This window comes from Cryptomeria japonica, chromosome 5 (assembly GCF_030272615.1).
Source record: "Cryptomeria japonica chromosome 5, Sugi_1.0, whole genome shotgun sequence".
NCBI lineage: Eukaryota > Viridiplantae > Streptophyta > Pinopsida > Cupressales > Cupressaceae > Cryptomeria > Cryptomeria japonica.
This window is the reverse complement of record NC_081409.1, coordinates 845123814-845412171: the sequence shown is the minus strand read 5'-3', so window position 1 is coordinate 845412171 and position 288358 is coordinate 845123814. Positions and strand designations below refer to the sequence as shown.

The window sequence follows — 288358 nt, the reverse complement described above, 5'->3', positions numbered from 1 at the left end:
ATTATTTGTTGCTTGGGTTGGCCCATTGTTATTTTATTTATGTGAGATTTTGCCAACATCAAGAGCTCAATGAAAATTACAATAGAGAGAGACAAAATAGATGATAGGAATAAACTGTATTCTATCAAGAGAAAATATTGATCAACTAGATCATCAATCATTACATACAATGTAGATGAGCCTGCTTATAAAGGAAAGGCTAATGAGACAAGAGAGCACACAATGCTGACATGTGGCTCAATAAGATGCAAGGGTAGGTAGGAGTAGGTAGGAGAAATAGTAGAATAATCCACATGAAGTGGATCACACACCGAAGGTGGAATTATCACTCCACAATAAGTGGATATGATAAAGTAATAACAAGATCACACCATAAAAGGTGGAAATTCTCCTACATATACACTCCCAATGTAGCACCTCTTCCTAAGTGTCTAATATGAAAACTACTATAATATGCATGTCTCTAAGTAAACTTAAGTAAAGTGTAATTATATCCATAATGAATAAATAATTATACCAACACCCCCCTTAAGTGCAACTTAGGGGAATGCACTCAAGTCTACAATGTAACTAAGAAATGAAAGATTGGTCTCAGATAGACGGTCATGTTAGGTACCCATGTACAAAATGTGAATGCACACAAACCAATGCAATCTCTCATAAAGCGGGGAAAGAGAGAAAAACCCAATGGGAAAAAACCCTCCCCCAAAAGAGAGAAGAAAACTATATACAAAGAACTCTCATAGAAGTATGTGAAGGACAAAACCCCATGTGAGGAAAAATCCCCCCCATATGAGAGAAGAAGAGAAGCTAGGTGCCCCCCCCAATGTAGAATCTGCACCAATGGTACAAGCTTGAAGCTGAATGAAGAAAATGCTCCACGAACATCGAACAACGTTCCTTCCCTTAGGAAGAAACAAAACCAAAGGTGTATCCATGAAGTCTCCCAAATCATGAAGGGAAGATGTATGAAAATTACTCATGATGAATGGAATATTTGAAAACTGCTCAAGTGTCCCCATGTCGATGTTGAAGGTTACCTGCTCCAAAGGTGGTGAACTACTCCACACTGCTGAAAAAGGTACTCCAAGATCTAGTGGAGATGAATGTAGAACAATATCCAAATATTCACATGTCTCCTCTAAAGATAAAGAGACCTACTCCAATTGTTGTACAAAAGTATCCACAATCATGTCAACCTCAAAAGAATGATCATGTAGAGAATATACAAGAGGGTCAGAGTGTTCCCTCACAACAATCGAAGAAGGATCATCTTCATCAAAGATAAGATAAATGTCATCAATGATGTCTCCCAAATGTGCAATGTAGGAATCCACAAACAAACCTACAATGTCTATCAAGTAGTCATCCCAATGAACTGAAGATGGAAGACAAGAAATATCCTGTTGCATTGAATCACAAGAAGGCAAAATTGTCACACTAGCTGCATCATCAGGTGCAATAGGTGATGTGATATCAATAGGAGGAAATGGAATTCAAGGCTCAAGAATGGGGTCACATGTGAGAATCCCCAAGTTCAAGTACCCAAAGTCCTCCTCAAAATATAAATCATCATGTGAAGAGTCAACCTCATCAATAGGACCAAAGTGTGAAAAGGAGTACAACCGAGATGCATGATCAACCACCCTAGTTGCAATGATAGCTCTAGTCTCCAAGTCTCTAATGATAACTGAATCCGGTGTGAACTCCATAGTTTTCTTAGTTTCCCCTGTGTGATTTGATAGATGGAAAGAATATTGTTTGTTAAATGGGGTACACACAACACATCATTGAAGGAGTTATCTCCAATGGAAATATATCCTTTCCCAATTACATCCATGTATGTACTATTGCCCATCAAAATTTGTAGCATGTGGCAAGGCTAAAATGAAGAGAACATGGACTGTGAAGATGCCATATGATGAGAATCCCTTGAATCTAGAATCCATCTCCCTGAATCATGACTTGTAGTAGCACAAAGAGCTTGTCCTTTTCCTTTATCTGTCCCAAAAGAGTGATCCTTTCTTTTATCCTTTTCCTTGGAAGAAGAAGTTGAAGTAGACATTCTAGAAGGCAAACTGATTTTGTTCTTCTGAAGAAGATGTTTCAATTCATCAATATCCTTATTGTAACAACGATGTTCATCATGTCTCAACTTCTTACAATATGCACAAAAAGGATTATCCTTAGATTTCCTCTTAGGTGAGGATGTAGAATCACCTTGTTGTGGAGAGGAGGATTGTGCTGCATCTTGTTGTGGTTTAGACTTAGGTTGCTTTTGGTTCTTGCCTTTTCTGTGATTTCTTTGATTCCCTTATTAGCCACCAATGCTTATGACTTTGAAGATTTGAGAATCCCCATCTTGGTCAACTTAGATTGCTCAAGTATCAACATCTTCGTGAATGCATCGAATGAGGGAGAAGTGTATGAGGAACCTTGAGCTAACCTATGGGTGTGAAAGATAGATACAAAGGTTGCATACTCTAATGGAAGCTTGTCCAACAGGTTATAAACCAATTGAGCATCATTTTTGTCAATTCCATAATCCTTAAGATTTGCTCTTAGCTCATTTGATTTTGTGAAATAATCTTGGATTGTATCAAAATCCTTGGGATCCAATGTTGTGAGTTCGCTATCAAGCTGGTAGCCCTTAATCTCATCAACTTGGCCATACAATTTCTCATAAATATCCCAAACCTCTTTAATTGTTGTACACTTATTAATGTGAAAATGAGGTCATCTGATACATACTTTCTAAGAGTTCCAAGTGCCATAGAGTTTTTAGTGAGCCATTAAACTTGAGCATTAGGATCAGCCATAGGATCAGATGGTGTTGTTATTGCTCCATTTACATAATGAATGAGTCATTTTTCCATTAGTTTACTCCAAGCCTTAATCTTCCATGATGCATAATTATGAGGAGTTAAAAGTGGAAATTTAGGAGAATCCATAGCACCAAAATGAAAAAAACAAGATAGAGAGAGGCACAATCACACAAGACACCCCTCCAAATTACTCAATCAAAGAACCCCTGGTGCAGGGCACCTAACACTCCAAGCATTAAATTTTTTTTCTTTAAATTTTTGTGTGATGTCTTTTATGATGTAATAATGGACCATCCATTTGGGACTCAGTAGATCCATGGTTGATTTATCCAAGTTTTGGATTATGTCATTTGTGCTTAGGACGTTGTCAGCCTCAGAAGTTGAAATGCTAAGGTAGATCACAAGAGTAGTACTCCAGATGATTGTTAACATGTAATAGGGGTATATTGTATTGATTTTAGGTCTTGTATGATGTTTGAGGACCTTCAGGAGTCTTCAAATGCATTAGAATGAAAATTTGCATCTCAAGAGTCAAAAAATGTAAAAAGTTGTTGAGCAATATTTTGTAATTTTTGCAAAAGTTGCGTTTTTGGATGATGGCGTTGCAAAGTTGGTTGAACCAACTAAACCATCAGAATATAAGCCAAAATATACTTCATTGTATGGGTTGGGAGAATTGGGAATGCAAGAACAAGTTTTGAGTTGCAACTAAATCTTGTTTTCTTCACCGTTTAACAGTTTTATTGAGTTTTCATTTCTTTGTACGGTCCAGTATGGACTTGGTTGTAGATTCTAATTGTAGGGCATGAGTGTAAATTGAATTTACTTCAATAATTTTTATTTGCAGGACTGGTTGTCTTTAGTTGCAAAGATATCATCCATTCTTTGCAACTAGGTTTAAAACCCTTGCAAGTAGGGTTTAAGAGTAAAAATGGCTCTAACCTAAGCATTCATTAATGGAACCTATTCAAATAAAGTGGAATGATAGGTTAGGGTTTGTACACAGGTTTATAATAGGTTTTTTTGTTTTCCAGGTTTTTGTGGAGGAGATACAATGAAGCCCTAGGGTCACCGCTAGGAGTTGGTGAGTTAGGACCGCAGGAGATGTGCAAATTTTGAGCACATATGGATTGGTGCAAGACAAAATGTCACATGGTTGGAAATCCCTCTGAGTTCCCTTGAAGAATCCATAATTTATTTGAGCGGGTATTTTTATTGGTGAAGGGTTTTAGATCCATCTTTCCAAGTCACCCGAGTAGGCCTAAACGCTTGAAATTAGTGCAGTATTGGAAACCCTATGTGTATAGATAACACAGATGCAATTTTCTAATATTGTCTATAACTCTGAAAAGGGTACTCGAATCCATAATTTATTTGTGTCCTTGTTTGGGAATTTTTCAAACTAAGTCCCTAAAACTGCCAAGGGAGGGCTAATCCAATTAGGCCTATTTGAGCCCGATAGAGACAAAGAAAGGCTAGGAAACCATGGCAATGGGTTTGGAGATGTTCAAAGCCTCAAAAGACTTCAAAGGAACTATGTAAATGTATTTTGAGTCCATTGAATGAGGTTGGAGTGTTGTGATCCTTGTAGGAGTTGTTGGAGCCCAGGAGTGGTGTGTGGAGATTGAGGTGGCAACCTCAATAGGAGGAGTTGATTGACTAAGACCAGTGGCTAAACCTTGAAGGAAAGCCAAAGTGGTTTAGACCTTGGAGGTTTCAATAGAAAAACCCCTACTAAGTGTCATTGGATGGGCTTGAGTAGTTGAAGGGTTGAGTAAGACAAGACAACCTAGAAGGTGAATTGGATCAAGCTCCAAGACTCTCTGCATCAGAGTGGTATCAGAGCCATTCTTTGAAATGTTTGGTGTATGTCAAATTGTGAAGAATCAGAAGCAAGTTCAATGCCTCAAATAATAATGACTCTAGAATCCATCTGGCAAATGGTGGCAGAGATGATAGAAGGATTTAAGGATGCAGAAGGAAGTAGAGGAACCAGAGATGTTTAGAAGGAGAAGGGGAAGGTTAAGACAGAATAGGGAGATGAGATTGATGAAGAAGTAGAAGATGGAGAGGAACAAGCAGTAGTAGCAATGCCTAAAGACCAAAATCTATTCTTGGATGCAGTCAAATTCATTTCCAAAGATAACTTGGATGGATTACCCACCTATGGAGGAAATGTCAATGGAGAAGAATTGCTAGACTAGATAGAGGCCCTAAATAATCATTTTGATTATAAGGAGGTAGTAGAGGAGAAAAGAGTAAATGTGGCCAAATCAATATTGAGAGGATCAGCATTAGTTTGGTGGAATATGATGCAAGAAGAAAGGATACAAGAAGGTAAGAAGAAGATAACTTCATGGGAGCGTATGAAGATAAGGCTTAAGGCTCAATTCCTACTAGTGGATTATGAGGTTCAAATCTACAAGAGATTGCAAAATCTAAAACAAAGGGAGTTAGATGTTAATGCATACACTGAGGAATTCCACAAACTCAGTTTGAGGGATTGGAAGCATGAGAATGAAGTGGAGAAATTGGCCAGGTACATGAATGGCCTTAGACAAAACATACAAGATGAGATAAGTATCCTCACACTAGACACTATCCATAAGTGTTTTCAGTTGGCATTAAGGGAAGAGGAGAAGATCAATAGGAGAAGTGAACAAAATCAGAAACATAGAGGTGGTAAGAATTTCAGAGGTAGAGGAACCTTTGGTAGAGGGCAACATACATCAATAAATGAAGAGCAGCAAAGCCAAGAAGGTAGTAGGGACTCACAAAGAGGGATATTTAGAGGATCCTTTAGAGGAAGGAGCAATTTTAGGGGTAGGTTTGGAAGCTTGAGAAGAGGAAATATAGTCTTCACCAGTAGGTTCTATCACTGCAATCAAGTTGGACATACCATGAGTAGGTGCCTGAGAAAAGCCTCAAGTTCAACAAGCTCATACATGGGTGAAAGAAGGACTCAATTGGTGCAAGAGGAGGACTCTCAGAGTGAGACCTCTCTAATTAGCAAGGTAGGGCCAGTGACAGATGGAGAAAACTTAATGATGAGGAGAACAATGCTCAAGATACCCCAAGATCAAGAGCCACCACAGAGGAAAATTTTGTTTAGAACCACTTGTAGGTCACATGGGAAAATTTGTAAGGTGATTGTAGATTTAGGTTCCACTGAGAATATTGTCTCAGTTGAAATGGTGGATAAACTCAAACTAAAAAGACTACCACATCTCACTCATTACAAGGTATCATGGCTCAATCGGGGACAACATGTCTTAGTTGATGAACAAGCATGGGTGGACTTGGAAATTGGTGAGTATAAAGACAAATTACTATGTGACATATTGCCTATGGATGCTTGTCATTTGTCATTGGGCTGTCCATGGCAATATGATGTGAGGGCTAGTCATGATTGAGAAAAGAACAACTATCTCATCACCAAGAATGGGAAGAAATACCAAATGGATCCACTACCTGATCCAAAAGAGGAAAAGAAAATAGGATCAAGTGTGATGCTGATGAGAGGTAAAGATTTTCTCAAAGTATTAAAGCAAGAAGGTCATCAAGGCCATGCTATAGTGTTGAAGCCTAGAGATGAAGCTAAGGCAGAACCAATGAGTGAAGTGCCTCAAGAGGTGCAAGGTCTACTAAAACAATATGCAGAAGTTATAGGTGATGACATGCCTGATTCTTTGCCTCCAATGAGATATGTAAACCATCAGATAGACTTAATCCAGGGGCAAAACTGCCTAACAAAGCCGCCTATAAAATGACACCTAGTCAAAATGAAGAGATCGCCAAACAAGTGCAAGAACTCTTAGATAAAAGTTTATCAAGAAGAGTTTGAGTCCATGTGTTTTTTCTACTCTGTTAGTGCCTAAAAAGGGAGGAAAATGGAGGATGTGCACTGACTCAAGATCAATCAATAAGATCACTATAAGGTAACGATTTCCCATGCCAAGGATTGAGGACCTATTGGACAATCTAGGAGGTGCAAGCTACTTCACAAACATGGACTTGAAGTCTGGTTATCATCATATCAGAATCAGGCCTGGAGATGAATGGAAGACAGCCTTTAGAATCAATGCAGGCCTATATGAGTGGTTGGTGATGTCATTTGGCCTCACCAATGCACCTAGTACCTTCCAAAGGCTCATGAATAAAATCTTAGTTGAGTTTATTGGTAGATTTGTTATCGTGTATCTTGATGACATTTTGATCTTCAGTGGGTCCAAGGTGGATCACCTTAAGCATGTGGAGATGGTCTTGAAGAAGTTGCAGGAGGCTCAACTCAAAATCAACCTCAAAAAATGTATGTTTTTGAAAACAGAGCTAGTATACCTTGGTTTTGTTATTTCTCAAGGATGTTTAAAGATGGATCCAAGTAAGGTAGAAGAAATACTTAATTGGCATATACCTAGGGGCATAAGTGATGATAGAATTTTTCATGGAATGGCATCTTTTTATAGGAAGTTTGTGAGAAACTTTAGCCATGTTTGTGCTCCTATATTCAACACCATTAAAGGAGGGATTAAGTGTCACTTTAAGTGGACAAAGGAAGCCAATAAGGGGTTTGAAATGTTGAAAGCTAAGATAGCAGAGCTGCAAACCCTTAGATTGTCTGATTTCAATCAGTTGTTTACAGTAGAATGTGATGATAGCGAAAGGGCAATAGGGGCAGTTTTAAGCCAAGAGGGTCATCCTATAGCCTTCTTCTCAGATAAGTTGAATGAAGCTAAGCAAAAGTACTCTACATATGACTTGGAGTTGTATGCAATGGTACAAGCATTGAAGAAGTGGTCTCATTACCTACTACCCAAATAATTTGTAGTTTTCACTAACAACCATGCCCTTAGTTTTCTCAATGGGCAAGAGAAGTTGAACCAGAGACACCTAAAGTGGGTTGAATACCTACAATCCTATACCTTCACTATCAAACACAAGAAGGGCATAGAAAACAAGGTAGTTGATGCACTAAGTAGGAGAGCCATGACTATGTAGGAGTTATAATTGCAAAGTGTGGGTTTGAGTGAGTTAAAAGACCTCTACAAGGATGATAAGGATTTTGCAGAGATATATAGTGTTTGTTCTAATTTTTCTAACACCTCACATGTCTCTTATTCAGAATATATGATACAGGAGAGTTTTTTGTTCAAAGGTCATCTTGTTTTCATACCTCAATGTTCTATGAGACAAAATATTATCCAAGAGAAGCATCAAGGAGGTCTAGGAGGTCATTTTGGCATAGATAAGACTTTGGAGCAGGTTGGTAGGTTTTATTATTGGCCCAAGTTGCAATTAGAAGTGAGAAGGTTTGTAGAGCAATGTACAATCTATCAAAGAGAAAAAGGATCATCAAGTAATGTAGGTCTATACTAGCCCTTGGTCATACCTCACAAGCCTTGGGAATGTTTGAGCATGTTTTTTGTGTTAGGATTGCCAAGAAATCCAAGGGGATTTGATAGTGTGTATGTGGTGGTAGATAGGTTCAGCAAAATGGCACATTTCATCCCTTGCAAGAGCACCAATGATGCCACCTACATTGCAGGCATCTTCTTCAAGGAGATAGTCAGAATTCATGGTCTTCCAATCAGCATTGTTAGTGATAGAGATGTGAAGTTTTTAAGCCACTTTTGGAGGACACTTTGGAGAAAGTTGAGCACCAAGTTATCCTTTTCATCTGCCCATCATCCTCAATCAGATGGTCAGACAAAGGTAGTCAACAAATCCTTGGGTAACTTGCTAAGATGTCTTACAAAACAACATGGGCAGACTTAGGATTTAGTACTCGGTCATGTAGAATATGCATACAATGACTCAGTGAACCAAAGCATAGGTAAAAGTCCCTTTGAGATAGTGTATGGATTTCATCCTAGGAGAATATTAGAGCTCAGAGATATCAGTTTTATGGCACCTAAGAGTGCACAAGGTGAGAACTTTGCAGAAGGTATTAAAGAAGTGCATGATAAGGTAAGGCAGTCCTTACAACAAAAATTCAAGTATTATAAGGTTCAAGCTGATAAAACAAGGAGGAATGTGCAATTTAAAGTTGGAGACATGGTGTTATCATACCTTAGGAAGGAGAGAGTTCCAAAAGGGTGGCCTACCAAGCTAATGATGAAGAAGATTGGACCTCTCAAGGAGGTGCACAAATATGGGCAGAATGCATATGAAGTTGAACTTCCTCCCACCTTGGGTATTTCTCCTATCTTTAATGTATGTGATATCTATCCATACAAGGGAGAGTCACCAACAAATCAGTTGGACATGTCATCATAGGTTAATGAAGATTGGTTGAGAGATTTTTCACCAAGCCAACCAGTCAAGTTGGAAAGTATCTTGGATACCAAGGTAGTAAAGAAGACAAGGAAGGGAGTCTACAAGAATTATCTTGTCAAGTGGGAAGGGTTACCTAATTTAGATGCTATGTGGATGTCAAGATCAGATATACTTTAGCATGGAGTGGAGATTGCGGACCTCTTAACTCAAGGGACTTGAGTTCTTTGTCCCAGAGGAGTATGGTGCAGGGCACCTAACACTCCAAGCATTAAATTTTGTTTCCTTAAATTTTTGTGTGTTGTCTTTTATGATTTAATAATGGACCAACCATTTGGGACTCAGTAGAGCCATGGTTGAGTTGTCCAAGTTTTGGATTGTGTCATTTGTGCTCAGGATGTTGTCAACCTTAGAAGTTGAAATGCTAAGGTAGATCATAGGAGTAGTACTCCAGATGATTGTTAACATGTAATAGGGGTCTATTGTATTATGTTTAGGTATTCTAGGGTGTTTGAGGACCTTCAAGAGCCTTGAAATGCATTAGAATGAAAATTTGCATCTCAGGAGTCAAGAGATGTAAAAAGTTGTTGAGCAACATTTTGCAATTTTTGCAAAAGTTACATTTTTGGATGATGGCGTTGCAAAGTTCGTTGAACCAACTAAACCATCAGAATATAAGCCAAAATATACTTCATTGTATGGGTTGGGAGAATTGGGAATGCAAGAACAAGTTTTGAGTTGCAAGTAAATCTTGTTTTCTTCACCATTTAACAGTTTTATTGAGTTTTCATTACTTTGTACGGTCCAGTACAGAATTGGTTGTAGAATATCATTGCAAGGCATGAGTGTACATTGAATTTACTTCCAATAAGTTTGATTTGCAGGACTGATTGTCTTTAGTTGCAGAGATATCATTCATTCTTTGCAACTAGGTGTAAAACCCTTGCAAGTAGGGTTTAAGAGAAAAATGGCTCTAACCTAAGCATTCATTGATGGCACCTATTGAAATCAAGTGAAATTCTAGGTTAGGTTTTGTACATAGGTTAAGAATAGGTTTTTTTGTTTTCCAGGTCTTTGTGGAGGAGATACAATGAAGCCCTAGGCTCACTGTTGGGAGTTGGTGAGTTAGGACCGTAGGAGATGTGCAAATTTTGAGCACATATGGATTGGTGCAAGACAAAATGTCACATGGTTGGAAAGACCTATGAGTTCCCTTGAATAATCCCTAATTTGTTTGAGTAGGTGTTTCAATTGGTGAAGGGTCTTAGATCCATCTTTCCAAGTCACCCGGGTAGGCCTAAACCCTTGAAATTAGTGTAGTATTGGAAACCCTATGTGTATGGATAACCCAAATGCAATTTTCTAATATTTACTATAACTCTGAAAAGGGTACATGAATCCATAATTTATTTGTGGCCTTGTTTGGGAATTTTTCAAACTAAGTCCCTAAAACTGCCAAGGGAGGGTTAATCCAATTAGGCCTATTTGAGCCGACAAAGAAAGGCTAGGAAACCATGGCGATGGGTTTGGAGATGCTCAAAGCCTCAAAAGACTTCAAAGGCACTATGTAAATGTATTTTGAGTCTATTGAATGAGGTTGGAGTGTTGTGATCCTTGCAGGAGTTGTTGGAGCCCAGGAATGGTGTGTGGAGATTGAGGTGGCAACCTCAATAGGAGGAGTTGATTGAATAAGACTAGTGGCTACACCTTGGAGGCAAGCCAAAGTGGTTCAGACCTTGCAGGTCTCAATAGAAAAACCCCTACTAAGTGCCATTGGATGGTCTTGAGTAGTTGAAGGGTTGAGTAAGACAAGACAACCGAGAAGGTGAATTGGATCAAGCTCCAAGACTCTCTGCATCAACCCTCCCAAAAAAAATGATGAGTTGGCACTTTATACTGAGTGCGTGTACAGTGAGCCACTTGTAAAACAAGTTAAGGTGGACGTCTAATTTAAACTTTACAACTACCTCAAATAGGCTATAAGAGACTTCAATAAATACAGTGATCTAAACTGAGATCCAAGCAAAATACAAGAACCAAGTAGGCCAAAAATGACCAAATACTAAAAGTACAATTTCTACTCAAAATCACTACAAACTAATAGCAAATTATGAAAGTAGAAGAAAAATTATGCACTTTCAAAAAAAACAGTACCTGGAAAGTAGGTCGATGACCCTAAACAAAGTCTCTGAAGTTGCAAAATTAGGGATTAGACAAGTACAATCATCAAAAAATCCAAATTGTGAAAACATGGTCCATCAAAATTAGAAAATTCCTCTACCACTACGAAGAGCACAAAAAATTAGCCCAAATCAAAAAAAATTGAACAAAAAAAGGAGCAAAGATGAGCAAGATAGGCCTCCTGTATTCGGACTACGAAATCAAAAAGCCAAATGGTGAGGGGTCCAAAAATTTCAAAATATTGCTGATGTAGGTTGATGTCAACATTCGATGACATTAAAATTGATGGTCGTATGACCATCAAACTAGCCATCACACCCTCTTCATAGAATGTACATGCGATGACATCATCATTCTATGTGGCACATTGTGAAGGTTTTCGTACAGTACAGATGGATAACATGGTGCCTGCGCCGACTATATGGAAGATGATGTGGCATGATACATGGCACACTATAGTATATGACGTGTAACTATACGGACTGATGATTACACACTAACATGGTGAATGACTAAGTGGGTCGTACGGCTGACATGGTAGTATGGATTAGCTGATGTGTTAGTACACGTGGCTCAATGATTGGGCCAATGAATGCAGTGTTCGTACAAATAACGTGGCTTTCCAACTGGGTAGGTCGTACCACTGGCTGTGAATATTGTTCTCTACATGGATGAATCAGAAGGTGTCACATGGTGCTAAGTTTCTCCTGGCTGGTGAGTTTTCTTGATAAATAATCTCCACGTGGGTGAATGAACCATCTCCACGTGGCACAATCTAGGCAGAGGAGTGGCGGGGCCGGAGGCAGGGCCTATCAGGAAGATAGCAGCGGCAACCGAAGGTCGCTAGAGGATGCACAAGGCTAGAAAGGATGCACGAGGCCGAAGGTCACACAGGGCTGAGAGAGAGTTGTCGGCGATGTGGAAGGAACAGTTGGGCAACACAGCGGAGTCAGCAGCGGGAGCATGATGCAGTCAACAACGGGAGGTTCGAGGTTGGAGCGGCGGTCTGGAAGCGGAGGTCAATAGCAGGTACAAACCATGAGCATCAGAAGGTATGAATGCGGTGTTGACAGGATGGCAGTAGCACGACCTGGATGGCAAGTACAGTGGCAAGGGCACTGCAAAATAATAAAGTATGCGGGTACGATGTGGAGGTGGGCTCCGATCCCCCCCAAAAAATATAGTATTTGATTTTTTTTATAAATAAAACCTTTTAACATATAAAAAAATTCTGCGAATTTTTTTTAAAATAAATGAAGTTAAATAGTTCACAGAATTAAATTTTGTTTTAAAAAAAAAAACTATACTGTACTTAGCCAAATAGGCTAATTTTTTTCATCTAAAACTAATTTTCTCCAAAATAGGCCAAGTTTATACTCAATTTTCATGGAAATGGCCTCCCAGACTCAACCGTGATATCCAAAACATTGTATAATGCCCCCAAAAAATGTAGATCCCTAAATCCAAAATTAAGCCTCCAAAATGACTAATCAAAGAAGCCATATAGGCTCTGATACCATGTGAGATTTTTCCAAGATCAAGAGCTCAATGAAAAGTACAATAGAGAGACAAAATAGATGATAGGAATAAACTGTATTCTATCGAGAAAAAATACTGATCAACTGGATCATCAATCGTTACATACAATGTAGATGAGCCTGCTTATAAAGACAAGGCTAATGAGACAAGAGAGTACACAATGCTGACATGTGGCTCAATGAGATGCAAGGGTAGGTAGGGGTAGGTTGGAGAAATAGTAGAATATTCCATATGATGTGGATCACCCACCGAAGGTGGAATTATCACTCCACAATCAGTGGATATGATAAAGTAATAACAAGATCACGCCATAAAAAGGTGGAAATTCTCCTACATACACACTCCCAATGTAGCACCTCTCCCTAAGTGTCTCATATGAAAACAACTATGATATGCATGTACCTAAGTAAACTTAAGTAAAGTGTAATTATATCCATAATGAATAAATAATTACACCAACAATTTAGTTAAGTTTCTTGCTTTCTAGGCTCTGCCCATGTGACTCTACTTTCTGGGCATTGTCTTTGTTATGAATACAATTTATTTTTTTGAAGATTGTGTGTGAAGTGAGCGCTTGATTTTTTGAAGAACATTTTTCAAAAAAGGGGCTTTGTATTGTGGAATCCAATTTAAGAAATATGGTGTTCTGGTTCTATCTTGCAAAATCAGTCTTTTTCTATTGAGGGCAAAAGTTGTTTACGTGATTTTGTTAAACATTTTATATTGGTGTAAGCACTGGTAAACTTTTGCAAGCATGAAGTATAAACACTGGTAAATTCTTGTAAGCATGAAGTGTATACATCATTATATAATGAACTATAGTGTTGTACACATTTGATGATTGCTTGAGTTTCTGGGTCTCAAGGATAATGAAATTTTCACAAAATGTTATGTAAAGAAAAGAGGTCATACTTTGTATTTATTGTTTTCATAACTATGATGAGGCTTTGTAATAGCCAGTGAGGCATAGTTTTATTTGTCAATGAGACATTTCTTAATCAGCTAGTGAGGCATGATATATTGTCAGCGAGACATTCTCTATGAAAGCCAGTGAGGCTCTATAAGCATTTGATTCTCTAATTAAGCCAGTGATGTATTTATGAGTGGTTTTTCATCCCTGTGATGGTTTTCCATGCATGAAATTATAGTGTTATGTTTCTCTTATTAGCCTTGTGACATTTCATGTTGTCATACATTTCATGTGTTTTATCCATGTTTAAAATTTGCTACACCTGAATCAAACTGAATTTAGAGTTATCTAATTAAACTTGTTTTTTAAAGTATTTTGTCTTGAACGCTGATTCAAATAGATGGATTTGCCCCACCGAAAGGCCACCCAAAGGAAAAACCTCCATGCAGGGGAAAGGTAGAGCATCATCGAGTCAAGTTAATCTTTTCATCAGAGTGATAGCGAGGTGCCTAAAATATGAGAGACTAGGAACGTTGAGCTGAAGAGATCCAACCAAGCATGTGGTCGAATTGTGGAGATTGACCATATCAAGTTGAGTTATCTGAGGGGACCTTGGCCATAGTGCAAGGTGAATTTACCCCAGTGATCCAACAACTCATGGAGGTGAGGCATCTACACTGTCTACCCCAACTATAATGACAATAATAATACCTCTAATTGAAATCTCAATCCGAAGTTTGGACATTCATATGGTAGAGTTTACTATTTTCATGTGTGGTGTTCATTTAGTTGTCAATCTAGGAACGTAAAACTTGAAATGGGTCTGCAATATATATGCACTAAGCTCCTTAAATGATTATTCTGGATTACTGCAGTGACTAACATTATGCAGAAAGGAAAGGTAGGAATGGAAATCATAAAAGGCTAAATGAAATCTTCACAAAACACTGCTAAAATGATCTATTGAAAATAACAGAAATCACATCATTCTGTCTTGGCTACAGGAATAGTCAATGGATCTATTTCCAGTGGCTGTAGGAACAATCCAATCATGAACTTCTACTACAACTAAGTAAAAACTAACTTCAATGATCTTAAACACAGGATCACTCACCAAGTGGGCCCCCTTAGATGAGTGATATCAAACTCTCAGCAAAGAACTATTAATAGATCAGAACAACATATTCTTATTCATTTCTTCCTGAAAAATGATTACATATTCTAAAAGAGAAAAATTCAGAATGTTTGACAAAACTCTGCTCAATTCCTTTCCATTCTGTCCAACTCTCAGAAAGAAGGAAGATCTTATTATAAAGAAAAGATCAACTACAATATACAACCCAAGTTACGCCCAGAAGAAGAGGCGGACAATTGTCAGATGAAGGAGATAACTGAGAGCTTGGCTGTAGGAACCGTGGATCTGAAACCGAACCACAGTCTTTGCACGCCAAAGCGATATTTTGTGAATTCAATATGCACCAGAGTTAAACTCCCATGGTGAAGTACAACTGCTCTGATTGTGCCATACATTGTGCTTGCTTTAATCTCCTTCAGTTTGACCTCTAGCTATCTAAGCGTGATTCTCCAGTCCTTAGGTGCGAAAGAAAATCATCCACCGCAGCATCAATTATTATCTGCACTAAAACAAAAACAACATACAAGGACATGCATATGTATCTTACTTAACTAATACATTCATTAACTCACATATGACATTATCCTAAATAATCTGCATATCACAAGGACAAATCATTTGGCTGCAGGAATAAATTGCCATGGCTGCAGGAATTAACTGACAAAGTTCAAACATGATTTCTTAAGTTCAGTTTTAAAACATGGATTACATATAGTCAATTCACAATACTTTACTATCACAATGCAACCCAAAAGATACCAAAAACCTAAGATTCCTGATAAAAAAACATGTTAAAGCATCGACTTATCATGCCCCCCAACTTTAAGGGTTTGTTGCTCCTGTAGCAAAAGGAAAAATTTTTATTTTTGCTGAAACTCTGAAATCACCAACAGTGTCTTGTCTGATTCCCTTGGAAGACAAATTCCAATAAAATCCTTTCATTTTCTCCAACCTGTACCATCTAGTTGTTTCTTCCACAACTGCATCATAATTATGTTCTGTTGGTTGGCATGCCAAAAGTGGCCACATAAGGATCAGAGGCTGAAAGATTAATGGCAACCAGTTATTGGATTTCTCCTTTCCTAGTTATATGTATCTGAAGGCTCTCTGTATAGCTGCATGAAAATTCTGTAATGAGTAAGGTTCTCCCAGTTTTAAATGATCTGGTAGATGATTCCAGCATTGAGTTAGCCCTTCTAGTGCAATTGTCCTATGGGTCTGAACCAATTGCTCATACGCTTGATAGACTTCCTCTCTCATTGGAAGTACTATCTTACTAACATCATCTCTTATTAGCAACTTTTGCCAATCATAATACAGAACCTTGGGTGCTTCTGATTCCCTCCTCAATGGCAATGGACAGTCAAGTTCTAATTTTTCAAACTCCCTGGCTTGTGGTCCTATGATCATCTCATTATGGATCCATGACATTAGAGCTCTGAGATGGATATCCCCAATATATAATAAAGGATTCCATTCTCTATCTTGGGGTACAACATAGTTATGTAAATATAATTCACATAACAAATTCCTTACAGCATGTGGGGAGGTTTGATAAGCATGATAGAATTCCTTGGGTGTTTCCAAGGATGGATTAAGGTCCCTAATAATGCAGTTTAGTCTAAAATTCAGATACCGCTCTTTCAAATGTACTGCATAAATTCTTGGGGGTGCCCTACATTGCATTATCTCAAGAACCATATCATAAATCTCTTCTTATTTAGCTTCCAATTCTTTAATTCTTTTATCTTTCTTTTCAATCTCTTTTTGCTGCTTATTAATTATCCCTTGCAACCTATCCTTCTCTATTTCCCATTGCCTAAAAAATGTTAAAGCAATTGATAAACTAGTTAGGGATGAAGCAGGTCTAATAGGTCCTACCTTAGACAGTGGGATTTCTTCAACAAACTCCTCATTCTGAGTTGACATATCTCCCACATTTTCTTCAGGTTGTTGTAGAACATCATCAACAAACTCTTCACATTGCAATGCCACTGAAGCAAGATTTTCTAGCTTATCCATTACAACTTCTTCCTGAATTTCTTCTTGGATTTCTTCCTCTGCAGGGTTTTCTTGCATTTCCTCTTCCATAGGGTTTTCTTGCATTTCCTCTTCCACATGGTTTTCTTGCATTTCTTTCTCTGCAACATCTTCTTCTTCCAAAGTTTCTACTGCAATAACCTCTGCTGGATTACTCACAGATTGAGTCTTTTGTGTCCTTCTTCTTGTTCTCCTTACATAAACTTTTGAAACAGATGCAAGAGTTTTTGTTTTTGTTTTTGTTCGATGCCTCTTGGCTGCAGGAGGAATATGCGCTTCGTGTGGCTGGATAACAAATTCTTCATCTGATTCATCATTTTCCAATTCTTTTCCTTCCCTTTGCAAAATAGGTGAATCTCTTTGAAGAGAGGTAGAGGGTTGTCCTTCGATTGACTCTGCTTCAATATTTCCTTCCATAATAATTGCGACTCCTTCAACAACCAGCAAACCCTCATCTTCACCAGAAAGATCTTCTGCAACAATCTCTTCTTGAGCCGACGGATTATTTCAATAGGGGCTTCATCAACCCTAAATTGTAGAATATCCTCAAACACACCCCATTCCATTTGTGAAACATCTCTCAGGGACCATTGTACAAGCAACTTCACCAGTCCACGATGGCTAACAGAGCGATTTCCATATTTTTTAGTCTCCTTAGCACTTATAGAAATGAGATGATACAAGAAATTTGGGACATTAACTCGTCGGTCATGACGTAGATGACTAAGAAACTTGAAATGAGGTGAATGTAGATTTGAATACCGTCCTTCACATGTAATATATTTCATAATATAAAGAGCTACCTAAGGCCAATGTGCTGGCAAAGAAACCCTTCTAGTCCCTTGTCTATCCACCATTAAGGGTCTGTCAGTAGAAATTGTGAACTCTACCCTGGCACTCCTTGCATCCTTTGATTCTGGAAAGAGTTCTCCTTCCTGCAGCAACCCTGTGACCTTTGCAATTCGCTACTCCATAGCAATTACCCTCAACCCTTTAACTATAGCTTCTCCTTCATCAAAGGAATGCATAAATTTCGCAGCTATTTCATCATTGAAATCCCTGATTTTCAAGAAATAATCCAACCAGTCGTGGTTTTGGAAATAATGCACACAGACAACATCCTACAACAACCCTTCATGGACCGTTGGTTCATGGCGAATTAGATCACCACCCATCTTTTACTCTGATACTTCCACAGCTTCACCAAAATGTTTGACAGTTTCACAAAAACTAAAATCTACATATCTTAATTTTGGCGGCAGAACTTATTATTCACTCGCGTGAAATAATAATCATCATAAGTAATGTTAGTTAGGAAATCAATTCGGGATATCAAAAAAATTGATAATAAATCTTATTGGGAAAAAGGACCATCAAGTACCCCCCCAACTTAACCTAGCACGTGTCCACACAGGCTGACAAGATTTCGGGTTTGGAGCGGATTTAAATAGGATAAAAATCATAATGAACTAATAAATGCATAATTAAAATAAAGTACAATATACACATACCTATAATTGGGCGAAAATGATGGCGAAATGAAATGAAGTGACAGGTAAGAAAGTGGGATGGAATGTAGTGGATGGAACTTTATGTATGGAGAACAATATTCCCATGGAAATATTTTATTATGATACGGTGAATAAGTTCACCGCAGAGGCTGCAGGAACATCACCTTTATCAACATGCTCAAGTGCAACAGGAAGCTCATGAATTGATACCGAATCATTGGCAGTTGCTGTAGGAACCTTGTCATTTGTTGCATGAACTTGTATTTCATTTTGGGGAGCAAACTGCTGCAGGAACTCTTCTCTAGTAGTTGGCTTGTGATAAAGTCATAGTCGGTGTCCATTCACTAAGATTTTAAATCGAATGGGATCTATTATGGACAACCGGACTGCTCCATTCTGAAAAAATTCTACCTCATAAGGACCTAACCACCTTGTTTGGAGTTTTCCCATAGCATCCTTATATCTGGAATCATACAGGATTGCCCAGTCACCAACTTTGAATTTCTTTTCTCTGATATATTTATCATGCCATCTGGCTCTTTGGTTTTGAATCAATTCTATCTGTTGAACAACTATCTTTCTCCATTCATCAAGAGCATTTAACTATTGAATGCGTTCCTTCTGTGCTTCAAACAATGTCATATTCAGTTGTAGAGTTGTTCTCAAGGTTTTATGCTCAAATTCAATAGGCATCATTGTTGTTTTGCCATAAACCATCTCAAAAGGTGTGAATCCAATTGGTGTTTTCCATGTTGTTCTATATGCCCAAATTGCCTCTGAAAGCCGATGAGACCAATCTTTCTTGTGGATAGACACTATTTTGGTAAGAATAGCCTCAAGCTCTCTATTGGTAACTTCTACTTGGCCATTAGACTGTGGATGATATGGAGTAGATTTCCTATGTCTTATATTGTATTCATTGACCAAAGCTTTTATCAATGTTGATGTAAATTAAGGTCCCTTATCTGAGACAATTTCCCTTGGTACTCCATACCTTGTAAATATTTCTTCATAGAGAAACTCAGCCACCTTATTATCTCTTGCATGTTGCATAGCTCTAGCTTCTACCCATTTTGTCACATAGTCTGTACATACTAAGATATAAGATTTGTCGTTAGAAGGTGGATCAATGGGGCAAACAAAATCTAATCCCCACTTGTCAAATGGTGTAATAGATATTTGAGGATATAGTGGCATCTCATTAGATTTTGTAGGTCTACCCATTCGCTGACATTTGTCACACTTCCTTGTGTACTAAGCTGCATCTTTGTGTAATGTAGGCCAATAGTAACCAGTATTGAGTATTTTCAGTGTTGTCCTTTTGGCAGTAAAATGACCTCCACATGGCTCATCATGACATGCATGCAAGATGTCATATGTTTCATCCTCTCTGACACATCTTCGCATGACTTGATCAGGTCCAGTATAAAATAGACAATTAGCAATCCATGAAAAGTTAAAACTTTTTTCGACTAGCAACCTTCTTTCCTTTGGAGAAAAAGAAATTGGCATCTTAGCTGCAGCTAAATAGTTGGCAATATCAACATACCAAGGAGTATGAGCCTGTATGAGAAACAAATGCTCATCTGAAAAAGTGCCATCTATCATTGTAGAATCTTCCTGCAATTGAAGACGTGAAAGATAATCTGCAACAACATTAGACTTCTCTTGCTTATCAACAACTGTGATATCAAATTCCTGCATCAACAATAACCAACGAGCCAGTCTACTGACGATTGATGGCTTATTCATGAGATATCTAATTACAGTATGATCTGTATGCACAAATATGGGATACCTTGTAATATAGTGTCTAAACTTGTTAAGGGCATATATGACAGCTAGCATTTCTTTTTCTATAACTGTATAATTCAATACAGGTCCTTGCAAATTCTTGTTGATATAATATATTCCATTTTCCAACTTGTCAACTTTTTGTCCCAACACTGCTCCTATGGCATAATCAGATGCATCAATATAGATTTGGAATGGTAGAGACCAACTAGGTCCTTTTAGAACTGGTGCTTGAGTCAAAGCATGCTTAAGCTTTAAAAAAGCTTCATTGCATGCTGAGGTCCATTTAAATTCTGCATCTTTAGTAAGTAGTGTATATAAGGGACTTGCAATTTTGTTGAAATCTTTGATAAACCTTCTGTAGTATCTAGCATGGCCAAGAAAACTTCTCACATCTTTCTTCTTCACAGGGTCATTAATATGTTGAATAACCTCAATCTTTGTTGGATCCACTTGTATGCCTTCTACAGATATATGATGACCAAGGACTATTCCTTCTTCCATCATAATGAAACACTTCTCACTGTTTAGAAACAAGTTGTAGTCTTCACACCGCTGCAAAACTTTCTTCAAATTACCTAATGCTTGATCAAATTTAGAACCATAAGTTGTAAAGTCATCCATGTAAATTTCCATAATATCTTGAGAAATATCAGAAAAAATATTGATCACTGCCCTTTGAAAAGTGGCTGGAGCATTACACAACCCAAAAGGAAGAACAGAATATGCATAAGTTCCCCATGGGCAAGTAAATGTTGTTTTCTCTTGATCTTTAGGAGCTATTTGTATCTGATTATAGCCACTAAATCCATCCAAGAATGAAAAATATCTCTTACCAGCAAGAGAATCCAATACCTAATCCACAAATGACAGTGGAAAATGATCCTTCCTTGTGGCTAAGTTCAAGGCTCTTTAATCAACACATACTCTCCATTTGCCTCCCTTTTTAGGAACTATCACCAAAGGTGATACCCATTGACTGTCAGAGATGGGATAGATAAACCTAGCTTTCAACAATTTCTGCAATTCTTCTTTAACTATCTCCTTCAAGGCAAGATTGACTCTTCTTTGAGGTTGTCTGAGGGGGCAACACTCATCCTTTATGTAAATACGATGAGTACAAACTGCTGGATCAATTCCATTTATATCCTTGTAATCCCATGCAAATGCATTTCTATGAAGTTTCAGCAAGTCCACTAGGCTATCCTTTTGAGCATCTGATATATTCTTATTGATGTTCAAATATTTATTCAATTCAACCTCTATCTTGATAGTAAGATCAATCTGATTTATATCAGAAATATGAGAATAAGACAATTCCTATGGCAACAAGGTATGCAAGATATCAATGGCTGCAGGAAAGTCCAACCATGCAATATTCGGAACCAATTCCTATAATTCTTGGTCTTCTATTAATTCATTTATCAAGACCTTATAAAGGATTGATTCTTCATCATATAACTACATGAGTGGCACTCGATTAATCATCATAAGGTGATTAATAGAGTCAATTTCTTCAGATTCCTCTCCCAAAATAGGCCAAACAACCTACTGCTGCTCAAGCTGAGGTTGTGCAGGGGAATACAAGGCTAATGTTTTTGTGGAACTGCCATCTGAAATAGTCATGTCTCCTAATCTACACCCAATATATGCATCAGTTGTTGCAAGCCATGGTCTTCCCAAAATGACTGGATATCCCCCAATGTTGCTTTTGGAGATAAAATCATAAAGTCTACAGGATATTCCCAGGAATCTAGAATAACTATTATATCCTCTATGATACCATCAGATCTTACTGCAAAGCCATCAGCAAGTTGGAGAACTGTGAGTGTAGCCCTTAAACTATCTATCTCTAGATGTGTCATTACTTCCCTTGTCATTACATTAATGGCTGCCCCTAGATCAACTAGAACATTTTTTATTTGACTGTCATTAATAACTATACTCACAATAGGACTACTTGGATCAGAATACTTTGGAATAGCAATTTTTCCTAACATAATATCAACCAATTGACCCATAACATGAACTGTTTGTGGATCCTTTTTCTTTCTGTCAGGTTTCTTTAGGCATGCTTTTCTCAATGCCTTACCATATATTGGGACATCCTTTATTGCATGCAATAATAGAATTTTAACACAAATATGCTTCAGTTGATCAAGAATATCAAAGCTTTGTTGTTGTTCAGTGGAAACTTCTTTATCTTTCAGTCTATGGGGAAATGGTGGTAATATTTCATTCTGAGGTATTACATCTTTAGGATCAGAGATTGGTTGCTCTTCTTGTACCTCAGTAATAACTGGTTGAGAGGTATTAGGTAGAGTTATGCCAGATCGAAGGTGAATATCATCTAGTGATAAAGAATAGGTTGGGTATTGATTAGCATCAGTTGAATAAGCTTGTTGTTGTTGCTGAGATTTGATATTTGGATTAGGCAACAGTTGAGTAGGCAGTTGTGTTGGCTTAGGAGGTGGTGTTGTAGCTGCAGGAGGTGGCATTAAAGCAAGAGGTTGTGGATGCTGAGCAGGGGGCTAATATCCAGAAGATTGGGATGGCCATGATGGGTTTCCCCTCCACTGAGAGGTAGGTTGCCAATTCCCTTGAAACTGGTTCCCTGAACCCTGAGGTGGATACCAGTTTCCTTGTGGCTACTGCCACTGGGGGATTTGATTAGAAAATTGTTGTCCTTGGCCTTGTGATCCATACCAATGTGGATAATTACCAAAATTTTGAGAATACTATGGTTGCCATTGGTTATTTGGTGCATAAGAATTACCACTATAACTAGAAAAGGAAAGTGGATCAGGTGGCATACCTTGTCTTTGAAAATTTGGTCTTCTTTGAGCAACATAGAAGACTTGTTCATCCTCACCTTGAATTGGTTTGAAATTGAGTACTTCAACATTTGCAACCATCTTACATCTGCAATCTTTCTTCCGTTGCTTACAATAAGGACAAAATTCTGCAAGAAATGCATCGGCTTCCTCATGCTTCTTCTTAGCTGCCAATGTATCCAATTAAGTAGCCATATTGTTTATAATGTCCTCCTTGAAATCTTTTAACAAATGGCTAAGTTCCAATCTAGAAACTCCAGTTCCAGATGATGATGATGATGATGGTGCCCCTGGCTTAAATCTCCTATTCTTCTTAGAAGTAGATCTGGAATACTTCTTGCAAATTTGTCCTATTTCAGCCCAAGTAGATTGTGTAATGTCACCTCCCCCCATGAGATCTAAAGAATTGGTGCATTCATCACTGATACCCCTCAAGAATATCAATTTGAGGGAATCTTCATTCAGAGTACTATGCTTGGACTTCTTGACACTAAACAAAAACCTTTTCAGATAATCCTCAAGGCTCTCATCTTCAGTTTGTGTCATTCTAAAGATATCATCCCCATGACGATCAGTGCCTCTACAATAATCTTTGTATTTTGCAAGAAACAACCATTTCATCTCATCCCATGTATTGATTGTGCTACTACCCAAGCTCATAAACCATCTCAAGGATGACTCCTTCAAAGTGGATGGAAAAATTTTGAGTCTATGGGCATCTGTAGTATAGTCAAAACTCCTACAGAGAACATCAAACTAAAACAGAAATGTATCTGGATCCTCTGTCACCAACCCATAGAATTTAGGAAGTGAAGATGCTGGAATGTTCTTGAGGTTAGCATTATCATGCTGGTCAGAGATGGGAAACTAAAATGTTGGACCAGGTGGTGGTGGTGGATTATTTCCAACAGGAGGTGGGTTCCCTTGCATTGGACTTGTGGGGGGTATTACAATAGGCAATTCTTCTTCTTGTGGACCAAAAAGGAACTGAAGACTACCTTTTGTAAATTCAGACTCAGGGTGATTCAAATTTTGTGGGACTTGATACAGTTTAGAAAAAGGGTTTATATCTAAAAAATTATCTTCTGCATGAGTAGTATGAGTGGGCAGAAATCTACCTCTGGCATCTCTTCTTCTATTATGCATGTAGATTCATGAAATTTCAAATAATTAACTAGAAACTAAAATAATCATAAAAGGTTCTTAGCTTGACACCATCCCCGACAACGGCGCCAAAAATGTCTACCCCAACTATAATGACAATAATAATACCTCTAATTGAAATCTCAATCCGAAGTTTGGACATTCATATAGTAGAGTTTACTATTTTCATGGCTGGTGTTCATTTAGTTGTCAATCTAGGAACATAAAACTTGAAATTGGTCTGCAATATATATGCACTAAGCTCCTTAAATGATTATTCTGGATTATTGCAGTGACTAACATTATGCAGAAAGGAAAGGTAGGAATGGAAATCATAAAAGGCTAAATGAAAGCTTCAAAAAACACTGCTGAAATGATCTAATGAAAATAATAGAAATCACATTGTTTTGTCTTGGCTGCAAGAACAGTCAATGGATCTATTTCCAGTGGCTGTAGGAACAATCCAGTCATGAACTTCTACTACAACTAAGTAAAAACTAACTTCAATGATCTTAAACATGGGATCACTCACCAAGTGGGCCCCCTTGGGTGAGTGATATCAAACTCTCAGCAAAGAACTATTAATAGATCGGAACAACATATTCTTATTCATTTCTTCCTGAAAAATGATTACATATTCTAAAAGAGAAAAATTCAGAATGCTTGACAAAACTCTGCTCAATTCCTTTCCATTCTATCCAACTCTCAGAAAGAAGGAAGAGCTTATTATAAAGAAAAGATCAACTACAATGGACAACCCAAGTTACACCCAGAAGAAGAGGCAGATAATTGTCAGATGAAGGAGATAACTGAGAGCTTGGTTGCAGGAACCGTGGATTTGAAACCGAACAACAATCTTTGCACGCCAAAGCGATATTTTGTGAATTCAATATGCACTAGAGTTAAACTCCCATGGTGAAGTACAACTACTTCGATTATGCCATGCATTGCACTTGCTTGAATCTCCTTCTGTTTGACCTCCAGCTATCTGAACGTGATTCTCCAGTCCTTAGGTGCAAAAGAAAATCATCCACCGCAGCATCAATTATTATCTGCACTAAAAAAAAACAACATACAAGGACATGCATATGTATCTTAATTAATACATTCATTAACTCACATATGACATTATCCTAAATAATCCACATATCACAGGGACAAATCATTTGGCTGCAGGAATAAATTGGCATGACTGCAAGAATTAACTGACAAAGTTCAAACATGATTTCTTAAGTTCAGTTTTAAAACATGGATTACATATAGTCAATTCACAATACTTTACTATCACAATGCAACCCAAAAAATACCAAAAACCTAAGAGTCCTGATAAAAAAAAATGTTAAAGCATTGACTTATCATACACCACCACTTTGTTTGCTTGAACTTGAATTTGGAGCATAATATTATTACGAATAAAGGCTTAAGTGGAAAGTGAAACAGTATCAATAGAGCATGAAAAAAAATACATTTCTTTCCATAAGAAAAACAAATTTTCCACCCTAAAAGCATACTATATTTGGGTATATTTGTAGGCGATGCGAGGCCAATTCTCTAAAAGATTCATATGCCAAGAAAATGGTTCTAGCCAAAAGAGGCAAAAAAAGTCACAAATCCAACTTCACATTGTTGAGAAAAACAAAAAATCTAGAAGAGATGTTTGAAAGACTCATTTTGACCAAAAAATAGACGACAAGGATCCATAATACCCACATTCTGAAGGCAAGTACCCATAAGAAAGCTTTGGAAAAGAATACACCAAGAAAAGTGGGTGAGCTTAGGCTCAATAATATCCAACCAGATGTTGTGAAATCGGCATTGCCAAATTGACAAAAGTGACTACAAATGCCACTAGAAGTTTAGAGCAAGCACCATAGTAAGATGTAGAGAGAGCAAATGGTACCCTAGATGCAACTTATAATTGAAAAAAGTGGTGTTGGGAAACGAATGTTAGTCCTTCCACCATGGTTTGACTAAGTGAATGTCAAGTTTGTGAATCATATCCAAAGGAAGAGCTAACATAACAATATTGAATATCTCTCAATCTAGCTAAGAAAGTCGATACTGGATTTTCAAATCTTCCAATGAGAAAAGATTAATAGTAGCTCTAGAAAACAAATCATGGCCAGTATGAATGCCCTTTTTGTGAAACCACAAAGCGTGAACCCAAGGTAAATGAGATAGAGGAAGCCCTTATATCTAAATAAGAAGAGACCACCAGAGGCTGTGCTAGTTAAAAGATAGCCCATATTGAAAACCACATCTTTTGGAAAGAAAGGTGCTCTTGATTTGAACCACATCTTTCATGACCAGAAGGGTTTGAAAGTCAATCTCCTTCTAAGCGATCTGATTAGTTAAGAAACTAGAGGAGATGTAATGCTTCAAAAGAATTTTACAGGCCTCATTCCCAAAATAGCACACATAATCCATTAACCCAAAGAGAAAGCACTTACTACTGTGAGGAAAGAATCCAAAGGATACCTAAGTCTTGTAGGAGACAATAAAATTCCCAAGAAACATGATGAAAACCCTTGTAGTCTTTCGAAGAGGCCCACAAAAATCACAAAGAACCTTTTCCAAGTTCACGTAAGAGGCTCTAGAAAGGGTCCTAGCTAGATGAATAATACACATAAGTGGTCACTAGAATTTTAGAGTACACTTGAAATTTACCAACCATCTAAAGCAACATGGTAATATAATAAAAGTGTTTCTTCTTAATTTTGATCAGGACCAAATTCCAAAGGTTTACCAAAAAGCTTGAAATGCAAAGGGAATGCCCAAAAAATAAAATATTTTTCCATAACCAATCCACCTCAATATATAGCTAAAAACCCATGAAGGCACTTGAAAAATAGAGGTACGATGACACCAATATTTATATGGAAAACTGAATGAGAAAAAAACCACGGTGAGAATTATCTCACTACATGAAAAATTGATTACAAAATTTTAGGCTCTAGGCCAAGGAAACTCACTGCTCCTGATTTGGACTTGCATCCTAAGGCACACCCTTAGGGAAAGATACAATGGAATTTCAAAACACTGAAGATACTTCTTGAGGGAAAGATACAATGGATCTGATTACAAAGAATAATTATTGCTAAACTGAGTAGAAGTGTGTCCTCTGAAATGTTGATTATAATTCACTGCTCTAAATATCTGAAACTAACTTCATCATTGGTCATTTATAATTGCACACTTATACCACACACCATTCACAAATTCTCATACAACTCATACAAATCCTCTAAAAGATATATTCCTTTATATATCATTTGTACAACAAAAATACATCAATTAGGTTGACCTAGTTATATCTAATATATAGGATATAAACAATTGGCCCCAAATACTTTCTCCAAAGAAATACAAAAGGGAAATAAGATGTTTGAACCATCACACCATGTCGAAAAACCTTCATATTACTCCCAAATCATTTCCTTCAACTTTGCACACTACTGCATCGACCAAAAATACTCAAGTTGACTCCAATGGATAAAACTGATAAAGAAACCCAATCAAACATACTCAAAATATCATGCAGGACTCCACAACACTTTTATATTAAAAAAATAGCATAACCTAACACTAAAAATATTATATTAGAGATCTGCAAAACTAGAAACATTAGAAGGTGTACGAATGCAAAGCATTCCTACGAACATGTACACTATCACTACAAAACTGATAATCAAACCAACACCAAATTAGCTATGAATAAAATAAGAACATGAAACCATGGATTCTTTTTCATCCACAAACATCATAACATAATTGCAATTAAAGATGAATAAATGTGGCACAATGTAGATTGTAATACTAAACCATGTTTGACAAACTATTCACTTGAACAATCACACTTAACCAAAATCCATCGCAAACACTTGAATATATCTCCTATGCTCCAAAACAACCATGAGTAAATTGGATATACATCTATAATCATCACCATAAACCATCATATATCAATATATATGATTAGATACCTGATACAACACCATTGATCACATACTTTTGGACCAAATTTGAGACCTTAATTGGCACCAAGGACAACAAGTTTAACATCAATGACAACACAAAATCATATTTACAACATACTCCTATTCAATAAGCATTAGAAAAGTCATCCAAAATATGCACATTAACCAAATGGTTAGATGACTTAAGTAGGGCAATTCCTCTAACCCTCTTAAAGGAGAAAGAGTTTTCCAACAAATAACCAAACCCTTCAATAACAAGAACATATAGAGACTCAAAGAAAGGGGACACTCCTATCAGATGAAATGGTGGAGCCCAAAAGACCAAGACTAGTGATAATTAATGGTAATGCATGTAAAGGCATCACTGAAATACATTTTCACACACTGAATAAACTCAGGGCTAAACCCTAGATCTCCTAACATAGAAAAAATGAAGGCCCATTCAATGTGATCGTAAGCCTTCGCGGAATCTATTTTTAGAAAGAGGGCTTATTACTTAGAGCATTGGGCTCATTCCATATTTTCCCAAATGACAATGATGTTGTCCAGAATGAACTTGGATTTAATAAAACCATTTTTCTCATGATGAATAATCTGGAGACACAAATAACAAATCTTCAGAGCCAGAGCCTTGGGAATAATCTCATAGGAGACATTTAGTAGCGTGATCGGTCACCGGTTACAAATATCCTCAAAGTCTCCTAGTTTAGGTATGAAGATTATGTTTTCCTTATTGATCAATTCACCTCAAGATTGGTTAAGAAAAAAATCAAGATAAACCTTATGAAGATCAAAACCTACGCAAGACCATAAGGCTTTGTATAATTTGCAAGGGAAACCATCACATCTTGGAGCTTTGTTGCCATCCATGGAACTAATATCCACTTTTAAATCCTCTATGGAGAGTAATTTCTCATAGAAGGTGTGATGAGCCTCAAATTGCCTACATGGGACAACCTAGAGGCAATCTTGGAGACCTCTATCTTTCTCTATTAAAGCATCCCTAGCAGTAAAAATATTTCCATGATGGTGAACAAAATCCAAAAGAATGTCCAGTAGCTTAGAGAGAACCATATTCCTTAAATGTGTTATTCTTGGTGAAGAATGACAGGCATGAGGAGCCAAAAAAGACTCATTAGAGGATCGGTCACCCAACTTTAACTAATATGTTTTGAGCCCCTCTAGCCACATGATTGTCAACAATCTGCTTCTATTGGTGGATCTAAGCCACACAAACTTGCACACTAGGAGAGAACAAGTTGGAAGCAAGTGATTTCATGTCACAACAAAAATCCAAGATAGTAGCCTCATATGACCATCAACAAAAAACGACAAGCTTTCAACCATAGATATGGAAGAAGCAGGAAATGCACTGAATAACATAGTTCCACCAAACTGTCCACCTTAATAGCTAAATAGGATGACAATTCAAGTTCCAAACCCTATGAATGTGGACAAGCATGGGCTTGTGTCTTATTAGAGAAATATTTTTAAAAATTAGGTTTTGTAAGGTCGTTCTGAACCACTTCTCAATTAATGCTAAACTTAATAGGAAAATGGTTTGACAAGGTGACCTTGACAAGAGGCATCATCAGAAGATATTGATAGAAGGAAAAAGAGAAAAAATATTGTGTTGTTATCATGGCACAATCAAGTTGTTTAAGGACTTTTGTATTTTTCTGCTCAGAAATTACTCCACATATGCCAAACAACTTGAGGGTGGTGACAGAATGTATTGGAGTCATAACAACCCAATTGCACATGTAGAAGCATGTCTCTCGTTCACCATATGTTCAATGAAAAGACAAGGACCCCTCTTTATCAGAAGCCACCTCAACCATATAAAATTTTTTGCATAAAACCCAAGTGGTAGGAGGAATTAAATCCACAATCCACTAATAGAGAGTAAATATCTCAACAACATCATTGGGAGCATAAACTTTAATGATCTCAAAAGAATAATTAGTGATTGACATGAGGATACATACAAGATGTTTAGTAGGATCCAACATATGATCATTCACACAAGAATGTCACCATGGTGTAAGAAGGTAACAACCCATCCATGACCAGTCTCGTGATTGAAGGAAAAAACCAAGCCAGCTGGCCAATATGTAATGCCCCTCTAACCCTCACATGATAAGGTAGGTATTATGATGTTGAACCTACACTTTAATGCAGATAATATAGTAATGTGGTAATAGTCTGTGTAGATAGAGATGTTGTTAGACCTAGTAAATGTTATGGTGATAATGATACTAATAATGAATTGGTTATGTTTCCAATGAATTTATCATTTAGGTTGCTTACATGCATTTGGAGATGCCTAGTTATAATATAAAAAATGTTTGGATGGTGCTAATTAGGAGGTGGTTATTTAATATTGATGGAATGTGCTATTAACAATTGGATTTTTCTAACCATGTTTATTATATGATCTCCTTTGAGGAAATGAATTATGATCTAGGGTAACGCCTTCTATGTCTATTTTTTTAATTATGTCCTTATGGATTTATGTTGTCTTGTGTGGCACATTGCCTGCCAGAGGTATGCATACTTAGTTGATTTGTTGTAGGTTTCTTATTTTCAGTGGATCTATGTTTTAAGGTATGACCATGTTATGATGATCTATATTTTAAGGACTTTCGATGGTATTAGGGTTTATGATTACATCCATGATGTTTGTGTGGTGTTAACTTGAGGAGGGTATAACAATGAAATATTAGGGTTTAATGCTTAGGGTTAATTTAGGATTATGTTAGGGTTTTATGTTTATGATCCCTCGATGCCTATATGTTAGATGATGAGGTATTGTATTTATGATGTACTAACATATGTTCTAATAATTCTATTTAATGATTGATTACGGTTACTAATCATATTTACCAGATGTATGTATATAGATGTGTATGTGTGTAGGTGTTTTGTGTTTTGTTTTTGTTGCAACTATCAGGCATCGACTCCACCTGGCTTCACAGGTCTAAGCGTTCCTAGCAATCCTCGATGGTGGTAATGGAGAGAGCATAGAGGCCCAAGTTGACTTAGCCCTAACCATTGTCCTATATTAGGACAATCATCCTTGGTCATGAGTTTTCCTATTTAAATTTGCCCTAATTAAAGGCAATGTTTGTAACTCTAAGTTAGTTGCTTGAGTATGTAGTGAATGTTTTTTCCATCTTGGTTATGATGTAAATATTCATGTGTAATATTTTAATGAGTAAATAATATTATTTTAAATATAATCATTTATGATTGTTGGTATTATTATTAATATTATTATTTAATTAAGAGATATGATTTACTTGTATTAATATTAAAGTTTTTATTCCCACTATCTAATTATGAGATTACTTATTTATGAGACTATAATTAATTGAGTTCTTTTGGTGGGGATTAATAAATGATATTAAGCCTTAATTGTGTAAATATGTTTTGAGTGGTATTATATATATATTTCTTTGGGTATGTTGTTTTAATTGTTTTTATTAGTGAGGAGTTAGTTTTCATTTATGAGTTAAATCTTGGTTTATGCGTTAATTTATAAGATTATTGGTGGGAGCTGGTTGAGTTTTTCCTATACACATTTCTATGACTAAATTTTTTCCTTTATTTCTTATGTTTTTATTGGAGAGAGGAGGTTGCTTATTAAAGATGGTTTTTGCTAGAGTTTGAGTGGTTTTTTTTTATTTTGGTGTGTGAGGAGACAATTTTGTGGGAATACGCTTCCCAATTTTTGTGCAATTGATGAGAGATTCTTGTTGGAGATTTCTTAAGATTGTCGGGGAAGGATTGTTGGCTGATTTTTTGCTACTTTTTCCTTGTTGATGATTGGGAGGAGTGTTGGTTATGCATTGCCTATACTCATGATTTGGTCTTCCTCTTCCTTCTTCATTTCTTGGTTTATCCACAAGACCCGAGATAGGGTTTGAAAGCCCAATTGTTGATTCTTGTTTTTCTCATGCTTGGAAATGGAAAGGAATTTATTCTATGTTTTTCTTTTTGTATGTAATGTAATTATATTTCTAGACCTTCATTATTAGTTTTCAATTAAAAGGCTTTTATCTCTCTCTTTTATTTTCTTTTGTAAAATGAATTAGGGTTTTGTGGCTTTCTTGTTAAATAAAGATGTACTTTACATTTGGAATTGTAGAATGATGTAATTAATCTTCTTTGATGGTTTTCATATTGGATTTTTCATTCTGGTTTTGTATTTTAGGGCTTGAGTTCTTATGCCCTCTCCAAATGGAGTTTTTAAGGGGCTATTTTTTGGTTTCGTGTCTTGTAACCCATTTTTTGAGTCTTAGGGACCAATTGGTTGTCTCTATTGAATTTAAATAGACCCTTCTCAAATGAGTCTTTTCCTATTTTTAATTTCAAGGTTGTAGGTTGGTCAATTTTGCTCCCCAACTAGCCCTTTCCCAACTATGCATGGGCAGGCTCAATTGTGTAACAAGAGGCCTTAATTGTGTACAAAAATGCCTCATTTTTCAACAAGAGGCCCCAAATGTACATATATTTAATCCCCAACTGTGTATTTTCTAGGCCAATTGTGCAGGGGTTAGGTTTGGGGCTTTTTTGGTCTTAGTTTCTCAATACAGGTGTTTGGGTGGGTTTTAAAGGAATGATATGAGGTTCTTCTCTGATGCATCTATGTTTGGGGGTTTGTATGGCCTAATTGGAGTTTATTTATGTTTTCATATGTCACTCTATTATTTGTTGTTAACAATTCCAGTCGTTACTACTTTTCAAAGTGGATTCATTGATGTATCTTAATGGATAAGGACTAGAGAAGCCTTGTGTAGCGTCCTAAAATTGCGACACTTGCAATTTCGACTGCATTTGGGTCTTCACGATGGTGACGCAACACTGAACCTGAATGGAGACCCCGAAACTTTCTCATGACACTGAAAACTGCATTTTCTTGCACCCTGGCCTGAACCTCCTTTGCACCCTGCTGTCCCGGGAGGTGGGACCAGAGCGCCCAGCGCCCTGGTCCTTCAGGACCAGGGCGCCTCCCTGGGTCCTATTTTGGGCCCGGTCTCTTTTGGACTTCGGGTCTTTATGTTTGCAAATTGGAAAATTATCTTTCCTGGTCGGCCTAAGGTCGGGAAAATCAGTCTTGTAACCCTAATTGGCAAGTATATAAACTACTTTTCCTCTCTCATTTGAGGAGGATGGAAAAAAGTGGGAAACAATATTCAAGCATTCAAGCATTCAAGCATTCCTTCAAGCAATTGATCATTCTAAGTCTCCATCCAAGGCTAAGTGTTGCATTCAAGACAAGGATTCAACCATTGAAGAGGAGATCACTTACAACACATTACATGCTACAACATACAACATACAACAAACAACAACATCTATACCTTCGCACATAAGGATACAAACATCCTTACAACAAGGTATTAGTACTTGTTTTACATTACATACATTTACAGCATTTCTCATTTCTTGGTTAATTCCAAAACCGGGGTTTGACCTAAAGGCAAACCCCTAATCCCTAACCCCCCAATCGTCTTCGCTTTTCTATGTGTAGGTTGCAGGTACGCGGCTAAAATTGAAGATCTGGAATCCTTGTGCAGAGACGAACAGATCCCCCTTCGTTTCGCGGATTTTTCGGAGGACCGTGGCGTCGGGCGCCATCGTCCCGACAACTTTTGCTCAAATTTGCAGGACAGCGCCGTATCGACATTTCACTACTAATTCCAGGTCCGCAGCTTCATCCTATATCCCTATCTCAGTTTATAAGCGAATCTTTGTCACTTTCTATGCATTCCTAGCTTAATTCTTCTATCAACATTCTTTACAAAAGAGGGTAGCCTTGCTTTCTTAACCCTTGAAACACATTTAGCATCCAATCTTGCATTGTGTGGGATTGGATCTTGTGGGTTTCAACCCCTCTTTTGAATGTAAAGTCCCTCCTAAGTGAAAACCATCATCCCTAGTGACTCTCCCTTCTCTCTCCTTGGAGTTGGAAGAGGGGAGAGCGACTAGGGTTCGATCGCGATTTTCCGCTTTACACCTTGTATATGTATATGATTCAAGATTCCTGATTATGGACTTATGTATGATTCATATGAGTTATTTATGAAATTTATTTTTATCTTATCTTGGAAATGAATCCTTGGTTAGAGGTGTCCAGGTGCAAGTAAGGAGGAGTGGCTCTTATTTGTGTGTCGAGGCCCTAAAGTGACTACTAGGGAATCTCATTAAGAGTGTATTTAACGAGTCATAATCTAATAAATGAACCTGAGGAAAACACACACACTAAACGAGATAATTATGGTGCCCCACACATGGCCTTGAGTGCTAGTTTAGACTAAGTATGGGATTGGGAAGGTCTGACCGTTGTAGGGACGTAGGGCTAGCATGATCGAACTTCCTTGTCATCATGAAAGGATTGTTTGGTTCCACATGTGCTATCAAATAAGCATCGGGGCCTAGAGAGGCTGACAGGTAAACTCATGTTGATGCCATGTGATGACACTCTTTCCTAGTTATGTCCTAGTACCCTATCCTATGTGGTGATGTTAATAGCCTCTGGTGAAACCTTATGCTAAGTCTTGATTGTTCATTATGTATCTTTTTGTCTCTTTGGATGTTCGTTGTTGGCCTTTTTTGTTTGTGTTGTGTGGGAGTTCATGTCTGTCTCCAGAGAACGGTGGGTTGGACCTAAGGGTTTCACATGGTCAAGAGGTTGTTGCATACCTCCATTGGGGATCTATGTTCATGTATGATGGATGGCTCTTGTATTTCCTCTCCAATATCTCTCATTTCTTAATGTAGGTGATTCAATTGATATTTTAGTAGATTCTATGTGCTTTGGAATTCACTATAATTTTATCATTGATATTATAATCGTACACTCCTTAGGGAGATTGATGTAATTTGATGTAGTATAATGTAATGTGTAGTAATAAAAAAATGTAATTCTAGATTGTTATTTAGTGGTGCGATGTTGGTATTGACCACCCTTATGTGAGGGAATGAATCATTATGTCTTATGTAAAGGTTATCATAGGAACACTTAAGTTTGTGTTTAAAATGAATCTTGAGATAGTTATTTATGTTCTTGCATTTTGTAATGTTATGATATTTCATTATGCTTCTAGATGCTTAGAAGTGATTTAGATAATTTCTTAGTGTAATGTCCTAAATTGTACTCCCTTACAACTTTGATCGCATTTGGGTCCAAAAAATAGATTTTGTGCCCCTAGGCCTGATGAGGACCCGATTCTACTCATATCATGCAAATTTGACTTTATATTGACCGCATGCATCATTTAAACCCTTGTCTTAGCCCCAAAATTGGGTAGGACCAGGGCATGGCACCTTGGTCCTCCCAATTAGGGTCGGACTTTGGGCCTCTTGGCCATTTCATATTGAGTGGGAAATCCAACCCCATGTCGGCTCATGTTGGAAAATTAATATATTCTTCAAATAGAAAGTATAAAACGAGGCTTTCCCCTCTCATTTTGAAGATAAACACACATGAAAATTCAATTCGACATCAAGCAATCACATGAAAATTCAATTTGACATCAAGCAATCAAGCATTCAAGTCAAGTGAGCAAGTAATCAATCTTCATTCAAACATTGGAGTAGCAATGAGGTCAAGATTCAAGCATTGGAGTTGACATTCATGTTCCATGTTGTTGAAGACTTCATAAAACCCCAATTTCATGTGGAGACAAACAAAACTTTACAAGGAGGTATATCATTTGTGTTTTTAGTCATTATTTAGCATCTCCCTCAAAAGGAGAACCTTTCCATTACTGCAATTCAATTACCTCTAATTTCTATTTCATGGTTAATTCCAAAATCAGGGTTTGACTTAAGCAAACCCCTATTCCCAACCTATTTCCCTTTCTTTTTGTGTGCAAGAAACAAATACGAAGTCGTGACCTTAAAAATAAGCATTATTTATAGTGACGAATCGATCCCCCATTGGAGTGTGAAAACTTTGAAGGGCCAAGGTGATCACCACCACGGTCTCGACATTTCAAGAGCTCTCTTAGGGAATAGGTTTGAATCTGTTTACATTGCTAAGATCTAGGTTCATTTCTCAATCCTGCAACTGTAGCTTACTATTTACACATTTCTACTTCAATTTTCAGCACATTTACCCTAATTTCACCAGTTCAACTCACAAAAGAGGGTTTATTAATTCACATCATCAAAATCCCCCACCCCCCCCCCAAACCAATCAAAATTCTTAGTCCTAATCCTTGTTGGTTTGTGACTAGATCTATTGGATTCATGCCCTGTTTTGAATGTAAGGGTTTTTGTATACAATAAAATTTGGAAGATTATAAGCTAAAGATTCAACCACATAAAACCCTAGTTCTACAATCAAGTATCCACCATACTCCAATGAAGAACCTAAAACATGCAAATCACAATAAAATAGAAAAAATTATACCATTCACATGCTTAGTAGGGTTTGATCTCCATTATTTCCTATCTTCATTGATCCTGTTTCAATATGGTTACTCTCAGATTTTGTATTGTGCACAAGAGCTCAACAAAGAACGGATTGTGTTTGTGAAGTCGCTTGATCGCTTGAAGGATTGATTACATAAAAGTGTTAGATTGTTGGATTAGGTTTATGAAAGGATGAAGGAATCCTCTTATATAGGAGACACCTTAGGAAATGGAAGGATAGGATTAAGAGATGAAAGGATAAATGGTCGACTAGGATTAAAGGGTAGGTAGGGAAAATAATAAAATATGAAGGGGTACTTAGAGGAAAATTAAGAGATAGATGACAAGTGTAGTGGAGCAAAAAGGTAATGAACTAATTAAATAAATAAAAATCCATTTAGTTAATAGAGGAAGTGGGACCAATTAAATAAATAAAACATTTATTTAATTTAAGAAAGGATAATTTAAATAAATAAAAATATTTATTTAAATAGGGAAAGGCTAGAAGAGGATAAATGAATTAATTAAATAAATAAAAATCTATTTAATTAATAGAAGGCTTAGGATACAATAATTAAATAAATAAAATACTTATTTAATTAGGACATGACAATTTTAGGTGCCTATATTTTGCCCCTCTTTGAGACAATGTATCTTGTCACATTGGCTCAAAGAAGATAAGATAAATTGATACAAAGTTTTCCCTAGATATGAGAGTGATATGCCCCCTTAAGATATTGGATGAAAAACTCTTGAAAAAGTGCAGACAATCTCGCAAATAGAAAGAAAGGCTAGAAGGAATAAGGGATAGGATGAAAAGGTTACTGCAGATCTGGCATTTTCGACAATATTTTTGACATTTCCGCGTCTGCGAACTTTCGGATCGCGTTTTTTATTTTCTGGCGCGTTTGCGACATCTTGGATCGCGTCCGTGTTTTCGACAAAATTTTATTTTGCAGGTTTCCGAAAGGCGCGTCTGTGTTACTGAAACGCGTCTGTGTCGCTTTAATCCGCGTCTGCGTCTGGGAAGTGTGTCTATGTTTTTTATCAGCGTCTGTGATTCACAGAACCGCGTCTGTGTCACAGAGGCACGTCTGTGTAGAGGGTAATCGCATTTGTGTTCACCAGTTTTCAAATTTCGCATTTTTCATTGATTCAATTTTTGGATTTTGCATTTAGGGTTTCAGATCTGGTCTATTTTTGGACTAACATTTTCAAATCTAGCTAACAAAATTGGTGCAGATTGTCTTGGAAGCAAAATCGTTTGGTTGAAGGCCCCTATTTTCACAAAGTCTTTTGGGTTTTAAAATTTACCTAACTTGTGTGCATGCAGGAAGGGGTGATTATTTCAAACAAATCCAAACTACTAACAACTCTTTGTTGCAGATCCTTGGCAAGGGTTTTTGGATTTTTATTGTGTGTCTTGTTTTCATAGACTAGCAAACACTTCCATTGGTGCACTAAAATTGAATCATTGTCTTTTGTGTCTTGAGCAATAGGCTCTTTTTGTTTAATCTTTAGAGGGTCTGTCTTCCCGTGTGGTCATTAGGACTACTAGTGAGAAGAGAACGACCCAAGTGGTAGCGAGGAAAACCCACCTCATCCGAACCACTATAATCAAATGTATTCATGGTGAAAACTATGAATAACGTGTGCTGATTAGTTCATACCGACACTATGTCTCCCCATAAACCCGTTTGATCAAATTTATTTGATCAGTTGTAGGGCGTAACCCCTACCGGCTGGGAGCCTTCTGTATTTACAGAGTTGAAAGTGTCGCATGTATGGCCACACGAGCGGATGCCCTTACTAGCACCATTTTGTTTTAGAGGCCCAAATCCTTCTAGTTGTTGGGGCAGGAGGTCGGACCTCTGGTAGCGGCCCACACACATACGGTTCTTAGTAGAGATACAAAGTTCGCCATGGGGAGTTTTCATGGGGACTGATGCTTGGCTGACCTCAGAAGTGAGTGCCGAGGGTGGAGCCAGTGAGGTCAAGCATCTAAGTATCTGCTCTGAATAGCGTAGCCTCGGGGGTAAAACCCCATGTGGGATCAACAACTATTGTCTTGGCCAGTCATAAGAATTGTGCTTGACTTATGTTAAACATTCAAAACATTCAAGACCAAACAACAAAACATTGTGTCTTTTGTGTCTTCAAGTGTATGGAAAACATTTTTACATCAAACAACACACTTTTCTTGGAGTCATTTTGAGTCTAAACACTTGCAAACATTGGGTCTTCATCAACACTGTGTCCTCTTGTCATGAAAAATAGTCAAACAGTCAGATTGGGTCACAACAAAACAACTTCACAGATTGGAAAAATTGCACAAAATTTGCAGAAACGCGTCTGTGTCGGGCATAATAGCATCTGTGTTGTCTAGCCACGTCTGTGAAGGACAGAATCACGTCTGTGTTCCAACAGTCAACATTGCATTTGGCAAACAAAAGAATCTCAAAAGCGCATATGTGTTAAACAGAGCAGCGCCTGTGTCGGGAAACCGCGTCTGTGAAGTATACAGGCACGTCTGTGTCCAGAATTGAAAAACTGTTAGTCCAACAAACATAAACAAAAAAAATCTCAGAAGCGCGTCTGTGTTAAAAAGAGCAGCACCTGTGTCGGGAAACCGCGTCTGTGAAGTATACAGGCACGTCTGTGTCCAGAATTGAAAAACTGTTACAGTCCAGCAAACAAACACAGTCAGTTTCGGAATTCTTGAGCTTCCTAGGTCATTTCTCCAGGGTTTCATTTAGCATTCAACCTATCTTTGGGTCTCACAAAGTCCATCATTGCTTCACACCTCACTTTACATTCACAATTGTCTAAACTTGAGTCAAAAGGTCACTTGCTTGTCCTCATCATACTTTGTCAAAACACTACATACAACAACACTTTGCTAAGTGGTCCCTCATCAAGGTTTCTTACCTTTGGGTCTCATTTGGTCTTACTTAGAGTCAAGGTCAACTTATCTCATCAAGAGAAACTATCCTCTCTTTGGAAGTCACACCTACTCTACTACATACATACTTGGTCTTACACTTTGGATATTGCAAGTACACTTCAGATTCATTTACATTCCATACAACTCTTGGTCTTCCATACTCTTTCCATTTTTCATCTAGTCTCACACATCTTGGTCAATACTTAGTTCATGGTTGAAACCCGTCTTCAAAAATCTAGGAGAGAAACTAAAGAGGCTCAAGATTCCGCAAACATGAGTTCTTATGAGTATGACAATGAGATCTTTTTCAATTCTGATCATACTACATTACCTAACATGGATGTCTATAGAAATAATCCAAATGTTGAGAACATGGACACTATAAACAACAATGCTACACACAATGACAATGTGGACAACTTTTCAGTACATTCAGCAGATGTGGAAGAATCCATCATGAATCCCCATTTCAATCGATTGGTTGAGGAAATAATGAGGAGGGATAGAGAATACTTCTTACAAATGATGGCACAAAGTGGAGCCAAGATACCTCATGATTTTGACATGTCTCAAATAATGGAACATAGACCTTTGCAACAACCTCACTCCAATATGGATCAAAGGAGACCTAATAGTGGAGGAAGTAGAGGACCACATATGGTACCTGAATCACCATCAGCTTTGCTTCAAAAACCAGAGGTCCCACATACACATGGTCAAACATATGATACTCACCTTCGTAGACCATTATGGAAGTCTTATGGAGAAAAATATGCTCAATCACATACCAATGCTAAGGATCAACCACCAAAGCAATGGGATATTCCAAGGCATGCTCAAAATTTGGACACAAGGAAACCTCATGTCAAATTTGGGGGCAACACAATGGAACATGACATGCCTGTAGAATATGGTATACATGCACAAAATAGATATGGTGTTCCTCAACATGAGTCTATACCAAGTGGTCCATATACGCAGCATCATTATAGACCTCATCCATATGAACATGTGTATGATCAATATCATCCATACATGCAACATGCACCTCCTCCAATGGGTACCTCAAACATAGGATATGGTCCAAGAAGTCGATCTCCAGCTAAAAGCAATTTGGAGCAACAAATCAAGGACTTACAAAAGAAAATGGAGGACATAAATACACCGAAGCCAACATACACAATGAGAGACATATGTCCTTATCCATTTGACAGGAGCATTCCAATGCCTCCTTTTCCTACACACTTTGTGATGCCTAAATTTGATAAGTATAGAGGAAAAGGGGATCCTAAGGCACACATAAGACAATTTTTCACAGCTTGCATTGAGGTAGCAGCAGAAGAGACATATTTGATGAGATTATTCCCACAAAGCTTAGGTGATCAAGCTATGGAATGGTTCTCCCAACTTCCACCTGGAATTAAGTCATGGGGTGACTTAGCAGAGGCATTTATTCAACATTTCTCCTACAACATAGAGACAGACATATCGGTCACTACTTTGTGCAATACTAAGCAAAAAGAGGGAGATTCTTTTGCATCATTCTTACAAAGATGGAGAAATCTAGCCAGCAGATGCTCTTGTGAAATTCCACAAAAATAAATGGTAGAAATGTTCACCCAGAATGTTAATAAAGACATTGGCTATGATCTAAGGAAAGCTTGTTTGTCCACCTTCAAGGACGTCATTGAAAAAGGCTTAGCGACAGAAAAGGTCCTAATTGAACAAGGAGTCATTAAAATATTCAAGGAAAACAAAGATGACTTTAAAGGAAAAGATAAGCCAAGATTCTGGAATAAAAACAAGAACACAGTCAATGATGGTGTTGTTGATGCCAACACAGTGCGACCCAAATTCATTTTTTCTGGATCAAGTTCTACCAACAATCAAGTGAATACTCAAACAACTTCCAGATCACGAAGGAAATACACTCCATTGGGAGAACCACTTGAGTCAGTTTTCAAGAAGTTAGTGGCAAACAAGGTAATCACTATTCCAGATTTTCCTCCATATGAGCCAAAGGTTAAACCAAATTGGTGGAATGATGATGAGTATTGTGAATTTCATAAGAGCAAGGGTCATAAGATAGGAAATTGTCATCGATTGAAGAACATCATACAAAATCTCATTGATAGAGGTGATATTGAGATTGAGGGACATTCATCCAATCAAGAACATGAGATGTTTAAGGAACCATTCCCAAAAAATGACAAGGGAAAAGCTAAAGCCACAGATGATCAAACCAACTATACTAGAGCATCTTATAACTATGATTCAACTATCAATCACATCTCGATGGACAATTATGTCTCTACTATTATCATCAAGGACAAAGCATCCGAGAATTCTACCCGAAGACCCAAGATTGTCCTAAAAGGTATTGGATCTTCTTCCGAACCTACCTCTGAATGTCATGTTACAACTCGCCGAAGTAAATTCACTTTGCAAGGTGCTCCAACTAAAAACACCGCTTCTTCATCAACCAAACCTGAGTATGACCTTGTAGAACAGTTAGGGAAGACACCCGCACTCATTTCAATCCTTGAGCTAATACGCATATCTCCCGCACATAAAGCTATTCTTGACAAAATCTTGAGAGATACTGTTGTTCCTACTGATCTGAACGTGGACCAGTTTCAAGCCATGGTGGGATACCTTTCCGTTCCACACTCCCTTACTTTCACAGAAGCCGATGATGCATCTGTAAGTCAGCCACATAATGCACCATTACACATTGAAGCCTTCATACACAAACATCGAATAAAAAGAGTCCTGATAGATGGAGGAGCAGGTCTAAACATTTGTACATTGAGCACAATTAAACAATTGGGATATTCTGATAAAGCTGTGAATTCTACAAACAAAATCACCATCAAGGCATATGATGATGAAGAGCGTTCATCCAAGGGCACAGTCACCTTACCTCTCAGAGTTGGGCCAGTTACAAAGGATGTGGTTTGTCAAGTACTTGATCTGGATCTCACATACAACATATTGCTAGGACGTCCTTGGATTCATGAAATGAGGGTAGTCCCATCTACATATCATCGATGTATCAAGTTTCCACACAATGGAGTTGAAGTGACTGTCAAAGCTGACCCAAATCCATTCATATATTGCAACAATCTGTGACCTAGATCAGAAATAACAATCCCAGTCAATCGAGAAGCTATTCCTTCATCAGCATATGTGGATCCGGAATCATTAAAAGCTTCAACATCAAAGCAAACAAAGCTAAAAGAAAATTTCAAGCTTAAAGACATGGGATGTGGTGAGTATATCTTTCATGTTGATCAACTCCCACTATCTCCTAACACATTTTGTCAACAGGAACAACCTACAAACAATTTGCAATGCCAAGGAATTGGGTGTGAACCACCTAGTGTTGTGGCTACTAAGTCTGAATGCAAATCTCCTCCAGTGGTGCAAGCAACTCTTGATATCAATAGTCCTAAGAGTGGTTCAAGCGAAGAATCTATTGAGCATATCGCTAGCCCTCTTGATAACTCACATAGCCTTACCATATCATCCACTCATTCCATTTCCACTCCACTTCCAGACTTGGATCAACAAGAATTACAAAAGCCCTTACTCATTGGGGATCAAAAATCAAGCTTTGAAAAGAAAAATCTAAAAGTCAAAAATAAAGAAAATTCCTTTAGTCCAAATCAAAATCAAAAGCTATTGGACTCTGAAAAAAACAAGGTCAAGGATAAAAATCCTACGAAGCAAAAAGAGCAAGAGTTGATCTCCCCTAATATCAAAATAACTGGGGGCAAAAGTTCTAAAATTTCAAGTCAAAAAGCATACTTGTTGATCCTAAGTCTCCAACGTGCTATCCTACTTTCACTTCTTTTCACAGTCATAAGCCTTCATAACTCATCCACTTGTTCCACACATCCTTTACCTTCTGGTGATACATCATGGACCTTTAATGGAGCTTCCTCGAAGGACTTTGTTATCAGGGATGCCCAAGCTTCTTTAGGTGACACGCATACGGGCTTGTGTAGTCCACACACTAGTAATTCTATCTCAGTTCCTTCATCAAGGAAGACAGACACTCAAGCTACACATCATTCAATCAAGGAACAATGCAGTTACAATCACAAGGTTAAGCCTCATACATTTGAGGTGGGTGACTTAGTTCTTAGAGAAAATCCTAAAAATCAGCAAGACAGAGAGAAGAAGGGCAAGTTCGAACCAAATTGGCTTGGTCCTTACATCATTACAACAGCATATGGATCTGGTGCATATCAGCTCTCAACTACAGAAGGTCAACCTTTGGAGGATCCTGTCAACAGCATGCACCTTCGCAGGTTTTACACATAGCTCTTCAGAGTATCCTAATTCGAAAACGCAAAAAATGCAAAAAAAATAAAAAAATTTCAAAAATACAAAAAAATTATAAAACAAAAAAATCGTTACTTGGTGAAAACCTGGCAAACAGGTGCCTTGTGACACAAAAAACATTGAAAAATCGAAAAAAGTAAAGAGAAATAATTTCGTCCAACGGTGAAAACCACTTCGGTGGTGCCCTGGGCAAGTACCATGGTGAAAACTGGGTCACCAGCGCCATGCGTAGAGACATTACTCCTCCCTCCTTCAGGATTCACTTTCATCACTTCACTTTGCACACACTCACAACCTGTCCATCCATAATAAACTTACCCATTCCCATCATGGCTTGTTATTGATCTACCCAAGATTGGTTAGCCATTCATAATAAACATCCCTTTTCACCTCCCTTTCCATCCATAATAAATCAGATCCTATCTGTGGCTAAGGCAAATCCTATGTCTAGTGATGGGTGTGGAACTGAGAACATCACATGTTTCGAGGAGTATAGTTTCTTCCAGCTTCCTTCAGTCTATCCGCGCACAATCCGCAATAAAGCAACATTTACATCACAGATCTACAACAAAGTTTCATCTTCTCTGCAATAAAGTATCAGTTTCATGGATTCAGTCAGTTTTAGATGAGACACAGCAGCAACAATGGGCTTCAACAAATCAAATCTTTCAACAGACTCAGACAACATATGGTTCAGTGCTATCTATCCTTTCTGTGAAAGTAAACGTTGTGACCACAATCAAATAAGACTTATACAAGTGACAAGAGACACTAAACTTGAGGACTACAGTGGATGTTGGTGTCGAGTCTTGGTTTTCTTTTGATTTCATTTTTTTTGGTGACATGTCTTTTAGCTTTTCCGGGATGTCTTTGACTAGAGATTCTATCTCCAGGATATCTTTGACTAGAAAGGCGAGGATGGGGTATCGTCACCTATTTTTATTTGTTGTCTGTGGATTGTCTCTTAGTAATGCTATGACTTGTCCAAGGATATGAGGACACTGTGAGTCTAGTGTGAACTGGGGCATTCCTTGTTTGTGACTGTCTTATCTCCATGTAAACAGGTACAATGACTTTCTGGGTCGAACATATGCCTCGATTGTCATAACCTACTTGCCATAATAAAGCTCAATGATGATAACGCACAAGAAGCTCTTTCACTTTCATATCTTCTGTCTTTCATCCCCCCTTTCTTGATTGACTTCCATCATCCTTCTCGAGTCCGCGTAGCCTGCTATCACATGACTGAGTATAATGACACACCAAAAACATTTGCGTCTCATGTAGTTTCACCTGCATTACCACATATAAGCATTTCATACATACATATAGATATCACAACTGCATCACATCCTGCACACAACACCTGTTAGCACAAATTACATTTTTGCATTTGCATTATCATATTCATTTGCATTACATACATTTACATTTGCATCATGCATACACATGTAAACACATTAAAAAAAAAAAAAAATTGCATTGCATCATATACATATTTGCATCCATATCATAAGCATCACATAAGAACATCTCATCACATAGGTACACATGCATATAGCTACCGCAAAGATGAATCATCTTATATATATATAAAGTGTCATGATACAATGATGTCAAAATCATATGGCTACAATCACCCGCAGGTGTCTACATCATTATACAAAACGGTACAAAACTGATACAAAGGAACTCACTGATCACTCCTGCCAACACTATTGGTAGTGCTAATCCTATCCATGTCATGGTATCCCATGCCACATGTCCCACCCTCATCTCCAGTCTTAGATCCTAGAACACTCATCTAAGGGCATCCCTGTCTCCGTCTCGATCGTATGGAATCAACTCCCCATCAATCGGTATCCGCATAATCCTGTAGACATCCTCCAGGGTGACTGTCATCTCACCCATCGGCAAATGAAACGTGCACGTCTCAGAGTGCCATCTCTTAGCTAGCGCAGTCAGGAAACCCATGTTTGCCCGAAACTCAGGCACATACAGCACATGTCTCAAACCCATCTCCTCGATGGCAACTTTGTCCTCGAGCGACAACTCAGGTCGCAACCTCTGTGTCGACGGGAATCTTTCCCGTGACTCTAGCATCGGCAAATACTCCTGCAGTCAAGCAAATCACTCATGTCAGTTATAGTGGCATTCACTGTTTATCACAAAATGCTACTCGCTATCTAAATGCATATGGCTATCTACCCTAGTGACACTCACTATTCATCACAAAGTGTTACTCACATTTGCACTCCCTGTTCATCACAAAGTGCTGCTCATATTTCAGTACTCCCTGTTCATCACAAAGTACTCTATCTTGGTACTCACTATTCATCACAAAGTGCCTTGATCTATCCTAGTCTTCCTAGAGGACCTGCTTGAGTGTATCCTCTCGGCAGCTTATCCAATCGACAGCGTATGTTCATCACAGAACTGCCGATTTGACCTAGAAGATGCAAATTCATACTTTTCAAACGCAAACGTGCTTACATGACATAAACGCGCTCAAAGACTGCATAGACGTGCCTGAAAAACACAGACGCGCCTTCTTGACACAGGCGTGCCTATGCTCTGCACAGACGCGCCTGGACGTTTTTTGACACTTTTTGGACCCTAGTCTAAGTGCATTTATTACCCTATTCGACATGCATTAATGACAAAATTAAATGCGTCAAAGTACGAGGAGGTTTGGTGGTACTTACCGGCTCTCCTGCCTCTGCTGGCCTCTGGAATCGGCGAACGTGGTCGAATCTGTGAGTGAAAGCCATCGTTGCTGACTGCTCCTGCTCTATTTTTGCTCTGGAATATGCTCTTGTGGATGCGTGGATGACAATGAGGATGTATTTTCCCCCGTGGTCTATCTTATAGCCTACCCTAGCCCTAGCCCTCGTTTCCTGAGTCAGTCTCCGTTATCCCGTGACTTTGTCACTTTATCCGGTCAGTCCATTCTAGCCTCTCTTTCTTATCGAGAGATTGTCTGCAATCTTTTCAGACATTTTCATCCAATCTCTCGAGGGGGCATATCATTCCCATCTTGGGGCAACTCTGTATTAGTTCATATTATCTTCTTTGAAACAACGCGACAAGCCGCATTGTCTCAAAGAGGGGCAAAATGTAGACACCTAAAATTGTCATGTCTAATTAAATAAATATTTTATTTATTTAATTATCTAAGCTTAATTCTTCTATTAATTAAATAAATCTTTATTTATTTAATTAATTCATTTATCCTCTTCTAGCCTTATTTCTCATTTAAATAAATACATTTATTTATTTAAATTATCCTTTTCCTAAATTAAATAAATATTTTATTTATTTAATTGATCCCTATTCCTCTATTAATTAAATAAATCTTTATTTATTTAATTAATTCATTAGCCTTTTCTACCCATGACACATGTCATTCATCTCTTAAATCATACACTACCTACCCCTCTCATTATTTTATTATTTCTTTTACCTACCCTCTAATCATAGCCGACCTCCTTTTACACCTCTCAATCTTATCCCTCCATTTCATATAGTGTCTTCTATATAAGAAGATGCTTCCTTCATTATCAAACCCTAATGACTTGATCAATTGACTACTTGGCATAGACAATCCTACTTGCAACCACATTCCATTCTTTGTTGAGCTCTTGTGCATATAAAATTTCAGAGCAAATATATCAAGCAAGATCAATGGAGATAGGAAGAATGGAGATCAAAACCCTATTGGACATGTGATGGTATAATCTTTGTGATTTCATTTGATTTGCATTGTCTTAGGTAATCTTCATATGTTATGGTGGATCTTTGTTGTTGTTAGGCTAGGGTTTTGTGGTTGAATTCATTTATCCTTTCAACATTGTTGTTATCCATTTTCACCGTATACACTAATCATTTTGTTGTAGGGGTAATTTAGTGTGTGTCTTTACATTTCCAATTCCTAGTTTAATTATGCTCACATGTTTTCATTTCTCTTTTTCTTTGTTTGTTGAGGGGGAATGACCCAAGTGGTATTTTATTTTGGTTCGTTGTATAAAAGATTGTGGTTTTAGAAGACAATCTCTTATCACTTGGTGCGTTGTGTTATACAGACGGCTGTCTCCTCAAGTACCCATAGTGGTGCGTAAAACCTGAAAGGGATGGGAGGCCTCATTAATTTTATCAAAACACGTCATGTATAGCTACCAAATATCCTAAAACACAACTAGACACCTTTAGAGTAGTGGCCCACCCTTTTTTGTCTGAACATCATGATAATTTCAGTGCAAGGGGATAACTAGATTTCTCCCCAAGATACTCACCATAAGGCTTCTGTGAGATGAGACAAGAATCCTCAGCTTAGCATAAGCTACTTGTATCTTTCCAAGGAGAGTGTGATAGGGTCATCCTCCAGTCCTGGAGGCCCCTAGTTGTCCACTCACGAAAAAGGCAAAATAGTGAATACACCCTTTAAGGTGTCCCTACACTTGAGTTGATGGAGATTCCAAGTTGTGGGTTGAGGTTACCACCATAAGAACATTGACCTTAGGATAATAAGGTGTTTGATGTGTCTTTGATTGTGCTAGACCCATGGAAATTAGGTCGATTCGACCTATTGGACATACACATAACGTTCACATTTTGATAAAATACCTTTGGACATTGTGTCTTCATTGTTTGCTATGTTTTCTTGCCACAAGACATTCAACATCAAGATTTGGTCATTATCAGCAATTCAAAAAACTTGGACAAATTTATAAATTTGCTAGAAACATGTCTGTATCTGATGTTAGCACGTATTTGATCTTTCTATGCACATTTGTGTTTGTTCCTAGTGCATATTTGAGACTTAAAATCATGTCTACATAGGACAAAACTGTGTATTTGCATTTGCATATCAGATTGGAATTTTTTTTATCAAACTGAGGAAATCATGTCTGTGTTGGATTAAACCATGTCTGTGTTTTTAAACAACATTTGTGCATAGAATAATCACATTTTTGTACCATAATTGAGACTTACATTATCTAGTGCCATCCTTGCATCATCTACATCCGGTAACATGTCCCATGGCATAGGGACCATCTCCTCAAACTGTCGGAATGCTACATCATGTGACAAAATTGGTCCCTAATGCACTTACTCCCTCACAATCCATGCAAACTCTCGTGAGCCTCATGGTATCTATTGTACTCTCATGAACTACCTCAATACCATATCCGATATATGTTTGTCCAAGATGTAAGGTGTGCGACCAATGAGATACCTACTGCAAAACAAAATAGTAACTATGTCTCATCCTTTGGCCATGGCTGACAATCTAGATAGGGTCTCCATATAATTGCATCGATGTAATCTATATCCCTTCACCAATAATCTAATTTCCCAATTTGTGGCTGGGAAGTAATCATACCATACATATGTATAAAGGATTGATCATGTCATTTGAATCTGAAATGCATAGGCTGTGTCACAACTATATGCTCGTAGGCCCATACCTATAATAATGTCACCCGACATCCTAGCTCGTAGCCACTGAGGTACACGAATTGATGCAACTCATGATATAAGTGAGACAATACACATGACCCCCATGCAAATATTGTCCTTTGTGTAACTAGTATCTCCAAAGCCCTCCCCCAACCTGTAGCTAGTCCATGTGTAGCTTTTCCAGGACACGGGAACCCGCAAATAACCTCATCGACTACTACAGCTAGCACATGACCATTGTTGTACATGGTCTCCTAGCTAACATGCTCTACCATGATATCTAAATTTGGGTCTCCAAAAACTTGATGTAGTGCATCAACATCCCCTAATCTATCATAGACCTCTAACTCTCCAGTGATGGGTATCCACAATATCTGATAGACATCCTCTAATGTGTTTGACATCTCACCAGTCGATAAATGGAAATAGTATGTCTCTAAGTACCATCTCTCAGTCAATAGTCTTCTATTCATCTGAATCTCAAGAATGAACATAATGTGTCTCAATCCCATAGCCTCGATTGCTACGTGATCCTTAGTGGTCAAGTTTGATTGTAGCCGTTGTGTCATCAGGAATCTCTCTCATGACTCCAACTATCCTAGATAGTCTTGCAATCAACCAAGCCAATCATGTCAATTCTTTTAGTAAACATGTCTATCACATGACATTTCTTATCCTATCCTAGCCTAGTGGTGCTTATTTTTATCACATGGTATTGCTCATTAGGCTCTATCCTAGTGCTTATGTTTATCACATGGCATTGCATCCTAGTGTATATGTTTATTACATTACACTTGATCCTATCTTGCTAGAGAACTCACCAACTTTTATCAATTCGACTACTTATCTAGTATTTAGAGAAAACCTATCTACTTAAGGGCACCTATTGAGTGAATCCTCTCAACAAATTATCTAATTGGAAATACATGTCTATCACATGGTTGCCAATACTCGCCTTGTTTTCAGTTTGTCTTACCTAGGGCACCTATTTGAGTGAATCCTCTGAGTAGCTTATCTAAATGATAACATATGTTCATAAAAAAACTATGAATTTTATCCTTTTAGGACATACATGCATTTCTGTTTAACACAGATGTGTTGTTATTATGCATACACAATTTTATGCTACATTAACACATTTTCTGACCCAGATGTGACACTGCTATACATATATGCACCTTTGTAACCCAAACACTACCCTATGACACAAACACACTTTCATGCTACATAGACACAATTAGAATCATAGATGTGTTTTACCCTAACATAGACGTGCTCAAACTAGACACAGATGCAATTTTTAGCCCTAATGACTGATTCTGGGTTTTTGCCTAAACTACTTTCCTAGCCTAATAAATGCACCATAAATGCCAAATTACTAAGCAAGATCAAAGTACATATTGGCACCCATGTACTCTAGCTGATCGAATTATCGAGCGTGATCAAATTCGTGTAATTTGACTGCCATGGTCCCTCTGTTGACTACTCTCCCAGGCTCTAAGATATCTACTCTACTCTGATTTCTCTAAAGATTGTGGATGCAAATGAGGATGTTTTCCCTCATGGTTTGTATATATAGGTTGTGTAACCCTATTCTGCTGTGTCAATCTCTTGCTACCCACTGACCCCCCCTTTTGAGTCAGTTTTTCACCTTTGTAACTGTATATGGTGAAAATGGATAACAATAATAACAATATTGAAAGGCTAAATGAATTCAACCACAAAACCCTAGCCTATGGTACAATTATGGTACAAAAATGTGATTATTCTATGCACAAATGTTGTTTAAAAACACAGACATGGTTTAATCCAACACAGACATGATTTCCTCAGTTTGATAAAAAAAATTCCAATCTGATATGCAAATGCAAATACACAGTTTTGTCCTATGTAGACATGATTTTAAGTCTCAAATATGCACTAGGAACAAACACAAATGTGCATAGAAAGATCAAATACGTGCTAACATCAGATACAGACATGTTTCTAGCAAATTTGTAAATTTGTCCAAGTTTTTTGAATTGCTGATAATGACCAAATCTTGATGTTGAATGTCTTGTGGCAAGAAAACATAGCAAACAATGAAGACACAATGTCCAAAGGTATTTTATCAAAATGTGAACATTATGTGTATGTCCAATAGGTCGAATCGACCTAATTTCCATGGGTCTAGCACAATCAAAGACACATCAAACACCTTATTATCCTAAGGTCAATGTTCTTATGGTGGTAACCTCAACCCACAACTTGGAATCTCCATCAACTCAAGTGTAGGGACACCTTAAAGGGTGTATTCACTATTTTGCCTTTTTCGTGAGTGGACAACTAGGGGCCTCCAGGACTGGAGGATGACCCTATCACACTCTCCTTGGAAAGATACAAGTAGCTTATGCTAAGCTGAGGATTCTTGTCTCATCTCACAGAAGCCTTATGGTGAGTATCTTGGGGAGAAATCTAGTTATCCCCTTGCACTGAAATTATCATGATGTTCAGACAAAAAAGGGTGGGCCACTACTCTAAAGGTGTCTAGTTGTGTTTTAGGATATTTGGTAGCTATACATGACGTGTTTTGATAAAATTAATGAGGCCTCCCATCCCTTTCAGGTTTTACGCACCACTATGGGTACTTGAGGAGACAGCCGTCTGTATAACACATCGCACCAAGTGATAAGAGATTGTCTTCTAAAACCACAATCTTTTATACAACGAACCAAAATAAAATACCACTTGGGTCATTCCCCCTCAACAAACAAAGAAAAAGAGAAATGAAAACATGTGAGCATAATTAAACTAGGAATTGGAAATGCAAAGACACACACTAAATTACCCCTACAACAAAATGATTAGTGTATACGGTGAAAATGGATAACAACAATGTTGAAAGGATAAATGAATTCAACCACAAAACCCTAGCCTAACAACAACAAAGATCCACCATAACATATGAAGATTACCTAAGACAATGCAAATCAAATGAAATCACAAAGATTATACCATCACATGTCCAATAGGGTTTGGATCTCCATTCTTCCTATCTCCATTGATCTTGCTTGATATATTTGCTCTCATATTTTATATGTGCACAAGAGCTCAACAAAGAACGGAAATGTGGTTGCAAGTAGGATCGCATATGAAAGTTTGAATGCTCAGATGCTTGATTAGAATGTCTATGTCCAGGGCTAGATAATGAAGGAAGCATCTTCTTATCTAGAAGACACTATATGAAATGGAGGGATAAGATTGAGAGGTGTAAAAGATAAATGGTCGGCTATGATTAGAGGGTAGTTAGAGAAAATAAGAAAATAATGAGAGGGTAGGTAGTGTAGGAATTAAGAGATGAATGACATGTGTCATGGGTAGAAAAAGCTAATGAATTAATTAAATAAATAAAGATTTATTTAATTAATAGAAGAAGTGGGATCAATTAAATAAATAAAAGTATTTATTTAATTTAGGAAAAGGGGAATTTAAATAAATAAAAGTATTTATTTAAATGAGAAATAAGGCTAGAAGAGGGTAAATGAATTAATTAAATAAATAAAGATTTATTCAATTAATAGAAGAATTAGGATAAAATAATTAAATAAATAAAATATTTATTTAATTAGACATGACAATTTTAGGTGTCTACAATTAGTAGTTTTGAATAATCACCCCCACCTGCAAGCACACTTGTTAGGTTAATTTTAGAAAATACAAATCAAAATGTGAAAAAGGGCCTTCGACAATACATTTTTAATAGCTTCACCACTTTGTTAGTCTAAGCAAGGGGTTAGGGAAAAAACCAAATTTGAAAAAAACAAAGAAAAAAAAAACCTAAATGAAAAAGACAAAGAACTGTAAATGCAGAATGTTGAAACATAGACACAGGTATACCTGACCCACAAATGGCAACAACTGACATAGACGCAAAAATACTTGCAACTTGCACAAAATCAACACATAACACAAATGCGACAAAATATAACCCAAACATGGGAATAACTGATGCAAATGTGGAAGTACTTGTAATTTGCACAAAATCAACACAGAACACAAACATGTCAAAACAAAACCCAGACATGGGAATAATGAACCCAAACACCATAATAATAAAACCAGAATGTTGTCAAATCTGATACATAAACATGACAAAAGGAAATACAGATGCACAAAAATATGCAAATGTGATAATATGATTCACAAATATAGAAATAAGAGACATAGATGTGATTTTTGGGTAAATGTACGGATCTGTGTTGCACTTTAGGCTAACAGTACCTGTGCTGGCCAGAACGCTTCCGGTCGGACCGACTTAGCGACCACATAGCACTCGTGTGGCAACGGATTTCTGGTCGGAAATGTTCTGGCTGGAACCCTTTTGGTCGAAACATTTTCATCCTTTCAGTATGTTGCACTATATAAACCTGGAAATATTTTGAATAGTTTCATTCGGAACCCTTCCAGCTGGAACTGTCTATGTGGAATGCCACGCAGTAGCCACATCAACAAAAATGATGATTTTTTGAAACTTGTCACTTTTGCAATAAAACTCAATAGGTAAATTAAACTTATTAAAAAAACTAAAAATACCCTTTTGTAGACTTCGAAGTCACGATTCTACTCATATAATTTTTATAATGTTTTGATTACATTTAATATATAAAAATAAATAAAAATATACAAGTAGGTATTTCTTTTGTTCGATAACAAGCTGGTTTGAAAAACAAACAAAAATATCGAATCACTTCAAAAAAAAAAAAAAAAAAAAAAAAATATGGTCCACTAGAAGAGAGAGTCTTCTCCAAAAGGGTATTTTTAGTTTTTTTATTATCATAAATTGAATAGACAAATTGTGGTGGGAGACAAAAACTGTCAAATTCTGGTATATTCGACTTCCAAATGCTATAACAAAGAAAATATACATCAATTTTTTATTTTTTTTCATGCACTGTATATATATGTCATCTATAATGGATATCAAAATCGGAAAAAAAATAAGTTGATTTACATTTTCTTTTGTGGTGGGAATTAAACCCCCTAATTTTCAACGTTTTTCAACAATTAAAAAATGGACTTTAAAGCTTTAAAAAAACATATAAATTATTGACAAAAAAATTTTGAAAAATAGTAGACTTAAACTTCAACAAATTTTACACATTTCGTCAATTTACATCATCTTCAAATTCAAAATTCAAATGGCACTTTTATGGCGACGAAATTGAATAGTTATTGTTGTGTTAACATTTTCCTTTGTAAAAGTGTGACAGGGGTTTATACTTTTACCCTTTTTATAAAACCTGTAAATTAATAAGTGGACAAAAACACATATGCAATAAAATGATTCGTAAATGCACTTTCACCTATAATCGTTGCTAATTTGACCTCCAACTTTAAAAAAATACTAAAAATACAAAGAAAATGTTAAAAACAAGGGACAAGTGTCCCATCGGGTGTGCCAAAATGCATACGATGAAATTTAGAAGATTAGAAGCTATTGTAAAAACATTAAAGATCCAACCACATAAAACCCTAGTTCTACAAACAAGAATCCACCATACACCAATGAAGAACCTAAAACATGCAAATAAGAACAAAATAGAAAAATTATACCATTCACATGCTTAGTAGGGTTTGATCTCCATTGATCTTGTTTCAATATGGTTACTCTTAGATTTTGCATTGTGTACAAGAGCTCAATAAAGAATGGATTGTGGTTGTGAATTCACTTGATCACTTGAAGGCTTGATTGCATAAAAGTGTTAGATTGTTGGATTAGGGTTATGAAATGATGAAGGAATCCTCCTATATAGGAGACACCTTAGGAAATGGAAGGATAGGATTAAGAGGTGGAAGGATAAATGGTTGGCTAGGATTGAAGGGTAGGGAGCGAAAATAATAAAATATGAAGGAGGTAGTTACAGGAAAATTAAGAGATAAATGACAAGTGTCATGGAAGGATAGGTTTGTTCATGGGCTGTCTGGAGTTAATTATGGTGATGGAGGGGTTTCGGATTGTGTTTGGGTCAAGTTGAAGCAAGGTTGGGTTAAAGTTAATTTTGATGGGACCTCAAGAGGCAACCCAGGTATTTCAGGTGTTGGTTGTGTGGCTTGTGATGAGGAAGGCAAAGTTTTAATGAAAGTAGCTCAAAGATTGCAAGATGGTACTAATAATGAGGCGAAGGCGCAAGCAATGCTGCTTGCGGTGGAGTTGGGTCGCAATTTAAAAATTTTGAAGTTACATTTAGAAGGTGATTCTAAAATTATAGTTGATGCAACCTCGAAAGGCTCCTCCCCAAAGTCAACATAGAACACAAACATGTCACAACAAAACCCAGACATGGGAATAATGAGCCCAAACACCATAATAATAAACCCAGAATGTTGTCAAATCTGATACATAAACATGACAAAAGGAAATACAGATGCACAAAAATATGCAAATGTGATAATATGATTCACAAATATAGAAATAAGAGAGATAGATGTGATTTTTGGGTAATTGTACGGATCTGTGTTGCACTTTAGGCTAACAGTACCTGTTCTGGCCAGAACGCTTCCGGTCAGACCGAGTTAGCGACCACATAGCGCTCATGTGGCAACGGATTTCTGGTCGGAAATGTTCTGGCTAGAACCCTTCTAGTTGAAACATTTTCGTCCTTTCAATATGTTGCACTATATAAACCTGGAAATATTTTGAATAGTTTCGTTCGAAAACCTTCCGGCTGGAACTGTCTATGTGGAATGCCAAGCGGTAGCCACATCAACAAAAATGATGATTTTTTGAAACTTGTCACTTTTGCAATAAAATTCAATAGGTAAATTAAACTTAATAAAAAAACTAAAAATACCCTTTTGTAGACTTCGAAGTCACGATTCTACTCATATAATTTTTATAATGTTTTGATTACACTTAATATATAAAGATAAATAAAAATATACAAGTAGGTATTTCTTTTGTTCGATAACAGGCTGGTTTGAAAAACAAACAAAAATATCGAATCACTTCAAAAAAAAAATTTTAAAATATGGTCCACTAGAAGAGAGAGTCTTCTCCAAAAGGGTATTTTTAGTTTTTTTATTATCATAAATTGAATAGACAAATTGTGGTGGGAGACAAAAACTGTCAAATTCTGGTATATTCAACTTCCAAATGCTATAACAAAGAAAATATACATCAATTTTTTATTTTTTTTCATGCACTGTATATATATGTCATCTATAATGGATATCAAAATCGGAAAAAAAATAAGTTGATTTACATTTTCTTTTGTGATGGGAATTAAACCCCCTGATTTTCAACGTTTTTCAACAATTAAAAAATGGACTTTAAAGCTTAAAAAAAACATATAAATTATTGACAAAAAAATTTCAAAAAATAGTAGACTTAAACTTCAACAAATTTTACACATTTCGTCAATTTACATCATCTTCAAATTCAAAATTCAAATGGCACTTTTATGGTGACGAAATTGAACAGTTATTGTTGTGTTAACCTTTTCCTTTGTAAAAGTGTGACACGGGTTTATACGTTTACCCTTTTTATAAAACCTGTAAATTGATAAGTGGACAAAAACACATATGCAATAAAATGATTCGTAAATGCACTTTCCCCTATAATCGTTGCTAATCTGACCTCCAACTTAAAAAAAATACTAAAAATACAAAGAAAATGTTAAAAACAAGGGACAAGTGTCCCATCGAGTGTGCCAAAATGCATACGATGAAATTTAGAAGATTAGAAGCTATTGTAAAAACATTAAAGATCCAACCACATAAAACCCTAGTTCTACAAACAAGAATCCACCATACACCAATGAAGAACCTAAAACATGCAAATAAGAACAAAATAGAAAAATTATACCATTCACATGCTTAGTAGGGTTTGATCTCCATTGATCTTGTTTCAATATGGTTACTCTTAGATTTTGTATTGTGTACAAGAGCTCAATAAAGAATGGATTGTGGTTGTGAAGTCACTTGATCACTTGAAGGCTTGATTGCATAAAAGTGTTAGATTGATGGATTAGGGTTATGAAAGGATGAAGGAATCCTCCTATATAGGAGACACCTTAGGAAATGGAAGGATAGGATTAAGAGGTGGAAGGATAAATGGCTGGCTAGGATTGAAGGGTAGGGAGCGAAAATAATAAAATATGAAGGAGGTAGTTACAGGAAAATTAAGAGATAAATGACAAGTGTCATGGAAGGATAGGTCTATTCATGGGCTGTCTGGAGTTAATTATGGTGATGGAGGGGTTTCGGATTGTGTTTGGGTCAAGTTGAAGCAAGGTTGGGTTAAAGTTAATTTTGATGGGACCTCAAGAGGCAACCCAGGTATTTCAGGTGTTGGTTGTGTGGCTTGTGATGAGGAAGGCAAAGTTTTAATGAAAGTAGGTCAAAGATTGCAAGATGGTACTAATAATGAGGCAGAGGCGCAAGCAATGCTGCTTGTGGTGGAGTTGGGTCGCAATTTAAAAATTCTGAAGTTACATTTAGAAGGTGATTCTAAAATTATAGTTGATGCAACCTCGAAAGGCTCCTCCCCAAAATCAACACAGAACACAAACATGTCACAACAAAACCCAAACATGGGAATAATGAACCCAAACACCATAATAATAAACCCAAAATGTTGTCAAATCTGATACATAAACATGACAAAAGGAAATACAGATGCACAAAAATATGCAAATGTGATAATATGATTCACAAATATAGAAATAAGAGACATAGATGTGATTTTTGGGTAATTGTACGGATCTGTGTTGCACTTTAGGCTAACAGTACTTGTTCTGGCCAGAATGCTTCCGGTCGGACCGACTTAGCGACCACATAGCGCTCGTGTGGCAACGGATTTCCGGTCGGAAACGTTCTGGCTGGAACCCTTCTAGTCGAAACATTTTCATCCTTTCAGTATGTTGCACTATATAAACCTAGAAATATTTTGAATAGTTTCGTTCGAAACCCTTTCGGCTGAACTGTCTATGTGGAATGCCAAGCGGTAGCCACATCAACAAAAATGATGATTTTTTGAAACTTGTCACTTCTGCAATAAAATTCAATAGGTAAATTAAACTTATTAAAAAAACTAAAAATACCCTTTTGTAGAGTTTGAAGTCACGATTCTACTCATATAATTTTTATAATGTTTTGATTGCACTTAATATATAAAAATAAATAAAAATATACAAGTAGGTATTTCTTTTGTTCGATAACAGGCTGGTTTGAAAAACAAACAAAAATATCGAATCACTTCAAAAAAAAATTAAAAAAATATGGTCCACTAGAAGAGAGTCTTCTCCAAAAGGGTATTTTTAGTTTTTTTATTATCATAAATTGAATAGACAAATTGTGGTGGGAGACAAAAACTGTCAAATTCTAGTATATTCGACTTCCAAATGCTATAACAAAGAAAATATACATCAATTTTTTATTTTTTTTCATGTACTGTATATATATACCATCTATAATGGATATCAAAATTGGAAAAAAAATAAGTTGATTTACATTTTCTTTTGTGGTGGGAATTAAACCCCCTGATTTTTAGCGTTTTTCAACAATTAAAAAATGGACTTTAAAGCTTAAAAAAAACATATAAATTATTGACAAAAAAATTTCGAAAAATAGTAGACTTAAACTTCAACAAATTTTACACATTTCATCAATTTACATGATCTTCAAATTCAAAATTCAAATGGCACTTTTATGGCGACGAAATTGAACAGTTATTGTTGTGTTAACCTTTTCCTTTGTAAAAGTGTGACACGGGTTTATACTTTTACCCTTTTTATAAAACCTATAAATTGATAAGTGGACAAAAATACATATGCAATAAAATGATTCGTAAATGCACTTTCCCCTATAATCGTTGCTAATCTGACCTCCAACTTAAAAAAAATACTAAAAATACAAAGAAAATTTAAAAAACAAGGGACAAGTGTCCCATCGGGTGTGCCAAAATGCATACGATGAAATTTAGAAGATTAGAAGTTATTGTAAAAACATTAAAGATCCAACCACATAAAACCCTAGTTCTACAAACAAGAATCCACCATACACCAATGAAGAACCTAAAACATGCAAATAAGAACAAAATAGAAAAATTATACCATTCACATGCTTAGTAGGGTTTGATCTCCATTGATCTTGTTTCAATATGGTTACTCTTAGATTTTGCATTGTGTACAAGAGCTCAATAAAGAATGGATTGTGGTTGTGAATTCACTTGATCACTTGAAGGCTTGATTGCATAAAGGTGTTAGATTGTTGGATTAGGGTTATGAAATGATGAAGGAATCCTCCTATATAGGAGACACCTTAGGAAATGGAAGGATAGGATTAAGAGGTGGAAGGATAAATGGTTGGCTAGGATTGAAGGGTAGGGAGCGAAAATAATAAAATATGAAGGAGGTAGTTACAAGAAAATTAAGAGATAAATGACAAGTGTCATGGAAGGATAGGTCTGTTCATGGGCTGTCTGGAGTTAATTATGGTGATGGAGGGGTTTCGGATTGTGTTTGGGTCAAGTTGAAGCAAGGTTGGCTTAAAGTTAATTTTGATGGGACCTCAAGAGGCAACCCAGGTATTTCAGGTGTTGGTCATGTGGCTTGTGATGAAGAAGGCAAAGTTTTAATGAAAGTAGGTCAAAGATTGCAAGATGGTACTAATAATGAGGCGGAGGCGCAAGCAATGCTAAGAATAAAATAATTAAATAAATAAAATATTTATTAAATTATGATAAGACAATTTTAGGTGTCTACATTTTTAAGTCATAAAATTAGCGGTTTCTTCCTTTTATGGTGGAAACCCTAATCTTTCACACAATTACATTTTGGTGAACCCAACTCTTTACACTTGCAACTTTGATTCTTGATTTCAAATCTGAGTGTTTATGCAATTTCAAATTCAAATTTATATTTGCAAGTTTAAATTTTCATTGAATTTCAAAAATTTAGAAATTAAATTCACAAAAACCCTAATTTTTAATTCTAAAATTGAGCTTGTGGGTTGTCTAATTTGGATTTATCATTTCAAATCTAATTATACATTTGATTTAAAATTCAAATTTCCCCTCCTAGATCTCATTTTCAAATTGAATTACATAAATTTAGTGTTTGAATTTACAAAAACCCTAATTTATAACTCTAAAATTTACCATGATGGTTGCATAAATCTTCAATTTAATTTTTAAATTTGATTTTTATGAATGCATTTCTCTTTCGAATTCACAAATCAAATTTCTTAATTAATTGGTTAGTCAATTATTTTCACAAAAAATTGTATTGCTTAATCACAATTTTCAAGTTCAAATTCAAATTTTTCTCCTTTGTGCAAGAGTTTTACTGCTATTAGTCCTACCTACAATATTCCTTTGAGAAGAAGTTGTAGAATTAAGGCTTCCCAAGGTTTAATTACTAAGGACATGGAGCCTAATTTGGATAACTTATTTCATGAGAATGTGAGTGATTCTTCTATTCCTACAAATGATGTCATTTATGCCCATTCTTTACATAATTCTTATGATGAGGGTGAATCACTAACTAGGGTTTTCGTTGACCAATTAGAGAATATTGACAAATAGCCTAATCTGAAGGATCACCAGCCATAGGACCGGCCGCCTCAACAGTAAGGCGAGCCCACTTGGGCATCTGAGGTGGAGCAGGGGGAGGTGGGGATGGTGGTATCGCACTAAATATGTTGTTGATGGTTCCATTGATAAGTATTGTGAAAAGATAATACAAGGAAAAGCAAAATTAACCTTTAATAGGTCAATAAACCCTAAAAAGGGAAAACCCTAGGCTTGCACATAATAATTAATTAAAATAATTAATTATATGCACCTAATGTTAGCTTAAGTGTAAAAAGATAATTGGGAACTTAAAGAATTAAACAAATAATGTTTAATTAATCAAGTAAAGACCCAATTACTCTAACACCCCAATGGATGAATCAACAATACCCAAAAAGTGAGGTCATCCTATTGATTGAAGGATTAAAAAGAATGGTTCAAAGTGATAATGTTGGTGTTGATTTATTGTGTGGCCTTGCTCATATTGTTGACACTAATATCATGCCTTTGAAAAGTTGTGTTGAAGCCCTTGGTTGCACTCAACCTCCTACTGAAGTTAATCATTCTATTGTCATGCCTAATTTTATGCTTAGTGTTCCTAATTTATCATCCAACATTATGGCTACTTCCATACAAAATGTTATTCCTACACATGTTAGTCAAGGGGGAAATGTTAATAATCAAAACTCTTTCATTCCTCCTTCTACAGGTCTTCCATTTATTACCCAATTATCTCCCATACCTACCTATCATAGTGTCCTACCTCCTTATTCTCAACCTCCTCCTTCATTTAAAAATGTTACTCCTCCATCCCAATCAAACATTTCTAATTTCAACTCATCCATCGAAGAAACCATTAATAGCATAGCTCAAATAGTGACGTCCTTGCAACAACAAATAGCTTCCATAAACCACTCAAAGTATAATGTTCCTACAATTGATGTAGTGAGCCCATTATCTAATGATATTGTTCATATTATCGCCCATAAACATTTAGAAGCCCCTCAATTGGAGCTTTATAATGAAAAAGATGATCATATGACTCATGTGAAAACATTTCAAACTTTTAGTAGTGATTTTGCTTATTATCAAAGGCTTTTGGCTAAATTGTTTACTAGAACATTTAGAGATAAAGCTTTGCAATGGTATTTTTCTTTACCTCCTTATTATATTACATTATTTCAGCAATTGGCTAATGCTTTCATTCAATAATTTCACAATAAAATTGACCCTAAGATTACTTGGATTGATTCAATGCATTGTAAGCAAGGTGTTAAAGAAAAAGTGATTGATTTTAATGGTAGATATAATCATTTGAATTCTCAAATTTATTATCCTATACCTGATCAAGATGTTCAAAGAATTTTAATTTCTAATTTGCAAAAATACATTAGGGATAAGCTTCTCTTTTCTAAGTTTACTTCCTTTATGCAGTTGTGCACAGTACTTTATAATTATTATCTTCAAGTGAGTCAATTTGAATCATCTCCTTCAATGGCTCTGATTGATAAGAATGAGAGTGCTCAATAACCTTTTACAAATTTTAAACTGAACAAAGAATACTCCTTTGTGCAGCCATGACAACAGGTGTGCCTCCTTTATCCAAATATTTTAGAAAAGAATTTACTCCTCTTAAGGAATCTTTGCATAGCATTATGATACAATTGTTGAGCAAGAATGTGTTGAAACTTCCTCCCATCAAACGAAATGACACAATAAACTTTTGCCACCTCATTATGATGCCAAATCCTTTTGCAAATATCATTGTCAACCCATGCATGACACTAGAAAGTGTTATTCCCTAAAAAGTAACATCCAAGACCTTATTCATAACAATACCATATATGTAGTTGGTGTGAATGACAAAGGAAACAAATCCATAGCTCCTCTGAATCAAAATCTGCAAATCTTTACCAATCCTTTGCCTTCTCATTCTACTAATGTGATTGAATCTAATGATCTTGTTTGTTCTCTTAACAATCTTGGCCTTGAGTCTAATAATGTGGTGAATCTTATTGATAAACCTACACCTCCTAAGGACCTATGTATTACCTTTAGTCCTAGTGAGACTATTGAAGCATCTGATGACCCATTACACATCACTGCGAGGATAAAAAATATGCTCTCACAAGGCGTTCTCATTGATCTTGCATGCATGGTAAATGTGATAACTGAAGAATATCTTTATACCCTACAATTGCATCAAGTGGCATCTGATAAATCTAATGTGACAATTAAAATCTTTGATTGTTTCTCTTGTCCTTCTATTGGCTCTATTACTCTTCTTGTTGAGGTTGGCAGTAAATCTTTAAATATTAATTTTGCTATTATTTCTAAATCAAAACAATTTTGTGTGAAATTGGGACATCCTTGGCTCTCTTTCATGAAAAAGATCCCTTCTAGTGTTCATAAGTGCTTGAAATTCCCTCTTGATGATAAAATTGTAACAATTAATCATAGCATGTACCAACCCACAATTAGGCAAGGAGATGTTAATCTTGATTACTTTTGGTCTAAACAATTTGAACCTCTTAAGCCTCAAAGTAATGCTCTATTTCAATCTTATCAAAAATGGAAGAATGAGTTTATCTTATGCTTGATAAATCCTAGAGATCATAATCCCATCCCTATTCTTCATAATATACCTATTTCTCCTCCTCATGATGGACCCGGTCTTCTTCCTACAACTTCTACTCCTCCTTTATATGTTGTGGTTCTGCCTCCTACATCTTACAAAGGAAAGTGCTTGACATCTCCCATCTTCAACCTTAAAAACTGTCTCCTTTGCATCCTTCTTTAAAAGAAGAGAAGAAGTCTATGCTCGTTGATCCCAAACCTTCACAACCTTCAGCTAAAAATAAAATAAATAATTATGTGAGAGAATGTCGATGGAGATGTTGTGCTAGAGCTCATGAACTTGCTTCTCAACCTATTTCCTCCCCGAAGACTCCAAATGTTGACATGATCCCATTTGTCTAGCCTTCACCTATTCATAGGGATGAAGTTCAACCTAAATCTCCAAGACATAAAATGCTTAAGAAAAATTATGGTTCATATTCTATTCCAATTAAAGATCCTATTTTTATTAATCTTGATGAAGAGATGGATGAAAATGATGTTCATGCTAACAATGTTGATTCAAGTGATGAATATGAATATGTTGATGTTGACAATGATTTATCTAAACAATTTTCGCAAGCATTAATCCTAGCTCCTAATAACAGACAAAGTGATCCATCATTAGAGCATGGTCCTTGTTTGGAATTTGTGATAGCTTCATCTATTGTGCTCGACGTTTCTCCTCTTACTTACTTGATTGAGTTGAAAATGATTTAGGAATGATATGACTTGAATGCAAGAACTCGGGTTGATGATGGAAAATTGGCAATGATCAACATGCATAGATAGTTTCAGAACATGTAGTAGACATAAAGTATAGATCTGGAAATGGAGAGTAGAGAAGAATCTATGGTTGAAATCTAGGCTTAGAAATCTAGGACTAAGATGCTAGGTGACCTTGACCTAAAAGTGTTAGATAAAGACAACAAAATCAGTTCAGATTTAGGATGTCACTCTGAGTAGCTCCCAAAAATTTTGTCAAAAAAATGTCGTTCATTGATACTAGGTAGCCTTGACCCAATCTTTTTTCCTCTTCCAAATCTGGTGTTGTGTGCCTAAGTCTTCTCTTTTTAGATATATATTTGTTGTCTCCAAAAAAATTCACCTGCACACACAAGAGAGAAAAATGTTGTTGGGTTGAGAGAGGTTTTCCTAGGTCAAACTTGAGGTTTGGAATTAAACCTGTCATGAATTGAAATGAAAATGAAAGTGTGCTTTGATAGGGTCGAGGCTAGATCTAAAGTTGAAATGCTAATTGAAATGTTATACCTTTATGTACATCTTCTTTGTCTTGAAGCCTTCATAAAAAGGTTGATGTTGTCCTGTAGGAATTCATGGATGTCTTCATAAGAACTTGATCGTAGATGCCATTTTGAATGCTTGAAATTTAAATACTTGACCTCCCCTTCACTACTCTAATGATGCTTGATTACTTGCTCACTTGATTTTTTTATATGAATTGAATTCAAAATTGAAAGATTTTTCAAATCAGGGGATAAGACTTTCTTTTATACCTATCCTCATGAAACGTATTAAAAATTATGAATAAGGCCGACACGAGAAATAGGTTCCCGGTCAAAATTTCTCAATTATCTGAGGGTTAAATAATGGGCCCTTTTGGTCTGGAAAAGGGTGTTAGGCCTCTCTGACCTAGAGGTCAAGGGTGGTAGGTTCTCTTGACCAGTCCATCTAGGTTGAATCAAAGGTCAGAATTCAGAGCAAAGAACGAGGATCACAAATTTGAAACCGGTGTGAATGGAATCAGGCATAATCAAGGCATGAAAGTCAGAAATGGCAAAGTAAGGCCCAAGTGAATATGAAACTGTATATAGATATAATTTATGATGTTACAAATACAATAAAAAATTTGATCTTATGAGTTACCTTCCTACACTTGTTAGTGAATAGTTTGAATTTGATCTGAAAACTTTACTACCTAATGCTAAAAAGCAAAACATATAGTCCAATGAAAGCAAAAACAAACAATCAAATCTAAACTTAGGGATCCTAAACTTTAGCACCATCGCAAACAACAACACTAAAAATGACTAACACCTTCTAAGTGCAATAGGTTGATATAGATAAATAAATGCATATGTTTAATACACCAACAAATCCTATATTAACCTATTATCCTAGAGAGGTTCATTTAATTATCGAACATGGACATATATACTTGGATGATGTTGACACTTTATGTACAACCAAGAACTCCTAAGCTTCCTATCAATTGTGTAAATGAAATGGATTGTATTCAACAATTAACTGAAATATAACAATGCTGGAATGTAAACTTATTTGCACAATAATTGTTGCGAGAAACTAGCAAGGGGCTCAATAATGGTTGCGGGTAGTGCATTGTGATGACTTTTCTACAACTGTAAATCTCAATCTAAATTACTGATATTATATCTATCTAAAGGAAAAAGAACAATTATAACAACTGTAATCACATAAATCTATCCATCTTAATTAAATAAATGTTTCCTATTTATTTGATTAAATATCCACTAGCCATCAGTTAATTAAATTAATATTTAATTAATTCATCTTCAAATCATTTTCCTATTAATTAAATAAATTACTCAATTTATTTTAATTAATTCATTAAATCAAATTTACAATCAATTAAATGAATAAATTATATTTATTCAATTTAATCCTCTTTCCTCTTTTAAATAAATTAAATAAAACATTTATTCCCCCCCCCAACTTGCATTTTCCTAATCTCCCACTTGCCCTTCCTAAATTCTTCTAGAACCTATCTAATCCTAATCAATTAGCCTAATCCATCCCCTAATTATTGTCACATTCCTAAGCAACTTGGAGTCACTTCTCAAAGACTTCAAAGTCTTTGAAAAGCATTTAATGCTTTATGTGTTCAACAATTTAACCTCTAAAGTCTTCTAGACCACTTATGGCTCTTACAAGACCATTTATGGTTAAACCCTAACTCAACCCTCATGTGACTCACATGTCTCCTCAAACATTTATTGCTTTGACCATGGTTATCCCTTGTACCTTTGCACAAGAGTTTATCCATTGGATAAAATCATTATTCTTTGGATAATGAATTTATTTACTCAACGCAACCTTGACCTTAACTCCCAAGTTAACCTTCAGGTCATGTCAAGCATTTAATGATTATTCCCCCTCCTCTCAACCTATCTCATATTGACACTTGTCATCCTGGGATTGGGTTGAAAGTCCTCACATGGATTGAATATCATTCAATCCTGACCCTTGTGAGATTACTCAATCTCAACCATCCATTGCTCCATTTTTCCTATAAATAGAGCCCATTTCTTCTTAATCCAGATCCTGAAAACTTGTATGAATTTAATCTATAGTGAATTCTAGAAAGCACTTAGCATTTACATTTACTCTTTTGGATTAAAATCAACACTAGACTAGATAATAATCTCATTTTCTAGCTTGTTCATAATTGCATAGCATTTAGAGTAATCATCTACAATCTTGAACCTCCATAAGCATCCATAGTGCAAAAAGTTGTTGAGAGCTACACTAATTTGGAACTTGGAGAGGAGAGGAACAAGGAAGGAGAAGCTACCAACATGGTAGAGAGCATACAGATAAGTTTAGTTACTTTTTGTAGATTCCTCAAGCTTTCTTTTTGTTTAGTAGTATCTTTCTTGATATGCTTGCTTAGGATAGTTTTTAATTGGTGATTTCTAACACTAACATCTAACAATTGATTTCTTTTGTTTCTTGTTTTGTGTTTGTTTATCCTAACTAGCATTGTCCATTTTGCAGAGCATCATTTGGTGAACCCGACATGAATCCAACACAAGATTTTTCTACAAACTACTAACTTTTTTGTCTAAATTGCCACACAGGTCGCACTTCGGTGCTTTTGTTCACGCTTTAGCACTCTTGTCATTTACCAGTATAGCGCTTTTGTTTCTACAATAGTGCTATTGTCCAAAGTCCAGTGCTTTTGTTTATAGTCTAGCACTTTTATCTTTTTATTAGCGCTTTTGTTTAGGTTTTAGTGCTTTTGACCTTCTGCATTAATATCCTTCTTTAGCGCTTTTGTCTATACTTTCATGCGTTTGTGTTAAGTAGCGCTTCTATTTTCACACAGAGTAGCACTATTGTAACAGAACATTGTAAAAGACAAACCTTGTAACCGATAAAATTTTCTTTAGGCTTGTCGGAGCCCACCATGTTTTCGGATTTTTCTAACTGTTCGTTTCATGTGCAGGTTTTCAACTAACCTCTTTTTGTACTAAAACACTTCTTTTGGTGCTTTAAAAATCACAAAAACAATCTCTATTTCTTGCAAGTTAGGCTTCAAACTTCTTTTGGTGCTTTAAAAATCACAAAAACAATCTTTATTTCTTGCAAGTTAGGATTCAAATTTTCATTTGGTGCTCTAAAAAATCACAAAACAAATTTGCTTTCATTGCAAGTTAGGGATACACTCCATTTTGGTGCTTAAAACAAGACAACACAAATTTTCTTTCTTGCATCAAAAACTTAAAAATCACAATCCACACTTCAATTTTTGTGCAAGTAAAAAGAACAATCAACTTGTTTCAATTTTGCAAAACAATTTTACTTCACACAAACGTGTTTTTCACTCAGTTGACCAGGATTTCATTTTCCTGGTTTACTCAAACATATTGTCTTTGAAGTTAAAAAGAACATCATAGTTGTTGGAGCAACAACTCCAAATAGTTAGATCACCATTGCAATGACAAGTTAAAAAGAATAAGTGTATTTTATGTTTGGAACACTTGTGCAAAAGAGTTTGTCAAGTGGTCCTACTTCTAACACACACTATCCTCTCCCTTGGCTCTCGTCGTCCTAGGTTCAAGAGAAAATTGTTAGTAACACTCAAGTTTCTATTTTTAAGAGAGGCCTGCCAAGAGACACATCACTCTTGGGAACGACCTCGTGTGGTAAATCCTTTGAGCTGCTATAGAAATCAGGTGTGAGCGAAAGTTGTAGCCTTGGTATAGATGTTCCTACAGTGTAACTTGCCGAAAGGACAAATAGGCCCCACCACAAGTTACAAGGCTCTTAAGTGAGTCGCTGCAGAATGAACTTATGTCCAAAAACATCAAACATTACTAAACACCTTTAAGTAGTAGCCCACCCGTTTTATTGATTGAGGATATTTGTGATAAATTCAGTGCAAGAGCATAGAAGGTTTTGCTCCCAAGATACTCAACATACATATTTCCTTGAGTAAAAACATAGCTTTTTGAAAAGTCACTTGTGGCTTGATGAAAGTGGTGACTCCCCGATCATAGGGATCATCTATTTGTTATGCTCACACAAGACTTAGTATATCACATCCTTACCTGCCACGGTGGGATTCATAAGGTATGTAGTACCAAAGTCGAAGAAATATCAAGATGTGGGATGAAAATATCGCAACTGGCCATTTGACCTTAGGGATAAAAAGTGTTTGAAGTGTTTTCATTTTTGAGTCAAGACTAGTACAAATTGAGCCGACTTCAGGCTTTGGAAAAACACCTAAAATACATTTGAAGGAAAGGGTCATAAAATTCCAAGGATTTGGTTGATCTAGACCCACACCTATTTGTGCCTTTTGAGGCAACATTCTTGTGTTTGTGTGCTTGCTTTGTTTTCTTGTCAAAGAAACATCATTAAAAAAAAAACCAAAATCCAACACAAGTATTCATCCAACATAAACATTTTCAAAAATATCAAAAACAAAGAGCAACAACAAAAGTATCAAACTATATGACCATTCTTCACATCTTGAGAAAGAAGAATCTTCATCAACACATCAACTTGAAGAGAAGACCATTGAGCTCAAAGGCTTTAATCAAAAGGAGGAAATTCTTCTATCTTAATAGACAAATCTTTTTCTCTCATAGAGCCCTCTTATGTCACATGCATCTTTATCTTCAAGGGAAATCAAATGAATTTGATCAAGAGTCATTGAACCGCAGAGCTTTTACACAATATTGAGCTTTGAGTTATCACAAAAACAAAGGAGGCAAGAACACTCTTGACTTCTTTCCAGACATTTGCATCACATATAACGTAGCTTGGGAAGAACCACCAACTCTCGAAAGAGAAGAGGAAGAATTTGTCCCATATATGACACAAAGCTTTTATTGAAGTTAAACATTTCATCCATTATCATATTCATATCTCATCAAATCCATTCCAACTCTCAAAAACATCAAAAGGTTTTTGTCCTAAGTTCTATTTCGATATTGCTTGAATCAAACACAAAACAAATCAATTTTAGATTGTCTCTACATCTAGGATAAACTCATCCTAGGAGGCATTTCTACGCAAGTTAAAACTAGTCTATGATTGCATCCTCTCATTACTAGGTAGTTAAGTCTATAACACATCTCAAATTTCTCTAAACCTTATCACATCACACTTTTTCAAACACAGCAATCAATTCAAGAAAGAACTTTGGTAACATCTACCTTTAGTGCTAGGGATCCGTATGCAAAACATTCCACCAAACATCAATCTTTCATTTCATCAACAACTCATCATCATTTTCATCAAACTTCAACAAAAACTTATAAACAAAATGGCTCATACCAGATCAAGATCTAGACAACAAGAAATTGAAGAGGAAGAGGAAGAAAATATCAACGAGTTCCAAGAAGCCCTTGGAGGAAATGTAAATGATGAAAATCTAGGCACTCCTACTCCTGCAGGAATAGAAAGGGCGCAACACAACCCTCTCTTTAATAGACTTTTTGATGAAATACTCAGGAGCAATGTTGATGCTCACTTTTTAAAACTTGCTCAAGTAGGGGCTAAACTACCTTTGATATTGTGCAACTAAGACAAGCATCAGAACGCCAAAGTCATAATGAGGATGAAAGAGGTCGAGAACACATTAGATACAACTTTCATCAAGGTAATCCCCCACCTCCTTCTCCTCTGAATGACATAGAAATGTTGCGGCAACAAGTCAAAAATCTCGCCCAACAACTTCATAGTGGTGTAAGAACTAATCAATTTTCACTCAATGACATTTGTCCCTATCCCTTTGATAGGAATCTTCATATGCCACCTTTTCCACGAGGGTTTGAAACACCCAAGTTTGAAAAGTATAGAGGAAAAGGAGACCCTCGTGATCATGTTAGAGAATTCCATTCAGCTTGCCTCAAAGTGGCATACGAGGATACATACCTAATGTGACTTTTTCCCCAAAGCTTGGGAGGAACAACCACATCATGGTTTTCCCGATTACCAGGTGGCATTAGGACATTCGAAGAAATCATCCAAAAATTCCTGGCACATTATTCACACAACATTGAACATGATATCACCATGGCTGATCTATGTAACACTAAACAAAAACCAGGTGAGCTATTTTCAGTCTTTCTGCAATGATGGCGTCAAATGTCTAGCAAACGGTCTCTTTAGTTACCTGAACAAGAACTAGTGGAAATATTTATTTCCAACTTAAATGATGAAATGGAATTTCACCTAGATGTAAAAGACATAGACTCTTTCAATGACATGATCACTAAAGGCTTAAAATGTGAGCGGGCCCTCATCAAGAAAGGACTTATCAAAATCTACAATGAACCAAAGGAGGGCCCTCACCTGTGCTTCAATGGTGACAAGCCTAGCTTCTGGAACAAAAACAAAAACATCATCAACGATGGGGTTGTGGATGGAAGAACAGCTGCTCCTCCAAATCAAGGCCGCACCACATCTCAAGATGAACCCAGACAGTGTCAGCAAAATTTTAAACCAAAGCGAACATACACTCCCTTAGGGGAACCCATCGAAACAGTGTTACATCAGTTGGTTTCTCAAAATCTGGTGACCTTACCCAAAACATCAAATTATGAATCTCAAGTCAAACCTTCATGGTGAAGGGATACTGAACATTGCGATTTCCATCAAGGGAAAGGACATAAAACAAGCAATTGTCACAGATTGAAAGATCTTATTTAGGATCTTATTGACCGAGGTGAAATAGAAATCGAAGGTCATGACCCAAAGACAACAAACAATGATCATCTCATGTTTAAAAATTCACTTCCATCGCATGATCAAAGGGGTCCTTCCACTTCAGGGAGAAACACAGATACTATCGATTATACGCAAGCCATGTATAATTACACTGTGAATCACCTATACGATGCTAGTGAACAGATTGCAACTATAACCATCAAAAATCCCAGCTCCACTTGCAATGTTGTTACACGTCGCAACAAGATTACCATAAAAGCAACTCTACAAGGCACCCCATCTATCCCAAAGCAGTATAACCTTGTAGACTAGTTAGACAAAATGCCCATGCCAATATCTATCTTAGAGCTATTACGCCTATCTGCATCCCATAAAACAATCTTGGATCAAGCTCTCCAAGAGGCATCAGTCTCTGCAAACCTAAATACAAATCAGTTCCAAGCCATGGTCGGAAATCTAAGATCATCACCTTGTCTCACTTTCTCTGAAAGTGACAACTCCTCCTTCCAGCAACCTCACAACGCCTCACTCCACATTGAAGGGTTTATCAACCAACATAGGATCAAGTGAGTCTTGATCGATAATGGAGCAGGCTTGAATATATGTACTCTACAATTAGTCACAGCTTTGGGATATGCAATTGAATCAGTGGATCCCTGCAAGAAGATCACAATCAAAGCCTATGATGATGCAAAGCATTCATCCAAAGGAGTTGTAGTGCTACCAATCCGAGTGGGCCCTGTGGTGAAACACATCATCTATCAAGTTCTGGACCTTCCTCTGCCATACAATTTGTTGTTAGGAAGACCTTGGATACACGCCATGCAAGTCGTCCCATCCACCTACCATCAGTGTATCAAGTTCCCGCATAATGGTGTAGAAATCACAATCCTAGGCAATGCAAACCCCTTTGCATATTGTCATAATATCAGTCATCAACCAGAGATTACCATTCCCAACAACAGAGAAGCCATCTCCTCCACATCATACGTAAGTCCAGCCTCTCTTTCCAGTTCAAACACTATTAAACCCAAGCAAGAGAAGCTCAAGATGAAGATAGCAGAGGAAGGTCCTGGGGAGTACAATCTGAGCCAACTATTTTGTGTTGGACAAATGCCCACTTCTCCTAGAACACATGGAAAACCTCAACGATTACTTCAAACACCACTAACCAAGCCAGCATGTACTTTGACACCGTTCATCCTTGGAAAGAGTCAAGAAGAAGAAACCAAAGATGAAGACTTAGCAGAATGGATCTATAAAGATCCTATCACCACCGACATTCTACAAGCTAAGCTTCCCACAGATCAATATGGAAAAGGCCTTCTCATTATGCAAAGAATGGGATATGATGGTCAAAGTGCTTTAGGGCATTGTAAGCAAGGAAGACATGAACCGCTACAGCTGGAATTAAAGCCCAAGGATAATACAAGACAAGGCTTTCAAAAGGAGATCCTTCCTAAGCTCAGATTCAAAGGAAAACCCAGCCAACCACTATATCAGCCTATTACAAAGAGGCCACCTTTGATTATAAAAGCAGCATCAAACACCATGGCAACTACCCCATCGAGGCTAAAAATCCCAGCAAAACCATCTGCAACACCAATCATCCTACCAATCAAACTAGCAACCCCATTAGCAGCAGTAACTGTATCAGAACCCATAGCAATATCTACGACATCAACAGTTCTAGCAGAAGCAACAGAGTAAACACTACCAATACTCCTCTATCGGATTCGTTGATCACCATAATCCTTCCTGCAGCACCAATCATTTTATCTACAAAGGTACATCAAATGATCACACCTGCAGTATTTAACTCAAAGGATATCCTAGTATGGTAGAGTAACCGATTACTGGAAAGTGACTCAGAAACTGACTCACATGAGTGGGAATTCGATTCCATACAGCTTAATACTTCAAATGAGGAAGACACATCACCACCTCCACCTCGCAAAGACATTCCTGTTTATGAAGAAGCACAGATAAAGACCTCTTGGGTTCCTAAGCTGGAAACTTCTTCCACAGACCCTACGTCACATCCTATGCCTGATTTTGATAGGGAGAGTACCATCAACGACCTTCACCACAATGTCTTAACCCTCACTAACACATCTAACAAACTTAACCTAATCGATGAAGTAATGCCCATTATCTATCCTAAACTCATCGAATGGAACCAACCTAATCCCCCATGTCTTGACCTTTTCCAAAATGATGAGGCGATCATTGACTTTTTGGAACTACGGGATAACATACCAAGAGGGGATCACAAAGTTGGATTCGCCATTGAACTTAATAGTGCAACATACTTTGGGGCAGATGCCAAACCTTTTAGCTACAAAAATATAACAATAAAACATGGATCTTCCAATGAAAACCACACTGTGGCACTGTTTGATCCCACAAAAGTAAAAGGAAAGAGCGTATCCAATGGTGAAAACCTCTCAGAGGTGCCTGAGGATGAAAGGTTTGACATTCTCCCTTCTAGTACACAAGCAGAACGATCATCAATTCTAATAGAGGAAACCAAAGAATACAACGTGGGGACTCTTGAAACTCCTCACCACATACATCTGGCATCTCTTTTAACTCCAGAGGAACAGCCTAAATTTATAAAATTCTTCCAGAAGCGTTAGATCAACTTTGCATGGTCATATGTAGACATGCCTGGGCTTGATCCTGAGAGCCAAACCTGTCAATCAAAAGCTTCACAAGATGCATCCTCAGATTTCAGTACTAGTCAAAGCAGAACTTAAGAAACTCCTAGATGTTGGTTTCATTAGACCAATTGATTATGCAGATTGGATATCCAACATTGTGCCTGCTGGAAAACCAAATGGAGGCATCTACATCTGTACTGACTTCAAAGATCTAAATAAAGCATGTCCTAAGAATGACTTCCCCCTACCAAACATCGACATCATAGTGGACCTAACAGTGGGACATGCCATGCTTTCTCTCATGGATGGCTTTTCCGGATACAACCAGATAAAAATCACACCAGAGGATCAACATAAGACAACCTTCACATGTCCATGGGGAACATACTGCTAGAATGTAATGCCTTTTGGTCTCAAGAATGCAGGAGCGACCTATCAAAGGGCGATGACCACTATCTTCAATGATATGATGCATACCATAATGGAAGATTATGTTGATGACTTACTGGCAAAATCACTAACAAGAGAAGGTCATTCAGGAATATTAGAGAAAATCTTTGACCAACTGGAACAATATCATGTGCGACTCAACCCAAAGAAATGTGTCTTTGGAGTAACCTCAGGGAAACTTCTAGGATACATTGTCTCAATCAAAGGCATTGAGGTCGACCCAGCAAAGGTCAAAGCAGTCATGGACATGCCACCTCCCAAGAATATCAGTCAGCTAAGAACATTACAAGGGCAGTTTCAATCCATTCGAAGATTCATTGCACAACTAGGAGATAAGTGTCACCCATTTACACACCTGTTACACAAGAACATCCGCTTTCAATGGGATGCTAGATGCCAACAAGCATTCCAGATGCTTAAAGACTATCTCATGAAGACACCATTACTAATCCCACTAGATCCAAGTAGACCTTTACTCCTCTATATATTAGCAACAAGTACAGCATTGGGTGTACTATTGACACAACATAATACAGAAGGGAAAGAGTGTGTTGTTTACTACATCTCTCGCATGCTAGTTGGCTATGAACTTGATTACACACCCATTAAGCGAGCTTGCCTAGCAGTAATCTTGGTAGCCACTAAGCTGAGACACTATCTATTGACACATAAAGTACAGCTCATTGCAAAGATTGATCCACTCAAGTATTTACTCAACAAAGCAGCATTGACAGGTCGCTTGGCCAAATGGGTGATGATTCTAAGTGAATTTGACATCGAGTATGTGGACCATAAAGCTATTAAGGGTCAAGTCATTGCAGATCAGCTGGCCGATGCACCACTCATAGGCAATCATCCTCTCATTTCCAATTTTCCAGATGAAGAGATATTCATGATCACAACAGCACAACCATGGAAACTATACTTTGATGGTTCATACACTAGGCATGGCTCGGGGGCAGGCATTCTGTTTATCACACCTCAAGGTGACAGCATCCTAAAGTCTTACAGGCTCACATTTCCATGCACAAACAACATAGCAGAGTATGAGGCCTTGATCATAGGACTCAGGCTAGCCATACAATGGAAGTTACAAGAACTACAAGTATATGGCGACTCCCAACTGGTCATTCGACAAGCAACAGATGAATATCAGACCAAGGATGACAAACTCATGTCGTACAAACAAATGGTGGACAAATTAAAGGCATCATTTACTACTATCACCTTTGAGCAGATACCAAGAGATCAGAATCGAGCTGCTGATGCTATGGCTACCATCACATCTCTCCTAGATCTTCCACATAATTCAACACGCTACGAGTTCTTGGTAGAATAGCTTTGGATTCCTGCTTATGATATCCCTGAATCTGAGATGATATGTCACCTCATTGGTTCTGAATCCCCGTGGTACAGTGAGTTCTACACCTACCTCCGTGATCACACACTTCCTCCTAACCAATCAAATAACCAGCATAAAACCTTCATTCGCCAAACCGCTCGATATACCATTATTGTTGAAACCCTATACCGACACAGTCTTGATGGTACTATCCTTCGATGTTCAAAACAGGATGAGATAACAAAGGCCTTGGAAGAGGTACATGAAGGAATTTGTGGAACTCATGCAAGCGATCCGACACTAGCCAAGAAACTCCTGCACACTGGATACTATTGGCCATCTATGGAAAAAGACTCCTACTACTTTGTTAGAAAGTGTAAGAAATACCAAGTTCATGGAGACCCGATACATGCACCCGCACAAGAATTGCAACCAATCACAACACCATGGCCTTTTTGTCAATGGGGCCTTCACCTTGTGGGTAAAATCCATCCATCTTCATCGAACGACCACAAATTCATTATTACCACGACCGAATACTTCATAAAGTGGATCGAAGTTGTTCCACTTACCCAAGTCACCAGCAAGCAGATCGCCTCATTTATCCTTAATTACATCATCTGTCGGTATGGTGTACCCATGTCCATCATCATAGATAACAGACTTCCTTTCAAGAATCAGGATGTCCGTGAGCTCTGTGAGAAGTTTCATATCCAACACCACTTTTCCACTCCCTATTACCCACAAGGCAATGGTCAGGCCGAAGCATCAAACAAAAACATATTAAGAATCCTAAAGAAGACAGTCAATGATGTTAGTCATGATTGGCACGTTCAATTGAATCCAGCACTATGAGCATATCGAACTAGCATTCGAACCCCTACAGGTGCAACTCCCTACTCACTGGTCTATGGAGCAGAGGCTATTTTACCTATTGAAGTCAAGATACCATCTCTACAGGTTTCCTTGCACAATCTCATAGATGATGAAGCATACAGAGTATCTCGTCTCCAAGATTTAGAGCTAATTGATGAGAAATGACAAGCTGCATACAATCACCTCGAAGCCTATCAGCAATGCATGAGCAGAAGCTATAATCATCGAGTTTGACCTCATACATTTGAGGTAGGTGATCTTGTTCTTTGAGAGAATCCTCATAACCAACCAAACTGAGAACGTCAGGGAAAGTTTGAATCAAATTGGTTGGGTCCATATGTTATTACTGTTGTATTTGGGTCCGGGGCATATCAGTTGGCTACTTCAGAGGGAGAACCGCTGGCAGATCCAATCAACAACATGCACCTTAAAAAGTTTTATAAATGAGCTACATAGAGCATCATCAGGCTCCTATACATATCGGCAAAACACCAAAAACATTCAGAAAAAATGACCTGATGAAAATACAAAAAAAAAATAGTAAAGAAAAATCATGCATCCAAACGGTGAACAAACACTCTGGTGGCACCTTGGGTAAGTACGATGGTGAAAAATTGGCAAACATGTGCCACTCGTAAAGGATATGGCTCCATTGTCTTTTAGGCTTGTTGTGATCACATTCATTTTATCCACACATCCATCAAGCCAAAACCATGGCTTGTTATTGATCTGCAATCAAGGATAGTCCTTCATGCATCTTATATCCCGCTTTTTCATAGTCATCTCTAAACTGGGGGCAATGCCCTTAACCTATTTGATGGAATTGGATTGTGCATTACTTATGATTGATTGAGTTCTTCATTCAAAACTGTCTCACAAAATCCAAAAACATTCAAAACAATCACAAAAACTCCAAAAACATTCAAAACAATCACAAAATCCAAAAAACATCAAAAAAATCAAACAAAAACATGGCAACACCTTGTACATACTCCAACGAAGACCACTTATCCGATCAACCAAACAATCAACATCAAACACACAAACTATCTTAAACAAGGATGCATCCTTCCTTACCAAAAACAACGACAAAATGACATTTTTCTTTGACAAGAAAATTTTGTTTAAGCTATCAAATACTTGGTTGATTTGTGGGTTATTTATTCATATCAGGTTCCTACAACATTATTTATCTTCTGCGAATTATTTCGATGAAGTACTGGGCCATGTACTAATGGTGTTTATGTGGGAAGTTCACTAAGCTACGTGATCTTATGCGAAATACAGTCATAGATCACTACGGCTTCTGGACTACAGTGTATACCTCGATCATATGAGCATGAACCATTATCGAGGATCCATATTATTTTATTCTTTATATATGTTGTTTGCCTACAGATACGATGCTCCATCTTTTGTTCCTACTACCTCATCCAAACTCGATGATGGTTTATCTTTGATTACGGTATGAACTTGTCTCAGGATATGATCGACAAAAGATCAAGGAGGACATTCCAAGTCATGCATGAAAGGAGATAATCCTTTTTTGTTCCGCAAGCAATACTCCGGTCAACTTGATCCATTATATCAAGTTTCTTGTATTAACTTGCTATATCAAAATTCATGTAAGAACTACTCAGGTCATCTTGAATCATTATGTCAAGTTGATTATATTTTCTTACAACATTTTTAAAGCTCAATGATGAAAATAAAGCACTATGGATCGTCATTCCATCTCATCTGTTTATATTGCATTCCATTCCATATCGCCCATCCATTTACTCATTCATTATTCATATGCATGGTTTTATCAGCAAGTGTCAACAAAGTTAATGTGAGCAATTATGTGAAAATTGAGCTGGTCTTGGATACAATCGTGACAGAGTACTCTAATACATCATCAGTGCATCATGCAAATTCTAAACAACCTTGCATTCATCTATCATGATCATATAATCATTATTGCATTTAGTTGCATTTACGTCAAAGTGCATTTCATATCATTTAGATGCATAAAGTTATATATAGTTCATTATCATTTATTGACATTAGTCTTATTATATCATTTTCATAATTGCATAATCATGACATTTAGATTCATTCATATGATACAAATGTCCTTGATTGTATTATCTATTACTATACATTCATTTAATCTCATTTACAACTCATCATTTATCATCGTTTATCGTTGCATGCATCTATTTATCTATCTGTTAGTTAAGTGAATTCATTTATCCATTTAGTATATATTTATACTCATTCAATTAATTTCATTTAGGATTCATTACCAACATGCATTCATTCTACTTTTTAAATTGCATTAAGGTGTAGTTATTCATGAGTTGCATTATCATTTCACTTCATCATATTTTCTGACATTTAGAATCATAATAAAATCATTTGTCTCAAACATTGGTTCATACATTATCCATATGCATTCATTTAGAAATCATTATTTAAAAACATTTGTACTTTACATTTGTTTATCCATATTGCACTCATCTAACAAAACATCTAGATGCATTTACATATATAAATCATTCATTTACCGCATTAAATCCTTAAAACATTGCATATCATTATCTCATTGTCTCATCAAAATCCAAACAACCATCATAATCATCATTTTATTATGCATACATAATCATCATGGCATTACATACATAAGGCATTCCATCATCAACGCATCATGCACACATATATAAACCTGCATATAGATGTTAGCATCACATCATACAATATGCATATAGACATCGTGTAGGCATAAATCATCATAAAAACATGCATATAGGAATCATCTCATAAAAACACATACATATAGCACATACAACTATCCATCTAAAGCATAAATCATAAAATCATCATCCTGCATAAGCATCCATACATGTCATCAAAATGCACATCAGCACAAAAATATGGGATCTCCTCATATATCATATCATATTGCCAAAAATATACATGTATCAGAGTACAATGAAGTCCACAACATCGGCTACCAAGAGCCATCCAAGACACAATCCAAAATGACAATATAAATACGTGCATACAAAATGCTCTCTCAAATGCCACTCTAACTAGATGCTGCACAACCATCTCTACCTGCTCCCCCACTAGTCCTTGCACCACCTGATCTATCTCTTCGGGGAGGACCCATCACACCACCACTACTCTGCATCCTCTGAGACCACTCTGATCTCACCTGCCACATCTGGGAATAGCTCAGTGCTTGCTGACTAGCTAGCACCACCTGCTCGTATAACCTCCACCAATACTCTATCTCTGCATGTGCCCGTCGAATATCCCTCATCACCTCCCCAGTAGGACCCTGTGCTCCTACTCCAACCCAAACTCTCTCCTGCAGCTCTACTAATTTCTCCACTACATCATCCCTCTCTCGCAGCACCACAGTAAGCTCTGACTCTCGTGCAAAAAGCTACACATCTCTAGTTGCTACCTCTACCTCCAAATCCTCTACACGAGTCTGTAGATATCCTATCATATGATCCCACAGATCTCCTCCCGTAGCTCCCTCCCCCATATCCATAGGTGCCTCCCCAGTGGCTCCCTCTCTCGTAGCTCCCTCCTCTGTATCCATAGGTGCCTGTCCCTCATGTGCATCACTGCCACCTAATCTCATACCTCCCTGCATCAACAATCCCTGAGATAGCCGCAATGGCTGCCCACCTCTCCCTCTCTGTTGTAATCGACCACCACCCCCACCTCCACCTCTGAATCTGCCACCTCCTCCAAACCCGCCACCCTCTCCTCCTCCTCCTCCATCCCCACCACCACCATCTCCATCACCCCCATCCCCTCTCCCCCGTCCTCCTACTACTCCGCGACCTCCTCTCCTCCTCCGCCTCTGTCCCCTCTCCTCCTCAAAATCTGGAATCGAATCTGTCAGATCTGATATTTGAGGAATCAGATGAGCCGCAATATATTGCGTATACTCCTCTAACACACCTGCATCTACCATCCCTGACCTCATATGCCATGGTCTCACTTGTAGTGTGCGGAACTCTGCCAATGCCTGATCATAGAGTAGCACTGGCCCCCATAAGTACCTCTCTCAGACCACCCTAGCATACTCTCCTGAACCACTAGGAAATCCCTGCCTCCGCCCAAACTGTCTCAACACCCAGCTCGGAAGCTGTCTCTCCACATTGTAGGTTGTCCTACCAATGAGGAATTGAGTCATAAAAACATATGGCAACGCCTCTGCATCATCCTCCCATGGCTCACACTCAATGTACGGCCTCCAGATCATTGTGTCCAAGTCATCCAGTGCCTGTCACCACCACTCTAACTTCCCCAGGTGGGGTTGACTTATCATACCACCATACATATATACATATGGCTGGTCCACTGCCCGAAATCTCAGACTAACTGGTCGAGTCACCGGTAAGTGCTCCCACGCCCAAATATGCAGCAGCGTGATCCCTACTGCCAAGGAGCCCCTCCCTCGGTATACTACATCATGAAGCTCCTGATATAAGTGTGATAGCACGCATGGTCCCCATGCGAATTGGGTCCCCTCTGTAATCATCTGCTCGATCACCTGACCCCAACCAACGACCAGTCCATGTGATCGTCGATCTGGGCACAGTAGTCCCCCAACAATACTTGATAACACTGCTGGAAGCAACTCACACAACGCGGCTATGTCCTCTGAGGCTATTGATCCATCATCAATGTAGACATCCTCCTCAAAAAATCTTTGCACAGCTAGGGTCCCCCACGCTCGGTCATAGCTCACCAGCTCTCCTCAGATGGGAATGTGCAGGATGCGCCATACATCCTTCGGTGTAACCGTCATCTCTCCCTGCGCTAAGTGAAACGTGCATGTCTCACTATGCCACCGCTCTGCCAATGCTGTAATCAAACCGTGATTCATTCGAATCACGGGCATATGCATCACATCGTACAACCCTGCCACTGCAATGCAATCCACCTCGGCCTCTGTCAACCGATCACGCAACACCTGTGTGGCGGGATGTCTCTCATGCAACTGTAAGAAGCGAAGATCCTCCTACACAAGTGCATCAACCATCATCATCAGTTGTTTTGTTTCAAACTTTTTTAAGTTTAAACCTAGGCTATCAACAGATACTTTGATCAAGTATCTTCGGGTCTCAACAAGTAAGAAATCATGACACACCTAGGCTTCAACAGACATTTATCCTAATAACCTAAGTCTCATCAGGATTGCTATGGTTCAAAACAACTCTCACCTCATCTCTCCATCCATCCATCATTGGCATCGGGAGATTCTTTTTCAAAACACTCTAGGGCATATTTTTTTTCCTATACAAAAAGCGCTCACTCAACTAGGCAATAGCGCTCAAACAACAATAGCGCTATACTGACTCTACCATAGCACTACTTAATTTCAAAAGCGCTAATTAAACTACTCAATAGCGCTAATAACACCAAAGTGCTATTCTAACTACACACAAGCGCTACTTAGAAGCAAAAGCATTCAATTGACCGAGCAATAGCGCTAAAAACCCAAAAGCGCTCAAACAACTATACAATAGCGCCACTATTGACAAAAGCATTAAAATAACTACTCAATAGCGCCATTGCGGCACAACAGCGCTACTTTATTTAACAAAAGCGCCAAAATAAAGTTCTAGCGCTATTGTCTCGACTCAACTTGAACCTAGTTAAATTATATAAAAAATGCACAAAAATCAAAAATTCAAATTCACATATCGCTGGTTCGTAGTCGTCTAGCCGCTGGAATCGATGGATGCGCTCTAATCAGTGCTCTACTATGGGAACTGACATCCTGACTGCTACTTGCTCTTTCAAAAAGTCAAAACCAGAGCTCAGATTTCACTATGGTCGCGAATACAAATGAGCCTGTTTTCACCATTTTCTCCCCATATAAACCCTTCGTCGTAACCCTAATTTTCCCCTGCTCACCGCTGTGGTCCCCATAAACTTCCTGAGCCTCCCATTTCTTCATTTTTTCTCCAATTTCTTCAATTTTTCACCAGTGTTGCTAAAATCTTCTCTTCTACCACCCTACCAATTTTCATTCTTTTTCGAGAGATCACTCGATTTTTTGAAATTTTTCGGCCCATCTCTCGAGGGGGCATACAACCCATTAAATTAATATTTTATGGGGCATTTCTTCACACCTATGTTTCTTTTTTTGAAATGACGCGATAAACCGCACCGCCTCAAAGAGGGGCAAATGTAGTCACATAAATCTGTCCATCTTAATTAAATAAATATTTAGTATTTATTTGATTAAATATCCACTAGCCATCAGTTAACTAAATTAATATTTAATTAATTCATCTTCAAATCATTCTCCTATTAATTAAATAAATTATTCAATTTATTTTAATTAATTCATTAAACCAAATTCACAATCAATTAAATGAATAAATTCTATTTATTTAATTTAATCCTCTTTCCTCTTTTAAATAAATTAAATAAAACATTTATTCCCCCCCCAACTTGCATTTTCCTACATCTCCCACTTGCCCTTCCTAAATTCTTCTAGAACCTATCTAATCCTAATCAATTAGCCTAATCCATCCCCTAATTATTGTCACATTCTTAAGCAACTTGGAGTCACTTCTCAAAGACTTCAAAGTCTTTGAAAAGCATTTAATACTTTGTGTGTTCAACAATTTAACCTCTAAAGTCTTCTAGACCACTTATGGCTCTTACAAGACCATTTATGGTTAAACCCTAACTCAACCCTCATGTGACTCACATGTCTCCTCAAACATTTATTGCTTTGACCATGGTTATCCCTTGTACCTTTGCACAAGAGTTTATCCATTGGATAAAATCATTATTCTTTGGATAATGAATTTATTTACTCAACGCAACCTTGACCTTAACTCCCAAGTTAACCTTCAGGTCATGTCAAGCATTTAATGATTATTCCCCCTCCTCTCAACCTATCTCATATTGACACTTGTCATCCTGGGATTGGGTTGAAAGTCCTCACATGGATTGAATATCATTCAATCCTGACCCTTGTGAGATTACTCAATCTCAACCATCCATTGCTCCATTTTTCCTATAAATAGAGCCCATTTCTTCTTAATCCAGATCCTGAAAACTTGTATGCATTTAATCTATAGTGAATTCTAGAAAGCACTTAGCATTTACATTTACTCTTTTGGATTAAAATCAACACTAGACTAGATAATAATCTCATTTTCTAGCTTGTTCATACTTGCATAGCATTTAGAGTAATCATCTACAATCTTGAACCTCCATAAGCATCCATAGTGCAAAAAGTTGTTGAGAGCTACACTAATTTGGAACTTGGAGAGGAGAGGAACAAGGAAGGAGAAGCTACCAACATGGTAGAGAGCATACAGATAAGTTTAGTTACTTTTTGTAGATTCCTCAAGCTTTCTTTTTGTTTAGTAGTATCTTTCTTGATATGCTTGCTTAGGATAGTTTTTAATTGGTGATTTCTAACACTAACATCTAACAATTGATTTCTTTTGTTTCTTGTTTTGTGTTTGTTTATCCTAACTAACATTGTCCATTTTGCAAAGCATCGACAACTAATGTATTCAATCAATGAACAACTTAACTAATGTTAAATTAACAATCTAACTATAAAGAGGATTACACTAACTCAAGTGGCCTTTGCTTGAGGGTTGCAATGTCTAATCACAAAGTAATCTTAATTCAAAATGTCGTCAATCATTCACTTTATTCATTCTTCAATAGTACATTTTTTATAATTATTTAGAAATATGAATTAAATTTGATAAATTAGAAAAAAAAATTATATAATGAGAAACGTTTTCCAACAATGCACAGAACTTATGTTATAGAGAAATGAAAATTGCAACCACAAAGACAACATGAAAAAAAATGAGATATTTAAAGATTGTGTATAAGAAAAATATCTATACATATGCATATGTATATGTGTAAATTATTTGCAAAACATTATTAACTAAAAATTATAAAATATTAATCAATAATATATATATATATATATATAATCAAAACTAATTTAAAAAATATTTTAATCATTAAATAATATTAAAAATACATAATAAGTATATTTAAATAAGTTAATACTTTTGAAAGTGAAAAATTGTTTTGTGATTAAACATTAAAGAACTAAATAGATAAGTCCCATGTACTCTTGTAATTCGATGCATTAGTTGATAGGTAAATAAAATGCTAAAATTCATAAATGCAACGTGTTTTATTTTCTTAATTGAATGGCTTGGTAACGGTTGTCACGTGAGGACGGAAAGGCCGTCAAGAAATGAGAGTAGATAGTTTAATTTTTTAATTCTTTTGATTTCTGATTGGATATAGTTATATTTCTTCAAATTTTAAAATAGAAAAATAATAAAATTGTTAGGAAAAATGTGAACTACCAATCAAAAAATAACAAAAACTGTAAATAAATTTATTAAAAATGAAAAAACTTTATGTATCTTCACAGATAATACTTTTTTTTCTGATTGGTTGACACCGTTTTTAATAAATATAATAATTAAATTGAGGGAAGTGAAAACTTTAGTAGGTTTACGCCGAAGGCGTTCCCTATGTGAGCTTTAAAAGCTCAATTGGACGATGAGGCTTGCAAGACGATTGAAACGTTTACAACCATTAGATGTTAAAGCAACATAAATCCCACAAAAATTTATTTAACTTAGATTTTTGTTTAAAAACAATTTCATTTGATAAAATACAATGCTTTTTTATAATTAGATACATAAATTCTTTTCTATTTTAAATTGATTTTTTGGTTAAAAGTGATTTTTTAAATAAAATAGAATGTTTTTTAGTGAATACATATCTATTTAGTATTTGATATATTTTATTTTGTTTTATTTACGAATCATTTAAAATTTCTAATATGAAATGATTTGCATACAAAAAAGAATATATTGGAATTGATTGTTAGTTTTAAATCTACACTTTTGTCTTTAACTTATTCTAAAATTATAATTAGTCATTGTTGATTATTTTTTAAAAAGAAATGTAATTTATTTGTATTAGATAATAAATGTTTATAAATTTTATTATAATTTTAAAGTTAAATGTAAGCTTAAAAAATATTGTGGTGATTTGATTAATACTTTTAGATCCAATAATACTTAATCTCACATAGAAATGAAATTGTACTTAAAAGTACTTTAAATATTTTTTTTATTTTTTTTTAAGTTCGTTCTGCCAAGGGGGTAGTACGCTTTATATTGCCTTCAAAAAGAACCTTACAAGGGCTACAAAGATGAACTTCTTTGTCTACATCCCACATGATCAATTATACAAATACTTGATCCCATTTCCCATTGCTACTAACCTATCCCCTACTCCATCCAGAAATAAATCAGCATTTTCCTGCAGGAAAGCTTCAAACTTTTCCATGTTATTTTCCTTGACAATGCCTGCCTTGAAAATGGACCAAGCCTTCTGCATCTTTTTCTTCTTCCCTACTACCTGCAAACCAAAATACCCCAACATACAACCATCTGTTGGGCTAGAAACTATTCCATCCAATGCTCTCATCACTTCAAGGTAAATGTCTTCATCCAATGTCCTACGCAAGATGCCATTGGCTGAAATGGGGTGACCCAGCACCTGGATAATAAGCTGAAACAGATCGTGCATCAGACGACCGTCGTGGACATGTCCCTCTGTCCAATAATCAGGACCCAGAATGTCCACCACTGATGCTTTTTCTTGCTCATTGGCCTTTTTGAACAGCCGCTCCACCTGTTCTTCAAGCGTTTCCTCCATACCAACGATCTTGCAATGTTTGCAAATGATACCTAAGTAATCCACCATGTTTCCGAGAACTGCATATGAGATCCTAGATAATTTGCTATATACTGATCTCGGTCAATGCTCCTCTTCCAATGAAGCTTGATGCAATCCGATTGTTGGCGTTTTGTCTGTGAGGGGATTTCCATATACTCAGTCATCACCGACAAAACCATCCTATCTATCCCTCTCATTGTCCTACTACCACCTCCATTTCTTACTTCTTCATAGATTTACCCTTACAGCCAAAGGATAATAGTCAAGTTAACAAGTCCCCTTACGAAGAAATCTTCAACAATCTGTAGATTCTCGAGAAAAATTACCGATCACTGACAAATCTGGAGCATGGCAGACCTCGAAGACTATGTGCAATCATGCCTAAAAAAACTTTATCACCTATCTTCTATGCACACAGCCTTTCTCAGACAAGATCTCTGCTATCCGATTTTGGTTCTAGGAATCCCGGCTTTGTCTGCCACAAGGACTGAAATTAGACCGTCCGGTAATTCCTTAACCTGAGACAACTGAGTAGGTACTTCACACTCAATTCCACGGTTTGCCAACCAATCCACCATCGAGTTACCCTCTCGATATATGTGTTTAAGAGAATATCTATCTAGGCTATCGCATAATCCCTGAATATTGGGACGGCTCGCCTCCAATTTCCAGTTCTCAAACTTCTAATTTATTATCCCATTCAAAACAATAAGGGAATCACCTTCTATTTCTAGGGAACGAAATCCTTGGCCCACGCTGCATTCCAATCCAGCTAATAGCCATGTAATGTCTGCCATATTGTTTGAAGTGACTCCTAAGGAACCAAAGTTTGCTCCAACAAAATTGCCAAATTCATCCCTAATAATGGCGTCATAACCTAATTTACCAGGATTGTCGTGGTTGGCCCCATCAAAATTTACCTTCAAGCTTCCCACTTTGGGAGGAATCCAAACTGTACATGCTATGTTCTACTTCTTATCAACAAACTTATAACTACTTATCTTCGTCAAATTCCATAGCCTTTCCATCTCTTTGTCCCAAGAAGAATAGGCACAATACTTCCTTCCCACTACTTTGACGTTAATGACTTCTTCGATGACAACTTTGATTTTAGGAATTAGTAGTTCTAAGGACTGGGCTTCCTCATTGAAGAATCTTCGATTTCTCTCCTTCCAAATATGCCATATAATCATAGCCGGACTAACCACCCACAAGATGCTCCTTTTTGATTTCTTATAACAGACAGGCCAAGCCAATAAGAAGCCTTTTAGTGATTGGCTTCTTACCGATCCATACTGCAAATTATTCAATAACCAATCCCAGACTCTTTTAGTGTATGAGCACTAGAATAAGAGATGTTCCACAGTCTCCTCATTCTCCTTGCATAGTAAACATATACTTGGCCCTACAATTCCAATAAGTTTCAGCCTTTCACCTGTTAGAATTCGACCATGCAATGTTGTCCAGAGGAATGCCCCTGCCTTGGGCAATACCATTTTGTGCCAACATAAGGCCAAAGGCCATTCCACATTCTATGCTCTGCTTCTAAGAATTTCATAACCCAAATTAACCTTATATTTCCCAAATTTGGATGCACTCCATAATAAACAATCTTCTTCTATTTGGTAAATAATTTTTTTCTTTCTGCTCAATATATCCTTCAACTTTATGCAATTTTCCATCTTCCAATTACCCACTATTTTCCATTCAATCCACTCATTCTCCAATTTCCCTTCCAAAATGTAATCGGCCACAAAGGGTCCAACCAGTGCTTCCACTTCATTAGTCCACACCGGGTCATCGATTTCCTCAGCTAAGGAAATATCTCCATTCCAAGAATCTCTCCAAAATTTTCCCTTTCTACCATTGCCAATTTTCCAAGTTAAATGGTTTGTTATGATATTTCTACTTTCCCAAATGAATTTCCAAATTGGTGATCCACTGATAGAGTTTGCCATAGTGAAAATTCTTTCTGAATCATTTGAGTCTAAGTACTTTGCAGTCATAATCTTGCACCAGGTTTTTTTTGGTTGCTCATACATCCTCCATACTAACTTGGCACCTAGCGCCATATTATGCAAATTCATTTTCCTTAAGCCCGCTCCCCCTTCCATTTTAATGAGACAGGTTGTATCCCAATTTATGAGTGGAATTTTCTTTTTCTCCTATGCACCTTCCCATAGGAACTTTTTAAGCAAACTATCTAGCTCCTTTGCAGCTTTAAAAGATAGCCTGAAGCATGACATATGGTAAATAGGGATCACTGATAAAACAGATTTAATCATTTGGATTCTCCCCACCTGTGTTAACCATTTGTTCTTTCATGAGGATACCTTTGCTTGGCATTTGTTAAACAATTCCTCCCACATTTTATTTTGATATCTGCCAGGATCTAGTTGCACCCCTAAATACTTCACAGGAAAAATGCCACTCGAAAAACCCAAAATCTCACCAATCTTGCTTTGCATCCTTATATTAGTATTAAAAAAAAATATCAAAGACTTATCGGTATTCATGCTTTGTCCTGATCCTTTTTCATAATCACTCAATAGCAACTTCATTACCATTGCTTCCTTCTCTGAGGCCTCCCCAAAAAGAACTATATCATCGGCGAATTGAGAATGGGAAATTGGATCAATGTTGTCGTGAATTAGAACAACTTTCCACAGTCCCGTTTCTACAAGTTTTTTAATGTTTCTTCCTAGAATTTCAGCCATTAATACAAACAAAAAAGGAGACAAGGGGTCACCTTGTCTGAGACCATTCGTGGCTTGAAAAAAACCATATATAGATCCATTTACAATAAAAGAATATGAAACTGAAGTAACACAATGCTTTATACAATTTATCCACCTATGATCAAAACCAAATCTTTCAAGAACAGAGAAGAGGAAGTACCAATTCACCCGATCATACGCCTTGCTGACATCTAATTTGACCATCATCCCCTGCATTTTGCTCCTTTTCATCGAATGCATAGTTTCAGCAACTGTGATTATACTATCTACAATTTCTCTGTCGGGGGTGAAAAAGTACTTTAAATATTTATTATTAAGGCCAAATTTATAATATTCCTAACCATAACCCTTATAATACTTAATCATGGTTTAATTTTAGCCCAAGGTGCACACATAACCAATTTAAAAAGAAAAAATTGTAATTATAGTTAAGTTATTAGACACAATACAATAGATTTGATCTAAATAATGTAAGAACATACCCTAACTAACTACATTATGCATCATTTAAGATATAATAAATCAGAAGATTAGGATTTTCATTGTGATTCAATTAATTTTACCGATGTTTGTAATCTATTAATTATATTTTTTAGGTACATTTTTTTTAATAAGTAAATAGCTGCAGAGGGGCAGCACCCAATTGTATTAATATTAAAGATTTTAACATAGAAATATTTTCTGGAGTTTGAAATAGAAAGACTAAAACTGACCTTCATATTCTATTACTAGACTGCCCTAAGGACTTCAAATGGGACCAACAACTCTTATATTAAGTCTGACAAAGACACCAAAATCTGTCAATTTAGACAAACCCTAAACCCTAAACCCAACCTATACAGCCTACTGAAGCAGAGAAAAGCATAGACATAAATGATCACATTTCAAAATTTAGGGTTGTTGCCCTGCAGAGATACAAAATACAAACTGGGACCTAAAATTTACACAGTGCGAACGTATGCATCCTCTAGATCAATGGCATCTGGTTCACTCTCCTCATCCTCCACTAAATCCTGCTCAATTGCCTTACATTTCTGGGCCATGACCGCTCTCAGGATCACCGGGCACTCCATACCACAGTCTGCATGAGCTTCAGAGTCTACCATATCTTCCGGGAGTCGATCATCATCTGGGTTCTACTCCTCTCCACGACCAAATCCCCACTCATTATCAGGGTCCTCCTCACCATTTTCCAAAATTCCAATGTCCTATCTACCACATAAACCCTCCACCACCACATACTGTCTCCTCCAAGACTTGCTAAAGCCGATAAAAATGCCTGCAGTCCTTAGCAAGAAGGAGATATTTCGATCCTTCGCATCCCATTCCTCGACCAGGCTCTCCTGGTCAACGACTTGCACGACCACAAATTTTTTAACCTCAACACTTGCACCAAGAGACATGTAATAATTATTAGGTACATGTTTTATTAATATTTTAGATCTAATAATTTTTATTTTTTTGATCGGTAATAGGTATTTCAATTTCAGCTGCTCAGCAGCGTTCCACTAACTCAAGACAACATGGGGTCTCGCCCCTATAATATAGACGCTTTTGACTGGAGCTATGAACCAGTGGGGTCACAAAGGGGGACCCCATCCCTGAGGTGAACCTATTGAGGCATTAAGAATCCTTATAACTCCCTTAATCCTTATCTCTCCGCAATGCTCCTTATATCTCCCTTCTCCTTATCTCTCCATAGGCCTTATATCTCCCGCTCCTTATCTCTCCATACGCCTTGTATCTCCCGCTCCTTATCTCTCCATACGCCTTATATCTCCCGTACCTTATCACTCCATATCAACAACTTATCCCTCCACATTCATGGTGCCTGGCAGAATCCAACACGACAGCAGCAAGGACACCTAGCGAGGCAGGGAACAGCATGGGCGAGAAAGACCAACACAGACCGACGGGGGGGAAACATCGACCAACATCAACAGCAACCGTAGTGGATAGGCATGAACACCCATCCACCAGTCGGTCAACGAGAACACCAATAGCACCAGCCTCTGCTCGACCAGCTGCCATGAGAAGACCTGCACAACACGCCAAATTGGGGTGGGATTCGAACACAAAGCCTCCCTATCAACAGGGCTCATGACCACCGTCACGCTGTGGGGTGAACCCCAGATCTAATAAATTTTTAAAAAGTAGTTTTATTTTTATTTAGTTATTTTTAATTTAAAATATTTATTATTTATTATAAAAATATATATATAAATTATTATTTTTACTAATATTTTGATTTTTGTATATTTTGATTTTGTATTTAGTTTATTATATTTTTATTTTTATTTTAGATTTAAGTTTGAATTTTTTTTGGTTGGTAAACATTTATTTTATTAATAATAATTAAAAAGTCCAAAATACAAAAGATGACATTACTGATAGTATCAAAAACTGGTTCAAACCCTACCACACTTGCCTACCAACATATAGGCATTACAAAAAATATCACTTGTCTGGGCTACCATGAACCCACAACAAAACTAATTAGAAAGGAACAAAGTTTTTACAAAACAAACAATAGAAAAAACTTCATTCTCGTTCACCATCCCCATCAATACACAATACCTTTGCATTACTTTGTTTGCAAGACTTCCTTGTTTGATGCCCGACCCTAGCACCTTGACTACACACACCTCGACCCTTGCCTCTTCCCTGTGGATGACCACCCCTCCAATAATCCGCTAGCTTATACTTGAGCTAAGACTGGTCCATAATCTCCCTCGGTAGTCCAAATGCCAACACTTTCTCCCAATCAATCACATAATCTCTGATAGTTCGCCACCCCTCCACGACAATGTGCCTGCAAGTATTTCTATCCTCCATAGCTTTCCATAGAAATAAAGGATACACATTGGGAGGGTAACCGGAAACCACAACCCAATCACTGAGAGTCGTGACAAACCCTTATCTTGACTCTGCCAATGCAGGTAGAGCATCTGATCCAACCCTCCATTCCGGTTTCACACAAAGCTCCATTATTCTCTTCACCTCTTGGATAGTACTGCACTCCAAGCCTCACACATAAAACATGGATGAAATGTCTGTATTTACCATATACTTCATGTTTGCAAACAAAAATTCATACCCCAAAACTTGCCTGAGCTCCCACACTCCGCCACCTCAAAAAATCTCATCCTTCCTTATGTTCAGGTTGCCAAAAATAAATGAAACAGGACTCGTACTGACCCCACACATCACCAAGACCAATGTCAAATCAATGGCATCAAGATCACCTTGCCAACTCAACCGCCAACTTGGACATCAAGTCGGTCAAAACATTTCCCTCTCTGTAAACATGCGAAAGAGTGAAAGATTTGAAACCTTCTAATTTCCTTCGAGTAATTTTGACCCACTTTTCAATTTTCCAATCATGGGCACCCCCATTTGCAATTGCGTTTATTACTATTTGAGAATCCCCTTTGAGATGCAATTGACAAAATTTGATCCTTTTTGCCAAATCAATTGCCAATGATATCGCTTGCACCTCTACTACATTGTTTATCCCATTCTCCAATTTCTATGAATCTGTGGCAATGATGTTTCCATCAAAGTCCCTAGAAACACACCCCATCCCGAAAGGTCCATGATTCCCTTTCGAAGCACCATCAAAATTAACCTTCACCCAACCTTGTTCCGGTTTGATCCACTCCACATCATCCCTATGCCTCCTAGGATTAACCCTATATTTCCCATTAGTAGGTTAATTTAAGTTTAAAATTTATTTTTACTTTTTTTTCTTTTTACTAAATTACAAATAATTATTAAAATTTATTAGAGTTAATTTAATTTATAATTTTTTTTTATCAATCACAATCCAAGCGGTATTTGCTTTTGATTGGAGCTATGAACCAGTAAGACCACATTTCTCAGGGGCCTCATCCTCATGTTTGTTCAGCAAGAACACTCATATATCTCCTTCTGTCATCTTGTCTTCCATGACCAAGCATCACCTTATCTCTCCATTACTTGTGTGTGGGACACATGAGCCTCGAGTAGACTCAAACCCAAGACTTCCCATGTAGGAAGCTCACAACTAACTACTGCGTTGTGAGATCATCCCCCTTAATTTAATTTATAATTATTTATCTTATTAAAATTTTAAATTATTTTAGAACTGTTATATTTTGAATTTTTCTTTTAATTTATATAATACATTTAATTTATCTCTTGATCTCTCTCAATCTCTCTATTTACCTTCTCCTTCTCTCTCTCTCTCTCCCCTACCTCTATCTCCTTACCTCTTCATGCATCTCTCTCTCTCTCTCTCTCTCTCTCTCTCTCTCTCTCTCTCTCTCTCTCTCTCTCTCTATATATATATATATATATATATATAGTTACTTCCTCTTTCTATATCTCTTTATTTCTCTATCCTCTATCTATTTATCTCTCTAAATCCTCTTCACACACTCCTTATTACTCCTTTGCATCTCTATCTCAATATCTGTCACACACTAGTACATTTGGGGCTAATTTCCAATGACCTATCATCGGAATTCCGACTACTTTTCATCAGACTGCTGACAAATGAAGCCGTCGAAAACTCATCGTTGGACTTCCCGATGATGCTATTGAACGTTCGAATTCTAACGATATTGTGAACTCTTCTGATGATGGCCATGATCGCTCCTCCAGCCAAAAATATCGTCGGATGGACGTCGGAATTCCGATGCTCCCCCACTACTATGCATCAACGACCGTCTGACAAGGAAGTGTCATCAGACATACAACATCCTTGTCGAAGGTTTCTTTAGTTGGCATTGGAATTCCGACAGCTACCAGAAACTTTGCACCGACGAGAATTTTGTTGGTCCAACGGTTTTGCCATCGATGCAAAGTTTAGTTGCCATTAGAATTCCGATGACTATTTATTTTTATTTATTTTTTAAATGATTATTTCATACTATGACTAGTTCTCCTTATCTAGACGTAAAGCACACCTCATTGATATGTACAACTAATGGTATTCTATCCCCATTAGCTACCAATAGGGGGCATAGGTTTCAAGCTAATATGAGGTGCATTGGTTTCAAGCTAATATGAGGTGCACCATGGTTGAGATGGTCCAACTCCTAAGAAGACTGTATGAACCACTGAGTACTGGTAAACCTATTAAAAATGGGATCAAAGGGAGTAGCTATGGTGCTAATAGGGAATTAGCTAACCCAAATACAAGAGCCTTTAAAGCCAATTTTCTGGAAAATGAAGGGACAACACCAATGGAAGAAGAGCAACCCAATCAGAGAGATGAAATGACTTTATCTACTTTATCTAAGTTAGTTGTTATTGTTCTTCTATGTTCTTTGTTCTTTTCATAAGTTAGTTGTATGAGTCACATTTGGTTTGCAATGACTTTATCTACTTGAAACCTACTTTGGATGTTTTTCTTAAGCTTGTAGCCTTTGACTCCCTTGCATGTTTTCAATATTTCCCCCCATCAAGTTTCCATTTTAGGTTATCAACCTAATGGGAATGGTACAACTCTATCTTAGTAGAAAAAACCATTTGCCTTCAACATATTCTCCCCAAGTTTGGTATGTAGCTCGAATGACCATTTATCATATTCTATAAAAACTCTAGTACCATAAAAATTTCATAGCACCAGTCACATAGAGGTTCACATTCACTAGAATCAAGAGCCTATTCACAGACCAATTGTTCATATTTAACACCTCCTAAATTCCAAATAGATGTCAACACCTTCACAAAACACTTTACAATAAGTTTTTTCATATATGATATTTTCTAGAGATGTAAGAGGTTACTTCTTTAAGGTATACTTAGCCCTTCATTTCTCTCTACTTGGGTGGTTTTTTTTTCCATCATTTATGGGTTGGGTTTTATCTCTCTTTTTGAAGGGGTTTCTTCTCTTGAGGGGAATCTATTTGTACATATATATCTCATAAAGATTCAATTGCTAGGACCCATCATTTCACCCACCTAGTCTACACATAAGGATGGTGTTAAATTCTAGGTTTCTAATTCATTTTTAGTTGGATGTATTTTATTTTTCTACACATTCAGTTTAGTTGGATTATTTATAAGTGAGTGGGTCAAACTGACCATAGACAAATATTATGGTAGGTGGCATATTTTATGAGTGTGAATCCCACTATTTTTTGGTAGTTAGAGCTATTTTCTTATTGATTGGTTTTGTCTCCCTTCCTTCCAATATATGTATCCACTCCTCTAGCTTATTTTGTATTCATGTTATTATAAACTCTTGTGATTTTTTGCTTCTTAATTATTTACTTATCTCTCTTGATAACTAACTCTAATCTTCTATTTTACTTTCTGTATCATTTGTTACTGTTGGGAATTAACCTTTACTTGGTAAAGTTAATTTCCTTTTACTTGTTACTTGTAGGAATATTCCTAAGGAATCCCTACAAGTCCTTTGTCTTATTTGAGTTGCCTCATCTCATTTTATTTATTCCAAATATGTGGAATATTATATTTTCTTTGTATGAGGATTGTGGCACTTTGCACATGTAATACCCTAAAAATGGTCATCTAAACCTTGAGCCCCTAATCTTGACAACGTCACCAAGGTCCTAACCAAAGGCAATTAAATAAATCTTGAGCACACAATTAATTCTTTAATCATCAAATGTCACATGGCAAAATTAATCAACCAATATTAATTAAATATTTATTTAATTAATTGATCATTCCAAGTAAATCATTTTAAACAATTATCTTATTTATTTTATTAAATATCCTAGCATATTTAATTAAATAAATCAATTTGCCATTAAATCATCAAAAAGAGGAATTAATTTAAAAAATAAATTAAAATTGTCATAAATCTTCAAAAAAGGGAACAAATCAAGAAAGAGGAATTGGAAATTATGAGCACAAATCTTCAAAAAAGGAAACAAATCAAAAAAGGAATTAATTGACAAAAAAAGAATTAAAATTTGAGAAAATAAATCAATTGGAGATAATCTTGAAAAAACAAATTAAAAATTGATAGATAATCTCAAAGAAAGCAATTAAAATAATTAAATATTAAAATTGAATGAAATAGAGAATAAATCAGTTTTTTCTTGATTTTATCTTAATTTTAGTTCAATTTCCTTTAAAACTGAGAAAAGCATCCAATCACATCAATTCACCTGGATTATGCTTCCTCTTGGAAAATCTTGACTGCTCATCATCATTTGATCTCAGTCGTTGGTTTCTTTCTGAATTTTCTATAAATTCAAGCTCTCATCTCTCATTCAAAGATCCTGGAGAATATATTGTTATGATGTTGTTTTTGCTCTAGGTTCATTGAGAATTTGCATATTAGTTATTTCATATTGTTTAAATCATTTAGCTTAAATATTCATATATTGCTTAAATCATGTTCAATTAATTTTGCATATCTAGCTTAAATCTTGCATCCATTTAGCTCATATTCATGCTCATATAGATTTAAAAATCCTTCGTTTAGGTGTTGTCTAGTCACTGGATAGTTTAGCAATCTGAGAGCAATCTAAACTCGCATCTACTAGAAGGCAATGGGTCGCTTTGTAATGGTTTATTATTCATTGATTATTGATTTACTAACCATGCATCTAATGACTTAATTGAAGTGTTGTGTATTCCAGATACAGATACAGGTCCACTTTTCACACACACGACACACACATAGGATATTAGATGGCATGCTTAGACTTGGGAGTTACATTTGTAACTCCACTCTCACCTTTATATATTTGGGGTGCCTCTCTCATTTCTTAATGGAAGAATTTCTATGCTAAGCTCACTCTCTCTTTCTCACATTGTATTTGTGGTGAAGGATTGAGGGTCTGATATCTTCATGTATCGGACATTTAAGGACAACAAGATTGAATATACACCATGTTCAATGAATAGAGATTAATTCACCTTGTGCTTGGTGATAGAGAGATGTGTGGGGGCCCTGTGCATCCGATCAACAAGGTTGGAGATCATGTTCTAAAGGAAAAACACAAGCACTATTGACCGTCCTAGAAGGACAGACTGTGACAAATTGAAATTACTAGTGTCATTGTTGCAAAACAAAGTCTTGTTGGAGAGTTTGGGAGGTTGGAAGTCCAAGAGACTGGTCCTAGTTCTTGTGTAAGTTCTGCAATTCAGTTTCAAGGGGGGTTTTCTAAAGGCATAGATGTGTTGATTTGGCCTTTGGCCATCAACATTGATAGTCCTAATTGCAAAGGACTAGTAAATATCAATGATAGTATGTGTGGCATTGTTGAGATCCACTAATTTGCACTTGTTATGATGTCACAAGTCCAAGACTAGTTTACCATGATGTTTATATTGTCTTGTAATGCTGGATCAAGCCTTGAAAGGGTGATCAAAGTCTAGTAGCCAATAGGTGTGTCCAATGGTACTCATAAAGGATGGGATATGAAACCATTGTCATTGTGACTTGAAACACTTGTGAATTTTTAATTTGTGAATTCTTATGTTATGGATTTGTTGATTATTGTTATCCAGTGAATGACCTTTTGGCCATTTCCTTATATTAATTTCATTTCTATATCTTCTTAAGCATATTTGTTTATTTTGCTTCTCCCTGGAAAAGTGAATGCAAAGAACCTATTGAAGATCTTATACTTAGTTCTCATAATCACAAGATGATTGTGTTGATCAAGTATTAGAGTGCGACATATCTACACACCAACAATACTACAAGTAGACTAAAATTAAATAACAATTAACAAAATAGTGGAAGAACGTTAAATTTATAAAGAACTACTATCATACTTACAAACTTACAATAATGTCTTGAAAGTTATTTTCTTCGTCTATCATGTCTCTCAACTATCTTCAATTTCTATTTGTTAGCTTTATTAGTTTATCTCAATTTATATATACCAGTGAGCATGCTAACATGAGTACAAGGATAATGTGACAAACATGATCGCTTGCCAATTCTAGGATTTCTACATATAATCAATCTATGCATAATGAATTGGTCCCTAAGGAACCCTTGAAAGGGATTTCTATCAATGGGTAGACAAAAGTGACGAAGTTTGCCCGACTATTGAACCATGGCCTACACTCCATTGTCTAGATCTTTGCCCCATGATCATTATAATTAGTGGGAAGATATTGACAAGGGTATATGGATGCTTTCATTAAAGGAGTTGTTGCATATCCTTCCTCAATTGTGTAAAATACTTTATGTAAAACTCCATTGGATTTATATCTTAAGACTGAAATCTAAACTTAATTATTATTATAATGACATCAAGCAAACAATAAGGTAAAGAAAAATCGAAGCCAAGCAAAACCTTAGACAAAAGACATTTGGTGATTAGAAGTGAAAGAAATAATTGAAATATTACAAACAACCATTTAACCTATGATATGGGATGATTATCGATGGAAACCACTACACATTGCTTAATAGAATTTATAAAGGACATCACAAAAACAAATCTTTTGAAAAATTAATCATGAATTAAAGCCATTTAAAAAAGGGTTGGCTAAACATGGTAACAAAAAAACATTGAATGTAGGCATTGAATGTGATGTCCCTTAGAAATTTTATTAAGCAATGTGTAGTGGATTCCATCGATAATCATCCCATATCATAGGTTACATGGTTGTTTGTAATATTTCAATTATTTCTTTCACTTCTATGTTAGAGTAATTGGGTCTTTACTTGATTAATTAAACATTATTTGTTTAATTCTTTAAGTTCCCAATTATCTTTTTACACTTAAGCTAACATTAGGTGCATATTAATTAATTATTTTATTAATTATTATATGCAAGCCTAGGGTTTTCCCTTTTTAGGGTTTCTTGACCTATTAGAGGTTATTTTTTCTTTTCATTGTATTATCTTTTCACAATACTTTTTTAGTGAATTGGAGCTCTCATCTTTTGAGAATAGTTTTCCTGTGTTTTGTGTGTTCTTCAGATTATTGCTTCATTGCTTCTCCTTGTAACAGGTTATTCGGCTTGCAGAAGATCTTCAGGCTACTGTGGGGTTGTATTTCTCAACTCCTATATGGTATCAGAGCTCAGATCTGCAACTACCTATTCCTATTTTTTAAGAATTTTGCATTTGAAGCAGATCTGGGGTTTCAGGCATTTTTTGTGTGCTTAGGGTTAAGGTTTTTTTCTAAGCACTTTGGGCCTAAACGGACCTCACCATCGTGCTCAGAAGGCCCAAAAACCCCTATAGTCATATAAAATTTGTCCATTTTTTACTCCTGAGCATCTGGGTGATTTTTTTTCTCCCCACCAGGGCGTACGACCCTGACACACAAATCGAGAAAAAATTTAGAAGAAATTTTTTTTGCCTTTTTACGACATGCAAGCCGGATTTTTTTTAATTAAAAAAAAAAATCACAAAAAAAAATCAAAAAAATCAATAGCAATTGAAAAAGGCGAAAAAAACAATATTTGTTTGAGTTTTTGGGCACCAGACCTGATTGTTTGGCGTCGTACGACACCTACAGACCAGTCAGGCGGGCCCCACAGGCCCCGCCGACTGCAGTCTTCGGCCACCCTGACCCCCGCCGGCTGCAAACTCTGGCAGCCACCGCCCTGACCCCCGCCGGCTGCAAACTCTGGCAGCCACCGTCTCTCTAGCAACCCCGCCGAGCTCCGCTCAGCTCAGGCCGCGCCACCTCCACCCGGCCCCTGCTGCCACCTCTGCCCTGCCAACGCTTCACTCAGCCTAGGCCACACCACCTCCTCCCAGACCACCACCAGCTCCTCCTCTCTAGTCTTTTTGAGAGGGGATTGGTTTTTTGGGCCTAGATTGCGCATTCAGAGTCGGATTTTGGCGAACAAATAGGCGTCGAAAAAGTGATTTTCAGCCAGACCTCATGGTGGTGGATTTTTTTCCTGAATATATTTTTTGAGTGTATTTTTTACCAGTCAAAGTTGGGCTTCCTTTTTGCACTTTTGAGGTCGTAGAATGGGCAAACAGACTCCGTTTTTCGAAAATGAATAGGCGTTGAAAAGCTCTCAGCATGCTCTATTCAGATTTGTGATATTTTTTCTCAGAATTTTCACCAGGTACATGGGATATTAGTTTGAATTTTTTTTGCTTATGCACTACTTCCTTCTCATTACTATGTACTAGGGTTTGGGTTTCTCTATTGTGGGGGGGTATTTTTTCTCGCTTTTTGTCATTTATATCAGAAATCAAGAACACCCAAACTCTCAAACCAAACAAACCCTTATGCATCTTCTGTCTATTCTGAAAGATCACATAATAAAAACAACCAACAAGCAGGTGCAGGTGCAGAGTTTTGTTCTCATGGCAGATCCTTCAGTTGAGTTGTTGACTTCACACAACTATCACACCTGGAAGTTCTGCATCATGAGGCTTCTCAGGGCATGAGGGTTGTGGGCTTCTTTGGATGAGGTTCAACCAATACTGCAACATCCTTATGAGATTCTTATGCACCGAAACAAGTTGGATGAGGCCATGGGTTTGATCTCTTTGCATGTCTTCGACAGTCTTCTGTTTCACCTTGATGAATTGCTTACTCCTCAGGATATGTGGTTGAAGTTTGATTCTCTCTTCGGGAGGGTCAATGAGATTCGGGCATTACAGATTGAGGCAGAGTTGATTTCTTTGTCACTTGATTCCTTTCCCACTATTGAGGATTTTTTGAACAAATTCAAGACTACTAGATCTTCTCTTCAGGGATGTGGAAAGAACCAGACTGATATAGAGTGCATTCATTTGATCCTTTCGAAGCTATGGGGTCACTTTTAGTTTTTTGCCTCTGCTTTCTACTCCACCATGGATGGCTTGGGTACTCATTTCAACATGCCTACCTTTGATGTCTTTTGTGAGTGATTGTCTCGTGAGCAGTCTCATCTTTCTCAGCTGGATAAGCTCTCAAGCTCCAAGAACAAAGCATTGGTTGCTCAGTCCTCTAAGGAGAAGGAGAAACAAAAGCAGAAACCAAAGCCCAAGAAAGATTCTGCAGGCAGTGACTCTTCCTCCAAGCCACCTCCTAAGTCTAATTCTAAACCTCCGTCTACTCCCAAGTAAGGGAAATCTTCATAGTCTAGTGAGTCTTCCTCCAAGACTAAGAAGAAATCAGGCGACACTTGCAGTTTTTGTGGCAAGGAAGGACATCCAATTTCTAGGTGTTGGAAACGATTAGAGGCTTTAGAGGAAGTCATGCAGTAGCATCATATTTCCTCACCTCAGGCGTCTTCTCCTTCCATAGGGAAAGGTCATGCTCTCACTACTAGAGCTTCGACTTATGGATCCACATGGATTCTAGATTCTAGTGCTTCTCACCATATGACACACACTCGGCAGTTGGTTACTTCTCTTGCCTCTTGTGGTATTTCACAGATTGCAGTGGGTGACTCAATTCAACTTTCCGTCTTGGGTTCAGGTTCTGTCTCTTTGGATGGGGGTACTCTATAGGATGTTCTGGTTGTCCTAGACATCTTGACGAACCTCCTGTCCATTTATCAGATTTGCCACTCCGGCTCTAGTAAGACAGTTGAGTTCTCACCACATGATGTGGTTATTCGGGACCTCCATGACCCTGATTTGGTTGTGGCTACTGGTAGTGTGGATTCTGCATCGCGTCTCTATAGATTTGATGAATTTGAGCCCTCTTCGGGTACAAGTTCATCTCTCATAGCACATGCAGATTCAGTGAGTAAGCTTTGGCATGAGCGATTGGGCCATATCAATTATAGATATCTTCAGCAGATGAGTACACAGGCACTTGTTCTTGGGCTCCCATAGATTTCCTGCACTGATGGTGTTTGTCATGGTTGTGTGCTTGGCAAGCATCACAGAGATCCCTTTCCGAAGGGAAGAGCCTCTCGTGCTTTGGCACCCTTGGAGTTGATTCACAGTGACCTCATGTCATTTCCCACTCCTCCTTTTTCAGGGGCCAAGTATGTACTCACGTTTATTGATGACTTCTCCAAACGCACATGGGTGTACTTTCTTAAGTACAAGTCTGATGTCTTTGATTCATTTCGAATCTTCAAGACATATGTAGAGAAGCAGTCTAGCTGTTCTATTTGGCGGATACGTACAGATAATGGGGGGGAGTATGTGAATCAGGCTTTCAAAGATTTTTGCACTGAGCATGGTTTGCAACATCAGTTTACTGTTCCCTACACCCCTCAGCAGAATGGTGTCATTGAACGCAAGAACAAAACTTTATAGGAGATGGCAAATTGTATGATTCAGTCCAGGTCCATGGATTCATCTTTTTGGGCTGAGGCAGTAAATTGTGCCAACTATATTCAGAATCGAATGCCTCACAAGGCTATTCGACATATGACTCCTGAGGAGGCTTGGTCTCATGACAAGCCTGATGTTTCCTTTTTTCAAGTGTTTGGTAATGAGGCATGGGCCTTTATTCCTGATGCTCAAAGGAAAGCCATGGAGCAGAAGCCCCGACCATTCATTTTTGTTGGCTACTATGAGGATGTTAAGGCGTACAGGTTGTTTGATCCTAATTCCAGAGAGGTCCTGTTTTGACGGGATGTTCAGTTTGATGAGCGTCTTCCCACAATGGATACCCTGACTCCAGTGTCTACTCCTCTGCCTACTCCGGCCACTACACCCCTTCAGGATCTTTTTTAGGATGATTCTGATGATGGTGTTGATGATCTACCATCCCCACCTCCACCTGCTCCACCTCAGATGCCCAAGTGGGCTCGCCTTACTATTGAGGCGGCAAATCCTAAGGCCGATGATCCTTCAGATACTCGTCGCACTTGTTCTTATACTGTGGGTTCTAGTCTTTTGAGTCATGCTATTTCAGATGATCCTCAAAAGTTTTCAGAGGCGACAGATCACCCTAAGTGGGATTGTGCTATGGAGGAGGAGTATTCTTCTTTGATGAGGAATCATACTTGGGATCTCTATCCTCTTCCTAAGGGAAGAAAGATGGTTAGGTGCCACTGGTTGTTTCGCACTAAGTATGTTGCTGATGGTTCCATTGATAAGTACAAAGCATGTCTTGTTGTGAAGGGGTTTTCACAGGTTGAGGGCATTGATTACTCTGAGACATTTTCCCCTGTTGCCAAGATGAATTCCATTCGCTTTGTACTATCTCTTGCAGCTTCTTGACGTTGGCCTGTTTTTCAGATGGATGTGAAGAGTGCCTTCTTGCATGGGGATCTACAGGAGGAAATCTACATGGAACAACCTCAGGGATTTGTGCAGGATAGTTCTTTGGTTTGCTGACTTCAGTGTTCATTGTATGGTCTCAAACAGGCCCCTTGGGCTTGGTATGAGAAGATGGACTCTTTCTTGCTCTCCATTGGGTTCTCCCGCAGTCATTCTGATCACATAGTGTACATTCAACTTCTTGAGGATGACATCCTGATTCTTGTGCTATATGTTGATGATCTTCTCATCATGGGTAGCTCATCCTCTATGATTCAGCATATTCAGCATGACTTGATGGACCAGTTTGAGATGATAGATCTTGGTCTTTTGCACTATTTCCTTGGTCTTTGGGTGATTCAGTCTTCTGATGGGATCTACCTCTACAAGAAGAAGTATGCTCTTGACATGCTTCAGTGCTTTGGCATGCTTGATTTCAAGCCTGCTCCCACTCCATTTCAGTCAAGGGTTGTTTTGACTACTGCTTGTTCCACTCCTTCAGTCGATTCAACACTTTGCAGGTAGTTGGTTGGCAGTTTGTTGTACCTGACTCACACCTGTCCTGATATTTCCTTTGCGGTTGGTCTTGTCTCTCGATTCTCCCATGATCCTCATGAGAGTCATTGGCAAGCTGCCAAACATATTTTGAGGTACATTCAGGGCACTAGTTCTCATGGCATTCACTACACATCAAGGGAACCTCACATTGTTGGTTTCACTGACTCAGATTGGGCTGGTGATGTCACTGATCAGAAGTATACTTTTGGCTTTGTTTTTTGTCTTGGCTTTGGTCCTATCACATGGTCTTGCAAGAAGCAGATTGTTCATGCATTATCATCTACAGAGGCTGAGTACCGAGCTATTGTGCTCACTAGTCAAGAGATCTTATGGCTTCGACAGTTGATGACTAAGTTTGGTTTTCCTCCTGATAGTCCCACTATTCTTTGGTGTGACAATCAGAGTGCTATTCATATTTCCCGCAACCCTATTGTTTATCAGCAGATGAAGCATATTGAGCTTCACATGCATTTCATCCATCAGTTAATTCAGGATGGTGTTCTCATTCTAGAGTACATTCCCACTTTCGAGCAGGTTGCAGACATCTTCACGAAACCTTTTGCATCACCACGCTATCTTTAGTTACTCTCTATGCTTGGGGTGAAGGAAGTTGTCCTTGGGGGGTCTTTATGAGGCCTTCCTTCTTTCTTCTTCTTTCAGCATGTTCTTTTATCTCTTTTTGGAGAGGAGTTTTTTCCCACTGGGTTTTCTCCTGTGTCTCCGTTTCATAGAGATTTCATTGTATTTGGGTACCTGATCAAGCCTTATTGTCGGGACCCATCTTTCATGCTTTCAGTAGTTGTTCTAGGTTTTAGCTTTTTCCTAAGTCTAGCTTAAGGGGGGGTGTTAGAGTAATTGGGTCTTTACTTGATTAATTAAACATTATTTGTTTAATTCTTTAAGTTTCCAATTATCTTTTTACACTTAAGCTAACATTAGGTGCATATTAATTAATTATTTTATTAATTATTATGTGCAAGCCTAGGGTTTTCCCTTTTTAGGGTTTCTTGACCTATTAGAGGTTATTTTTTCTTTTCATTGTATTATCTTTTCACAATACTTTTTTGGTGAATTGGCGCTCTCATCTTTTGAGAATAGTTTTCCTATGTTTTGTGTGTTCTTCAGATTATTGCTTCATTGCTTCTCCTTGTAACAAGTTATTTGGCTTGCAGAAGATCTTCAGGCTATTGTGGGGTTGTATTTCTCAACTCCTATATTCTAATCACCAAAGGTCTTTTGTCTAAGGTTTTGCTTGGCTTTGATTTTTCTTTACTGTATTTTTTCTTTACCTTATTGTTTGATCGATGGTGTAGGAGCACCCTAGGGACCTAGGTTTGGCCAAAACGGTCAAAATTTAAGATTTTTTTAATTTATTTTTTGTGTTATTTCATGTAAATAAGGCCATTTGAGGCCATTATGATGTATTTGGACCTAATTGAGAAAATTTGAGGTCCATTGGGCAAAAATTGTAAAAATTGTAAAAAGTTGTCATTATTGTCATGACAACTTTTTAAAATTTGGTTGGGAGGTTAGTTTTTGGCGGTTTGAGATTGTAACCCACTTGGATGGGCATAAATAGGCCTTTGTCACACCACCCAATTTTTTCTTGTTGAATTTTGAAAATTTTACTAAATGAAGTTGGAGATTTTTGTTCATACAAAAACGTTTCAGTCAGATTCTCATTATTTTTAATTATGAAATTCATCATATTTTCATTAGAAGTCAATTGGATATGGTAGATAAGTGAATTACCTTAATTTCATATTTTGTAGCATTGATATTTATTGAAATTTGAAGAATATATCACTATTTTTCCAAAAACTATCAAAACACTCACTAGGGTTTCCAATGAGTGGGAAAAAATGTATTTTTGGCCTTTTCACTGTTAAAAACTTGCACCATTGGTTGGAAAGGCTCTTTTAAATGTGCATTTTCATTTCTCTTTCTTGCCAGTCTCCAAAACCTATGAGACACATGCTAGATTTGATTGATTGGTCTGATATTTACCATGTATCGGACCTCTAGGATAGCAGCATAGAGAAAGTGGAATATAACATAGGTGAGAGTGAAGTGCCTTGGATGGAATGTTGGAAGAGATGTGTGGGACCCCTGCACACCCCATAGAAGCATTTAGAAGCCATAAAAAAGTGCCATAGATCAAATATTAATGACTGTCCTAAGGGTACCAATTGTGAAAATCACAATTTTACTAGTGATACTGCCTACTCAAACAAGTTGTGTTTGGAAACCCCAGGTGTGGATATGTAATGGTAATAAAATGTCCTAAGAGTAGCCCTTACACTAGTATGCACAAACCTTGGTGTCACAATGGTCTTGGTGTGGCCTTAAGTGCAATTTAGGGGAATGCACTTAAGTCTACAATGCAACTAAGCAATACAAGATGGGTCCCGACTACAAGGCCATGTTAGGTACCCATGAACAAATGCAAATGCAATCTCCCATAAATGGAGAAAGAGAGAAAAAACTCAATGGGAAAAAACTCTCCCCCAAAAGAGAGATGATGAAAGCACACAATGCTCTCAATGATGAATGAGAAGAACAAAATTGTGTCCCCCCCATAAGAGAGAAGAAGAGACCATGAAGCCCTCCCTCGACGTTGAATCTCCTGTAAAGATGGTCCAATGATGATGACCAAAATACCTCCCCATAAGGAAGAAAGAGAGTCAATGCTGCACCATTAATGTCAAAGTGTGACAAAACCAAGTACCAAGTCGATGACGATGAATCACTCGCTGCAACAAAAAAGAAGATCAGGCATGGAGACAACCTGCTATGAGCATCATATGAATACTCAAAAATAGCATAAAGACTAGTACAATCCAAGTCTCATGGGAGCCATGCACAAATGTGTACAATCTAAGTCTCAACTGGAGCCATGCACCAAGTCTCACAAGATATTCCTAATCTACGTGTACAAGAGGATTACATCAAATAGTCAACAATAACAAGATACAAAGAGGTGTGGCACTTTATGATAATGTGAGTGCAAAATTGCTCAAGCAAGAGCATGCATCATGATAAAATATTCAAATGTGGAAACATGAAAATAATGCCACCAACAAAGAAGCCTTGTAGAATATTGCAGATGAAGATGCCTCCAAATGAAATTTCACTAAGAGATATAAATGAACAACTGACCCCCCATAAAAAGATCGTGTTGGCACTTGTAAATAATGGCAAAGTGTACTTCTAATTTCAATTATTACAACTTCTCAAAATGAGATATAAGAGACTTCAACAAATACTGCTAGTGATCTAAACTGAGATCCAAGCAAAATGCAAGTACCAAATATGCCAAGAATGGCCAAATACTGAAAGTACAATTTCTACTCAAAATCACTACAAATAGATGGCAGATTATGAAAGTAGATGAAAAAATATGCACTTTGAAAAAAAACAACACGTGAAAAGGAGTCCATATGAGCCCAAATGAAGCCTCCAAAGTTGTAAAAATTGGGATTTTGTGATTTCCAAAAAACCTGTGTCCTAAAATCTGAAAAATCCTACACCACTATACAGATCATGAAATTCTACCCCAAAACAAAAAAATTGCTCAAAAAAACGAGTCCGGATGAGTGAGATATCACTATTTGAAAATTGTCTCCAAAATTATAATTTTTGGAAATTTTCCATCTCAACTTCAAACTTCAAATGCCTCTAGATTTGGCCTCTGAAGTCCGATTTGGATGAAACAAAAGGCAAAAATGACTTTCTTGGACCTCCTCAATCTAATGGTGACCTCAAATTTGACCCATCAAGCTTCAATAATAACCTTCAATAGAAAGATCCAAAATGCAAACCCGAAATAACATCAAATTTCTTTCAATTGGCAAACCAATGACACTCTAATGGCTCTGATACCATGTGATAATTTTCCAAGATCTAGAGGTAATGGAAAGTACAAATAAGAGAGACAAAATATATGATAAGAATAAACTGTATTCTATCAAGATGCAAAATATGATCAACTGGATCATTACAAGATATAGATTGATTACCCGTACAAACAATGTAGATGAGCCTTCTTATATAGGCAAGGCTAGGGATATGTGAGCACACAAACATGACATGTGGCTCAATAAGAAATAAGGATAGGTAGGAAATAGGTGTGGGTAGGTAGGAGAAATAATATAATATTCCACATGAGGTGGAATGTATCAACAAGATAAAATCAACACCATAAAAGGTGGAAATTCTCCTACACACACTATCCCAATGTGACACAAACACGCAAGTGTCTCATACCCAAACTACTATTAAATGCATGTACCTAAGTAAACTTAAGCAAGATGTAATAATATCCAAGATGAATAATTATTTACACCAACAACCGTGTACCCCCTAACACTTGAAGATTGTTTCCACCCTCTTGATTACTTGAAGTCCATGCTCAAATCACACTAAATCACAATAGTTAGTAGAAAATAGTGACCATAGTCAAGGAAGCCCAAATTTACTCATACTTAACATAATAAGAAATAACTAAATCATCTGGACCATTATTTATAACATAACCTCTTTTCACACCATGGAAGGCCAAAATTACAAGGAAGGCCAAAATTACAAGGATCGCGCTTCTTCAAAGGAGCCATTGTTCAGAGCCACCAAACTATCAACAAGAGTAGAAGCTATTAGGCTCATACAATTTTAGGACATATAAAAAGTCACCTTAAAAAACCCACACTAATTGCAAAAGATCAAAAGCTTTCCTAGAACAAAAGTACAATATAACATAAGGATGGCGATAGACTATCAAACATAAGAATGATCTCCTTATCCTTAACTACTCCCAAAATATTAATTATCATATAGAAAATATATATTAAAAAATATTTAACATCTAAAATATAATGTTGTTTTTCTTTTCCTTTGTCAATTTTGTTCCATCAAATCTTTTATCTAATATTCTTTTAAAAATAGTGAACCTTACCAACATTAGAAATGAGGCAGATGTTGATTTTAAATTTTAAAATAAAAAGTGGTGAGTATGATCAATGATGCTAAGGTTGTATTCATATTGTGTAACAAGGCACAATAGGCTAGGGATAGGAAAGATTGACTTGCTACTCTTCAATTTCATATGGTAGTTTAATATATAATGTGAACTTTTTTAGACCGTGCGTCTTAATATATATTGTATTAAATGTCTCTTTATGGGACTACATGCCCACCATCCATCCTCTCTTTTATACATGACAATACATTTCTTTTCATTAACCAAAGGTGGACAAAAATATTTCACCAAAAGGATATCTTAACCGATTCTCGTTGAATTAGAAGCGAGAAAGAAAAAAATGAAAATTTGTTGAAATATAATCTTCATAATTCTGTCATCACAAGTGCGAACAATCTAGTGAGGAGGAAAAAGCTGAATAATGTGATGAGGATCAGAGCCATCCAATCTAGGAGGCATAATATGAGACTCTTTCTAAACCAATGCTAAGGGATATTATGATTTGAAGCTTCTCTTAAATCCTCACATTTTTTTGTCACGTAAGAGAAATGTGAAGCAGAAATGGGCAGAGCAGATTCAAAGTCTTAGAATGAGGTCGATATATATATGGATGGTAATATTTGAAAGGATATATGAAGACCATGGTAGAAGAGAATATTTACTTCACACTAAGTGAAGTTGTGGAGGTAGTTGCCATGGATGTAAAGTGGGGAGTGTAAAGGAGTCTTTGGATTCATTAAGAACATTAAGGAGAAAAGGTTAGTTATATCAAGGAAAAATAAAGAAAAAAGGGAAGTGATAAAGAAGGGAGGAAGAAAATAGGGAAGGAAGTGAGGAAATAAAGAGGGAGATCTAATTTATTTTGGTATGTAGCCTCTACTACACTTTTTCTTGTTAAATGATTTTTCAATATTTTGAAAAGACTGCAAGGCATGAAGTAATGCTCATAAGGCATGAAGGAGCTATGTAAAGCACAAACCATACATATGAATACATGCAAGGCATGAATCATACATGTAAACCATAAAGTAATACATAAATACACATAAGGTACAAGCATATATGAGAAAGGTTCTCATGGAGTGGACATGCTAAAGAAACATCGATCATGAAGCATACAAGAGAGAGGTATTCATGGAATAGACATCTGAAAACATCTCATTAATGAAGTAACAAAATGCTAAAGAAAATGTCAAGTAATAAAAAAACTTACAAGGATGAGGCATATTCATAAATTTTGTAGTCCCGCCATGGATATCAACACTAGAAGCAACTCATACTGTTAGTGTACATACAAGACAATATGGGAGCTCATTATACCCAACAACTTGTGGTGTTGTTGTTCATGTTGGCTCTGTTGGACCCTGCAATTAAGATTCAATATACATTATTCAATAAGATTAACTGTGCAACATAATGAAATATTGAAAAGTGTGTTATCTTATTGAGCTTCGCTTGGTTTTGAGAATAGTTTAATATTCTCTACTTAACAGGGCCAACCACGTGAAGGTGGAAGCTCATTTGGCCCCTCCCCCCCCCTAACATCACTCAAAATTCTCCATTAACATCTAACATTCATTCTTTCTACCATTAATAGAATATAACATTAATTAATTAATATCACATAACGTTCGTTAACACATAAAATTGATTAACATTAATTAACACGCAACATTCATCAATATTAATTAACACATATCATTCATAACCATTCATTAGCACATAATTGCATTCATTAACACATAAAAAGCAGTCATTATCAAATAAGGTAGATTAAAATCATTTATTTTTTTCTTTTTTCTTTGAAACTATGAAAAGACTAAGTGGAACATCGTTTTCTTCATCATTTCCCCCCTCTTCAGTTGTTATACTCTCTACTCATGATCTTGATGTATGCCTAGTTCTATACTGAGGACGAGGACACTGAAGCGAAGGGGGGTCCTCTGCAATAACAAAGAAATGGGTTAAATTCAAAACATTTTTTATTATTGTTACAAGTATTTCATTAATTTAGAGAACATAATTGTTGTGCTCTTTACCTGATGGGGCCACATCATTTTGCCTAGCCTCAACCTCAACATGTTGAACACCCTCTAGATCATCTGGAGTTGAAATACTAAAGGTTACATTAATGTTGAAGACCAATTGCAATTATATTTGTTAAAAGGAATAACAGTGGTCCTCTTTACCTGATTGGGGAACATCATGTTCCTGATGTTGTGTACCTGGATCATGCTCCACTTGGTCACCACCGACTACATGCTCTAAAATATTAACAAAGAAGGTTACATTAATTACTACTCTAATTACAAATTAAGATGTTTAATTGTATTAATAATTACATAAATAAATTTGAATAGCAAATGAATACCTCCACTACTGGGATGCACATCCGGACCTTCATGTGCAGGTCATGTTTCACGATTAGCCAGGTGCATTCCAATGTCATGCACATTGTTATCATTGCTTTCTTATTTAAAACAAATATAGTCACTTTATGTTGGAACTCAACATCAATTAGATTATTGGTAAATTATTCAATTTGAAACAATTTTCATTTAGCTTATTTACCTGTGTGACGGATGCACTAGAATATTGTGTTTGCCCACTCAATTCTTGTAGCCGATCAGCCACGACTATATAGCCTTGCTAGTAGGCAATTCTCTTGTCATCTTTTGTGGGCGCTCTATTGAATTCAAAGCCCTGCATTTTTGCTTGGTATTGTGAATTTTTCTTGCATTGTTTGATAAAAAAAAAATCGTTTACAATTTATAAATATTTTGATGCAATATTTCATTTACAGATACTTACAATTCATGCGCCAAGTTTCATATAACCACCAGAGCCGAGTTTGTGTTGCCCGTGCTTTTCTTGTCTTGCCTTGGTTGCCTTTGACGTGTCACTCGGTCTATGAAAAGTTTGAAATATCTTAGATTATATAAATATAAAGAGTAATTAATTAGTACATAATTACATTCTTAATAATATCTCGTACCTTCTTTTGGCGTCTGGTGGTGTATTTCCTTTTTTCCTTTCAATTCTCTCCTTGGCATCCAAAATAAGGTCCTTCCACTCCCTCTCTGGAATCATGGGGGATGCTCGTACTTTAGGTTCTTCTCTAAATGGGTCTTGTATTGGTCCCTCACATACTTTAGATATGTGCCAACTTTTTCAAGGAGTTTGGTTTTGTCAAAGGTGTCATTTCCAAACCACTCAACCATATGGTTTGTCAATTCATCTTTTAACTTTTTTTCTTGGTCAGTCCACCTTTTAAAGCAAAAACAAACCTGTTAGATTCAGAAATGAACTGAAGCTACATTCATTATAATTCAAGAAATGGATCAAAGGAAAACTATTCTAGCAATGATATGAAATCAAAATAGTGGATTAGGGTTAGTTCACATATGTTGTACCACCTTTTACATATGGTGGGCCCAAATATCTACAATGCAATGTCACTAAGATTTTTATTAAAAATCATTTTCTGCAAAAAATTCATGGGATCATTAATCCAAAACAAGTGATCAGAAAGTAAATTACAATTAAAATATATATAATAATAATTTTAAAGTACCTGGAACCTTCTGTATCTTTAAGGGAATCATTTCTTTGTCGCTCACCATCAATGTGGCTTGCAATGTTCTTGTACTAGCAATACGAGAAGATCTAGGAAATGATGGTATGTTATCGGCAATAGTCGCCTTTGGCGCATCCTCATGTGCATCTCCTGCTGCAGAAAATGAATTCACTATGAAATGCCCCCAAGAAAGAATGCTTGAAGGGAAATAAACACATAACATAAGATAGAGCAAAAGAGGGATCTACCAATAGTGGGCGGGCCAATATGATGTGCAGTAGAGGATGTCTCCATGCTACGTGTTTCTGACATTGTAGTCAGCAATACAGGTGGGGCTAACCTCTGATGAGGCACCAATGACATTTGCATAGGAACATTGACAACACCTGGAGAACAATACATTAAATATATGAAAAGTGCAAGAATTGTAAACAAGGATGAACCTTTATTATGAACATTGACAATATCAAGTATGATGTATTTTGGGTACTCAAAGTGATAAGCCAAGCAAGTGATAAGCCAAGAAAATTGTCATCACCTAAACTACCTGTAGCACCCTGATCATGGCCACTAGTTTCATGAGGATGCATAAATTGCTGTAAAAACAACACGTACATATTTTAGTCAATGACATAAAAGAGAATAAAATATAATCCATTATTGAACTTTTGTTATAATTAAAGCTTTCATTATTGCTTACTTGCAAGTTTTGTGTTGTCTGCATCAATACTTGCACCCTCTCTCGTATCTCATCAGTCTGAGGCTCCACGGATGCCAAAGAAACAATCTCTCTACTAATTTTTCTAAGAGAATTTTTTATCAATTCCATAGGGTTTGTGGAATTTCTAAGGTCATCATCGCTTAATCTTGTTGAGTCGACATCCCTAGAGAGGTGCTTGAGCACTGCATCTCCCTTTCCCTTTCCCTGAACATCCGTCTATGACAAGAATATCATTAACAATTACAAAATTAGTCTAAAACACTAAAAGAACATAATAATGTAACAATTTGCTTCTATCTAATTTATACAATTACAATGAGGTTTACCTGCTCGATAGAAGTGTCGCGACCTACATCCCTGTCTGTGCTATGTGATGGATCCATGTCACCCTGTGACAAATAAAAAATTAAAAACGTTAGCGAAATTAAACCAATAGACTTAGCAAAAAAACTTCATAATAAAATGGTATATTGGAGTCATTAATTGGAGGTTGGTTAATTTAAATGGTATATAGTACGTACCACCCCCATGATAGTAACTTTGTTTGTATCTATACGATTCAAATTATAATCGATTAGAAGCTCTTCCCCTGCACTTATTGATTTTATCGCACATACGAATACATGATTTCCCTCGTGCGCCTCAAATATGCACTTGGGTTGTTTATTAGTTGACCCAGGTCACGTACTATTTATAAAACCTGCAATATTCTCTGTTGCTTTTGGCCTTCCATCAATGTATACAACCACTCGTTTACTGTGATCATTATCTTTCTGTTGTATATAATTTGCTGATAGTGCATACCTATGCATACTTTTTTTATATTGAACAATCTGCATCCAATTATTGTAATTGTAACAAAGTCTGACAAACTCCATCAATTCAGCAACTTTGTCGTAACGGACCTTTATGTCATTCATGGAAAATAGGCCCAAACCATGTAACGACGAAGGTACTATGCGATATATCCTATCATTAACACAAAAATCGGTGTTTATTGGAGGAAGTTTCTTGGGTTCCCATTGTTTTTGTAGATGTTTGTACCTCAAGGGCACCTCAATGTCACCTTTGGTCTCATCATCATAAGAACATGACCCCCCTTGAGCAAGGAAATATTTTATGTGTTTATTGAATTTTCTTCTAATCTTTTGACCTCTAGTTGATCTCCCTATTGTAGACCTACTACATGTCTCACTTTCATTTTCTATTCCTGCATTTCCCTCACTCGAGGAAGACACATCTGACAAATACCTATTTGGTGGTACTTGCACTCCATCAAATGAGAGAGTTAGTTGGTAATGAGATATCTTTTGCAAATGAGGGTAATTTTGATGAAGAAGTAGGCCCTAAAGTTGATGTTGAGATTAAAATTTGAATAAGTCCAACTGGGGCCCCAAGTGTTGATAACTATATTAGATTTTCTACTAATATCGAGGTTTGAAAAACTAAGGAAGTTTGTTTTCCAAGTAATTTTTTAAAAATAAATTGGTTCTATAGGGTGTATTGACTAGTTATACCTATTGATCCATGAGACTGTGCAGGATCCTCGTCAAAGGGGTTCAGGTTCCTGCACATGCAATTCAGTTATCTTATGCTAGCTAAAAATTACATAGTACACAACATGAACAACATGAAACTTGTAGACAAAAATAGTATTAAATAAAAAAAAGATGGTGTCATCATAATCATTGTAAAAAATTTAATTCCTTACCTTTACTTTATGTAGACTATGCAGGATCCTCAACTAAATGGTTGATGATGTCTGTAGTCAATGACCTGTTCCCACCAAGGGTGACAACATCACACAGGGACTATGCATGAAATCAACACCATCAATTGAGCATCATAAGCATTATATTTGTAAGTTGATAAACAATAAATACATACGTATCATAAGCATCATAAGCATCACATGATGTATCATCATATATGTAATTGAGCATCATAATTAGCATCACATATGTGTCATCATAAACATGCAATCCATCACATATGTATCATAAATCACCATCCATCACATAAGTAATAAACATCCACATTCTATAAATAAACACAAAGTTCAAAAAATGTCACATGTATCATCATAAACATGTAATCCATCACATATGTATTTTAAATCAACATCCATCACATAGCTAATAAATAATCCAAATTTCATAAATAAACACAAAGTTTAAAAAATGTCACATAAATAGTCACTCTCCCTATCTTCATCTCCTCAGGGTGGCATAGTTCTACTATAAGGACCCGCTAGAGGTCATGGAACATGAATTAAAAACATTAAAAGGTGCATCATGAATTAATTATGTAATGGCATTATAATTCAAAACATAATGAATTAGTTATGTAACCATATAAGTCAAAAAAAAATCTATCAAGAAATCAATATTAAATAGATATTATACTAATCGCATACCTCATACATTTCATTCATCATCATGACCATCATCATCATCATCATCATCATCATCATCATCATCATCATCATCATCATCATCACCACCACCATCATTGTCTTCATCTTCATCACCATCACCATCACCATCACCATCACCATCACCATCACCATCACCATCACCATCACCATCACCATCATCATCACCATCACCATCACCATCACCATCACCATCACCATCACCATCACCGTCACCATCACCATCACCGTCACCATCACCGTCACCGTCACCGTCACCATCACCGTCACCGTCACCGTCACCACCACCACCACCATCATCATCATCATCATCATCATCATCATCATCATCATCATCATCATCGTCATCATCATCATCATCATCATCATCATCATCATCATCATCATCAGTAGCAGCAGCAACAACAACAACTTCTTCTTCTTCATCATCATCGAGTAATTATCGATTGTGATCATCATCTACTTTTATCATCTACTTCATCTTCTTCTTCGGTCTCTTCTTCTTCCATCACATTATACTTTACCAACCTTCCTCTTGGATCATATCTAACAACAAATGACCAACCCAGTTTATGTGGAACCTCTGAGTAAAATACCTGCTCACATTGGCTTGGAAGAACATAGGGATCATCCCCAACTGGTTCAAATGACCTTGTATTAACCATTGTAAAACCATTATCATATTCAATAACAGTTCTATCAGGACCATTTTTATTCAATCGTAGCCAGTACCATTTGACGACGAACAAAACTAATTTGAAGGAATTAAAGTCGCACTCAAGTATATCATCCAAAATGCCATAGTATCGATTTTGAGACTCTTGAGGATGTATGCCATTTCTCGATGAAATATTTGTCACCTCAAAGACTGTAGTTATCCCAGAATCACAAGTTTTCTTCATGTCATCCAACTTTTTGATGCAAAATTTATGACCATTGCAGCACATAGCGTTGTGGTGTTTGACCTGCGATATGTCAAACATGTAAAAATTATTGCATCGTGAGTTGATAAACATATGGGTGATTAATAAATTTATACATACCTGTTTATCTCTTAAGCCATATGCTAAATCAATTTCCCTTTGCGTAACATTGGAATCTCCATTACGATGAGCTTCTTTAACCAATGAAGCCACACCTTCCCATGTTAATGTGTGAGCAGAATGTTGACAACGTTCAATCCATACCATCATCTAGTCAACCCTAGTGAATCTCCCTTCTCTCTCCTTGGAGTTGGAAGAGGGGAGGGCAACTAGGGTTCGATCGCGATTTTCCGCTTTACAATATGATCATTGGGACAAGCATCTATTGCTTGATACTCCATTCCAATGTCTTTCATAATGGCAGATAATTCTTGGTATGAGCGAGGTAGAATATTTGATGGTGGTAAGAAAAAATCACCTATCAATCTACAACAAAAAAATATAATTTGTTAATATAAAGAATATTAATGGTACAGCATGATTCACCATTTGTTAACTATAATGACATATATGACATACCTTAACATACGTGAGATTGTTATGTTGGATAAACCATTCATAACCTTCAAGTTCACCAACAACAATATAGCAGAGAGAAGAGTTGTCTGGGAGCCTTCGTAAAGGGCCTCAGATGCCTTCTCAAGTAGAGGGACATCACGAACAACATCAAGGTCATCTTCATCATCATGATCACCTGCGCCAGTACTAAATGTGTCATGGATCAATGTATTTGTACCATCATCTTCAATTGTGTTTTGTGGCTCATGATCGTCATCTTCCATGGGATCATTATCTTCAACTTTGATATTCACACCTCCATGTTCCTCCACTTTGAATACCATATTCTTTGGGTTGTGTTGATCCATATCATGTGCTCCGGGGTGCTCGACCTATATAAAATTGATAAACATAAATAAACCATGATCATGATCTCATCATCAAGTGATTTATTATATATATAAATTGTTAAAACAATATAATGAAAAACTTACCAATAAATGATAATCATGTCCACCTTCAATATGACCATGCAACCTACAATGTTTCTTAGTTGTTTTGATTAGAAGTCTTCTAGTCTTTAACCCTTTACAAATTTTGCAGGGACATAACATTTTCCATCACCTTTTCTTTTCAAGTTAGATCACAATCTAGCAATTGTCTCCTTATTTTGTTGTTTGCTGATATTGTCTGACACGGCCTCTCTTCACAAGCAAAAAAATCGGGCTATAGAACTAGTTATATAGAAGTTGAAATGTTAGTTATGAAATCACGTTTCAGTATAATATACCGAATTAAATTACTTGAACATAGAAATTATGCAAATTGAACCAAAACCATTTAACTCTTCCCTTTCATCTCAAACATATCTAATGGCTTTGTGGTGATTTAGAGCAAGTGACATGCCCATTGAGAGTCATAGACCCAAGTTAGTCATAGACCCAAGTTATAAAGATTCATAGACCCAAGTTAGTCTAAAAGGAAAGTAACTATCATTCCCATGCTCATGCATACTTACATGACTAATGCTGCCCTTGTGTATCCTAAACATTGGAGAGACCTTATTTGACTTGCCTAATCAATGTGGTTGTTGTCATAATATGAAATACTGAGTTCCACCCTTGCCTCTGCATCAAACTTCTCACATCATGTTTCTTCACCAAAACACACTATTCCCGATCTTCACCAAAACACACTTTTTTGCTTTCTAGGTTAGTTGTCTTAGCTTAGTTGGTTGTTGTCGAGTCTTTTCTGTTAACCTTTTGTTCATAGTTTCTCAGGAGTTGGCCAAGTCTTTCTCTTTGAAATGAAGTGAGATTTAACATTCCCTTTTCCCATCCAAGGCATAATCCCTTCCACTTCTCTCAATCCTGTCAGTGGGTGCCCAAACCCAATCACTCCCATTTCCATTTCCGCCCATTTCCACCTCCCCTAACACTCTTCAATTCCATTTACCATACCTTATAACTCACCTACCTTCCTATACCTTTAACCACCTTTCATACCCACCTTTCATACCCCATGCCTTAACCTCCTTCACATCTTAACTTAAACCTACCCTTCCATCTTACACCCTCACCTCCCTCCACTAACTTCCTTTCCACCTTACCCCTACCCCTATTCTATCCTAGCATTTCCCTTCCCCTCATACCTTATATCTCACACACCCCTCCACAACACCTACCCCTTTATCCCTTTATTCCCCTAAAATCACCTATTCTAACCCACATCCCATAAGTCTTACTTCCTTTATTTCCCTAAGCTTACGTCCACCACACACCTATTAACCTACCCTTTCGATCTTATCACCTACCCCCATCCTAGCCTACCCATACCCTATCCCTATCCTAACCTACCACCCTACCCCCTTACCCTTTTTCCTTGCCCCTTATAACTCCCATTATAACCTACATATAAAATAATGGGATAAAAGAATGTGCCTATTTTGTAACACTGGAGCAGTAGAGATGGAGTGACATTTTGTCATGAAATGCTTGACATATAGTGACATTTGTGCCATTTACGAAGACATTTTGAAAATAAATAATTTAAACACGCTTTTTGAGGAAACAAAACTCAACAAAATGATAAGTTTGCTAATTAAAATTCACTGAAGAAGAGAAAATCTTGAGAAGAGGTTACATGTTGTTTTAAATCATTTTGCCCCAATTTTATAGGGTGTGTGTTGTCTATGGGTCCCATGGTCTGCTTTTGCCTTGTGGACGTTATTAAAATCCATCATCATCATCATCATTTCACATGACATTTAGGGTATCTTTGTGTTCATGTCAACTTTTCTTCTTGTTTGGGCTCCTTCATTGTGAAAATGAGTTTAACTACTAAAAAAAAAGTTGTGTGTAAACCCTTATACGCCTACTGCACCACCAAAGAAGCCACAAAAATAGCAATAACATGAACCACGTGAAGAATCATGCGTCCCAAAGATTCAACGAGCATTCAAAGAGCGAGTTAAGAAGAGTTTTCAACCAAGATCAGAGATTGAGGTAGGATTTCGACCCAAAGCCAACACCTTACATTGCAAAGGAAAAAGTATTTGCATTCAATTTAGATTGTTTATTGATAAATATATAATCATTATCAATTACCTAGGAAAGACCGTAATTTGTGAATATTACATAAGGAGGGCCAAAATAAGATGTTTGCAAATATATGGTGACAACCCCCAAGGGTTAATAGTCATAGAAACCACATAGATGTCAGCCATTAGGTAGAAGACAGTGAGTAGAACAATGGGAAGATGATAAAAAATAGATGAAGCAACAAATGTTACAATCCAAATAGAAGTTTTATAGCAGCCAAACATAAAGATTAAAAGCTCATGCCTAATGGATAGGTCTAAAGTGCTACAGACAACAAGGGTGGAAAGAAAAGTTCTAGAGATGAAGAAAACACATGCTTAGAGGGATTTCATTGACACCAAGGAGTAGAGATTTTTTCATGGCCTTGAATTCCTATGAATGCATGCAAACCATTGCCAATGATAAAAGATATATGTTTATATAAAGAACCAATAATGGAGAATATGATATTCTTAGGAACATAAGAATATAAGCATGAATCTCCAAGTAGTCACAACATCGAAAGACAGTCCAATGATAAATTTTGAGATCTCTTTTTGGCAAAGAAATTATCAAAGGGTGACAGTTGAGATTTAGGAGAAAATGGAGCCAATGAAAAGAAGTTTAATATAAATGAAAAACAAAGATCAATAATACAAATTATAGCAAGTATGTCCAATGATAACAAAGAAATTCACCACAAGCATATGGGAACAATGCCAAGTTGGTAGTTATGTAGTCCAAGACACTTCAAGGACAAAGGCATTGGAACTTGTAGAAGTTTTTTTATCATCCAAATGGTACGAGGCAACAAGGTTTTATGACAAAAATATAACTATGTGAACAAAGAATCATGTCAAGACATAAAGAGGTAAGGTGGTATCCTTACGATCAAAGTATGACAATTACCAATATTATGAAGAGAACTCACATGAATAGATCTAGTCACCTATGCAAACATTTTAGTCATCTTGTGACAGTCAAAGAGGGCAATAGTAATAAGTCTTCATGATGGAAGTCCATTAAAGGTGGTAGTCAACATAGTGAAAAAAGCCTAATCATGTTTAGAGCAATAGGCAAACCTAAGAACAAGAAAAAATAGTCATATGATAATGCATATGACAACCTTAATGCCCAAGTTTAGAGAGCATACAAGATGAATAATGATAGTCTATTTGATAAAATGTCATTGTTGCATGAAGATGACGATCTATGGCTATTGTGAACAATGTAGGATGTAGTCAAATTCAGAGCATAGTCAATGATATAAAATAGTGAGCATCATCTTCAAGATCTTTATGAAAAAGCATAAAATTGATAAGGTCTACTACAAGTCTAGATTAGTCGAGATTGGGAAAGAGTTTGGTTGATCCTCTGTTCATGCCTTCTAGTTCATTAGCGAGATTGGGAAAGAGTTTGGTATTAAGTTTGGTGTTGGTGGAAGGTTTAAGGAGGTACACTATCATCGTAATTAATGTTAGAGAGTGTTTTGAAGAAGAATGGGCATGAAAGGAGTGACTGTCCTAAGTGCTTGAGAATATTACAAAAAGTGAGTGTTGCAGCAATGAATCTTCCTTTGACCTTTGGGTGGTTGGGAGGGTAAAGACCCACATATCAACTATCTACTTTGACATCCTAGGATGGTGTCCACCTACTCTAAAACATTGTGGGCACTCTTTGTCTAATACTAACATATACATAACATGTTCCTCTCATATAATCCCATGTTGGCTAGGCCCCACCAAAAATTAGAAGATCCCAACTACTAAAAACACTAGATTCTCCCCTAAAAGGTTGTTGAGTCACAGAAGGCCTAGCTTGATAGCCCTATAGTCTCTCATACCTAAAATATCCTTATATCGATGATGGTCACATGTGACTACCCTATGGCCCCTACTATGCTCTAGACCTTTGTCCCTAATATTGATACTATTGGGTTTTTCTTTAAAATCCTATAGTAAGTCTCTCCTTTGAAGGATGGGGAGGCCTATGGACACTTTAGTCCCTTGATCAAGGTTACAAACTTCTCTCATGCCTCTTGTGTCCTCCCATGTACCTCCTTTTCCATAAGATACTTTGCCATAGCAACCCTAAAGTCATTTGGATTGGCCATGTGTAGGAAAAATGAAATTTTGGGCTTTCCACCCCTAATGAAATAATTGACAAGTAACTTGTCTTGAATGTAATCTACAAACTACAAGAACTCCAAAAACTAACTCTCATGTTGAGCCACTACAAAACCTCATTATGTAAATTGTGAAACTCATCTATGCATCTCTCTCAAAAATATTTTGAAATAGAACACACTTTGAAGCACTCCAAAATGGTATCCCATGAGAGGGTTTCCAATGTGAGTTGGTGAATTTTATGCTCCCAGTACCACAAGGTGGAAGCAAGTCCTCTAAAAAATTGCATTGCAAATTATGCCTTTAGGTTGCTCACATATAGATGCAACCCAAAGCATAAGTCCAAGCTAAGTAACCAAGACTTAGCCTCAACCTCATTCGTGGATCTTAAAAATGTAGAGGATTGGAGATGAAGCAACTCTCAAATATGATCCTTTGGCTCATGATATGTGCTTGCTATAGTCTATACCTCTTGTATTTATGCATGAGGCTAGGTAATGTGTATTGATCAATCTTCTATCTCCTCTATGTGTATTTCCCAAATTCAAGGCGAACTCCTAATAAGCTCCCAAGATGAAAGTATATGCTCCTCTACTACAAGTGGTTCCTCATGAGGTGTCTCTGTTGTGGGTGAAAACCTATCCTGTATCACACCTATCAAATTATATAAGGCTTGTAAGATTTGAGGTCCATACTCTGGCTATTCATCTTGATGAAAACTCTCAAAGTGATACGACTCTTCTTGCCCCTCATGTGAATGTGCTCCTCTTGAAGAAGTACGACATGGATGACCCTTCCTTCCATTTCCTACACCCTATTTTCTAACCCACACCTCATAACCTTTACCTCACTTCCTATCATTATTACCTTCCATCTACCTTTCATATCCCCTCTCTTAACCTCCTTCACTTTCCTACATCCTATCCTAAACCTAACCTCATACACATTTACTTTTACTTCACCTACCTAACCCCATTCCATCCTTCACATCCTTTTATCTCCCCCCCCTTCACTTTCCTACCTTCCAAACCCCTAACATATCCTAACTTACTCTTTCACCATTACATCCTTCATCACTTACCTCCCTATCTTATCCTAACCCACACCTCATAACCTTATACCTCTTAGCTTCCATTTTATACCACCTTCCTATCACGGTACACTTATTCTCCCTTCCAAAACACTGCCAAACATATGGCTAATGTCAGTGCCACCTAGGATCAAGGAGAGATCACCCACAAAAGAAGTGTTGAATAAAAAAGATCAAAATTGTCCCCACTTTGACCTTCAAAGACCATGCTGACCATTGAAAGAACTCAGAGCCAACTAAAAGGAAATGAATGCTGACATGGATCTAAAAGGAGAATCGTATTCAAGCACAACTGTTGAAAATTCTATTTTTAAAAAAAATAATAAACATATCAAAAGCTAAGTCGGCTATCATAAGGGTACACCGCTCAAGGAGAAAGGAAGACAAGAAAGAGGTTATGCCTATAAAGAGGATAATTGATCATTTCATTTGATTAACCATCCAATTCAATCTTATTTATCTCTTTTTCTACCAGACAATGAATATGAGCTAGGGAAAAAAAATTATGAGCAGTAAAATTCATTATAAGAAGGATACAACTTGATCATCAACCAAGACAAACGCAACCTCCTATGTAAAATTCAAACAATTTCATCACTACATCAAGCAAATTCGACACATTGTCACAAAAATAACGTTTTTTTCTTCAAGAAAACATCCTGTGAATGAATTGGTTGATTACCCTACCTTTTTTCTTCAATCGAATCTTGGTGGCACCCCAATCTAGAACTGTTTCCCTCCTTGTAATGCCCAATTATTTTGTGGATGCCAGAGGTCGACGAGACGAAGAGGTAGGATTAATGTTTATCAAATGAGTTGCTCTTTTTTTTTTTTTTTAAGTAATGCCCGCGTTCGTCGAAATTTCGACGAATGCGGGCACTTTTTCTCAAAAAACACAAATTTCATTGCCAATTCCTTCTCCGTCGAAACCAAATGTTGAATTATCATCGAAATTCCGACGAATGCGGGCATTTTTTCAAAAAAAAATCAAATTTGGTCACAATATACCTTCTCCATCAGAAACCTCCATCGGAATTTTAGGCCAAATGTATTAGTGACACTTTCACACACACTCCTTCTCTCTCTCTCTCTCTCTCTCACCTTCTCTCTATAACCTCCTTTATCTCTCTCTTGATCCCTTTAGCTCTCTCTTGATCCCTTTAGCTCTAACTTCCCATCTCTTCCTCTCCCTCTCGCTCTCTATCTCATTATCTCTATCTTTCTTTTTTAACTCATGTTTGGATCCCTATAACTAGATGCATAGTTCATTTTAAGCTATCACTTCTTGATTGAGACCTTAGTTGCACAAACAACATCAATTTTTAAATGGCCTACCAATTGAACTTACACATTGAACAAATGCATGCAAAATACACCAAATTTTTCTCTAACTGACCTTTCACACCTTTTCGACATACCCATTGCACACCAAAGTGCGATTGCTAGTAAATATAACTATAGATTTATATTATATATTACAATATCTCCCAACTATAATTAACATTCCATTAATAGTAGAATATATTCTTATCTATGAGATGAGAGCATGTGAAAAATGTAATTGATTTCCTATCCTCTATTGAAAGTTTCATGTGAAATATCAATATTTCATGATCAATAAAAAATAATTTTTACATTATTTGATTTTGCACTTTCTAATATATTATTCAAAACATATATTACTATTGGCTAACCATAACACCTTCTTTTGATGCAAATGCTAATTATTTTCCAATTTAAATTAGAATTTATATGACTATGAATAATTAAAATTTATACATTTCTAATTAAACTTAGATAGACACCCTCACAATCCGTTGATAAAGATCAATACATTTATTCTACGTTCAGGGGTATTTCTCATGTGCCACGCTGAATCAATGTTTAAAAGTCCATGAAAGGAAATGTAATATATCTACCGCGTAACAGACCTATAGGCAAGCTGCATGTGTACATGCATGGTATTCCTTTTTCATTTTATTTGCATTTTGCAGGGTGAGAGAGAAAGTGCAGTGGCCAGCGAAATGGCAGCCACGGTAAGGAGAACTTGAGGAACTCTTCTTAGCATTCAATGTAAATGTTTTATTGTGTTGTAGCGATACTTTCAAAATATTTTTTCATCAAGGTTTCGTTGGGTATTGACAATTATGTATGCTTCTTTTTAAGCTTTTCATTGCCAACAATCAGTTAGCCAAAACCTGATTCTGGGTTGTTGTAGTTCTTTTAGAAAAATTCTGAATTGTATATGTATGCTTAAAGATGGATGAACTCGTGTATAAGGATAACATTTTAAAGGTATATTTATTGGTTTTTTGGTTAGTTTGTAAGAAATTTTAGCTTCATATCGTGGAGTATGGTCTGTTGAATTTCTGTTTGCCCTAGCAATAACTGTAGGAGAGGTTTAAGTTAACTTCTTGAAATATTGGCTGCATTCAAGCTGAAAACTTCTAATTCATTCTGCAGAATATGCAAATTGGCTAGCAAACAGTTGGAAACCCAGTGGAGAGGGTTCCGACCACCAATTCTAATGTGTTGGACAATGGCTTTGTTTCTTATGTGAAACAGTCAAGTTGGGGTTCCATGCTGGGGTACGGCCCTTTAAATTGCGGCATGTGGTTTCATATAATTTCAAGAAAGAAAACAATGCATTTCAAATTATAGCTTGCCCCAACATTAGGAGTAGTGGTTGCTTTGGGTTCCATTTTTTCAGCCTAAGCGAGTGTTGCGGGGCTTAAATTTGCAATGCGCGCAAAACCGTTTTCCCATGCCAAAACACAATCTCGACCAGCAAAATACAATTCCCAAATCACACATGAAAGCTCCCAATTAGCCAGACAATTTCCACAGCACCACATATATCAACTATTAAAATCAGCAAAAGCACATATTTCAGACAAACAGATGACATTAAGGGCTGCCTGGTAAGCCGTTAAGAACACCGTGAAAATTAGAAAGTATTATTATATAGATTCTCACCATGATAGAAGATATTTTGCTAAACTTCGAAAATAAGTTATCATTTATCCGGTTTGCTACATTACGTGGAGGAAGACAGTTATAATATTCAAATTTTCTTGGTCATGCTATAAACAACTAGCAGATTGTAAAGAATGATATATTTTATATTGAGCATAATAATTCTGCTCTATGGTTTTGTGGTTTTAGCATGAAAACAATCATTTGAATGCATACAAATGACATCAATGATATAAACATGACTGCAAATAGTTGATGAATAATGCAAGAATGTTGCTTCAGTATTATTGAAGTACGTACTGATTCGTATGAGATCCTAGGGGTTAAATCAAATTGTAAACATAAATTCTAAATGTTGATAAACAAAATCAGTGTTAGAACTAAATTTGGAAGTAACCAATGAATTGAGTAGGAATGTCACTTCGATATCAATGAAGGGAAGCACTGCTTCCTAAGAAAGATGGCCAACTATTTTTAGCGCTCCCTATACGACAACAAATAAAAAAGTGAGGTGTTGGTTCTATATGGAGAAGGCATCCACTTAGTTGCCCAAGTATAAGTGATGATATTAACTATTGATTAGACAAGAATAAATGAAGGAAAGACAAGGAACTGAATTGTTAACGTTGATTTCCTAGACAGAGAACAACTGTTAGGACTTCTACAAGTGCTAGGAGTTACCCTTGACTTCTTGCCACTGTAGAAGTTAGAGTTACCAGCTTTAAGATGCAATCAATTTTGAATTTCCTTTTTGTAAGACACATTAGTAATGTTAAAGTGTGTGTTGCTATTTTGTATTGTGTTTTGCTATGGAAAAGAACATATTCAAGTATGGTGCTTCGTCATGTCAGATATGTGTTTTGAACTTTGTGATAAATTGAATGTTGTAAATAGGCTATGGAGTGTGGTTGATGTTTATATCAGTAAATTATATTTGTAATGGATTATAAGTAACTATTTAACTATTTCAGGACCTATGTTAATTACAGTAAAGGAGTACAAGGGATATTATTTTTCAGTATTATACCTATAACAGGCATGGCTTCATGAATTGAAGGCTAGGAAGAGAGTGCAGAGGAAGAGATTTCTATACATTTCTTCAAAATAGAAAATGTGACAAGTGCATGTGTAAGTTTAAAGAGTCATTTACAAAGGCAAATGCTTGTATTTCATGTTTCTCATACAACATCTTTTTCATTCTCTTTTCTACAAATTAAAAGATCTAGAATCAGAACACTCTAATGTATAAAAACGATAATAAAATCAGCAAAGAGCTAATAATGAAGAGAAGACAAGATCAGAAAGAACCTAACAAATATCGATTGTTTTTTTCCTTCAAATTTTATATTTCCTGTTTAAATTTTCAAAAAGTAAGAAAAAGCTGTTGGAAGTGAAGTCCAACGGTTGCCGCCAAACTTTTGGCTTTCCCACTTCTCGTTCGTAGCTCTTTTAAAGAGCTGTTTGTATATCATTTGGATGAGGTTTATTTGGGAAACCACAAGCTGCTGTAAATGTACAAACAGATTTATGTTCATAATAAAATGATTCCCCTGTTTTGAGTGTGGATGTAGGCAAATTGCCAAACCACGATAACCTGCGTGTTTATTTTTTCTTCATGTTTAGAATTTTCTGATTAATTTCTACATTTTAAATTTGCTTTCACTCCTACCAATTGGTATCAAAGCAAGGTTAGATCGCTTTTGAGATTGCGGTGGTTGAAATTCCGAGATCATGGAAGAAGCGAAGATAGAAATGTTCTCCGGTCAGAACTTTGGGTTATGGAAGGTGCAGATGGAGTCCTTGCTGATAAAGCAAGACCTTTCACTTGCGCTTGAAGGGAAAGCGAAGAAGCCAACCACGATGGCTGATGAAGAATGGGAAAAATTAGACAAGAAGGCAAGAGCAACAATTTTTCTCTCGCTGTCCAATAATGTCCTCTTCAATGTCACGGGTGAAGCAACAATGAAAGATGTATGGGGTAAATTAACAGCCATGTATGAAATGGCGTCGGCTGCAAATAAAGTGTTTATCATGAAGAACTTGTATAAACTTAAGATGAAGGAAGGTTGCGCAATTGCGAATCACAACAATGAATTTAATACATAGTGATTGATCAGTCAAGCAACTTCGGTGGGGATGACACAAGATGATGAGAGCAAAGCTGTCCTTTTGTTATGCTCTTTACCAAGCAGCTGGGATGGTGTTGTAACAGCTGTTAGTACTTCGGTATCCGGCAAGAATAAGTTAGTCTTTGATGATGTAGCGGCCACTCTTCTTAGCGAAGATTTGAGAAGAAAGAATGAAGAACCTTCATTCGGTGAAGCCTTAACGGTAGTAAGCATCGAAAATAAAGGTAGGAGCCACTATAGAGGCAGAAATAATCATCATAGAAGATCGAAATCAGCAAGGAGATCGAAGTCTAGAAACAGAAATGGTGATTGTTGGTTTTGTGGTAAATCTGGTCATGTAAAGAAGGATTGTAGAAATTACAAAAAGGCACAAGAGAAGGTGCGGGACAACGAAACGAATACCGTCTACGACAAGGATGATAGTGTTCTAATCCTTTCAACAACCAACACTACTCCAGTTTCATGGGGACTTGATTCCGGTGATTCCCATCACGCTACCTCATGCCTAAAGAGAAGGTGCGGGACAACGAAGCGAATACCGTCTACGACAAGGATGATAGTGTTCTAATCCTTTCAACAACCAACACTACTCCAGTTTCATGGGGACTTGATTCCGGTGATTCCCATCACGCTACCTCATGCCTTGAAGTGTTCATAAACTACAAAGAAGGTCACTTTGGAAATGTTTTCTTAGGAGATAACAAAGCTTGCGAAATTATAGGCAAGGGTGATGTGTTGCTACCAATAGAAGGTGGTAAAACATGGCTGCTCAAAGATGTTCGGCATGTCCCAAAATTGAAACGGAATATCTGTTGATCAGCTCTTTGACCAAGGTCTTAATGTGAATTTTCTTCGGGATACTTGGAAAGTAATCCACGACACTATGATGATTGCCAAGGGCAATAAATTGGGTAGTCTCTATATATTGAAGACTCATGGTGAAGTGGGAGCTGCAATGGTGGTTGAGGACAGCAAAGCGGATCTTTGGGCATCAAAGCCTTGGACATATTAGCAAGAAAGGGCTCCATGTTATGCACACAAGGAATTAGCTTCCGGGTCTCAAACTTTTGGACTTAGCCTTTTGTGAACATTGTCTTTATGGCAAACAAAAGCGAGTGAGTTTTTTGAAAGGTGGGTGCGATACGAAGACAACACCATTAGAGCTAGTTCAGATGTTTTTGGGCCTACCGAGGTAACCTCCGTTGGAGGAGCTAATTATTTTGTCACCTTTCTTGATGATTGTACAAGAAAAGTATGGATTTACATGCTCTCTAAGAAATTTGAAGTTTTTTCCAAATTTAAAATTTTTAAGGCTTTAGTTGAAAATCAGATTGGGCATAAGATTAAGTGTTTACAAATAGATAATGGTGGAGAATTTTGTTCACAAGAATTTGATGTTTTTTGTGCTGATAATGGTATTAGAAGGATTAAGATTGTTCCTTTCACTCAAGAAAACGGTGCAGCCGAGAGGATGAATAGGACAATCCTTGAAAGGGCTTTGTGTATGTTATCAAACGCAGGTCTAGGTAAGGAATTTTGGGCAGAGGCTTGCAACACAACAGTATACCTGATCAACCAAAGTCCCTCATCTAGATTGGATTTTGGTATTCTAGAAGAGGAATGGCAAGGGAAGAGGATTTCCTACTCGCATCTTAGCGTGTTTGGATGTGAAGCCTTCTCGCATATTCCCAAAGAGAAGAGAACCAAATTGGATCCCAAGTCGCAGAAGTGTATTTTTGTTGGGTATGGCGAAGAGCAATTTGGTTTTAGATTGTGGGATCCGGTCAATAAGAAAATTGTTCGCAGTAGGGATGTTATTTTTAATGAGATGTCTTTTCTAGCATTGCAAATTCAAACTAAATCAGATGCTGAGTATGTTCCTCTGTCTGCTTTTCAGAATTCTTCCTCACTAGGAGGTTCTCAGTCTTTACCTCATTTGACTCAAGTGGGAGCTCCTTTGGTAATTACGATTACTCCCCCATCTTCAGTACAGAAGAGTTCTTTGTCTTCTGGCAGTGGTCATAATATTATTGGTTTCAGTAATACAGGGCATGTCTCAGAAGTTTCACCGCCCAACACAGGGCATATTCAAGAAGAATCTCGCCCAAGCTCAGAGCCTTCACACTGTTGGCTCTTCACAAAACTTTCTATTTCTCCTGCTGGTGAAGAACCCACACGGCTGATCTTAGAGGGACCACGGCGGCAGAGACAAAAATCTCGCAGTCAAGAGGACTCGCGCTTTCTGCTTCTGTCCCTTGTTTTACCCGATAATTCACGGGCAGAGACAATTCGTTGGTCTAAGGAAAACCGAGGTCACAAACACGAGCTTGGGCCACATTTCTCCCGCAACAAGCAGAGCTCTATCCCATTGTTCTCACCAGGGTTTAGTCAGCATTACAATGCACGTGAGCTTCATGAGGAATTTCAAATTCCTAGCAGGCGTGTGTTTCATGGGGACTTGTTGTGACGTATTCACACATCGCCCCATTGCAAATGGGGACCCCTTCTTTTTTGCTTTCTAGGGTTTGTTTCTAGGTCTTTTAGGGTCCTGTTTGTTAGCCTTTGCATTTTCAGTGTTGTCAGAGGGATCATTAAGATAGCAGGCTCTGCTTGAGCTAGGGTAAGTCAGTGAGGGATTGAGTCAGGTGGATCTACTCAAGAGGTTAGGTCAATTGAGTTATTAGGGGTAATTTAGATCATTCCTAGGGTGTTTTTTGTGTACTATCTGGTCGCACTTCAAGTTGCTACATCAAACCTTGGTTGAATGCATAATGTCCTCCTAGGTCCCATCCCTTACATCAAGGGCAAAGCGAATTCGCCTTGAGAAGTCTGGAATGTCATCCCGATCCTTAAATGTCCTGAAATTTGGCTAAGTCTGGAATGTCATCCTGATCCTGAAATTTGACTGTTTGGAAAATTGAAGAATCCTCCAAAAGCTAGATTTTGCATTATAACTCCTGGAGGTCCGAAACCACTCTCAAACATCCTGACAATATATATGGAATATAACTTAATACTTAAATGTTATATTCCATATATAATGTCAAATTTTGTTCTTGACCCTTCCAAAGGGTCCAGAGCGAATTTCAATTTCGCTCCTGACCCTTCCAAAGGGTCCAGAGCGAAATTTCACAAAGGACCTAAGATTTCACCTAAGTCAGTGAGTGGTTGAGCGAATTTGCAAAATTATGAAAGGAAATGCATCAAAGGATTGAGTCTAAGGCAAAGTCAAGTGGAAGAGAAGGTGAATTGAGCCTAGAGGAGGAATTTCACTCTTGACCCTTCCAAAGGGTCCAGAGCGAATTCCTCTATAAGACATTCTACCTTGACCCAAGGTAAGAGCTAACCCATTACTAGGCTTGAGTGAAGGAAAAACATGTGTTTGAGTGAAGAAATGTGAAAATGAAGTCAGGATTTGAGCACAAGGAAGAATTTCGCTCCAGACCCTTCCAAAGGGTCCAGAGCGAATTTCATATAAGACCCTATTTCTTCACAAAACCTTTAATTAAATGCCAACTTGAGGAGCAAATTCACTTGATCATGATGGAAGGAGGCCTAAGAAGTTATATTCAGGCCAAGGAAGGGAGGAAAAAGGTGAGAAATGAGCCCAAGTAAGAATTTCTCTCCTGACCCTTCCAAAGTGTCCAGAGCGAAATTCACATAACCTTCATTTTCTTCCTTGTCATGGCCAAGTTTTGGACTATTAAGGCATGGTTGGAGTTACCTTGAGGTGTTCTAGCCTTTGAAAGAAGGTTTGAGGCAAAGAAACGGGACTCAGACTCGGACTCGGGACTTGGCGTCAGACTTGGCTCCAGACTCGGTTGGACTCGGGAAAGTGAAAAACTCAAGAAATTTAGAGATTTTTAAAGATTTAAAACTTGTTTCAGACACCCTTTATTGAAACACCTTAAAGACACAAAAACATCATCAAACTTGGCTCATTTGATTACATACACAAGTATACATCAATCACATAAGCATAAACGCAAATTGTAGCTGAAGAAAATAACAAGCATAGATATATAAATATTGTCAAATGTATACAATATTACAAAACTCATGGAATAAAAAATCCATGTCATCATATGATCATCATCAAATGTTTCATACAAATACCAAAGGTAAATAGTAAATGCTAAATACAACTACAAGTGTACAAGCCTATGGCTCAGAGGCCGTGCAACTGAACCCTCTTGCCCTGGCCCCCTGCGAAGGCGTTTAAAGTAGGTCCTGGATGATTCAGCAGCCATAGTCGCTCCCGGTGACACCATGCCATGCTCACCAACATCAGGAACAGCTGTGTCATGCTCGCCAACATCAGGAACAACTGTGTCACTCTGAGTCTCAGTATTTCCTATCTCTGCTCGTGCTCTCTGCTCCTCTGCCATGGCTACAGCCTCAGCCTCTATATCTACCTGGTCAATCCAATCAATGTCATCATCACTAAATACAGCTGTAGGAGTCCTAGGAGCTATCTAATTCTCATTGGCCCACTCTGCTTCAGGATCAACCTCATCTAGAATGATAGGAGACATGTCAACTGTTGCATTCTTTCTCATTCTTAGGTGAAGGTTGTAGTGAACAAAGACGAGATCATTCATCTTCTCCACAGATAATCTATTGCGCCTCTTGGAGTGTATGTGCTCAAACATACTCCAATTGCGCTCACAACTTGATGCGCTGCATGGTTGGCTCAAGATGCGAATGGCCAACTTCTAAATATTTGGTGTGTCTGGGCCAAAAAAGTTCCACCAATGATCTGAGTTTGAAATGAGAAAAATAAATAAAATCAGTCTCACTCATGAACTCATTTAACAAGTTACAATATAGTATTGAATAAAACTAAAATTAAGCCTAACAATTTATTTTTACTTGGCATCATAGTTGTCCTACCGTCTTTGGCGACAGGACGAGAGAAGGTCTCCCCTTGTGCATCTGAGAACATCTGCAGCTCTCGAAAAAGGTCTATCTGAGAAGTACCAGCTGGTCCCATCTTCTCCATGATTGCATATAGCCCATTAAGGACCTCCACATCAGCCTTGAAAGAAGGGATAAAACAGAATGCCGGATTCAAATAATAGGCTGCCGCATGGATGGGCCTATGAAGCTGATGATGCCATCTCCTATCAATGATCTCCCAAATGGGACCATACTTGCTCTCGTCTGCTCCATAGACGAATCTGATGGCCTCCTTCGCCCTATCCATGCCCTCATATATATTGCCCATTGCGGGCTTATCTCCATCCGCAACTCACAACAAAACCACCAAGGGCTTAACAAACTGCAAAATTGAAAATATTGTGTAATTTAGAAAAATGAGCAAATAAGAGAATACATATAATAAGTTATAAAACATGAAGTTAAATTGTAGAATTTATAAAAAAATTACCTTCACTATCTCATCACAAGGGACCCAAAAGCCTTGCTCATCAAAAATGCAGTCTGCCATCTCTATCCCTGCAGGGGTGGTAGCATAGGATGAGGAAGACCACTCCTCACCAACAATCATACGTCTCAAGGCAGACTTAGACCTAAGCATGGACTGCAATGTGAGGAAGTTTGTGGCAAATCTTGTGATTCCTGGACGAGCTAACTCCTTCTGCTCTGTGTATTGTCTCATAAGAGCCAACACCCATGAATGATTATATACAAATTTGTAGACATTTCTTGCCCTTTCTACACATCTCTTGACCCATGGGATTTTTCCAATATCCTCCAACATGAGGTCGATGCAATGAGCAGCACATGGAGTCCAAACTATAGATGGGTGCCTCTCCGTCAATAGTCTACCTGCAGCAACATAATTTGTTGCATTGTAAATTGTAATTAATGGAGGTACAAACTACAAGATAGTAATTAATTTGCAAACAAAATTAGTTTGTAATCAAAAGTTTACCCGTAGCAACATAATTTGCTGCATTGTCGGTCACCACCTGTACCACGTTCTCCTCACCCACATCTTCAATCACCTCCTCTATCTGCTCACATAGGTAGGTGGCATTCTTGCAATGGGCGGAAGCATCAATGGACTTGATGAAAACGGTGCCCCCTGAAATAAAAAAATAAAGCTAGGTCAATGATCATTCAATAAACCATTAGATAAAAAATAAAAAATTAAAGACTATATGAAACTAAAATTAATCAATCACTTGCGAAAGAAACAAGAAAATTAAGGAGAGTTCTATTTCTCCTATCCGTCCAACCCAGTGTTCCACGGGCGTTGGGGATGGGGGGGACGCGTTTTCGGGACGGGGGGACCAAGGGCCTAAGTTTGGGGACGGCGGCGGGGGGTGGCGGGGTGGTGGTGCTGATATAGTTATACATATACATATAGTACTTGAAAAACTAGTTTTGAAAAGATGTATGATAGTATTACAGTGTAAGAATTACATTTCAAATGAGACTAGGAAATTTGAAATACTAAATCTAAATACCAAGATTTCTAAGTTGTGTTGTTATATGTAGCCTAATCAGACTCGGAGGTTAGATTTTCTCTACTTCTATCGGCGCGGTTTCCCCCTATGTCTTTCAACGGGGGTTTGGGGGCAGCTAGGAGTGGGGCAAGGAAAGGGGCAAACAAAATGTATGTTTTGCAAAACAATATTCCATGGAGGTATATATAGGCTGAAATACCATATTGCTGGTGTGCGTGGACATGATGCCGAACCATGCCTAAAAGCAGTCCCTAAGGCCGTACGTGATTGTTATGTAATGGTTGAGGAGATTGAAAGAAAAAAGAAACAAAAGGAGGATCAAGCGGCCATTGGGAGAGAGACAGTTTTAGGAAGAGGGACACAGTTAGGTTGTGTTGGAGGCCCTTCTTCCTTACCTCCATATTGTCCCACTCAGTTTGCTACTACTGGTGCTTCCGTTTCTGCTTCTGCTTCTATAAGTGGCAGTGCCACCGCCACTTCTCATGCTCCTACCACTAGTAGTTGTAGTGGGAATGTTACCATTGGCCCTAGGATTCGTAAATCTAGGTTGGATTCCTTCTTTGTGCCTTGTACTACTCCTGGGTCCTAACTGTCGCTTGAGGGCATGGGTTGGAACAAGGAGGTCCATGATGCTGCTAAAATGGCAGTTGGCAAGTTTTGGAGCTACAGTTGTATTCCATTCTTTGTAGCTAGGTGAATGTTTTACTAACTTTTACGTTTGATAACTTTGATTGTTTTAATTTTTATACTTAACTTATCTCATTGAATTTTTATACTTAACTTATCTCATTGAGTTTCTTTGCGACAGGTCTCCTTATTGGCAACAAATGGTTGATGCCATTACCATATGCAGGGCGGGGTTCAAAGCCCCTAGTGAGAGTGATTTGAGGGGACCCATTTTGTCTCAAATGGTGGATGATGTGAAAAAGGATTTAGATGAACAACGCCACATATGGAGCACTAAAGGTTGCACCATCATGATTGATGGTTGGACCAGTGTTCCACGGGGACGCGTCCCCCCCCTTTTTGGGCGCGTCCCCCTGTCAGAAACGTCTCGGGGACGGGGGGATGGGGACGTGACGTCCCCCGCCGTCCCGCCACCGCCATCGCCACCCAAGCGCCGCTGGGACGCGGAGATGTCCCCGCGTCTCCCAGGGAGACGTGGAGACGCCTCCATGTCTCCTTGGGAGACATTTGGGCGTCTCCTAGAGAGACATGGAGACGCCTCCACGTCTCCTTGGGAGACGTTTGGGCATCTCCCCATCCTTGGAGAGACGTGCAGACGTCTCTCCAAGGATGGGGAGACGCCCAGACGTCTCTTGTCGCCCCCAATGTTTTTCAAAAGGTGAATAGTGAGAGAATAGTTAGGAGTTAGCAAAAGAGAGATAGTCAATAATTAGTAGCTCAATAGTAGATAGCATTTTAGAGTAGAGTAGAAAGAGAAGGCAAAGATTGTTGCCAAGAGATTGTTGCAAAAGACATGTAAACTTCATTGAAGGAACGATGAATTCTATATGTCAATTCTACAATTTGCATGGTCTCTATACTTCTCAATTAATTTCATGTTATTAGATGAATGGAAGAAATTTGTATGATTAATGGTGAAATTTGTGTATCCATACTACTAGCGGTTTGTTGATTGCAAACTTGCCTTGCGTAGTCAATTGGAATCATTCAGCTTAAGCTTAACTTCAATTATCGCTTCTTCATTGATATGCATCAACCGGACGGTGTCTATGCTTGTAGTGGTGATCTGAACATCATAAAGCTTTCCTTAGAAGATCACACTAACCTTGTGGAGATGATCCTAGCGTGTCAAAGCAAGACTTAGTTAAAGTTTCATCAAAGGTCATCCATTGCTCCTACATTCTTAGTGTTAGAATTAGATCCTTCTCCAACCCTTATCCTTTTCCCTTTTTTAAAAATCAAGGATCAGTAAAGACCCACGTTCCAGTGATATCCAAAGCAAATCAGACGCTCAGGTCATCGAATGTAAGTCCCCTTGTGATTCTAGCAAAATCACATCATACCGCAAGAGCTTACCCACACGTAGAGAACCTACAATCAGAACCTTGGAGCTACTCCGATTGATCCTTCTGCGAGATCTTCAACATTCGGGGAAGCTTTATTCAAGAGAGGATAAGGTACCTTTAGGTATTTTATTCTGTGTTTGGTCGTGTACAAAAGACACATCAACAAGACTCTACAGACCAATTAGAACATCCCACTCCTCATGAGCATCTTAGACACTCTAGCGACACAGAGCAATTAAGGGTCTAGGATTTGCATCGAAATTTAGCTGAAATTGATTCAAACATGCTGCCACAGAACAATCAAACTAATGATTGCAGCACCAATTTGCCTCAACACACAGAGCAATTAAGAAGGTTTACCAGGCAGAGGCGACCTCCTGCAAAGTTCTTTGACCATGACTTGTTTTGTGAAGAAGCAGAGCCCACCCTGTTAATCTTTGATCAGACAGAGCCGACAACTTATAAAGAAGCTTGTAAAACTTCAGATTGTGATAAACGACTCAATGCAATGCGTGAAGAAATGGACGCATTACTACGAAATCAGACATGGGATTTGGTACCACTTTCGCCTAACAGAAAGGCATTACGAAATAAGTGGGTCTATAAATTGATTTTGAAGAAATCTTTTCACCAGTAGTAAAAATGACTACCATCCGAGCTGTTTTGGGATTGGTTGCAGCATGGGATCTCGAACTTGAACAATTGGATGTGAAAACGACATTTCTACATGGCGACCTTAACGAGGAATTGTTTATGCACCAACCGGAAGGATTTATCAAAAAGGGTCAAGAGCATCTTTATTGTAGATTGAAGCGGAGCTTGTACAGGCTTAAGCAAGCCCCATGATAATGGTATCTCAAGTTTGACAAGTTTATGACTGATCACAAGTTCACACGTTGTGAATCTGATCCATGTGTATACTTCAAAAAGTTTTCCAATGGCGAATTTGTTATACTTCTCCTTTATGTGGATGATATGCTCGTGGCCGGCACAAGCATGAAGGTTGTTTGTGAGCTTAAGACTCACTTAGCTAACTAGTTTGCCATGAAAGATTTGGGGGCAATGAAGAAAATCCTTGGGATGACCATTCTTCGGGAGAGGAAAAAGAGAGAACTCTAGCTATCTCAACAAGACTACATTAAAAAGGTAGTGGACAGGTTTGGTATGGCGGATGCTAAGTCAATATGCATCCCCTTAGCTTCTCAATTTCGGTTATCTTCTCAACAATGTCCACAAACACAAGAAGCTAAGGAGTTTATGGACCATATCCCTTATAAATCTGCTGTTGGGAGTCTTATGTACGCTATGGTATCCACTCGTCTGGATATTGCTTATGCAGTGGGAATGGTGAGCAGATTTATGGCTAATCCGGGTAAAACACATTGAGAGGCAGTCAAGTATATTCTCCGATATCTTAAAGGTACTTCAGATTTTTGTTTATGTTTTGGAAAGGGAAAGCCACACTTGCAAGGTTTTTTCGATTCTGATTTTGGTGGGGATTTAGACAAATGAAAGTCTACTTCAGGTTATGCCTTCACATTTGTAGGGGCAGCAATCAATTGGGTTCAAAATTGCAACATACAGTTGCTCAATCATCTGCAGAGGCCGAGTCGCTCATTCTGAGGGAGCCAAGGAGATGGTATGGTTACAATTCTTGCTCAGCGAATTGGGTTTGAAGCAATCAGATTTTGCTTTGTTTTGTGATAACCGCAGTGCCATTTTTATGACTAAGCATTAGGCATCTCAACGTCGGTCTAAACACATTGATGTTCGTAGCCATTATGTTCGTCACATGGTTGAAGAAGGCAAGTTCCATGTAGACAAAATTGACACCGAGGAGAACCCTGCTGATGTGCTCACCAAAGTTGTTACGCGGGAGAAGTTCGAGTTTTGCCGAGCTTCTCTTAGTCTCTCCAACACATGATAGTAGAACTGAGTGGGGGAATCTCTTTGTTGCAGCAGTTCGTTGGCCTTCAAGTGGGAGATTGTTGGAAGTGAAGTCCAATGGTTGCCGCCAAACTTTTGGCTTTCCCACTTCTCGTTCGTAGCTCTTTTAAAGAGTTGTTTGTATATCATTTGGATGAGGTTTTTTGGGAAACCACAAGCTGTAAATGAACAAACAGATTTATGTTCATAATAAAATGATTCCCCTGCTTTGAGTGTGGATGTAGACAAATTGCCGAACCACGATAACCTGTGTGTTTCTTTTGTCTTCATGTTTTGAATTCTCTGATTACTTTCTGCATTTTAAATTCAATTTTACTCCTATCAAAAGCATCTATTTAGCATCTGCACTGTCAACTTTATATTTTTTAAACTAAGTGATCTGGATGCATCAAAGAGGGAGGAGAAATAACAAATAACTTTCTTAAAGCAGCCCTAAAAATCATACATATATGTTCATTGCTTTATATATTCCTCGTTAAATGACTTAAAATTAATTAATAATGCCAGCTTTAGCACTTTTTTGTCATTTTTTAATGGTGTGTTTCCACACCACATTTCTGAAGGATGTTTGCCCTCTCGGGTGAATAACTTAAAACATAAAGCACGTAGTGCAGACTAATAACGCCATAGATATCAGACAAGTATAAGAGATGTTATTCCATTCATAATTGTTCCCTCACAAGTTACATTCAGAAGTATTTAAAGGTACCGAGGGGGTGCGAGAGCCAACCGTCGCACTGCAACTGCCACCCCTCGGTTGCCAACTAACCAAGACAATTACAACTTAATTAACTAGTTTTATTTTCATGTACAATATTGCCGCCAACATCATCCCCCCCCAAAGAAAAGAAGTCGTCTTCGGACGACTTAATACAAAATAGAGATGACATTAAACAGAACTGCTGATGCTAGTCGAGCCCGAAACTTATACACTTGCTGCGTCCTCGCCTGAAAACCCTTTTCTGCTACCATCCGATGCTCAAGTGCGGATTTCACCATTAGTGCTTCCATTGAGATCACAATCCTCCTGTGCCTAAACCAAACTTGTCTGCAAAACATGCTTTTCAGTCTCAGCCTCCACCAACTGCTACTCAAATGATGCTATCTCCCTAGCCAATTTGTCCTCGATAGCCACCGGCGTTGCCCTCTCGGCATCCAACTCCTGGGTACGCTGAGCTAAGTCTCACGCTAGTACTGCCTCCAACCTGGTGGTCAGCTCCTCCCGAGCCTTCTGTGCATCCACCAAGGCAACCTCACGTCCAGCTGAGACATACTCCAAGTTCCTCAAAACGTACCATTCTTGCCTGGAGGTGGCCACAACCCTTTGGCCCTTTGGCACAAAGGCTAGGAGACGCCTCAAATCCTCCATCACACTCTCCAAAGGCTGATAACTGAGCTGAATAACTCTCTGGTGTCGTATGACTTCGCGTGTCAGCAATGCCTTCCCTTAGACTCTGTTTGTTTGTAACCTCCAAATCCGTCTCCCTCTACGGCTTATGGCTTCCTTGCCAATGCTTAGCTGCAGGCTTCTTTCTCACAGTACGGGACAACCCAACACTTACCATGCCTTCTCTGATGCCCTTTGCCAGACTCAAAAAGTGTATTATAGCTCAAAAATAAACTGGGGTCTGGGGGCAGTGCCCCCAGCAGGGTCAAGGGGTAGCGCCCCAGTGGGGTCGAGGCCTCCGTTGCCAACACCAATTTACAACCTTCAGAACCACATGAAAGTCCATGGCGCGCATCATTTCTGTGATATTTTAAGATGTCAAAACCCTTCCTCTCCACTCTAATATTTTCAGCGTCCTGGATGTCATCGAATGATTTTTCAATCTGGTCGTCGTCGTTTTATTATTATTTTTTTTTATCCACTGTAATGTCCCCGATGGCACCTCGGCCATACAACCTCCCCGTACGGTCAACAACAACACTGACACCTCCAATCGTACGGCCACCTTCCTGTGCCGTCAACACCCCTCCACCGTACGGCTATGTGTTTGTTTGTGCGGTGACTTTATGTCCGTGGCACCTTTATTCTTTGCGGCGGCGGTGGTATCCACCGCCGGTGTTGCCACCGCACGGTGGTTCCATTGCTTGTGGTCCCACTATCGGTGTTGCCACCATACGGTGGCTCCAACGTGGCTTTTTTTTTTCCAGTCGTACGGTCAACTGCCGTACAGACCCATACGGCCATACGTTTTTTTAAATATTTTTTTAATATTTTTATTTTTATTTTAAATTTAGTTGTCTAGAGAGTCTTTGGCTCGGGTCCCTTGTCTCTGGATCACCCTTCATCCTTCTCGGTTTTCTTCGCCCAAGAATCTCCCGTGTTGGTCCCCTGCCTCTCAAGTCGCTTGCCCGGCCTCTCGAGTCCCCTTCCATCCTATCGGGTTCCCCTCCGGACTCTCGGGTGTCCTTCCGGCCTCTCGGGTCCCCTGCACGCTTCTTGTGGTAGGGTTTCAATTTGGACCCGTTGGTGGCAAGTCTATTTTTGATGGCCATCCGAAGACCTGAAACCACAAATTCTACAGGGACCACGGTCTCCTTCCCGTACATAAGAAGAAGAAGAAGAATAATAAAATTTTTGAAGGCTGCGGCCTTCCACACAAGGTTCCAATCGGTGCCGACACAAATGATCTTGGGATTATCTACGTCACCGCGGTTTGGGCCGTCTCCCTTCCAATATTCTTTGTATTCCGGCAGGTACACCTCCTCTGTTGCTTGCTCTGATTCCTCTACTTCGAGCCTGTAGCTCTGGAATATTTCGTAATCCTCCATTTGCCAATGGAAGAGCCCGTTCAATGACCCTGTCTCATCCCCGGAGCACTCTCCTAGTTTGAGAATCCCTTCGTCGTTGGGCTCTGTTGATGTGTATTTTGTACACGACCAAACACAGAATAAAATACCCATAGGTATCTTATCCTTTCTTGATTAAAGTCTCCGAATGCTGAAGATGTCGCGAAAAGGATCAATCGGGATGACTTCAAGGTTCTTTGTTGTAGGATCTCTACGTGTGGATAAGCACCAGTGGTCGTTGTATATGCTATTTCTTCAAGGGGCCTTACGTACTTTCAAAGAAAGCTTGTCCGTGTTTCTTTCCAAATGCAGGAACAGGATTTCCCTAACACTAATAGATTTTCAAAAAATGTCAGAAGGTAAGGGTTTCAAGGAAGAGATACTTAAACTATTCCTAAGAATGACTCAATGAAGGCTAGACTTGATAAGGTTCTACCAATTTCAGTATCGCCAAGAAACCACAACTCTACTGGAATTGATGCGATCTTCTAAGGGGATTCAATAGTTTTTCAAATCATCAAGGATATAGATACTATCATAGAGATACATATCAATACCTCCAATAATGATTGAATTCTTAATCAATCTTAATATCTCCAGTTGACCACACAAGGCGTCCTCACAATCAGTAAGAAGCTAGTGGTTTGGAATATGAATTTTATCAAAGGTCAAGCACAACAATTCGCCCTTCAAACTTAAAATCTAAATGCTATTTCGACTGAGAGTGATTCAAGAAGATAAACAATCATGAAGGTAACCACAAGTATTGCAATAAAACACCATAACTTCAATATTTTATTGATCTCATAGCCAAATGGACAACAATTGTTCAAAATTCTTTCTTCACTACTCAACCTTGCTACAACAATGACTTTCTAACTTTCTTCTCTCTAAGCTCTCTCTCTTTTTCTAACTTTTCTCTAACTCTTCTAACCCCTTAAAATGAAATGAGTGAGGGTATATATAGTATCCTCAAATACAATGAATGGCCCGGATCAAAAGAAGATCAACGGTTGAGATTTTGACACCTAAACCCTAATTAGGGTTTGTTACAAAAAAGTCCCCATTTAGATAAACATGACTAATCCATAGCCAATAAAGAATTGGCACAAATACCGAGGAGACATAGACCAATAGGAATTAAGCTGCCACATCATCCTATAACAACTTTTCATCTAGAATTTTGTTCCCTTTCCTATGCTCTTTCTTAGCATATTCAATGAATCTGGACACAATTCCTTCAATCTTAGCAATGGGAATCTCAAGAAGATTCTTCATTCGTTCTTCCAAGTGAAGGACTTGATCAAAAGCAGTGAGAAGAGTTGTCTCCCATCCAGGTTCAAGTTCTTTGGTCTTCTCAATCAGGAACATAGTAGTGTACATCTGATCTCGTTGCTTATCTGTGATGATGTTCTCCTCTTTGCAAAAGATGATCTTGATTCTATCTTCCAACTCTTGGATGTCTACATCTGTCTCGATCTCGATCCGCCTGTCAAGAATGGTACACAACACCTCAAACACCTTGTCTTGAATTGGATGAATGATACCTTCAACTCGGCTGCATCTGGTGTTGATGTCTTCAAAAAGGACCTCTTTCATCTGGAGCAGAGCTGACCACTGTAGGAGGTTATGGTTCTTCCATCCATCATCTTTTCTTGTGCCAGAATCCATCTTGGTGTTTCTCTTATGACTTGTAAGACTGGAATGATAACATCTCTAGTGTGAGTGAATGCAGCTACAGTCATCATTAGATTATGGATAATCTCAAGGACCTGGATAGCTCGATGAACTGTCTTCATCATTCTTGTTGCAATTTCAACGGCTACCGTGTGGGATTTATCAATCCAAGAACTCATAAGTTGAACCAAGCTCTTCACCCTTTCTGCCTCACCTACTAATTCAAGAGGGAGTGCTTGTAAAGGAGATACTGCTGGATCCTGACATCTCAAGGGCTGATTAAGATGACTAAAATAGTTCCTCCAAGCACTGACCTCCCTCTCAAGCTTCTTATTCTTTTCCATTTCTTCTTTAAGTTTGTCTTTAAGTGCTTCAAATGAATTAGTTGCCTCTTCCATTGTTTGCTCGGAGGTAAGTGGACCAAGCTCAAATGTTTCTAAGTCATATTCTTCTGCAAGAATCTCATCCTCGTATTTGTCCACCATTGGTGTAGCTACCTGCACCTTCCTGGATCCTGTCTCATCTCTAATTACCTTAAACAACTTTGTGGCCTTCTTCTTCTCCATTACCTCATGAGAATTTCCTATAAGGCTTTCCAAGTCAAACACATCTTCTTCCTTTTCAACCACATCTACCTTCGTCAGTCTCTCCTTCAGCGAATCAGGAATGGCAGATCTTGTTTCCCTCACTTGTATTTCTTTAGGTAGTGGCCTATCTTCCCGGAAAGGAGATGTTGCTTCATCATCATTCTTTTCCTCGTGTTGCTCATTAGCATCAACTTGGGGAGATTGACTTGATGAATGCTGAGGTGTCTGTCATTTATCTTGTTTATCATTCTGTACCATGGATTCCATAGACTCATCAACTTCATATACTATCTACCTCTGATCTTCCCCTTGACTCGCCTCCTTTTCATGCCTAGAAGATGTGCTTGGTGGGTGATCAAGATTTATTTTCTGCTTCTTCTTGGAGGGTTCTCTCTTCTCAGGTCCTCCTTTCCTCTTTGAGCCTTTGGAATGAGAAGTATTCTCACTCACACTTGCTTCTCCTTCTTCTGGTCTTGCCTCCAAAGTGAATGTCATTGATACATTCTGCTCCTTCAACTTTTGATGTTGTACATCCACCCATCTGCGAGTGCAGGATAAAACGGGAGCCATCAAAGCTCTCAAGTCTAAAACCTCGGGCTCATTCCAATCTATCTTCACTTCTTTGTCTTCTTTCTCATAGGATGATTGGAGGTATCTACCATTATCCTGGGCTTGATCGGCTACTCTATAAACTTTGCATTTCCTGATGAGATCTAAGGGTAGCTTGGAATGCATCTTTCTTTTAACCTCTAAATCACCTGGGAGATTCATCCAAAAGTCCTCCACCTGAAACTCATGCTTGTACTTCTTATCGACTGTCTCTTCCATATAGCCTTGAGGATCAAAACTCTCTCACGAGGCAAAGGATGTGAATGAGTATAAAGATAATTCCTTCTCTGCATCTTTCGCGACTTGAGTATTAGGACACACCTCAACTGAGTTCCCTAGTATGATGGGCACGGGAATCCCATTTCCATGCTTGTGTCTAGATGCCTTCGCATAAGCCGCCAATTGTCTAGTCACCTCAAGTAGTACTATCCTGTCTGTTGGATATCTTGGCAACATGTAAGGAGGTGAAGGACACCCATGAACTCTGATGTATGTGAACTTTTGAAATTGGATGAACCATGCGCCATACTTCTTCACAAGCTCTTGTGCATCCAGAGACAGTCGATTGTGAATCCCACCTTGCAATATCCTGGTAATGTTCATCGTGAAGGTGTCATTGACTAACTTGTAGTCACTTCTAGGCGGATGATGCAGATGAACATAAGAATCACAAACTCTTATTTCTCCAGGTCCTCTTCCAATCACTCCTCTGTGAGGTAGCCCTGCATACTCGAAACTCTTGATCAAGGCATATATAACATATGAGCTCATGTGGAATGATTTGGTGGGTCTTAGCCTTCTCAACTGTACGTCCAGACAATTGCTAATGATTCTGGCCCAATGGAGCATTCCTTTTCCTTGGACTATCACTTGTATGAAGAAGAACATCCACTTTTCGAAGAAGAAGGCTTGAGAAGCACCTGTAACTCGATTGAGCAAAGTTATCAAGTCTCTGTATTCCTCTTGAAAGTCGATCCTATGTGGTGTATTGGGAATCTTGTTCAGGCGAGGCCGACTTTTGAGCAACCAATTCTTATTGATGAAGTTCAAACAAGACTCAGGATCATCTTCATAGATTGACCTTGCTCCTTCCAAGCTTTTGTAGATCATGTCTTTATGGTCTGGAAGATGAAGAGCTTCGCTTATAGCTTCCTCTGAAAGGTAGGCTAAGATGTTCCCATCTTTGGTTACGATTGTCCTTGACTGTGAGTCATAGTGGCGGGCACACTCGATCATCAGCTCATGACACTTGACTGCGGGAGGAAAACCCACATCCTTGATGATGCCACTCTCAATTATCCTTCTTGCAACAGGTGATGGCTTGCCAATATAGGGGACCTCTCGAAACTTCTTCACATTGAAGTTTCCTAAGTTGGTGTCTCTGACATTATTCCACTTGGACACGATCCTGGTCTCCGATTCGTCGCTCCTCTGATCTTCCTTGATGAGAGCCTGTCGACTAGTAGATCCTCCGACTTTGGGGGTTGTCATTTGATGCCTACACAAAAATTTAAAATTAGTCTTTAAGCATCATACCTTAAGGCATAGCAGTTAAGTCCTTCCAAGGGAATAATTCAAAACATTAATTTGAAAATGACATGATTCCTCAAATTAATTATGAATGAAAATTAGATTTTCAAGACTTAGACTTTAAAAAATTTGTTATGAAAATCAAAACAAGTCTTGAATAAGAACTTCAAACAATTTGATTCTTCATACCTTCTCCTTTGAAAGCCTAATTATGAACCTTGAAAAATGAAGAAAGAAGATCAGACTTTGCTGGATAAGGATTGAATTGTGGTCTTCTTTTGGATGAATTACGCCTCAATTAGCCTTCAAAAAGCTTCGCCTTCCACTAGCTTCTCAAAATTTAGTGAATTCTGGAAATTTAGCTTCCAACTTGGTCAGAAATTCACCTCCAATCTGCTAGATTTCTCTCCTCCAATCTGCCTCTCAAAATCGCATTTAGAACAATGAATGAATGATTTGCATTTTGAAACAACACTCCTCTCTTATATAGGGCACTCACCCTAATTAACTATTAGGCCGACCTAGTTTTTTAGTAATAAAACAAATAAAATTCCCCTTAGGAAAAGGCCGACTTGCTTGTAAAAGCAAACAAATGCATTTTGAGCGCTCACCTATATTTTTAAAATTTTAAAATTGATTTTAAGGCCTCCAAGGTGGATTTTATATTTACATTAAGGCTTAAAGATTAATTAATTAAATGGTAAAGGCCTTAATTCATGCGAATTTGATCTAGCTTCCCCAAATGTCTTGAATTTGGCAAATTTGGTGAAAATTTAGGAATATCAAGGTTTGATCAAGGCTTAATGAAGGCTCTTTTCTCCTTAGGCATTGAAATATCCAAAGTGATGAAGGCCTAAATTCTTTCAAGACTTGATTGAATTCTCATCTAGGCTAGTTTGCTTTATGAATCAAAATCTTCACAACCTAGGTTTGCCATCACAAATTTGCATTTTGCCTTCAACTTAGCCTAAACAAGGTGAATAGTAGGTGTTTTCAAGAATTTCGCCCTGGACCTTTGGAAGGGTCAGGAGCGATTTTTCAAATTAGGTCCCGAGTACCTTGTTTTCGACTCCAAAATCTCCCGGAAGGCGAACTTATGTTTGTTTTGACCTAATCAAAGTCTTGCATTTGAAACTTTTATCATTTCAGGAGGAAATTAGGTGAAAATGTAAATTTTGCCCTGGACCATTTGGAAGGGTTAGGAGCGATTTTTGCTTATTAGGTCAAAATTCACCTTAATTTGATCGTTGACCCCCTCCAAGGCAATCTCCAGGGTTCATTTATCTCCATTACTGGGTTAGCTCATCAAAACTTTGAAGGAAATATTGCATTTTTGGGAATTTCGCCCTGGACCCTCTGGAAGGGTCAGGAGCGAAATTCTCTCCTGAGCTCAAAATTCTCATTTTTGAGGGTCCAAAACCTCTTCAAGGTATTCCAAATAGGTTCTTTCCTTGTAGTCCAGGCTTAGTCTCACTCAAATTCGGGAGAAAAAGGTGATTTTAGGGTTTTTCGCCCTGGACCCTCTGGAAGGGTCAGGAGCGATTTTTCTTGTTTAGGCTTACTCCTTCATCATTTTGTCTTGAATCCACCCCTCAAGGCTAGACAATGGTCTTCTTCATTCACTCCATCCAAGCTTGGTTTGTTCCTGCAAGGCAAAATAGGGGATTTTGAGATTTTTGCCTTGGACCCTTTGGAAGGGTTAGGAGCGAAAATCCTTCTCTGACCTAGAATCATCATTTTTTGGAACAAACATTTACTCGAAGGTGGTCTCAAGGGCAATTTCCAGCTTGGCTTAGCTTTGTCTTAGCACAAACTTGAAAGGAATGCATTGGTTTTGGATTTTTCGCTCTGGACCCTTTGGAAGGGTCAAGAGCGATTTTTTAGGTTTTAGGGCAATTCCTTCATCCTTTCATCTTCAAATCATTTCCAAGGTATGGAACACCACGCCTCACTCCCATCCAAGTCATGAATAGCAAAATCTTGTCTTAAACTTGCAAGAAAAAGGGAGAATTTGGAAATTTCGCTCTGGACCCTCTGGAAGGGTCAGGAGCGAATTTCCCTCTTGGCTTCAAAATTTTCATCCTTAGCAATCCAATTCCACTTCAAGGCAATTCAAAAGTCCTCTCAAACCCATGTCTAAACTTGATCTAGTCCAATCTTTGGAAGAAAAGATAGGTTTTAGGATTTTCGCCCTGGACCCTTTGGAAGGGTCAGGAGCGATTTTCTTGTTCTAGGCTTGATTGCTTCTTCTTGACAATTTCAATTATCTTCAAAATGCAAAACACTCTTCCTCACACCCATTCAAGCCATAAAAACTAAAAAGTTGCTTTGACCTTGCAAGGAAATAGGTGCTTTTAGGAATTTCGCTCTGGACCCTTTGGAAGGGTCAGGAGCGAAATTCACCATTTGGCTCAATTCCTTCACTTTTTGATGATTTCTTGCAACCTCAATTCACTCCCAGGGGCAATTCTTTTTATGCTTGACCTTATCCCATACTTGGCTTAACAAAATTTGATAGCAAAAGGTGGTTTTAAGGAAATTCGCTTTGGACCCTCTGGAAGGGTCAGGAGCGAAAATTACAATCTTGACCAAAAATCTTCATTTCTTCACCTTAAAACTTCTTTGCCAAGTGGGATTTCATGTTTCATCATGCTAGGAATAAAGTCTCATGTCCAAGAAAAGCTCAAAAATAGGCTTACAAGGAATTTCGCTCTGGACCCTTTGGAAGGGTTAGGAGCGAAATTTCCTTTCCTGGCTAGAATCCTTCGTTTTCATCACTTCTAAACATGTCTAAGGGTTTCAACATGCTCATTCTTCCTTTTATCATGCCTTTAACACTTCAATTTGATCAAATTGAGCAAGAAATGTCTCCTATAGAGATTTTCGCCTTGGACCCTCTAGAAGGGTCAGGAGCGATTTTTAGGTTTTAGGCTTATTCCATCATCCTTTCAAGTTGAATTCACCTCTCAAAGGAAGAAAACACTATTCCTCTCTCATCCATGCCATAAAAACCAAAACTTGACTTGACTTTGTAAGAAAATAGGTGATTGAGGAATTTTCGCCCTGGACCCTTTGGAAGGGTCAGGAGCGATTTTCCTCCTTTTGGGCAAAATCCTTCATTTTTTCAATTTGAAACTTCTTCAGGAGGCAAAAACAAGCTATTCTTCTTCCATTCATGTCAAAAACTTGACCTTCTTCATTGCAAAATAAGAGCCTTTTGGGAATTTCGCCCTGGACCCTTTGGAAGGGTCAGGAGCGAAATTTCCCTTCTTGTCCAAAAATCTTTCATTTTGCAAGCTTCCAAATCTTCAAAGGTACCAAATGATGTCCAATCTTCATTCCAAGAGACCCTGCACATGAGAACTTAGCCAAAGTTAAGAAGAAATAAGCTCTAACAAGATTTTCGCTCTGGACCCTCTGGAAGGGTCAGGAGCGAAATCTCCATTCCAGGCCAAATTGCTTAGTTTTCAAGTTTTAAATCACCTCACAAAGCAAAGTTAGATCATTTTCTAGGCTAGGAACAGGATTGCAAGTCTATCCAAGGCAAAAAATAGTCTTTAGGATGAAATTCGCTCTGGACCCTTTGGAAGGGTCAGGAGCGAAATTCCTCTTTCAGGCATCATCTTGCTCTTCAAAAATCAATCAAATCCCTCTCCAGGCAAGAATACATCAATTCACCCCCAAACATGCCCTAGAAAGCATCATTCAGTCAAAAATGAGAAGAAAAGGAGGTCTACAAGGATTTTCGCCCTGGACCCTCTGGAAGGGTTAGGAGCGATTTTGACATTTCTAGGTTAGATGTTACCTTGATTCGCTTCATCCTCCATCAAACTTAATCAAACCAACTCCTTTTCTTCACTAGCTTTGCTCAACTGACTTAGACAGGGAAACAAACAGGACCCTGACAAGAAAAACTCTCTTTCAATCCAGACCTGACCTGAGACCTATTCTCCCTGTTCCTTGATCTAACCAACATGACTCTTTTGAAAAACATGCTTCATTCTGGCAATCTTGAGGCTTCAGGCAGACGACTAACAATCTCCCTAAACGAGACTAGACTTAGCTTGAAAGAAACCCTAAAATGAGCTTCCAAGGTTTAGCCCTAATCTAGCCAGCCCAGGCAGACCACTCACTCACTCAAAACCCTAAAAGCAGAGAGAAAAACAAGCAAAGAGAAAGCAAAACCTAAGGCAAAAAGAGGGGGTCCCCATTCTAATGGGGCGATGTGTGAAATGGTCACAACAGGCTCCTTGCAGCCCCGTCCTTCGTCCCTCAGGTCGCCTTTTCCTTCACCCTCTGATTCCGAAGATGATGCCAATTCCTCGTCGACAACCTGGGTACTTAGATCAATGGTGTACTTCTGCCCCCCTTTCTCCATAGAAAGGGTGTTCTTTTTCCAGTCGTGGTTCACCTTTGCTGTAACCAGCCACCCTTTGCCTAAGATGGCGTCGTACCCCTTCTTCTTGAGTGGGATTACCACAAAATCTAGTATGAAGGGTTGCGTGCCAATGGTGACCGGCTGGGCCATCAGGGTGCCGAGTGGCTTGATGCCGTGCTGGTCTGCACCTACCAAGTTGAACGTGGGTGGCCATAGTGTTGGCTTCCCCAACTTCTTCCACGTATCCTCTGGCAGTACATTCACCCTCGAACCTCCGTCCATGATGGTGTCTTTGAGGATAGCCCTGAGAATTCCCATCTCTACTACAGCAGGATGCCGACCACTATTTAAGGCCAACAACATTGGGTCAGCCGAGGGGCTGACGGAACTTCCGCCCGTGTGGCACGCAAAGGTGCCTACGCAGTGGTTTGTATGGAACTAAAAATGGCGATTCTTAATTGGGGCATTGTTTCTAGAAGGTCCTTTACCCTTATAGGTACTTCCATTTGCAGTACTTGCCCAATGATGTTATTTTCAGCTTTTGTACGGGGTGATGTACTCACCACCTCATTGTTCCGTTGTTCGGCCGTCATCTCACATTCAATATTGCCCTTTGCCTCCCGTAATCTCTCCTTCTCCGTACGGGAGTCGGGATAAGTGGCCTTTTTCGTCTGAGTGTGGGTGACCGCCAGTACTTCTTTCTCACTCGTCTTCTCAGCCTTCTCAATGTTGAGGAGATTAACCCCTGCCTTTGGGCAATTTGCGTCCTCATGGTCGCCTGGCCCACACCATCGGTAGAGGTGTTGAGGGGTGGCTTCCTTCGTGCAATCACGGGCGAAGTGCCCCCACTGATTACAGGCCCTACATTGGATCATTGGCCGGCCCTTGGCGTCATACTGGATACGGCTTCCGTTATTGTTATTGTTGTTATTTCTTCCGCCGCCACGTCTGTTATCCCGGTATCCTCCAGATGATGCCGTTGTGTTAGTTTGTTGGCCCGTACCTGCTTGTGCGGATGTTGTGGCCTGCTCCGTGAACAACACCTGGTTCATTTGCATACTTTGGGTTTTCATGTTGTATGGGCACTCCTTGGTGGAGTGTCCCATCACTTGGCAAATCTCATAGAATGCTTTCTTCGGGCAAGTACCCTTTGTATGCCCCTCCTCTTTGCACTCAGTGCACCATATGTCCCCTTCAGTCCGACCGGTGCTTCTCATTGTTTTGAACTTCCTCCTCATTCGCTCCATGTCTTTTTGGAGCGCTTGCACCCGCTTGCCAGCCTCGCCATCGCTGCTGCTTTCCTGTGAAGAGTCATCCTCCTCGGATGAGCTATCCTTCTTCTTTTTTTTCTTCGATGTCTTGGTCTCGCTCTCGAGATCCATCGCTCTATTGTATGCGTCTTCGTACGATGTAGGTGGAAGGATTTTCATCTTCTTTCGGAGGGAGTGTTTCAGTCCCTCCACGAACCATCGCTTTTTCAACCCATCTGCTGGTTGACTCTCCATTTTTCCCAATAGTTCCTTCAGTCGCCGACTATAGGCTTGGACAATCTCGTTCTTGTTTTGCTTCGTTCCATAGATCTCGACGACTATTTCGTTGTCGTCTCTAAGGAGGCGGAACTCTATCCCAAACTCCTTCTTCAGGTCGGGCCATGTGCCGACTTTGGTCTTGTCCATATCTGAGTACCAGTCTATGGCCACTCCTCTCAAGGTTGCTGGGAATTGTGTTACCCATTCATCTTGATCGGTAACACCGTTTGCTGACCATATGGTTTCGTACGTTCGACAATGGCGAACGGGATCTTCCTTCCCGTCGCTATTGAACTTCGGTAGTTTCTGTTTGCTTGCCATTGATGGGGGTCGTCGCCCCTGCGGTGGCTGTAGCTGTGTTTGAGCCCCTGCGCTGCTCCCTCCGGCACCCGTGGTGTGTCCTGCGTGGGTGACTGGGGGTACGGTGTTTTTCTTGCCGTGTGTCACACTTACAGCCGTACGGTTGTCCTCCCCTTCGTTCTCACCTGCGCCCACTCCTGGCTCCCTTTGGTGATCCTCACTTCGTGGTGTAAGGGATAAGTTTCTAAACTGATCCCGAGTCTCCTCGACTAGATTCTACCGTAACTTTGTTTACTCCAGAAACTCTTCGTGGCTCCGCACCCTACGGTGTTCTGGCGACGCGTAGAAATTTCCGTCGGCTTCTGCACCCTCCTTGACACCTCCTTGGTTCCCCTCGGGCCACCCTTTGGCAGGTCGTCCTTCGACAAGTTGCCTCAGCCTCCGTCTATGTTCTACTTGCTGCTCCAGAATCAAGGCCCTCTGCGCGGCCTCCCACTCGTCCGTTTCTGCTTTCTTATTTCTATCTTTATTTAATAGGTTGGGCATAAATCACTTCCGTACATAGCAAGCACACGCCATGTACACCAAAAAAAACTTATTATTTTTCCTTTCGGCCACAATTTATCTCAACATTGTGTCGGGATTCTTACAGGGTTCAATTTCCCCTTCGCCTCTTGCCATCACGCTTTGCGTCCCACGACCATTGTTCCGTTTGCACGTCGTCGGCCTCTGGGTTAATCTCACCGACGGGTAGGCCCATCGTGTCCATACGCCATCCGCTCCTTCCTTTCCCGAGTATGTCTAGGCAATGGCGCCAAATGTTTGCCCTCTCGGGTGAATAACTTAAAACATAAAGCACGTAATGCAGAATAATAACGCCATAGATATCAGACAAGTATAAGAGATGTTATTCCATTCATAATTGTTCCCTCGCAAGTTACATTCGGAAGTATTTAAAGGTACCGAGGGGGTGCGAGCGCCAACCGTCGCACCGCAATTGCCACACCTTGGTTGCCAACTAACCAAGACAATTACAACTTAATTAACTAGTTTTATTTTCATGTACAATATTGCCACCAACAAAGGACACATCACATTTCTGAAGGAATAGTTTTTTTTGCAATTTGGTTGTACAATTATCAATAAGATGTAGTCTAGTTCTTCGTTCTATGGAAATTGTGGAGGTAAGACTTGGTGCTAATTCAACTAAGATGAGTTTTACATTTATTGTAGGGGTCTATAGAAATATCATCACTACTATTGAGTTATTTATCTGGGGTAATCAAGTGTCTCTACAATGCATTGTAGGAAAAAACAGTTTAAAGTGGAGGGAGAAGTTGATGTATACAAATTGTCGGAGAGGAGGATGAAGTTTGTTTAAGAGGAGGACAAAAACACTATTGAATTCAGGTGAGATCGATTTGGACCTCATCAAGGCAATGAACCATTATTTGCTTTTTAAGATTTTTGAATTTGTATTTCATCAGGTAAAAATATACAAATTGCAATGATATCGCGTGTATTCTATCTTTTAATGCATGTTAATATATGTATATTTATATTTTTAGGGCTTTGTATATATAAAATTATATTTTTGAACGCACACATATTATAACAAATACAAGTTTAGCTTTACATGTATAGCTGTATCAGTATGCATTTACACATAAATGCATGTTTATACACAACATTTTTTGAAGAAATGAAGTTTTCTCTACAATGTGGTTTTACAAATATTGATAAGGTATATATTGTCTAGTTATCCATCCCATGAAACTAGTGTGGAGAGAAGACTTTAAAGTCAATTCAAGAAATAAGAAGAGTTAAAATAAAACTTAGAAGTCAATTAAGTAATATAATCACTATCATTGAGTTATTTGTATTGTGCAAATAATTGTTTTTGCAATGCAGTGTAGGAAAACATAATTCAAGGCAAAGGGGAAAGCTGATGTACGCAAGTTGTGTAAAAGGAGGATGAAGTCACTATTGATTTCAGGTGAGGTTAATTTAGACCTCATTAAGGCAATGAACTATAATTTGCTTTTTTAATATTTTGATATATGTGGATATATGTATGTATTAAATATATTGCCCATGTTTAGTTCTCTAGTTTTTTGTACATGAAACTTTGCATCTCTCATTCATAAAGTAGCATATTGTAGTTTGAGTTAGGTGATGCGATTATAGATAAAGGGTTTAATTAAAAATTGTTTATTCATGTTGTTTAAAACATATAAATAGGAAATTCAATACAAGAGTGCACAATAGAAACATAATTCTTAGAAGCAATATAATGCTTTGATATAATAGAATTTTACAAAATCTAGAAACAAGAATGCTTGCTATAATATTACATGCATTTAGAATATTGGCAAAGATTACAATATTCATAATTCCCATGCTTGCCAAGAGGGTAACCAATTAACAGTAGTAACATGTAGACATATCAAGAATGCCATTACAACGTTAGGTTTCCAATCTAAAGGTCCTACACAACAATAGATGCTACTGCACAACAAACATTTACTCCACTGAATCATTTTGAAAGTTACCTTTCTACAGACACCTGCAGAGGGCACTACAGGCTACAAACTTCAGCACTCTTTTATGCAGGTTACCTTAATCAACATTGCCTTTCACTTGGAGCTATGTATAATGATTTTTATTTCCAACCTAATTTACATTGACCTTGAGTAGTAGTTGAGAAAAGCCTTCCTTTTTTATTATAAGAGGCCACCCTTTACATCTTAAGATCTTAAGTAATGTGCAAAATGCAGATTACCTCAGCTAGTTTATTTCAAAAGAGATTGATGTAATCTACTCCAGAGCTAGTTTATTTCAAAAGAGATTGATGTAATCTATTACGTTGCCAAACGTTGAGCAATGTGAAAATCTATCAATGCATTTGCACATACAAGGTCTTGTCTGTGAAGTTTTGAACCTTGGTATTTGGGCTTCCAATCCCATGTAAAGACAACAAAGAAGATAATTATAGACACACGATTCTCCAATGCAGATCTGAAAAACATGTAACAACTAATATGCATGTGTGTAAATATATTTGAGTTTGTGTGTGGGGTGTGCATATTTCTATATGCATGTGGATATATGTATGTATATTTATCTGCTTATAAACATGAATATACATATTTTATGCACACAAAAATATACACATATATGTTTGTATGTGTATACTTTTATGAATACATGCATGTGTATATATAGTTTTGTGTGAGTCTGTGTGTGGGGAATATGCATAGTTCTATATTTCTACATGCAGTTGGATGTGTGTATTAATATTTTTATAAACATAAATATACATAAACAAACAAATATACATACATGCATGTTTATACACGTGTGTATATATGCATATGAATATATGTATTCCTTATGTATAATTTTATGCATATACACATAAATATGCATACAAATTTCCTTATGTATAATTTTATGCATATACACATAAATATGCATACAAATTTTCTATACTCGTGTAAATGTATCCATGTACATATGCAGATGCATATAAAGATACAAACTTGGCTCAGAACATATATGTATAAAATATAACAACTACAACAAACACGAAGTCTGCCAAAATAAACATACCCATGTATGTATGCTTGCATGAATCTATGTATGAATTTATGCATGTATGAATTCTATGTTATGCATGATGCGTGTATGTATGAATTTATGCATGCATTTATGTATGTATGTATGCATGCATGTATATGTGTATGCATGTTATATTATGTATGTATTCATGCATGTATTTATGTTATGTATGCATGTATGTATATATGCTATGCTATGTAATGTATGCTAGTATATTATGTATGGATGTATGATGGATCTATATGTATGCATGTGCATGCATGCATGCATGTATGTATGTACTCATGCAAGTATGTATGCATGCATGCATGTATTTTTATGCATGGATGCATCATGCATGTATGTATTTATGCATGCACATGTATGCATTTATGCATGCACATGTATGCATGTATGTATTTTTATGTAAGCATGCATGTATTTTTATGTATGTATGCTTGCATGTATTCATGTATTTATGCATGCATGCATGTGTATGTGTATTTGTATTTATGTATACATTGTTAACATAGTGTTGTCATTGATGTCACAAAGATTGAGTTATGTTAGAATATTTGGGAACAATGAAGGATAGAATCTAGTTATGTTGGATAGCTCTCTTAATGTTATCATCATGTACTGGTATTAGTTGTTCGTAATTTTCTAGTGCATTTGCGGAGGTCTAGAAGTGTTTGCGGTGGGTTTTTGAGGTATGTTTGTTAGAGGCAGTATTTGTAATATGTTTCATTACTGCAATTGATGGTTATGGCTTGCGGAAGAAAAGTTACACATGAAGCATGTTATATCCAAGATTCAGATGATTTGGTCAAGTAGAAGGAAAATTAGAGATGACAGAGTATTCAGTGCTAGTTCACTGTTTGCGCAAAAGGGTTTTGTTGGATGCACTAGAGAAAGGAAACATGTGCCAATTGGAGGAAGCGTCTGAAGGTAGTTTGGGACTAGTTGAGTTTGTGTTGGGGAATGCATAACGTGATCTTACTCTTAATGTAATGTGTTGGTTTTAGAACTGAGTTGACTACATGTTTGGTTTAAGGAATGTACCTTTGGTCAACTTGCGGATATTGTAAATATGTTGTAGCCTGACATGAGGATGTAAATAATATTGGAATGCATATATAATGTCAATCAGATCCATTCCAATGTGTTAGTTGTGGAAGTGGCAAAAGTTGTGCAATCTGTACACCCATTAAGGAGAAGTAGAGATGCAATGAAGTGTTTGAACTACAACGCATATCCTATACACACTGTGAGAGTGTTTTGATACAGATCAGATTGGATAGATGATGAAGGTTGAGTTTGGAAGGTCCACATGGTATATCGTTTGTATTTATTATATCTTAATTGTATTTAAGGTTGTTGCGTCATTGCTCGATTTGGTGCTCGGTGCTTTGGTATAGGGGATTGGTGTCTCTTGGAGGTTGGTGCTTGCAAATTTGATTATACAAAGCATACATACATGTATGCTATGTTATGCTGAGAGGCATCTACAATGTCATCAAAATGTCCGTAAACAAAAAATCAATTTTGAAACAATTTGACATGCAAATGACGGGTAAATGCATGAAATATGTCATCTTTTGGTTTTTGTGGAGGTGTTATTTTATTACTCCAAATAAAATATAACCCTCGCCACTTGTCTCTAACTATTGAAACCGTTACATTCAAATGATAGTGGAAGAGTGCCATACTTAAACAACTCTATTATTATCCATATTTTTGAAACTCTTATATACTCCTTGTTGGTGTTGGAAATAAGCCACACCCGGACCGACGATGGACTGGTCCAAGAGGGGCCAGTAGCTCAGTGTTAGAGCACTCTAGCAGTGTATGGAAGGTCCCAGGTTCGTGTCCTAGCTGGTCCATGTCTCAACACTACTAATATTGTTGCAATCGTCTGATTCCCTTCTATTATAAGATATGTCTCAGCATAATTTACCTATATATTTTAAATATAGATATACTAGTATACATGTATTTATGCATGCATGTATGCTATGCATACATATATGTATCATGCTATGTATGTACATGTGTACATGCATGTATACATTCATCATGTATGGATGGATGTATTATGTATGCGTCTATGTATGGATGTATGCATACATACAATGCATGTATGTTATATATGCATTCATGCATGCATTGATTGTATGTATGCATACATGGATGTATGCATGCACCTACATAGCATGATACATACATGCATGCACCTACTTAGCATACAACATGCATGCATGCATATTTGTATGTATGCTTTGTAAGCATGTACACATGCACATACATAGCATACATACATGCATGCATCATGAATGGATGTATGCATGTGTGTATGTATGCATGCATGTATGTATGTATGGATGTATGCATGTATTGAAAGGAAGTTAAGGTAGCAGAATAACTTCCTACACTAATCTTGAGAGGAGGGCTATGCAAAACTTTTCAAATTTTTACAGTAGTTATAGAAACTTAACAGAAATAAACATAAATAATATGAATACCACAACAGAGTGATTTACGTGGGGAAAACCCTTTTGAAATGCATGCATACAATTACACATGCATACACACATGCATACATCAAGCATGGATGTATCATGTATGCATGCATGTGCGTATGTATGCATGTGTGTATGTATGCATGTATGGATGTATGCATTTTTGTATGTATGTATTCAAAGGAAGTTAAGGTAGTGGAATGACTTCCTACACTAAACTTGAGAGGAGGGTTATGCAAAACTTTTCAGATCTTTGCAATAGTTATAGAAATTTAACAGAAATAAACATAAATAATATGAATACCACAACATAGTGATTTATGTGGGGAAAACCATTTCGAGAGAAAACCCCCACACTCCAAAAGTCGTCCAATATATTAGTGAGAAATCAACAACATAATACAATATACTTGCAAAGCAAACTTCTCATAGAGTATTGCTGTCCAAAAATCTAGAGGTAAGTCAATAACTATAAGACTTTTACACACAACCTCCATCTTAGGTACCTAATATATAGGAGATACAATACATGAAATTATCAAATGGTAAAACAAAACCATGAGGTAAAACCACCCAAAAAGTGGCGTCCAACTTATCTCCAATCCAAGATGTTTTTATGTGTCAAAACACATCAACACATGTAACTCTCTTTATAGCTCATTTATGTGTCCAACATGTTTCTATGTTTCCCATTTCAAGAAACCCAACTTCTGTAGGCCATAACTTTTGATTTGGGTGTTCAATTGATGAATCGTTTGAAGTTTCAGGAAGCTCATGAAGTGCTCTATCAAGCTACAATCGGCTTTACTATTTACAACCATTCTTAGGCCCAAAAATGCCTCTAAGGCCTTCAGAATTGACTTCGAAACTTTCAAAAACAGAAACTTTAATATCTTCAAATCTAGACATGCTCTTGCAACAAAAAATTACCAACATGCTTATTTAGCCAATTCGTAGCTTTGAGAAAATTTTTAGATCAATCCGTGCTCAAATGTAAACTTATTATAAATAACAACCTTATGTAAATGTAAGGTTGAGACACCATTTTCCTAACATGTATGTATGAATAGTTGCATGTATGTAAATACATCTACATGTATGCATGTATATGTATGTATTATGTATTCATCTATGTATTTATGCATTATACATTATGCATGCATGCATCTATGGATGCATGTATGTATGGTTGTATGCATGTATATATACATCCATACATGCATACATACAATGGCATGCATGTAAGCATGTATGTATGTATGTATGTATGTATATGTGCTGTGTAGGGGAAAAAGCGAGACTAGGTTAACATGTCCTAATCCTACCTTTTGACACACATTGCGGAATACGAAAGAGCCTAGAGATATCACACAATTGGCTACTTCTTTTTGTAAAAGAGAGAGCCACGGGCTACCTATTAGGGTTTCTATTCCTTTGTTGTAATTGAAAGATAAAATGATGCAAGTTCAATCCCTAACCCCAAAGTGCAAGTATGAACTAATAACAAGATTGCAGAATTGAACTTAAACTATGGAAAGCTGTAAATACAAAGATAAGACAAGAATGCAAATGCGTACTCGGAGTCAAAATCTGAGTGGAAATGTTCGGGACGGGGGCGCGGGCGCCACTGTCCTAATTCTGCCCCTGAAACTGCACCTGAAACTGCTGTTTTGCAACCTGGAAAACTGTCTGAACTGCCAAAACTTGCTGTCTGACAGGGGGACCAGGGCGCCCAGCGCCCCTGTCCCAGGGACCAGGGCGCCTAGCGCCCCTGTCCTGGTAGGACCAGGGCGCCCCACGCCCCTGTCCTGGTCTTCGGCTCTGAAACTTGGTGTAGGGTGCGGTCTCCGTCTGCTTCTTTCGGATCTGCAACTTGCGGCGTCGTCTGAATCCCGAAATCTGCACTTATATCTGAAAAGGTGTTTTGGACGGCTATATAGGGTTTTGCCTTAGTCAAACCCCCGCTTTGGTGATTTCCACCTCCACGAATAGCCAAGTTGTATTGTAAAAGTAATGTGTGTGCAGACCTTGTGTGTGTGCAAGATCTAAAATGCAAGTAAGCAAACTAGAGCAACCTAGAAAGTAAACCCTAATTGCTTGTAAATGACAATGTAAATGCTCCAAATCAAGATGCAAAGTGATCTAAAGCATGAATGCAAGTGATATAATGAGGCTTATGCAAAGACATGAAAACAACATGAAATCATACCCAACCCCAAGGGAGGGGTACAAGCCAATCTTCAGTCGGTGATCCCTTATTGCCCTTCAATGCCTTCAATGCCCTAAGTGGATGAATGGATTTGATGAATGCTTAGAGGATGAATGTTGAGTGTTGCTGAAGTCTTCAAAGATCTGCTCTTTCGTTGCATATGAGGTTCCTGAAAACAAAATTCGGATCCTTTCAAATGAAGAAAGAGAGCTCTTATGTATGAAACCCTAGGTCTTAATTCCAACTTTTGGCCGACCTAGAGATTGAATATCCCGCCAATTTCTTGGGGTTAAGCTTTATTTTATGATTGGATCGCGCTCCTAAAATTTCGGGAAAAATGTCCGGGACTGTGTGCACTCCGGGCGCCACGGTCCCGACAACTTTTCACCAAATTTTCAGGGCCGTCGGATATGATGATTTTAGAGCGAATCCCAAAGTTACAGGTGATTTAGAGATGTTTTGACCCCCGAAATCAAGCCCCCAAGCTCAAAATAGGGCCTAATTAGGGTTTTTGATTAAGTGATGTATTGGAGGAATAAAATGAAAGGGGCACGCTTTAATGAAAGGGCCCGACTTTATGATGTGGAAGATGATGAAATAGAACCTTTAGACCTAATTAATTTGATTAATTAAGTGCTAAAGGGGAAATGCAATGCAAAATGCAACTGTGCCAAGGCGGGTGCTAAACTAGGTGTGAAATTGTACTGCTTTAGCAAGTGCGTACAATTTATGACGTTACATTTAGCCCCCACTTTAGCGGTCATATGAGTACTACGTGCATATGCAAGCTAAAGTACAGAAAAGTAAACATTATTTGAAAAAGGATATATCCATAAGTCTGTCGAACGAAGCCCCCAGCGGTATCTGCAGTACACAGTTAGGAACCGCACCCTACAAAACACACGTTAGATCACAAAATCACCTAATGCTTACTAAGGAAAGTGATGAAATTTGCGAGTAGCTATATGCCCCCCCTGTTTCGGCTTGCTTATTAGGGAGGTGAAACAGGGTAGCATGTTTACTTACAACAAATTGTGTGAGCGATTATTGATGAGAGATGTTCACTAAGAAGGCTTCATCAGAGCACATTTTGGAACATCCAGGGAGTAAGGGAACGAAAATACGATTCCTACGCAACAAACGGTTTGAAAATCGCATCTCCCAAACTCAAGTTATGATGAAATGAAGGATAGAAGAAAATTAGGGTTTTGAAAGTAAAGGCAAAGGAATGAAAGTATATACCTTGAGAGTGACTATTGCTTTTGTCACTTTGTTGATTTCTGATTACTGTTCATTGCAGCGGAGCCCACATAGCCATCATCATGCCTTCACGACGACCGGAGCGTCCCACGAGGATTGAGATCATGCGACAGGCCGTGATCGACGACGAGCCACTTGATGAGGTGAGTTGACTGAGCTTTGACTTTGACTTTCTGCATTTTCGTTGACTCTGATATTCTGTGATCGAATGCGGGCCCTGGAATGTGACCCTGGGCCCCACCAAGGGCGCCATGGTCCCCTCAGGGCGCCATGGTCCCAATCAGGACATGGCGGGGGTCAACTTTCGATGCTCGTCAGTTTGTGTATTTGGCATGGATGATTTTGATAATTGATTACTGATTAAACTGATGTATTTGTAATGCAGGGTCTCCCATACATGAGAGAGCACACGACGGGGCAGATTCTTCGCAGTTTGCGAGATCAGATTCCCCGACTGACTCAGGCAGAGAGGGAGACATTGTCTATAGTAGGTTTGTGGTCTATGATTCTTATGCCGGCCATTCGATTCCACCTTGCGATGCTGATGGCACTCATGGAGCGATGGGATCCTGACACATGCACATTCCAGCTTCCAGTAGGGGAGATGACAGTGACACTTGAGGATGTGTACCGCATGCTTCGCCTACAGATCAGAGGAGCTACCGTGACATATGCGACTGATCGGTTAGCAGAGGATCATTAGAGGGAGCAGGTGTACTGCATCGGGAGAGTCATGCCGAGCGAGACGAGAGGCCGCATCATGGTCAGCTGGCTCTTACATCCTACAGGAGAGGTGCCCCTCATGAGACGTCTTATGATTGCCATCATTGCACTAGCTGTCTGCCCTAACGGGCGAGGTACGCACATGCATGGGGGTCTCACATGGTGCATCAGAGCTATGGAGAGACATAGGAGAGTATATGCCTGGGGTCGGAGTATGCTTGCACATCTCTATCACGACCTCAAGGAGTATGTTTTTGGACAGGGTTGCAGCTTGATGACATGCACACTTTTGCAGGTGTGGATATTTGAGCACTTTACATGCACCAAGCCTATCGGCTATCCGATGAGTGCGGCTAGCGAGCGACCTAGGGTATTTGCTTATCCACTTACCAGCGAGTGGAGATTTGGGGATTTATTGTATTGGAGAGTGATGGTTGATAGGTTGACAGCTGAGGTGACTGTATGGAGACCATATCTGCGGATGCACAGATGGGATGGGATGGAGAGACAGCTAGCATGCTTACAGAGGAACCGCCTACTGAGAGGACGATATCCACATATCATAGTCCCATTCTACTTTGACCGAGTACGGAGGCAGTTTGGGCTAGAGCAGTGTGTTCCAGCCGATGTACCCATCTACACAACACTCACGAGTCCTTCCTAGACCCAGAGCAGTAGTGAGACCGACGATAGACGATATCGAGATCACAGATATAGAGGGGTCCGACCAGGATATGGTCACTGATTATGCCGCATATCCCGGGGCACAGCGCAGGTATCTTTCCTGGTTTGTGAGGACATACCCGGGGCCTATCTTTCCACCAGATCACCCGACAGGCCATCCAGGTCCATGGAGGCATGGAGACCGAGATGAGGATCAGGGATCCAGATCGGAGGAGCCAGAGGAGGGAGAGGGTCATGAGGAGGCAGGAGGTCCTGATCCACCTATAGGAGATCAGCCTAGTGCTGAGGAGGAGGAGGAAGTAGAGGAGGATGACACAGATAGAGATGATGACGAGGAGGACGAGGGTGACGAGGAGGAGGAGGAGTCAGATGCAGCACCTCACCATTCGGGAGATGATACCATAGTCTTAGATCCTCCCGTTATTCCCCAAAAGGGGGAACACGAGGCGATACGGAGACCTGTACCTATCGCGCACAGATCGTTCGAGCGTGGGGAGCCTAGTAGTTCCCAGTCACAGATGCTACCATATCACGATCCCTACTGGCGTGAGGGAGATCCAGGTATAGTAGGTGTATATTGATTGATTAATGTTTTGATGATATAAAATGGTATTAACACAAAATCTGTTCTACTGCTACAGCTAATGTGCAGGAGTGGCGTTCCTTGATCCAGCAAGCAGTGACAGATATCTCCACAACGGCGCAGATCCCTAGTTCCTCCTAGGTTGCTTATAGACCTCAAGGGAATGCGGGTCGACATGATGATTTGTTTTCCCCATTTCGAGTATAGGTAGAAATATGGAGGGAGAGAGAGCGAGCACTATCAGAGGACCTTCAGCGGGCACAGCGTGATCTAGCAGCAGCTCAGGCCGAGGCTACCTCGTATCGCACGATCCTTATGGATAGGGATCGTAGGAGTTCCTCTCGGAGTCACTCATGATCTATATCACGCTATACACCTATGGGTCCACCTGCACGGCCGGATCAGGAGGGAGCATCTAGTCGTCACTCTCCAGCCACCAGCCCCAGGGATAGGAGATGATCTTATGATGTAGGGTAGGTCACATTTTGGATGTATAGTGACCTACCTTTGTATATTGATCCACACACACACACACACACACACACACACACACACACACACACACACACACACACACACACACACACATATATATATATATATATATACATGCTTCTTTGTCTTCAAACGTGTTATCTTAAATGCCTAAAACAATGTATATTTTGCTTTGATTAATGCTAACACCTTTGGTAGATGCACATGTAGGTTCTGAATTTAATTTCCATGTGATTGATTTCTCAATGCTCCATGATTAAATTGATACATGTGTGACTTAATTAAAATATTTGATCAAGTACTACATTGATGATAGGGAAGAAATATGTGTTAAGCCTAAGAATCATATAACTAATGTGATTTAATTTGAATTTAAACACAACATGACACGATTCAACTTAACACATAAAGACATTGTATAATATGCCAACATAATGAAAAATGTAAATCTTTTGCAATTTACATAAATGAATTCAAGACAAACCATAAAGTAAAGAAACATGCTTGTCAGGAACGAAGCAATATAGATTAAACAAAACATCATTTAATTCTATTTGCTCTAACAAAAATATGCTAACATATTATCCAATTTTGAAGAAGTGAGAAATGAAATAGATGAATGATAAGGAATGAGGAATTAAGCATAGTATCTACGCAAGTGCATAGCGTTTATAGGGTCTTTAAGAGACGTACCGTCTACATCCGCTATTTTGTAAGCACCTGATCCATAATCTTCAATAACAATATACGGTCCAAGCCAATTAGGACTAAATTTTCCCTTTTCTTCAGGTAAGGCATTCACATTGCGCTGATTCTCATAGAGAACTAAGTCACCTACTGAGAAGGAACGTTGAATAACCTTCTCATTATAGCTTCGTTGTAGAGTTTTGTGATACGCTTGAATATGCTCAAGAGCATTTATACGCTGTTCATCAAGCATCTCAAGCTGTTGAAGTCTTTGTTCTCTATAAGAGTCATCATCTACTATACCCTTGAGAGAAACTCTAAGTGATGGAATCTCTAATTCTAAAGGCATAATAGCATCAACACCATAAACAAGATTATAAGGGGTAGTTCCTATAGCAATTCGTACACTCGTTCGGTAGGCCCAAAGAGCATAGATTAGCTGAGTACTCCAATCCTTACCATGCTTATTCACGGTTTTGCGAAGAATTTGTTCAATTATTTTATTGGATGATTCGGCCTGACCATTTGATTGAGGATAGTATGGTGTAGAAAATCGATGTTTGATATGATATTTCTCGAGGAATTTCTTCACGTCTTTGTTTTTAAATGATGTCCCATTATCTGAGATTATAGTGGAAGGTATCCCGAATCGAGAAATAATGTTTTCTAGAAGAAATCGACAAATCACTTCAGCAGTAGTAGAGCGAAGAGGAACAGCTTCTACCCACTTTGTAAAGTAATCTGTTGCAGTTATAATGAAAGTATGTCCTTGAGATGAAGGAGGAGAGATTTTGCCGATGAGATCCAACCCCCATGCAGAGAAAGGCCAAGAGGCTACTTGAGAACGGAGTTCTTGGGCAGGAGCATGAATCAAATTATTGTGTTGTTGACATTGATGACATTTTTTAACAAATGAAAAAGAATCCTGCTGCATAGTTTGCCAATAATATCCCATACGAAGCAATCTTTGAACCAAGGATTTGCCTCCAAAATGTCCCCCATAGGCACCTGAATGCGCCTCTTCAAGAGCAATAGGGACTTCCGATTTGTTAAGACAGCGAAGGAGAAGACCGTTATAACCCCTTCGGTAAAGAACATTAGAAAGAATAATATATCTAGCGGACAACTTGCGAATTCTAGCCCTGGTGTTCCTATTGGCGGAATCAGGAAAAGTACCATCGGTCAAGTATCTTACGATATGCGAGTACCATTCATCTGAGTCTATAAAGTCGCAACATGTCACCAAGCTAGAATCATCTACAATAGCTGGTGAAATGAGGTTGTGAATAATGAATTTAAGATCAACCACGGGGTCCTCTAAAGATACAAGAGAAGCCACACATGCCATTGCGTCCGCATGTCGATTATCTTTTCGAGGAATAGGTTCCATGGTGTAAGAATCAAATTTTTGTAACAAAGAGATAGCAAGGTCTTTATATTGTGATAATTTGTCTTGTTTTGCTTGATACAGTCCTGTTACTTGTCTTATGATCAGTTGAGAATCTCCAAAAATATGTATGTGTTTTATATTCAAAGCCAAGGCTGCCTTTATTCCTGCTATAAGAGCCTCATACTCAGCAATGTTATTGGTACATAGGAAATTGAGACGGTAGGATAAGGGAATGGACTTCTTTGTAGGAGAAATCAGAACAACACCTGCCCCCGATCCCGTACGACACTTAGAGCCATCAAAGTATAACTCCCAAGTTTCATCTTTCTCTGTACAAAGAATGAAGTCGTTAGGAAAAGACTCAGGGTTAGGGAAGGAGAAAGGTGACGGGGCCTCAACTAAGTGATCGGTCAACGCTTGCCCTTTAATTGCTCTTTGTGAAACAAATTTAAGGTCAAATTCAGTTAACATCATAACCCACTTAGCTAGGCGCCCTGATAAATCAGTTTTAGAGAAAAGATGCTTCAAAGGATCAAACTTTACCATGACGTGGACTTCTGAATTTAAAAGATAATGTCTCAATTTCTGAGTCGCAAACACCAAGGCCAAGCATTGTCTTTCTATTGTAGAATATCGGGTCTCATAATCGAGTAAGGTACGACTTATATAATAAACCGGACACTCCTTACCATCTTTATTATGTTGTGCCAGTAATGCTGCGAGAGCATGAAAGGAAGCAGCTATATAAAGAAGAAAGGGCTTAGAAGATTCGGCGGGTTGAAGGATAGGAGGATCAGCCAAATACACTTTTAAATCTTCAAATGCTTGCTGACAATCTTCATTCCATTGAAAAGTGATATTCTTTTTGAGAAGTTGAGTAAAAGGAAAAGTACGATCCGCAAGTTGAGATACGAACCTACGAATAGCCTGAATCTTTCCTTGTAAGCTTTTGAGTTGAGATACATTTCTAGGAGGTGGCATGTTGACAATAGCATCTATTTTCTTAGTGTCCACCTCAATCCCACAATGCGATACTATGAATCCTAATAGTTTTCCACTATCCACACCGAAGACACATTTTCGGGGATTCAATTACAAGGAACTATTCCACCCACTCTTTGTAATTATCCTGTTTTTTAAATGAGACTATAATATTAAATAATAACAAATTAAAATATCAAAAATATAAAATTAACTTATAATTTAATTAAATGTCAAGGGACATGTGAAGAATCATGACCATTGAAGAAAAAAAGATATATACACCAAACAAGGAGAAGTAAGCACCAATATGGAAAATATATGTTATATATGATTTTCATTCCCAATGGGGGATATAGAACATGGTTCAGCAAATAGAGGATGAAACCTCTTGAAGACCAGAGATTTAAGGTTGAAAAAAACCCTTAATTCTTTTGCCAAGTTAGTGGATGAAAACCCCCAACTTTAGACAGAAATTTAGGAAACTTTTCAAGACAATTATACAAGTAAAGAAGCTTCAGATTGGAGGAAAGATTACAACAGAATATACGTGTAATATTTTCAAATTTGTATTAAGCTTTTAATTTCAAGTTAATAATTTCAAAATTATAAGTTTGCAGTTAAGTTAATATTTGTAATTAGTTATGCAAGTATTATTGTGTGTGTGGAATATCTATTTAAGGTAAAAATAATGAAAATTTAAAAAGGGACATTTCCCTCTCTCCGCTTGATGCAGTTTGTATTCTCTGGCACTCTCCTTTATCCGTCAGCATGGCAGCATTCTGCCTTTAGCTGAGTCTTGTCACAAGTTTGAAGAACCTCTACTTGGGCTCAAACAGTTTCACAGGGACCTTTGAGCCTTAGTTCTTTAGGAATTCTGCCTGCCTTGACTTATTTTGGTTTGGAACCATCTCCAAGGCCACATTCCTCTTGATTGGGCGTGCTGACTCACCTACAGCCTCTTTACCTGTATGAAAATAACTTATCTGGCACCATTCCCAGCTCTTTAATAAGTCTCTCAAAATTGAATTAATTAGTATAATCTGAAACCAGATAAGTGGAGATATTTCACGGGAAATTGGTACCCACCTCTCCAATTTGGTATTCCTCAGTTTATGGGGAAATCAGCTTAGTGGAAACATACCAAACTCCTTGGGAAATTGTTCCAGTCTTGAAGTACTTTATTTAGATATAATCCAATTCGGTGGAACGGTTCCAAAGGAATTGGGTAAGTTGAACCTTCTTACCTATCTGTGCCTCCACACCAATCAACTTGTTAGTGACAGAAATAATACATTGGCCTTTCTCACTGCTTTCACAAATTGTGAGAAATAGAAATGTCATATGATCATTTCCCTGGTGTGTTGTCCCTATCCATAGACCGTCTTCCAATCTACATGAAAAGTGGAAGCATACCACAACATATTGTCAATATGAAAAACTTAAGATTGAACACTAATCTTTTCAGTAGCAATATTCCATCTGCAATTAAAAGATTTGATGAGTTGGAAGAACTGTATTTGCATAGGAACAAATCAGAAGGAAGCATTCCAAGTGAGATAGGTCAAATGCAACATCTCAAACTCTTAAATCTTCATCATAACCAGTTATCTGGAAAAGTACCAGATTCTCTTTGTAGCTGCCAGGAGCTAAGACGTCTTTTTCTTTGGCACAAGTTATCAGGGAATATCCCTGTTAGTTTGAAGAGATGTCAGAAGTTGGAGCTCCTTGACTGATCTTATAATAAATTAGGGGGAAGTATACCTGATAAGTCATTGCCAGCCTTAAAAATTTGCAATTCTAACTCAATCTTTCATGGAATTCTTTGCAAGGGTTCTTGTCACAAGACATTAGTAAACTTTTAATGGTGCAAGCCATAGATATATCTGGAAATCGACTTATGGGCGTCATTACAAGTTTTGTAGGAGACTGCACAGCATTAGAGCATCTAAATCTGTTCCGCAGGTGTAGTACCAGATTCACTTTCTAAATTAAAAAGTCTCCAAGAAGTGTGTGTTTCTGCCAATTTTTTATCAGTTTCAATACCAATGTCCCTTGAAGGACTAAAAATGCTTCACCACATCAATGTTTAATTCAATAATTTGTCAGGGCAGCTTCGAGGAGGAGTGTAGTTTCCAAATAGAATTGTTGTAAAAAAAATTATGGGGAACCCTGGCCTATGTGACCTAAAAAGTTATTCATGGTTTCCATGGCCAAATCAGACCCAGGAGAAACATTCCCTGCTAAGAAAAACAGTCTTATCAGCTGTTGGAACCATTGCATTGTATTATTCTGCTTCAATGTAGGAATTCCACGGAGCAATAAACTTTCAAGGCAACTAGTCTGTCCCTCAACCTTTTCGTTTCAAAGGCTCAGCTATCCAAAATTTTCTTATCAAGGTCTTGTTATTGCAACATTTGGATTTGATGAGTCAACCTTGCTTTGAGTCTGCAAAGGCATTTTGAGGAATGGTAAGGTAGCTGCCATCAAAGCTTTTAATTTGCAAAATGAAGAAGCTCATAAAAGTTTTAACGTAGAGTGCAATTTGTTAGGGAGGATTCGGCACCATAATCTCATAAAAAAACATAGGGCTATTTTTCTACCCTGGTTTGCAAAGGTTCGGTGGTTCAGTTTGTGCATCTAATGGGAGCTTGGAAAAACATTTGCCCCCTGACAGAGGAGATGATGAATTTTGTAAATTGGGATTGAGTGAGTGTTTGAGCATTGCTATAGATGTAGCCCATGGCATGGAATATTTACATTATAATTCTGCTTTACAAATTGTGCACTGCAATTTAAACCTAGCAATGTGCTCCTAGATACCAACATGACAGCCCTTGTGACTGATTTTGGTATATCCCGCTTAATTACTGCTCCCAGCTCAGATTCACTGAATACAACAACATTTGCACTCGAAGAGCCATTGGCTATATTGCTCTAAGTAACATTTTATAGTTATCTTTATGTTGAATTATCATTTCCTTCATTAGCTTTTTAATAATTTTTAAGTTATCTTTATTGTGACATTATCATTTCCTTTATTAGTTTTTTAATAATTTCATGAATAAAATTGATTGCCGAGTATGGTGTGGGTAGGAGTGTTTCTACAAAGGGAGATATTTATAGTTATGGAAATCTCATATAGAGATGGTTACAAGGAAGAGGCCAAATGATGACATGTTTATGGTAGATATGAACTTGCAAAAGTGGGTGAGATAAGCCTTTCCAAATGGATTGGGGGAGATATTGTTGATAGTGATCTATTGAAAGACGTGAATGAAAGCTTGGAAGACAATAGACGTCTTCCATCTTTTATTCATATTGAATTTGCTTTGTACTAGTGAATCACTAAGAGAACAACCTTCCATAAGAGATGTAGCCAATGCCTTGGAGAAGCTCAAGACATCTTTCATGGGAGGTGCAGCTGCTTCTAATTTAATTCTACCATATCAGAACTCCTGGACCATACAAATCCCACGTAAACATTGGCATCTGACAGTCAAAGGTGTACATTTTAGATGTTTATAACTTCCACTAAGAAGTTTTAGTCCTTTCTGTTTGATAGTTTCAAGTTTTTCTTCCATCACAAGCTAGTCTTCTTTCCTGTAAAATCCACTTTTGTAAGTTGTTCCAATTCATGTGTTTTCATTAAACTAGTTTGAGAAAGTACAATGTTGTCAATACATACTCAAACAATGCAAACTAGGTGACGTACTGTCCTATTTATAGGAGTTCTTCTCATAATGTGCAAAAGGTTAAGAATTGTTTTCCTTTTAGCCCCGAATATTCATTAATCTCCCATCTCAAAAACATGAAATCAATTTGGATGCCATATCAAGGATGATATATTCATGGCTAGAGAGGAGAAAGTATGAATCAGAATATAAAGATCGTCCAATTTTTGAGTTGTTTGAATAATTTAGAATGGTTAGATAAGTGATGGTTCATGGAGCCACTTGCAGAATTGATAATTAGATATAATATAATTCTCTATTGTCATGGATGATATTCTATTTGCACAGTTAAACAAATTCTGTTTTCTTCCATTTCATAGCAATTAGGATGCAAATAGCGCCTGCCAAGGAGCAAGAAAATGGAGGATCAAGTCCTACTATGATCACCACAACTAATGATGGTCATTGCTCCTTGCTTCCCCCATGGATGGTGTAGTCGGAATTCACATGAAAGCTAATATGATTGCCAAGTGAATATTGTTTTATGAAATGTTAATACTTTGAAATGCCTGCAAAAGAGAAACTATTCCCCAAGTGAGACGCGTTACGTGAAATCCAGATTTTTTGGAAGGTGGGTACATGATTCATCATAGCACAGTACTGTTCAAATCATCTTGGCATTATGATGTAACCTTGTGAGTAAATTATGGATTGATCCAATCAAATGTACTATCTACTATGAAGTATATGGTAGACTTCATGCATGGCTATATTTTTTGTGACCATTATATTTTAATAAAAAGTAACAAGAAAAGAGAGCAGCTATTGTAGACGAAACTAGTGCAGGTGAAAAACAGAAGGCAATTGAATAGAATAGAATGGAATGAAGGAGGAATAAATAGATTACCTACAAATTACCTACTTTTAACATTGGATTTTATAGCGTTTTGATTATTGATTTCTCTCTCTTTTTAATCTGTGGACTTGCCCTTTATTGGCTGTTTCTTGTTGTCATGGATTGAATAGTATTTCTTCAATTTTGATTATTGATTTCTCTCTCTTTTTAATCTGTGGACTTGCCCTTTATTGGCTGTTTCTTGTTGTCATGGATTGAGTAGTATTTCTTCAATTTTGATAGGTTGGTTTCTGATTTTCTGTACCTCATTTCATTAATTAAAGATTTTATTGACTTCTTTTTATTAACAATTTGTACTGATTGTCTCTGAATTTATGGCGAGTCTTACATGTTGTCTATTTTTACAGGTACAAGGGTAGATGAGAGTACAAATAAATGGCATAAATGAACCAGCTGGGAGCAAATTGGATTTACAAGTTGGAAGAGAGTGTTGGCATTTAGATATGGTTGATATGATTACTTACAAATTTGTTTTATTACAGTGTATGCAATAACCTTTTATTTGTGTCATAGAATACTTAGATTTGTCATGTACTCCAGTAGTTTTACATTGTCATAAATGAAAAAAAGAATATTGGTTAACTTTAAAATCACATGTTTATTTATGTCGTAGGATAATTTGATTTGACAAGTACTCTTGTTGTTGTACATTGTGTGAATGTATTTGAAAATGGATATTGGTTAACTTGTACAAGTTGTGACATGTGTGACAAGTACAAACTAAATCTTAAAATGTAAGACTTTGTATTTGTATCTGTGCACGTTGCATATAATATTTATGTATTTTATTAGTTCCTGCCAGGGCAGGAATACTAAGTTTGACTTTGAGGAGCATCTTTGGATTTTTGGCAATACATTTCGCTGAATTTGTTAGCTGTCTAGCCCTGACAGAGACGGAAGCCCCTGATCAAGGTGTCCATGAGTTCAGGATGGAAATCCTGCCTCATTGTTTCAGATTTGGTTATTTATTTTTACTGACCAAATTCTCCAACTCTATCAATATCAATTGCTGTATGCATTCTTGATGCACAGGTGAAGCAAAGAAGGATAAATGAGTTAAAGTTCAATGCCCAGCAGCCAGTGCAAGCCCTGCAGACCAAGATTTGGCATTCCAGAACCTTGCATAACCACACTGATCAACTGTTTGAAGGGGTAAGCGAATCACTGTAAGCGAGTTAGGCGATTTCCTGAGAGTTCCACACCCTAGCGTAATCAGACAAGGGTTTAAAGCGAGCAAATCCCAGATCACATCTGAAGTTTTCAATCACTTGGTAGCTGTTCCAAGGTCTCTTGAGCGCTCAGATCATCATAGGAGAAGGAAATCAGTGGTGAGAGATTTCAGACCTTATTGTGCAACTACCCTTCCATTTGCACACCTCAGATCAGAATTTAACAGGGTGACTGTGAGGAATTCTGTCATCAGCCTATGCACATAGCAACCCAGTTCTACATTCCAGCCAGCAAGGAATGCTATGATCACTTCTAATTCAGGAAAGAGAGGGGTCGAGGAAAGAAAACGGTCCATTGTTCAGTAGGCAGAACACCTCATATGAGTACATGATTTGTAAGAGCTTCAACAGGAAAATTATATTACAGTTCGCCTTGAATTTTGAATTGTTGGTTACACTGTCATTTTCATTGCACATCCTACATCATTTACAGCTCCATATGTTAATTTGCTGAACTATAGTTTGCAATTAGAAGTTGAAATTTCGTTTGAAGTAAACCCTAGGGCTACATGTCTAATCCATTAAATTAAATGTCACCTATATTAATGACTGGAATGGCATAAACACTATTGTATATGTCATGAAATTAAACCAACGTTAACAGGTTAGTGTATTTTGACTGGCGCACTTGCATTGGGTTCACCTGGGGGTACGCCCAGCTGCGCCCACAGCATAGCCGGGGTGTACCCTGGGCGCACCCAGAGCAAAGCCACAGGTAAAAACACCAGGTCACTTAAAAAAGTGACAAAAATATTTAAAAAAACATTTTTTTGCTGAAGTAGGGTATGGGCACGGGTACGAGTACGAGAACAAACATAATATTGAAATTCTGAAATATCAATTGGCATTTGGCATTGATCAATGATGAATTATCATACTACCAAATGTATTTACTATTTAATTTTACAATTCTGTATATTTCTTTAAATTTGGTGTATATATATATATATATACGTACGGACGTACCCAAGGGCAAAACAATAATTGCCTGTAGCCACGTACTGGGTTCTCGTACCCATACCAGTACCAGCAACTTAGAATTAGACCTTGTTGTTTACTGTATTAAAAGCATATCTGATCTGAGAATCCCCAATCTTACTGAAAGATACTGTTTGTCGTGATATACGCCTAGGAATATGCTTGTGCAGTATAACATAGCTTTACATATCTATCTCCTCCATTGAATAACTTCCACAAAAATTAGCTTAATAGAGATGAGGAAGATAATAATTGGCCAGGCGCCTGTGCATTTCTTTCGTTCTTATTGGGCCTGCACTAAATTCTTGAATGCTGCTGCAAATGCCATTATGTCAATCAACCCCTGACGTCCTGCTCTGCACCAGGTAGTCTTGTATCAGAACATAAAAAACTTTATGAACTTTGTGTTAAACGGGACTCTGGTTAAGATCATGCTTCCATTAGTGATGGGGGCTGTGTTTATTTAGCCCCAGTTTTCCTTCTTCGCAAGCTGTTTTAAGAAGGTTGTACTTTGATTAGGTTTAGACCGCTTTTAGACCTGGTGCAACACACTTTCTACTTTGTGACAGATGGATTTGTAGTAACAGTATTATGTGCAGAGGGAAAACAAATTAGCATATTGAAAAACAGTTATGTTGAACAGGTTTTTTTGGTTGTAAGTCGATAGGAAATCTTTAAACATTGTGTATTTCAATATTTGGACCAACACTCACTTGTTAACTTCTTGGTGTTTTTAGGCTGTTGATTATTCCGGGGATCAGATGCCTCTCTCAGTTACTATAGATCTTAATATTCATCTGGATACCACTTTTCTTCTCAACTAGGAAGCCAACTATCTCATCATATAGCTATTTGATGTTTGGGTTCATTGAAAACCAACTCCTTGGTCATAACCATCAAGCCCCATTAACATAGGGACTAGATAACATCGGGCACATGAGAGTTTCGACCTGGGTGTCAATGAGATAATTGCCTCATCTCATCACTAGACCAGTTAGATTGATACCCATTTGTTTATAATTAACAATTTCAAAGCTGCGAGATTTCTGCCATGTTACTGCATTCCTGGAATTAGTTCTCCTTCTATGCCACATGTTCATTCATCTCTACAAAATAAGAATGGACACATATTTTGCATCAAATTGGATCATATTGCATTCATTGAGTCAAACACAGACTAGCATAACATCGAGATCAATGTTCAGGTGAATTTGTGCTCGTTATCCTTGCAAGGCAATTGCTATGTTGTCTAGTCAATTTAAAGGTTGTCTTATTAGGACGGAAGACTTATTGCAGATTCTTGCCCATGTATCACATTCTACAATAGTAAACTATCTGATCTCATTTGCCTCTTCGTTTACCGGTGCATGCTCTTGTTGTCAAACAGTAACACTATAGTGACATTATGATAAGAGATACAATTCGGTAGTTGTCAAAATATAATTTTTATTTTCATGATGACTGTGCTGCCATGTTGACTCTTTGGTATTGTTGATGTGTTTTTTGTACATGACCAAACACATAATAAAATACCTAAAGGTACCTTATCCTCTCTTGAACAAAGTTTCCCGACTGCTTTAGATCTCACCAAAGGATCAGTCGGAGTAACTCCAAGGTTCTGATATGTAGGTTCTCTACGTGTGGATAAGCTCTTTTGCGGTACGATGTGATTTTGTTGGAATCACAAGGGGACTTATTTTCAATGACCTGAATGTTTGATTTGCTTTGGATATTATTGGAACGTGGAATTTCACGGGCCCTTGATTTTGAAAAAAGGAAAACAGGATAAGGGTTGGAACGGGATCTATTTCTAACACTAAGAACGTAAGAGCAATGAATGACCTTTGATGAAATTCTAACTAAGTCTTGCTTTGACATCCTAGGATCATCTCCACAAGATTAGTGCGATCTTCTAAGGAAAACTTTATGATGTTTAGATCACCGCTACAAGCATGGACACCATCAGGTTGATGCATATCAATGAAGAAGTGATAGTTGAAGTTAAGCTTAAGCTGAATGATTTCAGTTGACTACGCAAGGCAAGTCTGTAATCAACAAACCGCTAGTAGTATGGATATACGAATTTCACCGTTGATCATACAAATTTCTTCCATTCACCTAATAACATGAAATCAAATTTGAGAAGTATAGAGACCATGCAAATTGTTGAATCGACCCATAGAATTCACCATTTCTTCAATGAAGTTTACAAGTCTTTTGCAACAATATCTTGGCAACAATCTTTGCCTTCTTTTTCTACTCTACTCTAACTATTCCTACTCTCTGACTATTCACTATTAGCTAACTATTAACTATTAACTCACTATTAACCCTTACAAATGAAGAGCCAAGGCTTTATATAGAGAGCCCTTTATAAATCGACAACTCTGATTGACTTAGAATCAATGGCTAGGATTAAAGGATAGAAACCCTAATTAGGGTTTGTTATAACAAACTTCCTTAGCCAATGAGAAAATTACATTCCAGGAGTGAGGACCAATAGGAAGCAGGGGTAGGTACACCGAAGTTCGTGCCATCCTTGATAAATTAGGTATATTGAATTTGGACATGCTGAGGTGGACCAATCTGATTGGAGGAGCAGTGACTGGGATGCTACCTTGTTTGACGTCTGCGTCTTGGTTGATTTTCTCCTCTGTCCTTGATGTGATGAATGATGTACCTCCTTTACTCCCATGTGCTTGATGAGGCTTCTGTATTGTCAAGTCTTCTTTCTCTGGTAGCATGTCTCGCCCTAAAGTGTTGGCAAGGCTTTTCTTTGTTGCCTTGTGGTTCCTTTGTGTGGCGAAGTGAAGGTTCTGAACACATGTAGTCTTTCAATGCTTCAAAACACCTTGAGTCCACCTCTATGCTTTTGGAATGTCCTTGATGAGGATGGATTGGAATAGGTTGTCCTTGTCCTGGTCTCCTCCCATCTGCAAAACCAACCAAAAGGTGATTAAGGACACATAATGAATTCATTCTAACATAGCATTTCCTACCTTAAATCATCAACAAGAAGACATTAAAATGAAGTTTCGCTCAATATCCTCTCCAGGGACAGGCCCTATTAGATTTTCGCACTGGACCCTTTGGAAGGGTCAGGAGCAAATTTTGACAAAGTTGCTCAATCAGACCTCATTTTCAACATTATTTCACCAAGATCAATTCATTCACCTCCAAAATTGTCAAGGACAAGGTTTTTCTCAAGGACCTAGGCAAAATAGTAGACCACTTAGGAATTTCGCTCTGGACCCTTTGGAAGGGTCAGGAGCGAAATTTTTGTTTAGGCTCAAGTTCTATCACTTCTCTACTCCAAAATGTCTTCCAAGGTGAGCATACACTAGTCTCCTCTCCACCAAGGCCTGGGAATCCATCTCTTGACCTTCATCATGAGCAAACTAGGTGAAATTGAAAATTTCGCCTTGGACCCTTTGGAAGGGTCAGGAGTGAAATTCTTGACTTGCTTGTTTTCCTTCACCTAAGTCTACTCTTTTCACTTTTCATACCTGGACTTTCATTCTTGGATCCCTCTCTCAACATGACAAAACTTGCTTGACCCTCAAAATGGCTAGAAAGGAGAATTTCGCTAAGAATCCTGGCCAGGGACAGGACCTATGTAGGATTTCGCCTTGGACCCTTTGGAAGGGTTAGGAGCAAAATCCTAGTTTAAGCTCAAAATCTTGATCATTGGTGGCCACAATCAATTCAAAGGCATGCCTAGGGGTCCTTCCAATCTCAATCTACCTTGATCCACACTTAGCTTGACACAAAAATGGAAGGAAAAGAGGGATTTTGGGAATTTCGCTCTAGACCCTTTGGAAGGGTCAGGAGCGAAATTCTAGTTTTGAGCACATTTCTTCATTTTTTCAACCCCAATCCACCTCAAAAGGCAAGGACACATCATCTCACTTCCATCCACGCCATAAAAACCAAAGATTTAACCTTCTCCAAGGGAAAAATAGGTGTCCTTCAAGAATTTCGCTCTGGACCTTTTGGAAGGGTCAGGAGCGAAATTCAAGATTGAGGCTTGATTCTTCATTCCCTTCGCCCTCATTCACTTCCTAAGGCAAAAAACATGTTGATTTACTTCCAAATATGCCCAAGGGACTAAGATCTTGGTCCAAACAAGGAGAAAATGGGTGTCTTCTTGGAATTTCGCTCAAAACCCTTTAGAAGGGTCAAGAGCGAAATTTGCATTTTAGGACAAATTCTATCACGTCTCTCACTTCAACTCACCTCAAAGGTCAAGGAAACGTTGCTCCATTCTTCCCTAAGCCGTAAAAACCAAAAGTTTGACTTGATTTGCAAGGGAAATAGGTGATCTTAGGAATTTCGCTCTGGACCTTTTGGAAGGGTCAGGAGCGAAATCCTAGTTTTTGCTCAATTCCTTCAAATTTATTGATCACTAGCAACTCAAAGTCATTCCTAAGGACATATCCAATCCTATCTCACCCTGACCCACACTTGACTTGGCACAAAACTGGGAGAAAAGAGTGGTTTTGTGGAATTTCGCTCCGGACCCTTTGGAAGGGTCAGGAGCGAAATTCCTACTCTAGGCTTGACTCTTCATCTCTTCAACTCCAATCTTCTCTGGAAGGCAAAAATACATCACTCTCCACCCAAGGAACTGTTGATTGTAACTAGGTAGAATGCGGATTCCAATTGCCTTAAGGCAACATTGGAATCCGCCAAGGGCTGGGCCCTTCTCTCCCTTCTCACACGCCACTCTTAGGGCTGGGCCCTCTCTCTCACGCCAACATAAAATAGGGCAGACCCTATCCTCACGCCACTTGATGTGGCTTCATAAAAACATGCTAAGGAATAATAATAAATAAAATAAAAGGTTATTTTATGCTAGCCGACTTTAGAGGTTTATACCTAGAGGAAGATATATATATGAGTTCATCAAATGAAGTAAACACATTCTATATATCACACATAAAATGCAATCTGCTCTGCTCCTAAATGTGATCTTCCCTCCTACACTTGGCGAATCTGCTCCTTGGTGAACTGCAAGAACATTTAGCTACATGCTGCTTCAGCCTATCGAATTTATCTTCTGTTGGTGGATGTCTTGATCATCTACAACTAGGGTATCACTCTACATCACCTTGGCAACTTGCTATTTGGACAGCAATCAGAGATAAGTGTTGTAATCAGAATATTGTATTTAAGGCATAATCAGATCTGAGGATCTTTCTTTCTGGGTTTTTCCTCCTAGGAGGTTTTCCCAGGGTACTTGTGTGTTGTGTGTTCATTTTGTTCATTTCTTAACTTTTACTTAATTCTGGAAATTCTTAAGTACTAACAGCAATTTATATAATCTGGAAATTAAGTGAAATTCCTATTTTCTGAGTATTGAATTAATCTAAAAGACTAAAATCAACAGGAACAAGGTTTGTAGCCTAAGGAAGGGAGCAAATGAGGTTTATAATGAATTTCACTCTGGACCCTTTGGAAGGGTCAGGAGCGAATTTCATCCTTTAGGCAAAATCTTCATCTTCCAATGCTTTCAACCACCTCTCAAGGCAAGAACACATCAATCCACCTTCCAACATGCTTTAGAAACCAACACTTGGCCAAAACTAGGAAGGAAATGAGAGTTATGGGGATTTTCGCTCTGGACCCTTTGGAAGGGTCAGGAGCGAAATCCTCATTCTTGGTTGATTTCCACTTCATTTATCCAATTCTCTCTCAAACTTGATCAATTTCAAGGTCCTTTCATCATAATCAAGGCAATCTACCATCAAACTAGCTCCAGACAAGGCTAACCTAGGGCCTAAGGCAAAAAAGAAGGTCAAATGGAGAATTTCGCTTTGGACCCTTTGGAAGGGTTTGGAGCGAAACTCTCCTTCCAGGTTGATTTCCATCATTTCATCGCCTCAAACCTCCTCTCCAAGGCAAATATGCATCCAAGTCTTTCAAACCATGCCTTAGAAGTTCCAAACTTGGTCAAGTTAAAGAGCAAAATAGAGGAAATATGAATTTCGCTCTGGACCCTTTGGAAGGGTCAGGAGCGAAATCCATGTCTTAGGTCAAAATATTCATTCCTCAATGCCTTCAATCACTTCCCGAGGCAAGAACATATCAATCTACCCCCACCATGTCCAAGGAACAAGGATGTTAGCCCAAACAAGGGAGAAAATAGTGTCTAGGGAGAATTTTGCTCTGGACCCTTTGGAAGGGTCAGGAGTGAAATTCACATTTAGGCTCAAATCTTGACTTCATTTCTCACATTTCTTCATCCAAACAAGTGTTTTGCCCTCAATAATGCCTGAGAATGAGTTAGTTCTAAGTTTGGGTTAAAGTAGAATGTCTTATGGAAAATTTCGCTCTGGACCCTTTGGAAGGGTTAGGAGCGAAATTGAAATTCGCTTTGGACCCTTTGGAAGGGTCAGGAGTGAAATTTGACATTTTGGACTCTTCGTCAGGATTCATATATGGAATATAACATTTAAGTATCTTATACTTTAAGTTATATTCCATATTTACTGTCAGGATGTTTGAGAGTGGTTTCGGACCTCCAGGAGTTATAATGCAAAAGCTAGTTTTTGGAGGATTCTTCAATTTTCCAGACTTAGTCAAATTTTAGGATCAGGATGACATTCCAGACAGCCAAATTTCAGGACATTTGAAGATCAGGATGACATTCCAGACTTCATCACTCACCAATTTGACCTAACTCAGATCTTCAAAGATGATTTTCACTCACCAAGCTTCATTGACCTCCTAAAACTCAAACAAGACACTATTAGCAACAAGAGCAAAACTAGGCCTAAGGGAGACTTTAAAGAAATCCTAACCTGGAGCACCTGCTGACTCCCCCTGGCTCAAGCAGAGCCTGCCATCCTAGTGATCCCCCTGGTGACACTCAAAATGCAAAGAAAGGCTAACAGACAAAACCCTAAAAACCTAGAAAGCAAACCCTAGAAAGCAAAAAAAGTAGGGGTCCCCATTTGCAATGGGGCGATGTGTGAATATGTCACAACAGGTATCTTGGCCAGCATTGAAAAACAATCTAAACTAGGTTATATTCTGCAATGCACACTTCGTACGTTAGTACTAGCCGTAGATTTGGCTTTTTCCATCATCACTACAGAAACTTTCCAGTTTGATTTTATTTTGTTAGCAAAAACATTCAAGCCCTTTTAACTTTTAAGTGAGTACCCCATGCATACCATTGTCTATGCAGCACACAGGATGCACCTTTGACAATGTTTATTATTAATAAAATTAGAATACAATGAGTTTTTAATTTTTAGTTAATTAATAAACACAGTCAAAGGTGCATACTGGGTGCTGCATAGACATTGCCTTTCTCATGTGAGGCACTGAATCAATTTTTACTCCATGAAAGGAACTGTAATATCTCTACCACAGAACATATATGCATATGCGTGGTATTTATTTGGCAGGAGTATGTGTATATCAATTTGAGAATATTAAATATATAAATACTATTCCTTCATTTCATTTGCATTTTGCAGGGTGAGAGAGGGAGAGAGCAGCAACCAGCGATATGGCAGCCACGGCGAGGAGAACTTGATGAACTCTTTTTAACAATCAATGTAAAGGTTTTATTTTGTTGCAGCAACACCTACAAAATACTTTCCTCAAGGTTTTATTTTGTTGCAGCAACACCTACAAAATACTTTCCTCAAGGTTTCATTGTGTATCGACAAGTATGTATACTTCTTTTTAAGCTTTCCCTTGCCAACAATTAGCTAGCCAAAATCTGATTCTGGGTTGCTATAGTGTTCTGCTAGGAAAATTCTGAATTATATATATATGCTTAAAGATGGATGAACTCGTGGTTAAGAATGACATCTCAAAGATATATTTTATAAGCAATTTTAGTTCTATATCGTGGAGTTTAGTTTGTTGAATTTCTCTTTGCCCTAGAAATAACTGTAGGAAAGCTTTAAATTAACCTCTTGAAATTTTGGCTACATTCAAGCAGAAAATTATTAATTCATTTGGCAGAATATGCAAATTGACTAGCAAATAGTTGGAAAACCCACTTTAAGCGGAGGGGGTGTCAACCAATTCCAATGCATTGGACCATGGCTTTGTTTCATATGTGAAACAGTCAAGGTGGGGTCTTGTTGGTGGACGTTTTATCATCTACCGAACACTTAGAATAAAATACCACAAGAGTATCCTATCCTCTCCTGAACAAAATCACTACTTGTGCCAAGATTGCGAGAAGACCACAAGGTGACTCCAAGGTTTATATGTGCGAATGAGCGACTTTAGTGGGATAGCTGCTTGGGTAGTGTGTGTTGAAAATCTCAAGGGGGACTTATGTTTGTTTGCTAATGTCATTCACAAGTTGAACTTAGGCAGATTTAACAATTTATGCTCTATGTATTTGGATTTTCAATTTAAGACTTCAAAAAAGATAAAAAGGATGAGGGTTTAGGGATTCTATACCACCCCTGAGCCATTCCTATGAACTGAAGAGACGGTAATGACTGGATGAAACCGGAAACGACGCTTTGTTTCGCCACACTCAGACAACTACGCAAAGCAGGTGCAATCTTCTAAGGTTATGCTCAAGGTTTTCACACTTCGGAAGGATACCAACAATTGAACAATATCATTCTAAGTAGAAGTTAAACATCCATATTAAAAACAGCTTAGACTAGCTTTGCACGTTGAAAGGAAATCATCCATCCAACAAAAGTATGAGCAAGATTTCACCAATCAATACTATCAGATCTATCATTCATTTAACAACTTGAAAACAAATTACTTAAGCAAATCTAGTCTAATTGTTGAAGGGAGTATGCAACCATGCTACCATTTAACAATAAAAAGATTTCAAAACAATACTGATAATGAATATTTTATTACTCAAATAGCTCCGTGCTACAATTTCATAAATCTCTCCACAACACTGAAATGAGAGAATAAGAGGGGTTTATATAGAGTTTTGAAAGAGAAATAAATGACCGAGATTGATTTAAGATCAACGGTCAAGATCTAAACAACACAACCCTAATTAGGGTTTCCCAAAATAATATCAAAGATCAATTACAAAGGAGACAAGTGGCACAAAATGCTATCTTTTAGGATTGCACCCCTTTCTTCTAATATTCGATGAACCTGGACACAATCTTGGTCAATCTCATCCATTGAGACATGTGGCAATAGGTTGACCTTGAATTCTAATCCTTCCAAGTCATCGACGCACAAAGCAAAGGTGATTTCCCAATCCAATTCCTGTTTGTGGAAGGCATCTTTAATGAACATGAAGCTTGACGCCTTAGCCAAACTGTCCTTCAAGATTGGTCCTGTGGTAGCAAAGATGTTTAGAACTCCGACCTCCAAATTCCCCAACTGCATATCATTCTCTCGAAGAGTATTCTTCCCAACCATCTCTGTCACTGCAAGGAAGATCTTGTTTTGAATCGCCTTTATCTGTTCTTCTATTTTATCAGCATCATCTTTCACTTTCTCCAAGACCTCATTCTATGCAACCAGTGTCCAAAGCCAACTGTGGAAATCATAAGCAGCCCCTGCTTCAATTACCTCTCGATCGACCAACCCTTGAGATGAGATTCCTCTCAGCTCTCTAAGGGATGGAATGATTCTATCTTGGACATCCTGGAAATCAGCCTATATTTCTGCCAATCCTGGAGAGCAAAGAAGAAGTTTAATCACATGTTGATGTGATCCTATTGTGACGTATTCACACATCGCCCCATTGCAAATGGAGACCCCTACTTTTTTTGCTCTCTGGGGTTTGCTTTCTAGGTTTTTAGGGTTTGTTTGTTAGCCTTTGCATGTTGAGTGTTGTCAGAGGCATCACTAGGATGGCAGGCTCTGCTTGAGCCAGGGTGAGTCCACGGGCCCCCAGAATTAAGGTTTCTTTGAGAGTCTTCCTTAGGGCCTGGTTTTGCTCTTGTTGCTAATTGTGTCTTGCTCGGTGAGTGAGTATCATCCTTGAAGGTTTGAGCTAGGTCAAGTTGGTGAGTGATGAAGTTTGGAATGCCATCCTGATCTTCAAATGCCCTGAAATTTGGCTAAGTCTGGAATGTCTTCCTGATCCTGATCCTGAAATTTGACTAAGTCTGGAAAACTGAAGAATCCTCCCAAAACTAGATTTTGCATTATAACTCCTGGAGGTCCGAAACCACTCTCAAACATCCTGACAGTATATATGGAATATAACTTAAAGTATATTATATCTTTCTTCTTTCTTATACTTAAATGTTATATTCCATACATGAATCCTGACGGAGAGACCAAAATGTCAAATTTCGCTCCTGATCCTTCCAAAGGGTCCAAAGCGAATTTCACTCCTGACCCTTCCAAAGGGTCCAGAGCGAAATTCTCCATAAGACATTCTACATTGCCCAAAGTCATGAACTAGCTCATTCCCAGGCATTTGTGAAGGCAAAGCACTTATTTGGAGTGAAGAAATGTGAAAATGAAGTCCAGATTTGGGCCCAAGGATGATTTTTCGCTCTTGACCCTTCCAAAGGGTCTAGAGCGAAAATCCTTATAAACCTCATTTTCTCCCTTGTTTAGACCAACATTATAGTTTTGAAGTGATGGAATGTGAAAATGTGAAGGATTTTGGCCTAGAACATGATTTTCGCTCCTGACCCTTCCAAAGGGTCCAGAGCGAAAATCCTTGTAAACCTCATTTTCGTCCTTGGTTTGGTCAACTTTTGGTGTTCTTGCCTTGAAAGGTGGTTGGACGCATGAAAAAATGAAGATTTTTTGCCTAAAGGATGAATTTCGCTCCTGACCCTTCCAAAGGGTCCAGAGCGAAATTCCTAGATGGCACCCATTTCTTCCTTGTTTAGACCAGGATCTTAGTTTCTAAGGCATATTGTGAAAGTTTGGACATGTTCTTGCCTAAGGAAGTGATTGAAAGCATTGAAATGTGAGGGTTTTTGTCCAAGAATGAAATTTTGCTCCTGACCCTTCCAAAGGGTCTAGAGCAAAATTCTTTATCAACCTTATTTTTTACCTTGATTTGGCTTAAAACCTTGTTCCTTGGTCTTGGAGGTGAATTGGAGTTGAAAGAATGAGGAAATAAGCTCAAAACAAGATTTTCGCTCTTGACCCTTCCAAAAAGGTCCAGAGCGAAAATCCTAAAACTCATCCTATCCTCCAGACTTGTGTCAAGACAAACCTTGATCAAGGTAGATTGGGCTAGAGGAAGAAATTTTCTCTTGACCCTTCCAAAGGGTCCAGGGCGAAATCCATTATAGGTCTTGTCCCTGGCCATGATTTCTAGCGAAATTCTCTTTTCTGGTCATTTTGAAGTCAAACAAAATGTTGCAAACATGGGAGAAGGATCCAAGGATAAGAGTTCAAGTTTAGAAAGTGAAAAAAGATAGACCTTGGTGTAGGAAAACAAGCCAATCATGAATTTCGCTCCTGACCCTTCCAAAGGGTCCAGGGTGAAATTCACCAAATGTCCTTTTTCTTCCAAATTTGTGCTAGACCAAGACAGTGATCAAGGTAGATTGGGCTTAAAGATTGCCACAAGCATATCTTAGAAGGGGTTGTGAGTGAAAGAAGCAAGTGTTTTGTCCATGATCAAGAAATTTGCTCCTGACCCTTCCAAAGGGTCCAGGGCGAAATTCTTATAGGGCCCGTCTCTGGGAAGGATTTTGAGCGAACTTTATTTTGAAGTCTTCTTGTTGATGATTTAAGGTGGAAAATGCTTTGTTGAAATGAACATGTCATATGTACTTAATCACCTTTTGGTTTATTTTGCAGATGGAGAAAACCAGGCCAGGGCAAGGATGACCTCTTCCAGTCCATCATCATCAAGGACGACCACTTCTAGTCCAGCATCATCAAGGACGACCAATTCATGTCCATCATTGTCAAGGACGTTCCACAGGCAAAAGGGAAGACTCAAGGTGTTCAAGGAATTGCCAGCTACCTCCAGAACCTTCACTTTGCCACACTAAGGAACCACAAGATGACAATGAAAGGCGTTGCCAGCATTTCAAGGAAAGGTACACCACCCATCCATCACGTCAAAGACAGAGGAGAATCAAATAAGGTCAGTGCAAGAGTTCGTTGAAGAAGCAGATAGTCTCAGAAGAGTTAATCAAAGTTAGCTTCTCAGCATCATCAAATTCAACATCAACCAAGTTACAAGTGTCAGACAAGGTGGTATCCCAGTCATCATTCCTCCAGTTGGATTGGTCCACCTCAGCGTGTCCAGATTCAATGTACCTAATTTATCGGAGGCGGCACAAACTTCGATGTACCTACCCCTGCTTCTTATTGGTCCTCGCCCTTGGAATGTAATTTTCTAATTGGCTAAGGAAGTTTGTTGTAACAAACCCTAATTAGGGTTTCTATCTTGTAATCCTAGCCATTGATTCTAAATCAATCAGAGTTGTCTATTTGTAAAGGGTTTCCCTATATAATGCCTTGGCTCCTCATTTGTAAAGGTTAATAGTTGGTTAATAGAGAATAGATAGTAGTGAATAGTCAGAGAGTAGGAAATAGTTAGAGTAGAATAGAAAGAGAAGGCAAAGATTGTTGCCAAGATGTTGTTGTAAAGGACTTGTAAACTTCATTGAAGAAATGGTGAATTCTATGGGTCGATTCAACAATTTGCATGGTCTCTATACTTCTCAAATTTGATTTCATGTTATTAGATGAGTGGAAGAAATGTGTATGATCGATGGTGAAATTTGTATATCCATACTACTAGTAGTTTGGTGATTGCAGACTTGCCTTGTGTAGTCAACTGGAATCATTTTGCTTAAGCTTAACTTCAATTGTCACTTCTTCATTGATATGCATTAGCCTGATGGTGTCCATGCCTGTAGCGGTGATCTGAACATCATAAAGCTTTCCTCAGAAGATCGCACTAACCTTGTGGAGATGGTCCTGGGATGTCAAAGCAAGACTTAGTTAGAATTTCATCAAAGGTCATTCATTGCTCTTACATTCTTAGTATTAGAAATAGATCCCATTTCAACCCTTCTCCTTTTTCCTTTTTTCAAAATCTAGGACCAGTGAAATCTCATGTTCCAGCAATATTTAAAGCAAATCAGACGTTCAGACAGTCAAACGTAAGTCCCCTTGTGATTCCAGCAAAATCACATCATACCACGAGAAGCTTATCCACACATAGAGAACCTACATACAAGAACCTTGAAGTTGCCTCGATTGATCCTTCGGCGAAATCTTCAGTAGTCGGGAAACTTTGTTCAAGAGAGGATAAGGTACCTTTAGGTATTTTATTCTGTGTTCGCATGTGCATAAAAAACACATCAACAAATCCCTTCTATGAACTTGGCTTCTTCTTCTTTTATACTCTATCCAATATGTAGTTTCTCTGGCTGTTACTGCATCTTCCCCATAACCTTTGACCACCCGCTGTGAATCCAAAAGTAGGAAAGCCTCTGGATTTGCTTGATTGAGTGGCTTGGTAGTCAAGTGCCGAATATAATCTCGTAGACATTCCACTTCTTTCTTGTATTCTTGCTTCTTTGTTTCTTCATCCAGTTGCGCCTTTATGGATGCGATTGAATTGTCCAGATCTTCCTTTGCTTGGGCCTTTGTAGTTGGTCCCAGGTCAAAGGTGGTAATTCTATACTCATGTGGACCAATGTCCCCGTTTGCCTTATCTACTTTAGGCACTGCAATCTGTACTGTACGATTGCTTGCCTCATCTCTTTGGATGGTAGAATTCTTTTAGCCAGCTTCTTCACAACACTTTGTTCTAATCTGGCTAAGAAATCAGCCATGTCATCCTCTTCTGGCTCTTCCACTGTTTGTGTGTTCATTTTTAATCTTTCCCTCAACCATGCAAGAACAGTAGGCTGCTCAATGCCTTCCGCTTCTTGGTCACCTGCAATTCCTCGGAGAGCAGAAATCAACCCTTCTTGGAACTCTTCCTCTTCAATATTTGTGTCATTCTCCGATTCTAGGATTTCTGTGTCAGTAGGAGATGGTGGCTGTTCATCTTCCTAATGGACTAATTTTGCATTTTCCTCATGAACTAAAGAAGGAATTTCTATTTCAACCAATGATTCATCAATATTTAATATGTATTTCTCATTCCTTGATGTGGCTGAACGAGATGGCTCTATTCTCTGCCTTTTCTGAATAGGTTCTTCAATTTCAATTGCCTTTCCCTTCCTTTGACATTCTTGCTTGGTCTGACATTCTCTGTTGCTTCTTCATTTGAAGAATATCCTTTTGCTACTCCCATCAAATTATAAGCCAAAGTTACATTTTTCTTATTCAACCTTTGACATTGCTGACCAACCGACCACCTTGTATATTTCATGACTGGTCTCATTAGGATGGTTAAGTCTGCATGATCTAGCTTTGACCATTTGATATGAGGAAGGGGTGCATGCTCATCAAAGCTAGGCTGAGTATGTTCTTCGTCATCTTCCAGCTGATCATGCACAATGAAAGGTTCGGTCATCTTGATGAAATTTATTGACAGCCTGGAACACATTATTTTTCTGATATCAAATTCATCTTCCGCATTTGCCCAATAGTCTTCTATATCCACTATATGTCTGAATCTTTCCTCCTTTGTTGATTTGATGTTGTGGTGAGGATCAAAATTAGCTCTGGTTTGGTAGAAGGTAAAAGAGTACCACTGTATCTCTAGCCTGGCACTTTCAGCTGCCTGTGCTGAACAAGATTCTTCCATATTTCCAATAAAGAATGGAAATGATACAACTGCTTTTTGCCTTGTTCTTTTGAAGCTCTGATATGTCCCCAGTTGTCTGAGAACTTCTAGCAGAACCATCCTGTTGGTTGGGTAGATTGGCAATTGGTAAGGACGGCTAGTGAATCCTTGTTTTCTGATATAGGTGAACTTTGGAAACTGGATCAACCAGGATCCATAATTGCTGACTAAACTTTTTGGTTCATGAGAAAGTTTGTTGTGAGTACATCCTTGCAGTGTTCTGGTGATGTACATCAGGAATGCGTCATGGGCTCGGAAACTCTTATCCTTAAGTTGTAGCTGAGGATAACAATCATATCACTTGAACTCATTCTCCCCACTCCCCTACTATGCCCTTACAAATCAATCCTGAATATTTGTAAGTGGCTACCAGCAAATAAATTATGTAGGAACTCATGTGGAATGTCTTTGTCCTTTCCAAGTTCATCAATTGCTCATGAAGATTGTCACTGATTATATGTGATCAGTTGAACAACTTGGTTCTTGCAGTGATCTCGTCCATGAAATAATACATCCATGTTTGGAACAATTGACCTTTAGAGATGCCCATTATTCGATTCAGAAGTAGGATGAGATCTCCATATTCTTCTTTAAAGAACGGATGCAGCAAATACTTCGGTACTTTTCCATGAGGTCTCTTCTTCTCTAGCCAAAATTTGTTCACATTTGCAGCACAAAGTTTCGACTGATTGTTATAGACTCTTTGGGCCTGCTCCTTAGTTTTATAGGTGGTTTTACTGTGCTTTGATATGCCAAAGGTCTCTTGGATGGACAGTTCTAAAAGATCAGCCAGGACTCTTCCATGTAGTGCAATAATTTCTCTCGACTGTGCTTTATAGTGCAAAGCACATTCGACTATTAATTCAATACTTTCCTTGGCTGGTGGAAACCCAACTGCCTGGACAATTCCATTTTGCATCATCTTGCGAGCAATCGTTGTAGGAATGTGTCCATCATAGCTATACATCCTTCTCTTGAACTCTTCCATATCAACATGCCCGAGATTTGTGTCGGTGATATTCTTCCATTTGGATTTGATTTTAGATTCCCGCTGCACTCCCTTGCTGGCGAACTTCATTGCTATCTGCGAAACACATGAAACTTATTATTTCTAGAATTTAATTCTGATTTTTAATTCTCCTTCCTAAAATTTTCACCTTCAGCCTGAAAAAGGGTTAAATTTTTTGAAAAAATACAGATTGAAAGTGAAGGGTTTGGCCAAGAAATTGATAAAAATTAAGACAGAAGGGTGTGGAAGTTCAGTCAAATTGAGGTTTTGAACCCTCTTTATGACTGAAATTTACCTCTGATTCTGAAAATCTGTCCTAAAATCAGAGTAAGTTCTTGATTTCTTGATCTCTAACATTGAGAAATTTTAACTTCTGGACAATTCTTCAAAACTTTAAGAGAAAACTTCTCTTCAGAGCTCTCGAAAATTCTCAACTTGACTAATGAATTATGAAGTGAATGGTTTGAGAATATATATAGAATTTTTGATTCCTAAACTTAGAAGTTTTATTTTGTTTTATTATTTAAATTTTTTGTTTTTTTGTTTTTTTGTGTTTTTTGTTTGTTTTAATCTTTCCAAAATGGAAAGTTTTATTTCTTCTCTCAAAAATTCAATTTTATCCAAGAATCTTCTTCAACTTTCTAGAAATTTTGAATTTTGAAAATTTCTTCCAACTTGCTGGTCTAATTTCATGTGAATTGTGATCAGTGTCTTATCCTCCTGGCATGGCAAATTTGTCCTCCAATTTCAGGTCTCTAGTTAGGTATCTTCACATGTTCCATTTATGCTTGGTTAATTGGAATGGATTTGAACTTGTGTTTGACAAACTTGCAAGGGTTTGTACAATTTCTTCATGCCTTAGGGTTTGAAAGTTCGGACAATTACATGTCTTCTTGTCTCAATTCTTGGAAGACCTTTTGGACAATCATCCTTAGGTGAATCTTCATCCATCATGTCTTGCTGAAGTTGGACAATCATGCATCTCTTTTGTCATGAACTATTCTTCTTATACTTATTGAATTTTGGGAGTTGTGTTTGCTGTTCATTGTGAATTTCAGGATGAATCAGACAATTTGTCTTTCTGTCACATCATTTTGGCAAAGTTTATTCCATCTTCATGTGATGCTTTATTTGTCACCACCCTAGGTGGACATGGATGATGTCAGATTCTTATGGAAAAGTTTTCATGCTTGTATGTCTTTCTCTTGACAGGGCAAAGTTCTCAATTTATTGGACAAATTTTGTGCTTGGGTTCTTTGGACATGTCTTATTCCTCAGCGAATTTTTTGGAAGGCTTTCTTCCTTGGATATGGAAGGGCAGACTTTCCACATCTTTGGACAGATTTCAATTCATGATTTATTTCAAACTTGGAAGGTTATCACATGTATATCAGATTCGAACAATCTTTCACCTCCAAAGAGGGTTTGGAGATGTTTAAAAATTTCCTTGCTGATCATGATAGCAGCAGTTGGACAATGTGAATTCAAATTACTTTCTATTTTATTCTTCCTTAGGCAAGTCCACTTTCAATTTGCTGTCTTGAATGATTTTGGATGAGTTCTTGATATGTATCTTCCTCCAATTTGTCTTGTTTTCTCATAAAAAACAGATTTGATAATCTTTTGGACAAGGTGAAGTGCAGATTTGGAAGACTTTTTAAAAAAGGCCATGTGCAGATTTTATTGATCTTTCTCTCCTTAAGCAGATTCAGGGATGAACAATGGTGAATCTTTCTGAATATGATAAGAAATAAAGAGCTTTATTGTCTTATCATCAAACCTTCAATCTGCTGTTAATGGCGAATTTGGAGGATACACTGCACTTCTTGAATACCTCTTTCAAACCCTTGGTCTTGCTTTTATTTCTCATCCAAATTCTTCTGAAAATTGGATAATCTAATTGGATTTTGGAGCTGCTTCCTCTGAAGAAGTCAAATTTTTCTTCAAATTCTTGAATTTGCTTTACTTATGCAAAGGTAATCTGATAATATGATTAGATTTTGGCATGAATCTGATAAGTAGACATGCTTGATTTCTCATTCTCATGGCAAATTCTGAAGTTGGATAATCTGATCATGCATTGAAGCTACTAGCTTCTCTCAACTTTGGCGAGTTTTGATAGAGTTTTGATACTTCCTTCTTTGCTATACAAACTTCTCCTTGGCAAACAAAGCATTAATGAATGGGCATCATGTCTTTATAGCTTCTTAACAATTTCTAGAAGCTTTATTTCTTATTTTAATGTTTTAAATTGCTTTGCTTCTAATTGAGTGAATTCTAGAAGCTGTGTTTTATTCTATCTTTAGGAAATTGAAACCCTTTGCCTTATTCTAGAAGTTCGAATTTCGTTACTTGGCAAATAATGAAGTTTTAAATGAAATAAAACCTTGTTTTATAATTTTCTTGGAGACTTCTAGAAAGCTTTATCTTATCCTCTTGCTTGTCACACAAGGAAATAAATTTAGGAAGTTTTAATGCTTTCTTCTAGAAGTTCGAATTTCTCTTTGAAGCTTGCATTATATTTTAGCAAGTTTTAATTGCTTTATTCTAGAAGTTTATTTTCTTTCTAGAATATGATCTTGACATGTATTTTTAATTCACTTTAATTGTCGAGTCATCACACTTGCTATCTTCAACTCCTTGGAATGCCATGTCATCTTCCACTTCACCTAAGTGGACCCTACATTCTTCTTCAAGCTTTAGCGAACTTTGCACATCTTTCTTGTGCCATGTTTCGAAATTACTTGCACATATTTTATTTGCTTGTGCCATTTTTTTTTCTTGCCTATGCGTATTTTGAACGTATGATGGACAATGCGGACTTTGAAAATTCCTTGACATGTTTGTTTATGCCTTGGACAAATCTTTGCCATCTTTATTTCATGCCATAATTTTAAGGCAGACTTTGAAAGTGTTGGACATGGTAAAAAATTGCACATACTTAGCCATTTTTACTTCCTGGTTTCTTGTTTGTTTAACCTTGAGCAGGGGTTTGTTAACTTTTGCCATGAGTTAGTTAACCTTCGGTAGGTTTGCCATGAGTTAGTTAACCTTCGGTAGGTTTGCCATCTTTCGAACAATTTGAGCTTGGACATGAGGCAGACATTTTTGGTGCATGAATAAGCTTAACCTTAGGCAGGAGTTGATAACTCTTGCCATGGGATAGTTAACTCTTGGCAGGAGTTTAACACTTGTTTGATAATTTTTCTTGGACAATTTTTAAATTGATCCTGCTCAAACTTCTTCCACATTTTAACTGATCGTCTGCCATTCTACACTTGAGCCTTGTTGAACTTGTCTGAACGTCTACCATTTTTACTTGTCCAACTTAGGCAAAATTTTCAATGTGCCATATTCGAACCCTTCAACAGTGTTCATGCCATGCTGATACCTTGTTGGTTCATCTGAACAGAAACCCTATTAGGGTTTCTACCTTGCTTTTTGCACTTAGAAACCTCATTTTTGAAATTAGAGAACATGGGTATTGATAAAATGGCTGATCTTTTGTAACAAAATCCTAATTAGGGTTTGCATTCTGCTTTTTACCCTTAAAGACAATTTTCAAAATCTGAGAACATGGGTAGGAATAATTTGGCATGAGGATTGAAACCCTAATCTTGAAAAAAACAAATTTTTTCAAACCCTTTCTTTTTATACCTAGTGTTAAATTTAATGATCATATTAGGAGAATGCAGATAGAAGATAATTCAATCAAGTTTGCATAGCATATACCCTTGGGAAACCCTCCAACATGAGGGAGAAAAACCCAGCTATAAAATCTCATATATATTGGAGAAATTGATTACAATATGGTCAACACATAGCCAGTTATAAAGCCCCTAACAAGGCCGATCTGTTATAACAATAGTGTCGATTTATACTTTGTATCTACTGCCTTGATGAAGATAAAGAAATCGCCTAAGTCTGAGTGCAAGGTGAAGGAGGGTGATCCGATTTGAGTTTGATTAATGTGCTGTGTATATTCTTCTTCGAACTGCTGTAGATATTCTTTCAATGTATCATGGAGAGAGGGAACCGAACTATGTATATATACATACGTCTTCTATTCCAAGCAACACGTCTTTCTCCAAGGGTCGGTTCTATTCCAAGCAACACATCTTCCACCAAGGGTCGGCTTTTCACCAACCAACATGCCTCTTTTAATAGACATCAATTAACCTGACTTTTCACAAAAGATGGCGGGATTATATATTAGTTATATTTTATTAACAAACCGTTTCAATATAAAGGTTGGCAATATATTGTCTTTGATTAAATGTGTAAGATCGAAAAGGTCCTTCACACATTTGATGGTAAAGTCAGCTTTGAGGATCCGACCGACGCTATCCATCAACACTTAGAAGCAAAATTTTTTGAATATAAAGACGTGTAGGATCAAAATGACCTAAAGAACAAAACCCTAATCTCAAAAAAAAGCAAAATTTTTGAAGACCTGCTTTTTACATCTAGAGGCGAGATTTTCAAATTCCGACAAAATGGGTAGTAATAAAATAGCTCAAAGAACAAAACCTAGATGCTAGTTTCAAAAAAGTAGAAAAAGCAAAAAATTTCTAAAAATAGCAGGTTGTCAAAAATGACTTAAAGCAATTGCGATCTTCGTCCTTCAGACCTTCTTAACACTTTGACAACACTCAAATTAAATTCTGAGCATAAATTCTCAATCTGGTCCGGAATGACCTCAAAACTCTAACTCTTAACTCTTTCAAAATGAAGATTTATGAAAATGCAGAGCTAGGACAAAACCTAAAAAGCGAAAATAGGGTGATGTGTGAATTAGGTCACAACAGATCCCACGCTGGGGTTACAACTCTTTAGATTAGCGCATGTGGTCTCGTATAATTTCAAGAAAAAAAAAATGCATTTCAAATTCTAGCTTGCCCCAAAATTAGGAACAGTGGCTGCTCTGGGTTCCATTTTTCAGCCTAAGTGAGGTGGGGGGCTTAAATTTACAATGCCCGCAAAATGTTTTTATATCCTGTCAAAACACAATCTCAACCAGCGAAATACAATCACCAAATCACACATGAAAGCTCCTAATTAGAGAAAATAAGCCACACAATTTCCACAGCACCACAAGTATAGACCATTCAAATCAGCAAATGCACAGATTTCAGACAAAGAGATGACATTAAGAACTGTCTGGTAAGCTGTTAAGGCAGCCGCGCAAACTAGAAAGTACTGTAAAATGGATTCCCACCATGATAGAAGATGTTTTGCTAAACTTTGAAAATAAGTTAAACATTTATCCACTCTGCTGAATTACCAGGACGAAACCAGTTATAATATTCAAAATATTCAAATATTTTTGGCCATGCTATTAACCACTAGCAGATTGTAAAGAATGATATGTTTTAAATTGAGCGTAATAATTCTGCTCTATGGTTTTGTGGTTTTGGCATGAAAACATCATTGTGCATCCATACAAATGACATCAATGATATGAAGTTGCTCATTATAAACAATTGTGCAAATAGTTGATGACTAATGAAAGAATGTTGCTTCAGTTTTTTTCAAAGGAAGTACTGATTTCTATGAGATCCCAGGTGTTAGTCAAACTGTAGGCATAAATTCTAAGTGTTAATTAAGAAAAATCAGTGATTGAACAAAATTTGGAAGCAACCGATGAATTGTGTAGGAATGCCACTTCAATATCAATTAAGGCAAGCAACTTCCTAAGAAAGATTTTCAACTATTTTCAGCACTCCCTATACGACACCAAATATTTAAGTGCGGTATTGGTTCTATATGGAGAAGGCATCCACTTAATTGATCCAAGTATAAGCAATGATGTTAACTATTATTTGGACAAGAATAAATGAAGGAAAGATGGGGAACTAACTTCTTATTAACTTGGGGATCTGTGTTAAATACTGTAAAAGGAATACATGGGATCTTATTTTTCAGTATTGTACGTATCTTTGGGAAAGAAATAGTCAAACATGGTGCTTCCTCATGTCATATCTGTGTTTTGAACTTTTTGATTATTGTGTGCTGAAAATAAGTTATGGAGTGTGGTTGATATTTATATCACCAACTTCTATTTGTAATGGATTATAACTGTTTAACTATTTCAAGATCTGTGTTAACTACAGTAAAAGAATACAATGGATCTTATTCTTCAGTATTATACACAGAACAGGCACAGCATCATGAATTGAAAGGCTAGGAATAGAGTGCAAATGAAGAGATTTCTATATATTTCTCAATATGGAAAATGTGACTAGTGTATGTGTAAGTTCAAAGAGCCATTTGCCTTATGCTTGTATTTCATGTTGCTCATACAACACCTTTTTAATTCTCTTTTCTACAAATTAAAAGACCTACAATCAGAACTTTATAACATATAAAAATGATAATAAAATCAACGAAGAGCTAATATCTAAGAGAAGGTAAGATAAAAAAGAATCTAACAATTATCCTTTGTTTCTTCCTTCAAATTTTATATTTCCTGTTTCAAAAAGTAAGAAAAACATCCATATAGAATCTGCACTTTGAACTGTATAATTTTAAAACTAAGTAATCTGGATGCATTAAAGAGGGAGGAGAAATAACAAAGGACTTTCTTAAAGCAGCACTAAAAACCATACATTTATGTTCATTGCCATAGATATTCCACATTAAATGACTTTAAATAAGTTTATTATGCCGGCTTCAGCACTTTTTTTTGTCATTTTTTAAAGGTGTGTATCCATGCCGCATTTCTGAAGGAATAGTTTTCTTTGCAATGTGATCGTACAATTATTGGTAAGATATAGTCTAGTTACTCATTATATGGAAATTGTGGAGATAAGACTTGTTGCTAATTCAAGTAATATTGGTCACCATCTATTGTAGGGGTCATTAGGTCCTTAGAAATATTATCACTACCATTGAGTCATTTATCTTGTGTAACCAAGTGTCTTTATGATGCATTGTAGGAAAAGACAGTTTAAAGCAAAGGGAAAAGTTGATGTACACAAATTGTAGGAGAGGAGGATGAAGTTTGTGTAAGAGGAGGACAAAGTCACCATTGAATTCAGGTGAGATCAATTTGCTCCTCATTAAGGCAATGGACCATGCTTTTCAAAGGTTTTTGAATTTGTATTTTATTTTAATCTTTATAAGCATCATATAAAAATATAAAAAAATTGTTGATATATCATGTGTTCTCTATTTTTATTTATTTTATGCATGTCAATATTTGTATACGTATATATTTATGGTTAATAGGTTATATATGTTTCTAAATACATATGCATAAACATATCTATGAACGTACACATATTATAAAAATACTTGTTCAACGTTATGTGTATAGTTTATGCATATCCACATAAATATACATACATGCATGTTTATACACAACATTTTTGAAGAAATGTAGTTTTCTCTAGAATGTGGTTTTACAAATATTGATAAGATATGTATTGTCTAGTTATCCATTCCATAAAAATGGTGTGGAGAGAAGACTTTGGAGTCAATTAAAGAAATAAGAAGAGTTAAGATAAAACTTAGAAGTCAATTCAATTAATATAATTGCTATCATCGATTTATTTATATTGTGCAAACAATTGTTGTTGCAATGCATTGTAGGAAAACATAGTTTGAACTTTTGAAGCAAAGAGGAAGGCTGATGTACACAAGTTGTTGTAAAAGGAGGATGGAGTCACTATTGATTTCAGGTGAGGTCAATTTAGACCTCACTAAGGCAATGAACCAATTTTTCTTTTTAATATTTTGATATATGTGGATATGTGTATGTATTTTGATGTGTATACTTATGTGCTTATAACCATATATATGCACATACATTGGTGTTCCCAAATCTAAGGGCACATATCCTCCTATTTATTATTAATGTATTAGCTCAATTCCTCTAATTAATTCTAGGTCAGTTTTATGCTTATTGTTTGAATTTACACTATAGCCTAGATTTAAAATTGATGTGAGAAGAATTTTATTCCCTTACACTATTGTTAAATTGTATTGTTTATGTTTATTTCTCTCTTTTTGTACATGCCTCTTTGCTTCTCTTCTCCATAAAGTAGGATATAATAATTTGTCAGTTTCTTGCTAGTTAGGTGATGCACCAATTGATAGGTTTAATTAAAAATTGTCTATTTTTATTGTGTTGTTTAAAACATAGAAATAGAAAAATGAGAAATTCAATACAAGAGTACACAATAGAAGCATAATTCCTAGAAGTAATATAATACTCTGATATGATAGAAGTGTACAAAATTTGAAAAACAAGTATACTTACCACAATATTACATGCTAATAGAATATGGGCCAAAATTGCAATATTCATGATTCCCTATGCTTGCCAAGAGGGTAACCAATTAACAATAGTAACATGTAGACATATCAAGAATACCATTACAATGTTAGGTTTTAAATCTAAAGGTCCTATGAAAAATAGATGCTACTGCACAACAAACATTTACTCCACTGAACCATTTTAAAAGTTACCTTTCAAGTTTCTACAGACTCATTTAGAGGGCACGACAGGCCACAAACTTAAGCACTTGTTTATGCTGGTTACCTAATCAGCATGGCCTTTCACATGCAGTTATGTATAATGATTTTTATTTCCAACCTAATTTGCATTGACCTTGAGTAGTAGTTGAGAAAAACCTTCCTTTTATTTTAAAAGAGGCCATGCTCTGCACCTTAAGATCTTAAATAATCTGCAAAATGCAAATTAGCGGAGCTGATTTATTTCAAAAGAGAATGATGTATCTACTCCATTGCCAAACGGTGAGAAATGCATCAATCGGTCAATGCTAGTTGCACATAGAAGGGCTTGTCTATGAGATTTTGAACCTTGGTCTTTGGGCTTCCACTCCCATCTAAATCCAACAAAGAAGATAATAATAAACGTATGATTCTCCATCCTACTTGTGCTCGTACTGTGCAGATGAAGTAGTGCAGATCTGAAAAATGTTTTATAACTAAGATGCTTGTGAGCAAATATGTTTGAGTCTTTGTGTGGGTTGTGCATATTTATATATGCACGTGGGTATATGCATGTATCTTGATGTGTTATTTATATGCTTATAAGCATGAATATACATACTTACACACACAAATATATACACATGCATGTTTGTATGTGTTTACTTATATGCATATACATGCATGTGTATAAATATGTTTGTGAGTACGGGGAATGTCCGGATGTCTGTCTTTGTATATGCATGTGAATGTATGTATGTATTCTGATGTGTATATGTATATTCTGATAAGCATATGCATATACCTTTACACACAACTATACACACATACATGTTTAGATTTACCTTTATACACTTGTATATGTGTATAAATGCATGTGAATATATATGTATATATTGTGTATTTATATGCATATACACATAAGTATACATACATCCTTGTTTATACACATGTTAATATATATGCATGCACATATGTCTACTTCTATACCCTCCCCCCCTCGCCTCTATGTATCTATATATCTTCCTCCCTCTTAATATCTATCTCCATAACTCTTTCACTCACACACACATTCCCTGTTTATCCTTCCCTATCTCTATCTTTGTATAGTTCCCCTTTTCTATCTATCTCCCTTCCTTTTAAGTCTAAACCTTTCTCTCTATTACTTGTCTTGTCACCTCCTTTCTCTCACTCTTGCTACCCTTCCCCCCTCCCCCCCCCTCCTCTCTCTCTCTCTCTATATATATATATATATGTATGTATGTATGCATGTATTATCTTACCCTCTCTATTTCTCCCTATCTCTCCCTCCCTCATTCGCTCCCTTTTCCCCTATCTATCTCTTTATCTCTACCTCTGTCCCTTTTTCTTCCTGTATATCTCTTTCTCTGTCTCTTTCTCTTCCAATATATGTCTATCTCTCCCTCTATCTCCCCCTATTTCTCTCACCCTTTCTTCATCTCTATTTGTCTATCTCTTGAACTCTATCTCAGCATCTATATATATATCTCTCTCCCTCTTCCTTTATAGATCTCTCTGTCTCTCCCTCTCTATCCCCTATCTATCTTTATCTCACCCTCTACCTCTCTCTATCTATTTTTTCCCTCTTCCTCTCTCACTCTATATTGATCTCTACCCCCATCTTCCATTCTCCCCTATATCTCTAGACATGCCTCCCTCTATCCATCATCTCTCTCCCTCTCTCCTCCCTCTCTTTGGACCTCTATATTGATATCTCTTTTCCTCTCTATATCTATCTCTCCATATCACTTCTTCATCTATCCCTCTATCTCTATCTAGTTATCTCTCTCTATCTCAATATATCACTTCCCATCTCTATCTAAATATCCTTCTATCTTCAACTATCTCTATATTCTTCTCTATCTCAATTTGTAACTCTTTACTCATCTCTTTCTCACTCTTCCCTCTCTATACATCCCTCTTTCTAGCCCTATATCAACCTTTCTCTCGCTCTCACCTTATTGGAAACATAACATGAGCCTGTTTGTAATGGAACTTGATTATCTTCTCCATTCAAAGGTTTTGTTTTAGTTATGATTGGATCCTTTGAAGTGGATGCATAGTTGATTTTAAGTTATCACTTCTCCATTGAGACTTTTGTTGCACAAACAATGTCATGGCCTACCAATTGATCTCGTGTATTACACAAATTTATGTAAAAAATAGACCAAATTTTCTCTAATTGACCTTCCACACCTCTTCGGCATACCCATTGCACACCAAGGTGCAATTGCTAGTTATATATATGTGTGTGTGTTTATGTATGTATGTATGTATGCATGTATGTATATGCATATGTATATATATGTATGTATATATACACATATAGATATATTTATATGTAGTGTATGTGTATATATACATACATAGATATATGTATATATACATGTATACATATGTATATATATGCATGTGTACATATATATGTATATATACATACACAATTACATATATATGTATACATATTACATATATACATAAATATACACACACACACATGTATACATATACATACATAAGCATAATTATACATGTGTGTGTTTGTGTGTATATATGTAATAAAAAAATAATTTTTAGATTTATAAAAATTTATGAAATCACTTGTTGCACTGAAGAGATGATTTTGACAAGAAAGATGAAGTCCAAATTGAAAAAAGTTTGGAATTACATTACTATTTCATGAAAAAATTCCACAATACACACAATACACATGAAAATTCTCCATGAAATAATCCACAAAGATATTATCGAATTAAAAAATATTAAAAAAATTACAAATTGCTAGGTAGTTGTTGTGACGTATTCACACATCACCCCATTGCAAATGGGGACCCCTGCTTTTTGCTTCTTAGGGTTTTGTCTATTAGCCTTTGCATTTTGAGTGCTATCAGGGGGATCGCTGGATAGCAGGCTTTGCTTGAGATAGGATGAGTCAGTGGATGCTCCGAATTAGGGTTTCCTTCAAGGTCTTCCTTAGGCTTAGTTTTTGCTAGTGGTGTCCCGTTTGAGTCCGAGGAAGTCAGAGAGTGGTTGAGCAAATTTGGCAAGGATATAGAAGGAAATGGATCTAGGATCAAGTCTAAGTCAAAGTCAAATCAGTTTGGAGGTGAATTAAGCCTACAAAGAGGAATTTCGCTCCTGACCCTTCCAAAGGGTCCAGAGCGAAATTCATATTTCCTCTATTCTGCTCTTTGGCATGACCAAATTTGTAACTTCTAAAGCATGGTTTGGGGGCCTTGGGCACATGTTTGCCTTGAGGAAGAGGTTTAAGACTTTGAAATGATGAAAATCAACCTGGGAGGAGAATTTCGCTCCTGACCCTTCCAAAGGGTCTAGAGCGAAATCCTCCATTTTGCCCTCCCTAAAAACCTAGTTTGACCCTGCCTAGACCCAGTTAGGTGATGGATTATCTTGATAGTAAAAGGAAGAAGTTGATTTGATCAAGTTTGGAGGAGAATGAAGTGAACCTAGGTGAGAAACTAGCCAAGGATATGATTTTCGCTCCTGACCCTTCCAAAGGGTCCAGAGCGAAAATCCCATTAAACCTCAATTTCTCACTTATCAAGGCCAAGTTTTGAGTCCTAAGGCATGTATGGAAGTATTTTGCCTTGTTCTAAGCCTTAGAGAGCAACTTGAGGTGGAGGAGATGAAGGATTTTAGCCAAGAAGATGAATTTCGCTCCTGACCCTTCCAAAGGGTCCAGAGTGAAATTCACTATAAACCTCTTTTGCCACCTTGTTTAGGATCCAATCCTTGTTCCTTAGGTGGAAAATGATCTAAGTTTGCTTCTTGAGGTAGTTTGAAGTTGGAAAAGTGAGTGATCAAGCCTAAACTAAGATTTTCGCTCTTGACCCTTCCAAAGGGTCCAGAGCGAAAATCTTCCTAGACCTCATTCCCTTCCTTGTTTGACCAAATTTTGACATTCAAGACATGATGAAAGGGAGATTGGACATGTTTTTTGCCTTTGAGAATGTTTGAAGTGTTCAAGAGTGAGGATTTTGTCCAGGAGGGTGAATTTCGCTCCTGACCCTTCCAAAGGGTCCAGAGCGAAATTCCTTACACACCTATTTTTTTGACCTTGCTTAGACCACAAACCTTATCCCTTGGGTGAAGAATGATGTTTAGCTACCTTCTAGAGAGGATTGGAGGTGGAGAAATGAAGGATTCTAGCCGAAAAAGTGAATTTCGCTCTTGACCCTTCCAAGGGGTCCAGAGCGAAATTCTTAAAAGCACTCATTTTCCCTCTAGCCAAAGTCAGGATCTTGGTGGAGATGGAAGAGAAAGGATCTATGTTTGCCTCTCAAAGAGGATTGGAGTTGGAAAAGACAAGAATCAAGCTCAAAACATGATTTTCGCTCTTGACCCTTCCAAAGGGTCCGGAGCGAAAATCCTTATATCTCTTGTTTTCTTCCTTGTTTTGGCTAGGCGTTGGCATGATGAAGGAGGAATTAGTATGTTCTTGCCTTGAGAGTGAGTGGGATGATTTGGAAGATCAAGATTTTAGCCCAAAAGAGAATTTCGCTCTTGACCCTTCCAAAGGGTCCAGAGCAAAATTCTTTACAAACCTCATTTGCTACCTTGTTTGGGCTTAAAACCTTGTTCCTTAGGCGAAAAGAGGTGAAATTTTACCTTGCAAAGAAGGTTGGGATTGAAAGAATGATGATTTTGGTCTAAAACAAGATTTTCGCTCCTGACCCTTCCAAAGGGTCCAGAGCAAAAATCCTAAAACCCATCCTTTTCTCCAAAATTTGCGCCAAGCCATGCCTAGACCAAGGTGAGGGATGCCCTTGAGATTGTCCTTGAATTGATTGTTGTCTCAAAAAAATTATAATTTTGGGCTAGAAAGGGAAATTCGCTCCTGACCCTTCCAGAGGGTCTAGGGCGAAATTGTGCAAAACCTATCTTTCCCTTTAATTTTATGCCAAATCTAGTGTGGATCAGGATCAAAGAAGGCCTCAGGAATGACTTCAAATTGCCAATGATTATCAAGTTTCAAGGAATTGAGCCAAATGATGAAAATCGCTCCTGACCCTTCCAAAGGGTCCAGGGTGAAAATTCTTCAATCACCTATTTTCCCTTGCAAAATCAAGTCAAACTTGGGTTGGATGTGAGAGAAGTGTTTTCTAGCCTTTTGAGGTGAATTCAACTTGAAATGATGGAGGAATAAGCCTAAATTAAGAAATTCGCTCCTAACCCTTCCAGAGGGTCCAGGGCGAAATTTCACCAAAACCACCTTTTTTCCAAATTTGTGACAAGACAATTGCAAACTAAAGTGAATTGGGATGGAAGAAGTCTTTAGGAGTAACTTCAAGTTGCTAGGAAACATTGAAATTGAAGGAATTGAGCCAAATCAAGAATTTTGCTCCTGACCCTTCCAAAGGGTCCTGAGCGAAATTCTAAAATCTGTTGGCATTTTTGATGTTTATGATGTGATTGTCATTGATGGACACACACTTGCATTGAGATCTTCTTTATATGTATGAGCCTAAGCTTAACTGGAATATGTTGCAACCGGTATGTTGTATTATAGTCGTTTGACTATTGATGTTTTGCAGAATGTGTTTACCGGTCTGAAGCGGTATGTAGACTCCAAGTGGTTCGAGGATCTCAAACGGCACGAAGGATCAAAGCGGCAGAACACTTATTTCCCAGTCTTAATTTTTGTCAAACCGGCAACCGACATTTTGCTTGAACCGGTATTTTGTATGAACCGGTAATACTCTGTGATGAGTTACCAACCGACATTTTGTGATGAGTTACCATCCACCGATTGTTTGACGGTGCCGACACTTTAACGGTGCTTTTTGTGTCGTGTTACCAAGTATGTCCAGGTTCATTGAACCTAGGAAATTGTAATGTAATCCTATTGGACCGACATGAACTCAGATTCCTTTATAAGGACATCATGTCTAGGGTTTTAGGTTGTTGATAATGCTGTTGCTGCGACAGTGGATATTGTGGCTAGGGTTTAAGGTGGTTGAGGAGTTAGAGAGAGTATGAATGTGTAGAAGACTGAAGTAATGCTGGAATGCATTAGGAACGAGCTATCAAGGATCTAACCAAGCAGTCTGTGCTATTAGCTAGATCAATCACTTGTTGATTACTCACATCTTTGACAAGTTTGTAGCCCTGAATCGGGTAGGCCCAAAAGCCTTTTGAGATTCCTAACAGGATCTGTTCTGGTAAAGAACATTGTAAGACCTTAACAGGTCTGACCTTAACCGGTCTGGTTCCTATTCTGCAGATAGTTACTTGTGAGTTCCATCTCACCGCGGTTTTTCCCATTTGGGTTTCCATGTCAAAATCTCATGTGTTATGGTGTTTGTGCTTTTGTGGGTGAATGCATTATTTGCTATTTGGTTTGCATGTGTGCTAACCGGGTTGTCTGCTAAACTGTTTTACCGGTTTACTATCAGTCTTGTAAAGTGTTTAAGTGCAAAGATTTTTGGCATACTAATTCACCCCCCCCTCTTAGTATTCATCAAAATCCACCTATTCCTTTCACATTTAGACCAAGCCAAGCCTGGACAAAGATGATAGAAGCCCTTGAGATTGCCCTTGAATGGATTTTGGTCTCCAAAAATGATGATTTTGGGCTAGAGGAAGGAATTCGCTCCTGACCCTTCCAAAGGGTCCAGAGCGAAAAACACTAAAACCATCCTTTTCTCCAAATTTTGTGCTAAGTCAGGCTTGGACTAGGGTGAGAAAAACTATTTGGAATGCCTTGGAAAGATGTTTGACCATCAAAAGTGTGAATTTTGAGCTAAAATGAGAATTTCGCTCCTGACCCTTCCAAAAGGTCTAGAGTGAAATTCTGGATAGGTCCTGTCCCTGGCTATGTTTTTGAGCGAATTTGACTTTTTAGGCCTTGTGAAGATCAAACCAATGTTGCCAAGTTGGGAAGTGGATTCAATGTGAGGGAGTCCAGATGAAGTGAGGTGAAGAAAATGAAATTGGGTGTGAATAGGCAAGCAAAAAGTGAATTTTGCTCCTGACCCTTCCAAAGGGTCCAAAGCGAAATTCATCTAAATCACTATTTCCCCTTTGTGTCAAGACAAGATTTTGATTCCTAAAGACTGGAGGGAGGTTATTTAAGCCTTGCAAGATGAATTGAGGTAAAGGAAGTGTAAAATGAAGCCTAAAGAAGGAATTTCGCTCCTGACCCTTCCAGAGGGTCCAGGGCGAAATTCCCATTTTCACCTAATTTGCCCATGTGAGAAACTAAAAGGATGGATCCCTAGACTTTGTTGGACTAAAACAAGCATATGCTCACCTTCCGGAGGATTTTGAAGTCAAAACATGGAGTAATTGAGGCCTAACCAAGAAAATTCGCTCTTGACCCTTCCAGAGGGTCCAGGGTGAAATCTTTTGAAACTCCTATTTTTTTTCACCTTGTTTGGGCCAGGCGAGGAGCTAGTTGTGAGGTAATTTTGAAAAGAGGTCTAAGTTGGCCAGGAATGCAAATTTCGCTCCTGACCCTTCCAGAGGGTCCAGGGCGAAATTCTTATAGGGCCTGTCCTTGGGGAAAATCTTGAGCAAGCTCCATTTTAATATCTTTTGTTGATGACTTAAGGTGTAAAATACCATGTTGAAGTGAATTTATTATATGTCCTTAATCATCTTTTGGTTTGTTTTGCAGAGGAAAGAAGACCAGATCAAGGATGACCACCTCTAGTCCAGCATCATCGAGGACGACCACTTCCAGCCCAGCATCATCAAGGACAACCTCTTCCAGTCCAGCATTTGAAGGAAAGGTACACCATTCATCCTGCACATCAAAGACAAAGGAGGTCAACGCAAGGGTCCGTTGGAGAAGCAGACTGTTTCAGAAGAGTTAATTAAAGTTAGCTTCTCAACATCATCAAATTGAACATCAACCAAGTTGCAAGTGTCAGACAAGGTGGCATCCTAGTCATCACTCCTCCAGTCGAATTGGTCCATCTTAGCGTGTCCAGATTCAATGTACCTGACTCCTCAAAAATGACACAAGCTTCGATGTACCTACCCTGGTTATCCATTGGTCGAATATTCCAGAGAAGACATGTGTCCAAATAATGCAATTATTTCATTGGCCAGAATTGAGTTTGTTGTTACAAACCCTAATTAGGGTTTTCATTGTAAAATCGCGGCCATTGATCTCAAGTTGATCTGAGCCATTGAATTGTATTAAGGGCCCTATATAAGCCTTGGCTCCTCATTTGTAAAGGCTAATAGTTAGTCAGTAGTTAGAAGGTGAATAATTAGTTGATAGAGGTTAGAATAGCTAATGATTGATAACAAATAGAATAGCAGTTAGAGTAGAATAGAAAGAGAAGGCAAAGATTGTTGCCAAGATGTTGTTGTAAAAGACTTGTAAACTTCATTGAAGAAATGGTGAAATCTATAGGTCGATTTAACAATTTGCATGGTCTCTATACTTCTCAGATTTGATTTCATGTTATTAGATGAGTGGAAGAAATGTGTTTGATTGATGGTGAAATTTGTATATCCATACTACTAGCAGTTTGTTGATTGCAGACTTGCCTTGTGTGGTCAACTGGAATCATTCAGCTTAAGCTTAACTTCAATTGTCGCTTCTTCACTGATATGCATCAGCCTGATGGTGTCTATGCCTGTAGCGATGATCTGAACATCATGAAGCTTTCCTCCGAAGATCGCACTAACCTTGTGGAGATGGTCCTGGGATGTCAAAACAAGATTTAGTTAGAATTTCATCAAAGGTTATTCATTGCTCCTACATTCTTAGTGTCAGAATTAGATCCTTTCCTCGTTCTCATCCTTTTTCTTTTTTTTCAAAATCTAGACTAGTGAAATCCTGTGTTCCAATAATATTCAAAGCAAATCAGACGTTCAGTCATCAAGTGTAAGTCCCCTTGTGATTCCAACAAAATCACATCGTACCACGAAGAGCTTATCCACGAGTAGAGATCCTACATAATAGAACCTTGAAGCTTCTCCGATTGATCCTTCTGCGATATCTTCAGCATTCGGGAGCTTTATTCAAGAGAGGATAAGGTACCTTTAGGTATTTTATTCTGTGTTTGGTCATGTACAAAATACACATCAACAGCAGTCCATTCCAAAATTAGTTCAAGGCCTTTGTTAGTTGGGATCAAAGTGGAACTGCCCAAAAATGAGGAGAGAATATGTTTTGCAACTTTGTTTCACAATTTTGTGTGGTGGGAGGTGGGATTTATATCCTAAGGAAGGGGTGTGGCCCACTTATGTGGGATGCACCTATTAAGGTGCAGTCCACATAAAAAGGGCCGATTCCCATAGAGGGTCCCATCGCTTAATTATTTTTTTATTTAAAATAAAAATAATTTAAATTATAATTTAATAGTATTTAATTATTATTAAATAATATAATAATATTAATATTAAAAAATAATAATTAAGTAATTAATAAAAAGTACAATTTTTTAATTAATTATTATAAACTACTATAAAAAATATAAAAGTGGGGAAAACGCCCTTAGAATCGATGAAGGCTTATGGCCAACTTGACACCAAGTGTTTGAAGAAGCCTCTCAATGCTTATAAGCCTTATTGATTCCATGCACGTTTCCCTCGCTTTTATATTTTTTTTTAGCATTTTATAATAATTAGTTTTTTTGTACTTTTTATTAAGTACTTAATTATTATTTATTATTATTTCGATATTTATTAAATTTAATATTTTATATTATGTAATAATTAAATACTATTAAAATATAATTTAAATTATGGCCGACTTGACACCAAGTGCCATTAAAAACCTCTCAATGTCTATAAGCCTTCATCGATTCCAAGGGTGTTTTCCTTGTTTTTATATTTTTTATAGTATTTAATAATAATTAATAAAAATTTTGTGCTGTCCAAGGGGTTGAGCTTAACTGGTTAAAACATTGGGTTCTCACTGTGGAGACCCAAGTTCAATTCCCAATATGGACATCTGAAGTGGAATTCTAAGCTGTGACTCTTGGCCTTCCATAGGATGGGGAAGGTCTTGGGGTCAATTTAATCAAACATGATAATAATAATAATAATAATTCAAAGATATGTAATGGGGATGGGGCCCCCTACTGTGTCCCCACTGGTTCATAGCTTTAGTCAAAAGCTATTCAGGCTTCGGCCAATTACCGATCAAAAAAATAAAAAAATAAAAAAAATTGTGCTTTTTATTAAGTACTTAATTATTATTTAATAATAATTAAATACTATTAAAAATATAATTTAAATTATTTTTATTTTAAATAAAAAAATTATTAAGTGGTCGGACCCCCTTTATGGGAATCACCCCTTTTTATGTGGGCTGCACCTTATTAAGGTACAACCCACGTATAGTAGGTTGCACCTTAATAGGTGCACCCCACATAAGTGGACCACACCCCTTCCTTCAAAGGTGTGCCCAGTTAATGGGAGGGATATAAATCCCCCCTCTCATCACACAAAACTGCAAAACATATTCTCTCCTCATTTTTGGGTGTTTCCACTTCGATTCCAACTGACGAAGGTTAATAGCATGAAATTAGTTTTGGAATGAACTACCTAGCAATTTAAGAGTTTTCTAATAGTTTTCGATACAATAATATCTGTGTGGATTATTTCATGGAGATTTTTTATGCGTATTGTGGATTTTTTTATGAAATGGTAATGTGATTCCAATTTTTTTTTCAATTTGGACTTCATCCTTTGTGTCAACATTATCTCTCTTCGAAGCAACGAGTGATTTCATAAATTTTTATATCTACATATACATATACATATACATATACATATAGACACACACACATGTACATATACATATACATATACATATACATATACATATACATATACATATAGACACACACACATGTATACATATACATTTTGTCCCCTTCTGGGGTATACCTGAACTTTACCCCAAAGTAACAAAACCAATGATATGATTTATTTACAAACAGCATTCTATAACTAAATCATATAATGATTATTGAACATAAAGCAGATAAATGATTAACATTAATGAAATGATGATTAGTATCACTTATTTAGATTTATTCTCTAATTTCTCTTCCAACAATCAACCATACTATGGATTGGGGAAAACATGGTAAGGCACTCGGAGACTGTTCGCGACAACTATTTCCAAGGGCATGGAACATCCAACCAAGGCAATTCAACCCCATGGCCTCACAAGTAGTAGGAACATCCAACCAAGACAATTCCATCCAAGTTGGGGTGGTGTGCTTTCATTGTGGGAACCATTTTGCTGCCACTCTTTATAATGCTTACTTATTAATGCATATATGATTGTTTATTTCACTTCCCACAACCAACCATCATGGGGTTTCGAGAGCATAACACAAGGGTGCCCAGAACCATTCACCACAACTAAACCCAAGGGTGAGGAGCATCCAACCAAGACAACTCGACCCCTTGCCCCACAAGTGGCAGGAACATCCAACCAAAACAATTCCATCCAACTTGGGGTGGCCTACTTAGAGGGGGAACCCATATCTGCTCTCCCAAATGCATCTCCTTCCTCACCCACATATTATTGTTTTTGTGAGAATAAATTGATTAAGTAATTATAAGTCTAGATAGATTAGCAATTCCATTCTTAATTATCTTAACACTACATAAGGGATTATATATTAATCAAGATCAATATATTCCATACCACTTACTTATAGGGGGAACCTATATCTGCTCTCCTAAATGCATCTCCTTCCTCACTGTTGTGACGTATTCACACATCGCCCCATTGCAAATGGGGACCCCTGCTTTTTGCTTTATGGGGTTTGCTTTCTTGGTTTTTAGGGTTTGTCTGTTAGCCTTTGCATTTTGAGTGTTGCCAGAGAGATTACTAGGATGGCAGGCTCTGCTTGAGCCAGGGTGAGTCTGTAGATGCTCCAGGTTAGGGTTTCTTTGAAAGTCTTCCTTAGGGCCTGGTTTTGCTCTTGTTGCTAATTGTGTCTTGTTTGGTGAGTGAGTATCATCCTTGAAGGTCCGAGCTAGGTCAAGTTGGTAAGTGATGAAGTTTGGAATGTCATCCTGATCTTCAAATGCCTTGAAATTTGGCTGTCTGGAATGTCCTGATCCTGAAATTTGACTAAGTCTGGAAAACTGAAGAATCCTCCAAAAACTAGAATTTGCATTATAACTCCTGGAGGTCCGAAACCACTCTCAAACATCCTGACAGTATATATGGAATATAACTTAAAGTATAAATTTCTTATACTTAAATGTTGTATTCCATAAAATGATCCTGACGGAGAGGCTAAATTGTCAAATTTCGCTCCTGACCCTTCCAAAGGGTCTAGAGCGAAAATCACTAAAACCATCCTTTTCTCCAAATTTTGAGTGAAGTCAGGCCTAGACTATGGTAAAAGAAGCCATTTGGAATGCCTTGGAAAGATTCTTGATCATTAAAAATGCAAATTTTGAGCTAAAATTAGAATTTCGCTCCCGACCCTTCCAAAGGGTCCAGGGCGAAATTCTTATAGGGCCTGTCCCTGGGGAGAATCTTGGGCAAACTTCATTTGATGTCTTCTTGTTGATGATTTAAGGTGGAAGATGCTATGTTGAAATAAATATATTATGTGTCCTTAATCATCTTATGGTTTGTCTTGCAGATGAAAGAAGACTAGGCATCATCAAGGACGACCTCCTCCAGTCCAGCATCATCAAGGACGACCTTCTCCAGTCCAGCATCATCAGGGACGACCTCTTCCAATCCAGCATTTCAAGGAAAGGTACACCATCCATCATGCACATCAAAGACAAAGGAGGTTAAAGCAAGGGTCCGTTGAAGGAGCCAATAGTTTCAGAAGAGTTAATTAAAGTTATCTTTTTAGCATCATCAAATTGAAACATCAACCAAGTTTCAAGTGTCAGACAAGGTGGCGTCCTAGTCATCATTCCTCCAGTTGGATTGGTCCACCTCAGCGTGTCCAGATTCAATGTACCTGACTCATCAAAGATGACACAAACTTCGATGTACCTACCCCGATTATCCATTGGTCGAATATTCCAGAGAAGACATGTGTCCAAATAATGCAATAATTTCACTGGCTAGAATTGAGTTTGTTGTAACAAACCCTAATTAGGGTTTTCATTGTAAAATCTTGGCCATTGATCTCAAATTGATCTGAGCCATTGAATTGTATTAAGAGCACCAAATAAGCCTTGGCTCCTCATTTGTAAAGGCTAATAGTTAGTCAATAGTTGATAGTGGGTGAATAGTTAGCTAATAGTGAATAGTCAGCTAATAGAATAGCAATTAGAGTAAATTAGGAGGACAAGGCAAGAAATTGTTGCCAGTGATTGTAAACAAACTCCATTTTCATTGAAGTTATGGTGAAGTATGTTGTTTCGTTGCAATATGCATGGTCTCTTGTTGAATCTTCATTTTAGATGATAGATAATTAAATTGAATGAAAGAAGTTGTTGAATGCACCTGTGTGGAATCTGTCTAGTCCATACCGCTAGCCCCTTATTGATTGTAAGTGCGCCCTGCGTGGTCAACTGGCATAAAATGAGCTTAATCTTAAGTCGTTACACATCTATTGTTCATGCATTATCTTGAATGGTGATCAGTGTCTGATGACGTACGATTTGAACATATTGGAAGCATCCCTTAGAAGATCACACTGAGTTGGTGTCAGATTGTTCAAGCCTGATGGTGAGACCCAGCCCAGTAGGACTCCACCTAGTCGTTCATCCATCTTCTCGCATTCTAGTTAGTAGAGTAGACTTTCTGAACCCTGCATCTTTTGCCATTTGTTTGTCTTCCAGTTAGTAGATAGGACTTGTGATTCCAGCAAATCAGACGTTCAGGTCATCGAGTGCAAGTCCCCTTGTGATTTCAGCAAATCACATCATACCACGAAGAGCTTATCCACGAGTAGAGAACCTACATAACAGAACCTTGAAGCTTCTCCGATTGATCCTTTTGCAATATCTTCAGCATTCAGGAGCTTTATTCAAGCGAGGATAAGGTACCTTTAGGTATTTTTATTCTGTGTTTGGTCGTGTACAAAAGACACATCAACACTCACCCACATATGATTGTTTTTGGGAGAATAAATTGATTAAGTAATTATAAGAGTCTAGATGGATTAGCAATTCCATTCTTAATTATCTTTACACTACATAAGGGATTATATATTTTAAGCAAGATCAGTATATCGCATACCAATTACTTGCTAGAACACCAAATTACTACATTCTGAAATGCAGATTTGCTTACATCCAAACTGATCTGTTCTCTTTTTCCGATGCCCCTTTCAGTGGTTGATATGCTGTGTATATATCGCCCAATCGGTGATGGAAGGTTATGTCTTTTCCACAGTCACCACCCTTGTAAAAGTCACATGACTCTTAAGTTATTTTTGCCTTTTAACTAATAAACTGCTGCTGTAATCACACCCCATTAATGCTTAATAATACTTATTAACATAAGCATAAATGTTTACACATCCCTTAATCTATTCGCTGCATTGCTATCTTATATATGGATCGCTGAAAATACTTAAGTTTATGCATCGATGCAGATTTAGAATGCTAGCCTTTGATGTAATAGAATTGTTGCCTTCCCATCTCTGCTTTATGAAGATAATTACCACCTGATACATTAACTCCTTTGATCTAAGATCACAGATAATTGTGAAGTCTTATAAATAAGATGATTTTCTGAGCATTGACACTTTTTAATCTTCTTTCATGGCAGGGGCATGACATATACACATGCACACATATATATACATGCAAATGTTATGTATATATATATATATATATATATATATATATGCATTTGTGCCTGCATTTATATGTATTTACATACACATACATGCATATTTACAACATATGGATGTATGTGTATGTTGTTGTACATACATATGGATACATGCATATATATGCATATGCATATCTGTATGTTTGTATATATATTACTGCAAATACAAATTCTGTCAAGCAATATAAAGATACAAGCTTAGATCAAACATTGTATTTATAAAATACAATGTTCACAAAAAATATAAAGTTGTGCATGAAGTCTGCCAAAATACTCCATAATAACTAGTACGTTTGATTGGATCAATCCATTATTTGCTCACAACATTACATCTTATTGCCAAGATGATCTAAACAAAGTACTATGGTATGATGAATCATGTACCCACCTTCCGAAAAATCTGAATTTCAGGGAACAAGTCTCAATTAGGGAATAGTTTGTCTTTTTCATGCATTCCAAAATATTGAAATTTCTCAAAACAATGGTCACTTGGCAACAAAGAAACGGGACTCGGCTTGGACTCGGCAAGGCCGAATCGGACTCGGACTCGGACTTGGGAGTCGAAGTCAGACTCGGCTGGACTCGGGAAAGTGAAAAACTCAAGAAATTTAGAGATTTTTAAAGATTTAAAACTTGTTTCAAGCACCCTTTATTGAATACACCTAAAAGACACAATAACATCATCAAACTCGGCTCATTTGATTACATACACAAGTATACATCAATCATATAAGAATAAACGCAAATTGTAGCTGAACGATATAACAAACGTAGATATATAAATATTGTCAAATGTATACAATATTACAAAACTCATAGAATAAAAAATCCATGTCATCATATGATCATCATCAAATGTTTCATACAAATACCAAAGGTAAATACAACTACAAGCCTATGGCTCAGAGGAGCCAGCACGGCTGCACCCTCCGGCCCCGGCCCCTTGCGAAGGCATCTAAGGTAGGTCCTGGATGATTCGACAGCCATAGCCGCTCCCCGTGACACCATGCCATGCTCACCAACATCAGGATCATCCGTGTCACTATCTGCCTCTGAATCTCCTATCTGTGCTCGTGCTCTTCGCTCCTCCTCTGCCATGGCTACAGTCTTAGGCTCTATATCTACCTGGTCAATCCAATCAGTGTCAGACTTGGAGATTAAATTTTCCCTACTTCTATCGACGCAGTTTCCCCCCATATTTTTCGATGGGAGTTTGGGGGCAGCGCCCCTTGCGCGCTTCCTGTCGCGATACAGGGCGGGGTCGAGGGGCAGCGCCCTGCGAGGCCAAACAAACTTATTATTTAATAAAGGCGTTGGGTGTTATTTTTCTATTGGCTGACATTATAACTCTAAATTTTCTCATTCTCAGGCGAAGGTTGTAGTGAACAAAGATGAGACCATTCATTTTAAAAAAACTTTTTAAAATGTTTTTTTTTTTTGTCATTTTACGTAACCCAGCCAGTAGCTGAGTTTCAGGCATTGGACTCGCCGAGTTTGGCGAGTTTATGCCAAACTCACCAACTCGGCGAGTTTGGCGAGTTTGCTCACCAAACTCGGCCGAGCCCGAGTCCGAGTTCCAGAGACTCGGCGAGCATGTCTCGGACTCGGACTCGTCGAGTTTGGCGATTTTTGGGCGATTTTCTAATCTCTGCTTGGCAATCATATCAGCTTTCTTGTGAATTCCAACTGTACCATCCATGGGGGTAGCAAGGAGTAATGACCATCATTAGTTGTGTCTATAATGCTAGGACTTGGTCCTTGGCAGGGGCTATTTACATCATAATTGCTATAAAATGGAAGCAAACAGAATTTTTTAACTGTGCAAATGGTGTATCGTCCATTTTAATAGAGAATTATATTGTATCTAATTATGAATTCTGCAAGTAGCTCCATGATCCATCACTTATTTAACCGTTCTAAATAATTTGAAGTCAAACAACTAAAAAATTGGATGTTCTTTATATTCTTATACATGCATTCTCCTCTCTAGCTATGAATATATCATCCTTGATATGGCATTCAAATTAGCCTCATGTTTTTGAGCTTGAAGACTAATGAATACTCAGGAATGAAAGGAAAATAATTCTTAAACTTTTGCACATTATGAGAGGAACTGTTATAAATAGGACAATACGTTACATAGTTGCATTGGTTCAGTATGTATTGACAAGATCATACTTTCTCAAACTAATTAATGAAAACACATGAATTGGAACAACGTACAAAAGTGGATTTTACAGGAAAGAAGACCAGCTTGTGATGGAAGACAAACTTGAAACTATCAAACATAAAGGACTAAAACTTCTTAATGGAAGTTATAAGCATCTAAAATGTACAACTTCGACTGTCAGATGCCAATGTTTCCATGGGATTGGTATTGTCCAGGAGTTCTGATAGAGTAGATGTTAAATTGGAAGCAGCTGCACCTGATGAAAGATGACTTGAGGTTCCCCTAGGCATTGGCTACATCCCTTATGGAAGGTCGAACTTTGGGTGATTCACTAGTACAAAACAAATCAATAATAATAAAAGAAATAAGACATTTATTGTCTTCCATGCTTTCATTCCCATCGTTCAATAGCTCGCTATCAACAGTATCTGCCAATATGTTTGGAAAAGATAACTTCACCCACTTTTACGACTTCATATTTCCCAGAAACATGTCATCATTAGGCCTCTTCCTCGTAACCATCTCTAATATAAGAATTCCATAACTATAAACATCTTCCTTTGTAGAAACACTGCCACCCAATCCATATTCTGATTAATTTCATTTGTGAATGTATTGAAGAGCTAAGAAAGGAAATGAATCAATATAAAAATAACTAAAAAATTATTAGAAAGAAATTAAGGAAATGATAATTCAATATAAAGATAACCATAAAATGTTACTTGGAGCTATATAGCCAATGGATCCTTTGAGTGCAAATGTTGTACTCAGTGAATCTGAGCTTGGAGCAGTAAACTAAACGGGACATACCAAAATCAGTCACAAGGACTGTCATGTTGGTATCCAGTGTACAATTTGTAAAGGATAATCATGATGTAAATATTCCATGCCATAGGCTACATCTATAGCAATGCTCAAACACTCAATCCCAATTTACAAAAGTCGTCATCATCTCTGTCAGTGTGCAAATGTGTTTCCAAGCTCCCATTAGATTCATAAATTGAAGAATCAAACCTTTGATATCAGGGTAGAAAAATGCATTGTAAGCCGGTTAATTAGTAAATAAGGCTTTTTGTAATGCTTTAAAAGAAAACAATAGTATTAAGTTATATCTACGGGGTAGTTAGTTGCCTGGCGGTTGATGGCCTAACCAACCGCAAACTCTTTATATTGTAAACTTGTAGCACATCTGGGACACATTGGATTGGAGAGGAATATGATAGAAATTTGTGTTACATGAATATACCTTGGTATATTGTATTGTGTGTTACTGCTTCCATGCTAATGTTTTACTATGCTCTGGTGTTATAAGTTGTATATTGATGTTCTGTATACTACAACCTAACCCACTTAGGCTACTAACATATTGGTGCCGTTGCCTAAGTCGAATCCGGAGGTCTTTGGAGGGAAGGCTGGCGGGATGGAAGCATAATGGGTCGTCCATTCGACCAAAGTATCCGGGTAACAGACAGTGACGTAGAGGATAACACCGAAGTAACCAAGGAGGATCAGTTGACACAAGACCTGATTCACGCGTGGGACGTTTCCCTGGACCGGTACGTACAGCGAGAAGTGGAACTGAGCCCGGTCTCGGCTGATACGGTATGGGCGGAACTCAACGTGAACCAGGTCGTACATGATCTCCTGGGTAGTCTTCCCTGGTTATTGGCACGTGTACTCGTGGAACGTGAAGAGGAACGAGAGAACATACAGAGGGAGCAATGTAGGCAGCAAGTGCTTCAACAGTATAGAGAAAGGAACAGAAGGGAAGAAGAACAACGGGACTCCACACAGCGACGAAACCACTGTAGTTCCAATAATTAATGCCAAATACACTCAACAAAGATCGAAGCCGACAACCCTCGGAGGAAGAAGAGGGGAGCCACGAAGACATAGTGAGGAGATCCCTGCGCATCCAGGAGCAACTCGAGAGGCGCCTGAAACTCTACCGGATAGTTGAAGAGAGAGGGAGCCTAGCGGAAGGTTCTCGGCAACACACACAAGAGTGGGGCAGGAGTCACGATAGCCCACAGGCAATAGAAAGTAGCGAGAATTGGGAGCAAACAACCGCCCCAACCGAGTCACTCAACAATTCCCAAAGTAAACCGGAGAGTACGAGAAAGATGGCACATAACCCCGAAAAACAGAAACTTCCTAGATTCAATAGACTAGGATCAGAGGACCCGCTTGCCACTGTAAAACTTGTGTCACCATATGGTAGGCCAATGGCGAGGATGATGAGGATAACTGGTTGAAAGCATTTCCGGCCACCCTCCGTGGAATTGCCATTGACTGGTACACGGACCTACCCACCACTTCAAAGGATACCTGGAAAAACCTTGCTAAAGCATTTGAGGAGGAGTTTCGGCTACTCCGGGACGATGACGAGATCGTTGCAGAAATATACAACACCAAACAGGGCAAGCATGAGACGGTAAGGTCCTACTATCGCAGACTAAAAGAGTTGATTGGAAAAATGGACAATAAGCTGGCCGATGGGTTGAAGAAGCGATGGTTAATTGAGGGATTGCAACCATCCGTGCAGAAAAAGATGAAGGTAGTACCTCCATCTATGGTCATGGACGCGTACAATAGAGCCTTGGACATTGAAAGCGAGAACAAGACATCGAAGGGCAAGAAGCATACAAGTGATGAAGATAGTAGTGATCAGGAAAGCGAGGAGGAGTCATGCACGATACAAGCGCTCCGGAAGGACATGAGACGGATGATGCGGGAAATGCAGATGCAGAAGGAAGAAAGTAGGGAGGGTAGGGACCTCTGGTGCACAGAGTGCAAACTGGAGGGACACAAAAACCAATTGTCCAAAGAAAGCTTTCTGTGACATCTGCCAAGTGCTGGGACATTCCATTAAGGAATGCCCCTACAACTTGAAGGCAAGGGGTGCCCAGGTACTATATACTCAAGAACAATCAACACCACCAACTACACCCTCCGAGAACACAAACTCAGACGCATCACCAAGTGGCTATATTAATAGCCGGAGGAGCAGTAACAACAACAGCAATAATAATACCCCACGAGGACGCATCCAATATGATGCAAAAGGCAGATGGATGATACAATGTCGACGATGTAACGAATGGGACCATTTTGCACGTGACTGCCAGAGTGGTGTTGGACAAGGAGGAGGGCTACTCTGCAAATGGTGTGGGCCGGGCAACCACGAAGATGCGGAATGTCTAAGACAAAAAGTCGTGAACATGCTGGAGGTAGTACGGTCGGAACCAGAAGTATTGGCCATTACCCGATCTCATACAAGGAAACTAACGTACCCTAAACCAGGTATAGAAAAGGAAAGACTAAAGGAGGCACAAAAGGAAGTAGAAAGGGAAATGAGTGAGGGACAGTGGAAGACAGTATCCCACAAAACCACCAGCACCATACGAGCCGACTCCGAAGCTACCATAATGAACCAGTTGCTACAAACCACCGTGCTGGTCCGTGTAGCGGATCTGTTGCAGACACTACCACAACTACGGATAGCTATAAACCAAGTGGAGGAGACCAGAAAGGAGGAAAAGACGCCGGGCCATGGAGAGGAAATGGAAGGAAGGAACCACTCAAAGGAGACCATTGACCCTATGCTGATGACAGTAGGGGTAGGCAGGACACCAGCCGTAGTAGAAATGGAGATTCTCGGTTACAAACTTACTAACACTATTGTAGATGGTGGGTCCGCAGTAAACGTGCTACCTGAGGAGACATGGAAAACCTTGGGGAAGTCAACGCTCTGGCCACCTGCCTTCCACCTGATAGGAGTAGATCAACATGGCATAAAACCACTGGGCACACCTATGGGGCAAAAGGTAACCATTGGAACCCAACAATTCTTTTTGGATTTTATGGTTATATCCTTAGCAAGGAAGGGATACGATGCACTCTTGGGAAGAGGATGGCTCATCATGGCCAAAGCAGACCACAATTGGAAGAAAAACACTCTCTCAATCGAAAGTGAAGGGAAGAAATATACCATTGATCTAGGAAACCAAGTAGTGAGTCAAGAAGTGGCTTCAGATTCCAGGTCCGAGAAAGGCGCTCCAGGGGAGGATGCTGAGATGGAACCTGATGAAGAAGGAGTCCTCTGCCTGGGGAATTGCTCAGAGGACGAAACAAGTTCTATCAATGGGTTATTCCACTGGCAGATGGAAGATTATGAAATCTTCCACCCATGCAACGTGTTGGAGATCCTGGAGGTCGAGGAAGGCAATACTTACCCACCACAATTTGCCGAATACCAGGAAGGGGAGGCCCGGGTAGATGGGACCCTGGCCCACCAATTCGGAGAAAATGAGATCGTACAATATGTGGAACCCAAGGTACAACCAACCAACCTTGGAGAAGAAAAGGACCCAAAAGTAATACTAGTAGGGGACAATTGGGACCCCGTACTAAAAGCAGCAGCATTTAAAATATTTCTCGAGTACAAAGATGTGTTCGCATGGACATATAAGGATTTGAAAGGAGTACCTCCGGAACTATGCGTACATCGCATACTAGGGGCTAGGGCAGTAAGGAAACGCCCTTACTGCATGAACAAAAATTACGTGGCAATGGTACAAGAGGAAATAGAAAAAATGTTAGAAGCCAGAATCATATTCCGGGTGCAAACCAATGAATGGGTCTCACCTATTGTCATTTCGCTCAAAAAGAGGGGAATCAGATCCGCATCTGCGTAGACTTCAGATGTTTAAATGGTGTGACGGTGAAAGATCCGTTTCCCATACCTTTTACTGATAGTATACTTGAAGAAGTGGCGGGGCACGAAATCTATTCCTTCATGGATGGCTTTTCGGGCTACAACCAGATCAGCATAGCTGAGGAGGGTAGGCTGAAAACCACCTTTATTGTGGAGGATGGAGTCTACGTGTATAATCGGATGCCATTCGGATTATGCAACGCCCCAACCACATTCTAGAGGATCATATTGCATATCTTCGACAAAATGGCAACTGGAAATTTTAAAGCATTTTTGGACGATTGGTCAATGTACAACGAGAAGAAAAATCACTTGCAAATACTGGGGGAGTGCATGGAAAGGTGCCGTCAAGCACGACTTGCCCTCAATCCAAAGAAATGTCGGTTCCTCGTTCCCCAAGGAAGGTTACTTGGCCACATAGTCTGCAAAGCAGGGTTGAAGACTGACCCTGATAAGATAAGAGTCATCATGGAAATGGAAAACCCAACGAATGTTACAGGAGTAAAATCTTTCCTGGGCCACGTAGGATACTATCGATGGTTTATCAAAGGATTTGCTGAGGTCTCCCTCCCACTGGAAAAACTCACAAGGAAGGGGGAGCCATTCGTATGGCACCAAGAGCAAGAAGAGGCCTTTAGGGAACTCAAATCCAGACTTGGAAGTGCACCTATCCTGATATACCCAAATTGGGATAATAAATTTCATGTGCATGTGGATGCCTCCAACTTTGCCATTGGCGCCACCCTAGCACAGGCAGGAGCCACAGGCTTGGATCACCCTATATACTTTGCTAGCTGCCTACTGTCGAGAGCAGAAAGAAACTATAGTACCACAGAACGAGAAGCCTTGGGTTGGTGTACGCAGTGCAAAAATTTCGTCATTACCTCCTGGCCACGCCCTTTACCTTCTTCGTAGATCACCGGGCACTCTTGTATCTGGTCAACAAACCGGTCATCCAAGGAAGAGTAAGTCGATGGCTGATCTTACTGCAGGAATTTACTTTCAACATTGTGGTGCGACTAGGAAAGAGCCATGTAATGGCTGATCATCTGTCAAGAATAAAATCAGGGGAATGCGTAGAAGGGGGAGTAAATGAGGATTTTCCAGATGGCCACTTGTTCCAAATAGCAGTCTTACCATCTTGGTATGAGAAGCTTGGACAATACCTCGCCAGCGCAACGTTCCCAAAGGAGATGTCCCCAAGTGAAAGAAGGAAGGTGGCACTAAAAAGCACAACTTTCCAACTGATCCACGGCCTTTTGTATAAAATGGGCCCTGATGGGGTACTACGAAGGTGTGTCTCAGAGGAAGAAATTCCGGGGGTTCTTAGGGAATCACATGAAGGGCTAGCCCGAGGGCATATGGGCCCAGATGCTACCGCAAGAAAAATATTACTAGCAGGGTTGTGGTGGCCTACACTTTATGCAGATGTGTGGGAATGGGTGTCAAGTTGTGATACTTGCCAAAGGGCGGGTAAGCCACTCAAATGAGACTTTATGCCTCTTTTTCCATCCCAACCACATGAGTTGTTTGAGAGATGGGGGCTAGATTTTGTAGGGCCACTCAGGGTAAGCAAAGCACAGAGATGCCGGTACATAGTCGTGGCCACAAAATACCTTACAAAATGGGTCGAGGCTAGAGCTCTTCCAGACAATACGACACTCAGTACTGCCAAGTTCCTATATGAACAGATCGTAACTCGATTTGGCATACCGATAGAGGTCACCAGTGATAGAGGCGTACATTTTGTGAATCATGTGATACGCACTATGACAATAGAATTCAGAATTTTTCACACGCTGTCAAGTCTTACTACCCAAGGGCGAATGGACAAGTAGAGTCAACAAACAAAGTATTAGTGTCCATCCTATACAAGACTTGTGGAGTAGAACAAGAGGACTGGGAGGAAAGGTTGAGTGCGGTGCTGTGGGCCTATCGTACTTCGTACAAAGCCACTACTGGGCATACCCCATCCCAGCTCATGTATGGACAGGAAGCTGTGATGCCAGTAGAGTACACTATACCGAGTTTGAGAATAGCGGGCCAAAACCGGTTGGGGGACGAGGACAACCTAAGGGAGCGATTGACTACATTAATTCAGATGGAGGAACGAAGGATAGTGGCACAATGGGCCACAGAAGTAGCCCAGAGAAGAAGGAAATTTTGGCACGACAAACACCTGAGACAGATGAAATTCTCATCGGGACAGTTGGTGCTCAAATACAACGACTGGAATGATCTCCGAACTAGGAAGTTTAGGGTACGATGGTTAGGACCCTATAAAATAGAGGGAGTAGGGGCGAACGGAGCTATAAAACTATCTACCATAGATGGCAATCCGATCAAAGACGCAGTAAATGGCTCAAAACTAAAAATCTACAAGGAGAGAGAAACTATCCAGGAGAGAGAAACTGTTGCCGCAATATGTTGGGGTATGCCTTGAGAGAAAGTGGGACCAAGGAGAAGGGTTCTAAGTCACGAAGGTTAGGAACATGGGTTCAGAACAAGGAAAAATTAAATAAAACTATTAAAAAGAGAACCCGAATAAAAATATTTTGCATGAAAAGAAAAGGCCATAGAAAGATAAAGACCAGAGGAAATATAAAGAGTTTAATATGGGGCCAGCAAAACAAAGGAGGGAGTGGTTCACAAAATTCTAAACGGAGGCATAAAAGGGGGCAAGTGGCACAAAGGCACATAAACTTGGGCGAAGGCAACAAAGAAGCATGGAGGAGTATACAGGGCGTATGCATTGAGCAATTGGCACGAAGGCACAGAAACCCTTGCGAAGGCACTACGCAACACGTACGCACTACGCAGCCCGTATGCACCACGCAGCACGTACACACCACGCGGCACACACGCATGACCAAGGGAGGACACGCCACGCGTTGGAAAGGGTGGAGTGTACGCGGAGCCGCGAAGGGGAGACACAGCCTACGTAGGGAGCCAAAGGGGAGAGGTGGCACGAAGGGAACACGGGGAGGAAGAGGCGACGACCACGAAGGGAGAACTCTAAGCGTACGCAGGCTAAGGCATACGTGTGTTAAGGGAGCCCAAGACACGCACAGTGGCACGAAGGGAACACGGGGAGGAGGCGGCGACGGCCACGAAGGGAGCGCTCCAAGCGTACATAGGCTAAGGCGTACGCGGGTTAAGGGAGCCCAAGACACACGCAACGCCCAAGGCACACCCCGCACCATAGGCGTACGCAGCACTGGAGGGAGCATAAACGGACCAAGGCGTACGCAGCGTCCAATTGCGGCGTACGCCTTAGCCACAACAGGCGCAGGGACCACGACATACACAGCCGCAGTGCACGTAGCAGGGTAAACTGGCCACATCAGCCCTACAGTATAGATATCCGCGAAAAAGCTCAAGGCCACCAAAAAGGCCATCACTACAGTTGCACACTAAGGGGGAAGCATACGCCAGCAAGGCACAAGATGGTGAAAGGAAGTCACGGCAACCCTAGAACGGGAAGTTATGACATAAACTACAAGGCCAGTACCTCTAATAAACAACCAATGGCCATGCCAGGAACCAACAAGAAAAGCTAGGAGAGGGCAGCAAAACAGGTAAACGTGGAGAATATCGCATTTGAAGGAGTTCTTGGAAGTGAGTGCAGGAGGTGGTGGGAAAGCAATGAGGAGGACCATCCTCTAAAGAATTCATTGAAGAAAGCAGAGGTTGATAAGATCATTTTTATGCCCATCTTCAATCTGAAAGAATTCGAGCTTGTATTGCGCGCCATGGTCCATGGATATGAGCAGGACAAATATAGATCAGTAATTGACTATTTGGGATAGACGGTGGTCATTTCTTATGCACCCAAGGAATTCAGCAAGGTTTTCGGAATTCCAAGGAGCGGCGATTCAGCTATGAAACCATCAGCAAGGATGTCTACAGAAGAAAAGAAGCGGTTGCTGGAACGCATCTGCGGTAATACACTCACAGAAGAGCAATGGGACAGTTTATGGCAGAATAGCAATAGAAGGGGCTTGAAAAAATCTTATCTCACCTCACCAGAGTGGAGATGCGTTATGGACATCCTGAAGAGTAAGCTAACAGCAGCAAGCCGAGCATCCAATGTTGCAATATGGATGCTATGCCTCATGTATGGATTGAGCAATGGCAAAATATACAACTGGGGCCGAGTCCTTTCCAATCGGGTGAAGGAAGCCATGCTCCTCAAACACAAAACCCTCTATGTACCCCATCACCTCATTACTCTCTTCTTGGAAGCACTGAGAACACAGGTGGCATTAGAAAATATAGGAGGGTTTGTGGCCTCAAGTCGGGTGGAGCCCTACAAGCCAGCGATGTATTATTGGCTACACCTGGACACCTTTTCAGTAGTAGCCATAGAGGCACCGAGAAAGAAAGCAAGGCAAGAATTGGCAGGGGGCATGGAAGATGGAGGAGAGGAAGATAACAACTCTGACGAAGAGGTAGAGACGGGGGAAGAGGAAACATATATATCATCTTCATTGGAGGAAGACGAAGGGGAATTCCGTATGGAGCAGAGCCACACTATGCATGGACCAGAAGGTGATAAGGAGGATAGGACAGGGCCAGAATTCTCAACATTGGAACCAATGGGCATGGAACAGGAAGGAGGACACATAGGAGGTTTGCGGCAGGCAGAGCTAGAAGATCGTAGGGGGGGGCATACCAACCGTACCAGGATGGGGAGTAAGGAGAAAGGTACTTTTCAAACCGGCACAGATTCCCACCACGACATAGTTGGTACCTGGGGTCACAGGGACCCCATCCCAGTTAATAGACTTGAGGAGACACAGTGCGGGGGCCCACACTCTCCATATAAACACACCCAAGGGCGTGAAAGCGGCCAGAGCTGTCGCATTGGTAATGGCACCAATAACCGATCCTCTCGCAAACGTGGAGGTGGGAAATATAGAAGAGGAAATGCATCGGGAAGAGCCAGAGGGAGACAAAGGGAAGGGGACCGAGGAAACAGACAGCCTACTCGCCAGATTCCAAATGGACATAGAGGTTCCACCTCCTTCACCATCGCTGGGGCTTGACCAGTAGGAGGAGAGCCTGAGGATTGAAGAAACTAGGAAAGGGCACAGTACGTCCTCACCAGTAGAGGGGGTCCGAGACTGGGAAGCTGCTGCACAACATTTTCTTTTGGAGTTGGAAGTAATGAGGACAGCCACAGAGAGGATGATAGATTATTCTCTAGGGTCTGATGTGCCTGCTATAGTAAGAGCAACAGAAGCACTACTGGCGTTTATGACAGAAGGCTGCGAGAGGGAGTTCTTGGAGAATATTAGGAACCAAGGTTGGCCCGACACGGAAACTCCGGAGATGGTAGCAGACTGGGGAGTACCACAGATCCTTAATGGGCATACAGGAGGTAATCAAGAAGTAATGGGAGCCCTCACTTCCATGGAACGGACATTCCGTACTACATTCTTACAGCTCCAGGGGATGACCAGAAAGCGAGCAAAATGGAAGGAGACCACACCTTAGCCCTACAGTGAGAGAGTGAGCTGAAAGAAAGGATCAATGCTCTAGAGCAAGAAATGGTTCAAGGGAGAACTACGCGGCTGGAAAAGGAATGGGAGTTGGCTGCCTCTGAGAAAGACCGAATGGATGCACTCAGGCTTCTGAAGGCAACTCGGGAGAAACAACTCATTGCTGAAAGAGATCTAAAGATCCTCCGAGAGCAGACCCCTATGGGAACAGGGACGTCCTCTTGTCCCTCTAAGTAGATAAGTTTTTGTTATTTTGCTGTTTGTGTTCGTCTTCGTCTTCCAGACGAACAAGTTTTGGGGAGGGATGATGTAAGCTGGTTAATTAGTAAATAAGGCTTTTTGTAATGCTTTAAAAGAAAACAATAGTATTAAGTTATATCTATGGGGTAGTTAGTTGCCTGGTGGTTGATGGCCTAACCAACCACAAACTCTTTATATTGTGAACTTGTAGCACATCTGGGACACATTGGATTGTAGAGGAATATGATAGAAATCTGTGTTACATGAATATATCTTGGTATACTGTATTGTGTGTTACTGCTTCCATGCTAATGTTTTACTATGCTCTGGTGTTATAAGTTGTATATTGATGTTCTGTATACTACAACCTAACCCACTTAGGCTACTAACATGCATTTATGATTTTGATGAGGTTATGGTGCCGAAATCTCCCTAAAATTTGCACTCTATGTTAAAACTTTTGTGAGCATCTTCATTTTTCAAATTAAGAGCTTTGATGGCAACTGCCTTACCTTCCCTCAAAATGCCTTTGTAAACTGATCCAAAGTTACCTACTCAAAGTAAGTTTGACTCATCAAACCCAGATATTGCAATGACAAGATCTTGATAAGAAAATTTTGGATAGGTGAGCCTTTGAAAAACAAAGTTTAAGGGATGGATTAGTTGCCTTGAAAGTTTATGCCTCCATAGAATTCCTATATTGAAGCAGCATAATACATATACAAATGGTTCCAACAACTGATAAGACTATATTTTTGAGCAGGGAACGTTTTCATGGGTCTGATTTGGGCATGAAGGCAATGAATAATTTCCGAGGCCACATAGGCCAGGGTTCCCCATAAAAAATGTTACAGCAGTTCTATTTGGAAAAAAACCCTCCTGGAATCTGTCCTGAGTCTCCTGACGAATTATTGAAAGAAACATTGATGTAATGAAGTACTTTTAGTCCTTCAAGGGACATTGGTATTGAACCTGATAAAAAATGGCAGATAGATCCATTTCTTGGAGATTTTTTAATTTGGAGAGTCAATCTGGTATTTTAGACCTACAAAGGTGTTGTGGGACAGATTTAGCTGCTCTAATGCTGTGCAGTCTCTTAGGGAATTTGGAATGACTCCAGTAAGTCGATTTTAGATATATCTATGGCTTGTGCCATTACAATTTTACTCATCTCCTATGGCAAGGACCTTTGCAAATTATTCTATGAAAGCTTGAGGTAGAATTGCAGGTTTTTAAGGCTGGCAGTGACTTCACCAGGTATGCTTGCCCCTAGCTTATTGTAAGATGAGTCAAGGAGGTCCAATTTCTGACATCCCTTCAAACTAACAGGGATATTCCCTGATAACTTCTTGTGCTAAAGAAAAAGATTCTTAGCTGCTGGGAGCTACAAAGAGAATCTGGTATTTTTCCAGATAACTGGCTGTGATGAAGATCTAAGAGTCCAAGATGTTGCATTTTACCTATCTAACTTGGAATGCTTCCTTTTAATCTGTTCCAACTTGTGGAATCTTTTAATTGCAGATGGAGTATTGCCAATGAACAGATCACTGTTTAAACTTAAAGTTTGTCAGATTGACAATCTGTTGTGGTATGTTTCTGCTTTTCATGTTGACTTCTATACCCAAGCGATAGAGATTGGAAGACAGTTGGCCTATGGATGGGGGCAATACACTAGTGAAATGATTATATGGCATTTCTATTTCTTGCAAGTGAGATCAATTTGTATGAGCAGTGAGAAAGGCCAAATTATTAACCTGTGGCTATCCAGCATTATATTTAGCACAGGTTACCAAGGACTTCTCGAAAAAAATTCTTCAGTGTCTCCTTTGTAACCCGTGCTAAATATAATGCTGAGTGGATGCCACCAAATTATTAACACTATCACTAACAAGTTGACTGGTGTGTAAGTAAAAATAGGTAAGAAGGTTCAACTTACCCAGCTCCTTTGGAATGTTCTACTGAGCTGTGTTTTTTATCTAAATAAAGTACGTCAAGACTGGAACAATTTCTCAAGGAGTTTGGTATGTTTGCACTAAGCTGATTTCCCCATAAACTAAGGAATACCAAATTGGAGAGCTTGGTATAGGTTTCCCATGGAATATGTCCACTTATCTGGTTTTCAGATGGTACTAATTCTTCAATTTTGAGAGACTTGTTAAAGAGCCGGGAATGGTGCCTGATAAGTTATTTTCATACAGGGAAAGAGTCTGTAGGTGAGTGAGCACGCCCAAATCAGAAGGAATGGGGATTTAGAGATAGTTATCAGCCAAACCAAAATAAGTCGATGCAGACAGATTTTCTAGAGAACTAAGGCGGACAGCTAATGGTGAGACTGTTTGAGCCCAAGCAGAGGTACTTCAAACTTGTGATAAAACTCAGCTAAGGCGGAATGCTGCCATGCAGATGGTTAAAGGAGAATGCCAGAGATTGCAAACTGCAGCAAGCGGGGAGATCAGGGGGAATGGTTCCTTTTAATTGATTGTTGGCCAACCAGAGTATTCGTAGATGTGGGAGTTGGCTGAGTTTAGGAGGAATGATGCTAGTGAGGTAATTGTTCAAGAGATTTATGGATCAAAGAGAGGAGAGAGCACAGGAAAAATAGTGCTGTCTAAATTAGGGGCACGAAGAGAGTGAGAAGAGGAATCATAGGCAATGGCAAACCAGTTGCAAATGTGGTGAAGGGGATTCCAGTTGGGCAGAGAAGTGCCATTGTTGGAAATGGCAGCATCGAATCGCAAGAGCAATTGTTGTTATTGAGAGAGATAAAAAATACAGAAAGCATTAAAAGTAACAACAAAAGAGCAGCCATTGTAGAATAGAATGGAATGGAGGAGGAATAAATAGATTAGGAAAATCAGTGCCTACAAATTATCTACTTCAACCCTGTGAGCAAATTATGGATTGATTCAATCAAATGTACTAGCTATTATGAAGTATTTGGCAGACTTCATGCACAACTCTATATTTTTTGTGAGCATTATATTTTAATAAAAAGTAACAAGAAAAGAGAGCAGCCATTGTGTAGACGAAACTAGCGCAGGTGAAAAACAGAAGGCAATTGAATAGAATAGAATGGAATGGAGGAGGAATAAATAGATTATCTACTTTTAACATTGGATTTTATAGCATTTTGAATATTGATTTCTCTCTCTTTTATTCTGTGGACTTGCTTTCTATTGACTGTTTCTTCTTGTCATGGATGGAGCAGTTGTTTCTTCAATTTTTGATAGGTTGTTTTTTGATTTCCTGTATTTCATTTCATCGATTAAAAATTTTATACACTTTTTTAATTTAGAATTTGTATCGATTGTCTCTGAATTTTGGTGAGTCTTACATGTTTATTCTTTGCAGGTACAATGAATGACATAAATGAAACAGCTGGGAGCAATTTGGATTTACAAGTTTGAAGAGTATTGGCATTTAGATCTAGTTGATATTAATACTTGAAAATATGTTTTTATGTATTGTGTATGCAACCACCCTTTATTTATGTCATAGAATACTTAGATTTGACATTTACTCGGGTAGTTTTACAATGTTGAATGGAAAATGGAAAAAAGTATTGGTTAACTTGTTCAATTTGACATGTTTGAATAAGTATTGGATAATTAGATTTGATTAAGTACTCTTGTTGTTCTGAAAATGGCAAGTTGACATGTATGGCAAGTACAAACTATATCTTAAATTGTATGACTTTGTATTTTTATTTGTGCACATTGGATTTATCATTTATGTATTTTTTTAAATATGATATGCAATTGGTACATTTTTTTTTTTTTGGGTTGGTAATAGTGATTTTTATCAATAACCCGGGATTTTGAACTGGCCCGAACCAGGTGGTGCTATAATTAGGGAGCCACCTCCCCATATCCATTTCCCCCTTCAAGAGAGGGGTCATAACAAATATTCCCATCCTTACCCCGCTTACCCTTCTTTCGCTTCACCTCTATCCATCCATAAGTTTTGGCATCCTCCAACGATTTCAGATTTTGCATATCCATTCCAACCAACCCCTTACTATCCCAGCAGTTATTCTCAGATTGAATCCCCTCATCCATGCCTACATTTAAACCCCCGTGAGAGCTAGGACCATCCTCCATCATCTGTACACCCCCAATAGCAGCCTGAAAGGAGCTGCAGCCCTCAGGAAAACCTCCCTCACTCACGCCAACCAAACCACCAGCCAAACCTTGCACATCATTTGAAAGTTCTGGATCCTTCACAATGGAATCGTTGATCAAACCCCCGACATCCTAGGTGGATTTCAGATTCCCTGCCACCTTCTCCACCATGTAAAATTGGGGGGTAACATCCTTCCACCATGAAGCTAGACTCTGCACCCTACGCTTAGCACATGAATCAGCATTATGTCCAATCTTAAAGCATCTCCTACACTTAAAAGAAATCCCTTCATAATCCATCGACTGAAGCCAACTACATTTTGAAGTAGAAATAGAGATCTCCGAAGGGAGATCCATGGACGTATCCATCTCCACCAAGACACGAGCAAAAGTTGTATGTAGCAAATTGAGAGAGCCATCATCAGTCAATAAAAACTTACCGAGGGAGTTCCCAATAGCTTCAAAACACGAGTCAAATCAGTATTGCAATGAAAGGTTTGGAAGTCTAATCCACATAGGAGAGCGATCAAAGGATTCTGACTCAGGGTTGAAAGTCGGATGCCACGGTTTAAGCATCAATGGATTAGTGTCCTCCCAGCACCATTGGCAACCACCAAGGATTTTATTTCTATCCTCCACAATTTGAAAAATCACAACAAAAAACCCTCGAGCATGAGGGTAAATCTGCACACTGTCATCCACAATGGGCTCCCAATGATCAAAGATCCATTTATGAAGATCACCAAGACTAGGCCAAAAACCCCTAAAACGCCCAATAAGCCCTAAGGTCGAAAAAACGAGCTCATTATGATCAACCTCTTTCTCCACCGCCTCTGACAAAGATATAGTAGTAGGCTTGGCCGAAGTAGCCGCAATTGAAGTCGAAGGGGCCCAAATATCTCTACCGTGAGGCAATGTCAACCCTTTTGGCAGCAAAGAAGAATCCCCCCGGACCAAATCTACTCTATATCGTGATTTTTGCACACCTGCCCTCTGTTCAAACATTGCACGGGGTCGAGATTGGGGGCAGAAACCAGACACACGACTGTCAAGGACATTTGAAGCAAAAGCCCCAAAACCCCGTTGAACGTTTGAGGACCCAAATCCGTCATGGCTTCGATCTTTGCCATCACCGCCCTTCATCACGGATGCCCAGCTGACATTGCCCTGGTTGGAAGGAAATCCACGACGACCCGCAGAAACCCTAGCCCACGGAGCCACACGAAGCGACATCGCAATCTACTCTTAATTGGTACATTTATTTTTCACATATAGAAGATACTTCATTTTAAAATTGATACACATAGGAGAGAGTACAAAATAGTCATGCACCCTAACTTTGTGTAACTCAAAATCCTACTTGTCAACATTGAACAACTCTAAAAGAAATTTAGATCGTCTTCTTGGTTTTTGGCTGCTTTAACCTAAGGTTTGAAGTTGCCATCATCAATTTTGATGCCTCAAATATGTGCAGTCATAAAAGGTGTCCAAAACATCACTTTTTAAACCACTTACCCATTGTAGTCAATTAGCATATCCAATCCTAGGGTTTCCCTTCACCAATTCTTCCAAAAATTGAATGTTTAAACACTCAAACTCATCATATAGAATCCTAAATATGAACGATCAATACTATTAAATTACAGAATATAGCATTATTAATTAAATACTTTTAAACTATTCTTATTATAAAATATCTTAAAACTATTTAAATAATATTCCACTACTAAATATTTTATATCTAACAACTATTTTTAAATTATATATTATTAATAATATATGCATGTAACCCTAAAATGAATTAATACCTAAAAATTGATATCTATCCCTAATTTATCTCTCCATCTTGAAGCTTCGGATTTGTCATTGGCCCAAGTTGTTTCCTCCACCACCACGTGTCCACCATGAATAGTGTCGTGTTTACTTTGATTTGTAGAGGGTGAGGTAAGGTTTTCAAATGCAAGTTTTTTAATCTTCTCATGACCACCTTTGTTGTTTTTGTTTACTATTTTTTGTTGAGTTTTCTTCTTGCAGTTATCATTGATCTTGGCGTAACTTCATAGCTTTTCAAAGAAAATGCATCTTTCAACAAGAAAAAAAAACAATAGGGCTTTGGAAATTCAAGGTTAGGTCTTTTGTTGACCTTACTGGGGCTATGAGCCATTTAACATTGCTTTCAAAAATTACAGATTCATAAGTTTTCTAGTGATGGGGATAAATGGTAATGGCTCTTTGACTATTTTTCTCATTGATGTGGATAAATTGTAATGGCCCTTTGACTATTTTTGTTAATAATATATAATCATTTTGAAGGGTTTTCTATTTCTACAATTTGGATAGATTCAAAACACCATTGTTTTTATCTTTTCAAAGCTTTTGTTTTAAAAGAGTCTTTAGAAGAATGCATTTTTATGTGGGAGGAATTATAACATTTGCATGTTTTTATATACGAAATTCTAGTACCTCTAGGAAAGTAGATTCATGAAATGAGGTAATTCTTCTTTTGAGAGCTTGAAAATACCAATTCAAGCTGTTGAAAACAAAATCCTTAAAAAGTTGTTGGAACGAATACTATGGAAGCCCTCTCACTCCCTTGCAACGACTATACCGCTTCTCAGAATTTGAACGAAGCTACTGCTACTGGTGCCAGGAATGGTGTGTGGGCATTTGCTTCGTTGGTGTCTGTCTCTGCTCAGGTGCCCTCATTTGCAAATTCCCCCCCTCCTTGGCGTGGGGGTTGCTGTCGATCTTCCCACACCCTCCTGCTCTGTGCCGGTTCTCCTTGGCTTGGCTGTGGCCGATGTCTCTCCTGGCGCAACTTTGGCTGGCTTAGACCTTCCCCCTCCTCCCGTGGAATCTGGGGCAGGGGGTCTTCCCATTGCTAAGGGCGTTGTTGCTTCTTCGGCTATTGTTTTTGCTGGCAAGGGTGTGGATGCTCCTAGACGACCTCCTCTTACTGGTGGAAGAAGTTATGCTCGTGCGGCTAGGATTACTACTATTAAGGGGGTTCGTCCCCTTCCCTATGCCAAATCTTCCCCTGTGGTGGTTTGTGGCCAGGATGTTGTGGATAATATTGACTTCTATCAGAGTAATGCATTGGTGTGCAAATTTTTTGGGCTCTGGCCCTCTCTTCCAGACCTCCATCGTTGGGTGAGTGACTTTTGGAAACCCCTAGTTGTCTACAACATTGAGTTCTTTCCTTGTGGGAAGGGTTTTTTCATTGCATCCTTTACTTTTTCCTTGGATAAAAACTTGGTTTTGGACAAGTTGTGGGATTGGAGAGATCACTCTCTATTTGTCAAGCCCTGAACAACCTCTTTTAATCCCCTTACTAAATCATTGTCTGTGCATCCAATACGGGTCTGCCCTCTTAATCTCCCTCTCCATTTTTGGGAACTCTCCTGCTACTAGGCCATTGACAACTCCATTGGTCGTTTCTTGAAGGTGGATGAGGCCATGTCTTCTATGGGGCACTCTACCTTTGCTCGCTTTTTAATCGACATTGACATCTCCTCGCCTCTCCCCAAGGATGTTGTTCTTATGGTTGGGGATAGGCCTTGGTCTCAGTTGTTGGATTATGAGGGTCTGCCCTTCCGTTGTCGAAAATGCTTCTCAACGTGGCATCTTGCTTTAGACTGTTCTCTTCCTCGCAATAGAGGTGCTACTACTTGGTGAAAAGATGCCACTATTGACCATTTGGCTGTCAATGCCTTGGATTCTACTTGTTCTTCTCATGAAGATGATGTTTCCTCCTATGATGAAGAGCCTCTCACTGTTGTTGAACTTTCTATTGATCCTCTCATTGTTTTTCAATAGCCTTGTTCTACTACTGTTGAGCCTGCTTTTGGTGCTGCTCTGCTTCGACAGCCTATTTCTGCACCCTTGCAGCAATCTACTAGTTGTTTCACAGCTTCCTGTTGCGGTTCTACAACAACACTCTGTAGCTACTTTTGATCACAACACTGTAGAATCACTTCCACTTGATCTCTCTCTTGGTCCTAATGAATGTATCACCTGGATTATGGTTCGTCGTAGGCGGAAGGGGAGGTCCTCCCCCCTTGTCCAAACCTTTCCCTCTCAAGGCTTGGGTGTCTGTTCCCCTCCTTGAGTTGGGTCTAGTTTGTTTTTTGGTCTGACATTGTTGTTAGGGGGCTTTCTCCCTTGGTTAGTTTTGTCTCTTTGATAGTCTCTGAATATGTTAAGGGTCGACGCCCTAGTTAATGCTGCTTTTTTAATAAAAAACAATGAAATGAGGTCAAAAAGTTTTTTGTTGAATCTCGAAGATACCAATTATTTTCAATAGGTCATTGGATTCAAATTCATATTTTTTAAGTTCCTCTTTATATATTCTTTAATCATTTTAAATATTATTTTCAAAATATTTGAAGTTAAAACTGGTAGCTTTTAAGAGAAAGCCCATGTTTACCACCTACATCTTTTACTTACTCAGAAATTGTTGTTGCACTCTTCAATGAGCCAAATGTTCAATTGGTTTATGTGCTTTGGTCTATGTTCTTTAGTTTGTTGAGAAATGAAATACAACTTGTTGAAGTATAGCTAGCTTATTTTGCAAATATTGAATCTTAAGCTTTCTTAAGACTTTTATATTTGTACCACCATCCATTATATCTTTATAGGTAGTGAAAAGTGAAAATTTCTTGGCTAAAGAGGGTAACTTCATAAAAGGATGACATAAGGAAACTTTTAATTCATATTTGTTGGGAGTACATTTTTTTTTACATTTCCATATTGGAAGGAAAACTTTTAGCTCGCCGCTATGTTGCCTGGAGCCACTGCCACCGCCCGTAGCCCTAAGGCCGAATGCCGCTGCCACCGCCGCAGCGCTAAGGCCGACTCCCGTCTTGCCTCCTATGGTTGCTGCGGGGAGCTCGGTGAAGGATGCCGTGGGAGCTGCGAAGGGGGGCAATGTGGAGGTCTCTGTTTGGGCCAAAGCCAACGGTCCGAGGGTTTCTTCTACGAGTTCTTCCTTGCGAGCTTGCCCTCTTCGGGGGTGGGTGTTGGGTCTGCTCCGATTCCTGGGGGCTCCCATGCTGCCATGTTGCTGAAGGAGGCTCTTGTGGCTGCTCCTTGCATGCCCAAGATTGTTCCTCCTGTTACTAATACGGAGGGTAGTGACACGATGCATTCAACGCCCTCTGGTTCAGATCGGGCTGCCTGTGGTTTGGGGCCTCTGACTGTTCCTGTTTGCAAACCATTGGCTTTCCTGGTGTCTGATGATACTGATCAGGAGATCATCCACAACTTCTCTGTGTTTGAGTCTCATGGTTTGATTTGCAGGTTTTGGGGCTTTTGGCCAAGCCTTCCTCAGCTGCACACTTGGATTTCCCAAAGCTGGGAACCAATTTTAAAAGGTTTAGTTAACATTTTTCCTTCAGCCAAAGGGCTTTTTCATTGCTAAATTTGAATATGAAGAGGATAGATCGAAAATTTTATGTACAAATCCTTTCAGCTGGGAGGACAAATTTGTTTTGATGGTTAAACCCTAGTTCTTGGGTTTTAATCCTTCTACTGATTCTTTTAATGAGATTCCTATCTGGGTTAGGCTCCCTAACCTTCCCCTTCATCTATGGACGGACTCTCTGCTAGAGGAGGTGGGGGATGCTTTAGGCGAATTCCTAATGATTGATAAGGACTCTTACCAAATTTATCATTCTACTTATGCTCGGATATTGGTTAACATTGATGCTTTTAAAGGGCTTCCAGCTGAGATAGAAATTGAATCTTCTTTGGAATCTTGGGTCCAACCGCTTGACTTTGAGGGTATCCCCTTTAGATGTCGAAAGTGTTTCCAGATTGGACATGTTGCTGCATGGTGTGAATCAGATAAGAAGAAAAAGAAATTTGCTTCTTGGTGGAAAGGTGCCTCCTCTGAGCACTACTTTATTAAAAAGAAAAGCTTTTCTCAGGTGGCTGCGCAGGATCCTCAGGCCGAGCCTCTGGTTGCTGCCTCTGTTTCTGGTGCTCAGGGGTGTGGGGATGCTTGCGGTGGCATCCCAAATGATCGTCTGAAGATTGCTGGATCTTCTTCCTTGGTGGATGACCTTCCCGCTTCCCAGATTGTTGCTAGATCTTTGTCTGATCCTTTGATTTCTACTGTCCCTGCCTCTCCGGGCGCTAGCTCTTTTCCTCCTGATGATGGGAGGTCCTCTATTCTGGATCCATCCTCTTGGCAAAAGGCTGCTATTAGGGTTGAGGAGGGATGGATTACTGTTAAAAGTAAAAAATCTAAATCGTCTCAGTTCTCTTTTGATATGACCCTTCGATCCCATAAGGGTAGGTCAAACTCTTGATTCGTCCTGGTTGGGTTGGGGTTGCTGGTCTCTTGCAGCTCGCTGGTTCTTGTTGGGGGTCCTTTTTGTGTTGTACCCCATTCTTGGTTTGGCTATGTCGTCTCATTTGTGTCCTGTTTCTTTGAGTGGACTTTCAAGTTTATCTTTCGGTTCGGGTTGCAGGTCCTTCCAAAACCTGCCTTGTAAAGGGTTTCGGGTCCCTTAAAACCTGTTTTTCCTTAATCAAAGACATAAGGAAACTTTTTAAATAACTTTAACATCTGCTCAATTTAAATAGGCAAACAAATAATGTGGTGTTTGTAACAAATAATTGAGTCTGCTTTACAATAGAAACATCTTTTCCTCATCCCTTGATTGAGAAGCATCTAGAGTCTCTAAGGGATTTTCACTTTTCTCAATCATATTGGTTGCTTGTGTTTCTTCTTTTTGCACATAATCTGAATGACTGCTACATTTCTTGATTTATCACATGTTTCTTCTGATTGGTTTTCAAGGAAAAGGATCTTCTCTTCATCATGTGTTTAAGGATTACCAGGAGTTTCTAAGGGCTATTCACTCAAAAACCGATTGCCCGTATTTCCACTTTCTGTCCACAATCTGAATGACTTCTAGCTATGCTTGATTTTCTTGATTTGTTTTCTTTTTCTCTCCTCACATTACTACTTTATCCTTGTCTTCTTGCTGGTTGGCATTTCTTCACTTTTCCCAAAATATTTGCTTGTTGATTTTCATATAGCATGCTAATTCAAGGATTCTTTCCCAAGAGTTTTCTTTTGACTCAATAGTCTATCATCAGTGTTTAGTCATGCATTTTTGCATCTTTTGGAAACATTAATTGAAAAAGAGCATTTAGTATGTTAAATGTTACACTCTCACTCTTTGTTTCTGTTTAATGTATTGCATAACTACGAAGGAAATGACAAGTCATTATGTAGTGCCCCTCCATGATTCATCTTGCCTGTTTGTACATCAATGGATCATATTGGTATAGTTTAGCCTTCCTTATGATGATTTGATGATATCTTATGATGTACTAACCCTATTTCATGATTATATTTGATACGATGATGATTATGATAGTACTTGGTTGTGTGACTGTCTTCTACTGCGTTTGTAATAGGGACGATGTCATACCACTCATTTATGAGCACAATATGACATTGTGATTCCCCTTCACTTGTCTGCCTATTTCATGATATATGAACTATTATATATGTTGTCGTACATGTATTGGTGGTGACAGGTTTGCAAGTACCAAACATCGATTCCACCTGGTTTCATAGGTTTGAGTGTGTCTTTATCCCAATGACAAGTTGATTGGAGATGACATTAATTTGTTCTACACACTCTAGGTTTAAATTGACATTCTTGTTAGTTAGTATTATGGCTTGAGTTGGTGGTTAGAGTCTTGTGTTATGATGCTCGACCCCATGTCGGGTTGCCTTGGGGTGTTGTGAGTATTTGATTATGTGATTAATTAATATTTGATATGTATAGCTTATTAATATTAAATTAAATTAATTTATGGTATATATTTAATTATTATTGGTGATTTATTATTGAGGTTTAATATTTATTAATATTATTTGATTATTGTTTATTTAGCTTTGATTTATTGGTTTAATATTATTTATTATTTTATTTGTGGAGCTTTGGATATATTATTTTATATGGTCTTATATTTAATCGGTGGCATTTATTTATATTGCCTTCGATTATTTATTTTATTGAGTTTTTTTATTTTATTTGCCCAAAAGGTTTGTTTTATTAAAATTAATTGCCCTTTCGATTTATTACTCTCTTTTTATTATTTGGAATGGTTTATATATATATATATATATATATATATATATATATATATATATATATATATATATATATATATATATATATATATATATATATATATATATATATATAAGTTGATTTTGTGGGGGTAAGTAGATAATACTATTTTATATTATTTACCTCAAAACTATGCTTGGTAGGCAAACAATAGTTTATTGGTATATTTTGATTGGTGGAGATTTTTCTATAATTTTGGATTTAATTTCTATTTAATTAGTTTTCTGAGAATTTTGTCGAGTTGCCTTTCGAAAGCAATTTGCTTGCATTTTGGAGTTTTGATCTTGCTAAAGATTTTGTGATTGGATTTGAAGATCGCTTGATTGGAATTGTTGGGTTTTGATTGCTCTTCATCAAATTTGGTTTCTTGTACCTTGTCTGCAATTTCCAGGTTGGTGGTTTATTTCCCCACTCAACATTTCTTTTGGAAAAGATTGTCTTCATTGTGATCTTAGAATAGATTGTTTGTAAGGGGAAGGAAATAGTGTTTAAAGATCTTTATTATAGGTTGTGAATTGATAATTATATATATGTACATGTGTGTGTATTATTGATAAAATAGGGAAAATGATGTGTTGTCGGGAAGGTCAATTCTGCATTCCCTATGTTTGATGTCTTTTGTATTGCTTCCTTGCGGACTTGTTGAGTCCTTGTTTGCTCTTTTTATATGGTGTATAAGTCCTCTCTCTACCTTATCATATATCCTAGTGTTATCTTTTGAGTTCTGGGCAAGTCTATGTATGTCAGTGTGTAGGAGGTTATGGGAAATGATTTTAAAATTCTTTTGTATGATCTTGTTGTCCTATTTATGTGTTGCTTTGGCTTTATGTTGGCCTTCCACACCTTTTGGGAGTGTCTTGTGTCCATTTTGTGAGCCTATTTGCAAATCTGGGCGAGATCGCAACTTGTTTCTTTCTGTTTTCTGTGTATTATGGACTCTGTCATGTATGCACTACATAATGTGTCCTATGTGTCAAAGGATGTGTTCTATGCACTAAAATAAATGTCCTATATGCTATTACGGGCGCTAAATGCACCAATGTATGCGTTTTATGCATCATTTTGCTATCTTTTGATTTTGGACTCTAACATCTATGTGCTAAAAGAAGTGTTCTTTGTGCTACTTTTTCCTATGGATACACTAAACTACCTTGTTAATGGTATTTTTAATGGTTTTATCTTTCTAGGTTGGTTTTCTTGGTCCACCCTTTTACCAGAGACATTTAATGATTTCTTTGTGAATCTCATAGTACATTAAGCTTTAGTTTTTGCTATTTTATTATTGCTTTTAGCTTTAGCAAGAGGAATTTATACCTTGCCGTTGATGTCTATGTTATATTTGTTCCAACAAGATGAGTGTTCCTTGTTGTAGAGGATATATATGTTGCTCCAGCGAGAGGTTAGTGCCTCACTATAGAGGATCCGGTTGTGTATGATTGGATATGATGGTTTCTTACCATGTTCTTGTTAATTAATTTGGCTCATGTTTTGTAGAGGCTTTTGGTTAGCATCTTGGCATTTGGATATTGTGCTTGTTGCATATGTTATGTGGATACTTTCTTAGTGTTGTCATTGAGCCTCCTGGTTGTTATTGTGATTATGTATTGTGTATATCTTAAGGTCTAGGCGCATGATTAGGGAAAGTGGGCTTCCATGAGTCTGCTGAGGTCATGAGGAATGGATTGCTAGGATTCCTTGTGTTATGAAGCTGAGGTCTAGATCGTTAGGATAGCTCATTGGAGATTTATGGTAATAATTAAGTGATAACATAATAAAATAATTATAGGTGGGTTGGGTAGTAGTAATTTATCTTTATAAGATAAGAAATATATATGTGGTACCCCATCTCATGGCTTGGATTGTTAAGTAGTTAGCGTGAAGTATGGGAAAATCTGGTAACCGTATAGACCGAATTCTCTTAATTTCCTCAAAGGTTGAGACGGTTCCACATGTGCATCATGGATGTTAGGACCGAGTTTTAAGATATCCTTCAATAATGATAGCATGTGATGACACGTTTCCTTACATGTGGATCCTAGTTCCTTATGCTTGTTGCCGTGGTGCCTCTAGGTATGTCTGGTGCCTTTGAGTTAACCATGTGAAGTGTTTTGTCTTATTGTATATGTGGTTGTCTTTCAGTCGTGGTGTTTACTTCATTGAGTTCTCTTTGGTTGTTAGGTGTCAACCTAGGTCTAGAGTGTGTGTGGGAACTTGTGTCATCTCCTAGCATGGGAGGTGGTACCTTTGGTTTCACATGGTCAAGTGGTTTGATGTCTTCTTCCATTGGGATGTTCTTCAATATTAATGAATGAAATCATGATAATTAGAATAATGAAGTATTCCTATGTATGCATGTAAAGAGAAATGTTAATTGAGTTAGAATGCATTGGTCATGGTAGTAATTTATGATGTTATGCTTATATGGATATGATCTTGATGAGATTGTAAGTAATGGCATTGAGGTACAAAAGAGAAGTTAATTGTTGAGTTGTGTTTATTTTCGCTTGCGTATAGTGCTTTGTGATTATGCTTATAGTGTTTTGTAAAAATGGAAACAACAATATCGAAAGACTAAATGAATTCAACCACAAAACCCTAGCCTAACAACAACAAAGATCCACCATAACACATGAAGATTATCTAAAACAATGCAAATCAAATGAAATCACAAAGATTATACCATCACATGTACAATAGGGTTTGAATCTCCATTCTTCCTATCTTCATTGGTCTCACTTGATATATTTGCTCATATATTTTATATGTGCACAAAAGCTCAACAAAGAACGGAAATGTGGTTGCAAGTAAGCTTGATCGCATATGAAAGTTCGAATGCTAGAAGACTTCAAAGATCGATTAGGGTTGATAATGAAGGAAACATCTCCTTATATAGAAGACACTATAAGAAATGGAAGGATAAGATTAAGAGGTGTAAAAGATAAATGGTCGGCTAGGATTAGAGGGTATGTAGAGAAAATAAGAAAATAATGAGAGGGTAGGTAGTGTAGGAATTAAGAGATGAATGACACATGTCATGGGTGGAAAAGGTTAATGAATTAATTAAATAAATAAAAATTTATTTAATTAATAGAGGAAGTGGGATCAATTAAATAAATAAAAATATTTATTTAATTTAGGAAAAGGATAATTTAAATAAATAAATGTATTTATTTAAATGAGAAATAAGGCTAGAAGAGGATAAATGAATTAATTAAATAAATAAAGAGTCATTTAATTAATAGAAGAATTAGGCTAAAATAATTAAATAAATAAAGATATTTATTTAATTAGACAGGACAATTTTAGGTGTCTACATTTTCCCCCTCTTTGAGACAATGCAGCTTGTCGCGTTGTTTCAAAGAAGATAATATGAACTGATACAAAGTTGCCCCAAGATGGAAATTATATGCCCCCTCGAGAGATTGGATGAAAATGTCGGAAAAGATCGCAGACAATCTCTCGATAAGAAAGAAAGGGTAGAATGGACTGACAAGATAGGATAGAGTAATAGAGTCACGAGATAAAAAAGACTGACTCGAGAGAAGAGGGCTAGGGTAGTCTATAAGATAGATTTGGAGGGGAAAACATCCTCATTGTCATCCACACATCTAAGAGATCGGAGTGCAGAGAGCAGAGAGCAGTCAGCAGTGATGGCATTGGTGCATAGATTCGATCACGTTCATCAATTTCAGAGGCTAGCAGATGCAGAAGGGCCGGTGAGTACTGCAAAACCTCCTTGTACTTTGTCGCATTAAATGTTGTCATAAATGCATGCTAGGTAGGTAATAAATGCGCTTTAGATATGTTAAGCGGGGGGAGGAAACGCTAAGGCATGTCTGCGTTGGTGCCAGGCGCGTCTAGGTAGGATAGGAGCGTTTGTGTTTGTGCCAGGCGCATTTATGAATTTAGCAGCATCTGTGTCAGATGCAAGTACGTCTATGTTGTGTAGGCGTCTATACAGTATGGGCATGTCTAGGTAGATCAGAGGCACACCTGTGTGATTCAAGGCCAAATCGATAGTTTTGTGATGAACATACGCTGTCAATTGGATAAGCTGCTGAGAGGATACACTCAAGCAGGTCCTTTAGGGAAGACTAGAATAATAGATAGGGCTAGAATTGACAATTCTGTGATAGAACATACGTTGCCAATTATGAAACTACTCAAGAGGATACACTCAAGCAAAGGCCCTAGGATATGATAGATCGAGACACTTTGTGATGAATAGGGAGTACCAGGATAAAAAGAAATACTTTGTGATGAACAGGGAGTACTAAAAGGAACAACACTTTGTGATGAACAGGGAATGCCACTAGGATAGGAAGCAACACTTTGTGATGAACATGGAGTGTTATTAAAAGATAGAGTGCCATAAACACTATGAGAAGAAGCAACACTTTGTGATGAATAGGGAATGCCACTTTAACTGACATAGTTGATTTGCTTGACTGCAGGAGTACCTACCTATGTTGGAGTCACGAGAGAGGTTCCCTCCGACTTAGAGTTTGTGAGCAGAGCTGACAGTCGAGGAGAGAGCAGCAGTTCAGGCTATGAGCCTGCGACATATTTTGTATGTGCCTGAGTTTCGGGCAAACATGGGGTTGCTGACTGCGCTGGCTGAGAGATGGCACTCAGAGACTTGCACGTTTCATTTGCTTATGGGTGATATGACAATCACCTTGGAGGATGTATACAGGATATTGAGGATACCGATTGATGGGAAGTTAGTACCCTACGATCGAGAGGGAGACATGGATGCACTAAGACGAGTGTTTCAAGATCCGGGATTGGCGATGAGGGTTGGACACGTGGCTTGGGATACCATGACAGACAGGATTAACGCTATCAACAGTGTTGGCTAGAGTGATCAATGGATTCCTCTGTCCGGATAGGGCGACACGAGGGTTGGCAGTGTGCTGGGGGAGTACACTGGAGACATTGGTGACAGAGCACACCAAGTTTGCATGGGGGCCATGTCTGCTGGCACACTTGTACTATGAGCTGCATCAGTTTGTATACCATGGATTAGTAGGATTGGGCTACAAAGTGACCTTGTTGCAGGTGTGGGCATATGAGCATCTACCGGTGACACGACCGATTCATTTCAAAGGCAGGGGCCATGGGTGTAGTTTTGTACATTTGTATGATATGATTACTTCTCAGCCGCGGATTGGGAGACTAGAGTACTGGCGCAAGGTTATTGATGAGATCGATAGTGTGGTATGGAGGCCGTACCAGGATTGTGAGGAGTGGGAGGATGATGCAGTAGAGTTGCCATATGTGTTTAGGAGCAGGTATCTGATTGGTCGGACGTCGTATGTTCTTGAGAGGCAGTTGGTAGATAGGATGGGCAGGTAGTTTGATAGGATACAACAGATGCCACGGGGGTTAGAGATGTATGCGCGGATAGTGAGAGATCAGACGCATTTCAGACCATTATTCTTATGATCAGGCAGTGACACAACTGGTAGAGATGATTCCCTTGCCTTGGGATATGTGGGCAGACATAGAGGATGCAGGGATGGATGCAGAGTATACTGCATATTGGGCAGAGCATCTGTTTCCACGGCTGACGGATCTAGGGGAGCCGATAGATGGAGACGGTGGAGGCAACGAAGACGATGATGGAGATGGCGGATGTAGAAGCCGATGGAGGAGGCGAGGTGCAGTGGGAGAGAGGAGAGTGGCTCCGAGGAGAGATGGTGGAGAGGAGAGACAGGGTCGATAGGCACATAGTGAGGAGCAGAGGTGGATTGCCTTTACCGGTGCCAACAACACAGGTTCCCAGACAGGTATAGGGACAGGGGCAGAAGTAGGGGCAGCCACAGGAGCAGCCACAGGTACAGGGACAGGGTGAGGGGGGAGAGGAGGAGGATGAGTTACTGGCTTTGTGGGAGATCTGCCAGGGATAGGCAGATGAGATCAAGAATTTGGAGAGGGAGATAGTTAGGCTCAGGAGACAGTTGAGGGATATTGAGCGAGAGAGGGATCAGGCTATTCAGCGTTATACAGAGGCTGAGACAACATTAAGGGCAGAGAGGTAGGCAACAGAGGACACAGGAGCTGGATACGCCTATGTTCTACGAGCCGAGGAGGAGATAGGCTACTGGAGAGATCTATACTATGGAGCACTGCCACTAGAGCAGTGAGCTAGGAGCTTCCGTAGACTATCGCGGATTGTGACGACCACTGGAGGGAGAGATAGGAGACATACGTCTAGAGGTGGGGTTATGGGTCCTCCACCACCACCACTAGATAGAGGGGACATGAGAGATGATCCTAGGGTGGGTTCTTCCAAGGCTCAGACTCCGTCGAGGTCAGCTGGCTCCGAGGGAGGGAGTTCATCATAGCTTTAGAGGGCTCCCTATGTATTAGTTTTGTACCATTTTGTATTATGACACCTTCGGGTGATTGTAGCCATATGATTTTTGACATCATTGTATCATGACACACACACACACACACACACACACACACACACACACATATATATATATGAGATGATTCATCCTTGCGGCAGCTATATGCATGTGTACCTATGTGATGTGTTTGTATGTTAATGCATAATTTCTATGTGATGCTTATGACATGAATGCAAATATGTACATGATGAAATGCAATATTTTTTATCGTTTATGTTTTATATGTTATGCCAATGTGAATGTATGAAATGCAGATGGATATGACGATGCAAATAACTATTTATATGATGAGAATGCAAAATGTGCTAACATGTGTTGTGTGCAGGATGTGATGTAATTTTGATATTTATATGTATGTATGAAATGCTAAAATGTGGTAATGCAGGTGCAAACTACATGAAATGCAAATATTTTTGGCGTGTCATTATACTCAGTCATGTGATAGTGGGCTACATGGACTCGGGAAGGACGATGGAAGTCAATCAAGAAAGGGGAATGAAAGATACAAGATATGGAAGTGAAAGAGCTTCTTGTGCTATTATCATCATTGAACTTTATTATGGAAAAATAGGTTATGACAATCGAGGCATATGTTTGACCCAGAAAGTCATTGTACCCGTTTGCATGGAGATCAGACAGTCGCAAACAATGAATGCCCAAATTCATACTAGACTCACAATGTCCTCATATCCTTGGACAAGTCATAGCATTACTAAGAGACAAACCACAAACAACAAAGAAAATAGGTGACGATACGCTATCTTCGCCTTTCTAGTCAAATACATCCTGAAGATAAAATCTCTAGTCAGAGATATCCCAGAAAAGCTAAAAGACATGTCACCAGAAAGATAAAATCAAAAGAAAACCAAGACTCGACACCAACATCCACTATAGTCCTCAATCTTAGTGTCTCTTGTCACTTGTATAAGTCTTATTTGATTGTGGTCACAATGTTTACTTTCACAAAAGGATAGATAGCACTGAACCATAATGTTGTCTGAGTCTTTTGAAAGATTTGATTTGTTGAAGCCCTTTGTTGCTGCTATGTCTCATTTGAAACTGACTAAATCCATGAAACTGATACTTTATTGCAGAGAAGATGAAACTTTATTGCAGAGAAGATGAAACTTTACTGCGGATTTGCGATGCGTTGCTTTATTGCGGATTGTGCGCAGATAAACTGAAGAAAATTGGAAGAAACTGTACTCCTCGGAATGTGTGATGCTCTCAGTTTCACACCCATCATGAGACTTAGGATTTTCCTTAGCCACAGATAGGAGTTGATTTATTATGGATGGAAAGGTTGTGAGTGTGTGCAAAGTGAAGGATGAAAGTGAATTCTGAAGGAGGGAGGAGCAATGTCTCTACGCATGGCGCTGGTGACCCAGTTTTCACCATGGTACTTGCCTAGGGTGCCACCGAAGTGGTTTTCACCGTTGGACGAAATTTTCTCTTTACTTTTTTTGATTTTTTCAATTTTTTTGTATTTTTTTTTTATATTTTTTTGTATTTTGTGAATTTTTTGATTTTTTTGTATTTTGTGAATTAGGATATTCTGAAGAGCTATGTGTAAAACCTGCGAAGGTGCATGCTATTGATAAGGTCCTCCAAAGGTTCGCCCTCTGTGGTTGAGAGATGATATGCACTAGATCCATAAGTTGTTGTAATGATGTAAGGACCAAGCCAATTTGGTTCGAATTTGCCCTTCTTCTCTCTGTCTTGCTGATTTTTAAGATTTTCTCTGAGAACTAAGTCACCTACCTCAAATGTGTCAGGCTTGACTTTATGATTGTAACTGCGACTCATTCATTGTTGATAATCTTTTGAGATGATTAAAAGTAGTTTGTCTTCGTTCATCCAATAGTTCTAGTTTCTGTAAGTGAGAGACCCTGTAGCCTTCATCACTAATAATGTTTTGCAAAGATATTTGTAAAGAGTAACTCGACCTCAATAGGCAAGATAGCTTCAGCGCCATAAACAAGTGAATAAGGTGTGGCTCCTGTAGGTGTGCGGACGCTTGTGCGGTAAGCCCAATGTGTGGGATTAAGTTGGATATGCCAATTGCAGCCAGCATCATCGATTGTCTTTTTCAGGATTTTAAGAATGGTTTTATTAGACGCCTCAGCTTGACCGTTACCTTGGAGGTAATAAGGTGTGGAGAAACGATGGGTAATATGGAAGCGATCACAAAGTTCACGAGCATCTTGATTTTTGAAGGGACGCCCGTTATCGATAATGATGGAAATAGGAATACCGTATCGACAAATGATGTAGTTGAGAATGAATGTAGCAATCTGTTTTCCAGTGACTTGTGTAAGAGGCACAACTTCAATCCATTTTGTGAAATACTCTGTGGTAGTGATGATGAATTTATGGCCATTGGAAGGAGGGTGAATCTTGCCTATGAGATCAAGTCCCCACTAGCAAAAGGGCCAAGGAGTCGCAATCGGTTGAAGTTCTTGTGCTGGCGTGTGAATGAGGTCTCCATAAAGTTGACATTGCTTACATTTCTTGACAAACTGATATGAGTCTTTTTCCATATTGGGCCAGTAATATCCAGTCCTGATGAATTTCTTGGCTAAGGTAGGACCACTAGAATGTGGACCACATATCCCTTCATGAACTTCGCCTAACACAATCTGAGCTTTGTCCCTTTCTAAACATCTAATAAGAGTGCCATCTAGACCTCGACGGTATAGGATATTAGCTAAAATGACGTATCGAGAAGATTAATGAATGAAAGTGCGACGTTGGTTGCTGGATAAGTCAGGAGGAAGGGTATTATTACGAAGGTATGTGAAAATAGAACCATATACTGATAATCAGGACCAACGACACATATCTTCTCAGTAGGAGTGATCTCATACGAGGGAACCAAAAGGTTATCCACCAAGAACTCATAGCAGGTTTCATTATGTGGTAGATCGATCAGTGAAGCAATAGTAGCCATGACATATGCGGCTTGATTCTGCTCTCTTGGTATCTGCTCAAAGTTTAACTTCGCGAAATGTTGTTTCAAGTCGTCCACCATTTTTTGGTAAGGCATTAAATTTTCATCCTTTGTTTGGTAGTCATCAGTTGCTTGACGAATTACAAGTTGAGAGTCCCCAAAAACATGAAATTCCTGGATCTTCCACTGAACTGCAATCTGTAATCCAGTTGTTAATGCCTCGTATTCTACTATGTTATTAGTGCAAGGAAATGATAATTGGTATGATTTTGGAATGGAATCCCCTTGAGGTGGGATGAAGAGGATGCCATCTCCTGCACCATGATGTGTGTATGAGCCATCAAAGTATAGTTGCCAAGACTTTGTGTGTGATACCGTCAAAATGGATTCATCTAGAAATTTTGAAGTTAGAGGAACATCATCTATCATGGGAGCATCTGCTAACTGATCTGCGATAGCTTGTCCTTTTATTTATTTTTGTCCACATGTTCAATGTCCAATTCACTCAAGAGCATCACCCATTTGGCTAGTCGATCAGTGAGCGTTGCTTTATTGAGAAGGTACTTCAATGGATCGATCCTTGCGACCAACTTAGTTTTATGAGTTAGCATGTAGTGTCGTAATTTCTACGAAGCAAAGACCACAACGAGACATGCACGCTCAATTGGTGTGTAGTTTAGCTCATAGCCTACCAAAGTATGACTGATGTAGTAGACTGCCTTTTATTTGCCCTCAACACCTTGTTGTGCTAAGAGTGCCCCCAGTGTTGTTGAAGTAGCTGATATGTATAGTAATAGGGGTTGTTCTAGAACTGGTGGATTCAAAAGATAATCTTTGAGTATTTAGAAAGCTTGTTGACAGTTATCATCCCATTTGAATTTGATGTTTTTGTGTAGCAAATGCTAAAAAGGATGACATTTATCTGTAAGTCGTGTTATGAATCTTCGTATGGATTGGAGTCTCCCTTGCAAAGATTGAATTTGACTGATATTTCTTGGTGGTTGCATCTCTAGGATTGCCTTGACTTTTGCTGGATGGGCTTCTATTCTTCTTTCTGAGACAATGAATCCTGACAGCTTCCCAGAGGTTACTCCAAAGACACATTTCTTGGGGTTTAATCTTACTTTGTATTTTTCCAACTAATCAAAAACGACTGAAAGTATGTCCAAATGTGTAGCTCTATCTATTGATTTTCTCAAGAGGTCATCAACGTAGTCTTCTACAGTTACGTGCATGAGATCATGAAAGATAGTAGTCATGGATCTTTGATATGTAGCGTCTGCATTCTTTAGCCCGAAGGGCATAACATTCCAGCAGAAAGTTCCCCAGGGACAAGTAAATGCTATTTTGTGCTGATCCTCGGATGCGATTTTTATTTGATTATAGCCAGAGAATCCATTCATCAAAGATAACATCGCACGACCTGCTGTGAGATCTACGATCAGGTCGATATTGGGCAATGAAAAATCATCCTTAGGACAAGCTTTGTTGATGTCTCTGAAATTTGTGCATATTTTGATGCTATGATTTGCTTTACTGACTGGTATTAAGTTGGAGATCCACTCAAGATAATCAATTGGGCGCATGAATCCGACATCCAATAATTTTTCAAGCTCCGCTTTGACTAATAATGCTACTTGTGGATGCATCGTTCTTAATTTCTGCTTTACTGGTTTTGCCCCCGGTTTAACTGTCAAATGATACATTACTAAATCCGGATCCAGCCCAGGCATATCAACATATGACCATGCAAAATTGATTTGTCGCTCTGTGAAGAAACTTATGAACTTTGGTCTTTCTATCTCTGTCAGAGATTGTGCCAGGAATATGTTATGTGGAATTTCTTCTGTACCAATGTTTGTTTTGATGGTCTCCTCTACTAACATAGATGATTTTTCTTCATTCGATGTCGGGAGAATGTCGAGCCTTCCATCTTCGGGTGCCTCAGAGAGGTTTTCACCCTCAGATACGTCCTTTCTTTTTACTTTTTTGGGGTTAGACAGTGCCACAACGTGGTTTTCACCATAAGACCCATGATTTGTTTTAATTTTATATTTTTGCGACTAGAAGGCCCAACACCCTCACCAAAATATGCCATGTTGTTGAGCTCTATAGTGTATCCTACCTTATGGTCCCCGAGCGGAAGATCATCTTGTATGCCTAGATAGTCAATAAAGGCTTCATCATTTTGGAATGTGTCGAATTGTACAAGTCCTTGATGGTCCTAGTCAATAAGTTGGTGGTGAACAAGGGGAAGACCTTCAATGTTTTCAAAGTCAGCAGGACTAAGGATGAATATGCAATTATATTTAGGTATGTCGAGGTAGTTGTCAAGGTCATCGTTGGCACTCTCCTCATCTGTCTTGATCGTGAACAAATCCAAATTGTCATCACGAAAAACGCATTCGGGGACGGGTGTCCTCATCCTTTGTGATTTCGACCTAGAACCTAGAGGCAGAGACTGTGTGGGATCCTCAGGGGTTGTTTCTTGACCAACTTTGAATTTTCTATAAAATTTCTCTTTTTCTGTGGGTTCACCTTGTTCTTTGAATGTCTCGGTGAGTTCATAGTTCTCTTGTTGATCTTTGGAAGCCTTGATTTGTAATGCTTCTTCTGTCTTTCGAGTACTTGCCCTAGAAGACATGAAACCAAGTCCTTTCGAGCGCTCCTTTTTAAATGTCAATTCTCATTGCAAGGGTTGAATGGTACCTTCCTTTCTTAAGCCAAGAGGACTTTTACTATCATACCCAAACTTTTGTAGGATCTTGAATCCTTTGCCATATTTTTCACATGGTATGCTGATGTGATTATGTGTACCATGTTCAAGGTCCTTGTAAAGCATTTTGTATAAATCTTCTTCTTCCATTTCACCCCACTTTTGGAAGATAATAGGATCCCATTTGAGTGTAATGACAGACACCCGTTTAGAAGGATGTGATCATCCATATTCTTTTGGTGAACTCATAACTTGTCGTAAGCACATGGTTTGATTCAAAGTGTATTCACCCATGCCTTTGTCCTGATATTTCCCTTTAAGCTCACCTTGTTTTGATGTTGAAGGTTTTAATGATTCAGGGTCAATGTATGCAGAAGAAGGTACAACTTCTCTATTACTTGGAATGTTTGTCTTAGTTTTTGATCTCAAGCTATTGCAGTTTATAAATGGATTAGGATCACCATTAACTGTTATTTCAACTCCATTGTGAGGAAACTTAATGCATTGGTGGTATGTAGATGGGATTGCCCTCATCTCATGAATCTAAGGACATCCTAGCAATATATTGTATGTGAGATCCAAGTCTAGGACTTGACAAACCACATCCTTTGTAACTGGCCCAACTCTGAGGGGCAAGGTGACTGTGCCCTTGGATGAACGCTCTTCATCATCATATGCCTTGATGATAATTTTGTTTGTAGCATTCACAACTTTATCTGAATATCTCAATTGTATTATTGTGTTCAAAGTACATATATTAAGACCAACTCCTTCATCTATCAGGACTCGTTTTATTCGATGTTTGTGCAGGAAGGCTTCAATGTGTAAAGGTGCATTATGTGGTTGGCTCACAGAGGCATCGTCAGCTTCTGTGAATGTAAGGGAGTGTGGAACGGAAAGGTATCCCACCATGGCTTGAAACTAGTTCACGTTCAGATCAGTGGGGACAGAAGTGTCTCTCAAAGTTTTATCAAGAATGGCTTTATGTGCTAGGGATATGCATAAAAGCTCAAGGATTGAGATAAGCGCGGGTGTCTTCCCTAACTGTTCTACAAGGTCATACTCAAGTTTGGTTGATGAGGAAGCGGTGTTTTTAGTTGGAACACCTTGCAAAATGAATTTACCTTGACGAGTTGTGACATTACATTTAGAGGTAGGTTCAGAAGAAGATCCGATGCTTTTTAGGACAATCTTGGGTCTTTGGGTAGAATTCTCAGGCGTTTTGTCCTTGATGATAATGGTAGAAACATAATTGTCCATCAAAATGTGATTGACAGTTCAATCATAGTTATAGGATGCTTTGGTATAATTGGTCTGCTCATCTGTGGCTTTGGCTTTTCCCTTGTCATGTTTTGGGAATGGTTCCTTAAACACCTCATGTTCTTGATTGGATGAATGTCCTTCAATTTCAATGTCACCTCTATCAATAAGATCTTGTATGATGTTCTTCAGGCGATGACAATTTCTTGTTTTATGTCCCTTGCTCTTATGAAATTCACAATACTCATCATCATTCCACCAATTTGGTTTAACCTTTGGCTCATATGGAGGCAGATCTGTGATTGCTATTATTTTCTTTGCCACTAGCTTTTTGAAAAGTGACTCTAGTGGTTCTCCCAATGGGGTGTACTTCCTTCGTGATTTTGAAGTTGTTTGAGTATTCACTTGATTGTTTGTAGAGCTTGATCTAGAAAAAAATGATTTTGGGTCGCACTGTATTGGCATCAACAACACCATCATTGACTATGTTCTTGTTTTTATTCCAAAATCTTGACTTGTCTTTTCCTTTAAAGTCCTCTTTGGTTTCTTTGAATATTTTGACGATGCCTTGCTCAATTAGGACCTTTTCTGTTGCTAAGCCTTTTTCAATGACGTCCTTGAAGGTGGACAAACAAGCTTTTCTCAAGTCATAACCAATGTCTTTGTTAACATTTTGGGTGAACATTTCTACCATTTGTTTTTGTGGAATTTCACAAGAGCATCTGCTGGCTAGATTTCTCTATCTTTGTAAAAATGATGAAAAAGACTCTCCATCCCTTTGCTTGGTGTTGCTCAAAGTAGTGACTGATATGTCTGTCTCTATGTTGTATGATAAATGTTGGATGAATGCCTCTGCTAAGTCACCCCATGACTTGATTCCAGGTGGGAGTTGGGAGAACCATTCCATAGCTTGATCACCTAAGCTTTGTGGGAATAATCTCATCAAATATGTCTCTTCTATTGCTACCTCAATGCAAGCCGTGAAAAACTGTTTTATATGTGCCTTAGGATCCCCTTTTCCTCTGTACTTATCAAACTTAGGTGTCACAAAGTGTGTAGGAAATAGAGGCATTGGAATGCTTTTGTCAAATGGATAGGGACGTATGTCTCTCATTGTGTAAGTTGGCTACGATGTATTTATGTCCTCCATTTTCTTTTGTAAGTCCTTAATTTGCTGCTCCAAATTATTCTTAGGTGGAGACCGACTTCTTGGACCATACCCCATGCTTGAACCACTGGGTGGAGGAGGAACATGTTGCATATATGGATGGTATTGGTCATACACATGTTCATATGGAGGAGGTCTATAATGATGCTGCGTATATGGACCACTTGGCATAGAGTCATGATGAGGAATGGAATATATGTTTTGTCCATGTATACCATACTCTACAGGCATGTCATGAGTTTGTTCTAGTGTGTAGCCCCCAAATTTGACGCAAGGTTTCCCTGTGTCCAAATTTTGATCATGCCTTTGGATATCCAATTGCTTTGGTGGTTGGTCCTTAGCATTGGTATGTGATTGGATATATTTTTCTGCATAAGACTTCCATAATGGTTTGTGAAGGCGAGTATCATATGCTTGACCATGTGTATGTGGGACCTCAGGTTTTTGAAACAAAGATGATGGTGATTCAGGCACAAAATGTGGTCCTCTATTGCCTCCACTATTAGGCCTCATTTGATCCATGTTGAAGTGAGATTGTTGCAAAGGTCGATTTTCCATTATTTGAGACATGTCAAAATCATGAGGGATCTTGGCTCCACTTTGTGCCATCACTTGTAACAAATATTGCCCATCTCTCCTCATTATTTCTTCAACCAATCTGTGAAAATGGGGATCCATGATAGAGTCTTCCACTTCTGCTGAATGTACTGTAATGTTGTCCATATTGTCATTGTGTGTATCATTGTTGTTTGTAGTGTCCATGTTCTCAACATTTTGAATGTTTCTATAGGCATCCATGTCAGGTAATGTGGTATGATCAAAATTGAAAAAGACATCATTGTCATACTCATAAGTACTCATGTTTGCAGACTCTTGAGCCTCTTGTGATTCTCTCCTAGATTTTTTGGAACGGGTTTCAACCATGAACTAGGTATTGACCAAGATGTGTGAGACTAGATGAAAATGGAAAGGTATGGAAGACAAAGAGTTGGATGGAATGTAAATGAATCTGAGGTTTACTTGCAATGTCCAAAGTGTAAGACCAAGTATGTATGTAGTAGAGTAGGTGTGGCTTCCAAAGAGATGATAGTTTCTCTTGATGAGGTAAGTTGACTTTGACTCCCAGTAAGACAAAATGAGACCCAAAGGTGATAGACCTTACTGAGGGACCACTTAGAAAAATGTTGTTGTATGTAGTGTGTTGACAAAGCAAGATGAGGACAAGCAAGTGACCTTTTGACTCAAGTTTAGACAAATGTGAATGTAATGCAAGGTGTAAAGAAATGATGAACTTTGTGAGACCCAAAGATGGGTTGAATGCTAGATGAAAACTTGGAGAAATAACTTAAGAAGCTCAAGAATTCTGAAACTGATTGTTCTTGTTTGCTAGACTATAAATTTTTCCAATTTTGTAACACAGAATGCCTGTATACTTCACAGACGCGGTTAAATGACATAGACGTGGTTGACCACTGCACATACGCGTTTCTAAGATTTTGTGAATGTGATTTTGCTTAAAAGAACACATAAGTGTTTATGCCCTTCATAGATGCGGTTAAATGACATAGACGCGATTATATCTAACACAAACGCGTTTCTGGAAATTGAGTGCAATTTTTTTCAATTTGTGAAGTTGTTTGTTGTGACCAAATCTGAATTTTTTGACTGTTTTTCCGTGACAAGAGGACACAATGTTGATGAAGACTCAATGTTTGCAAATGTTTAGACTCAAAATGACTCAAAGAAAAGTGTGTTGTTTGATGTAAAATTGTTTTGCATACACTTGAAGACACAAAAGACACAATGTTTTGATGTTTGGTCTTGAATGTTTGGATGTTCAAAATAAGACAAGCACAATTCTTATGGTTGGCTAGGAGAATAGTTGTTGATCCCACATGGGGTTTCCCCCGAGGCTACACTATTCAGAGTGGATACTTAGATGCTTGATCCCACTGGCTCCACCCTCGACACTCACTTCTCCGGGGTAGCCAAGCATCAATCCCCATGAAAACTCCCCATGGCGAACTTTGTATGTCTACTAAGAATCGTATGTGTGTGGGTCGCTCCAGAGGTCCAACCTCCTGACCCAACAACTAGAAGGATTTTGGTTTTCTAAAACAAAAAGGTGCTAGTAAGGGCATCCGCTCATGTGGCCATACATGCGGCACTTTCAGCTCTGTAAATACAAAAGGATCTTAGCCGGTAGGGGTTATGCCCTACAAATGATCAAATAAATTTGATCAAACAGGTTTATGGGGAGACAGTGTGTCGGTATGAACTAATCAGCACACGCTACCCATGGTTTTCACCATGGATACAATTATTTATAGTGGTTCGGAAGAGGTGGGTTTTCTTCACTACCACTTGGGTTGTTCTCTCCTCACTAGTAGTCCTAATGACCACACGGGGAGACATACCCTCTAGAGATTAAACAAAAAGAGCCTATTGCTCAAGACACAAAAGACACTAGTTCAATTTTAGTGCACCAATTGAAGTGTTTGATAATCTATGAAAACAAGACACAAAATAAAGATAAAAAAGAAAACCCTTGTCAAGATCCTGCAACGAAGATTTGTTAGTAGTTTGGATTGTTTCAAATGATCACCCCTTCTTACAAGCACACAAGTTAGGTAAATTTAAGATCCAAAAGACTTCGTGAAATAGGGGCCTTCAATAAAATGATTTTGCTTTCAAGATAAGTTGCACCAATTTCGTTAGCTAGATCACAAGATGTTAGTTCAAAATAAACCAGATTTGAAATCCGAATGACGAATTAAAACCTCAAAAATGGATCAAAACTGAAATGCAAAAGCTAAAACACAAATGCAGTTAAACCTAACACAAACACGATAGTAAAACTCAAACGCACTTAAATCCGTCACAGACACGTCTTATGAACACATAGGCGCCTCCCTAACATAGACGTGTCCAAAAGCTGCACAAACACGATTTTCTAGTAGAGACACAGTCCTGCAAACTACAAAAAGAATAAAATAAGGACGAACACAGATGCGATTATAAATGTCGCAGATGCGGTAGAAAATAAAAAACGCGGTTCCAAGATGCGTAGACGCGGAAATGTCGAAAATTTGTCGGAAATGTCAGATATGCAACTTCAAAAACACAAAATTTACAACAAAAGATGTTAAATGCAAAAAAAGACAAGAGTCCCACCAGACATGCCAAAATGTTTATGGTAAAAATGGAAACAACATTATTGAAAGACTAAATGAATTCAATCACAAAATCCTAGCCTAACAACAACAAAGATCTACCATAACATATGAAGATTACCTAAGACAATGCAAATCAAATGAAATCACAAAGATTATACCATCACATGTCCAATAGGGTTTGAATCTCCACTCTTCCTATCTTCATTGATCTTGCTTGATATATTTGCTCTCAGATTTTATATGTGCATAAGAGCCCAACAAAGAACGTAAATATGGTTGCAAGTAGGCCTGATTGCATATGAAAGTTTGAATGCTAGAAGACTTCAAAGATCGATTAGGGTTGATAATGAAGGAAACATCTCCTTATATAAAAGACACTATAAGGAATGGAGGGATAAGATTAAGAAGTGTAAAAGATAAATGGTCAGCTAGGATTAGAGGGTAGGTAGAGAAAATAAGAAAATAATGAGAGGGTAGGTAGTGTAGGAATTAAGAGTTGAATGACATGTGTCATGGGTGGAAAAGGTTAATGAATTAATTAAATAAATAAAAATTTATTTAATTAATAGAGGAAGTGGGATCAATTAAATAAATAAAAGTATTTATTTAATTTTTAAAAATGATAATTTAAATAAATAAATGTATTTATTTAATTTTTAAAAATGATAATTTAAATAAATAAATGTATTTATTTAAATGAGAAATACGGCTAGAAGAGGATAAATGAATTAATTAAATAAATAAAGAGTCATTTAATTAATAGAAGAATTAGGCTAAAATAATTAAATAAATAAAGATATTTATTTAATTAGACAGAACAATTTTAGGTGTTTACAATATGCATGTAAAGAGAAATGTTAATTGAGTTAGAATGCATTGGTCATGGTAGTAATTTATGATGTTATGCTTATATGGATATGATTTTGATGAGATTGTAAGTAATGGCATTGAGGTACTCTAGAGAAGTTAATTGTTGAGTTGTGGGTATTTCTACTTGCGTATAGTGCTTTGTGATTATGCTCATGATGGATATTTGTTTATCTTGTTAATGAATGTTAAATGCATATGAATAGTTAATTGTATATGTTACATTAGAAGATGTTTAAAAAAAATGATCTCCAAATTTGTATGTTAATTGATTATATTTCTCTAGGGTATTTTAGCAGACATTACACATTAAATAACATAATAAAATTTTATATAATTATGCTTACATATATTTCTTCTTTTATGAAGAAAATGGAAAATCAGATATTTCAACCCAAATGGTTCAGCATTGTTTACCCATCAATATGAACAATGCTAAGCTTTTGATATATCATAAAGAATAATCAGTTTCATGTTCAATGGCATTGTATGGTGACGAGCATTTGTTGATTAGTTTGTGACACAATACAATTTAGTTTTGTTAAACCCTTTTGGTGGAAAGGTGGTGTGCTCGGTGATAATTGGATATTTGGAACATTGTTAGACTTGTTGCCATTCACATAATTCATGTTAGCCTTGCATTGATTAAAATTTAACTTTGATGGATTTGAAGGCAGTAAGTTTATAATTGGACTCTTTAACCGTGTAAAGAAGATGATGTAAGATATAAAAACAAATCAATACAACCAGAGGATTGTTTGGCCTCAAGTTCAACATTGTAGGTATAAAATTTCGTTTGCACAGTAAAACTTGTTACCATTCACCTCACTCGCAGAAAAAGCTTTAATGGATTTGATTGAGAATGAGATATTAGGATTAAATTCCTTACTTATGTGGAGAAATTGATGCTACATAAAAAAACACAAGGTCTAATACAAATTGAATCGGGTGCGTAGAAGAAGGCAGACGATCGTTTGGCTTTGAATGCAACTTTGCAATAATAAAAGCACTTGGCATATAGAGGCCATTTGCTTCGAAAAGATCAACATCACTCCTAACCAGACCATGGAGACTGACTTTCTATGGAGGATTCACAAACTTGGTTAATAAATGATATAATGATGAGGAACTTGGTTAAATGAGTAGCTTCCTACATCCGCAGACTGGATTGAATTGTGTCAGTGGAACACAGACACAATACCAATGTCTCTACCAGTAAGCGAAGTCCTTGTAGAAGGGACAATGGGCATTGATGTTTCATATTTTTCCATATAGTTTACATCGTAATATGTTGTTTGAACTCATAATTATTGGCAATGCTTGTGATGATACGTTAATCTGCAATGTGCATTGAACATTCTGAAAGTGAACATGTAAACTATTAAAAGGAACAAACAAAATTGATGTCCTGTATTTGCTAGCATTGGTCTCATAGATGAACGATCACTCCAAACAAACTCCATCCTTATTACAGTAAGATTGTCAAGAAAACAAGATAGTTTTTCAATTTTAACAATAAATAAGATGACTTTTTAATCCAGTGTTAGACAAACGAATCCTTTAATCTACAGGGTTGGGTAGGTTATAAATAATCAAGTACAAGAAATTATATTTAATCCAATGCAAACAGTATAACACAGTCAATCAAAGCCTAACATCAAAGACAAATTTGCATGTTCAAGGATCTTGTTGAAGGATGTCTACTGTTTAACACAATTTAACATATAAATGCAGACATTTATAATAGATAATCCAAAATAAACAAAACACATACCTCTGCCTAATTTGAACATAAATGGGGACTGTATGGTTGCCACGCTGTGTGAATTTTTGTTAATCAATCTTAACGAGCCTAAAGAAAACTAGGCATCACATTAATAACTACCCATTTTTGTCTCACATTCAGAGAGGCAAAATTTGAGGTCCTTTTATGTGAGTATAGGAATTATCTGCAACAAACAGAAGTATTAGGTCAAGAAGATCCTAGAAATAAATGTAGTAATGAAGCAAGGTAAAATAAACAAGAATAACAAAAATAAAAAACAGGAAGAACTCAAAATGGATTTTCTATGGTTCATTTCATTGGAGGTAATTTGTGGAGCAAGGCTTAACAGGGCAGCTAAACATTATTATACATCAATTTCAAAGAGGAAGATGACTTAGGTAAATGAATAAGGTAGATAGAAAAGTTTAGTTAAATTTCCTTGTATATTTGAGGAGCCGATCCCCCAATTTCGAAAATAATTGAATATCTCCATAAGGTTTAGCCATATATTGTTGGTAAGAGCTACCTAAACCATCTTGAATGGAAATAATAAGGGAAGAGGTAGCAAAAGCGAACCTAATGCAATGGTTGAGTGTCTATGTTGAAGTAAACTGCACAAAACCATTTATAGTGGATGAGGTAGCAAAAGCGAACCTAATGCAATGCTTGTGTGTCTATGCTCAAGTAAACTACATAAAACCATTTACAATGGATGAGGTAGAAAAAGCAAACCTAATGTAATGGTTAAGTGTCCATGCCTAAATAAATTGTATAGAAAATCATACCTAATGCAATGGTTGAGTGTGCATGCCCAAGTAAACTACACAAAACCATATATAATGGATGAGGGAGCAAAAGCAAACCTAATGCAATGGTTGTGTCTATGCCCAAGTAAACTGCATAGAACCATTTATAATGGATGAGGTAGCAAAAGAAAACCTAATGCAATGGTTGTGTCTATGCCCAAGTAAACTGCATAGAACCATTTATAATGGATGTGGTAGCAAAAGCGAACCTAATGTAATGGTTAAGTGTCTATGCCCAAATAAATTGTACATAACCATATACAATGGATGTGTGCTCTTCGTACACATTGTCAACTCACATAGGATTCTAGATTTGAATAAGAACATTGAAAATAATATACGTTCATTTTCAAATTTTGTTTAATAATTATATTTTTTATTTGAAATATATTAATATAATTTATACATCAAATAATGAGTGTTATAGGTTTTTTAGCAGATTTTTCTTTATTGATCAAAGGTAAAGTACAAAGAGAAAAAATAGCATTCTAGAAAGGAGCTAAAATATTACAAAGCAAAGCTCAAAGGATAGTGCAACATTTGTCAACAACACTATTGATTGCAATCAAGGATTGAACTAAGAAATTTAATATACAACATCCAATTAGAATGTAACAATTGTCCCAATCTTGAGAAAAAATGATGACCAAAGCTCTCATTAACCAATAAGCTGAACCAACAACATGCGTTACAAAATAGGAGCTGAAACATAAATTATACTCAAAATTTAAATAGGTTTTGGAGCTATCTAGAACATCAAGCATCTCCTTCATATAGTTGCAAAAGTTGTTATTTGACCTCTTCTAAAAGCTCCTTGTATTCAACATCCTCTTTTAACTGAGAACAGAGGGAGGCATATTGTAATACATTGTTAGAGTAAAATTGTAGTATTTCTACTTCCCAATGAGTAATATGATTAGAAAATCTAACAAAACATCTACTTTTCCAATTATGAAGCAAACTAGTTTGTCTCGTAGTAGTTTAAACCACATTCTTATGAAACCCAATACCTAAAACCACTTCTTTCCAACTTAGCACATAGTAAAAAATAACAAAGAAATAAAAAAATATTGCATTCCATTTTTTTACTCAAAAACATTCCCAAAGAAAGTGTTTTCCTTTTCTCTATACCTCCAGATTTGAGTGCTTAGGTTCCTCCACTTCTTCTCTTGAAATCTACAACTCCTTTTGGTGTTGTCTTGGATCTAATTTCATATTTGTCAGGAGTTTAAAATAAAGCTTCTTCAAAGAGAAACAAAAAATGGATATCTCTCAAACCATGACCAATCTTTAAAGAAATTGCATTGTAAAGGAGTCCACATTTTCATATGAATATTTCTATGAACCAATGATTTCACAAATGTAACAAAACCTTTAGACCTTTTATTTAAACTAAATGAGTTTTTGGAGCTTCGCCATTGAAGTCCCAAACATCACCAAATGGTTACACATCTTTTTTGAAAAGATAGTGAGGTTATTTAGGAAAAATAACATCAAGAGATTTTCCATGATATTGAACTAATTATTTCCATCAAATAGTAGAATTCACAAAGCTAAAACCATTTAAGGAATCCTTTCAATTGTAAAATTTATAAACTTGTTCCTAGGCCTGTCAAATATATTGCAATGCGAGTGAAGCTTTAATACAAAATAAAGGGGCAAGAAAAATATTATCTAGCCACCCAACACCCCACCACTTGCTACTCATAGTAGCAAGAATAATATGATGGCCACTTTCCAATGTTCCTCTCTTGACAAACTCTTATTATCCATCTTGCTAATAAACAATCCCTCGTACCTTAGGATCCAAAAGACCCAGTCCACCCTTACTTTTAGGTTATATGAAATTTGACCAAGAAGAGGATCTAAAACCAAGATTTCCATCCTAATTAGTCCAGAAGAATTGTTGAATGATTTTATTTACGTCATCATATCCCTTTTAGGAGGGCATCTAACAAGAGTAGTAAACATGAGAAGGCCAATAACATCTTCTTAACTACTTCTATTTTGTAAACTAATGATAGGAATTTATTTCTCCAAATATAGATTTTGTTTTTCATCTTGGCTATGAACCAATTCCACATATTAGATAGAATAAACCCAATCCAAAGGGGATGCCTAGGTATTGGACAATCCACCTGTGCCTAATTTGCCTACATTATTTGGGAAATCCAATGTGGAACTAAATCAGATTTGATCATGCGAAATTCAATTTTGTGGTAAGCTAACTTTGAACTTGAAATAGAATCATACAAATTTAGAACTTCTGAAACATTATAATTTTTGTTTCAAAACTTTGAACAAAGAGCATGTTGTCATCAATGAAATGTGAATTAAGAACCATTGCATTGTTTGGAATAAAAATATCTTTAATCAAGGTCATTTGATTATACTTTTGTAACACATATCTGAGTGCATCAACAACAAGGACAATATATAAATGGTGATAAAGGACAACCTTACTTGATGGAATGTTGTAGGGGAAACAAACTAGTTGATGAATTATTGATCACTATTAATCATTTGCATCTTGAAATAATATTTGAGCATGCTTACATATTCTAGAAACAAAATCTAGTAATTGCAATATATTGACTATAAATCTCTACCACATTCTATCATAGGTTGTATCAAAATTGAGCTTCACTAGCAAAGCATTATGTCTTGCTTGTTGCACCCATTCATAAGTTTATCATGCTTTCATAATAATTTTATAAGAGGTGTTGAAAAATGTGATAGAATGCCATCCAAAAATAGATTGCATTTTTTCTCTTTGGTAGAAGCTTGAATAAGCCTCTGCTAATATCAAGTCCTAACTAATCTTGCTTCAAAGATTCCAAATATACAAGGTAATTTAATCTTCCTTAATATGTTGCCACATACTTTGGTGAAATTCAATTGATAGCCCATCAATCCTTGGACTTTTATCAAGGGCCATTGAAAACACAACATGCTCCAAATCTTCTGTAGAAAGATCCCAATCTAGGAATTGACTATGTTCATGATCGACATTTCTTGGTATGTGATATTTGATAATGTCTTCGAGTATTAATTGATAATCCTACCATTGGGTATCTTCCCTAAAAATATTCTCTTATTTTTTTAAAATATAGCTAGGAACCTCACCAAGCTCATCTTGTACTTCTCCAATATACTCTTTAATGTTTATAATTTGAGTAATTGAAGAAATATTTAGTGCATATATTTCCTTCCTTAATTCAAATTAATCTAGCTTTGATTTTGGCCCCTTGCCCTCTATAAATTTAAAGTTTGTGAAGCTAACTTTGATAGAAACTATAGGTGTCTGGATAGTAATAACATTGGGGATTGAATTAAGAAGAAATATATTAAGTTCTAGATTCCCTTTGAGATTTCCTCCTTATCTTTTCATTGCTAGTCCAATCCTTTTCCAAAGGATTGCGAAAAAGTAGCACATTGATAAATAGCAACTTGCCAAGTCATTCCCTATAAGATTCCCCTTCTTTTTGTTTGGGAATGAAATTTCAAATTCCAACCAACACAACAACACAAGAAGGGAATTTCAAGATGTGAAGTAATAAGATTGAAAGGAATTTTGTAATCCACTTCATTAGCTTCCTCTTTTGAAATAGTATAGAGGATAGGAAAGTGATTTGAAAGGGAAGTAGAGTAATCAACTTTCACACAATACCTAGTGCAATACTAAATTATTTACATGCAGATATAAAACCTATTAAGCCTGCTAAGTTTCCTATCAACTCCCAATCTGCAATTAGTCTAAGTATACCACTTATGGTTATGGTTTGAAAAAAATTATGAATACAATCTATAACCCCCATATGATTTTGGTAAAAAAGCCATTTATCAAATTCTTCATTACTTAGCTTTACATGATTTGACCACTTTGATCAATATGATGTTCCACCATATTGAAATCACCTCCATTAACTAAATCAATACGAAGAAGATTATTAGTTATTCATTCCCATAATTCACATCTCTTAGAATTTGCAATGTTAAGAGTATATCCAAAACAAAAACCAACGAAATATCCATTGATAAATGACATGACCCACACACAACTATGTGAAAGATTCTCTCCTTTATCAATGTTAAACTTGCTCTTCCAAGGAGCTAAAGCAATAACAACCCCCCTCCTTCCTTCTTTATGCGACATATGGAAAAATAAAACCATCTTTCCATATGCTGGATATAAAAGAACCAAGATGAAACCTTGTTATTTTATTTTGCCCATGGTGCCAAATAGTCTTAGAATGTCATGTTTTTCTCAAGTCATCAAGTGGTCTTCGGTCAGTCTTAGTCCTAAGTCATTAATTAATTTAAAACCATAATCCTTTTTGCAAAATATGGTCTTGGGTATCAAAGAGGTAAAGAAATGGACTTTATTGCATTGAATTTACACAATTTTAGAAGGAAGGGTCAATTTTTTTATTTTTAAAACTGAAAGAGGATCATACATGTTGAAAAAAGAGCACCCGCATAGCATAGGGAAAATAAGGTTTTCTATTGTTGAGAAAGCTCCATTCTTGGCGCAAGAAAAACAGATGGTGGTTTTGTTCAAAGCCACATTGCAGATTGAGGCAGAAATCATGGTGTGACACATGAGGATTGGGAGATTGAATGGAGATTTTTGCTTTATTCACCTTGCATCTCTTTCACCTTCATCTTAATATTTTATCAGATATGTCAAGTGACTCTAACAGCCATCATGTTCAACACCATAACTCTTTTTGCACCTTTATATGAGTCTGTTTGTTGAGAGTTCCTTGCTATTTTCCTGTGCATTATCCATATTGAATTTTTGTGTCAAAGATAAGGGAATACTTGTAACGTTTTGACAAAGGATGACAGACCTAGAGAAGAGTAAGAGAGAAAAGGGCAGATTTAAAGTAGTTTCATGTTAAGACAGTCATGAAAGAGAGCCGTGGTGACAATCAAGTGAAAGAATAATGAGAAACCTATTATAAGAGTATATAGCAAGATAAAGAGAAAAGGGGTGAATGCACCATACTAAAAGATTACTAGAAGACGGTCAAGTCTAGAACCAAGAAGCACAACACCATAGGGAGATAGTGGGCGTTCCTCATGCACCTTGGGATTTAGGTAGGAGAGATGAAATAGCACACGCTCATTGTTGAAAAGACATAGAAGTTATTTATGCGCCAACTCCTTTCCTATCTTACCTATAGCCCTTCCTATCATTTGGGCCGATGCTAATATATACCTCCCTTGCACAGGAATCGATCTCCTCTTTTAAGCACCCCAATCAATTCCCCATTCATCTTAGATTTTTGCTTTAGCCACCTACACTTACTCTTTAATTTTTCTGAACCACACTCCCGCATGGCTTCATTTCCCGTATTCACGCACATACCCATTATAGTCTGCATTTATTCATTTCAAGATAACTGATGACTTCCATTTTGTTTATGGGTTAGGAGGATGTCCAAACTAAGTGTCAAAATCAGTCAAAAATTCAAACCCACTCCCAATCCCACTACTACCAAAATTAGGGAGTGTATAGTGAGTGACGAAAAAAGCACCAATACTCTCATGTTTACAGGAAGCAAATCTGAAAATTCAAACTCGGAGTTCTCCTCCACGTAGATACCCCTGTACATTAGATACTCATTGATGAAAGAAAATGTTTCTCCAATTAAAGTCAAAAACATTTTTAGATCCCGTGTTTGTCTTAGATCCACTTTTTTACTTTGTCTACTGCCATTTTCCTATTCTTCACTTCCTACAACCTTACAACATCATTCTCTTGCAATCTTACTCTTCTACTTCTACCATTCATAAGATTCAAAGTATCAAATTGATTCCCCATCAATATAGTCTAGCAAAATTAGAAATAACAATCGAATTCATACCTTCTCCTTCCACCTAGTCTCATTCATGACTTTTCATTGTTTCAATGGCTTCAAGAAGACATATTGCTACTACAACCTAGCTTCCTTCACTCAAAACAACGTTAGCATTATAATCAAGAGACTCAATTTCCTCATTTCCTAACAAGAAATAAAGATCACTAATCAAGGGGATTTCATCTGTACTATTCTTAAACTAAGATTCATCAAGAAATCCTTCACTTACCTCCAAATTATGTCACTCAAGTTTAGTTTTATCAAAATGACTTACTGTTGCAATAAAGTCCTCAATCTCCACACTCTCATTCATATCAAATAAACTAGTCAAATTCGATTTTACCTCACCTTCAACAACAACCTTTGTCCCACCTAAAATCAACTCTTCCCATTCTCTGTCAACGGCTTCATTATGCATCAACAAATCATCCTTCTCAACTTCTTCTTGGTTAGTTTTAGCAAAACCAACAAATTATTTCTTCATACCATTTATGTCATCTACTAAACAAACCCTTGCATTGTTGCATGCCTTTTCTGTTACTCCTTGCAATGGCTTCAACTTATGTTTCACTCCATCCTTCATCAATGAGTATGTATTAACATACCCATTGTGCACTACTCTCTAGTCAAATTGCCAAGGCCTCCCTAACAAAACATGACAAGCATTCATAAGCATAATATCACACATTATCTCATCATAATACCTTCCAATAGTAAAATTTACCAAGCTTTGTTCACAAACCAAAACCTTGTCATCTTGTAGCCAAGCTATCCTATATGGATGTGGGTGCTTTCTCCTCTCTAGCTACAATTTACTTACCATCTCTTCAGAAATGGGATTATTTGTTCTTCCACTATCTATGATATTACATACCTTCCCTTCACAATTGCATCTTGTCTTGAATAATCTCTTTCTTTGATTTTTTTTTATTGTTTGCATTCAATAGTGCTCTTCTTGTCGTCAAGAATATGCCTCTTTTGATTGTGATGAGTGTGCATCTTTTGCATTAACTTTTGCTACCCTATTCTAGTTTTTTGATCTCCTTCTTGGTCCTTCTTCCTCATGAGGGAAGTCTTATGCTCTATGACCCTCTTCTTCACACTTAAAACAAGTTCCTTTGAAGGTTCCTCTTCTAAAATCCTCACCTGATCTCCCTCTACCTCATGAATTTTAATCTCTTGGACCATATGAATCATCATATCTCTATTTTTTGTTGTTGCTTTGGTCTTCACTTTTCTAATTTTTCTGATTGCTATCATCATTCTTGTAAGATCTTCCTCTTGTTCTTCCACTACGACCTCTTCCTCTTTGCTTACTTTCATATCATTTTTTCATTCTTTCCTTAAATTTTAAGGTAAATTGGTATGCATCTTCCCTTGTGTAAACTATTACCAAAGCCATCTCTTCTTGCATGCTTAGCCTCAAACCATTGATATATCTTGCAACCTTCTCCTTAGTAGCTTCAACATGTCCTTTTCTAATCAGGATCCTCTAAAATTCCTCTTTATGCTCCTTCACTATTTTGGGTCCATGTTTTAAACCTTGCATTATTTTGAGCAAATTTAGTTCATAATCCACTGGGATGAATTTTCATTTTATCTTCTCCACCATTCTATCCCACTTAGTAATTATCTCCTTACCTCTCCTTCATCTTTCAATTTGCACTTCTTTCCACCAAATAGAGGCATGCCCCTTCAACCTAATCTTTGCAAATATCATTGTATTAAAGCCCTCAACTGCTTCAAATTTGAAATACTCTTCCATGTTGTTGATCCAATTAACTAATACTTCAAGATTCAAACCTCCACTGAATGTAGGTGTGTAGGGGAAAAAGCGAGACTAGGTTAACATGTCCTAATCCTACCTTTTGACACACATTGCGGAATACGAAAGAGCCTAGAGGTATCACACAATTGGCTACTTCTTTTTGTGAAAGAGAGAGCCACGGGCTACCTATTGGGGTTTCTATTCCTTTGTTGTAATTGAAAGATAAAATGATGCAAGTTCAATCCCTAACCCCAAAGTGCAAGTATGAACTAATAACAAGATTGCAGAATTGAACTTAAACTATGGAAAGCTGTAAACACAAAGATAAGACAAGAATGCAAATGCGTACCCGGAGTCAAAATCTAAGTGAGAATGTTCGAGACGAGGGCGCAGGCGCCACTGTCCTGATTCTGTTCCTGAAACTACTGTTTTGCAACCTGGAAAACTGTCCGAACTGCCAAAACTTGCTGTCTGACAGGGGGACCAGGGCGCCCAGTGCCCCTGTCCCAGGGACCAGGGCGCCTAGCGCCCCTGTCCCAGGGACCAGGGCGCCTAGCGCCCCTGTCCTAGCAGGACCAGGGCGCCCCACGCCCCTGTCCTAGTCTTTTGTGCTGAAACTTGATATAGGGTTCGGTCTCCGTCTGCTTCTTTCGGATCTGCAACTTACGGCGTCGTCTGAATCCCGAAATCTGCACTTATATCTGAAAAGGTGTTTTGGGTGGCTATATAGGGTTTTGCCTTAGTCAAACCCCCGCTTTGGTGATTTCCACCTCCACGAATAGCCAAGTTGTATTGTAATAGTAATGTGTGTGCAGACCTTGTGTGTGTGCAAGATCCTAAAATGCAAGTAAGCAAACTAGAGCAACCTAGAAAGTAAACCCTAATTGCTTGTAGATGACAATGTAAATGCTCCAAATCAAGATGCAAAGTGATCTAAAGCATAAATGCAAGTGACATAATGAGGCTTATGCAAAGACATGAAAACAACATGAAATCATACCCAACCCCAAGGGAGGGGTACAGGCCAATCTTCAGTCGGTGATCCCTTATTGCTCTTCAATGCCTTCAAAAGCCCTAAATGGATGAATGAAATTGATGGATGCTTGATGGATGGATGTTGAATGTTGCTGAAGTCTTCAAAGATCTGCTCTTTCGCTGCATATGAGGTTCCTGAAAACAAAATTCGGATCCTTTGAAATGAAGAAAGAGAGCTCTTATGTATGAAACCCTAGGTCTTAATTCCAACTTTTGGCCGACCTAGAGATTGAATCTCCTGCCAATTTCTTGGGGTTAAGCTTTATTTTATGATTGGATCACGCTCCTAAAATTTCGGGAAAAATGTCCGGGATCGTGTGCACTCCGGGTGCCACGGTTCCGACAACTTGTCACCAAATTTTCAGGGCCGTCGGAGATGATGATTTTAGAGCGAATCCCGAAGTTACAGGTGATTTCGAGATGTTTTGACCCCCGAAATTAAGCCCCCAAGCTCAGAATAAGGCCTAATTAGGGTTTTTGATTAAGTGATGTATTGGAGGAATAAAATGAAAGGGCCCGACTTTATGATGTGGAAGATGATGAAATAGAACCTTTAGACCTAATTAATTTGATTAATTAAGTGCTAAAGGGGAATCGCAATGCAAAATGCAAACTGCGCCAAGGCGGGTGCTAAACTAGGTGTGAAATTGTACTGCTTTAGCAAGTGCGTACAATTTATGACGTTACAGTAGGGACATCAATCTTTGGTCAATTTCATTTCAAAAGAGCAAATGTCTTCCATTTTGTGTATGGGCTAGGAGGATGACCCAACAAAGTTTCAAAATCAATACAAAATTCAAACCCTCTCCCAATCCCACCACTACCATTTGGGACTCTTTAATGAGCCTAACAAAAAGCATAAACACTCATAATCTCATGCCTATAGGAAGCAAATTTAAAAATTTAGAGTTTACATCAATACTAGTCCATAGGGCTTGTAGAACCAAAGTGTGAGTGTCAATTATTGATGTAGAGGCTCTTCTCATCACCAAAGAAGACAACCATGTGCAACGTTCTTAAAGATAGCGATAAGGCAAAATTCAAAGTGACAAAGGGACAAGCAATGAAAACACAAAAGATAGATGATAAGGTTATCTTGGACTAGATAGTCAAAAGGTCATAATGGGAACACAAAATGATGGTTAAACAAATGCATTTTTAATTATAAAGGAAAAAATAGTGTTGAATGAAACATTCAAGACCTTCTTCAACACCACAAAGAGTTTTTATTTTTACTTTAAAGCTTATTCAACATGTGTCATATATACATGGCTAGTGGAAGTTTGAGGGCATTGAAGGGAAATGATAACGAACACACAATAATTATTAATAAAGGACACTTGTGCATGCAATTCCTATCATCATGAAAATTGAAATAACAGGAAGTTGAACAATTGGAAAGCATATAGGATTCTTCTTAATAGATTCCAAAATAGGTTGAAAAGGTCAAAATGTCAAGTTTAACTTATCCAATGCCACCTTGGTTTTTTTCGACAATCAAGCAAGGAAACGTAGTTTTCCAACACCCCAAGGAAGGTTGAATAGGCAAGTCAAGGGAGATAATGTATTAACTTTTCAATTGCATGTGTCCTATATTCATTATTATGGTTATCTAAGGCTAAATAATACACCTAGAGGGTAGTTATGGGATTTCTTGCTACTTTTGACTTAGCACTATAACTTGTAGGACTTCTCTCTAGTCATATCAACATTGTAACTTGGATTTTTAGTCCTTATGACTAAAAATAAGCAATGAAAATTCTTTTTTTTCAAAGAAAATATCATATTTATAAACTTGTGTTACCATAAGATACCTCTTATCAATAAAATTCAATTATTTGCCTTCTCAACTTCTGTTATCTCATGTGCAACCTCATTATTGATGTATGTTTCTATGATTTTTGTTCAAATCATCTAATATATGTCGCATTTTAGCACCCTTAGGTATAAAAACACATGGCTCTTACATGTTGTGAGTTCTAAAATGAATGCAAACAACTAGTATTTGTGAGAACTTCATTTTCTTGCAAAATTGTGAAAACATTCAATCTTCTCATGAAATAGTAATGCAAAAATATGTGGAAACTATGATTTGTGTAAAAAAACAATTGAATTATTAGAATAATTGTGTGCCAAACAATAAGCATAAGTTTAAAAATTAATTTGGTGCACCACCTTAGTATCATATAGGTTTCATTTAAGCATTTCTCTTCCTTTTTCTCATCAATTTCATTAGTTTAGGTTAATATTAGGTGATAGTAGCAGGGAACCAACCCATAATCTAGAGGGTCATTTCTTTTGTAGGTCACCCACAACTTGGAAGTGGTCCTGGATGTTTCATTAGGTTTTTGATTTGAGAGCTTAGAAATGGTGCAAACCTTAGTGATAACATTTCTTTGCACACCCCATGGGACTAATTGAACTATTACAATCCTTTTCCTTTCATTATTGATGTTTCGTGTGTATATCAATGATTTATGCCTTAGGAGGAAATATCTTCACACACCTAGTGACTCCAAGTTTAAATTTATTGGCTCAAGCAAACTAAGTGTTGTTATATTCACTTCTATAAAAGAACAAGCCTGATTTTCTTTCATTTTAAAGTATTTCTGAGTTGATTTTTATCTTTTAAATGATTTAACATGTCAAAATTTCATGATCCAATATGTCTTCCCATCCCCATTCCATGAAGTTTTTCTCATATACCCTCTTATACACCATATTGTGTTGAATATGTTATTAATTTCATCATGAATGACCTTGTTATAATAAGTTACTAGCATTTTTCTAATCCGACTCCTACTCAAACCTCTTGGTAGCCCACTGATAAGTTTAGTCAACCCCAAGAGGGTTGTTTTTATCTCCAGCCAACATAGCTACTCTCATAGTCAACCTCATAATGTTGATAACATGAGTATAAAAGATAGATAGTACCATGAATCCTCCACGAACATCTCTAAAACATTAAGCCTCCATGAACATATTTGAAACATCAAGCCTCTCCAATGCATCCTCCATGAATCCAAGCACATTATAACCACACATCTTATGACATGCTTCACATATGCACTCTTTAGCAAAGAAGTCAAAACTCTTACTAGCAAACCTTAGACAACCACTCTTGTATATGCTTTTATAGAAACAAACTCATAAAAAACCACCAAGTGGGATTACATAAAAATATATGACTAAAATCATAAGATTGCAAAACCATTGACCCCACATTTAATATTAGGAACTTTATTAAATAACTTTCCCCAATATTAAATAAATATATTTTACAACTTACATTCAAATATCTTGATTTTACATACAACACATATAGTGGCCCCAAGAATGTTTACTCCTAGTGACACACGTACTTCTACGCCCCCCTAGGTGTACCACACACAACAATAAATTAAACATTATGCAAGGTGTACAATACTTGACAATTTTGAACCTATAACTTACAAAAATATTAAATTCTAAAACATAATTATTAGGATCAAGGATGTGGGTCCCACTAGATATGCCAAAATATGGATGGTAAAAATGTGAATTATAGAAATAGAAACAACACAATGCAAGCACCTAACTCATACTCAAAAATCACTTAATCAAGTGCAAGACATTTCATACAATTTAAACCTTAGTATTGCTCAACTATTTCTCAATATTTGCTTGAAATATGGATATGTGGGTTATTGTCATGTGCAATAATATAACCTTGATGGGACAATAATGATATGATCACATGAGTTGTAATGATAGTGAATGCTCAAATATTGTGGAGGGTTTGATGGGTTGAAGGCTAGTAGATTTATAGATGCTACATGAATTGATCAACGATGGAGATTTGATCAAAATAATCAATTGATGAGAATGATTAAGAGGACATGGAGGTTATATTTAGTGAGTTGATTGATTGCATGGATTAGCTAATTGGCTACATGGACGAGTGAAGTGAATTTGATTGATGAGTACATTAAGAGTGACTAGGAGTGAAGTAATGAGATAGAGGTGCATGAGGAATAATTAATAGAATTAAATAAATAAATTTAATTCACATGCATGATTCTAAAAATAGAACAATAAATTAAATATTGCTTCTATTTATTTTTAGAAGAAATAAAGATAGAAAAAAGCAGTTAAATTAATTTATTTAATTGTAGACCTGAAATATTAGCTAATTAAATAATTTATTTAATTAATGTCAATAGGAGAATATGATAAGGAATGATGAAATATTGATAGGAATTTTTAGGTGTCTACAAAATCCAAAACAAGGAACGATAGTGCTTCCTATGCAATTGTAGACAATGAAAAAATAAGATGCACCAATCCAACCTTGACCATTAGAAGTGCAATGTGTCATGCCCACAACGTACCTCCACTCTCAATGTCTACTGCTCACATTTGGTAAGTGAGAGAGATGTTGCACGTGCGTTGTCACTTCTGGTATGACAAAATGAGCCCTTATGATAATGAATGATGAAATAGTGAAATAAGAGTAATGCATTTGTTATTTTTAGGTATCTACAAAATCCAAAACAAGGAACAATAGTGCTTCCAATGCAATTGTAGATAGTAAAAAAATAAGATGCACCAATCCAACCTTGACCATTAGAAGTGCAATGTGTCATGCCCACAACCTAGGCATGACACAAACCTCAACTCACAATGTCTACTACTCACATTTGGTAAGTGAGAGGGATATTGCATGTGCAATGTCACTCTTGGTATGCCAAAATGAGCCCTTAGGTTGTTCTAATAGGAATGCAATCCAAAGCATCGACCAACTTTAAACCAAACACACCAAGCGACATATATGCTTAGAGGTGTTTAACACTTTCAAGCCTACAAGGCAAAACTTAATGTGTATGATTTAAGCTATCCGCAAAGGATCAATCCAAGTTGAACAACCAAGACTTAACTTCCAGCCCAAGCTCGAGGAAAACACTTTTAAATCAAAAAATTAAAACTTAATGTGTGTGATTTAAGCCATCCGCAAAAAATCAATCCAAATTGAACAACCAAGGTTTGACATCCACCCCACCGTGACGAACACACAACATCAAATATTCACAACACCAAGGCATTCTCTGAAGGCCAGATACAACTTCATAGTTACCTCAAATCTATGACATCGACCAAATTCTTGTAACCGGCGTAGATTCTTGTCTATCAAGGTTAGGTTGTGATTGATTTCTTGGAAGAGCGGCCATTTTCTTTGGGGTTGACATTATTCCAGTTGCATGTATTGAGATACTGTGTTCCCTATGAGAACATGGAGAAACCTTCTTTCTACTTCCTCATAAAAAACGCTGCATATAGGCTCCATAGAAGATCTGAGTGGCCACTCTTTGGCACATTAGGAGGCATTGATTACACTATGGAGGTCATGATAATCACGCTGCTACATATATTTACAGCTTTTGATTACCACAAAGTATTTTTCTTACAAACAACTATCACTCCACAGCGACAACAACTACTAAATCTGTGACCTTACACTTAACTTGCAGGTGCCAATAGACTCTATCTTCACGCCACCAGTCAAGTTAATCTCCAAGCTTGGTGACTCTCTCCTCCATGTGGCACAATAACCTGGCTAGACAACAATACAAATCTTTATTGGAGGCACATTTTTCCTTATAGCGACTTGTTCACTCCCTATAATCGATCAAACATGTTGTTTGCAATGGTTTTTTAATGCTAACATCTTTATGCTTTAACACTTAATGATCGACTGTTGTTTGTATGACTTTAATATTTATTGTAAACAACTAATGGCTAATCAACCATCAAGACTCCCTAAACCAACAAGCTTAATAAAAAGTTTGTAGGGGTACATTTTTTTCTCATGATTTTCATTCATGAAAGTGAAATTTTAACAATTTAAAATCGTTGGAAAGCTATTTTCATTTTGATTCTAATAGTAGTAGTAGGATGGTTAGGTCAACTTTCATATATGAACAATTTTTTAAAGTGTTGATGTATTGAAACATGTCATTTTTATAAGAAACTGTTTGTGTAATAACTTTTGATTAGTAGTTCGAAATTGAGCACCATCTTTTGTAAAAGTTATTGTTTTTTCATTTCTCACATTGATCTTGTTAGAGTTATCTTGTATTAGCTAATAATTATTTATTTAATTATTAGTCTATTAAACTCTACGCTTAAGCTAAACTTAGACATTTAATAAATATTGTAGGCATTTAATAATTATTCTAATTATTAAATACACATTATCCCTTTAAGGTTGCACACCTTTAGGGTTGCTATTATCCTTTTATAAGGATTGTATTGTACTTTTTCTTAAATTGATTCCCTTTCTGAATGATAATTTTCTTTTTCAGATCATTTATGCTTTTTTGCTTTATGTGCCTCCATTCTTCTCTTGTGATAGGTATTTGCATGCAGGTGTCCTTGGGATCTCTGAAGTTGTATTTCCTCAACTTCTTCATGGTATCAGAGCCTACATCTACTGCTGCTTGTTCCTGATTTTTCAGAAGATTTTTTGGAGGAGTGTTTCAAGTTTTTTCAGAGTTTTTTATTGGATCTGGGGTAGCTATTTTGTTTCTGATCATTTTGGGCTCAAATGGACTTCATCGTTGAACTCAGAACGCCCCAAAACCCCTATTTCCATATAAAATTTGTCAAATTTTGACAAATTTGGGTTTTGAAATTTTTTCTTTGGTTGTCTTTTTTTGGCTCTTAAAAAAAATCATTAAAAAACAAAATTTAGAGTAGTTTGGGCAAAAAAGATCTCATCGTTGGCTTCCGAAGGGTATTTTCAATCATTTTGATATATAATTCGACTTATTTTGGTGACAAGTGCATCTGGGCCATGATTTTTTCATTGGCACGCTTTACGAGACACAAAAATCCGTACGGCTATACCTACAAATGCGTCAGAAAATTTTTGTGAAAAAAAAAATAATTACCCTTTTTATGCCCTAAAAGAGGGGTTTTTTCTTTTGGCCATAACTTGGTCATACAGAGGCGCTTTTTCAAAAACCTTATATCGTCGGAAAGCTCTTTTTGAGCTCTCTTTAGATCTGGAGGTTTTAACTTTTTTTTTATTTTTTTTTTATGGTATTTTGCTGTCAATTCTGTCTCTTCTTATCATTGTAGCATTTCATTTATGCAAACGCACTGAGATAAAGTGTCATCATGCATTGTTTACTTGGGATCTTGTACATCTTGTGCCTTATTGTACATGCACTACTTATAAAGTGCCATGAGGGGGGTGATGTTTGCCTGTTGTTTGCCATCTTCCTTTGTCCAGCGAGTGTTTCTTCCACGACATTCACCTCATGATGTGTGTCAAGTGAGTGTTCCTTCCACGACACCATGTACTTTTCTCAACACCTTTGATGTTCCTGGTTCTTCGTCATGCAGTTCTTCTTGGTTGTTCTTTTTAGTGTTCATGTCCCTCTCCCTCTTCAACATTATGGGGAGGTTTGTCATGTTGGTTCTAATGCTTCCATGGTTTGATTGATCCTTTGGTGTTTTCATGCCATCTGTATCTTCGATTTTAGTTGTTTGCCTTGTTTGCCTTCTGATTCGAGTAGTGTCATTTGAGGGCACTCATACAGATTACAGTCTTCTCTACCTGGTCATGTTCTATTTCAGTGGAGGTTCTTCAGATCAACAGTTATTCTTCGACAGAGTTTGTAGGTTCTTCATGCTTTAGTGGTGTTCTTTTCCATCTCTTTTTGGAGTAGAGTTTTGTTCCCACGTGGTTTTCTCTATTTCTCCAGTTCATAGAGATTTGGTTGTGATTGGATACCTCATCAGACCTTGTTGTCGGGACCCAAAATTGCCTTCATCATGTAGTTGCATTTTTTGCCTGATGCATTTAGTTTTTTAGCTACTCCCTAAGTTCATCTTAAGGGGGGGGGGGGGGTGTTAGAGTTATCTTGTATTAGCTAATAATTATTTATTTAATTATTAGTCTATTAAACTCTACGCTTAAGCTAAACTTTAGACATTTAATAAATATTGCAGGTATCTAATTATTAAATACACATTATCCCTTTAGGGTTGCACACCTTTAGGGTTGTTATTATCCTTTTATAAGGATTGTATTGTACTTTTTCATAAATTGATTCCCTTTCTGAATGATAATTTTTTTCTTCAGAGCATTTATGTTTTTTTGCTTTATGTGACTCCATTCTTCTCTTGTGACAGGTATTTGCATGCAGGTGTTCTTGGAATCTCTGAAGTTGTATTTCCTCAACTTCTTCAGATCCTTATTGTATTGTAAAATGCTCTAAGTTATAAAGTGTGAAAATTGGGAATGTCACCTAATATTGAATTAAGGGTGATTTTATTGAGTTGTTCCTATGAACACTTTCATGAGTCATGTCATGAATACTTCTATATTTTCCTTACTAACTAGTATTCTTCTAGGAAGGTTGCCTTGAGTCGTGCCTTTGAGCACTTCCATGAGTCATGACTTTGAACACTTCCACACCTTCTTGAGCACAACAACATTTGAAGATGACCATTGTAGTTCAATTGCATGAAATAAAATCTACTCAAATATCACATATGAGATATCCACATTATTTGAAGATGAACAATTGATGTAGTCCTATGACATGCATTATGATCTCATTAATTGTTTCTATATCCAAATTTTGAGTTGGTTGCTTGAGAAGTTCCAAATATTTTTTTCAACAAGACATTACTTATTTTGTTTCTATTCTACATCACTTGTTGCATCAAGATTCAAAGATATTTCACACAGAGCATCTAGAGGTTCTTTCCAACAGAATAACACATGGAGCATTTTAAGGCAACTCTTAGTTCTATCTTAGTTATTTCATCATATTGTGTTTGAATTATTCAACTTCTAAGTTATCGTTCTCAACTTAGTAATTTAATTAGGTTTTGAGTTATATGTAATTTATTCACCCTAAACATTATATAGGCCGTGTTTTATTTTCTAAAATACTATACCCTTTGTGCTTCTATAGACTTTTCTTGAGCTTTAGTAGTGTAATGTAAAAATTGAAGGTTCTAATATGTGTATTCTACTTTTAATTATTGTATGTTTCTTTTTCCTTATAAAATTTAACACAATAGTAATAGACTAAGCATTGAACAATATGTTTTACATTTCAAAATAATAAAAAAATTAGGAAGTTGAGATTGTGATTGTCCATTTCAATTAAAAGTGTAAAGTCGCAAGGATGGAAGAGAAATCATGCTTGTTTTTAAAAGATTGGAGATGTAGATGATAAAAGGGAAATAAAAGGAATTTTTGTGCGACTCAATTTAGATTTTTATAAATATTATGTTTTTTCTATAGTATTGTGAGAGATGGCATCACATGGGGTCATGTCCCATCTGTATAACCATAGTTCTATTTGGGGTCTACATTGGTGTTTGGTGTGACCATGATCCTATTCAAGTCACATGCTAGTACCCTTTTCTTTGTGGTTGTGTCCTCTACAACTTTGACATAAACTTGTAACTTGCAACCTAGGGAAGAATATGTATAACACATTAGGAGATCTACCTTCATAGTCAGATCCCTAAGCTAATTTAACAGAGGTATTGGACAAGCATGGAGTGTGTGTATCCCTAAACATCAAGAAGATGACTTTGTGTTACCACTATAAGTGTTTGTTAATGGAGGTCTTCCTCCTACTCTTACATGTTCTCATTTTATCATAAATGTTGTGTGCGATTATCCTGAGTGTGTTCTTGTGTTTGTTGATGTTAATTTTTATTATCTTTGTTTATGTGTTTGTTAATGGAGAGGTCTTCCTCCCACTCTTACATGTTCTCATTTTATCATAAATGTTTTGTGTGATTATCTTAAGTGTGTTCTTGTGTTTGTTGATGTTAATTTTTATTAATCTTTGTTTATGAATAGATTCTATCATTTTCTGATTGTTGAGAAATTAAAGCTTGTAAGTGTGAAAAGAAGTATTTGAACAAGAAAAGTAGATTTTGAATTTAGAAGATACATTAGAATTCAAAATAAAGAAACAATCATAAATGACTGAAAAAAAATATTAGATAACAATAAATGCATGACACAAATAAAAAATAAATTAATACTAAAAATGAAAATAAAAAATTAAATCAAACACTATATAATAAATACAAATAAACATAAATATATAAAATAATTAAATATATATTACACACTAGAATGATCAAAGGTTTTTTAAAATGTTATGTCCATGAAATGAACAAATAAATTCTCCACAATTATCTTTTTGTGAGTTGAACTACTGTGTGGGTGGATTGGTTAGCTACAACAAAACTAAACTTAGTCATATAATAATAGGTTTCTTGCATATTGAGGTGCAACTAACCTACCATATCGATTGATAAAAACAAATTTTCTAACAATGATGAGCTCGAGTTTGAGTTTAATTATCTTTGACGAATTTATACCTTGCTTCAAGGCTAAAAATTATATTCTGATCAAAGTGTAGATTATTTTCTGCAACTCGGATCAAGGTTCACTTTGTGAGCTGAATAGACTATACACTATAATATTAAATGCATTATGTCCTTTTGTATTAAAATCCTTTATGCTCTCTTTTGTTAACATAAAGAAGTAATACAAAATGGTTATGAGGATTCTATGAAGAGTATGAGTTAAACTACTAAACTATATAAAATTCCACATAGGAATCTCGGTATTGTGCCGATGAGAGTGATAGTGCTTTTTCAATTTGTATGAGTCAATTGTTAGAGAAGAGATCTGACCAGGAAGGGAAGAAGTACGTGACAATGAATGCAGCAGTTGCAAAGAAAGGAGTTGGGTTGCTGTTCAATGCCACCAAGAATGGATTGTCCAGCATTTCCAATGGACTTAACAAGACAAAGAAGGCCTATGCTTCCAAGCACGAGACTGATGTGCTCAATGAGATCAAGCAGAGGGGTGTCAGCCCAGGAGATCTTATATTTCAAGGTGGGTATTCTCTCTTTTTGGTTTAGATAAGGAAAATATCATAGAATTATGACGGATTTGGTGGTGGGTGAATCCTGCCCCTCGCCGCTTTCCCCCCAAAGAAATAGTCCTACCAACAAAAACTCTACATGTTTATGCTCAATGTTAGAATTTCGTATTGAATACGATGCTGTTCTTTTAAGTGCAATTTTGATTATGGGGTGGTAGAGCCCTAAGCCTTACCTGCTCAAACTCAAGTAATGGAAGTCCTGGTTTTAATTGAACTGTGAATTTGAGAGAATCAATTGTTTCTTGGCTTCAATGGAGCACAAGATGGGCTCCATTCCACATGGATCATGGGATCGAGCCATAAAACTCAGCGTAGCTCATCAGGTGCATGCAACCGACAAGCACGCACTGACCCAGCAAGGCTTGAACCTGGGTGGCTGCTGTAACTTTGCCACCTTAATATCAACACACTATGCAATCAACGACCTGTCTGTTTGGATTGTTGATTTAGGTAGATATTTTTAGAAGTGTGATTGATGTTAATGGTGTGGGTATTTTGGGAGTTTCATCAATATAGACTATTTTGGACGTTTTTTATTTCTGATTTATTTTAAAAGGTCATTCTTAGGTCACAACCTAGCCAGCACATCTCTTGGGCATATGAGACACCTTTGTGAGAGCAAGTGGACTTTTTCATATTTATGGTCCAACCTCATGACCAAGATTAAGATAAATTGAGCCTTCTCAGGCCATCTACAGCAGGAGTGCTCATGGTCGATTAATGCTCATCATGGGTGTTTTCGTTTATTTGATGAATGTGAATTTTGAGGATTGTTGAGTACGATGGATGCTTTTGCTGTTCTGTCAGTATGGAATTTCCTTTGTGTTGTAATTGTAAATTTTGTCAGGTATTTTGAGATTCAATTAATGTGCACATTATGATTGATTAGTGTTTTTTATCAATGGGGACTCTGTGGATGTTTCTGGGTTTTGAAGGATCCTCATTATTGTGTGGGCATCGAACAATATGTGCTGGAATTGAAGATCCACAATGTGCATCTGTCCTTGACCGGAAGCTGTCAGGACAAGTGTAACGCTAGAACAGCTTCAGGCACAGGCAAATTCTTCGTGCAATGCATTAATTCCATGCCTGTCTTTTAATGCCAGGTCATCTCCATTAAAGAGACTTCCTTCTATGTTTGCTCTTATGGATGAAAATTATTAGTCATTTTTCCTACTTTTCAATTTCTTTTTGCTACTGATTTTGGAGACCAAATAGAGCGAAATCGAACTGTGCAACAAGAATGATCAACATATGCCAAAAAGCCCTTGTGTCCTTCAGTTTCTTCAAAGATATTGCATGCCAGTAAGGAGCAAAGATCAAAAGTTGCAAGAGTGTGAGAAGAAGCAGATGGAAGGTAAGGAATCTAAAGCTCCAAAATGTGTTTTTTCGATTTAGGATGGTGCAGATCATCACATTGCCATTACAAAGCATGCAGTCTCTGGTTTGCAAGATAGAATGGTTTATCCTTCTATTCCTCAATAATCAGAAAAGGTTAGTCCACTTAACTTCACTAATGAGTAAAATTTAAAATCTTTAGGGAAAATGCATTAAGCATGGGAAAAGAATTAAGAATATAACCTGCAGTAAAAGATACATAGATCCTTTAACTCAAATGCACAATTGGCTATGCACAAAGAAGTGGGATCCTGGTAGCCAGGGCTTTTCTGCAACTCATCTTTGCAGAGGATGCAACATGCTGCTGTCATACTGGTTGTCAGCGATGACAATAGGATATGTATCCATTGTCTAGGATCTGTAGCGAGTATATAATGGGAAACAGAAGATTGTGGTAGCGAATGAACTCATTGAGTTTTACTAGGCCAATTTTTCTTGTCCTTTGTGGAGATCTAATTCAATTGAAGAGAATGCATATGTGTCTACTAATACAATTGTACTCAAATGGTAGTTGAAAGGCAGATGTAATGCAAGAAGAGGTTTTGAAGTTTGTGATGAAATTGATATCATTTTTCATAACAGATTTGACATACCGTGCACCTGGATAAATGGGCCACTCAATATTTCCATGGATGAACGTAAAGTTAATCAAATTAGGGAGCTTAAGTCTGAGTTCGAAGAATAAGATTGTGTGGGCAGCAAGAAGCATGTTGGTGGGGGACCTGCATATGGTAAGCGACAGTCTTCGAATCAGGATAGCAGAATCATTATCAAATAGCATTTTCCAACATGCTAGCAAGTTGTGTAATAGCCAAAACCTTAATGTTTAGGAATCGGTGCAGTTCTCCATGGAGGAAAATCAAATTTTGATTATCCAGAACCTTCTTGGGATGGATAAATTAAGTAAAGCATCTGAGATATCAGTAGCATTAGAATCACATTGGCTTAGGTATGCAGACCTTTTTCACAAAGGAAAAGGTATTTCAGTTAGTCATGCAGCATGTACGAGTAGTCTTCCTCTTGTTTATGAAAGTACTTCCAAGACTTTCTTATGGGGAGATGCTAAAGTTCGCAGCCAAGAGTAGGTATCTAAAGCCACTTGAATGGAAATGCAATTGTTGGTAACAAAAGAGAAAGAGGTGAAAGTTCTAATTAAGCTGGATAGCACGAAAATACTCATTGAAGAGCTCACTCTAAGCTTGAAGAAGGCACGCAAGTCATGTAAAGTAAATGATGTTGGGATTAAACATAGAGTCACTCTTACAGATCTGGAGGAAGTAAATAATACTTTGGAACAAATGAAATCAGAATATTTGCAACTAATTAAAGATCGGGATATGGTCATCAAAATTCAAGAGATGCCCCTAAATGTATTGAAGGAAAAGGAGGAAAGGGTTGATGAACTCATCTCTGCGTTTGAAGCAACCAAGGGCACCTTAGAAAAGACCCAAAGAGTACTCTCGGAGGCAAAAGAATAACCTGAGACAGTGGTCCAGGAAACAAGAAAATGAAGCTGGGGCTAAGGAAATTGAACACGTGGTCAAAAAGCTTGATATACTCCGAGAAGAATTTGATTGAGAACAACTTCTACTACTATCAGAAGTTGCAAGTATAAAGTTGGGCTTATTTCAAAACGCAGAGTTTCTCTGCACTCTATCTATTAGAACCAATTTCTAGTTGTATGTTTGTATAAAACATATTTATGATTTTATCCCACAAACAAAGGTTTCTGGTAGCAACATTGGAAATAACAACTGGCATAGAATTACATTTTGCTGAAAAGAAGAAATTGTTAATCCATTCCTTGGTCAATCCATATTAAAAAGAACAGTGATGCATGTAGAGTGGTTTTCATGGGAAATTCCTTTACTTGTGGTTTTCATGGGAAATTGTTTTGACCATGAAATTGAAAGATTGTTACAACTAACTTCTCTTGAATTTGGACCTTGGCTATGACAAGGTTTTCCCTTTTGCCTTCAGCTCTGCTCTTTTGCACACAAAGTCATCTTTATATCGGCTGATGCATCGTAAGTTATATGAAGCCTTTTTTTGGTTACTTGTTTTATTCATGCATAGTGATCCTACCTTCAACCTTTTCTTCAGTGTGGAGCACCAGCGTCCTCTGAATCACCCCACAAAATTATTTTGATGGATCAAAGATTGTATTTAAGGATAAAGTAAATTGAACATCAGAAATATATTTTTTCACTGAAGGCCATTAACATATTTTAGTGCAAATGAAGTTTGTCTCCCAAATAAATTACGAGTAGGAACATTTCTGTTTGTTATCAATTGCTGTTCTAAATTGGTTTTTTCATTCTTGTGTAATAAATTAAAAAGGAGATATCCTTTTTGTTGTTTTCAAGCTCACTTGGAAAATTGGACCTGTATTTACCAATTACCATAATGTGGATTTTATTTTAGAGAGATGAACAATAACTACAGTCTCTCACCAGTTTTGGATAAGGAAAGATTAAATTTATGACATCTGATAACTGATTGGATCTTCTTCAGGTCCGTGTTTAGTTCGGGTTCTTCCCTCACATGGCTATTTGTGCTCTCATTTATCCTGATGATGGATCACGGAGTGTGATCCAAAACATTGTTAAAAAAACTCGCACACAATCACTTCAGGAAGCTTGCTTTCAGATAATCTATGGATTGTGGAAATCTCATCTCATCAATGGCTATTTGTAGTTTTACTTAGATCTTATGGTTTAGAGTTTGACCATGCTTGGTTAACCCGCTCTCTTCTTTGTTTTCAGTTCTTACTGTTTAGTTTCTTACATATGCTGGGTAATTTTACCTGACCTTCTTTCTATCATAATTTGATTTAGACTTGAGTCCCATTGACCCGTTTGGTGATTTATTGATATTTACATAATTTCTTTCTTTCTGATAGCTATATTCACTGAGTCCCATTGACCCGTTTGGTATTTTGTTGATATTTACGTAATTTCTTTCTTTCTGATAGCTATTATATATGAGATAAAATATCTTTGTGGATTGTGCTTGCAGCCTTCCAACGGGTATACTTTTTATACATGGCTGGTTACAAACATGAGTTAGTTGCTGCGGCCCAAATGGCTGGCAAACGCCTAGTAAGTTGATTGTGCATCTATCTATTTTGAGTTTCTAGTTTGACACATCGGATCAAAAACAAAAACTGATAATCTTGTTTTGCCCCTTTGTTTGTTTTGGTATCTTTGGATTGTCACAGGCAGATCCTCTGAAGAGTAGTGTGCCTTTAGAAGCAGTTATGATATTAGGAAACTCTCTATGCAATGAATGTTCACAATATGGAGACTTTGAAAAGGGAAATATCTATCAGAATATGCAAGACTTTGTGACAAAATCAAGAATGTCAAAAGATCATTATGACAGAGAATCAATAGTGCATGATATTTATTATGCAGTATTGATTGCAGTGGAGGTAATAAACTTGACCATGACCTAGATTTGCTGACAATTGGAAATGAGAAACATTATCCCATATTTTATACCTGAACAATATATATCATTCTTGGGTTTAAGTCTTGACTTTTCTGAAATAATTGCCTTTTGAAAAGAAACGAAGAATGCAATGTTCAATAGCTGTATCAAATACTTACTGTGACTCGGTAATGTATCTATTTTGTCTTCAGAAATATGGAACAGAGGAACAAACGTTAGAGAAAACATTCAAGGGTGCTGCATCGCGTATAATTGGAAGTGCAATGCATGTAACAGATGCCAAAATTGACCCAAGGTAATCTTTTCATTTCCATTCTCTGTTTCAACACAGTGAAGGTCTCTTGTATTCTATTTTTTTATGGGAATTTACAATAACACAAATCCTCCTTGAAAACTATCTTAATTCTTTTGGCTCGGATGAGGATTTTGATGCCAACATTTTCCGGGTCATCAATTTTTCCGTTTTCAGAATCATACAAATGAAACAAGGAAGTAGGTAGGTGTTGCAAAGATTTGTTACTTGCCCAAATTTTTATTTGATAAAATTAATGTTCCACCAAGTTTCTGTGACAATTTGAATTAACAAACAGGGGAAATTTAAATATATAAAAAATTTCAAATATTTATATGATAAGGTATTCACCATATTTATTATATTACTTATATATGAAACTCTAGAGTTGAATTGGAATTCACATGAGTCAACATACAAATTAACAAAATTTCAGTGCCTAATGATTTGAGTTTTCATTACCATTGTGCATATACAGCAAAATGAGAAGGCTAAATTTCTACAACTGGTATGCCTCTGCCTCATCTTCACCTAAATCCAAATTATATTTTGAATTTGAGTCATTGCAAATGCAAGGGACTGCACACTCATTGGAACCATAACTAATCCCTTGTGCCTCCGCATCAATCTATGTGGCATCTTTCAGATCAACATCCTATCGTAAAGTTGGAGTCTATTTATCCTAAAGTTGCAGGGCATTAGGCATAGACATCAACTTTTTCGCTTGTCAAGAGGAAAGCCTACTTCTCCCGATTGATTGAATGAAGCTATGGTTGGAAACTTGGACCATAATTGCAAAATTCAGCAATTACTTGCTAGACTGACAAGACAATCAACACTGTGAGTAACTTGCAATATTACCTGGTGCTGAGTAATGTGAAAAATAAACTTGCAGTTATTCTTAAAAAGTTGTCAGATTCGTAATAAAACATGGTAAAACTTGACTCTGGGTTTAACTTGCTAGAGGCAGAAAAATGATTTTTGGGACAATTTTAACATGTTACCCATGACTCAGAAAATTATGATTGTAAGTTCCTTGTTTGATGCCAACGAAAATGCTCCTTTAGAAACCCAATCCTTTGTTTTAGCTTGTTTGATGCCACTGTAAATGCCCCTTTAGAAACCCACAATTTCTCTCAATTGCTAAGAAAAACATTTGAATCCTAATGCCCACAATTGTATATGCAAAAACACGATTGTATTGCCTTGGTTTTCAACACAAATGTGACCAAGAAGCCATCCCCCATGATTGAAAATGCTTGCCAATTTCAAATTGTGAACCAGTTTCCTTGGATGTATTCATAACATTACACATCAACGGTGTTTGGATCTTGCAATGTTTAGATGCAAATATGCCACGACTGTTCACACATGTATATGCAATCATTAAACAACTATTCACAAACTGATATGCAATCTTAACATGGTTGTTCATGGATATGCAATTTTTATTGATATTGAAACTTAAAATTCATATGCACTGAAATATTTTTTGATCTATGATGTGTTTTGAACACTAATTTTGATTTATATATAAAGGGAATTAGGAATATGTTTAATAAATTCATTAATATGCATGTTTTGAAGGATATTTTAAAAAACTTGTAGTTTCTTATGTTCGGTAAATTTGCCAAGTTTAAATTTTTCAACTATGATGTGAACCAATTCCTATGCAATAAAGGAATTGACAATTTGTGAAAGGAAGCGAATGACAAGCATCCTCAACTTTGATGCATTCTTGTCATGTCATGTCGACCATCCAATAGGGCTGGATTGAGTTAATGTAATTCTATCTTTGCTTTTGGTTTGCTTAAAGTTGGACAACAAAGATTGACAAAAATAAGCCACTATGTTGAAAGTAAAGCTTCTCTGTTCTATACATCTTTTGAAGGGTCTTCATTAACCTTTCTTTCACCTTTTCATCATTAAAAAGAGACACTCTACTAGCCCTTGGTGCATGCAATTTGGAATTTAGAGTATAAATTGCCATATGAAGTGAGGTGTTCATAGCGTTCCACCTTTATGTCACAATAGACTTATACATCTGATCAAATCTCAAATTAGGATCCTTTCTTTGAATTACTTGTTTTATTTGTCTAGGCATATTGTCAAGCATCTTGTAAACTTCTCCAAGATTAGGAGAGTTTATATTAGCATATCTAAGGGCCCACACAACAGGTGAGATGAAGGAGCAAACATGTTTACAAACAAAAATTTCAAAAAAGAGTAAGACTCAAATGATAGAGTGAATGGTAAAGTGTAAACAAAATATTAAAATAATATACAAGTTATAAGCATTAATAATTTGATAATTTAATTATAAAATAATATTTCTCTGTTCTCGTAGTGGACCGCCAATTATCATCAAGGATCTTTTGCTTCACACTTTTTCCTTAAGCTATGTTAACATTTGGCCATGTATTCTACTTTGGATTAGCCATCACTAGTAATAGAGGCTCTTTTATCTCAAGTATCCTTTGTAACAAAATAAAATAGCTAAAATATCTAGTCTCCATGGATTTGAAGAATTCCTTAGTTGAAAAAGTCTGCAAATGAACATATGTATATCTCTCACTTCTATCACCACTTTTGTCATATCCCCGCCAATCTATGAGATTGCAACCTCTATATATGAGATCACAGCCTTGCTAAAAATCAGATCACAGCACTTAAACTTAAACCTGAGTGGATGAAATAAGAGGGCAGCGATTCATTTAAGGAGGTCAATTAAGTTTAAAACTAGGAATATCATTTAACAGTAATTCTTTAAGAAGTCAATCAAAGAATGTATCAAAGAATATCTAGGACAGTGGTTCCCTAGAATAAAAGGATATTTAAGTAAAAGTAAATTAAGATTCCAGGCCAGCAATTAAGATAAATGGTTGTGACTCATTCCAAAGGCAGAAATGATGAAGAGGTTCGTCTTCCTCAAATGTAAAGATATAAGAAGGAAGAACAAATCATTTGGAGGGGATCATCTAACAGTCAATTCAGAAATGAATCCAGCATAACAATGAAGGAAGGATTAGTCAATCGAGAATGATCAATTCAGAAATTGATCCAAATATCAATTCATTCAACCATATACAAAATCAGAAATTCATTCAAGAATCAATTCATTCAATCATCACTCACCAATACATCAAATGATCAATCATTAAATCATCAAAGGAAACCGATCAATCATGCTAACCTCAAACATTCAATAGAAATCAATCAATCATACAAACCTCAATCATTCATGCATCAATTCATTCAAAAAACATTTAATCATCCACCATCAATCCTTCAAGAAACAACAATAAAGAGAAATCAAGCAATTAGCAATAATCTAGCAAATTCCTTGAGAAATCAGTTTTGAATTTGTGGGAGTGTCTTGCAAATAGGAAGAGGACAAAATCTCTTCCAAGTTCATGAGAGATGAATAGACAGCCCCCCTTTCATGCTCTTATCAAGTTGAACAGAATTTGGAAGGACAGCCTTCCATGCCCTCGGGCTTAATCAAGGAGGATGGCAAGCCTCCAAGCTGTACTGGGAGATAGAAGGGTTGCCCAACTCTCATGCTTTTGGCAAGTCAAGGACAACTAGCCTTGATAATTGCCATTTCCGTGCATTTCCAAGGAATTCACAATTTGATTGGCTGTGAGGAATATGCCATATGTGTTGATCTGAATATTATTGATGCTATGATGTATTGATTTGAATATCATTTTGATTTCTTGATCTTTAATATTTATAATATCAGTTTTTAGTGATTAATATTATTGCAGGCATAGAAATTGGGAATATCCCCAATAGGGACATTACAACTTTCTTCATCCAATCTATTTTCTTCGTGTCTTTTGGGCATTGTTCAATGCATGAACACAAAACATGGTTCAAAAATTTTGCTTGTAAGCACCCTGCAACATTGTGGTAGTTGATTTACACACATTGAATCAATGACCACCCAAACAATATTTGAGGCCCCAACCTTCTCTATGACCTCCTTCAAAATTTGAAATTGGAAGCTTGCACCTCATAATTCTCTAAACAATCAACAGTAGTAAGAAAACAACCAACTGCACATATGATTATGATATTGATGAGTGACTGATGTTTAATATCGGTTCACCTATCCGTGATAATAGAGTAGCTCATCCTTAGCCAAGTGTGCTTCATGTCCTCCATCACCAAATTTACCTTATAATATTCTTTATCAAGAAGGCTTGTGCATAGTTTATGCTATTTAAGGGGGTTGGTAAATGATTTTGACCAACATAAATTACATCTTTAAACATTTGTTTGAAATAGGGAGAATGTGTCACATGAAATGGGATAGCATGGGCAAAGAAAAATTTGGCAATCGAAGACTATCATTTCCCTTTGATTTCATGTCGAACATCTCTGCAATTGTCCTAGACTTTTCATTAGTCTTTGTCTTTCCTCTTGTAGAAACATCACCAACCTTGGATGATATAACAGATTCTATAGGCTCTACTAGCACACCCTTAGATCTTGTTTTTCTCTCCATAGACAATCTATTTACCTCTGCCTTCTCAACTATAGTTATCTTTTGATAGACCTTAACTCTTTGTCCTATAATGTCCAAAAACTGACTAGCTACCTTGTTGTAGTTCCCTCAGAAATTTTTGTTGCACAAATGACACAACTGAACTCTAGTCCCTCTTGAAAGTTTATTTTATCTTTGTTACAAATTGCATAAGAGCTTTAGAGGGTTTCAATGGGCCCTTTGCTTAAACTCTTATGGCATCCAAAATGTGTTA

The 288358-nt window shown here is 37.8% G+C and overlaps 2 protein-coding genes and 1 long non-coding RNA gene across 29 annotated transcripts in view; all 3 read left to right on the top strand.

Moving 5' to 3' along the window:
* Positions 1-124803: 124803 nt before the first annotated feature.
* LOC131062725 (uncharacterized) lies at positions 124804-229039 on the top strand. 26 transcript variants are annotated; one of them, XR_009372760.1, is made up of 10 exons: positions 124804-124999; positions 153194-153295; positions 153797-153881; positions 171954-172052; positions 172409-172518; positions 172639-172934; positions 173030-173170; positions 196462-196563; positions 197117-197205; positions 228748-229039. XR_009372760.1 is itself a non-coding variant. In XM_059221797.1 (6 exons), exons 5-6 carry the CDS (start codon positions 162823-162825, stop codon positions 163602-163604), a joined length of 702 nt encoding a protein of 233 aa, XP_059077780.1. In that variant the 5' UTR covers positions 124804-124999; positions 125427-125551; positions 153194-153295; positions 153797-153881; positions 161514-162822; the 3' UTR covers positions 163605-164031. The 26 variants fall into 26 exon arrangements, 6 of the variants coding, with proteins under 6 accessions (XP_059077780.1, XP_059077778.1, XP_059077779.1 ...); XR_009372759.1 differs by adding an exon at positions 181301-181495 and having other exon boundaries at positions 172639-173170; XR_009372754.1 differs by having other exon boundaries at positions 172414-172518; positions 172639-173170.
* A 48919-nt stretch (positions 229040-277958) lies between these two features.
* LOC131062723 (uncharacterized) overlaps positions 277959-288358 on the top strand; it is a 15910-nt gene continuing 5510 nt past the window's right edge. Inside the window, exons 1-5 of one of the 2 annotated variants that reach the window (XM_059221794.1) lie at positions 277959-278400; positions 279385-279806; positions 282866-282948; positions 283068-283280; positions 283492-283595. In XM_059221794.1, the coding sequence (XP_059077777.1) occupies positions 279704-279806; positions 282866-282948; positions 283068-283280; positions 283492-283595 (503 nt within the window). In that variant the 5' untranslated portion in view covers positions 277959-278400; positions 279385-279703. The remainder of the gene's footprint in view (positions 278401-279384; positions 279807-282865; positions 282949-283067; positions 283281-283491; positions 283596-288358) is intronic. The other variant, XM_057996441.2, reaches the window with a different exon arrangement.
* Positions 283612-288358, top strand: part of LOC131062724 (uncharacterized) — a 7582-nt gene continuing 2835 nt past the window's right edge. Inside the window, exons 1-3 of the long non-coding RNA XR_009110939.2 lie at positions 283612-283796; positions 284071-284100; positions 284239-288358. The exon at positions 284239-288358 is cut by the window's right edge and continues 2835 nt beyond it. This is a non-coding gene — a long non-coding RNA (uncharacterized LOC131062724). The remainder of the gene's footprint in view (positions 283797-284070; positions 284101-284238) is intronic.

Excerpts from the sequence above, each read along its gene's own strand:
- LOC131062725 (XM_059221799.1), top strand. The coding sequence starts at position 162,823 with ATGTACCCATCTACACAACACTCACGAGTCCTTCCTAGACCCAGAGCA. Across the intron at positions 163,442-163,521 it reads CTGGCGTGAGGGAGATCCAG|CTAATGTGCAGGAGTGGCGT; the intron begins GTATAGTAGGTG and ends CTACTGCTACAG.